Source organism: Xenopus laevis, chromosome 3L (assembly GCF_017654675.1).
Source record: "Xenopus laevis strain J_2021 chromosome 3L, Xenopus_laevis_v10.1, whole genome shotgun sequence".
NCBI classification, from domain to species: Eukaryota; Metazoa; Chordata; class Amphibia; order Anura; family Pipidae; genus Xenopus; species Xenopus laevis.
In genome coordinates this window covers 21,283,870-21,572,227 of record NC_054375.1, presented here as the reverse complement: position 1 = coordinate 21,572,227, position 288,358 = coordinate 21,283,870, and the positions used below count along the sequence as shown (strand labels likewise).

Below are 288,358 nucleotides of genomic sequence, written 5' to 3'. Positions count from 1 at the left end.
TCTTGTACTATATGACTAATATCATAACTGTATTGCACTGCATTTCTCTTTGTTGTAAAACAATAAAAATATTGAAATATAAAGAAGACAAACAACATTTAAAAAAAAGTTGAAAAACCATTTAACATATCTTTGTGATTCATTATTTGGTGCACAGCAACCTTACGATAATTTGTTGCTTTTTTAGCATAGCACTAAAATTAAGTAAAGAAAAATTGGTTCGTATATGGCCAGCTTAAAGGAGAAGGAAAGGCCTATTTAATTGGGGGTACCAAAAGTTAGGCACCCCCAAGTGATTGTTCTTCCAGTGAGCACCACAGAGCAATCGGCTTCCTTTTTCTATTTTCTTCAAATTTCCCGCAGCAAACGCATATGCAGTAAAACAAAATAGACATCTTCTTCTTTAAAGTTTGGCGCTACTGCACATGCGTATGTGCACAAAGAAAGAAGAAGCTGGAAGCCGATCGATCCGTGGTGCTCGCTGGAAGAACCCCCGGGCCAGTGCAGATAGGAGCACCGTGATCTTGTGAGGCAACTTCGTGCAACTCCGGTAATCCAAAGTATTCCCACCAGCAATTCGTATTATTGCCAGTGGGAACACAGTTCTGGATGATTAGTGTCTGCAGTAGAGGAGATTTGTCGCTGGGCGATTAATCTTCCCATCTGCAACCACCATAAATGGTTAAACTGGAGATGCATTGCATCCATAATATTTGGATTTGGGTAACCCTCAGAAAATCCTCTAAAAAAGATTTACATGAATACTAAACCAAAATCTGAACCATATACACATGCATATATTTATAATAGATGTTGATGCAGATACTTGATGTTGTAGATCAGTGCTGTCCAAGAGCATGTCAATACCAAATGTGCAAATATACCAGGGACATAATACAGTATTTGCCTGTAACCTTCCTCAGCCATTGAAGTGTGATTTCAGACCTGTCTGATGTCTATCCTATTGCTTATGATTAAGGGCGCATGCGCCCGAAACGCGTCAAGCTTGTGTGATGTGTTCTCGCTTTTAAATGGATTAATAAAGAATTTGGATTTTTACTGAAGCAGTGTGCGGAAAATACAACTTTATCTTCCTTTGAAATATACGGCCTGGGACGCCAAGGTCTTTCCAGCACCTGATGATATTTAGTATGGACTGCCTGCATTCCTACAAGAGAAAGACGCGGTGAGTCTGAGCGGTTTACTATTTTTTCATGATGTCTATCCTAGCCACTGTCCAGTTATTAAACCTTTCCCAGTCTGTCACATACCTTTTTTTGCCATTTATTGTTCATTCAGACTATTTATTAAACTTATTCATTAAATGTATGCATAATATTTCATTCATGTTTCTGAATTGCACTGAGCACCTAAACAGGTATATTGGCCTCTTACTAGCCAGTCTGACACATGTGCATAGTCATGACAATTGTTAATAATAGTTGGCTGGTGAAAGCAGGAACTTAATAAGCAGATATCTTCCCTAACATCCATTCTTTCCCTTTGTAGAATCATTAAGAAGAAAAAGAGGTCACGTTTGGATTCCAGACTAATTGGACTACATTGTATTACATTAATATTCAAGGTTTTGAAGTAGGTTCGAGGTTTTGTGCAATCATTCTATAAAAATATATTTTCTTTCCTAGTATTGAGACCAATATTTGGTCCTCAAAACTACTGAAGGAACTAGTCCTGTGATGGGCGAATTTATTCGGCAAGTGCAAATTCGCAACGAATTCCCGCAATTCGCCGCCTGCGAATAAATTGGCAAAACCGCCGCGAGAATTCACCAGCGAAAATTCACCAGCGTAAAAAAAAATGGACGCCGATATCAAAAACGAGACGCCGGCACAGTTTTGTGAATTTTCCTCTGTTTCGTGAATTTTTCGCCAAAGCGAAAAGCCCCATATTCGCCCATCACTAGTCATCGGTAATAATCAGAGTTTAGTAATGTCATTTCTGTTACATGACTCACTGAAACTTGTGTATTAAACTAAATAAATTATCCCCTGTTGCAATACAGTATAGGAGGATATTAGAAGTCACCTTGGAGTTCCATGAACTGTATAAAAACACTCTTTGGCCTCGTGTTTTTATATGGTCATGGAACTCCTCGGTAACTTATATTTTACAAGAGGGGGTACTTTATTCACTATATAATATAAAGATTGCAGCCTAAAATGGTTTTACAAAACTCATTACACACATCTCTTATTTCTGATTGCTAGTTTTTGCTTTATACATTTCCCCTTACTTACTGATTCTTAAGAAATCCCTGGTGCTTGTATTTATTCTTATGTTTGGCACTCGGACCAGAGAAGCTAAAAACAGGGCATAATAAGGGAAGAAGTATTTTCTATTCTGTCTCAGTAAGCAAGCATTTCTTCTTCTTTGTAGAATGTAAGGCAGTGAACTGTAACCTTCATTTTTTATGGCAGGATGCTGATTTACATTTGTGTGTGTATATATATATATTTTTTTTTAGTGGTCACAGCCTCATTGCACCCCCGCCTAATGGTTTAAAAATTAGTGGTGAGCACAACTTTCCTTTGTTTGTTATAGTTATACAGGAGCAGTGACCAGCTCCATGTTGTAGCTCCCACCATTCCCAGCTATAGTCAGGTGATCCCACTGGTGTCTAATAAAAGGGCAGCCAAGTTTGGGAGTTTTACTTTGAAAGCAGCTAGTAAGTTGCAGGTAAAACGTAGTCCCTTTGTGAAATGTATAATGAAGCAATAGAATTCTTAATGAATCAGATGAAAATTGAGCGTAGGACTGACCAGATATGGGATGACTTTGACGTAGTTGGCCAGCTCATATTATATATATATATATAGGCATTTTTCAGTAGCAGTATGCACAAAATGTCTATGCCTAAATATATTGATAATGGGTTGAGTGCAGAGGACTCTTTTATTTGTCTATATATATATATATATATATATATATATATATATATATATATATATATATATATATATATATATATATATACACAAATTATCTACCTGGAGCACTCCTTATGTAAATCTAGCAAATGAACCACAGACCAGGGCTTTTCAAAGTGAAAAAAATCAAATAGTGTTTATTTTCGACGTTTCGGCTACCAACTCAAGCCGTCCTCAGGAAGTGATTTCAACACAAACAACACACATATTTAAAGCTTAAGATGGCGCCAAACCAGCTCATGACGTCATCATCAGGAAGTGCATATCATTAGTGATACGTTTTATCAAGTGAAAAACACAGCAGTGTAAGAAGGTATGTATTTAGTGGCTAATTTATCTCATAATAAATCCAAAACGATATATTGCGTCAGTGATCTACATGAAACCCTTTTCGTGTCTTGATAGAGTGAAAAAGTGTCATCGTGAGAGTGTGTGTAACATAAAATCATTGCTTACCGCAATATTCATTGCCCCTCTGGACCTCACAAATTCGTTGTCATATATCGCCTTTTCAGCGGAACGCATGCCTGCGATCTGTGTAGGAATGACCCCATTGATTTCTGCTTCCATCTCCAAGCGCCTACCCTCAAATGGCAAGTATGGTATCGTAACGTCATATTAGCCCATGTGCATCCTATCATTGGTGCAAATGCCTTTGTCACTCAAATAAACCGGCATACCATGGCTCGCTTAGCCCCTTCTCGTATCGCTAAACCCCGTCATCCAGGCTCATTCCTGTAAGTAGAACAGATTGGTGCGCAGCGCTGGGTACCTACCGGCACCAGCGCTCCACACCACTCCGTCCATCTCTGGGGTACATTTAGGTCGGTACATATTGTGGTCCTTCAGTTTAGTTATGACAGGCACCAAGTCATCCCTTTCAACGTTCTTGAAGTACAATTTAGTGCTAGGATAGGCACACCATTCTCTGTCCTTCGAAGGTTTCTACTTCTACTCGGAGGCACTTATTTAAACTTCAGGCCGGCCTTCAATCGCTACCTATATTAGTCCATTCAGGAGAAAAATCTTGTACTTGAGAATCAGTACACAAAGCGTTAAATCACCCTTCCTCATGATGCAATGTTGTGTGTATCAATATACAGCCAACTTACATTATAATAATGTATCTCTATCACTCTATGTAACCAAAAGATAGCTCAGTAATGGAAATTAAACCCATTATCAACAAACACCTTATCACCCTGTCTGAAAATAGTGATGTCCAAAAAATTTATCTGTTTAGTGTAATACTCAAGACTCGATTTGATGGGTGAATTCAAGTTATTTAGTGTTTTATGGAACATTTTGAATCCAAAACGATATATTGCGTCAGTGATCTACATGAAACCCTTTTCATGTCTTCATAGAGTGAAAAAGTGTCATTGTGACAGTGTGTGTAACATAAAATCATTGCTTACCACAATATTCATTATTCATTGCCCCTCTGGACCTCACAAATTCGTTGTCATATATCGCCTTTTCAGCGGAACGCGTGCCTGCGATCTGTGTAGGAATGACCCCATTGATTTCCGCTTCCATCTCCAAGCGCCTACCCACAACTGGCAAGTACGGTATCGTAACGTCATATTAGCCCATGCGCATCCTATCATTGGTGCAAATGCCTTTGTCACTCAAATTAACCGGCGTACCATGGCTCGCTTAGCCCCTGCTCGTATCGCTAAACCCTGTCATCCAGGCTCATTCCTGTAAGTAGAACAGATTGGTGCGCAGCGCTGGGTACCTACCGGCACCAGCGCTCCACACCACTCCGTCCATCTCTGGGGTACATTTAGGTCGGTACATATTGTGGTCCTTCAGTTTAGTTATCCCTTTCAACGTTCTGGAAGTACAATGCCAGGATATAGTGCTAGGATAGGCACACCATTCTCTGTCCTTCTAAGGTTTCTACTTCTACTCGGAGGCACTTACTTAAACTTCAGGCTGGCCTTCAACCGCTACCTATATTAGTCCATCCAGGGGGAAAATTTTGTACCTGAGAATCAGTACACAAAGCGTTAAATTACCCTTCCGTATGATGCATACTATGTATCAATGTTGTGTGTATCAATATACAGCCAATTTACATTATAATAATGTATCTCTTTCACTCTATGTAACCAAAAGATAGCCCAGTAATGGAAATTAAACCCCTTATCAACATTGTATCAATTATATAACAATAAAGTATCCAAACTACATCTTCTAGTGTCATGTTATTTGTTTGTATTGGTGCTTATACACAGTTATTTTTTGCTCCTATAAAGTAGTCCATGGAATCCTGTCCTGTTTGATAGAAAAAACCATCACAGAATATTTATAGGATTCTAGTAAAAGGGAGATATAGGGAGAGTTTCATTCAATCCATGAGGCACTAACGTGTCCAATTTATAAATCCACATAGCCTCTCTCTGCAGCAGTAGTAAGTTTCTATTCCCACCCCTCCTTAGGGCAGGTATATGATCAATTATCATATGACAGAACTGCGGTAAAGTATGCTTATGAAGTAACCTGATGGCACTCCTGTGGTTATTTATTTGTTCCCGATATTATGTTGAGGCTTTCCCTACGTAGTGGAGTCCACATGGGCACCATGCCATATAAACAACATGGTCTGTTGTACATTTCACTCGATGAGTTATGTTGAACCAGTTTTAGGGTGAGTAAATTGAGAGCCCTGTAGCATCCCATTACACGTAAGGCAATTCGCACATTTAAAGCAGCCATTTTTTAAAGGTCTGTTCAACCATGTTACTCCAGCCTTATAGGTGATCTTTTTTCACAAGTAGGTCGCTCAAACTGCGGCCCCTCCGATATGCCACTAGAGGTGTCTTTTTCCCAAAGAACGGTAAACTAGCATCGGACTGGAGTATCTCCCATCTGTTCCTCAGGGATTCCTTCACTTGTGCACTTTTGTCTGTCCACTTCATAACAAAGATCAAATCCGGATTATTCCTGGGACCATGATTCTGTTTATGCAACAGTTCTTCCTGTGTGTGGAGATTCACTCTTTGTAACTGTTCATTAATCAGTTTTATTCAATAAACTCTGGAAGCAAATTGTGACATATGTGTAGAGAGTTGTAGTTCAGCCGTCATTCTATCAGAGTTGTTCCAAATGACTCTCAGAAATTGTGAGAACAGAACCCTTCGGGACATATGTGGCAGGTGGTGTGAGTGTGCATGTACTAAACTGTTATGGTCCGTGGGTTTCCTATACAGAGAAGTACCCACCTTATCACCCTGTCTGAAAATAGTGATGTCCAAAAAATGTATCTGTTTAGTGTTATACTCAAGACTCGATTTGATGGGTGAATTCAAGTTATTTAGTGTTTTATGGAACATTTTGAGTGCCTCTTCGGTGCCATGCCAAATTAGTAGCAAATCATCTATGTAGCATTTGTAGAAAAATATATTTCTTTTGCAAATAGATAACAGGAAAGTGGCTTCAAATTGTTCCATAAACAGATTTGCAAATGAGGGGGCAACATTTGAAACCCATAGCTGTCCCAGCTGTTAAAAAAAAATAGACCCCTTTAAAGGTAAAGTAATTGTGGGACAAAATTAGGTCTAGTAGAGAAGTCAAGAATTTTAGAAGGATCCTAGAAGGACAGAGAATGGTGTGCCTATCCGTGCGTTAAATCCTGGCATTGCACTTCCAGAACATTGAAAGAGATGACTTGGTGTCATAACTAAACTGAAGGACCACAATATGTACCAACCTAAATGTTCCCCAGAGATGGACGGAGTGGTGTGGAGCGCTGGTGCCGGTCGGTACCCAGCAATGCGCACAGATCTGTTCTACTTACAGGAATGAGCCTGGATGAAGGGATTTAGCAATACGAGCAGGGGCTAAGATAGCCATGGTATGCGGTTAATTTGAGTAACAGAGGCATTTGCACCAATAATAGGATGCGCATGGGCTAATATAACGTTACGATACCGTACTTGCCAGTTGCGGGTAGGCGCTTGGAGATGGAAGCTGAAATCAATGGGTCACTCCTACACAGATCGCAGGCACGGTTAATTTGAGTAACAGAGGCATTTGCACCAATGATAGGATGCGCATGGGCTAATATAACGTTACGATACCGTACTTGCCAGTTGCGGGTAGGCGCTTGGAGATGGAAGCTGAAATCAATGGGTCACTCCTACACAGATCGCAGGCACGGTTAATTTGAGTAACAGAGGCATTTGCACCAATGATAGGATGCGCATGGGCTAATATAACGTTACGATACCGTACTTGCCAGTTGCGGGTAGGCGCTTGGAGATGGAAGCGGAAATCAATGGGGTCACTCCTACACAGATCGCAGGCCATTCTCTGAAATGCGCTAGTGTTACTTCGCACCCTTACGCCTGGCGAATTTGTACAACGGACGTAACTACGCAAATTACAACTACGATTCTTAGTGAATGTCCCACCTCGTGTGCGGTTCATTTGATATATATGTATTGTTAGAGTATCCTGTGTTTGCTAATAAACTTTGTACTTTTTGTTTGCTCCAGGAACCTCCTGGCGTCCTTATTACTTTATATTTACACAGTAGCATATAAGTTGCAGTTCAACTACACTTGTCTTTCATAATTTCCACATAGTGAAGGTCTAGCCTGTTAGAATGAAGTGCAACCCGTGTTTAACTGCTATAGCCGGACTATTATATTTTAAAATAGCTAGAAATAGCGTTACACGAACATTACCCATTTGCTGGAACTAGAAAGAGGAACAGACATGGGAAGTAGAAGCAGGTACCTGTGGGAGTGAGGATAAATATATTCTGGCTTGTTATGGCACAATGGCCCCTTTTTAGATGGTCGTGTGATCAAGTGCTAGTGAGTAAGGTGGGGGGGTAGAGCAGGTCCAAGTAGTATTGCCTTGGGTCTAAATAATACTGGGTCCAGCGTTTATACTGGGATTAATTATTTGTCCAGTCTCATATTGAAATAGAGAGAGGATTTATATTTTTAAATTATTACAATATATGACTGAAGGAGGGGTGAATGTGGCAGACAGTTTGAAGCACCTAGCTAGGAAAATACTGTTATTGATAGATTCCTCAATGTAGGATTAGTTGAAAGAAACTGACTGTGTTGGTTCTTATTATATAAGGCTATTTTTTAAATAGATTTTTTGAATAGAATTGGATGCAAAGATGTAACCACTCATTTTATTAGGCATGAAATACAGCAAATGCACATTATACAAAAGGTGCAAACACCTGCAAATCCAACAGAATCAGCAGAAAAAAGATTAAAAAAATAAAATGGCTTCTATACCTAATTGACAAAAAAACCCAGCAATTTTAAATGAGCCCCATTTGTACCAACATAAATATCAAATTAAATGTGTTTACTTGAGATGCTATTCATACTCCCAGACCTCATTTTACTGCGAACCTGCTTTGGCCTTAACCATATGAAAATACAAGATGAGTTAGTAGTGGCTAGAAGTGGAGGAATTGTCCATGGTAGAGACATGAATAAGCCATTTTTCAGAAGTACTAGTTAGTCTGGTCACCTGATGCTTCTTTTCAATCATGTGCAGTTACAAAGTGATCTGAGTTACTACTCTATTGCTATTTGCATTTCCACTTTGGCACAAATAAGTGGTGGGTAGGGTTCGATTACCAGTGCCTGGATCTGTGAGCACAGTTTCTTCCAAGTAGGTGAATGGTGCCATGTATCGATTATTCCTTTATTTATATTTATGTTAACATTACACTAAATGAAAACCATTAAAAGATAAAAGTAATAAGCACTACCATAAGCCTAATGAGAAACCTGAGGCCAGAATGCCAGAGCAACATAAAGACGGATTTACAGGAATCCTTGTGGCTGCTTTGTATGAATCAGGTTAGATACTCCAGAGAGGGTTACAAGATCATCTGATGCTTTAACCTGCAAAAAGACAGGAGTAGTAAGTTAGAAGTCTTATTCAATTTGTAGCTAATGTTTCATTGAGTCTATTTAGGAATATAAAACCCAATTTTACTATAGTTCTCTTTTAGTTCTCCTAATTCCTAGTTCTAGAAAAGGAGTTCTGTCCTGCTCTACTACAAAAGTAAGGCTGCTGGGAGCTGTATATGTATTTACCGTACAGATTAACAACGTAGATGAGTTTGAAAACTACATGCTCAGCTTTGACCTTTGTTCTTCCCTAGATGAAACCTAGGCAGGTTAAAACAAAGGTCAAGGCTGACACAGTTTAGGCAATTGCATGGAACTGAGCCTCGGCTCAATTTGTTCCCACAGATGGTTTTGTTATTTCTGGCTCAGCAGGACAGGAAGTAGAAAGTGGCTTTACTTTAATTTTTAGATATTGCCCTGTTTACTGCTAGAAATAAAAACATTATTTCCTAGATAAAGGGAGACTAAATCCAACCACCCTTAAATCCACTGCACCCATAATTCTCTATAAACTTAATTACAATTGTCTAAGGAGACAACCTTTCCTCATACAGTACATTAAAAATCATCTCTGCTAGATCAGTTCTTTTCCACTGTCCCTTGTAACCAAAATAGATCCAGTTGTTAATGGAACCACTCTCAACTTTATGATTACATACAGTAGATACTTATGGATATGTTACTCACTCTGTGTTTAATATGCAACTTCACATCTAAGTGTATGAAGTTTATTTATGATATCTTCCCACTGGGTGCATGATACGATGCCTAGCATCTGAGTGTATGATCCATGTACGTACACAGCAGCATTCATTTGTTCACAGCAGTCACGGAACAGGGACCAGGGATAACCTTATTGCTAGTTAGTAATATGATCCCTGCAACTGTTTATGAATATAACGTGTTGCATGTAGACTGTGTATGATAATGTGATCACTGACAGATGGGTTCTATAGGATAATTCATCTTTCTAAGTAATTAGAATAATGAGATATGACATTCTTGCTATCATACAATTGCCCCCTCTCCAACTGCATAGCTCCCACTGTACATGATCTGTGTTATGTTTTGGGTAGCAGAGGATGAGTAGAGTATAACAGTGCTGTGCTTTGGAGATGGAAGCCACCACGTTTGGCCATGTCTCATTCACTGTCCACACAGCAGAGTAGAAGACAAAGAAGACCAGAAGTCTGGTCCTGGCTTCCAGTTAGGACCAGACACCAACAGGGAGTCAAAAAACAAATGTGGCTTCAGGAAAGTGGGGAGCATGGGAAGGAGACAGGAGTCCTTTTAAGGGAGGGGTGTTAGGTTTTCTTAATTATTATATTATATTTACCAAGTGGCCGATGGTCAGCATCACTGCTTGGTGTTGATTCCATAAGCAGGAGGTCTTCTGTCTGCACGAGACCTGTGAAGTTATTGTTAAATCATTGTTAATTGAGCATCATAAATACATACACATATACAGAGCTGCTGTACTGTTAGATATATGCCAAATAAACCCCTCTCTCTCTCTCTTGTTACTGCACCCGACCCTGAATTGACAGCTTTCCCCACCACCTTCTGCTTGCTGTGTTACTTATTCCTAGTTACTACATCATTGTAAATTTTTGGAGGTAAAAAAACACTTTAAATTGCTCTCCCCCCCCCCCCCCATTGTGCCAAGCACCGAGCACTTAGCAATGATTTTGATACTTCTGCCCTTACAGTGCCTACATATTTCCATTAATGGTTATTGTATAAACTCTTCAACTCTGGCCCAAAACCCAGTTGTCTGCTGGTTTGAGAATAATACCACTGGAGGAGCCTCTATGATTGAAAATATGGAAGACCATGACCAATGTTCCCTTTAATTTCTTCTTGGCTATATGTGTAAGAAATTGCCATCTTGGTTTTGATATCTTGTATACTGGTCATGGCAAGCATGTTTTACCAAGAGTATATGGCAATGTACACTTAATAGTAAAAACAATTGTCCAGGAAGCTTACATTCCCCTCACACCCAAAGTCAGTTTTCCAACAAATCTGACCTGTTTTGCTTTGCTGAAAATTAACAGAATAGCAAAAAGTTTGGTAAATGTACTGAAGTCAAAGGGTGTCAAACTATGTGACATTTTATACTACACACTAAATGGGCATTTTGTTGGTGGCAAAATATTCCTCTCATCCCTAGTCACTGCATCATAATAAAAGTTAACTCAAAGGTGAACAACCCTTTAAAGCATGATGAGAACCAGAGAATGATTTTTAAAACATCATACAGCAGATTATTGCCCCGCTCAATGCCAGATAACACTGAAATGATATAGCACTAATAAAATCATTGGAAAATCCAGTTATTAAGCTTGAGGTACCTAAATGTCAGTTTTATGAAAGGGTTTTTAAAAATAGCACTACCTTTCATTATAACATGGATAGAGAATTAGCATCAGGCATTTGATTCATTTTGCTCCCCTATTTACTTGATCAGGTGACATGTAGCCATCATTCCCTATGTTATCCAACCCCAACAGTACAAAGTTAAGAAGAAATTCTCTTACTACTGCAGTCCAGTGTTGACCGGGTTCTGGTGTCAGGGACCTCTGTTCCATTATGGTAAACACACCAGCAGAAGCCAGTGCTTGGCCAACATTGCAGTGGCTGAAAGTCACCATTTTGCTCACACTGAGGCTTGTAAGTGCCAGTCATGCTATGGATCCTAGATAACATCTGGCACTCAGTCATTAGGGGTGCACCTGGAAGATACACAGAAAAATATTTTTAGTAGAGTGCACTAAATTCAGGATTCAGTTTGGGCCCAGGTTAGGTCCAAAGATGCAGACTTACAGGTAGTAGAAAATACAAATGGTAGAAAGGATAGGCCCTCATGAAATCCACACTCAAGATAGGCTAGAGAACATTGGTTATGCATAGCAAATTGTTGCTAAATTTTAGCAGTTTCCCCTTAAATCCAGGAAATCCTGTTTCACAAGGATCCAGTAATGGACAATGGAATAGGGTATCAGATTCAGATTAAAGGTCACTTTACACATAAGTTTTGATGTGTACATACTTTGATTCCTCGCAAGCTGGCTTTTGTGATAGCTTCTCCAAACCTAGGTTAGCTATTGAACCCAAACAGAAAATTCAAGTACACTAAGGGGGTTATTTACTAAACCCGAATGCAAAAATCAAGAAAAATACGTGATTTTTTCCCACAAACAACAATTTCGGGAAAGTGTATTAATAAATAAGCCCAAAAAACCCGTGCGGTTGAGATAAATTTGAACTTCGATAAATAACCCCTTAGAGTACTTCTCTAAGCATTTTTGGAATTCACATTCATTTTCAATTTTTAGTGATATATTAAATAGTTTTAAACTGCTAATACCAGGCTGCTGTGTGGTAGACAGCATCACGACAGATGAAGGGTCTCCAACTTTTTAATATTGAGTGGCCAGTTGCCCAAAGTGATCAATTAGCAATTCATTTCATTACTCTGCTAGCTGGAAATTGAAATGAAAACATATATGATTGGTTGCTATGGACAACTACATTGGTGGCATTGAGCACCTATCTTTATAAATGAGCCCATAGAAGAATAAATCACTGTGGAGTTCTATGGCCTCTGTATAGCCAATCGCCTGCATCCTTTATATGGTAATGACATACCATATCTATTGTCCCTATAATTTGTCATAGTGGGTTTTCGAGCCCTTTGGGGCAGGGCAGCCCCAGAGAAAGTAATACAGTTTCCTGAAATTTATAGTTAAGGCTTTGTAATTTCCACCAAATGTAGGGCAATATTCCATAGAGTTTTACAATACCTGTGACTGCAATATTCTTGCTCTGTGGGAGTGGTTCAGCTGGCTTTTCAGTGTTTTGCACCAAAAAGAAGAGATACCACTGCTGCATCCAAGTATCAAAGCTCTGTAAGAATAATAAAAGATTGCATTCTGAAATATTTACAAATACAGGACTGGAGGAAGAGAGATCCCACAGATATGTCAGCTCTTGTCTGTGATGGGGAGATACCTTTAGTTTGCTATTATTACAATGAAACATCTAAAGTGCTGGTGGAGAGCAATTTGTTTGCTGCCAGGAAAAAATGTGTTCAATGATCATACCAAGAATACTGAACATAAAGCCAGATGTACACATAGCAGACAGATAGAGTCCTACTCGGAATCAATTTGTTAAACCCAAACGCGACCCGGAACCCGCATACTTACCCGCTACCCAACCCGCAAGTACCTTATCCGAAACCCAATATGCAACCCGCTGACCATCAAGAGACAGGAAGTGCTGTCATTGTAAACCAAAAGTGACATCATTAGAAGTTGGCGTGATCAAAAAAAGGAGTAAAACAGGAAGTGCTGTCATTGTAAACCGGAAGGGACATCATTGGAAGTAGGCGTGATCAGAAAAAAAGGAGTAAAACTCGCTATTGAGAAGACCCGTGACCTGAACCGCGACCAGCAAACCAGGAGAACCGACAAGCCGTGTCTATACCTGCTCTCGAAACTTCTATCTGCAACCCGCTGGGTTCCACAGGTTTTCGCAGGTAACCCGCGGGTACCCAACCCGCTGCAGGACTCTAATTAAAGAATTATCTTACAATATGGAGTTACTAAACATGGAAAGTTGGGAAAAGGTTGCTTTATTAATCCATTATTAATCCATTTGGGATGTTGCTGTACTAGCATGTTTTATTTTTTTGCAGTATGCTGGGAGTTGTAGTTTACCAGTATCTAAATCAGCATAGCTAGTAAAGAAAGTTGCATCCCTTTTAAAAGAGAATTTCACCTTGACATTGTTACTTCTAATATGACGAAGACTGTTATATTCTAAAGTATACACAGATTTCTCCCTGATATGCCCACCTTGAGGTGGGCGATATCGGGCTGATCCAATCGTGGGCCCTAGGGCCCAACAATTGGATCACAACGAGGAGAATACGGGCGGTCGAATCGAGGACCAATCAATGAACAAATGCGGTCCTCGATCCAACTGGATTTTAACCCAGTCTAATCAACATCTGGCTGGCTTTCTGCTAGATATCGATCATGGAAGCCTATCAGAGGGCCCCATGCACTGCCCAATAAACTGCCAACTTAATCTGTCTGTTTTATATCTGCCTGTGTATTTTGAATGTTATCAATATTGTTTTATGACTTATTTGCCATTTAAACTATGTAGTTGCTAGGGTAACAATTACACACCCATGTGTATACAGGAACAGCCGGCATGCGGCTATGCTGTCGTGGAGACAATCCCCTGTGTTGAGTGTTAAACACAACATTTTGGGGCAAACACCCTTCAACCTAACGAACAAAGGGACTTGTCCCGCTTTGCAGCATGTCCTTTTAACAACTGTTTATTGTTTCCTGATTATTCATTTTAAAGCCACAACTGAGGAAATTACTTGGGAAGCTGGTATTTGGTATATGGTGAAATGGGTCATCAATTTTATTCTCCCATTTGACTTGTGAACTGTGGCACTATTGTGCCAATTTACAAATAGTCAAATCTCTGCAGTGGATAATGACATATTGCCAAGAATGCCATGAAAATCAGCCACCCTGACATAATGGCAGGAGAGTTGGTGGGAAAGCAACAAGTGACAAGAAGAAACCCATGAAGTGATGTTATGTTGCAGCACCAATCAAGCTGGCCGGACGCCCTAGGCAACCCAGTCAACCACATCTCTCCTCCCCTCATGATCCGTGCACACATGCGCAAGTGAACAAACACACGTACATGCGCAAACGAATGTGCATGCTCTTGTCCTGCCGATGGGGAGTTGGAGAGCTGAAAAAACTTGCGGATGCTAAGGTGCAAAAGAGCCTGGACTAGGGGTAGGCTACAAATGAGGTACCGTACATGCCTGGGCCCCCCAACACCATTGTGCCCTAGGCACATGCCTTATGTTCAGAAAAAGCAGAAAGCCAAAGAAGGCTCACAAACTAGTTAGGATGGGATTCATTCTCAATTAATTGAAACTGATTTCCATGCTACCCACCATCCATTCCTTGTCAGTCAAGGCCTTCTTCAGCTCTCTCAGGTTTTCCAGGATGGAACCATTCAGTGATGGGTATTTTCTTAGAGGGTTTCCTCTCTGGAAAGAAGAATATTGTGTTTATTAAGATTTTGCAAATAAATATTTCTCCTAAGTATATCACTTGCCCTGCATATTCTTAAAAGCAGACAATGGGCCAGATTCAATTCAGTAAGAAAAAGGTTTATTACTTAATAAACCTTTTTCTCACTGAATTGTGATTCACATGGATGAGATTCAATTTGAGATGCAAATCAATTCAGAAAAACTTATCTCACAATGGGGCAAATTCACTAAGCGCCGAAGCGCCGAACGCTAGCGTTACTTCGCTAGCATTTGACATTTTCGTTACTGCGCAAATTTACTAACGAACGCTGGCGTAGTTTCGCTAGTGTTACTTCGCACCCTTACGCCTGGCGAAGTTTCACTAGCGACGTAACTATGCAAATTCACTAACGCGCGCAGTGTACTGTACCTTTTACGCTAGACTTCCTTCGCCACCTCAGACCAGGCGAAGCGCAATAGAGTAGATAGGGAATGCTTCAAAAAAAGTCAAAATTTTTTCTAAGTCCCAAAAAACGCTGGCGTGTTTTCTACATTATGGGTGATAGGCTGAAAAAGATCGAAATTTTTTTTGGGGCTCCCCTCCTTCCCCCCTATATTTCCTGACTCATGGCAACTTACCTAGACAGTGGGCACATGTGTAGGGCAAAATAAAAATTTTATTTGATGTTTTGAAGCTTTTCTAGCCATTTGTAGTGCTGATACGTATTCCTCCATTGAAATTTGAATTTGGCGCCATATGCAAATTAGCCTTCGCTAGCATAACTTCGCTTTACTTAGCGAATCAACGGTAGCGCAACTTTGCAACCTTACGCTACCCCTGAGCGCAACTTCGGATTTTAGTGAATTTGCGAAGCGCTGGCGAAACTACGCCTGGCGAAGTGCGGCGAAGTTACGCCTGTCGCAACTACGAATCTTAGTGAATTTGCCCCAATGTATCACATGAAAACTCTATTGAAGCATATGGGAAAAAACTGGAGCTGAATTAGGAGAAAAGTTTTACCTCCTCAAAATGAATCTCATCTGTGACTTTTCACGTGATTAACCAATGAGATAACTTTTTCTTTTGAGTTGAATCTAGCCCATTGTTGGACTGGAACCACTAGGCTCCACTCGCACAACAAAAGACTTTGCTTAATAGGTGACACATACACCTGTGGTTGAAATACCAAAGGGCTGATGGGCATTTGGCTAGGGCCCACTAGGGGATTGTCTGATTGGTCACTCCAATCTTGATGGCATGCAGAAAAACAAAAAATTAAAATACATGAGTATGATGGGTGGAATTTCTTTTGAGCTCACGTGCAAATATCTTTAGCACTACAAGAAAGTTCTTTACCAAATCTAATTGGCAGATGATAAGTGTTTGCAATGCATTTGACAGGCAGCAGGAGATGGCAATTTGTGACAATAAAAAAATTACAGATTAATCAGCAACATGGCTGCACTTATGCCAATGAGAAAGCTATAACAACTGCATGTGATTTTATATGTGCTACTGTTGCCTTGCAGTCCTACATATGCATTACAATATTGTTGTATTACTATATTGCAACATTATTTGTTACCTACAGTACTTCTGACAATGTACAATGATAGGTTAATGCTTTAGCCCTGGGGAATGGAATCTCCCCATTGCTACCTCTTGTAGTTGCAGCAGAAATTGTGCCGCTAAAAGTGTCAATGGGCCAGATATTTTGAGACCAGCGCACAAGCCATCTGAAAGAGTACTTTAAAGGCACTTTAGTTTAGGTTAGGTTTAGTACTTAAAGGAGAAGGAAAGGCACTGAAGTCTGTGTATTTTGAGCAGGCTGTTTATTGTGAGGGACTGGTTGCTGCTGGGAAGGAGGCAAGTTTTGCATCTGGGCACCTCAGGTTGGAGCTGCTGGGAACAAGTTTCCTCTGCTTCTTAGTTTGACTGCTGGCCAAGGACCAATCCTAGCTGGATTAGTTGATCCAGCACTACAGGTATGGGACCTGTTATCCAGACTTGGGGTTTTCCTGATAAGACATTTTTCTGTAATTTGAATATATCTTACGTCTACTAAAAAATTCTTTAAACATCAAATAGGATTGCTTTCAGTCCAATAAGAATTATATCCTAGTTGGATCCATTATCTGGAAACCCATTATCCAGAAAGCTCTGAATTACGGAAAGGCTATTTCCCATAGACTACATTATTAGCAAATATGCAAATGAAAATATGTTCGCAAATTATTTTCTTTTTCTCTGTAATAATAAAACAGTACCTTGTACTTGATCCCAACTAAGATATAATTAATCCTTATTGGAAGCAAAATCTGCCTATTGGGTTTATTTAATATTTAAACTATTTTCTAGTAGTATGAAGACCAAAATTCCGGAAAGATCTGTTATCCAGAATATCCCAGGTACCGAGAATTCTGGATAACAGGACCCATACCTGTACAAGGTACTGTTTAATTATTATAATAGAAAAAGTAAATCATTTTTAAAAATTAGAATTGTTTGATTAAAATGGAGTCTATGGGACATAACCTTCCCTTAATTCTGAACTTTTTGGATAACAGGTTTCCGAATAACGGATCCCTTACCTGTGCTAAGAACAGTATTACAGGGAGCTGGAACTAAAGGGCTAAGGATTGAGCTGTAGCAGAAGGGAGGTGGGCTGTAGAGGTGTGTTGCCAGGGGAACGGGGTAAAAAATTAAATTTTTTGTTTATGCTAAACTGTAATTTAACTTGTCTGTGGGAGCCAGAAGTAAACCAGCTGTGGTGCGGCCAGCTTACTGTATGTGCCCATAACTGTGATAATACTCACCAGCAACATGTATTTTGCAGCATCTTCTACTTTGTTATTGGTCTGTGCCGTTTGCTCCAGGTCCTGTAGATGTAAAGAATCAGTGAATTGTCTGTATGATAACTGGTAGGGATCCTTTCTTTTTTTTGTTTAGTTAAAGTAATAGATCCCACCAAAATGTCTTCCTTCTCGGACCAAAACTAAGCTTTAATTTACACATTCATTTACGCCTAATTGTCAAAAATGCTAGCTGTGAAAGCAGTAATTCCTTGGCTTAACTTTTTGCAGAACATAAACATAACAAGAAAACCTGAGTTTGGATTTGGGAATCTAAATCTTAAAATATAAATACAAAAAAAAAATAATAATGGGATTCAGTAATATTCCTAAATAAAGTTAAGATTTAGCGTTTTGCTCATTACAAATTGGTTACGTTTAATTTGTTGTATTACTTTGGTGAATGCTCATTTCCTCCAATCAGCATTCTGTCAGTAATAAATGTAATTAATTGAATTAATGGCATATACCAGGTAACACAATACATCATAAGCCAGGGGGGAGGTAGGAAGACAGGAAAGCAGAGATTAGGAGGATAACAGGCAGGAAAGGTTTGGATATTTCCAGATTAAGGAAAGGTCATAAGAACTGAAGAGGTTCAGGTTGACTTACATTCATATTCATTTCTGAGCCATCGTAAAGTGGTAAAGCCACAGGGATATTGAAGGTTCTCATCTTTGGCCGGCTTTGGGCAGGAGCTGAAGGGTGGAGAAAGAGGAAAATAATAAACAATTATTTATTTATAAATTCTGTGTTTACCAAGCAGGGGCTAGTAACTCAGAGCTCACATACTGATGACTACTAAAACAAATTAATGCTCAGCAGGAACAGCATAAACACCTACACATAATGTGTGACATTCCCAGACTGCACCTGCTTTATAAAGGTCCTTCTGTACAAAACCTGAAACTTGTGCTTTTGGTGCACAAGATATTTGCATGTAAAGCCCCATGTGCTGTAAACCTGGGCTGCAACAAGGGGGTGTGGGAACATCTCTGATTCTTATACTTGCACTTGGCTGTGGCCTATATTAAAGCAGTTATTTGTATGGCGCAGTCTGGAAAATAAAGGTGTAAATGCTTTGCCAATCTATGCACAACATATACGAGTAAAGTGTTGAACAGGAACAGCTCTCTACAACTTAAGGGTGACAGATCCCAATCCAAGCAATTTAAAGTGATACTGACACTAAAAATGATCTTTTCAAAATATTAATCTACATTAAAAGTTACCTATAGGTCATGATGACTGTTTTTTTGCTGACTGTTCAGCTTTTGTAAGTAAGTGGTGATTGTTCTGCTTTTGTTATTTGAAGTTCCTAAACGTGACTGTTTCCCCAACCTGACTGTGTCCCTTCTCAACCTTTTCTAATGCTAACGGACTACTGATGCACAAATATGGCAGCCCCCTCATAGAGGAACATGGAGGTAAGAAAGCTAATGTAAAAGCATCAGGGAAATACTTTTATCTCAACATTATAAATAGCATTCAAAGATAATGTTATGATAGATATAAAAAAAAGTTATTTACTGATGTCAGTATCTCTTTAATATAAGATTGGCCTTCTGAGTGCAAATTTTTAATTATAAAACTGCAAATATCATCAAAACAAAAAGAAAAAATATATTAAGATAAACTAGAAAAGTTTCTTGTTCGGTTGGGTTTATGTCCCCTTTAACAGTGCGATTCCTCTGAAAGTGAGTATTAGCGCATCATAGTAGTTGCCCAGTAAGGCAAAAAGGAAATGGCTACTGTGATACGAGTCACATACAATGATATGATCTTGCATGGTAGACAGGAGCTGGAAAAAAGTTGCCAGCGCACGGTTTGCCTTTAAAAATAATTATTACAAAAAATCAGGTGTCAGTACAAATATTGGCTTTTTACCGTTTATAGCAGCTGGTCAACTCCAGATTGTGGGAGCTTTGACACAAGGGTGCCTCTAGCATGCGGATCAACGCCACAGCATGGAAAAGCGCTGGTGATTTCATTCTGTGTTTCTTAGACAGTGCCTGGAGCCTAGGTGCTAAATGGGCCTTATTGGAGGGCAAAGAGCATCTTGTCCCCAGACCCTAACCTACACCTCAGCTAGAGAAGTGAAAATAGACTTTGTTCTGAGTTTTGCCATTAGGGAGCACCAAAGGCAACGTATGCTAAGATTTAGCTTGCAGGCAATGACCAGATTTCATTTTATTGCTGCAAAAATGCACATATTAGTGTTATGTGAAATAACTGTAAATAGAAAGGTCCTTTAGAAAGAAGTATAATGCAGAACAGTAGCTGAAAGCCATGAATATGCTAACATGTGTGCTATAAGTATACACTAGCTATGAGCAGAGTTTTTCCTACCAAATTATTTTTTATTGTAGCCAGAAGCTGCAGGCTACGCTTCATGTGGTTTATAGCACCCCCACAACTGCCCCTTTAAACAAATGGTGGTCCTATGCTTTTAAAAAATAGGTGTTGGCTAGGGCAGTCTCTCTCTCTCTCTTAAAAGCTGTGGGGAAGGACCTAGCCCTCAGACTGAAACCAATGCCAAGGTCAGGAGACACTAGGAAATGCTACTATGCAGGGAGGTAAATCTTTTTATTAGTTATGGGCGAATAAATTCGCCAGGCATGAATTTGCGGCGAATTCCTGTGTTTTGCCGCCAGCAAATAAATTTGTGGCCTTTTCAGATTTTCAAGATTTTTCGGTGAAAACGTTCGAAATGCTCGTTTTTTTCGTGAAAACTTTGAATTGCTTGATTTTGTGTTAAAACGTCTGAATTTCACAAATTTTTTGTGAAAATGTCAGAATTTCACACATTTTTTGTGAAAACAGATGAATTTCACAAATTTTTCGTGAACTTTCCGTTTTCACGATTTTTCGCTATTTTTCTCCGAACGGGAGAGATTCGCCCATCACTACTTTTTATACTATGACTGGATGTAAACAGTTAGGGGACCACTGTACATGGTTTACCTTGACGTGGTATGGTAATATCAATTTTATGATCATAACTTTGTAACTAAAACCCCTGTTTTTGTAAATACATGCACTTGGCTATAAACTGAATTTCTTATGCAACAGGGGACCAGGGAATGTGCATTGATTAACTGGCCAAGTAAGTATCATTTCCATTGTATTTAAACACATTTTGACTTAGGATTGGAGTGCACCCACAACTCTCCTCTTTTGTATTTTGTATGGTGCCAGATATATGGGCTGTAATTGACTGTTGATAGCTCTTATGTGGACTGGAAGCCTACAGGAGGCTCTGTTTAGCTGTACGCATGATTTTTATGCAATTCAAACTTGCCTTAAAGCCAGGAATTCAAAAAGAAGCACCTGTTTTGAAGCCACTGGGGGCAACATCCAAGGTGTTGGAGAGCAACAAGTTGCTCACGAGCCACTGGTTGGGGATCACTGCATTGTACTTACGTGATCCAGGAAGTTTCTTTATCATCTCTTGCATCTGCAGTTGTTTGGTGTGTTTATCAAGGTCCTGAATCTTGGAATTCTGCTGAGTGATGAAAAAGGCCATAACAGCTTGCCCGGCAACAAGAACAGCTACAAGGACTGTTAGAGCTTTCACCAGACTCCCTTTGTTACAGGACATCCTGCTGGTAAGAAAGACAAAAAGAAACAAACCTTAGCAAATATAAAGCCGTCTAAATTCCAAACATCTCCTGCATTATATAATATATCACAAATAAATAACAGGAATACTTCCAAGAAATATAATAAAGGGATTATACTCTCTATACTATATAGAGCACTGGTAAGGCCCATCTAGAATATGCCATACAGTTTTGGTCTCCAGAGCTCAAATAGGACATTATTGAATTAGAGAGGGTACAGAGAAGGTCAACTAAACTGGTGAATGGAAAATCTTAGCTATGAAGAAAGACTGGCCAAATTGGGGTTGTTCATGCTGGGGAAGAGGCGCTTAAGGGGTGATTATCCAAGATCCTCATTGGAGAATCCTCTGGGCCACTTGCAATTGAAGGGCTTATCATTTCGATACTGCTGAACTGCATTTCCCGCCATGCTTTAACCCTTGCTAATAATGCTGAAACTGAAACAAAACTGTATCCTGGCACCGCTATGCAGCTATTAGCATGCTGCCTTTATTTAAAAAAAAAAATAGGATGAAAAATAAAACCTCTTACTCAGAGTGAACTTTACATACTGTCTTCCTATCAACACGTGATGTAATCTATTGCTATGAATCCTATTGGCTCTTATAAAGAAAATGTTTTCCCTGGTCACTATAGCAGCCTTCACACATATTGGTTTTCACCCGCCCTCCACCTTCGATACGGCAGAACGCTAATTTCCATATTACACACCCTATATAGCCTCACCCCTGCCTGCTGCGTCTTTTTTTCTGTCCTTGCCAAGATTTGACAAAGTTTTTGGAGTTTTATGCTCTAATATTTTTATTTTGTGGCTCACCTGGACCCGTGTTGGGATCCCACACCTGGAGAGTTCAGCCTCTCTCTCTCCCTGCAGGGTATTTCCTTATAAAAGAGATCAGCAGGTCAGACCCTCCATTATTAGGCAGCCCGGGGGTCATTGCTGCAGGTTTTGCGCCTTCTACTGTGTTACTCAGTATGGTGTGGAATGTGGTGACTGTGTCCTTAGACCAGTCAGCAGGGCAGCACCTTTAGTTAGAGCTAGAAGATCTTTTTACTTTCGGGCAGACTGGCTTCTGGGTGCAGAGTGCAGGGGGGTGACGTGGTGCTGTGAGGCGTCATCCAGCGTGCCGCGTCAGAACGAGCGACGGATGCAAAGTTCCAGTCCCATCCCAGTAGTTAGATCCTCTCAAGAGCTATGGCATTATCGATGGTTGCTAGAAGAGCATTGTGGTTGAGAAGATGGAATGTGGATAAAGCATGAAAAATTAATTTATGCAATCTGCCATTAGCATAAAAGAGTGACATGAGGTAAGAGTGTCTTTTTACCTCAAGAGAGAAAGTTTGGAAGACCTTTTTATTCAACAAGGGACAAGCGATCCTTTTGTGGGAGACCTTCTTTTAAAGAACAAAAGTTTGGAATTACAGGTGAGAGTAGGCAAACTCAGTGGAGAGGAGGACAAACTTCATTGTTTAGAGCCCAAAAGCAAAAGAACGAAAATACTAAATTAGCAAAAAAAACATTCTGAAGTTTTGACAGCTCAAGCTTTGGAATTCAGAGAAAAGCCAAGGCAGAATCTTTTTGTGATTTCTCAGATTCTCCCAGCAGATGGAAAAGAGAACAGTGTTAATTACATACATCAAGTAACTGTTAATAGATGGAGCAATACAACCGGTACCTCAAGAATTTTGGAGAAAGGGAATATATTAAATTGTATTCATGCTGAGCAAGAAGTTGGGAGGTTTCAGAACGGTGTTAGATTTGAGACCAATAAATTCATTTTTGCAGATAAGAACTTTCAAGATGGAGTCCATTTTCACAATGAAAGGAAGTTCAACCACAGGACTGGCTTCTATTGTTGGAATTGAAAGATGCATATCTACATATTCCTATATTAGAGATGCATCAGAGATTTTTGAGATTTACAATAACAGAAGACCTTCATTATCAGTTTACATGCCTTCCATTTGGATTGGCGACATCGCCAAGAGTCAAGCAGAATTGAGAAGGCAAGGGAGCTTCATTTATCATTATCTGGATGACATTTTATTCAGAGCAAAGGACCCAAATATTCTTCAGAGCCACAGGGATCAAGTAATGTTCGGACAGCATCACGGTTGGGTGCTAGATTTTCAGAAGAGTCAATTCAAGACTTGATATACCTGAGGACGAGATTTCTGACAGCGAAAGCAGTAGTCATGCTACCAAAGCAGAAGAAAGAAAAAATAAGAGCTGTAATAAACAAGCTTTTGCAGAAGAACTGTTCGTTGGCAAGAAAAGTGAGCAGTATCATAGGTCTTTTAAATTCAGCAGCACCAATGATAATGTGGGCAAGATGGCATACTAGGCCACTACAATGGGCCTTTTTAGAACAAAGAAGAGGTCTAAAGCAAGAGTGGAATCAGAAAATCTTAATTAGGGATGCACCGAATCCACTTTTTTGGATTTGGCCGAAACCCCGAACCCTTTGTGAAAGATTCGGCCGAATACCGAACCGAATTTCATTTGCAAATTAGGGGTGGGTAGGGGAAAACATTTTTTATTTCCTTGTTTTGTGACAAAGTCATGTGATTTCCCTCCCCACCCCTAAATTTACATATGCAAATTAGGATTCGGATTCGTTCGGCCAGGCAGAAGGATTCGGCCGAATCCGAATCCTGCTGAAAAAGGCCAAATCCTGGCCGAATTCCGAACCGAATCCTGGATTCGGCGCATCCCTAATCTTAATTCATCGACAAGTAAAGATACAGATGAAATGGTGGTTAGTCAATTCCCATCTAACCAAAGGTGGCTATAGACGTAACAATTAAGATCTTTCTTGGAAAAGATCTTTCCAAGAACACACACATAATTCTACCTGTATCTGGCGACTCGGCACTAACAATGGCCGATCTTTGGGTGCCTTTAAAGGCACTCGATCAAAATTTTACAATATTATGTGTGTGTCTATGGCCACCTCAGAGAGAGATTCAATGGTAAATGACAGATTCCAATCCCAGGGAATGGGGAGGCCATTTCAGGCACATATTCATGCAAGAAAGATGGACACTGAAGGAACAGTTTCTACCAGCAAATGTTCAGAAACTAAGAGCGGTATGGAAAGCTTCAGTCATTGAATACATATCTGAAGGGGATAGCACTGATGGTGAAGATGGACAAGCGGCTGTGACTTACATAAAGAAGCAGGGAGGAACACGCAGTTGGAGATTAATGGAAGAACTGAAATAGATTATGCAGTGGGCAGAAGAGAATCTGCAGAATTTGTCAACCTTCCATCTTCCAGGAGCAGAGTAACCATGAACAAGCACAAGTGGGAACTCAATCAGGAAGTTTTTCTGCAAGCAGTAAAAAGATGGGGTTGGCCAGACATAGATTTAATGGCATCACAGACCAATTGCAAAGTTGAGATATTTTTCTCTCAAAGTCAATGTGCTCAAGCAATGGCAACAGATGCTCTGAATATAAGTTGGAAGGTAGGCCTACTATACATATTCCAACCAATCCTTCTAATACAGAGAGTTCTAAGAAAGATAAGAGCAGATGTTATAAGCAATCCTGACAGATTGGCCAAGACGATATTGGTATCCTTTCCTCATGTCGATGATATCAGACAGACCATTGGAGCTACCCTTCAGGAAAAATTTGTTGAGATAAGGACCGATACTACATCCAACTCCTCACAGGTTATCTCTAAAGGCATGGAGATTGAGAGGCAAAGACTAGTAAAAGAGGCTTTTACAGTAATAGATTCAATATTGGCGGCAAGAAAAACCTCTACAAACAAAATATGATAGAGTATGGAAAGTGTTTCTACCATGGATGGTGAGAAAAGAGTGCAAAATGGATAAGCTTTCAGTAGCACATATTCTAGATTTTCTGCAAAATGGATTGGAAAAGGGTTTAATCCTGAGAACACTAAAATTACAGATATCGGCTATAACAGGAGTAACAGGAGTTCAATGGGCAAAGAATGAAAAGGTGGTAAAATTCTTGGCAGGAGTGATGCATCTTCGACCACCGACCAGAATGCTTTAAGCTTCTTGGGATTTGCCACTGGTATTGGAGGTCTTAACCTAAGAAGCTTTTCAACCGCTTACTGAAATTTCAGAGTATTTGCCAAAGGTGGTGATGGTGTTTCACCTTAATCAGGAGACAGTATTGACATCTTTTGTCTCAAAAGTTTCATCAAAACAGGAAAGAAATGGCATATGTTATACATGGTAAGATGCCTATCAATATACATCAAGCGTACAGAAGCTTGGAGGAAAATGGATAGACTTTTTGTTATAACTATTGGCAATAAGAAAGGGCAAGTAGCCTCAGTTTCTACGATCAGCCGATGAATTGTAAATTGTATAAAGATTGCTTATGAAAAGAGTCATAAGCAATTTGCAGAGGGGGTAAAGGCTCACTCTACAAGAGCACTTCATGGGCATTCCAGGCAAATGTTGCAATGGACAACATATGTAAAGTGGTAGCATGGAGCTCGGTCAGAACATTTCTGAACCATTTTCATGTGGAAGTGAGTTCTCAACAAGAAATAAGGTCTTAGAAGTGGTTTGCTCTAAGAATTAATTTGATAATAAATTTTCTTTGATTCTGGCATAATTAGTGTTTGGGCATTCTTTTTGTGGACCCTCCCATTCTGACTGCTTGGATATTAGCCCTTATGTGTGAAGGCTGCCATAGTGACCAGGGAAAATTTAACTACAAATACTTACTGAAATTTTCCTTTCCCGGTTACTATGGACAGCCTTCACACCACAGCCCACCCAGATTCAGGCTCGGAGTGAAAGACACAGCAGCCAGGGAGAGGAGTGCTATATAGGGTGGGTAATTTGGAAATTAGTTTTCTGTCCTATCGAAGGTGGAGGGCGGGGAAAACCCATATGTGTGAACTGTGAAGATTTTCATTCATCCAGGTCATGGTATATCTAGTATAGGTAAGTATAAGTAATTCAGCAAGTCCAGTTGTTTTTAGATTTACCTATACTAGATATACCATATGTGTGAAGGCTGCCCATAGTAACCAGGAAAGGAAAATTTCGGTAAGTATTTGTAGTTAAATTTTCCCTTATTTCTGTATACCCGTGTTTTCAAGTTTTTAAAACAAGGGCATTCAGGGAATATTTACATATTCGTTTATTGTGTTGGTGTCCTATAGTCAGACAATGATTGTTGAAGCTCTCCGGTCATTCCACATACTTCTCTGTTATAAAGAAAACTGCACCTTAATACCATAACTTAAGATAATTTAAAGAATTTGATACATATCAGTAAATATTTCCTTATATGCTAATGCCAGACCGGGCTGAAAACCGACCAACTAGAATACACAGGCCGAGAACTGGCCCTTACTATGACATTAGCCTCCTGTCCTGCCTGCACACCAAACAAGTGTGTGGACCGCTGCATTGTTGGGGTACTTAAAGGGGTTATCTACCTTTAAATTAACTTTTTGATGTAGAGAGCAAACATTAGTGCACGTGCATACACAAATGCATGCATGCATGAGACCACGGCAAGACATGCAGTGATAGGACAAGGTTCAGGACTATGGGTAAGTTAGGCCTGTGAGACTACAGACAACATTTATACTCTGGTACTTTTACAACAATTCACACCTTCTGTCATGTAACCCGGAAAATAAAATGAACAATTGCCCCAAAGAGTTTCATTGTACCATTGTGACGAGATTACTATTTCACAACTCAGTCAGTTCCAGATTAAACCTGCCTATATAAATCCAATAGAACTAATATGATTTAATTATGGGGATCAATGTGAGCTAGTTGTGCATTGCAAAATCTGTTAAGATCTGCATGTTTTCCACCCACAACATAAATTTTTTTTCAAAATGTTAGTAGGGGTCTGCAACTGTGGCAAACTTAAGTACCTGTATAGTGATGCACAGTCTTGCTGGAGAAGGGGCTGTGAGACAGTGTGTATAGTAAGGCAAGATGATGTCAAGGAAAAGGTTTATAACTGCGGGATAGGGTGCAAAGTGAGGTAAGATGTTACAGGAAAAGCATCTGTAACTGTAGGGCAGTGTATATAGGAAGGCAATATTGTTATAGGGAAAGGTTCTGTAACTATGGGATAGTGTGTATAGTAAGGCAAGATTGTTATAAGGAAAGGGTCTGTAACTGGGGGATAGTGTGTATAGTAAGACAAGATTGGTATAGGGATAGGGTCTGTAACTGTGGGATAGTGTGTATAGTAAGGCAAGATTGTTATAAGGAAAGGGTCTGTAACTGTGGGATAGTGTGTATAGTAAGGCAAGATTGTTATAGGGAAAGGGTCTGCAACTGTGGGGAAGTGTGTACAGTAAAGCAAGATTGTTATAGGGAAAGTTCTGTAACTATGGATAGCATGTATAGTAAGGCAAGATTGTTATAAGGAAAGAGTCTGAAACTATGGATAGTGTGTATAGTATGGCAAGATTGTTATAGGGGAAGTTCTGTAACTATAAATAGTGTGTATAGTAAGACAAGATTGTTATAGTGAAAGTTCTGTAACGATAAATAGTGTGTATAGTAAGGCAAGATTGTTATAAGGAAAGGGTCTGTAAGTATGGACAGTGTGTATAGTATGGCAAGACTGTTATAAGGAAAGTTCTGTAGCTATGGATAGTGTGTATAGTAAGGCAAGATTGTTATACGGAAAGGGTCTGTAACTATGGATAGTGTATATAGTAAGGCAAGATTGTTATAAGGAAAGGGTCTGTAACTGTGGGGCAGTGTGTATAGTAAGGCAAGATGGTCTCAGGGGAATGGTCTGTAACTATGAATAGTGTGTATAGTAAGGCAAGATGTTGCAAGGGAGAGAGTGTGTAACTAGGGTAGTGTACAGAATAAGGCAAGATGGTGCAAGAGGAAAGAAATACAACTGGGTGAGTGAGTGTACAGTAAACCAATTTAGCGTCTGGAGAAGGGGTAAAAAACTATAAATGTACAGTACACAAAGGACAGAGCAATACAGAATTCACTCTCCATCTATGCTGAGGACAACTCCTGACAACCTCCAACAGCTGTCAGGGACTGCTGGGAGCTGTAGTTCAATAACAACTCAACAGCTTCTAGATGTATTGTAATATAAACAATGTGTCCAGTGTGGATCATTTTGGTCCCTAATAATAATACAGAGACAATAAAAATAGTATAAGTATAAAATTAAAATTACGAATGACACTTCAATTTCCTACACATTGATTTTCTGTTACTTGTGACCAATGCAAGTATTAAATGATGTGTAAGTGAATACCGTGGCTCCCTGTTTCCCACACCGAGCACACTTTCTTCAGGAACATGCTCCGGCACCAAGTTCTGGGACTCTTCGGCCATTTCTTGTTCTTTGGGTGCACCTGTGCAGAATGGTCTTCTCTAGGACTGGGTGCTGATCTGAAATAAGGCTACTGAAGCATTCACTAGAAAAGAAAACAAAACCAGTTTATGCTTCCCAACAGATCAATCAGATCCCACTGACATGTGAATGTTATCAGAATATCACCCTGCAATAACCTTATAGGAAAAACCCCACACAGTACACTGCTGTGCTTGAATGAAGAACAAATACCATTTTCCTATTGGACGCTCTGCTGCCTCACCTGTTTCTATGCAGACACAGAGCTGTGAGGCACCGTGTAGATATTTTGTGCGGAATGAAACATAATGCAGCTCTCCCACAAAGTCTGCTGAACTAAAACACCTACAATGGTAGCAATACCTCCCAACTGTCCCGCTCAACCTGCAGTCCCTCATTTGTACTGTAAAGTTCAGTTTTTCTCTGCACTGAACAGCCAGAAAAAGAAACAAAGTTTCTAACGTACATGTAATTATCCTTTGGCAGAAAACCCAGAACAGCTACAGCAGCAGTTAAGATACATTTGTAACAATTTCAAGCTAAGCAAATAAGTAATTGTAACAATATAAGATAACAGGTCTCTTGGGAGAAGTTAGACTCAGCTTAAAGGGCAATTCACCTTCATTAGCAAAACTGTAATAGCTGGAAAAAAACACAGAAATATGTTCAAACCTTCATAACCTGCCAAATTTTGAAAAAACGAACATGGTAATTAGGGGGTGTGGCCACACAAATGGGCGTAATATATAGGTGGGACGATAAAACAACATGTAAAATAGGGAGAAACTTAAAATCAGGGGATGTAAAATTGAGGTTCCACTATATATAGCATCAACATTCAAAGATCAGTCATCATTCACATCTGTCCCAGTTGCACTTAGGGATGCCACCTGTCCGGTTTTGACCCGGACAGCCCGATATTTTGAAGGGCTGCCCAGGTCAAAACTTCCTGCCCCGTTTTCCAAATAAGGAAAACCGGGCAAGATTCCCTTGATTGAGACAGCGATCGGCTAACCACTCCCATCTACATCACAGCCCCACCCCCTGATGTCATGCCCCGCCCCCTGTTTGGTCTCCTCCATATGGAAAGGTGGCAACCCTAGTTGCACTGGAACTTAAAGGGGCGGTTCCCATTTAAGTTAACGCTGAACAGGTTGTAGAATGGACAATTCTAAGAAACTTTTCAATTGGTCTTCACTATTTATTTTTTATTGTTTTTTAAAAAAAAACATTTGCCTTCTTTTTCTGACTCTTTCCAGCTTTCAAATGGGTGCCACTGATGCCATCTACATACCTCCCAACATTTTAGAAATAGAAAGAGGGAGAAAAACTTTGTCGCGAGTAGAATTTTTGACCACGCCCATTTTGGTCACACCCCCTAATTACCATGTTAACATTACAAAATTTGGCAGGTTATGAAAGTTTGAACATATTTCTGTGTTTTTTTTTCCAGTTATTACAGTTTTGCTAATGAACGTGAATTGCCCTTTAAGCTGTGAGTCTAACATCTCCCAAGGGACCTCCTTATCTAAATTGTTACAATTACTTATTTTCTTATCTCAAAATTGTTACAAAGTATCTTATCTGAACCTCGTGGCTGTTCTGGGCTCTCTGCCAAAAGCCAATTAAGTTAGAAACATTGTATCTTTTTTTAGCTGTTCAGTGCAGAGCAAATGGGCACGTTACAGTACAAACCCAAGACTACAGGTTGAGCTGTCAAAAGCAGGGCTGTCCTGCTGAAAACAAGGCAGTTGGGAGGTATGCATCTAAAAAACAAATACTCTGTAAGGCTACATATAGTATTTATTGTTATTACTGCTTTTTATTGGTCATCTTTCTATTCCGGCTCTCTCCTATTCATATTCCAGTCCCTTATTCAAATCAATGAATTGTTGCTTGGGTAATTTGGACTCTAGCAGACTGCTGAAAAGGAAAACTGGAGATCTACTGAATCAAAAGCTAGATAACTCAAAAATATCAAATAATAAAAAATTAAAACATATGGCATATTGTCTCAGAATATCACTATACTGACCTGGCCCGTTCTGCTGCTACGCTCTCTGTTCCTCTATATGTTACTGTTCCCTTGCCTGCCCAGAAAACCTTGGTCCTCTCACTTTAAGACCTGTCAGCAGTGTCGGCCTGGGACAGCAGGGGCCCACCCAAAAACCTTTGACCAGGGGCCCACTCTTAGTACTATTATTCTTCCTCTCCTCACTCAACCTTGGATATCTACTGAATCAAAAGCTAGATAACTCAAAAATCTCAAATAATAAAGAATGAAAACAAATGGCATATTGTATCAGAATATCACTATACTGACCTGGCCCGTTCTGCTGCTACGCTCTCTGTTCCTCTATATGTTACTGTTCCCTTGCCTGCCCAGAAAACCTTGGTCCTCTCACTTTAAGACCTGTCAGCAGTGTCGGCCTGGGACAGCAGGGGCCCACCCAAAAACCTTTGACCAGGGGCCCACTCTTAGTACTATTATTCTTCATCTCCTCACTCAACCTTTATTCTCCAAATCTCTTTTCTTTACATACTATACTATTTTTTCATCTATTTAGCCTCTTTGTTTTCAAAGAAATAGGGAATGGCCATGAAATAGGCCAAATGTTTAGCAGCATGAGGGCCCATGGACACCTGAGCCTACCGGCAGTTTTCCTGGTATCCCGGTGGGCCAGACCGACACTGCCTGTCAGCATCTGAGTAACTGAGAGCTCCTCTCGAAGCAAAAGGCGGTTGTTAGAGGAAGAAGTGTGAGCCGAGACTGGGACCTTGGGGTTTGTTCTGGGGTTTTAGATACCATACGTCAAAAACCTCTCTACATCAGGCATGTCCAAAGTGTGGCCCGGGGGCCCCCCAGCACAGTGCGATCAGGAATCCCATAGCAGTAATATTAATGTTAGTGGTTCAAAGAATGTCAGGCTGAATGGTCGGCCCCCACATATTTTCACCTCACCAAATCTGGCCCTTGTTGCAAAAGTATGATGCTCTACATCATACTAAAGCTAACTCAAAGGTCAACCCCAATACACAAGGTAAAGTAATAAATTGAAAGCAAACATCTGCTGGTGAAGCAAACTTTGTAGGACATATTGCAAAGCCTCAAACATGGTGCAAAGTGCAAAAATACTGTACAAAGAGCCCTGCATTTTAAACTTTGTCTCACAGATTGCACCCTATATCAGGTGTTAATAATTGGTTTACCTTTTACCCAAAATACTGCATTCTGCCTCTTGTGCCAGATATTTAACCAAGTGCTAGGTACTGACCATTGCATTTTTCAGGGGTGGAGGAGGCCAGGGGGCAGCTCCCAGGCTTTCAACTGTAGCGGGTCTGGGTCGATTTGCTGCTGTAACAGCCTCTACTCTTCTGCAAAGGCTCACACTTTTGGTGATATACTCTCACAGTTTACTTCAATGAAGGGTTCCTCTCCACAGAGTAATCGCACTGCCAGGGTAGGGTTGCCACCTTTTCTGGAAAAAAATACCGGCCTTCCTATATATTTATCTTTTTTCCCTATTAATAACATTGGGATCAACCAGCATTTTTTACCGGCTAGGCCAGTTAAATACCGGCAACCCTATGCCAGAGCAATCCAATTTCAGAAGTCAGCATTCTGGAGAACCGCAAAAAAGTCTGTGCCTTTTTATGATTTATTTTTCGGGACAACATGTTTCGTATAAATGATCCTTCATCAGGTGCATATTTTACAATGCACATAACCCAAAAAGTTTATAACCTACTTTACACCAACAAGTGTGTCAGCTCCAACATGTGGCCAGACGTATAGAAATACATTACCGATTATCTTATTGCCAGCTAGTGGCCTGCTTCGATAATGCACCAACATTTTTGCAGATACATAGTATATAAATAAAAATTGTATAAAATAAGGAAGTCAAGAAACATAGTATGTAATAATATGCAACATTTCAAAAAGTTACTCGAGAGTACTCGATCATTCAGAAGATTCATTTCTATAAAGGAAAAAAGTAATGTCAGATCATAAAAGGCGTTTAAAACTAAACACATCATTTTATCCCCATGGTTCTAGTGAATTTAATGTCGATCCACTTAGCTTCACACTGTAAAAGCATCCGTTTCTATCCCCCTCTCGTATAGCCATTTTCACCTCCTCTAATACCTGCCACCTCAGGCTTGCGCCGTTATGCCTCTGTTCAAAAACATTTTACCCATCGTGGCATGACCCGCATTTCCTTGGGGTCATAATTGGTGATAGAGTGTTTGTGCTCTCCAATCCTAATTCTCACCTTCCTTTTTGTTTGTCCAACATAAATTTTGCCACATGGGCATTTTGATCCATATACAACATATTCTGAATTACATGTGCTGTGCTGCTTCTTTGATAGCTTATTCCCCTTTAAAGGATGAGCTATATATGAATCTTTAATAATGGAGTTACAGCTACTACAGTTAAAGAACATTTAAAGTTTTCTTCTGGGGACATATAATATCAGACCTATCCGCAAGATTGGTTTCCCGTTTATATGAAAAAATAGGTGGTTTTTAACACAATCTGCTAAGGGCTGGATCTTTTTGTAATATGGGCCAATATTGAAAGACCAATTCTGTATTTCCTTACTATTAGTTCCAAATGTCGAGACTAAAGGTTCGTTCCCTTTTTGGGTTTTTATTCACCTTAATATTTGTTTGTAGTAGGGATGCCCTATCAATTTTTAATACATCATCTCGTATATCAGTAAGGGTACTTCTTTCATATCCCCTATCCACAAATTATCAATCAAATTATTAGTACCGCTTAAATATTTCTGATCATCTGAGGCAATTCTTCTGATTCTCAGAAACTGCCCTTTGGGTATCCCCTTAAAGAGGAAGTAAAGTCTGCATGTTGCTGGGAACAGGTTCATTTTTCACAGACTCTGGTTGTATGACAGCTCCAGCAAAGTTCCAGTAGCAATGAATGCGGGCCAGAGCTTCCAGTGTGACGTATTGGTGGGTCATACTTGGGGGGTTGTATTTTGGGAAATTTACAATGTGTCCATGGTGGATCATTGGCTTGGCCTTGGGTGCAAGGGCAATGTTCTTTCAATGTTCAACTGCTGGGGGTGAATGTGCAAGCTTAGTAGTTGAGCACATTACTGTGTTAGCTCCTGTAACTTGCTGCACCCCTGGGGCCTGCCATTAATAATTTCCTACACCACTTCCGCACAAGCAGTTACAATAGTATACTACTATGTTTGCAGCTGTAGTTTTAGGCGGTGGGAGGCTGGGGCCTTGAAAGCACCAACCTGCCTAGGCCCTCATTTATTCTTAAACCAGCTGTGGGTAGGGCTCTCCATCCAGGGGACCCAGGGGACCAGTGGGCTAGTTCTGAGGTCCCCCATAATCCATTGTTTTAAGCAACAAGTTCATTTTCCCTCTCATTTTACATAGACTGTTTTTGCTAGTATGGAACCTCCAGCAACATTGCAATAGCGTTTGTTGGGCTGTGTATGGGCAGGTTTTGCAGGCAGTTTTAGGGTCATGACCCTTAAATTGAACATCAATGGTGAAGTTATAGAGCCTTTTAACAGCAAACAAACCTTACAACCCCAACTTAAAAACTGTCTCTTCCATGGGCCTATTTCAGTTCCCACCATGCCCCAAACTCCGCAATACCTTAAAAAAGTGCAGAGTGTGTTATCAGCACCATGAACAGCCAGTCTGTGATTATGAATAAGCACCCAACTGCAAAATCCAATCCCTGTGATGGGTTCTTGGAATAACGAGGAACAACATAGTAAGTCTGGTTGAAAAAAAGACACTTGTCCATCAAGCTCAACCTTTTATGTCTATGTATAACCTGCTAACAGATCCAGAGGAAGGCAAAATACCAATTTTAAGCCTCTCCAATTTGCCTCAGAGTGGGAAAAAATTCCTTCCTGACTCAAAGATGGCAATCGGACCAGTCCCTGGATCAACTTGTACTATGAGCTATCTTCCATAAGCCTGTATTCCCTCACTTGCTAAAAGTTCATCCAGCCCTTTCTTAAAGCTAATGTATCATCCTGTGTGACTGATTCAGGAAGAAAATTCCACATCTTCACAGCTCTCACAGTAAAAAAAAAAACCCTCCGAATATTTAGGCGGAACCTCCTTTCTTCTAATCGGAATGGGTGCCCTTGTGCCAGCTGGAAGAACTTACTGGTAAATAAAGGATTAGAGAGATTTTTTTTTACTATTCCCTTATATATTTGTAAAACGTATATGGGTTAGGGGTGCCTCAACCACCTCTTATGTTACTGTTTACTGGCTCCAGAACCCTGGCAAGGGGTCCAACTCCCAGCAACTCCCATACTGGTACCATTAGTTAAAGGGGAAACACTCTAAACCCGCATCTTTTTACTATTAAAATACTTTAAAAACATTTTAGGGTTTGTCTTAGCCTCTTCCGCAATGTGCTCCTCATTTCTAATCTTTGCCTTCCATTAAATGCAGCTTCTGTCCGCACAATTTTTAAATAACCTTTGTCTTCTTTCCTATTAACGTCTTTACTTCTATATTAAGCCACGTAGGGTGATTCTTAGTGCTTCTACATTTACTTCTTAAAGAGATATTGACACCAGAAAATAATCTCTTTTTATAGCCATCATAACATTATCATTGAATACTATTTATAATGTTGCCATAAAAGTATTCACCTGATGCTTTTATATTACCTTTCTTACACCCATGTTGCTCTATGAGGGGGCTGCTATTTTTGTGCAGCAGTAGTCGGTTAACATTAGAAACTAGAAACTCTTAACTGACAGGCTGAGAAGGGACAGTTAGGTTGTCAAAACAGTCAGGTTTAGGAACCTCAAGTAACAAATACTTCCAAAGGCAGACATATCACACAAAAAATGATCAACGTGACCTATAGGTAACTTTTAATGTAGATTAATATTTTGAAAATAGTTTTTTTTTGTGTTGGTATCACTTTAAGTGAATAAATTGAGATCAGTGATGATTTAATATAATTTTAAATGCCAACCATTTCTGTTCTGTGTTTTTAGCAGAAAACATAATGCCCTAATCTAAAACACTAAAAAAATGAATGTTTAAAAGAAATGAACAATACAATGTACTGTTGTCCTGCACTGGTAAATCTGGTGTGTTTGCTTTAGAGACACAACTATAGTTTATATAAACAAGCTGATGTGTAGCCATGGGGTTAGTCATTCAAGCACAGGAAACACAGTAGATAGATGCATTCTGAAGAATTAAACTATTAAACTATAGTTGTGTTTCTAAAACAAACACACCAAATTTACCAGTACGGGGCTACAATACATTGTATTTTCAAACCTTTCAAACACTTTCATTTTTTGGTGCCACTGTTTTTAAGGAGCTAAACTTATCTTTTCTGAAATTCAGGGTTTTTGTTGCTGAGTTTTTTTGCACCAGACATTAAATAAGATCACATTATCATCACTATGGAGGAGACTGTTAGTCCTGGAAAATTAGGTAAATAATACTGTGCCTCTATTCTTGTGTGCACCAGCGACGTGGACGCAAAATTAGGATACATAGTTACATAGTTAAATCAGATTGAAAAAAGACAAAGTCCATCAAGTTCAACCCCTCGAAATGAAAACATCCATACAGGATCCAGCATCCATACACACACCCCTGCATACTTTTTACACATAAATTATATATACCCATATCTACTATAACTATAGAGTTTAGTATCACAATAGCCTTTGACATTATGTCTGTCCAAGAAATCATCCAAGCCATTCTTAAAAGCATTAACAGAATCAGCCATCACAACATCACCCGGAAGTGCATTCCACATCCTCACTGTCCTCACTGTGAAGAACCACCTACGTTGCTTCAAATGAAAGCTCTTTTCTTCTAGTCAAAAGGGGTGGCCTCTGGTACGGCGATCATCTTTATGGGTTAAAAAGGTCCCCTGCCATTTGTCTATAATGTCCTCTAATGTACTTGTAAAGTATAATCATGTCCCCTCGCAAATGCCTTTTTTCCAGAGAAAACAACCCTAACCTTGACAGTCTACCCTCATAATTTAAGTCTTCCATCCCTCTAACCAGTTTAGCCGTACGTCTCTGCACTCTCTAGCTCATTTATATCCTTTTTAAGTACTGGAGTCCAAAACTGCACTGCATACTCCAGATGAGGCCTCACCATGGACCTATAAAGAGGCATAATTATGTTTTCATCCCTTGAGTTAATGCCCTTTTTTATGCAAGACAGAACTTTATTTGCTTTAGTAGCCACAAATGACACTGCCCAGAATTAGACAACTTGTTATGTACAAAAAACCCTAGATCCATTTAAGGAAACTCCCAACACACTGCCATTTAGTGTATAACTTGCATTTATATTATATATTTATCAACATTGAACCTCATTTTCCAGTTTGCTGCCCAGTTTCCCAACATAGACAAATCACTCTGCAAAGTGGCAGCATCCTGCATGGAACCTATAGTTCTGCACAATTTCGTATCATCTGCAAATAGAAACAGTACTTTCAATGCCCACCTCCAGGTCATTAATAAACAAGTTGAAAAGCAAGGGACCTAGTACAGAGCCAGTTCTCTATTCAGGTACAAATACTATGTTCCAGGCCAACATTTCTTAATTTAACCAGTAACCTTCTGTGTGGCACTGTTTCAAATGCTTTAGCAAAGTCTAAGAAAATCACATCCACTGCCATCCCAGAATCGAGGTCTCTGCTTACCTTCTCATAAAAAGAAATTAAGTCAGTCTGGCAAGATCTATTACGCATAAAACCATGCTGGCACAAACTCATAGTATTATGATTTGCTATAAAGTCCAGTATCTTATCCTTTATTAACCTTCAAAAGGCTTTCCTACCACTGATGTCAAACTAACTGGCCTATTGTGTTGAGGCTGAGAACGGGATCCTTTTTTGAATAGCGGCACCACATTAGCAATTCGCCAATCTCTCGGCACTATGCCAGACAACAATGAATCCTGAAAAAAAGAAAAGTAAAGAGGTTTGGCAATCACAGAGCTAAGCTTGTTAAGTACCCTGGGATGAATACCATCTGGCCCCGGACCTTTCTTTATCTTAACATGTTCTAGTCTCTTTTGAATTTCCTCATGTGTGAACCATGCACCATTAGTTGTATTACTAGAATTGGGACTATCAAGAAGGAAACCTTCATTAACTGGTTCCTCATTTGTGTAGACAGATGAAAAATATCTGTGCTTTTTTTTTGTTTTCATCAACCAGCTTGTAAGTTTCTATATATATTATATCATTATTAATAATATACCTCAACCCACTTACTAGGGTTTCTGGTTCTTTTGAGCAAGCAGACAATGAATCCACACCAATGAGCATATAGTAAAGTGATGTATTGTAAAATAAATCAATTGATTGTTCTACATAAATGATTACACTTAGACTAAACAAAAATTACAATATTTACAGTTACACATTACACAAGTCTACATAGTTGTTACCAAAAAGGCAGGGGAATAGAGTTTGGCTTCATCTCTGCCTTCCCCTCTGGTCTTCATTCCTCACATGTCTTGTCCCAGGCTCCTCTGGCTTCTCCAGCTGCCTCCTCTCAGCTGCCCCGCTCCCAGCTGTTCAGCTCCCCCTTCACATTTGTCCCGAGTTCTTTTATCCTGGGTTCTCACCTGCCCCCACAGGAACCCTCCCAACTGCCAAGATGCTGTGATAAACCCCCAACTTGCCTACATCCTGTTGAGCAAGTTCTCTCACATACACAATCAGTTTTATGGTCCCCACAGCAGACATAGACCTTAGTAGTCACAGGAAAACCTTTGTTATGATAATCAGGGCTTCATGTAAGTTCCCTGAACAACAGCTTTCATATGAAATAACTAAATCAAGATGGCAATTTCTTACAAGCTGACCCGCCTATATTAATGGTCCCACCCCTTCCTGCTTCATTTTTTTACTATTAACATATTTTAAAATTCATTTTGGATTCTTTTTATTGCTTGCTGCAATATCCTTTTCTATATCAATTTTAGCTTGCCTTATAGCTTTTTTGCATGATTTATTGGCCTCCTTGTACCTTAAATGATTCGGCTGTCCCAGCTAACTTGAAAGCCTTAAGAGCACGCCTTTTCTTACCCACCTCAACACCAACACTTCTATTGAACCAAAAAGGTTTTGCTTTGCAACAAGTTCCTTGCTTACAAGTGGAATAAACTGATGTGTATATTTATTAAAGGGATACTGTAATTAATCAGTTAATAGTGCTGCTCCTGCAGAATTCTGCACTGAAATATATTTCTGAAAAGAGCAAACAGATTTTTTTATATTCAATTTTGAAATCTGACATGGGGTTAGACATATTGTCAATTTTCCAGCTGCCCCAAGTCGTGTGACTTGTGCTCTGATAAACTTCAATCACTCTTTACTGCTGTACTGCAAGTTGGAGTGATATCACCCCCCTTCCTTTTCCCCCCCAGCAGCCTAACAACAGAACAATGGGAAGGTAACCAGATAACAGCTTCCTAACACAAGATAACACTTTACAAGTACATTAGAGGACATTATAGACAAATGGCAGGGGACCTTTTTACCCATAAAGTGGATCACCGTACCAGAGGCCACCCCTTTAGACTAGAAGAAAAGAACTTTAATTTGAAGCAAAGTAGGGGGTTCTTCACAGTCAGGACAGTGAGGTTGTGGAATGCACTGCCGGGTGATGTTGTGCTGGGTTTTCATTTGGAGGGGTTGAACTTGATGGACTTTGTCTTTTTTCAACCCAATTTAACTATGTAACTATGTAACTATGTAACTATGTAACTATGTAACTATGTAACAGCTGCCTGGTAGATCTAAGAACAACACTCATTAGTAAAAACCCATGTCTCACTGAGACACATTCAGTTACATTGAGAAGGAAAAATAGTAGCCTGCCAGAAAGCATTTCTCTCCTAAAGTGCAGGCACAAGTCACATGGCCAGGGGTAGCTGGGAAATTGACACAATGTCTAGCCCCATGTCAGATTTCAAAATTGAATATAAAAAAATCTGTTTGCTCTTTTCAGAAATGGATTTCAGTGCAGAATTCTGCTGGAGTAGCACTATTTAACCGTTTTGAAAAAAAACATGTTTTCCGATGACAGGATCCCTTTAAGCAGCATTTTAAAGACTTCTCATTTTTGTTCTGTGTTTAACCCTGTGAAAAGCTTTTCCCACTTAATGTTCCAGAGATGCCCTTACACTGTCAAATTTGCACGTCTGAAATTTAGTGTTTTAGTTACTCCCTTATAGAATTGCTTCTGCAACAGAATTTCAAAGTAGACCATGTTATGATCACTATTTCCTAAATGCTCAACCGCACAAATGCTAGAGATGAGTTCAGTATTACTTAGTTATTACAAGTCCCAAAAGAGAGTTTTTCCTAGTAGGTTCTTGAACAAGCTGGAATAAAAAGTTGTCATCCCCATTACCCCAGTCAATGTCTGGATAACTGAAGTCACCCATAGCCCTATACCCCTATAAAATGACACCTTAATCAGAATCAGATAATCAGAAGGCGGTGCTGTTCTCTCGTATTATAAAAATGTGGCTACTGCCTGAAATTGGTAAAAGGTAAATGTAAAAAATCATTCATTAATTATTGAAATAATCATATTCAATAATCTTTTTAATAGTAAGGGTATGGCATATTCTTTCTGCAGTGACAGAAGGACCACAATGCTGTGCATATTTAAAATATAAGCTGTCTGGCTGCTTTTGGAAAACAAAACTTTTCTTTTCAAGGGTTCACCGGTAACATTTTTGGCATTGCCTTTCAAAATCCCATAGAAATAAAAAGAGTGTGGCGTAATATCACTCAAGCAGCCTGTGGCGATCTCTAACTTCACTCTTTCATAAATATACCCATGACTCCAAAAATGTTTGTAGATTCTTAGAAATCATTCTTTGAGAATGAAAGCAAAATAAAAATGTTTTTTAAATGGTTTTCATTTACTTCTCTTTTTTGCTTTCATTACTTTGTTAGCTTGAAAAATGACCACCTGGGTCCGAAACATCGCTATGCTATATTTAAAATAAAGGTGGTTTTACCACAGAATGGCAGTGCTGCAAGTTTTGTAATGTACGTTTGCATTGGTGTGTCTTCCCTTTACATCTAACATTCATTCAGGGCCGGAACTAGGGGTAGGCAGGGTGGGCACCTGCCTAGGGCGCAGTCATTGGAGGGGCGCACATCTTAGTGCTGTTTAAAACATTTGTTCCATTGCTCAACTGGTTTGTTTCAACATTTAGTCAGTGAGCTGAGACAATCTGCCTGCAACAAATCGCCTTCTGGTAATGTGAGCACAGCGCTCCTTATAGACTATACCCTCCTTGCACATGCACTGTCTGTTCTTCCTGTGATGGTTTAGAGTCAGGCAGGATACGCAGCTAGAAGAAGTGTCAGGATGTAGGCAGTGCTAGTGCGGCTTAAACTTCAGATGCTGACTTTCCGCAATGGTTCTAGCGGCTGTCTTCTGGCACAGGAAAGGAAAGGATTGAATGACTGCGAAAGGGTGAGCTGCGGTTCATTGGGGGCAACCGGAAATCTCTCCATCGCTTTTCTTTTCAACTGCTGTGTGTGTGACTGTTGGGATATAATGGTTAAGCTGCTGTGCTGTGACTGTTTTTGTGATGTGACTCTGGGGTGGATGTGCTGTGTGGAGGGAGATGGACTGATGCGACTTTTTGGACTGTTGTGCAGTGACAGGGGTGTTAGTTTAAGTGGGTTGACTGGTGGAGTAAGATTTTTTTGTTAGGATTGTTTCTGCTGTGTATTTCACTTAAAAATACATTAAACAAAATCTACAATCATTAATTTGTTGTAAGGTTCCATTATAAAAAAAAAAATGGGAAAAATTCAACTGAATTAATATGGTTTATATGGTAAAAAATGTTGCCCTTACATTGTGATGGAATAATGGTACAATGGGACAGGGGCTGGGGGCGCTCATTGAAAATCTTGCCTAGGGTGACAAAATACCTTGGCCCGGCCCTGCATTCATTTAAAACCTATACTTGCTTTATAGGAATTAAAAAACGTTCTATGTTTTATTCTATAAAGAAATTATAAAAAAACACGTTAGGGGTATGACAACTGCTCAGTGTTATCAGTGCCTCTTGTGGATTAGAGGAGGGCCTAAAAATAACCAACCCTCTGAAAATCTTTCCTTAGCTCTGAATCATTAGAATGTTATCTTATGTACAGAAAGGGTGTGGGTGTTGACTCTGGCATTTAGTTGATATTGTACCCTGACTCCTTTTGAGATGACCTTAATAGAATAAAAGATTTCTACCATTTTAGAGAGATCAAATTCACTTGAGAGTAAACTGAGAGTATTTACCTGAGAGTAAAATATCTGATTTAGGGTTGATCCCTGTTCTTGAGGGTACAGACCCACTGGGAAAAGTCAGATCAGTTAGTACAATAAACATGTTGCCATACAGCAAAATGTAAAAGCCAGCTTTTGATTGGTTGGGATATCAATCAGTCCAGGGAAAATTCATGTGAGCTGATAGCTTTGCACTGGAAACTCATTGAATAATTTCTTGGCCTGAGGGCTTAGAGATCAGGTCAAGTTCATTTGGGTGGCCACTTAGGTGGTCAAATCAGGCAAAGATCAACTTTGTGTGTGTCCTGGCCAAATGAATGGACATTTCTGTGTATGGCCACTTTAAGACTAATGGCACAGTAATATGTTTATGGTGTATCCTTTATACCTGTTTTGTGAATTCCCTTGACAGACACAGAAAACTTTGGCTCTCATCTCAGATCTGTCCTGTTATAGTATGCGTTTCAGCGGACCCATAGTTTGTTTACTGCAGCTCTTGCCAGCCTGCTGAGTCTGCAACAATTAGGCAATTTAGAAAAGTGATAATATTTTCTGCCTGTAAAATATAATTTCTAATAAAGGAATGGAACTATCCTAGCCATCATTAGCTATAATATCATATTAATGTTATTGTAAAGAATAACAAACAACTGTCAGCAAAGTGACCTCTTGTGACAGGAATGTTGAATTTCCAATGTATCAGGGATGCAGTATGAGGACTGAAAGAAGGCTAATCTTTAATATTCTCTTCCTATTGTTTTACTGACATACTGACATTGCATATCACCTAGGATCCAAGTTTGCACTCTATACTCCTGGCCTTGTGTTGCCCCCCCCAGCTACTATTTCAGAGCCTAACACTGGCTTGGAATAGTGCTGGGACTGGTATACCACCAGCAATGTAGTTGCATGTAATACAACATTCTGCCCCAAACCTGCCCAGTTATACCCTCAAACCAGGATTCAGTTGGGTATTCAGAAAGGATTTTGCATTTTTCAGCAGGATTCGGATTCAGCCGAATTCTTGTACGTGGATGAACCAAATCGGTTTCCTAATTTGCATATGTAAATTAGGGGCAGCACGGGAAATCACATGACTTTTTGTGACAAAACAAGGAAGTAAAAAAATGTTTTCCACTTTTTCCTTCCCCCCCTAATTTGCTTATGCATAATTAGGATTCAGATTTGTTTCAGTATTCAGTCAAATCTTTCACAAAGGATTCTGGCGGAGCACCGAGGAGTCCAGTAAAAGTATAAAAAATTTAATTTTATTTAGTATACCTATAAAGTTACAGCAGCAATGAGCCCTGGCTGCCAGCTTAACGCGTTTCGTGGCGTCATGCCACTTCATCAGAAGCTGTCCGCAGCCAACCTTCAACTTCCTTAAAAGCCCACATGTAGACACACCCACATTGATCATTAACCCCATATAATTTAAATATGTTAAAACACCTATTCACCCGATACTCTAAAGGAATAACTATACAGTGTAACATTATACAGATCACAAGCACACCCCCAAAGAGCAACAAAATAATCAATATAAATTATAACTTAGTGTGCAACAATGTTATTAGTATAATGTAAGTGGCAATGTGCCAAAATCCATACACAATGTTACCAATTGCCTAACCACTTGCATGCATATTATTCAAAATTACAGCCCACAACAAAAGTGTATTAACCCATTCCGTAAGGCCATACCTCAAAGGACATATATAAATCCCCAATAGCCAACTATATTACACACATAAAAAGATAATCAAGGAGTCTATAGCTCATTTAGAAACATCCCCTATATCTTCAGTAAAAACATGATAATTCCCATTCCTTTTACATGCCACCATACATTTCAGTGGTTTTCAACTGATGAATCCAGAACGCCTCCCTAACCAACAGCCTCCTATCTAAATCAACCCCCCCCCCTCACATCAAAATGAGGCTCATCTATGATCTGAAATTGAATATCAATAACTCCTCCATGTTTATCTAAAATGTGTTTAGCAACAGCGGATTTACAGTCATTCCTACCCACCGCTGAAATATGTTCAAGAATACGTGTTCCTGCCTTTCTCAATGTTTTTCCTACGTACTGGGACCCACATGTACATGTTATCAGGTAAACTACTCCCTTAGATATGCAGTTGAAATATTTATTTATCGTGAAAACTCTCCCTGTATTAGTAGCTAGAAATTCTTTCGAATCTTTAAGAAATTGGCACGATTTACATCTCGTTCTACCGCACCTGTAGTTCCCTTTATATCTAAGCTAGGTGTTAGATTTTCCCTGGTCCCTGGAGCTGTATAAACTACGGGAGATCCACAACGCCACACTCCTATTTTTCCTATACACAAACGATGGCCGTGTATCCACACCTTCACCAGAACTGGATCCTGAAGCAGCAATCCCAAATATCTCCTAACACTACGTTGTAATGACCATGTTTCTTTGCTATATGTAGTACAAAACCTAACCATGTTATTGTCCTGTGTCTCAGTCTTAAGCTTCTTACGCCATTTAGAGCCGCATTCGGACAACAACCTATTCCTGTCCATAGCCACTGCCTTCTCATAGGCCGATCTCACCACACTCATCTCATAACCCCTTGCAATAAACCAATCCCATAATGCCATAGCCTGGGAATGAAAATCATCCCATGAGGAGCAGATCCTCCTTAGACGTATAAACTGGCCAATCGAAATCCCTCTCAAGCAAGCTGCTGAGTGAGCACTCTCAGCATGTAGCAAAGTATTGCGGGTAATGGGTTTTCTATACAGATCCGTACATATCCTCCCCTCCATAACCATCAACATTATGACCAAAAAAGGAATACATGTGTCATGCGTTTCCATAGTGAATGCTAATCCCCCCTCCTTGCTATTACAGTATTCAACAAATGCATTCAACGAGGGTTCATCACCATCCCACACCCCTATGCAGTCATTGATATAGCAGAAGAAACGAACCATTCTAGTTCTATATGGATTAGTATCATCAAAAATGTGGAGCCGCTCGAACCATCCCATGTATAGATTGGCATATGTAGGGGCAAAGGAAGCCCCCATTTCGGCCCCACACTTCTGAATATAGTAATGTCCATCAAACATGAAAAAATTTGATCTAAGTAAGAATTCAACCGACTGCAGCAAAAATGCCGACTGTGCCTCTGTAAATCTACGTTCCAAATTCAACCAGATCCTAACAGCCTCAATGCCCTTACTATGGTCGATCGAAAAATAAAGGGCCACCACATCCATTGAGAACCATCTGTATGTAGATTTCCATTCCATATCCTGGAATTTATTTATACACATCGTAGTGTCTCTCAAATATGTCGGGAGCTGTTCTACCAAAGGTCTCAGTAACTTGTCAACATAGGACGACAATCCATCCCCCAAAGACCCTATCCCTGCCACAATAGGGCGACCCTTAAACTCAATCAATGATTTATGTACTTTAGGAAGCACATGAAATATTGGCATTACTGGGGATTCACACTTCAACCCTTCCCATTCACTTAATGACAAAATACCTTGAACATAGCCCTCCCACAATAGAGCTTCCAGTTTCCTTTTAAAGATCAAGGTGGGATCCTTATCAAGGGAGGTATGGGATGGCAGCAGGGTGTGCAGCACGATGAGCCCAGTGTCCGGTAAGTGCTCCCACTAAACTACAATTTTTCTGATCTACAAAGGATTCTGGGATTTGCCCGAATCCAAAATAGTGGATTTGGTGCATCTCTACACCAAACTGAGCCACTTCTTTCTCCCTTGCAGCCCACTTACCCTGACCACAGGCTCTTACCTCCCCATCCCTGATCTGCCCAAACTGTACTTTTGTTACTATCGTGTCCCTATTTCTTCTTCAGCCAGTAAAGATGGAAACACCATCATAGGCCTTTCAGTAGTCATGATGTCTACTTCTGTTATAGCATCTAATTCAAAGCCTGCAATTAGCCTAGGATTTTGCATTTTTAACCTTACATCTGGTCCTACCATTGGGGTATGTGGGGTAAGTTCGGGGGGGGGGGAGATTTCATCTGGGCTGTTGGTATATTCAGTACCAGGAAAACTGTGATACATAAAACACAACCAAGAAGAACAGCCAAAACAATCCATGCTACAAGTGCCCCCATTTCAACCATAGCCAAACTGAGATTCAAAATAGCCCATTGTATCACAGGTACACAAAAGATCAAATAGGCACACAGAGGGGTCCAATATAAAGCACTGGTCTATGGCAACTTACAGCAGCCCTTATGGCATTTGTCAGAGTATCCCGACTTCCAGTCCAAGCTTGGTTTCAACAAATTCCAACTTAAATTCCAACTGTGTGCCTACTGTCCCTGTTCCGAAACATGGAACTATGTTGCATTATGTGCATTGCTATTCCAAGGCAATAAAACAAAAGACTTTTGTGTTTATGCAGTCGTTGAAAAAAGTATCACTGCTGCTTTAAGAGCCAGAGCCTTGAGCAAAGATGATAAAAAGTTGAGTGTTTAAACAGATACAGTGTGTTGTGATAGAAATCAGTAACCACAACAAAATCTCTTCTGTCCCACTCGCTCACAAGGGAAGAAGCCCTTCCTAGCAGCAATATATATAAATGCCTTATTCCTCCTAATACAGGGCCATGGAATGCAAGTCATAACGGTGTAGATGAAATTCACCCATTTTACTTTTAGCCCAGTTTTATTTGCAGTTGAAATGACCCCCCTTTGACAAGGTTAGTGTACACACAGTGTATTGAAGGAATTTCTTCGCTGGTGAGAATTTACCCTGGTTTGATTAATCAAGCCAGATACAATCAAACATTATCCAAAAATATAAAAGTTAAAATTTACAATTTATTGTTGCTATTATTATATGTTTATATGTTAAAATGGCATATTTGGTCCTTGTTGTTGCCTTAAGGCTGGACATGACATGCCAATATATTATAGTTAGGAGTACAGGTATGGGACCTGTTATCTAGAATACTCGGGACTATGGTATATTCTGTAATTTGGATCTTCATATCTAAAATCTATAGAAAATCATGTAAGCATTAAATAAACCCAATAGGTTGGGTTTGCTTCCAATAAGGATTCATTATATTTTAGTTTTGGTCAAGTACAAGGTAGTGTTTTATTAGTACAGAGAAAAAGGAAATAATTTCAGAAATTTGGGATTATTTGGATAAAATTGAGTCTATGGGAGACAGTCCTTCCAAAAAAAATTCTGATTTACAGGTTTCTGGATGACAGATCCCATACCTGTATATTATTCTTTTAAGGGTTATTGGCACCTTAGTAACTATGCTTTCCATAGTTCTTTGAAAAATCTTCTAATTTACAGTATGTAATAATAAGTGATGTCAATTGCAACTGCTGGCAGCTGTAGCACATGAAAAGCAGACAGTTCCATGTGAATAAGTGTATATTTTTCAAGTAATCTGATGCTACTTTTCTTAAATCATTTTAAGTTGTCATTTCAAGTACAGGTATATATATTATTCATCATTATGTAGTGATATCACAACTACAAAATGATAACACTACTAGCATCGCTTTATAAATATAATATTATTCTCAATAAAAGTAGGGATGCACCGAATCCAGGATTCATTTGGTTCGGTATTCGGCCAAGATTCGGCCATTTTCAGCAGTATCTGGCCGAACCGAATCCTTAAAATCATGTGACATTTCGTCACAAAACATGGAAGTAAAAAATTGACACTGTTTTTCCCTCCACCTCGCTGATTTGCATATGCAAATTAGGGTTTGGATTTGGTTCGGTAGTCGGCCAAATCTTTCACGAAGGATTCAGGGGTTCGGCCGAATCCAAAAAAGTGGATTCAGTGCATCCCTAAATAAAAGTAACATGAAGGATATGAATTCAGGTATTACAAAATTAGATTGTTGAGGACTTGCCATACATGTGTTAAAGTTCTTGGGTGGTCCTAACATGTACAAAGTTAGTACAGATAAATGATCCCTTTACAACCAGGCATAAAATATGCACATGCTATTAAAGGTCATGATAAAGACAAATTACAGAATGTTTTTTTATATAAACATACATATATCAGCCTTAAACATACATATTGGCCACTGGTCAACATGGACCAAAATATAAGGTAGCTACGGACATGTGCCTTACATGTGATCCCACCTTCTAACAAATATTTAGACGTATAATGCTAATGTACTTTAGCTGTGTTATCCTGTCCATGAAATCTACAAATATATTCCCAGCTGAGCATTCCAGACAACTGAAGAAATAACTATCATCTGTCCTGGACCTATAAGTCACAGTCACACCGCTTAATTCACCCTATACCTTATCTACTTTCTACAGCACCTTTTTGCATCGGCAAAGTGGGAATGTTCTGATTAAATAAGGACAGTTGGTGGCATACAATAGAATAATAATAATTGTAGCAGTGAAAGAAGCTGCAATTAGTCAGAGTGCTCCTGAGAGTGCTCCTGAGCTTAGACCACAGCTTGATGTACAAATCCTGCCTTTGTTATGCTCTTAGAAATAGCAATAGATATCACTGGGTAATGTGGTAATGTCACCACTAGGATTGTCACCCAGCAATCTAACCCTGCATATCCAAATCACTGTGTCTAGGTATCAGATTCGCTGCCTGCTACATCACACCTCCTTTCCTCCAATGTCTTCCCTAGATTTGCCACCTTTTCTGGAAAAAAATACCAGCCTTCCTATATATTTATCTTTTTTCCCTATTAATAACATTGGGATCAACCATCATTTTTACCGCCAGGCCGGTAAAATACCTTAGTCTTCCCCTTACATCATTGCCCAGCCCTTCCTCCTAACAGGCTGGTTATTGTCACTAACCGTAGTTACCATTTGGCCAATGATGGTGCAATGTCAAAAAGTTATGTGGCAGCTCTCATGTGGTCTATACTGGCCTCTAAAACTGGGTACACATTGCTAGGTCTGCTCATATGATTGAACCAAATAAGCACTTGGTCAAAATCAGGCTGACCCCATCTTTTGGCCTTGGATCAACAATAGAATCATACAGTGAGCCTATGAAGACCCTGTAAAGAAGATCATATCAGCTTGCCAGTGTGGTATTTTCTAACTGAGAACACTGTTTATATTTTATAGCAGGTCATAAAGTTAGAGGCCCCAGTGTATAGCATTCTGCATACATATAGAGAGAGAGAGAGAGAGAGAGAGAGAGAGAGAGAGAGAGAGAGAGAGAGAGAGAGAGAGAGAGAGCAATGGATATATCGTGCCTGGGTACAATAGCCAGAAAATAGACAGAGGATCGCACTCACAGGACTTAATGCAAAAATTTTTGCCGCCCCTGGTACCTAGTGGGGCGCTGCCGTCTGAGGCGAGTTACTAAAACCGCCTCATTGGTGGACAGCCCCTGTGTGTGTGTGTGTGTGTGTGTATATATATATATATATATATATATATATATATATATATATATATATATATATATATATATATATATATATATATATATATATATATATATATATATATATATAATTTAGGCAGGTTATGAAAATTTGAATACATTTCTGGGACTTTTAGTGCAATGTTTTATGTGTTATAACAGTTTTGCTAAGGAAAGTGAATTGCCCTTTAAGGTGCTAGTCTTCTTTAATAGTTACAATTGTTTCTTTGCTTATCTTAAATTGTTACAAAGGTGTCCAAGTGAGCTCTCTGACAAAAAGTCTCTAATTTTTAAGTATGGTTTAAAAAATGTGTATCTTATTCTCGAGTCATTGCACAAAACGGGACAGTTGGGAGGTATGCGGTATATATATATATATATATATATATATATATATATACATATATATATATATATACATATATATATATATATATATATATATATATATATATATATATATATATATATATACACATACATATACATACATATATATATATATATATATATATATATATATATATATATAATGAAAATAGAAATGACCAGCAACACCGAGTTCATTGGTGAAAAAAATCAAAGTGTATTCATGTATATACATACAATATATATGGTCTTATTTTGACTAGTGCAAACTATGACTGCATCCCCCTTCCTACCCCTCCCTAAAAAAATGTGTGCGCTAGAAAAATTTATAAGCAGCTGTCTCCCGTGCCCCTGCAGCTTGCCTGCCACTGCTGGGTGCTGCTATTCTAGTATTTACGGCCACAATAGTTTTGTATTGCCTAAAGTTCAGAGCAGACTGCAGGTTTAGTTAGTGTGTAAAAGGGGTGTGTGTGTGGAAAGGCAGGCAGCCAGCCAGAGTCAAAGCAGAAGGAAGAGTGAGAGTGGGGTTAGAGATGTGACCTATACTGCACTGGAAGCTGCAAGCTCGCAGGCCGGGTGCATTCATGGGCTCCAAAACCAGTAAAATGTGCTGCCCCCAACTCAGGAAGAAGGTAAAGTTTATTTTTGCTTTAAGTTTCAATTTTTAACTTACTAGCACAATAGAAGGAAACTGAACTTGAGGTTCAAACTTCTGCTTAACCCATTCACTACAAGGCAGGCTTGAATAGTGAAAGAGTTAACTGTCTATAAGCTTAGCTGTAATGGGGTTCAAGATTCTGCTTAATTAAGACCCTCTCCATAAGTCTCTGGCTGCTAAATAAGATGATATTTTGGTAACAGCCCATAGATTTGGGGATTTATTATTATTAATGAATTGTGAAGCATATACGTATATTTCTTCTTTAACTGAAAATCTGCTATTTTATCCTGAAATTAATGTTTTGTTTCCCCTTTGTGTTCATTATTCGAATTTCCGTGGCCAGTTTTATCAAAGTCAGAAAGGATTCTAGGCCCTCTGCATCATTAAGGCCCCTGGAGTGAAGTCGATTAAAGAATAAATGTATTCTCTCTGTAAGGAACTCCCTCTAATTTAACTCCAGTCCCACTAATGTTTTTCAGCCTCCCTTCTGTTAAAAACATTTCAAATTAGCTCATTTAAACACAGGCCTGCACTAAATAAATTAATGCAAATGCAGTCCACCTGCAAAGTTGCTTTCATTACTAAGCTTTACTTTAGCATTAAGATAGAGGTTATGATGGGTGGGCAAGCTGTTCATGAGGGGACATGTGGAGGAACCCTATTGACAGTGGACATAGGTCAGACTTTCTTTGTGACCCTGGGTTAAAGCTGTGGATGGTCATGACACATCAGGTGTATTTGCCAAACCACTTACTCCACAGGGATATGTAAATTATATGCCTAACATCGAGTGAATGAAGCAAGTGGATTTTGACATAATCGTGGAAATACATTTACAAATTATATCTGTCTGTCTGTGGTGCATCCAAAGCCAATTATTTCTTGGCAGATATCATCTTATCATTAAACCTTCCTAATAGATATCTTTACGGTCCCAGCCATTGACAGATTGATACATTGGACCTTCTAGACTAAGGCCTCTCAATGACCTTCCAGATGCCACTTCCTCATCCCCCCAATACTTACCTTTTCAGTGCTCTGACAGGGTTGAGAGGGGGGGCTGCACTGTCAAATCAGAGAGCATAATTGTGGACATAAAAATGCATAAGAGTGGAGCAGAAAGGGCTGAATCAGTATTTTTTCTGCAAGCAGGGTCAGGGTCGGACTGGGCCGGTGGGACACCAGGAAATATCTGTGTGGGCTCCGGCTCTTATGGGCCCCTCCGGCACAGACCTGCCCCCTGCACTGCCATTCTCCTTACCTCCCTCCCTGATCCCAGTTTCTGCCTCAGCCTCCTTCTGTGGCCCTCGCTGCTGACACTCCCGAAAGGTATGCAGTGGGGGGGGGGGTTGTGGCTGGAATGGGGTGGCTGGAGTAGCCAGAGGGGGCTTTGTGGTTGGGGGCCCTGCTGATGGTGTAGGGGCAACTGAGGCTGTGGGCCCGGGGCCCCAGTACGATGATAGGTGGGGCATTCGCAATGTGTGCCATAGGCCTTAGGTGCTCAATACAGTCCATGCACTGTAGGTTTTACAAGTGCAAGCATAAATAAAACCATGGCTGCTAGATACCACTGTTCTATAGAAAAGCCTATAGAAAGATACTTATTCTGAGCACTCAGGTAATTTGTGGCGACAGGACAAGCAGAATTTAGGAATAGTAAGTGGTTAAGCCATGTTACATAAAGGTTTAACAGGTTTTATTTTGGGGGAGTGGTGCACTTTTCTGTGACCCCCTTGAGAGCTCTGCTGTGTTCATTATGAGTAGCCATGTGTATTTATTAATAAGCAACCCTGGTTAAGGCAGTGGTGTAACAATAGGGGGAGTAGACCCCACTGTTGTTGTAGAATGAGAGGGTCCAGCAAGAACTTTATTCTTCCCCCAGCTCACATGCATGTGCATGATTCCCTGCTCCTGGTCATAGGGCCTGCAGGTGTAGGTGGTGAGGGTCCAAGGGATAAAGATAATGTTAAAGCAGGAAGTTGGGAAGGAGAACATTGACATACAGTTAGGGGATCCGTTATCTGGAAACCCTTTATCCAAAAAGCTCCAAATTATCGAAAGGCCGTCTCCTATAGACTTCGTTTTATCCATATAATCCAATTTTTTTTAATTGATTTACTTTTTCTCTGTAATAATAAAACAGTACCGTGTACTTGATCCCAACTAAGCTATAATGAATCCTTATTGGAAGCAAAACCTGTCTTGTTTATTTAATGTTTACATGATACACATAAAATATAATATTTTTCAGAAGGCGGGGGAAGTCATATTGCATGAAAACATTCACTTCCTGTCCACAAGTCTGTATGTTTCAAGTATGGAAATAAGTGAAAGTAAGGTGCAAGGAATATTTCATACCATGCACACAGGGGCAAGTCCCCTGTGTCCCCCCCACTGCCCTTGTGCAAGTCCAACATGGCCCCCGCTGCCCTTGTGCAAGTCTAACAGCTGCATTTAATGAAACTCAGGAATTCTGCTCAGCAGGGACAAAGATAAGAAATGTACCAACTACATGTACTGTATCAACTAAATGTATCAATTTAGAACAGTTTAGGGTAAGGGCTAAAGGGGAGATTGTCGCCTGGCGACTAATCGCCTCTTCTTCTGGGCAACAATCTCCCTGACCTGCCTTCCCCTACCTTCCCGCCGGCTATAATAAAAAATCGCCAGTGGTATGGCACTCACGGCCCATTCGTTTTCCGAAGTCGCCCGAAGTTTCCTTGTGGGGCGACTTGGTGAGTGCCATACCGCTGGCGATTTTCATTACAGCCAGCGAGAAGTTAGGGGAAGGCAGATCGGGTAGATTGTCGCCCAGAAGAAGAGGCGATTAGTCGCCAGGTGACTAAATCTCCCGAATCTCCCCGTGTGCCCTTACCCTTAGAGGCTCGGTGACCCCCCTCCCAGAGCTGGTTTAGAAGTTAAAAAATGAAACTTTATACTTAAATATTAGAAAAATAGTCACACATAGAAAATAGAAAGTCATTGGAAAACACTTTATTTCTGCTGAATTATCTGAAACCAACTGAACTGAAAAAAGTGTTGGAAGGTGAACAACCCCTTTAACTAAATATAATCTAGTGTCAATAGACAAGAATGCAACTTTGTTTTGGCTAAACACAAGAAAACTACACCATTTAGGACTATGTTTTAAGTACTCGAATGTGCAGGATTATTGTAAATTACCTCTGTTATCCTTTGAAAACAGATACAGGAGAATATCAAAATGAACTTTTACTGTCTTTTTAAAGTTAAACTATTCTCTTTGGGCTTTGAATACGTTCATGTCTCTGATTTTCACAGTCAAACTAGAGTTATCTTTTGGCGTTTTGGAACTACACATTTTTTTTTAGTTCACACTCTCCAGTTTTGAATTTCAGTAGCAGTTGCTAGGGTCCAATTTTCCCTAGCAAACTAGGCAGTGATTTAAAAGGGAGAATGGAATATGAATAGGAGTGTGTCTGAATAGAAAGATAAATAATAAAAAGTAATAATAACAATAAAAATGTATCCGCACAGAGGGTCTTTGTCAGTGACCCTCATTTAAAACAGACATCTCAAATCCCCTGTATTTGTTGGAAGTCTCTCATATTTAAGCCCCTCTGTCCGTGTATCCTGCAGTAACAGGGAGTTGCCATACTTACTGCATAGAATGGTCACCTTAAATATTGTCCAAAGCAGTGGAGCAGGGAGAATGACAAGGGGGTGGGGTATAAGTATTTAACTTATTCTTTATAGCTAATTCGAAAAATCGGATCTTTGCATCTATGGCCAGCTTAAGAGTTGAGCTTAAGTTGTTTTGTGCTCTGTGTTCCACCCATCTGCATGTATTATCCAAGTTCATAAAACCTAGTCACCCAGTCATTGACAAGGCATCCAACAACATCATGTTTCCAATCAAATAGTCTTTCTTGTCCTCCAAAAGCACAAACAAAGAAAAGAACCCGTATCATGTGTAGAAGTTCAAATGTTAATATGGTCAGATTTACTCAAAGGTCAGAATAAAATAGAATTTTATCATTTTCTTGACTTTCTACTTTGACCAAGTTTTATAAATTACATGATTCTGACTTGGTAATGACTGGTTTATAAAAGCCAGAAACACCCTCGGCCCAGTTGGGTTCGTATATGTCCTGGGCCCTCCAACAGTTCAAAGTTCTGCTTCCTCAATAGTAACGCCCCTAAAATGTGAACCTAAAAGCTTTTGCTTGCTTAGTGCTGGGGTGGGGGATGAATGACTTTTCAGAGCTGTAAAGAATGAACCAGTTTAGCGGAAAGGCAGTTGGTTGCTTTTACTGGGATGGCATTCTTGGCATTCTAGGCCTCTGTATAAGGGTGCTGTCATGAATAGATATGCTAGATATGATAACTAGCATGCACTCGTTCTTTTTTTACTACCATATAGGTGAAATGCCTAGTTGTCTTGTTCTCTAAAAACCTTTTTTTAACCTTGAATTTAGCTAATTTGTTATACATTACTGGGCAGTAAGTGAGCATATCAGTACTATTGTATGTTATTTATTAGTATCTGTCGAGTCGAAATTGTGGGAGATTTAATGAACACTTCAAACTTTTGCTCTGCTTTTCAGCAAGCACTATTGCACCTTTTTTTTTCCACTTTTACCCCCACTTAAAGAAGGACACTGAAGGCTTTTGCTAAAGTGCGGTAAATTTGACTAAAGTTTACTAAACCATGATGCGCTCAGAAGTCATTGCGATCACTTGCAGTAACTACGTTAACGAACCATCTTACGTTAGTGGTAATTTTAGCGAGTTGCGAATTTTCGGGCAACAAATTGCGTTTTTGCGAATATTTATGCTATAAAATAGTCTTGTTTTATGGCGGTTATTATGCCAATTTTTTACTGTGACATTTATGGCCAGAAATGCATCTTCAAAACTCATAAACTTTATTGACTGATGATTATACCAACCATTACATTACCAGAGTAACACCAACCAAACATGTATGCATCATATAAACCCTTCTGCCAATAGAATTGTATGAACAAGAAATACCAATCAATCCCTTTGCTTCATATAAATGCACAGTTTAATGTCGCCAATCACAATGAAACCAAAAAAATCGTAGAAGCTGACGAATCCTTGACTGTGATGCCCGCTGCTAATAATACGCCTCTGAGCTGAAACTGCTGCTATTGCAGCAGATAGAAGCAGAGGCCAAAACATCCTGACAGCAATAGCTACAGATCTCTCTCCTGTCAGCAGAATGATGGGTTAAAAAAAAAATATTATGGGATATTTCCTGCCCCTTGACAATATTCTGGTGAAAAAAATACTTTTACGCCACTACATACATCGCTGTTTAGTAAACCAGGCAGCAATGTTATGTAGCGTTATTTTCAGCGAATGCGATAACTGGGGAAAACGTATTGTGCAAGGAAAACTTGTGCAAGGAAATTTGCAAATTTATATTTACCGCAGGTTAGTAAACTAGCGAAAACATATTCAGCAATAAATTTGTCTGTATTTTGTGCGCATATTTTTACCGCACTTTAGAAAACGGACCCCAAAGTCACAAAATATCCTTGTTGACCCAAAGCATCCCTTAAATGAACATTAACACCAAAAAATTACAGTGTTTTAAAGTAATGAAAATATCATGTACTGTTGCCTTGCACTGGTAAAACTGATCTGTTTGCTATACTATAGCTCATATAAACAATCTGCTGTGTAGCAATGGCACAAGTTAAATAGTGGATAACAGATAACACCATTATGTTCTATAGAGCTTTCTGTATCTTTTCTGTAACAATAGTAGTGTTTGTGAAGCAAACACAGCGAGGGTTAGACTGGGTGGGCCTCGCTGGCCCAGATCCGCACCCTGTGTTTCTTCCTGCCGCGCATGCGCACACATTCGTGAAGGGGGCCTAAGGCAGCAGCCCCGGTGGGCCTGGGGACCCTCAGTCCAACCCTGAACACACCAGTTTTACAAGTACAGGGCAACAATGCATTATATTTTTATTACTTTAAAACACTTTTATTTTTTGATGTTAAATTTGAGAATGAGAATTAACCCCCCCAGCTAAAAGTCCCCACTGCCCCACCTCCCCTCTGCAAATGTGACACCAGAATTGTGTCCCCTCTAGAAATACTGACCCTCACAACAGCGGAGCACAGGGTGCCATGTTTGCCAGCCTCGGCTTCTTCCGAACCCTCTTTTGACCTTTTGGTAATTTACAGAGCTTTCTGACTCCAACTTTACATGTGCCATATATGGACATGTTGGCTCTCGCTTAACAAAGAAGCTGAGGCTGACGAACATGGCCATTTAGACTCTTGATAGAATAGGTCACAACAGCTCTTGCATTTGTTTCTATTAAACAATACACCGGGAGTTCTGTATCTAAGGCCTGATCGTAATTTAATGCTTGGAACATTATATACCAATGATTTTGCCATTGATATCAGGTGCATAAGTCCGTTCCTTCATGAAGTTTATTTTGAATTGTGAGTCACTGATCCCTCTACACCCCTATACTGGGGACCCCTTGGTGGGGTTCACTAGTCTGACCCTTGTATTGTTTGTCTACCAAAGTTCCTCTGTTGCTTATCTACAGAATAAAGTGTGAACCTTATCAATCACTTTACTCTACTGTGCCTTTACTGAGTTGACTTTGATAAAGAGTTCATAGAGGTGGGAGCTTCTTCCAGCCAGTGTATAACAGAGTAGATATGCATACAAAGTTTTATTTACCACTAGTGGTCGAACTATATTGTTAGTTGGGACTTTGAGTGAAGCTCCTTACTGTGATTATTAACTTAATGAAGCAATTAAGCTTACAAAAGTCTCATCTGGAGGGTGCTGACCTCCACGTTCTCATTATCCTATAGGTAAGGGTCTCTGAATCCTTTACCTACAAAAGTTTATAATAGTGCACTATAAGGCAGGGAATGTTAATTTCTTGCATTAGAGCATCATTTGGGGGGACCCAATTCCTTCCTACTAAAGCATACCACTTTCAAATTATTGCACTGTTACTGTCCATTAAGTATAATGGGAAGCAACATATGGAATGTTTCTGCATTTTCATTTTCTCTCTGGAAAATGTGGACATAGATCCAGCCTCTTGTCTCACTGGGTTATTGGTCTTTAAAAGTTTGACTACAAATCAATGAATAAAATACACAAATACATGAATAAATAGATAAAATAAACTGCTTCATAGCATACTTTCCACTCAAACTCTGTATATGCCTGCTTCCTTGCCCTTCTCCCTATGCTGCTGATCATTGATTGTTAGCATAGTTATTTAGCATAGCAGCCATCACCATATTGTTTGTAGGGTAGGCACTCAAAGAGCAGTATTGAGGTACTCTATGAGCCTATGATTTAAGTGTTGTGAGAACACAAAATGCGTAAGGCTGTTATCTACACCTGTACCTCAATAAAGACCTGTTTTTACTACTACTGCCTGGAGGACTGCTCTTTGAGTGCCTACCCTACAAATACGGTGATGTCTGCTCCCTTATGCTGAAGGCTTGGGGCAGAGCACCTGAGCCTCCTCATTCACATGGTGAGTCTCTCTAAAATATGTTTTTATGATGATGCTTTTTATGATATTTACCCATTTTTGTGTAAAAGTTCTCATCAGGCCAGAATTAATGGACAGACCACCAAGAACTAGGCCTAGGTCGGCAGGATTTTAGGGGGAGGCATGCTGCCCAACCACACCCACATTGGTTCAGAAACACTATAGATGTGCAGGAGATATGATAGTTTTTAAACTTCCAGTGTGCCAATCCTCATTTCTCTGAAAATTTGCGCGAATAAAGGGGAGGGTACGTGGCGACAAATTACAGCAGGCCTGGGGGCACCCGCTATGTATATCGACCCCTGGTTCCCATACCAAGACAGAAATTAGGTTAAAATGACATAAACAGTATATAATTTCCTTTACTTTTTGAAGCATCTGTGGTGCTCTTACTAATATAACCTTCTCTGCTGTTTGAAGTAGCCACACACACATCTGAACTTTAATATGGTGGTTAGAGCAAATGTCTGAACTGTAATAAGGAGAAATATGAGTACTTTTAGGATACAACCTAATAATACAGGAAACCATTAACAAATCACTTTTACAGAAGGAAGTGCAAAAGTAGGGCAAAAGTTTCACTTCTTCATTAGCTTCAAGCTCAGGATTTGTGTCCCTGGAGATGAGAGGTGATGGGAATCACAAATAAGCTTCATGTCTGTCTGGCTTGCACTCCGTGTTAATTTAATAGAAATTTCAAAGGTCTGCAAGAGCTGCTATTAGGAGATAATAAGAGAGTGCACTCAGCAGGGCTAATTTGAGCAAGAAAAGTCACCTCTCAACATTATATTAGAAACAGAATTTATTTCCTATTTTCCTATTTCACTTGATGTGATGGTACAGTAGTCTAGAGAAGAGTCCACTTGTCTAAACTAAGCACGGAAGGTTTAATAAATAGTCCCTTATGGAGCAAGCCACATGACTATTCAGCTTGAGCAAGCATAATATCCAAGTCTATTGTGATCTTATGATCTACAGTCAGTTTAGTATAGGCATCGTTATGTTTATAATTTATATATGCACTGGAGTCTTTTGGGGGGGTTGAACTTGATGGACTTTGTTTTTTTTTTTTTTTAAATTAACTATGTAAGCTTTGTTTTTAGTCTCAACCAAAGACAAAAGTCTGACAAGGTCAAAAATTCAGCTTACATTTTAGTTGGTTATTAGATATAAGTAGCTGAAAAGCACTGAGGACTGGAAAGATTAGACCTTGATTTGTATCCTTGTGGAAGAGCCATTAGTACAAGCTGAGTAGGAGTAGAGGTACATACGTGAGCATTAAGGCACTACCTCTGATTTGCTAATTCTATATTGATGTATCACTGTGTTTATTCATGTAAAGTAAATGTTATGTTTTGCTTTGAGATTTAATACATTTGTTCATTCGTTAAAAAATGATGGCTTACAACTTGATTTGTTTTCACACATATTGCTCTGTTCAGTAGTTGATATGAAAGTGGGAAGTATAAGCTGGCTGTTTACCTAAAGGTCTGCTTGTATGGCGATAATATTAGAAGATCAAATCAATGGCCCAATGGGTCCTTTCTCAATATAAACCTGCCCAAATGATATCTGATGGATGCGTGCCCAGGAATCAAACATTATCATTTTTGACCCATACATGAACCATTAAGTTGCTGACTGACTAAGTTGCTGACTGACTGTTTGGTGCAGATAATGCCCCTTGTATGGCCAACAGTGTAGCTTGTAGGAGGCACAATTGGCAGACATCAGCAACAGTATAGCAGTTCCATTCATGGGAAATTCAGCGTCCCACATTTTTGGGACACTGAGCTAAGGTACATCTGGTCCCAAGATTGATGTGCTCATCCCGTGTTTTTCTATTTTCCAACAGAAGCGGCAAAAAGCACATAAAGAAGGGCCGTCATCTCAGGAGCTGAATGACTTAAATGGTAAGATGCAATGCCCCCCATTTTTAGATCATCTTTATACCCTCAGCCACACTTAACTGGATGACATCATTTTTCACTCAATGATCCCATCAACATGCCTACATTGGCATGCAAGCATTCTCCCTACATCCAAAGCTCCTCTTGCACAGGCCATGTTCCAGACTGCAAAGCAACTATAGCATCAAACATACTGGGACCCTGGAATCCAAAATAAAACATCCAAAGTTTATGTTTATTCAGGGGAATTCATTCTTCTTGAGCTGTTTCCTGCTGGGCTATACTACTGCCACCTGCAGGTCGAGTGCCAGTAAATGTGAATGATCATGAAAGGACATCTACTATTCTGTGGGAACCATAGCAGACATCTGACTGTGTGTGTTACTAGACCTGCTGCAAACTTTGGGGCTATTACAGTAGCCCATTAATGCTCACTAACTACTTGGATGCTGATGATCGGAAAGACTGCCAGTCTACTGCCACTGTTGTGGAGTACGTTTCAGCAGACATGCCTTCACTAGCTTTATAACTTTAGTTATAATCAAACTGATTTGTGTTAAAAATGTGATACGTCTAAGTTAATATACAGTTATATAATGTAAAAGCTGCTGTGTTTCTTGTTTGCAATATTCATACACCGTCATTTTGGGAGTTGTAGGTTACAGGTTTCCACTGATGGTTATGGGCTTATGATTGTAACATTTAAATAGTTAAACTACAGTCATTCGGGAAAATTAGTAGTTTGGATTTGTAGCTGACTAGAAGCAAGTCATGGGAAAATTGGGCTTTTATGTTCCACCAAATAAAATAAGGAATTCATTTCAAGTCAGCTATCCCTAACAGATACTAATGTCTTGGTGTGACATCAGCCATGTAAATATATATATATATATATATATATATATATATATATATATATATATATATATATATATATATATATATATATATATATATATATATTCCTTAATTTGAGAGTTACTTGAATGTTGTACTTTAGAGGATATTCTTCCTAAAGGAATAACTGCCCATTGGTTACTCCCAGAAATCACAAACTGAAATCATGTGGTTTTCATAGAGACCCTAAGCAACTTTCTTTGTATTAAATCAACTTGATTTGCCCTTTCTAAATGTGAGCTTAGGTTGATAAAACAGAAAGAAGTGCAAGTATTATGAATTATGGTCCTTAAAATTTGTTGGCAGTCAGCCACAGAACAATTGGAAGCAGCTGACTTAGAAAGCTATGAAGCAAACTGAACCTCTGGTTTCTTTAAAATCACAGCCAAGAGTCAAGGACCTAATGAGCTGCTACAGAAGATCAAGGAATATGAGCAGGAGATTAGAAACATCCTTCAGAAACACCAAGAGGAGAAGACTGCTCTGGCAGATGCCCACAAAGCTGATGTGGAAGCCCGAACACTGGTGTTACAAGCACAGGTCTTATGTGAATTCTTAGTTTCATAAGTTATAATCACCCAAAACCTGATTTATTATCCCTACAGTCAAAATGACAGTCTAGTAGGAAAAGTCTATGTTTTTCTTCAATAAACATTGGAATGTTGGCTGCTTTGAAGTATCTTCACACTGCTGTAAGACATTTTTCACAATGGAAGAATGAGCCCTGACTAATTACTGTCATATGGGAATGAGGTATCCCAGACAACTCAAGGCTGTCATAATATAAATAATACATGTTACTTTATTTATATACATATAAATATAAATAGCCATATATGGGTCTGTTAATGAATCAGATTATCTACCAAAAGGAGTAAATACTGGGTTTGATTGAAGAGAGCAAATTAGTGCCCGATGGTACCCAGATAAGTAATTGGGTATAATTCTATACGTGATTGTCTTGCTACAAGTTCCCTTGGCAGATTTATCACAAACTAAATGTCTAACTGAGCACTTCCCCCAGCAGACTTAACAAATATAGGGGTGGAAATAAAACACACACACATTGATCATCATTAGAGAAGAATAATATATTGTAAGAAAAGTAATACAATACCGCTTGAAGACAACGCAACGTCTAGCCGAGCTTCTAGCTTCCGCTTCAATAAATCACTGAAAACTTCATGCAGACCTGTGTGCCGTGAGGTTCTTTCTGCATTACTGCTTTGGGGGGTTGCCGAGCCTCCACCCACGTGCACCAGGCATATCTTTACTTATCTATAAGGTGGGTGTGCTAATCCACACTACATTGCCTGGAAAGACTTCTGAGAGGAACATCAGCTGGGGGACCCCGGGCCCAAATAAAATACAGCGACTCCCAGAGCACATCAATCGGCCAATGGTCCTTACAAGACCAATTCGGGACTTCATCTACAAGCAGACCACGTCTGCTTGTAGATGAAGTCCCGAAGCCCCCCCAGCTGAGCTCCTTTTTATATTGGTACAATAACAAAGTAATAGATCATTACACATAGACATATATAATAATAATAATGGCTACATGCCCAGGACATGGCCATGAGAATGACCATGAAAATGCAAATAACCATGCGAATGAAAATAATTGCTGTGTATTTTGATTATAACTATTTGAATAAGATATGAGCTTCCTCCTTAATAAACATATTTATATGTTTGAGTCTATTACCTTAACTCCTACTATTCCTTGTTCTCCTGCTAATGTCAGTACATCCATTTTATAACTAAGGAGCCATATTGAATGCACTTGATCACACTCACATTCATACATGGCCTGCCATGTCACATTTGTATCACAGTGATTCATGCTTATGAATAGCATATTGTATGTTTCCCTCTGAGTTCCAAAGCACTTCTTTTGGCATAGCAGCTGTTGTCTATGACTTAAAGAGTTAAAAGTTATGCTGTTTAACCACGTGATGTAGATGATAAGAATGAAGTTTGTTGTACAGTATAATAGCATTCATGAGGTTGAACCAAACAGTACATTTGTTAATTAGTCGTGGTCACACTGTATGCAAACAACAAATTAACTGCACATGAATGTTATCAGCTGTTAAAGATACACGTATGCATTTTATTGAGCGTGGGCTCCATGATGATCATTTTCAGGATTTTGTTGATTCTTGCATAATGAAGACGACACTGAAATAGTCACTGCTAGGAATATGGTCTGTTTGTGTATTGTATTGAGTACACTCAGTACAGTGACTAGATCAGCTGATGGCAGCATGGAAGGATGCAGACCCCTCACATAAAATAAAGGATAATGAAACATTTTAATGACTATCAATTATTCATGTCATTTTTTTGTTGTTTTTAACTTGGAGGCCCATGGCTGAATGTATCTTAAGAGACTGACCAGTATTACTGGGAAGTTTCAGCCAATTGGTGGTGTACAAAACTATTTTGCTGTGAAGCTATAAAAAATTACAACATTACAACACCACTGACCATAAACATAATATCCTCCTGCACATTACTGATACATCTATAACGGAATTGTAACAGAGAAAAACATAAAGAGAGCTGAATAGGAATATAAAGGAGAACTCAAATATTAAAAGTAGTTTGCTTTAAGAGACAACCGATAGGCACAGAATTCACCCTCTGGTATCCTGCAAAAGTATTTAATTAGCCTTCCATTTCAACACACTGTTCTTTTTTCATTCTGTATATGTTCCAGGTTTGCAAAGAGTATTAAACAGCCACAGTCAACCTAGAATAAGTACAAAAACAGGATTGAAAATACAGTATACATAACACCCAGGGATCCTGCTTTTTGTGTGACCCCTCCGGCTTGTTCTTATCTCTTGTTTATACATAATGTCCGTATAGTTACACATTTATTTCTTTCCTCTATAAAGCCAATTATTTGTCACCTCTCCTGTAAAAATATCCATTCACACTCTCCCAATGCCTTTTAGCTACATACATTAATTAACTCAAAGTTTTAGATGCCTACCATGCCTCTACCCTGGGGCTTCATTGCAGTTACCATACCTGCACATCTCTTGCCTTTGTTCCTCTTTGCTATATATATATATATATATATATATATATATATATATATATATATATATATATATATATATATATATATATATATATATATATATATATATATATATATATATATATATCTCCTCGCTATGGCAATAAGGTAATTTTAGTTAATTGGATGAAGAAAAGATTAATTTTACTCATCAACCTACTGAATCTACTATAAATAAACACTTCATTATCTTTAGCTATCTTTTCACCAGAAATTAAAGTAACATTTTATATATTCATTAGGGATGCACTGAATCCACTATTTTGGATTCGGCCGAACCCCCGAATCATTCATGAAAGATTCGGCCGAATACCGAACCGAATCCGAATCCTAATTTGCATATGCAAATTAGGGGTGAGAAAGGAAAAACAGATTAGACGTCCTTGTTTTGTTACAAAAAGTCACACAATTTCCCTTCCCACCCCTAATTTGCATATGCAAATTAGGATTCAGATTCGGGTCGGCCGTGAAGAGGGATTCGGCGGAATCCGAATCCTGCAGAAAAAGCCAGAATCCCGGATTTGGTGCATCCTTAATATTCATATATTTTCCCATTCAGCTCCTTTCTAGCTGTTCTAAATACAGAATGGCATGTAAGCTTTCATAACCAAGTTTTTCTGAGGGGCAGGAGTATTAACATTTAATCTTTAAAGCTTAATGATACGTACACTGTTAGATCTGCTCATTTTGTCACCCACACAGTGGACACTGATTACTTGGCCCCAGGATAATAACTGAATCATACTTAGCCTTTTGAGGAATGTCCAGCCCTTTTCTGAACAAGACATGTCAGTGTTTGTACATCACTTTATTAACTCAGTGGAGAAGTGCTGTACAACCTTGTTCAGTATGTAGCACTGTATATAATATAGCTTTGATCTCTTATTGTTCATTTTTGCTTTGCTTTTTTAATTTCAAGTTGAGTCTTGCTTTAGCTGGAATTGTCACAGAGTGGCTAACTAAAACCTTTTTTTCCTATGATATTGTGGTATAAATCCTTTATGAAAGCTAGTGGGTATCTCCTATTGATCCTTTGGGTGTTGTTTGATATATATGGAGATATGGGCAAATGTATGTGGCTAGTAATGACATTCCATAAGCATGGCCATATTGAGAACAGCTTGGAAAATGTAATACATTTCACCAGTTGTAATCCATATTAACCTGTATTTAAGCAATGAACAAGCTGTTTTTTAATACGGTAATTGCTAGATTGCTTGCTCTGAGCTGCTATAGGTTACTAGACGTTGAGCAAACTTTATGGGTTTTATCAAATTACTTTCCTCGTTTTCTCAGACCTGTACACAAAGAGAGAGGCCAATAAATTATGAAAGCATTGATATTCCCTTGTACTGAACACAACTGATTTGGCAACTGTAAATTACACTGGTCCTTTATCTATAGCTGGGCATACACAATAAGATTTCCTTGTTTGGTTTGCTTGATTTGGCCAAACTATTTAATGTAAAAAACATTTTATCATTTAAAAAAACAGGCTGATCCCTGGGATAATAATAATCTTATCACAATGGGGGGGGGGGGGCTATGAAGAGAATGACTGTTCTGAGATGCCCAATACATATAAGCTGAGCAAGCCATTGGGGGGGGGGCACTATATAAAACATTGGTGTCTAAGGACAGAAATGGCAGTTTTTATCACCCTTATGAAATCTCTATTCATACAGTATTTCTATTTTTTGTTGCATTTGACCAGCCCTGACTAGTAGGGTGTACCAACCTGGAATTTTGATGGTGCACTGGTTTGGATTGGATTTTTACCTGCCCATCTGGGGAATTAAACCAGCATGTGATACAGCTGAATCCTAGGTTCAGTACATCCAAAACTCTTCAGCAGCTGGAGCTGAAATTAAGTTTGACTCAAGGATTACTTTCTGTCCACTCTGCTTTGCATCTAAAGAAGTACCTATATACAGTATATAGTCTGAAAATTCAACCAATTCTTTATTTCAGGCCCAGAAAGATAGAGATGCTGAAACGGTAAAGCTCCTTTCAGAGCAGGCGGCCACCATGAAAGCAGAGATGGAGGAGATGTTTGCAGGTACAGTTAAGTCACACACAGATTTATAAAAACATCACTAATGATACAGTATAAATCATTATACACAGCTTCAATCGATCCTTTAAATACAAGGGACCACTATAAACAGGTCAATAAATGTGATAAATAATTCACATTGTCTCACTAAATTAAATTCTGTGGAAGGAGAATGCCTTCTGGTTATTTATGGGTTGTAAGCTTTCATTTTTAATTTTACCCTAATATTGCAAACAATCAGGTCTTATTATGTAGGTGTTACTCTTGCCACAATCTCACTGGCTGGCTGACCACAATCTTCCTTATCATCTGCTATAGCCACCCAATTGTGTTATAATGATATAGTAAGAAATCCATAAAGGGATGTGATCTGATGTTGAGTGAACCACCAGACAAACAGTGTTATTAAAGGAACTTATAATACCAGTTTTCAGTCTGTGCAGTGAGGGATCACGGAACAAAGCCAACACAGATATATTTATATACTAAGCACAATAATTCTGGAAATGTTGACATTATAATGCTCATTGAAAGCACTAACTGCTTACAATAAAGCTGGAGACTCTTTCTTTTTTTTCCAACAAGCCTTTCTTTCTGCATCTGGGGAGTGGAGCAGTAGGCAGGGTAAAATGACCTGGGACTAGGGCGGCAACATTTTAAAGGAATAGTTCAGTGTAAAAATAAAAATTGGTTAAATAGCTGTGCAAAATAAAAAATCAGCCAAAAATGTAATGTATAAAAACTGGAGTGACTGGATGTCTAACATAATAGCCAGAACATTAGCCAGTACATAAATATATTAGAAACATTTTTTGTGAGTTTTGTGTGTGAATGGTGTTGAAGTTGGTTTGGGGTCTATCCCTGACTGTACTGCAGAGTGTAAAGCTGGCCATCCACTGCCCAATAAAGGTGCCAAGCAGATGCTTGACCAATATTTAGCCTAAAATTGTCTATCTATCTATCGGGAAGTTAGAAAATAACATTAGAGGAGGACCAGTGGACCATGGATTAGATCAGACTGATTTGGCCCAGCACTTATGTAAAAATATGGCAAATATGTACTTTTCTTCTGACTTTCTAGACTTGATAAAAAGCCTTTGTTGTTCTGTTTCGCATAACGTTTGCTTGTTTGGTTTCCAGAGCTGCAAAAGTCTTATGAGCAGGAGAAGTCGTCTCTCACAGAAATTCACCAGCAATTAACAGATGCACTACAGGTATTTTGTTACTGTTCTATTTCATCAACTTGCACCTGCTTCATATGGTTGAAAACTGGAAGATATTTGTTAAAGGGGATATATACTCAAAATAAATATTTGCAGAATGAAAGAAATTGTAATAAGTAACTTTCATTATATGAGCACTCATGGGACTTAAATTTATGTGCAAAACTTTAATGGTGCCAGTCAACGTTTCAGTCCTGCACAGAGGACCTTTATCAAGACATCACAATAAAGGTCCTCTGTGCTGGACCGAAAAGCCAACTTATACCATTAAAGTTTTGCACATAAATTAAGTCCCATGAGTGCTCCGTGTTCCTTATGCTGATATTACTTTTTGCAGCAGCACCTGGGCTTTTCTGCCTTTTTCTATGGCTGAGCTCTTCAGGATCCAGTTACAAGGAAAAAGTAGATAATCTGTGGTACATTTAAATCATTATTTTAGTCTGTTGCAATATTCTGTCACGCTGTCTTCTGTGTAATCTGTTGGCTTTATACATAATATTGTGCCATTCACTGTTCCATGATCAACACTGCTTTAGCTAAAAGGACTTATTTTCTCTAGTAGCAAACAAAATATTATTGTAACTTCTCATTCCAGATCTGTCCTATTTAAATGTTTAATTTTTTTCATTTTCAGTTATAAGGGTTAATGCACCCTTTAAGGTTAAATGTGAGGATATTGGCACTGTGGTGTTCCTTGGACATATGCAGGCTCTGTATATTTAATGTACAGTGATGGACTGTTCAGCACTTTCAGCCTACCTTAAAGGTTAAGTAAGCCTTAAAAATAAGCAAATGGACGTTGTCAGGAGGAAGGTAGAGGGCTTCTCTGATGTTCTTCTGCTTAGGAAAAAAATTAGAAACCTTTCCTAAACAGAAGAACAAAAGAACAGCCTCTTTCTTTCTCCTGACAATTTACTTGACTAATTGGTGGTCAAACTGGTTGAAAAATGACCAGCAGGTGGTGCCGTTGTAACAAAATTCATTCATGTTAATGGGATAGGTATCCTTTAATATCTTGGAATTTAAAAAAAAATAAATGTGTACATTGCACCCTCATTAATTTTTCATTCACTTATTTTTAAGGTTTACTTATCCTTTAATCTTTCTGGTTGTTCCTTTGGGTTAATCTCCAGGACCTGTCCCTCAGAAGCCATATTTCTATATTTTGAACTGGTGAGATCTATTTATATTGAAACAGCCAAGTTGGATTGCCAAGTAGACCTATTTGGTGACAAGTGTCATCACAGCCACTAAATGCAGGGCCACCATGTGATTGAAATTGCAGAATGCTGTCTTCATATCCAATATCATCTAGCCAGGCTACACTGCAAAACTCAGTGAGAGATCATATACCTAATCAGGGAAATTTATGCTTTAAAATCAATTTAAAAAATAAATAAATAAATAAACTCCGGAGAGAACTTTTACTTTTTTTTTTTCAAGAATTAAACCTAGTAATAAATAAATAAAGATAGAAATGCCATATTTTATAAAAGGTATAAAAGTTATGATCCCGGTCTTCAAATTTGTGCATAGGAGCTCTCCGTATTGGATCTTGTTACACCATCTTCTGAGGGTCCATGTGTTTAGTGTGATCCTGGATGTACATCTGTCATGGATGTTGCTCGCACAGAAGCCCAAAAGATATAGTTTAATAAATGTCCTTTAAAGCAATTGTTCAGTGTAAAAATAAAAACTGGGTAAAAAGAAGGCTGTGCAAAATAAAAAATTTTCAATAGTTAGTTAGTCAAAAATCTATAAAGGCTCGAGTGACTGGATGTGTAACATAATAGTCAGAACACTACTTCCTGCTTTTCAGCTCTCTTGGTTTCCACTGATTGGTTACATATTGGACATATGGGTCATAACTGTTGCTTTTGAATCTGAGCTGCATGCTGACATCAATTGCAAACTCACTGAACAGTTATGTCCCATGTGGTGCCCCTTCAAGTCGCTAACTCAGAGTTAGAGAGCTGAAAAGCAGCATGTTGTGTTCTGTTATGTTAGACATCCAGTCACGCCAGTCTTTATGCATTACATTTTTTATTTATCCAAAACAAGATTAACTGTCCTTTGTGATAAATATAAAGAGAAGGTAGTGAAAATGTGTGGTCCGAGTTGCTGTAGTACCTATCAGCGCCACACCACCATCTTGTTTAATTGTTGTGCCTCTCTGGGCAGGTACATGTGCAGAATTTTTGCATGTACTTGCACAGTATTACCCTATGCAGTACAAACCTGTGGTCTCAGTTTAGTAATTTGGAGTGCCTAACACCCCCAGAAAATTGTCCTTTAAAGTTGAAGTCCTGAAGCCATGAGTTCAAGTCTACTGAACACCAATTTGTGTTTTTTTTTTTAATCCCCTGGTCACCAATGTATTATTCTAATATTCAATTTTTTCTTAACTTGTAAGGGGGGCCCTGGCTCCAATGTTTTTTTAAAAAAATATTCTTTGGGGCCCTATTTTTTTTTTTTAACTTAAAGGGGGGCTTGGTCACAAATTGTTTTTTTAACTTGTAGGGGGGCCCTGACCACCAATTTTTTTAAAAACTTTTAAGGGGGGCCCTGGCACCAGAGTTTTTTTAACTTATAAGGGGGCCCTGACTATCAATAGCTGGGATGGGGTTTGGTTGTACGGGGCCCTGTGATTTCTAATAGCAGGCCCTACGCACAAGTGCAGCTGTCAATGACAACCAGCAATGACAAATAGCAATTCAGCGTTTAACAGTCAAAAAATCATCAATTTGTTTTTAAAGGGGCTGTTCACTTTTAAATCAATTTTTAGCATGATGTAGAGATCAATGGAAAGAGTCAGAAATAGAAGGCGAATTAATAATATTTAGTAATATTTAGTAACTTCTCTGCAATCAGGCCCGGATTTGTAGTAGGGCCACAAAGGCCTGGGCCTAGGGTGGCAAGTTGGTAGGGACAGCATGCCGCCCATCCGCTTGCCGAGGAACTCTGGGGACGTGCAACTCCCCAGTGCTCTCACTAGAGTGGTGTGGGCTGCCTCGCTAGGACCTCGTGACCCGGCACTAGGACCATGCGCTCTAGGGTTGCCGGGCGCTGAAATCCAGCCCTGTCTGTAATGAGACTTGGTACAGATGTCTATGCACCTTAAAGGAGAACTAAGGCTTAACAAAGAATTTGGCTAATTGTTGCACATTATAGGGGTAATTTATAAACAAAAGTGACTGCACTTTAGTTCACAAGCACCTTTTCCCTGTTTTGCATTTTGTTCAGAACGTGAGCGTCAACAAGAGGAGTTGCATCTGGCACAGTTGGGGCTGACATGTTAATTTTAGCGCAACTGTGTTTGAACTTCATCGCAAATCGGACACAGTTGCGATAAAAATGTTCTACCTTTGGTTGGCGTCACTTCCAGCATTCAGTATGCGAGTGCCATGTGTGCCCTATTCAGCATTGCAGGAATTGACACAAGGTACTGCGGGAACCCTGTAGCTACCACTTACCCCGGGGGGGGAATGTGGGTATATATACTAAGATATGCGTCAAATGTTCCATTTTATGTGTAACCATTCTACTAGCTAAGGGTGGAGTAGCTGTATATTGACACACAAAGGATCTTCAACTTATAGTGTTAAAGTCCTGGTTGTGTGGTATCTCAATATAGTCTGTCCATAAGAACATAGTTATATTTTCTAATTTAACAAACCCATTTTGTGCTTCTCTCTGTAGGAAAGCGTGGATGAGTTAAATTCCCAGCTGGCTTCTTTTCGAGAGAAAATGAAGAGGGTGGAAGAATCTATCTTGAGCCAAGACTACCAGAGGCACATTCAGGTACTGATCTATCTATTGCTTACAAACAATGATGCCGGCACAACCAGATACAGTAACACAAAGCCTTCTTTTTATGAAGAGTTAAAAAAGCATTCACTTGTATTTTGACACATTTTGGAAATAATGTAATGATGATAATCTGATGTCTACAGTCAAACTAGACCAGGAGCAATATATGCACATGCCAATTGATTGAATTCTGGTGAAACCATTAAAAAAAAAACATTAAATAATTAGATAAGAATTGCAAAATAATGATCAATAACTCATTGTTCTCTGAAGTGGAGGGCAAATGTATTAGTCAAGAAAAGGTGAAATAGAAACATTTAACTAAAAAGCTATGTCATGCTATATTTAGAAATAGGTTCCATTGTCTCTAATCCCTGTAATTCATAATATTACATTAGTGTTATTATATATATAAATAAGTGGCCAAAGACCAACTGGTTAATTTAAAGGACCAGTAACACTGAAAACTGAAAGGGTTATGTATACTTTTGAGTGTACTGTCATCCTGCACTGGAATTGTGTGTTTTCTAAAGAAACGATTTTACTGTTTATATAAATAAACTGCTGGGTAGCCATGGGGGCAGCCATGGAGTTGAAATAGGGTACATGTTTACATAACAGATAAGCTGTATAGAATACAATGTGCATAGTTCTTACACAAGTAGATAAAGTGGTTGAATAACATTGATAACTCTAAGCAAGAATGACAATATATTTATATTTATAAATCTTGCCAAAACATAGATTGATAGTTACATAGTAACAAAGTAAGTTAGGTTGAAAAATACACATGTTCAACCTTTTGTGTGTGTGTATATATATATATGTGTGTGTGTGTATGTATGTATGTATGTATGTATGTATGTATGTATGTGTATATATATATATATATATATATATATATATATATATATATATATATATATATATATATATATATATATATATATATATATCTTAGTATAGAACAGCACTCCATTACTTATGTTAACCCAGGTGCACGGTAAAGAAATCAATAAACAAAAGAAGACTAGCAACACTGGGATTTTTCATGAATAGGTTATTATTATTTGTGTAACCGACGTGACGTTTCGGTCCCAAATGGGACCTTTCTCAAGGCAAAATTTTTTCTTTTATACAAACACAGGCCTGGTGCACACAGATCACCATGTAACTGCCTAGGTGCTGGTACTAAAAAATATTAGTATTATAGCAACAAAAAAACAACCGCACTCTTAGGACTTGTTTAAGTGAAAAAGAAAAATGTGGTTTTATTCAACATTTCGGCTCACGAGTAAGACCCGAAACATTGAATAAAACCACATTTTTCTTTTTCACTTATACACTTTCACTTATCCCAAGTCCTAAGATATATATATTTTGTCATATGAAAAACTTTGAGAACCCTATATAGGAGGCTATAGGAGGCGTCTAGAGGCTGTTGCATTTGCAAAATGAGGCTCAACTAAGTATTGATGTAATATTTCTGTTGGGGTGCCCAAATTTATGCACCTGTCTAATTTTGTTATTATGCATATTGCATATTTTCTGTCAGTGCCGGGCCAACGCGGGCAGGCGCCCTAGGTAGCCTGGCCCGGCAAAGAGCCCAATATGCGAGTTCGCATGCGCGAAAAGACACAAGTGCGCATGCTCGAAAAATACGTTGTTTTTCGCGCATGCACACTAGTATTTTTCGCGCATGCGCACTCGCACAAATGCGAGAGCAGGGACCGGACTAGGGGATAGCAGAGGCGCGTACATGGCGCCCCTCCAGCTTTGCACCCTAGGCACATGCCTACTCTGCCTACCCCTAGTTCCGGCCCTGTTTTCTGTTAATCCAATAAACTTTATGTCACTGCTGAAATACTACTGTTTCCATAAGGCGTGTTATATATTAAAAGGAGGTTGCAACTTTGAAAGCTCGGCCAATGATAAACAAAACTCCATAGAATTAAGAGGGGTTCCCAAACTTTATCATATGACTGTATGTACAAGTACAACAGCATAAATTATGCACTAGTTCTTTATTATATATCCCCCTCCAATCAGTTAATTTATCATGTATGTTATCATGTATATGTTATCAACTGTCATTAACCCTCTCAGAACTGCCCTATATCCTTTTGCTTTGCACGCAGGATTATGGAAGCCCGGGCCAGTTCTGGGAAAAAGAGCTCCAAAGCTTGCACTTCGTTATTGAAATGAAAAGCGAGTTAATACGGGAGCAGGACAAGCGTCTTCAAAGGCACAAATCTACAGTGAGTTACTGGGCATCAGAGCAAGAAAGAATATTTATCCTTTAAAAAATATGAATAATGGTCGTATATATTTAAGTAGAGCTAAAATTCAAGGCAGCAGCTATAGCCAAGGACTTCAGTGAAGCAAAAATTGGTTTATGGAAGCATTCGTTCACCAAAATTGCAGGACTTTACTCCATCAATAAATTCTTAGAAATATTCAGCTACAATAACTCTTCTATAACTAAAATTTAGTTTCCCTTTAAAAATGCAGCCCTGTGTTGGCACAAGATGTTCCAAAAGTTTAGTGGTACCGAATTTCTGAATTTGTATCCAGATTGTAGATAATCTCCCTTACACGTGGCCCTTATTTTTTTGCAGATGGAGAGAAGTCTGGAGCTTGAGGAGAGAAGCCGGACACTGCAGCAGGAAAATGAAGCCTTGAAAGTTCAAACACAGAAGCAAGGGGCCATCACTGTGTAGGTTTCTAGAAACATATTCTTTTTCAATTGAGACTTAATAAAAAATATATATTTCAGAATTATAATTGAATGAATGGTAAATTAAAAACATCTTTATACAGTATGTTGTTTTATGTAGGAGAGTGTGTAACTGTATTGTAAAATAGAAAAATTCACCAAGAAGTTATGACTGTACATGTACATTAAAAAGGATGTGGAGTTTCTCCTTGACCTCTAATCCTCGAATTTTAAAGTGAGTGGTATTTTATTTTGCACAATACACAATGTTTAATTGAGTTATGTGACACTAGAATCTTCACTGAGCAGCAGTTCTAAGAATATATTTTACAGGTTATTTGTGGTTCTTGTGTACTACAGGTATGGGATCTACAGTATTATCTGGAAACCAGTCATCCAAAAAGCTATAAATTACCGGAAGGCCATCTCCCATATAATCTGTTTTGATCAAACTTAAAATAAAATAGTACCTTGTCAATGGGTTCTACTTATGTTGTTCCAGAGATAATGTCAAATATTATGTACTACTGACTGCATTGACTGTACATACATCTTGTGAATGCAACCAGGGGTCACACCCTTCTGATATAATTTTTTATTATTCTTATTATTTTATGTTTTCTTCTTTCTGTATATTGTCTTTGTTTTACCTCTTTGAAAAAGAAAAACCAAATAAAGAATATGTAAAAAAAAAAAAAAAATAGTACCTTGTCCCAAGATATAATTAATCCGTATTGCAGGCAAAACAATCCTATTGGGTTTAATTACTGCTTAAATTACTTTTAAGTAGTCTTAAGTTATGGAGATCCCTTATTCATAAAACCCCAGGTCTCGAATTTACTCCCATGGTCTCAAGCATTCTGTATAACAGGTCCCATAACTGTATATGACCTAAATATGCCTGAGCTGGGCCAAGTCGTAGTTGCTCCTTCCTCTCACTATCACTTCCTCTGTTCTTCATCATGGATTTTCAGTGCTCCATGCTGCCGCTCACATACTTACACCCCCATTCCATCAGAATTGCCATGGAGTATTAAGTAGATCATTGTGTATTCTGTATTGCTGTCACCTTATTCCTCCACTTTATTTCCTTCTCGTGCAGGCGTTTATCTGAGGAGCTGCTAAGCATCCAAACCACCCTAGAGAAGCAGACCCATCGCTGTGAACAACTGGAAAGGGAGAAGGAACAGAATCTATACCGAGCCGTAATTGGCGACATCACTCAGCAGTTCTCTCTGCACAGGAGCTGCCCGTGATGGTGCTATAAGGGGTGGCTGAGCTGTAGAATATCATTGTGAATACAACGCAAACTGAACATTGGTGTAACTGACAATTGAGAGACATAGAGATTCTCACACACACATTTACAGTATATATAACTATGAAGATTTTATTCATTCTGTATTTATTGTTTCAGTGATGCCAGTATTCCCATGTTGCATCCTAGGCCTCTATTCCTGACTTTAATCTCCAGCAGTGCGAGCGCTTCCACTTTATATGATGTTTTATTTCAGTATAGTTAGAAACAATGTCACCTGACTGATTATAATCTATAAATGTTTTTATTCATTTTACATTAAGAGGGAGCATGGGACCAGTTTTCAGGGGTTCTTTAATTATCATGCATGCCAATCAACAAGTGACTGTAATGAGCAGAGTCTCTGAACAAACTGAGTATTGATGTTATAGATGTTATATTGTCCTGTGGTAGTTTTAAAAAAAGGGCTACGACCCATTAGAGCCTGGACTCACCAGGGTGGCAACTCTATCAGTTAAGTCCAACTTGGAACAGACTGCTAGAGGCATTTTTAGAGAGAGGGTGATAAACCGAGAGTCCATTCAGTGTATATTTTTGGGCTCAAAGCTACTCATGATTAGTAATTTTGGTTTGTGTAAAAAATATATGCCAGGGGTTTAAATTAATGGTTTATGAGGTTATTTTATGGTGGTGTGACACAGAGAAAGGCTAAGAGTTTTATTCCGTGTATTGGAGAGGCCTACCCACCCACAACACAACTTTTATAAATATACTGCATAACACAGGCTTTGATGGTCTTCCTAGCTTGAGAACATTTTGGGTTCTTATTTAGACAGCCTCCAATTTTGGGTCATTACTAGCTGGAAAAATTGGGTTTTGTTCGGTGCACTACAGCACTTTTCCACAAGCCATATGTGTACCATATGTAAACAAATAACAATGTCAAGAAAACTCCCAGTTCTTGTTTATTTAAATACTTGTAACATTGTTTTAAAGCACTTATTTAACAGAAGTTTTATCCTTATTTTTTTTGCTGGAAATGTGTTTTATCTATTAAATGGTTTCATCATGTCTTTGTGTTTTGAAAATAATTAGCAGCACACTTATACTGGGTACACATTTAGCTTTTAGTATGATATAGATGTGGTCGGTCTTCTTCATTTTTTAAACTTTATGGTTTTTCGGTTAACTTTTTCTTCAGCAGCTTTCCAAGTTCGTATTTCAGCAGCTATCTGGTTGCTAGAATGCAATTTACCCTAGCAACCAGCCAGTAGTTTGAACAAGAGATGAGAGGATGAAGAGAATGGGGTCTGCATAGAAAGAAAAATAATAAAAAGTAACAATATAATTGTAGCCTCACAAAGCAGTAGTTTTTAGCTGATGGGGTCAGTGACCCCCATTTGAAAGAGAATGACCGCATTTTAAATTTAAACCAATAAAATGTAATGGATGGAATGTGTTTGTGGCTCTGCCCACTTTAAATAACCTTGAACTGCAGTCCCCCAGTGACCAACTCTGCAAAGTGTGGGAATCCTATCATTAATTGTGAGAAAGATAGCAGTTTAAATATAACTTAATGAAATGTAATGGCTGAAATCTGATTGGGTCTTGGTGGCCCTACACACTTTTCCAAACTTTTCGTCGTTGTCCCCCCCAGTGATCAACTGTGAAAAGTTTGGGGACACTGGCGTTAAACATGTAAGAATCACAGCAGTTAATTTAATTTGCCTATTAAAATCAAGATAAAACTTTCTCAATTGAAATTAAATAGGTAAAATCTGATCTAACCTTGAACCCGGTGACAAACTCTGCAAAGTTTGGGGACCCTGTCAATAGTGTGAGAATTAGAGAGTTTTAAATGTAAAAAAATGAAATTCAGTGAGTGAAATCTGATTGGCTGTTGGTGGCTCTGTCTACTTTTTCCACTTTTATCCATAGTCCCCCAGTGACCAACTGTGAAGAGTTTGGGGACCCTGGTCACCCAATGATTATGTGATTCAAGCAGGTCCGGACTGAGAATCAAAATAGGCCCTGGCATTTCAAGTACACAGAGGCCCAATCAGCCCACATCATAGAGGCCCCAACAGCCCTCTAGATACTGACTTTCTATGGGACCCTATAGCAGCCCTCTGGCATTTGCCAGAACCCACAGATTACCAGTCCAGGCCTGGATTCAAGTTCAGTGAGTACGGCTTCAAAGCTGTAAGAGTGGCAGCAGTTGAAAAATCTTCCCTGTCAAAGTCAATGGAAAAAAATGGGTTGTTTAGAGAAATGCCCCAAAAAGACAGAGGGGGGGTTAGCTTAGCAAAGCACAAGCAACCTGCTCTGCTATAGGGTGAAGAAGTGTGGAGAGTTTGGGTGTTGAGAGTACAGGGGGATAAGCAAGTACTTTGGTATAAGAGGGCAGGACTGCCATCAGAAATCACAGGGCCCCATACAAAATAATTTCCTGGGCCCCCTCGGTTGCGCCCACCGCAAGCCCCACCTACAGGTCCGTCCACCCCACCACACAGGTCCGCCCCCACCACACAGTAAAAAAACAAACAAAAAAATTGGTGGCTAGGGTTCCCACATGTTAATAAAAAATAAAAAGATATTGGTGGTCAGGGCCCTCCATTAAAAAACATTTGGGCCGGGGCCCCCCCATTAAAAAATATTGGTGGCTAGGCCCCACATGAGAAAAAAAATTGGTGGCCAGGGCCCCCCCCCATTATAAGAAAATTGGTGGCCAGGGCCCCTTGAACATCCATGCCTTCCCAATGTCAGCAGCTCTCAGTAAGATGGGGGGCCCGGCTAATCAAGTAAGTGTGGCGTGGTCGCGCCCCCCTTACCCTCGGGGCCCCCCACAACACTCCCCCCTGTCCCCTCCAATGACTGCCCTGTAAAAGGGGTTAATATTGCAGTAATACCAATGGGGTTTAAATAGAAATAGTAAAGGTGGGAGGAGTCTAAAGTGGGGCTTGTGGGCTGATGAGGAGGCGTAGTGGCTATAGAGGGGAATGTACAATAAGCAACAAGTTTAAGGTGTCTGTGGCTGTAACAGTTGGACAAAGCATTGAAAAGTGACCTTGTTAACAATTTGCTGTGTGCCACATAACTTGGCAGCAGTGATGTTCGGGCCGGCCTGAAACTCGCAGGACCTGTGGGATGGGGAAGACATTTACACAGAATTTCCAGGTCCCAGTGGGTTTGAGCTGAGATCTCTCTTCTGCCTCCTTACTCTAATCCTTAGGCCAAGACACCCCCCCCCCCAAAAGGGAAGTATTTACCTACTGCTGCTCAACGAGTTTTCTGCTGACACTCCCTCTCCCTTTTGAATGCTTCCCCTACGGACCCTAATGAATTACCTCCCTGGACCCAGGCCTACTTGGTCTTGCCACAACTCCAGGCCTGATCACTTACATCAGCCATTTGCTTTGCTACTGCAACATGTGGCCTTATCCCTGCTCTCTTATCTGTTTTGAGACTGCCCAGTGGAACATGCCATCAGCTGACCCTGACCTCTTCTCATTGGCCAGCTGTATTGTTTGTCAGCGTAAACAGACTTTTATTGGATAGTTTCGATTACCAGAAAGCATAAAAGCTAGTGACAATATGAAATCCATGCTTCATGTTTCCTGCTTTGGCTTTATTTGTATTGTACAAATCAGTACCAAGGTTGCCATCTAGTGTTCTCCATGTATATATAGTCTTTGCAGGCATTCTGTTATGCTGAGTACACTGTGTGCAGACTAAAATGTTCCCATATTTCCTGCAATAAAGCACACGTGGTAGAAATACCATAAAAGTATGGCAGCATAGGTATTCCCATGTATTAAGCATAATACAGTAAGAACAACCCCTATGTTTGCTCACAGCCTGTACAGAGAGATATCATGAAACTATGGCAGCATAGATATTCCCCTGTACTAAGCACAATTCAGCAGGAAGTTGGAACAGCCCCTAAGTTTGCTCATAGCCTGTACAGAGAGATACCATAAAACAAAGGCCGAATAGGTATTCCCCTGTGCTAAGCACAATTAAGCAGGAACAGTGCCTAAATTTGCTCATAGCTTGTACAGAGAGATAACATAAAACTATGGCAGCATAGGTATTCCCCTGTACTAAGCACAATTCAGCAGGAACAGCTCCCCTACGTTTGCTCACAGCATGTAAAGCATGTAAAGAGAGATACCATGAAACAAAGGCCGAATAGGTATTCCCCTGTACTAGATTCAGCAGCAATATCCCCTAAGTTTGCTCATAGCCTGTACAGAGAGATACCATATAACTATGGCAGCATAGGTATTCCCCTGTACTAAGCACAATTCAGGAGAAACAGCCCCCCTACGTTTGCTCATAGCCTGTACAGAGAGATACCATAAAACTATGGCAGCATAGGTATTCCCCTGTACTAAGCACAATTCAGCAGGAACAGTCCCTTTAAGTTTTCTCACAGCCTGCACAGAAATATACTATATAACTATGGCAGCTTAGGTATTCCCCTATACTAAGCACATTTCAGCAGGAAAAGCCCCCTAAATCTGCTCATAGCATGTACAGAGAGAGAGATACCAAAAAACGATGGCAGCATAGGTATTCCCCTTTAGGCACAGCCCCCTAAGTTTGCTCACAGCCTGTACAGAGAGATACCATAAAACGATGGCAGCATAGGTATTCCCCTGAACTAAGCACAATTCAGCAAGTACAGCCCCTAAGTTTGTTCATAGCCTGTACAGAGAGATAGCATAAAACAAGAGGGGTAATTTACAAAGGAAAATGCAAAGTGCAATTTTGGACACAAATCTGCATGTTTTCATCCATAATCCCAAAATATTTGTGGCTGTGCATGGAGTTGCGTCTGCCACAATTTGTGCCTAATGCATCATAAAGAATGCAACGTTTCCAGACAGTATTGTGTAACTTATGGCAGTTGGCGTTAAAAAGCCATTTGTCTTATTTGGCCCTTTGCCCAGTGACTTTAAATTCCTGCCCAGGCCAGTGGTGCAAGGTGCTCTGGAACCCTGTAGTTAATAACTAATAGGTGAAAAGTAGAAGTCATATTCTTTCTGTTGAAGATTATTAAAAGTATAAGGCACTGTCAGACTAGTTGGCTAGGTATCCTTATTAGTAAACATTGGATACCAGTACCTAGGGTAGGAAATAAACCCTCACCCCAAATCTGACCGTATCTGGGCCCCCTTAGCTCATAACAAGGTTACAGATACAGTATATAGAAACATTGGGGTAACATAGCTGCAAAGTTAAGTTGGGTTGAGAAAGTCCATCAAGGTCAACCCCTCCAAATGAACCCCAATGCATATTTACACATTCATACCACATTTATACACACTAATAGCAGAGTTTGGTATCACAATAGCCTATGTATTTAAGCTTGTCCGAGAAATCGTATATCAATATTGGGGTAACAATCACCCTGCTATAGTTCCTGGGGTACCCAGGGAACAAAAGAACACTCACCCCAAAATCTCCCCTTAACTGGTCTTCAGGTTGTGCCCCCTCAGCTCATAACTAGGTTATAGATATATAGAAACATTGATCTCACACATAGCCTGTGTATTACTGGATTAATCACGTAAAAGAGGCATTTCAGGCCAAAACAATATTGCAATTTACAAAAATATATAATTATAGAACCTGCCTTGTTACCATGTTCTACTTAATTCTCCAAAGACTTCAGAGAGAGGGCAATAAACTACTTGCAGTAATAACTGGCAGGGAATCAAAAGGGGAGATTTCACAAGAGATTGGGGAGATGTTATCGCTGGATGGTGAGAGATATCAGCTGTCTCTATCTCTTTGTCATTAGGAAATCTCCCATTTCTGCAACACTCTCCCATCTCTGCAACAGTTTGCTTTCCCAAGACGAGATGCAAATCTTATCAAGCCATCTATATGGCACCTGAGACTGACCTTGGTTTCAGTGGCATTACACTGCCCTATCTCTCAAATCATTTGCTTAAGATTTCCTGATATGCTTTGATTGCACAAGATTATCACTCTGCACTACAATGTATTAAGTAAATTTTTTAAGAACATTTCCACCCACGTTTAAATAGGGAATATAGTCCATAGGCTGAAGTTCCTAGGGGCCAAATGCAGACCATATGCTTTTTTTATGACATTATCATATTTAAGGGGATATAAACCTTCTATAATATCATCAATTAATAGTGGGTTACAGAGGCCTACTACGACATGTTTTCAATTGTAAGAGAATTCTGGCATCTATAATAACTAAAGGTGGATTCTACTATATAAGTGGCTGGCTTTCATGCATATGACCTCATTCTGTTGCAGGGGTGATTTAATAGCAAAACACTGTTATATTGGATTTTTAAAGCCCTCAGATATTAGCCCATAATATGATAAGTGGCAACTCAAATGCTCAGTATTATGCGGTTCAATTTTATTACTGTTGACAGTGTCACATTGAATTACCCTATGTCAAATGCAATGTGTCTGCCCAGAATGAATACATCTGTTGTGCATCTCCTACAGAATACCAGTCATGTCATATCAGATTCTGCTTTGCATATTAATCTAACCAGCAGACACATTGCACACAGTCACATTGCTGAGTGTCACATGGTACAACTAGCTGCCATGCTGAGGATATCTAATAAGCTTGGATGCCACCCCCCTACCAAACTTTGTCATGGAGACATCAAAAGCTTAACAATAGGATAACAGGGGCAGCATTACTAAGGCATTCAATGAACACATAAAGACACAAGGTTGAAGGCTACACATGAATCTCTGAGCACCATATAATCATATATTATAAGGGATAATGTACCCCCTACTGTAAATTATAATTTCAGAAGTCACTGAGGGGTTCTGTGACCATATAAAGGTGCAAAGGTTGAGTAATACAGGGAACTCTGAGTATTACAAGTAGGGCTGCCACCTTGGCGGTATTTTTACCGGCCTTGCTGGTAAAAATGATGGCTGATCCCAATGTTATTAATAAGGAAAATACAGTAGATAAATATATAGGAAGGCCAGTATTTTTTTCCAGAAAAGGTGGCAACCCTAATTACAAGGGATAATGCACCCCCTATTGTAAATTATAAGGATATTAGAAGTCACTAAGGGGTTCTGAGGCCATAAAAAGGCACTGTAGGCTGAGCTTTACAGGGAACTGTGAGTATTATACATGTATTATAACCGATAATGAACCCCTACTATAAATTATAAAGATATTAGAAGTCACTGAGGGGTTCTTTGTCCACATAAAGGCACAAGGCTGCAGGGTATACAACACTTGTGTATTATACAGTATAATTTAACCCCTACGGTAAATTATAATCATCATTTTGCTGCCTGCTCTACTCCAAGTCTTGCCTTTACTCTATTTTATGAAACCAAAACTTGCCTCCAAGCCTTGAATTCAAAAATAAGCACCTGCTTTGAGACCACTGGGAGCAACATTCAAGGGGTTAGAGAGCAACATGTTGCTCACGAAATACTGGTTGCAGGTCACTGCTCTATAGAATAATCTCTTGATCTTGCATTTTATCCCCAGCACCTAATATTTAAAATTTTATGTGCGCTTTACTTTTTCCACCCTATCATTCCTTTCTCTCCTTTAGAGCTATTATCTTTCTGTGGTTTCTCTAATCTCTGTTTCCTGCAGAGTGTTATCATCGGAATCGTGTAAACAGATTCATGCTGTTACAGGGCCATCATACCGGGGAACAACTTGAGATTCTTTTGAATTGTCTACTCTAAGCAAATCAACCAAAGGCTTTTCGGTAGTGGTGGGAAAAACAATACAGGGCTGAGGGTCACAAAAGGCACAGGACGGCCAGATGCAACAGCCACCAGTAAGCCCTGGTTAAAAAATAGAATTTGTACCTATGGCATAAATTATATATAATTACATTTACCTACATAACTGATCACATAGTCATTTATTTAAGCACACTGGGGAGCACATTTACCTAGGGTCGAATATCGAGGGTTAATTAACCGTCTAAGTAAAATCCTTCGAATATCGAAGTCGAAGGATTACGCTATTCCTACGATCGAGCGATCGAAGGAATAATCGTTCGATTGAACGATTAAATCCTTCGAATCGAACGATTCGAAGGATTTTAATCCATCGATCGAAGGATACTCCTTCGATCAGGAAATTGTAAGAAAGCCTATGGGGACCTGATCATTGCAAATTCACTGAACAATTATGTCCCATGTAGCCCCCCTTAAAGTCGCTGACTAAGAGTTAGAGAGCTGAAAAGCAGGAAGTAGTGTTCTGTTCTGTTAGACATCCAGTCACTCCAGAATTTACACGAATCTATCAGTTTTTCAGTTATGCATGCAAACTAAATGCTGGATGCGTAATAGTGTGTGTTGGGCTTTACCAATGCCACTCACTATGAAAGGGGGAACCATGGTGGATTGTATCAAACTTTCTACCTATTGCAGCTCTCTGCAGCCAAAGTTGGCTATTGTAGTGGGTAAAACCAGGGTCTGACTGGGCCAACAGGACTGGAACTTTAGGCGCTCCACCTCCAATTGCGTCCACAAGGGGGAAGTAAAAGTTAAGTAGCGTGCAGCATGTTTAAGTAGTTTGCTCTGGGGTAGGGGTGGCCCCTGATGTGGCAACCCCAATGGGCCCCGATCACCCCAGTCCAGCACCGGGTAAAACTATACTCCTAAACCCAGTCATTCTTACCAATGGATAACAACATTTATTACAGCAAGTGAACATGAAACTTGCAGAGCCATTGCCCACAAGGGCAAGTTTATTGGTGACACACCTTGCTTGTTCTCTGATTTTACTGCAGATCTAAAGGTATCTAAGCTGTCATTGACTTCTCTGGCAAGCTCTCAGGAAAAGTCATTGACATGTAGGGAGAGTCTCTGTCAATGACACTAGAGGAAGGTATCTGGTTGGATAGTTAATGGACTCTGAAAACAAAAGTAGAACAATGGTGCTCTTATAGATTAGCAATACCTGCAAAGGTTATTTCCTTGGTAAATCAATGCAAACATTGTGTTATTTATCTCCCTAACCTATGTTAATCAGTATATACATACACATATATACAGTATATTCAAACTGAGCATCAGTCGAGACTTTGAGACCCTCAGACCCACTGTACTCCTGAGCCTCTTTAGCACCCCTTACACCCCTGGCCCTAGAGGGACATACCACCAGAGAATAAAGTATGGTACATTTACATAGATAAGAATCTCTTTATTAACAAGAGGCAGCCATCGTTAGGCACTTGCAGGACTAAACAGGCCCTTCTAGGGTACATTAGAGAAGGAGAGCATTAGAAGCAGATACTATCCTTGATATAGTGTTATATAAGCCTATGGTGAAAAAAGACTTATGGGAATTGTCTTGGCTGAAGCTTGCATGGGTTTGAGACTACTGTCTTTTAGTACCCTTCCATGCCAAACAATGGCCTGCCAGAAAAAAAATTGGCTTTTATATATTGAAAAACCCTATAACTACCTATCTCATTCATTCAAGTCCTCTAAGCACTACCATCTTGTCACTATACACACAAAACCAAAAGTGTCATAGGCACTAAAGACAACTTTAGTTGCTGTTGAGGTAATGTTTCAAGGAACCTTTTAAGCAGGGAGGTACCAACAGGGAAGCAGACCCAGCTGCTTTTGGAGGTCCAGGGTTGTGGAGTGCCAAATGGAGTCCTAACCGACATGTTCTATCATTTTACAGTATAGTTCTTCCTACTGAAAGTTTAGTGTGTCCTGGTGGGGCTAACTTACTGCAATCCAAGTCATTACTTCCTTGGTTTGAATGGTTGAATTTTTTTGACTTTTTACTGATATGCAGGGTTTTGTTAGTAACCTAGTAATACCCCAGTGGAAGGACTGATTTCAAAACCCATAATAACAGATTGTCCAAAATGAAAAAGAACCAGGAAGCCTTTGCTGCCCTCCTTCCCTCTTACTTGTAGTGGATTCTGGGGGGGTCAACTTGTCCATACCCTATGGAAACGCCTATATTATATTGCTTCAACCAATGCAAGGAGACCGACATAGATGGAAACAGACAGCAATCTCAAGAGAGAAGCCTTAAGTTTGCTATCAATCTTTGCCTTTTTATATTTATGAGGGTTTGAACAGATTATTAGCAGCATGGGGGCCCATTTTAGGTTCCTGGCCCATAAGCTAAGGGTGAGTTTTCATGATTTCCTTAAATCCAATAAAAGGCAGTAATTTGAATTTGAAAGTAAAAAGTAATGAGACTTGGGGGAATACTATATACAATTAAGGTCAACAAACTGGCCTTTCACATTGGGTCATTCACACCTTAGCTGGTAAATTATTAGCTCCTGCTCTGTAATAGGTCAGATGAGATGTGAAGAGATTGCAGGGGGAGGAGACATCTATCAGAACACGCAATATAAGCCAATGTGAGCTTCACCTCAACATCTCAGCTGCTCTCAAGCTCCTAGCCACACTCAGACTCTCAGCCACACTCCTGGTCCCAGGGAAAGAACATGGCCTTCACTGGAAAGTATGAGGTTGAAAGCCAAGACAACTATGATGCTTTCATGAAGGCTATTGGTAAGTTATTTGGGGATGTGTTACATTTGGGAACTTTGGGAAAGAGTTGTATTGCCGGCTATTTTGACAAACAGCATAATTTTTTATGTATCTGTGACCTTGAATGATATTCTATATTAATCTAATTAATACTAATTAGCAACCGTGACATTTTTATCAGACTAAGCATAGGTTGTGGCAGAACCCGATAATTCTCCCAATAAGGATGGAGTTTCTTGTATCTGAGCTGTCTTGGTGCAGTGTTGTGCACTTTTCAGCGTTGGGGCACTGTACTTCTAAACCATAGAATGTGTAGTCCAGGAGCAACCAGGCGCTAGGCATGTTTCTTCTTGATCAGATTGGTGTTTTACAACAATTGATGTGGTGGTTTCAATACACAATACTACATAGGGTCAAGTCTTTTTTCCTACTCATTTGGATTCTGCAGTAGTGTGAAAAACATAACAATATATTATTCTGATACAGAAGATTTCATTCCAGCTTCAATAATAAATACAAGACTTATCAGTATGTGTAATAGTTTTGTATTGTTACTGATTGTTCCATCATATGTTAGGCATCCCTGCTGAGACCATTGAAAAGGGAAGGGACTTCAAGTTCACCACGGAAGTCGTGCAAAATGGCAATACCTTCACTTGGTCCCAGATCTACCCAGGACACACGATGACCAACACTTTCACCATTGGACAGGAATCTGATATGGAGACCATGAGCGGGAAAAAGTTTAAAGTAAGTCTTTTTATATGTACCCAGAATACTAAAGGAACTTTCACACTGGAGGTCCCTGGGCTTTTTTGGTTACAAACATACCCAATCTCCAGTTATTTTCACAATTGTAGTAAATAATCATTTTGCTTCCTCTTTAACTTGCTCAGAACCTTGTTTTCAAAGAGCATTATATTATCTTGTAGGTGAACTTACTCCACAATATTATCTTATAGGATAATCAATATTGGCTTAAACATAGCTCTGTGTTCGATAAACCCCAGTGTATAAGTATCTTTTCACTACAGCTCTGTCTAGAGTATCTGTTTTTCTTTCTGCTGTCTCATATAGGAGAATCTAGCAACTCTAACAAAATAAAGCCTTGTATTAGCAACTACTAAGCCCCAATCTGTATCACTCTCTAGTAGGACCATATATTCAATCCAACTTGGACAGCATTATTGTGGAAGCATCTCTTTGGAGTATATGTGCTAACTGCATGTGCAGAAAAATATATTCATTTTGCACTGAATGAATATGTACTAACAAAATCGCACAGAGTATGTGTTCCAAAAGTTATCATGTTTTATAAGATCAAGCTGAGCTTTGTGGGCCAACATTAGATCTTTATCCCTCCACACACACATTTAGCTTGTAGCAAGCCTACAGATAGCCTTCTATGAAGCATTTTGTGGATATAGGTATATGCATTTCCAAACCTCAGTGGTCTTCAGACTGGTCTATCCTTCCAATTTACTTGGCCTCCTTAGGTGGACTATCCCGCAGTTTAGAGAAAGAGGAAATGCCTTAACCCCACTGTTGTATATACATTTCTATTTAATGTTTTTACTGTTTTAAGGTCTAGCACTGTCCTAAAAAGTATGTTCTGTCCCTAGCTCTTCCCGGTCCATTAACCTAAATTAAGTCCTAACTCAAAATCTCAAAATGATTTCTTTAGTACTGCCCTGTTGGCACGTGCACAAACTCCAGCACTACCCCACCTAAGTATATTTTCACCCATTTACTTATTTTAGATCAAAGTAACATTGTAAGTTAGTACAGAATCTTCCATGTCTTCCTAAAAAACTAACCTAAACCTCATAGGGCTTTAGGAGGAAAACCTTAAAGTGAACTGTCCAAACTCACAATGACAAACAGCTTATCCCCATGTACTTAATATACTCCAGCCAGGGAAGCTGGCAAAGGGGCATGTGTCCTCTGGACCATGCTGCTGCACCATTAATATGTGAGGAGCAAGTTTATGAGTTTATATTGAAAATTAAACTGCTGTTATATTGTGGTTTCGAAATATGTTGACAGGGGATGAGGAGCTGGGTGATAATTACTACTCAAGGACCACTTTGTTCTCCACACCCACAGGCATTCCCAAGTAATGTTCTATAAGGGTAGAAAATTACAAACAAGAAGAGTTTGGGTGTAGAAGTCAGCATTTTATTGGTAGGAAAGGGTTGATGGTAGATGGTTAGTGTGGCATTACTGGTAGACATTTCTGTGAATTTCTGACCCTTTTTTAAAATGTTCAATTTCAGGCAGTGGTTCAGATGGAAGGTGGGAAAATCGTTGTGGACTTTGGGAAGTACAAACATACCTCTGAAATCGCTGGGGGTAAACTAGTGGAGGTAAGAGAACTTTTGGGACACATTATTTTAAAGGGTCTTGTCCCCTGGCAAAGAATAGAATGTCTGTAATGAATGTTTACAAATTTAACAAAGAATAATAGAATGATGAATAATGGCTTGGAAATGATCCTAGCATTATATTCTGGCAGGTTGTCCACAGTACTCAACTACTGCTGTTTGCCGTTTTGTTCCCAGCATGCAGTATTTTGGGCAGAGTGACAAAGCATTGCAGTCAGTTGCTCTCTTGACAATTCAATGGCATTAGAATTAGCTTCCAACACTACACCTTCAACAAGTTTTGCATCAAGGAAAAGCAACAGGAACACTTGCAAAAGCACTCTGCCGAAATGCATTGTAAGTCTATGGGAATGCATTCTGGTTAACATTAGCTGTAACTTTTGGGAAAGTTGTCAGGGCTGCAAATTCAATATGGCATTAGAATTAGCTTCCAACACTACACCTTCAACAAGTTTTGCATCAAGTACAGCCACAGGAACACTTGCAAAAGCACTCTGCCAAAATGCATTGGGCAACACGCAAGGAATTGTAGCCCAGGCTGATGATGTTGGCTAGTTCACTGGTTTTCTACCAGACTAGCATATCCCCAAAAGGACAATTCTTCATGCTTAGCCCTCTCCCTGTTGATATTAATTGACATGGTAGAGTTGACAAGTATGCAACTGCTATAAAAATAAGCACAAAATTCTAGAAGTGTTTTATATTAGGCATTATTTTCCCTTCTGAATGTCCTGCTGTCCTCCAGAATGTTAAACATGAATGTCTATCAATGTTTATAAAACTTGCAACATTCCTGGAAAAATTCTTAGCAACCGTGACATTTGCTATGCAAGGAAATTAAGACTATGGGGAAAACCGGAACTCAGCTTGTACTAATTTTCTGCTAATTAATAATAAATGTTGGCCTGTAGCTTGTTTGGCCCCTGAGAGACAGCGAGTTATATGGTGAGTTGTGATTGATGTCTGTCTCTAGTGCCCCACATTTATCCTTGGGTAGAACATTCCTGCATTATAACAATTCTGGGCCTCACTCGCATAATATACATACATTATACATTATATTATAACCGGGATTCTTAGCTGGATAAAGAACAAAAATAAGCATCTTATGTTAAGGGGAAGTCAATATCCAGTATAATCAGTATTGAATTCTGCAGCTTTTGGGTCTGGGTTGGATTCTGAACCTTAAAACTTATCAACGGGGTTGTATATTTTCTTGCAGAGCGCAAAGTCCAAAAATAGGTGCAGTCAGCAATGTTTATCAGCCCCAATCCAAGATTTTGTCTTATGCCCCAGACAAAATACAAAAGCCAACAGACACATGGGTACCAGGTTCAAGTTTACTAGTTTTTAGTTGTTCAGACCAAAACCAATGCATTTTTGGCCTGACAAATTGATCCTGAAGTCAGTGGTGTGTGGGTCTCTATCTCCCCCAGCCCAGCCTCTACTGCCTTCCTCCCCCAGTCCCAATCAGGTGTTTGCTAGGTGTAACAATCCTCATTACAATCTCATAACAATCTCTCATTAATATAGATAGCATTATACATACATATACTGCATATATATATATATATATATATATATATATATATATATATATATATATATATATATATATATATATGTTCATTCCCCCCCCCACACACACTTACGCACACATCTATATAATTCTGCATTTGCTTTATGTTTCAGACATCGGTGACTGCTGGAATTACTTTCAAAAGAATCAGTAAGAGGGTGGCATAAGTCTCCAGATGAGCTGTTTTATTTCCCAGCAATTTTCTAACAAATAAACCTTTTCAAACAAATAAGCACTTTCTGTTTCATGATGTCTCTATGAATGGAAGTCCTCTCTGGTAGCCCTATGTCTACCTCCAATAGTCATAGTCAAAGCTAGAAAGTAATTTGTGTTGTTTGAGGCATCATACAAAACTAAGTGCAGGATTCTAATTGCAGGATCCCTAGAGGACTCTGTCCCAGCCCTGCCCATAAACTCAGAATGGAGTTCCACTTGAGGCATATTAAGAGCTACAGGAGAAACCCTAAAATGTTTTTGTGGCTTCTTACTTTAGGGGCAATGATAATAATCTACTGAAAGGTTTTCAGTACTGTTGCAACCTGATATAATTGTTCCCACTGTTATTTTGCTCACATTATGTATAACAATTGTCATTTTAAAGATTAATAACATAGAGAAAGCTTTGCTGGTTTTCCTAAAGTTGAAGGAAGATGTTTCGATCCTTCACCACAGAGTCAAAAATAATACCTTGGTATTGAGGGGTCAGGCAATGAAAGAGAGAAATTAGTAAGCTGGTTTTAATAATTAGAACTACAGTACATTAACAATGCACTTGACTGGGAATATATGTGTATATACAGCTGCTATTCCAAGCAGATTTTGCACAGAATCCTGTAACATAGTAAGTTAGGTTGAAAAAGACACATGTCCATCAGGTTCAACCTTAGGTCTGTAAATAAACTGCTAGTTGATCCAGAGGAAGGCAAAACCCCATTGGAATTGATTGCTACTACAAGTATGAATAGTGGTGACCAATATTATCTAGTATTTAAATTTTACCTCCTGTGTGACAAAGAAGCACTAATTATTGGAGAGTTCTCTTGTCCAAACCCAGGCCAAGTAGTATTGACAATCAAGCAAACACTACTTTCCCCAGCGCCTTGCCATCACTCCCACCAACTCACTCACCCCTCTCCCACTGATTGGTCTGCTAGACACCTTGATCTACACACCAAGCCTCCACACTTCGTCCTGACAGCTGCTGCTTGATCCCCACTGCCAGTCTCCATTCTCCAATTGTACCCTCTTAGGCTGCACCCAAGGTAGATGACCCTTCTGCCTATCTCTAGTTTTAGCCCTGTCTCTTTCATTTAATCAGTCCAAGTAATCAGTAGCACTGATAACAAAGTCACTGTGTGGGTGCAGTTCAATGAAGAAGTTGTAGCCTGGTACAGTTATTGATCAGGAAGAGTTAATGTCACATTCTGAACCTCAACATTCAAGTTCATTCCTCCCAACAATGGTGCAACTCATGCCCAGCCCCACACATAAATTGATAATTTTTTTCCAACAGAAAAAGATGTATCTCAAATATTTAAGAAATGAAAACACATATAACATGTAGTGCCAGATTCAATCCAGTGAGAAAAAGGTTTATTACGTGAAAACTCATGGACAAGATTCTATTTGAGATGCAATTCAATTCAGAAAGACTTATCTCATGGTTTATCATGAAACTCTATTAAAGTCTATGGGAAAAAACTGACCTGAATTTGGAGAAAAGGTTTTTCGTCTACAATTAAATCTCATCCATGAATTTTCAAGTTATAAACCGTGAAATAACTTTTTCTCACTAAATTGTATCTGGCCCATTATCTGACAAATAAGATTTTTATAGTTTGGAGGTCCGTTTTATCTCTAATGCCGTCTCATATATTTAAGATATAGTTATATTGTGGTAACAAATGTACAGTATATATTTATAAGTGTCGAGGTTTCACTCTTTGTAAATGCAATAGCTACCATCAGTCAGAGCTGATTTGAATTAAATTGCAACAGCAGCCATAATCAATAGCATTTGTTTATACAGGTATGGGACCTGTTATCCAGAATGCTCGGGACTTCAGTATAAGGGATCTTTCTGTAATTTGGATCTCCATACCTTAAATTTACTAAAAAAATATTTACACATTATGCTTTGCATCCCATTGGGATTTATTATATCTTAGTTTGGATCATGAACAAGGAAATCACTTTTAAAATTTTTAATTATTTGATTATAATGGAGTCTATGTGAGACAGCCTTTCTGTAATTCTGAGCTTTCTCGATAATAGGTTTCCAGATAATAGATCCTATACCTGTATAGGGTGAAGGAGGAACAATGGAGGATTCAGTGTGCAACAATTGTGTTGACAAAGTCAACATAGTTAACATAGCAAAGGTTAATGTGCTTGCTGTCCTATTATCCACTACTTGGAAATAGACAGTTTTCTTTCTAATAGATACAGTAGTTAGAGTATGTAATAGGTAACTGGAGATATATGCAGATAGACTTGATAACTAAATGAAAACTGAATTCCTACAAAGCATTATGGTAAAACATATGCTTGTTTTGTATTGTGTTATCTAATATATGATATACTGCTGGCCTGTAACAGAGAAGATCAGTGCTACTGAATTTACACCATAGCTTACCATCTGTCATTTATTGGTGAGCCCTCTAGCTCAATTCACTGCCCTTGCTCAAGATCTTTGGCCCAGGAATGGCTTTTTTTTTGCAGAGTGTCTTATCAAAATGAGTTGAAATTGAGTTTGCATATCTATCAAAAAGATTTTAAAATGTTTAAACTGAATACTGTATTTAAATAACAGAATTCTGGCAATGTTTGATCTTTCATATCCACCAGATGTTCTCCATCCTCTTTCACCTAGGCCTCATAATTTTTAAGCAAATTCTTAAATCAGGGGCTATTTGTGGAGAATAAAGAGATCACAAGGAGTGCAATTGCGCGTGACAAATACAGTAGGCCTCCCAGTTTTATCAGTGTCTTTGATGTAGACAGTGATATGAACAGACATTTATATGTTAGTTTTTAGCTTTTGGTTTAAGGTGGGGGAGAAGCAAAACAGAAAGCAGAAAAACCAACAATTAGTTGCAAGTTATCTTTCTGCTTACATCATATTAACGTTAGTTTTAAAAGAAATCTAAAACTAAAAAAATAGTATACTGGTTTTGGACCTGTTATCCATAATTCTTGGGACCTGGTATTTTCAGGATAATGGATCTTTCCATAATTTGGATCTTCATACCTTAAGTCTACTAGAAAGTCATGTAAACATTAAGGGGCAGATTCACTAAGGGTCGAATTTCGAAGTAAAAAATACTTCGAAATTCGACCCTCGAATTGAAATCCTTCGACTTCGAATATCGAAGTCGAAGGATTTAGCGCTAAACGTTCGTTCGATCGATCGAAGGATTTTTCGTTCGATCGAACGGTTAAATCCTTCGAATCGAACGATTCGAAGGATTTTAATCCAACGATCGAAGGAATTTCCTTCGATCAAAAAAAGTTTAGCAAGCCTATGGGGACCTTCCCCATAGGCTAACATTGACTTCGGTAGGTTTTATCTGCCGAAGTAGGGGATCGAAGTTTTTTTTAAAGGGAAAGTACTTCGACTATCGAATGGTCGAATAGTCGAACGATTTTTACTTCGAATCGTTCGAATCGTTCGACTTCGATCGAATTTAACCAATTCGATGGTCGAAGTACCCAAAAAATACTTCGAAATTCGAAGTTTTTTTCATTCTAACCCTTCACTCGAATTTAGTGAATCGGCCCCTAAATTAACCCAACAGGCTGGGTTTGCTTCCAATAAGGATCAATTATATCTTAGTTTGGATCAAGTACAAGCTACTGTTTTATTGTTACAGAGAAAAAGGAAATAGTTTTTAAAAAATTGGATTATTTGGATAAAATGGAGTCTATTGGAGATGGCCTTTCCATAATTCGGAGCTTTCTGGATAATGGGTTTCTGAATAACGGATCCAATACCTGTAATTGGGAATTAGAATCCGTGACCTCTTGTCTCTTAGTTCACTGTAGTGATCCATTTCCCAACTCATAACTGGCCTTTATCTCTCTTCTCTTATGCTCTTGTGTGGCAGCTATATTTATCCCTTCAGCTTGCAGGGAGAATAATAAATAAGGCAGGGAAACCTGTTTATAGGGAATCTGTTTATCCAGGGAAGTTTAAGAGTAAAACCAAACCATGAATAGTGAATGGTATTTTGCAATGATTTATAGTGGCCGTGATTTTACATTTCTAGTTTACTTCTCCTTTAATGTGCATTTCTCCTTTATAAAATCTATAGCAGATATCTGTTTCTATTATAAATTGTTTTGCAGTTGCCAATGAATGCTCCACAATAGAGAGAAAAGACAAGCACTTTGCAAGTGCAGAGGAAATTTCCATTTGTGCTTGAATGAATTGTTTTACAACCACCTGAACCCACGGTTTGCACACAGGTCAATAACACCAATCTTTGCGTGAGTCATCACATTGTCTGCTTGGTTATGAGATCATTTAGGGTGGAGGAGACTATATAAAGCAGCACATTCAGCCTGCCACCATCACTATCCAGCCCTTCCACTGGAGAACCTGCCTAGTGTTGGAACCTTCAACAGAACCATGTCCTTCTCTGGAAGATATGAAGTAGAAAGCCAAGAAAACTATGATGCCTTCATGAAGCTTATTGGTAACAAAAACTTGTTTCCCTTTCACAGATCTCTATTCCCTTATTTGGGATATTTTGAGGCATAATTATGAAAAGGCTAAAAAGTGGAGAGAACGCTTTTGTCTCCCTTTGCTAAACATGTCCCTTTATCTTTTTCTGAACTACAACCTATAGCATTTTTTTTATGTGTCCAGGTATGTCTATTCACCATTAATTATATTATAAAGTTCACATGGCTGGACCCACCAAGGGAACATAGCTAGATCAACCTGTAGCCAGACAGAGAAATAAAACATCTACTAGCATGGCCAATCAGATTTTAACATGACATGGCCAACCTGAAACCTCTCAGTGAGTTATACCATTCACTGATTTGTATTAGCATCTCAGAAAAAGCCAGGCTTTCAGCACTGGTTTCTGAGATGTTTCATGGCAGCCATGCCTGTACCTAGAATCCTTAAGGGAGCCATGTACAAAATATTGTTGATAAATGATTGACACCACCAGGAATAAACAGTTGGAACATCACCCATACATGAGCTTTCTGCCTGTTTATCTCCCCAGGTATACCTGATGATACCATTGAAAAAGGAAGAAATTTCAAGTACACCACAGAAGTCATTCAGGACGGCAATAACTTTACGTGGTCCCAGATCTACCCTGGGCACACATTGACGAACAAGTTCACCACTGGGCAGGAATCTGAATTGGAAACCATGTCAGGCAAGAAATTCAAGGTATGCATTTTGGCATTGTCACTTAAAACATAAAGGACCAAATATTTTGTATTTGTAACATTTGCAGGTAGGATAATGTTACAAGGGGAATCTCACGCTAAGAAGTTAGTGAGGCCCGTGGGCAGAGGGTCGTGCACCAGAAGCATCAATAATGCTGTCTTAATCTATGTTATACATTATAAATGTTAATGCTGATGATTGAGGTGTGAGCACAGTAATGTTTTAAATAATGTGTACTTCCCCATTACTTATTGTACCACTTCTAAGGCAACCTCCACTAATGACAACCTACTATCTTATTCAGTCGTGAAATTATTTTGTATGTATGTGTAAATTGCTGCCTGGATATGTAAATAACCTTTGGAATCTCCAAAGGTCTACTATGTAGAAATATACAAGTAATGTTCTTTGCAGAAAATAATTCATACACAATGCACTGTTTATGAGAAACAACATGGCTGTTCCCACTACAGTTAAAGATTATTGACTCATTTTAATATTGCAGGCTACTGTTAATTTAGAAGGTGGAAAAATTGTTGTTGACTTCCCAAAGTATCATCACACCTCTGAAATTGTGGGTGGCAACTTGGTGGAGGTAAGAAATGACATGTAGAAAAGATGGTCGTTGATTTAATCCATGAAGGCCTCACTTACCACAAGCTGTGTTATAAATTGTGCCAGAGTGTGGATTGGGGTTGGCATGCAGTGTACATAATGTCTGTCTTTAGTTCGGCTTTATACCCTTGTGCCTTGCGTCCCCTAGTGCTCCCTGGGTTATTGTGCAGATGGGTGTATTAACGTGAGCACAACAAACATGTTTTAACATGGAACCTTACAGATTCCAACAGTATAAAAACACCGCAGATTTAATTACAGGGTACTTTTCAGTGGCGTAACTAGAGTGCCCTGGGCCCCCCTGCAAAAAATCTTCAGAGGGGCCCAGTGTGCTCTGATCCCCATCCCCCAGAAATTACTAAATTATTTTTTCTTTCTGTATTTACATGATTGCTCATTGCACACAAAGGGGCACACTTGTTAAAATTTTCTAAAATCTTAGAAAATTTTAAAAAATTTCAGAAAGAATGTTGATAATGAAAATGTGAAAAAACAGCTTGAATGGAGTGAAATCACCCCTCATTTACAAATTCAAACTTGAACTGAAACCATAGGGCAGATTCAGTAAAGGGTGACTAGCGACTTTTCGCCAAGCGTTGCTACCCAAGTGCGGAGTGCTAAAAAGAAGCTAGATCTTCCTCAATCTTCTGCCACTTACATCATATCCTGTGTGCCGAAAATGCATTAAAGTTAAAAAAAAACACTGGCGACTTTTCCTTTTTTTAAGCGAGATTGGCTGCAAAAGTCCTGACTTTTTTTGGGTAACCGGTTTTCTCCACACATTTTATAACATGGAATATTTATTTTACAGTGGGCTCACGTGCAGGGCATTATATTAACTCTCTTGTCTTTATTAAGGTTCCCTGGACATGTGTAATAAAAAGTGGTAATTTTAGGCATTTGCACCAACATTTATAATAAAGGCCTCCATACAACTTCAAATTACCAACCGTATGTAAATTGACCTAAGCGCAAGATCATTAGTGAATTTTCACAAACGAAAAGTCGCCAGCGTTCAGCTCCCAGGGCGTAACTTCGCATATTAGTAAATTAGCGTAGTGGTAGAGAATTTGCGTCTGGCGAAGTGGTGCGATGTGTGCGAAAGCAGTTGCTGGCGACAATTCGCCCTTTAGTGAATGCCCCCATGAGTTTTGAAAATATAGCTCCCATTGAATTTTAAGTGAACTCTGCAGTTTTTCTGTGCAAATGTTTTCATATTGCAGGTTTTACGTTTTTTTGCACTTAAAAGAGCTTGCATGTTTAAATTTTTTGCAATTTGAATTGGTGATTTTTACAGGGAAAAACTTGAATCCGGTAAAATCTCTAATTTTAATGTTGGTTGAGTCTGCCCCATGATGCAAATGCTAGTTGTATGAAGACTGATGTGATTAGTTAGCAAGGTTATGTGATGGTTTTACACTCTTTGATTGACAACTATTTTGTTAAAGATAAAACAATTAGCAACTAAACTAATTCAATTCAAACATATTTTACATTTTCTTCTAAAATATGCAAAAAAGGTAAAGCTGTTTTGAAGGAGTTGTTCACCTTTAAATTAACTTTTAGTATAATGTAGCGACTGATATTCAGAGACAACTTGCAATTGGTTTTCATTATTTTATTAATTGTAGAGACTGGAATATAAATAGGAGAGGGCCTGTGTAGAACGATGAGTAATAAAAAGTAGCAATAAAAATTGGTTTGTAGCCTTACAGAGCATTTGTTTTTTAGATGGTGTCAGTGACCCCGATTTAAAGCTGGAAAGAGTCAGAAGAAGAGGGCAAATAATTTAAAAACCAAGAGATAATGAAGGCTAATTAAAAAGTTGTTTAGAATTAGCCATTCTTATAACATACTGAAAGTAAAATTACATGTGGACCACCCCTTTAATACAATTATGAAATAAGGAGAAATCATATGTAGCGGAGCTTACCGACTTCTTTGGCTTGGTGGCATTTTCTCCTCTCCAGCAGCAGCACTCTCGAACAAGCCCACAGCTTTTGATAATCACCTCATAAACATATAACTCCAGACATTGCAGTCACCAGAGAAAATCTACAGAGACCATCATCCACCTTCTATCATAACTTTATTTTGGCACACATAGTGATATTGTGGCAAATGTTAGTGCAACAAGCTTACGCGTTTCGTGCCTCTACTATTCAGGAACTTGCTCAGAGCTTAAGTGAACATCACCTCTTTAATAGCATATGTATGATTTCAGACAATATTTATACATTTAATGAATATATAAACTTAAAGTGTAATTTTTTTTCTCCTTTAACAGACGTCTGTGGCTGGTGGAATCACCTTTAAACGAATTAGTAAAAAGGTGGCATAGAACAACCCCCGAGATTAAAATATTTGCAATTTTGCATATTTGAAGTAAATAAAATTTGATAATAAATGTGTTATGTGGTTTTTATACATATGTATTGAATCCTTTAAAATGTCAAAATTTGTGTAATTTCACATGAGCACCAAAAATTCTAAACTAATGAACAAAATATTGTCACATTTATAGAGCTTTAAAGTCACATATATTTAGTATGAAAGCCATATCTTTTATAAAAAAAAATGATTTAGGGATATTTAAGAGTATATGAAAACAATAAATCTATAATGTGCCAATTTGCATTTCCCTGCCTATACGTAGATACTGTATGTAGAACATACCGCAGCATGAATCACATTAGAGTGTGTAAATCATCTATAGGGTCAAGGATACAGAAGGTTGAAGAAAGATTTTCTTTATCATCTTGCAGGTGGAGAAGGGAGTTTAGCCCCTTTAGTACAGAACAGATAAGCTAAAAATATAGGGGTAACGTTCCCCAAGAGCATTTATCAAGAATTTTCTGGAATATTATTAAATCTTTTATTCTATTGACCCCCTCACACAATTTTGGGGCAGAGCAGTTGTTGCCCTGGGGTTTAGCTACTTTAATGGGAAGTGAATTCTAAATATGGAAATATTCAATATTCTGACAGTGTTCTTTCAAATAGTGGCAGGAAATATTCCTGCCCATGTCACTTCACTGCCTTAATTTGTCCCCTCATTTATATGTTGTGAAATTGTGCTACAATAAAAATTGTACATTTGCAATTTAAATAACCTTTAAAAATTGCTCAAAAACATTGTTAACCCTTAGTAAATTGATTCAGATAAGGATGTAGGAATTCTCAGAGAAATCGAACCCTAAGAATACACGTTTCTCAGCATGACTTAAAAATAAGGACACTTTCAGCTAAATTTTCATGTAAGAATAAGCTTATGAAAATGATGCTGAATCTATAATTATAAAGAAAAATTCACCTTTCCCATCTTTCCCTTTACCTCCTAGTTTTAACAATTTCTTATATAGGGAATTATGTACCAAGGTGTTTAAAGACTATATAATACCACAATGTGGCTGCAAGTCACATGTTTTTATACAGGTAATGGAAGACTGATGCAACATCTATAATATATCCTTATAGATTACAGGGGTTGTTCACCTTCAAACAACTAGTTGTTATCAGATAGATCACCAGAAATAACGACTTTTTCAAATGACTTTCTATTTTCTATGTGTCACGGTTTTTCTAATATTGAAGTGTAAAGTGTCATTTCTCTCCTTCTGAAGCAGCTCTGGGAGGGGGGGTCGCCGATCCTGTAAACTGTTCTAAATGGATACATTTAGTTGATACATTTCTTATCTTTGTCCCTGCTGAGCAGAATCTCTGGGTTTCATTACAGGCAGCTGTTAGAATTGATACAATAGTTACTGATACTCCAGAGATGCTACTGAGAAATGTATCAACTAAATGTTGCAAAATTGTAACAGTTTAGAGTCTGCACCTGAATTACTGAGCTGCCAGACTCCAACACCAGAGACACAAACATTCAACTTTAAACTTAGATTTTGGAAAAAAAGTAAAAAATTAATTATGGAAAGTAATTGGAAAAAAGTCATTATTTCTAGGGAACAATCTAAAAACAACTAAATTGAAAAAAGTGTTTGGAAGGTGAACAACCCCTTTAAGGGGGTCATTTAGTAACCATTTGATTTTTTTTCACAAATCTCTTAAAATTCGTGGTTTTATCATTATTTTAAAAAAGCTTAAAAGATTTGAGATTTATTATGTGTAAAAACCATGAAAATCTCTAATACAGGAAGGAATTTTCCCCCTCTGAGGAAAATTGGTGAGACTTCAAATGGGTTTTTTTTGTCTTCCTCTGGATCAACTAGCAGTTAGGCAGGTTAAAATAGAGTCAAAGGTTGAACTTGATGGATTTGTGTTTTTTTTTCACCCTAACCCAACCTAACTACTGTATGTTACAAAACGTCATCAGGTAAAAGTTGTAGAGGCCCTATAGAAGTCAATGAGAACTGTGCTGATGTTTTTCGGACTTTTAGAGGCATTTGCATTTTTTTTCTCCGCTAGAGGTTGGTTTTTATAATACACAAATTACAAGGCATGAAACAGTTACAGGAGACATAACTAAGGATAATGTACAGTACCTCCTATTGTAAAATATAATTAGGAGTCACTATGGAGCTCCATGAAGCCCAAGGCCAAGTGTTTTCATACTAGTCTTGAAAGTTCAAGGTGATACTTTGCTTTTATAACAGACAAGTTTCAGGGAGTCACATGGTGCACCAATTTTAACCGATGACATCAGTAACCTATACAGATATATTGTTATCATTTTGGGCTGTATTTAACATAAGCATCACCTTTTAAAAATTACCCTGACCCCAATATAGTAGAGAAAAACTATTTTACCAAAGCTCAATCCTATTTTTTAAGATATTAAGGGGGAGATGCACAATTTTGTCATATTTATGGCAAGGGTCAAATCAATAGGTCAGTCCTCATGGACCTATTTAAAATATTTTTGTCTGTCATTATAAGCTTAGTTAATGCCATTAATGCTGGAAACATTAAATACATTTTTCTAGACCCTAAACTATACCAATGCGTCCAACTTGGTGTTTGCACAAGAATCTCTATGTAAATCCCTATCACTATAGATAAATTATTTAAATTTTTGGAGGCATTCCTCAGGCCATGACAATGGCAACCAACCAACCATTCCCAATGGGCCAAATGCCCATTATGGAACTAGATTATGTTTAGTGAGGGGTTTAGTAGAAACATAGCTCTAGGAAACAGCAATTAAATGCTTAGTAAACATGGTCTTAAGAGAAGTTTGTCATTTAAAGCTGGTAACTAGCACTAGATGTCTACCAATCCAACTTGTTTTGGAGGATGCCAATAGAGAGCAGCAATATCCCATTTGCCATGGACTTGTCCACTGGTTTTCCAGGTTTTAGGAGGGATATGATAACTATGTATAATTATATAATAACTTCTCTAATGCTTTTTTACCAGTAGGTCCTTTCAGTTGACAAGAGGGCTCCCATTCCGATTAGAAGAAATGAGGTTCCGTCTTAATATTCAGAAGGGTTTTTTTTAAAGTGAGAGCTGTGAAGATGTGGAATTCTCTCACTGAATCAGTTCTGCTGGCTGATACATTAGATAGCTTTAAGAAGGGGTTGGATGGCTTTTTAGCAAGTGAGGGAATACAGGGTTATGGAAGATAGCTCATAGTACAAGTTGATCAAGGGACTGGTCCGATTGCCATGTTCCAACAGGTGTTAGGGGGTCTCTCGGCTCCCACTGAGATGTCTGGACCAAGGAGGAAGCGTAGGGTAAAAGTCCAAGTTCGCGGTAATCATTAAGAGATCAGGATAATCATAGTCAATTCCAGGCAAAAGACCTATAGGCAGGCAGATGAGTAGCAATATCAAAGTTCAGGGTCAAAAGGTTCAGGAATCAGTCAATAGAAATTTTAGAAGCACCCAGGAAAGACAAAGGAAATCCTATATCCGGGCATTGAACTGTGACCTCGGCATCTTTTTATAAAGAGTTTTCACGTTGGACGTGTGACATCAACACGCCTGCAATGAGACGCCGGCACCGCTACCCATGCGGCGGCCATGGGCGCCGCCATCTTGGATCTGGCACCGACGGAGATGGGGACACCACTGGGCGCTTCTGACATTAGGAAGGAATTTTTCCCCATCTGAAGCAAATTGGAGAGGCTTCTTCTGGATCAACTAGCAGTTAGGCAGGTTATACTGTATAGAGACTTAAAAGGTTGAAACTGATGTACATGTGTTTTTTTTTTTTCAACCAAACTTACTATGTTACTATGTAAACTTGTTTATGGAGGATGTTGGAGAGAGCAGCAATATCCCATTTACCATGGACTTGTCCAAGGGGTTTCCCATACTAGGATTAATGACAAGATACCCCCAGTCTTTCATAGCACACTCAACAGAAACAAAGAGAAGCCTTGTTGATTAAGAACTTCAAGTTAGAACCCTTGTTGACAAAGATCCTATGGCTCCTCTTTGTTGCTCGCTATGCGTTCCTTATAAGCTTCCACTCATTCTTCAATAAAAATTTAGTTAACCAAGTAATTAAACCATGGCTGTCATTGGGTTCAACTGCCTCACCCAAATAGCTGCCTACTGGCTCCAACAGTGTTTGATGGGGCATCACAGAATTTAATGGCACCACAAATTTATTTGTTTGATCTGCCCATTTGGAGCAAATAAAGAATTTATAAAGAATAAAGAATAAGAGAATCACCTTCCCTCTCCCAACAATATTAACCAAGAAATCTAATAACAAAAGTCTTTCTTTGTCATCTCACTGACAATAATATTCTTTATGGATACAATATTTTTTTTACAGTTCAGTAATAAGGCTTCAAATTCAATAGCCTATAAAATATTATACAAAGTAGTACTCTTTACAGTGAAGCAAACCCAGTTTGTTCAGAAATGTCTGAATGTTGCTGTTTCCGTCATGAAATCACATACAATAATTAGATATAAAGATGCAATTTGTGCATATAAATCTCAGTTTAGTTCATTTTCTTGGCAGTTAATATATGAGTTTTTTTCTTTTCCTCTTTTTTTTTGCAATATTTAAGTACACCATTGTATTCCCACAAGTCCAAATACTGTGTATTGAGTTTGTATACAATTTCACTGCCACAAATTCAATGCATAATGCTTGTAAGAGAGCGTGATATGATTTACATAAAGAATCTTTTTTTCCCCCCAATAAAATCCAAAGGCTGAACAAAAAAAAGAAAAGAAAAAAAAAACACTGTAATAAAGATTACAAGAAAAAAAATCATCAAAAAATATAAGATTCCTCTACTTGCCAGTATTTTGTCTTTCTTTTGTTTAAAGTGATATAATTGGCCAACGCAGCAGAGCCTGCGCCTGCACTGGTTTCATCCACACAGGAGGGGATGAGATTGCTGTTTGAATGGTGGAGTTGTTTTGAGGAGTGTACAAAGGCACACCAAGGAAGTGAGGATGGGTCCCTATTAAAAGATTGTGGTTTCGTACTTGGTGCTAATCCCTCTCTTCGTTTCCTGGCCTGGTTCTACAATCCAAGGCATATTGGACAGAGTCTTTTGGTCAGGTTGATCTATCTGAAAAATGAAAAATTACTGGATCAAGAAGGGGTTTACACTTATTTCCAATATATATAACATCCTGAACCCGAATACAAGGGACCCATTTCCCAAACATAAGTACATGGTGCAGTGGGAGAGGGAGCTCTCTGAGACACTAAATTTCGAGCAGTGGGAGGACATATGGGAAAATGCTCGACCAAGTGTTACGTGTGTAAGACAGAAAGAGAGCGTTTATAAGACGATGTTCTTCTGGTACTATACTCCTGAAAAACTTGATGTGCTGGAGGACATGCAGACAGGGTGGGCTCCCTCTCACACTTTGTTGTTTTGATTAACCTATTCAACCGTCAAATGCCCTTATAGGCCTGCCTCATCTAGATATCTCCACACCTGAGCAAAAACCTCTAAACTATATATACACAGCAGCCAGGCTTTCACTTACCTCTAAGTGGAAATCCCTAGAAGCCCCCACAATTTGATGAGGTAATTGCTTGAATTGGAGAGATGAAAATAATGGAGGAAATGACAGCTAGGCTTAGAGAGAAAACCCCTCAATTTGAGAGAGTATAGTCAAAATGGGATTATTATGTTTCTTGCATTAAGTGATATAAAGTCCAGGAGTCTTGACAGAATATATTCCATAAATAAATCCAAGTGAAGAATTATGTACCACTCTATTCACTTGAAGACTGTTACTGCATCTGTTTCATACTGCAATAATTGTTTTTCTTGTTATGTTTTCTTTTCTTGGTTTTTCTAATTTCTGTCTGATACATGATGATTGCATATGCAAATTCTTGATAGCAAAATGATGTGAAACTGTCATATCTATATTATTAGAAAAATATGCAATGTCTGGAAATCTATATATGACAAAATAAAATAAAATCGAAGTTACAAAAAAAAAGAAGGGGTTTACAGCAGCTTTGTAAATATTGCAAACACTGGCTCCTGCTGGTAAGAGTGGAATATTGAACTTTCAGCTCCTATTTTTATTACCCCTTATATACAGATCGTATTTCAGCTGGGGACTGTTCAGCTGTCCTATACAACATAATACAAATTGCATGCAGTTCCTTACATCCTGATTTATTGAATTGAGTAGTGATTAATATGTGGGGTAGAGGGATCCCTATCTCCAATGCAGCGCTGCTTATTTTAAATGGTTTTAATTATATATGGCATGGTGGTGAATAAATATTGCCTTTTATTTTAATTACACTGTATGGCTATTCGTTATTTAATATTGTTAAGCCAGCAATTGGAGGTTAAGTCCCATATTTTGTTTGTGCATACAGTCACCAAAGTGACTAATGGTGAGAGCTTTTATACGGGTCATGAAACTCCAATGACTTCTAATATCCTCATATTTTACATGTGATGCATTCTTTTTTTTTTTTACAATACAAAAAGGTTTCAGTGAGTCATGGTACACAATGACATCCCTAAGCACCAATTATAACTGATGACATCATTAGGCACTGTTTATAAAGATATCTTTTTACATGATAGTTATGGCACTTGTGTGTTATAAGGATCCCTATCACAGTTGCAAACCTCAGTTTTATAACAATCTTATAATGAGCATACAATGTCCTTGTACTGTATATGCTACACTGGTTAGAACTGAATCCAGGATTATAAAATTTGTAATATTAGTTACTAAACAGCTAAGACACTTGATTTAAATGTGTAACTAAATGACCACAAAAAGCCAATATTTCCTACATATGTTCCTACATTCAGATACATGTATTCAAAGCCATTAGCCCTATTCAAAGCCATTAGCCCTAAATACTACCTAATAAATCAACGTGTTATTTTTGCTTGAGAAAGACCTGAGGTTTGTGCCTTTCTAGACTACAACTCCCAGCGTCCTAACAGAATATTCAAGGGTTAAGCATGATGGGAACTGTAGTTCAGTGGATGTTAAAGCAATATGTTCTAGAGATTCTATTCTCATACTAGTGAACCCCAAAGGAATATAACGCATTCTGTTTTTCAGGTCATATATTTCCTTTCAAAGGAAGGTATAATAAGCTCAATAGGGACGGGCGAATTTGACCCGTTTCGTTTCGCCAAAAATTCACTGTCGCCGATGCCCATTAAAGTCTATGGGCGTCAAAAAAATTTGTAATAGGGTCCTTAGATTGTAAACTCCACAGGGGCAGTGATTGATGGGAATCATGTATAATATCTGTAACACGCTGCAAAATATGTTGGTGCAATGTAAATTAAAGCTAAAAATATTAATGGTAACTGTTCTCTATAGGTTCCCAGAGTCATGGCAATTAATAGAAAACTTACCGTTGCCTTTCGGATGCTAACACGGGGCTTTGGGATGGGCTTGGTGGGCTTGCTGTCAAAGCTTTCAGGAAGTGTTGATGAGTGGCCTCCTTTCCGTGCTTGCAGAGCTAATTGGTACGCAACCTCAAATGCTTGTCCTAAAGTTAGAATGATCTCATATGCTAAGTTCTGGGGAAAAATAGAATAAATACAAATTTTAAAAAATCATCTTATTTCAGGCAAAACAATGTTATTGGACTTAATTGATGTTTAAATTATATTTTAGTAGACATAAAGTATGGAGATCCAGAAACATCCTTTATCCGGAAGACATCAGTTCCTGAGCATTCTGGATAACAGTTCCCTTACCTACTAGTAGGGATACCTACTTTGGATATCTAGGGCTTGAAAAGAGTTGGATTCTTTACAAGCTTTCAAAGAACATAATCCTTCTTAAAAACGCCCAGCTCTTAGGTGCCTCAAGTTTAGAAGGTCATAAACCCAGATGAGGATGGTATAAAACCTTAATTGCAATTATACAAATGTGTTAAGGGGTTGATACTGACCACGTCGAATGCTGTGAAGACATGGCAATAGTGCAGATTTGATTTCAAGTCTTTTGTGATGTAAGCGAAGGTGGAGAGGTCTTCGGGATCCTGCGCGGCACAGGAGATATTCCGGATTTCATGTTCAGCAATCATAGCCTGAAAACAAAGGAAAAGTATTAGAAATCACATTTTTATATGTGATGCTATATGAGATGCTGAATACTGAATTAATGAGCCATTTTTATTTTCAAGACTTATAAGTCAGTGTCAGTGTATTATCAGGGGACACAGAGATTTATCGGAACGAGGAGGAGTTGGAGAGGGGCAGGAAGAGAAGAAAAGGGGAAGAGCAGGGGAAGACCCAAAGGTGGGGGGCAGACAAGAGAAAGGGTTTGAAAGGGCAGAGGAATGCAGGAAGGAGGTGCGGGAATATGGTGAAGAGGGTATGGAGGTTGGGTTTAAGAGTATTCCACCCAGGTCATGTCACACCAAACATCTGTATTCTGGTATGAATTCTTAAAACAATATATGACCTAGATTGAACAGATTCTATGGACTTGGGTCGAGTTTTAAGCAAGTATGCTTTAATCTCGGCCCAAGTCCATAGAATCTGTCCTAGTATCAGCAGTACAGAATATCCTTCTAAGGACTACTGCTTGAGTTTAAGGCCACCACTTTCTGTTAAGTGTACTTTTTAATTTTCTGATTAGAGGACATACATTTGACGAATTTTAACCCATCCAACAGACCTCTTACCTACCTATTTACTGTTACATGATATAGATGCAAAGGTATAGAAAAGTGAAGTGACACTTTAAGATCTACAAATCCCCCTGGGCTTTCTTTTAGGGGGTGAAGAGAGCAGTTTCATATTCTACACTTGTCTGCCTTTGTGGCATAGATATTGTAGATGAAAAAAAGTCAAAAATCGATCATATTTAACCCTGCACATTGCAACAGAACAGATCAAACTGTACCTTCTAGCAGTTGTTGAGCTCCAGGCTGCATTGTTCTCAGCCAGTAAGAAATCAATACAGACTATATTTTTGGAAATAGCTAGAGAATCCAGGAAAAAGTACACATTTTTTAAAAAAATTTCCATTGTCTGTCCTCAGTGCTAATACTGTTTATACTTCTATAGAAGGGCTGTCCAATTTTTATAAAGGGATTACTTGTCAGATTCTGTCATTCAGAGAGATGCCTTTAATAAACTAAAGGTACTTTACATAATTTAACAGCCCCCCAGGTTTGCTCATGTACAGGGAGAGATACTTTAGTGCTATGTATAGCACTGTTATTCCCTGTTCCAAGCACAATGAAAGAAAATACATGTGTAGGTTAATCTATTTAAGCCCAAATTTGCACCAAATCATTAGGGAGATAATCTATATCTGCCAAAAATCTTTGCGCAAATATTGTGAAGTGAAGGTGGCAGAGTATAAAGCAGCTTAGGCTACTAAGCCCAAATCAGGAAGAAATGCATAATCAGCACAAGTGCCCCAAACAAAGGAACTCTCTTTTGTCTTGTTTAACTGTTCTGTGGTTTTATGTCCAATTTCTTACACTATTAGCTTGGGAACATTACTCATTCCAGATAACATAATCAGAGCAAACTGACACGTCATTAGGCTCTATCTGGACAGAATCAATAAGAATGCTTTAGTGGGACTAAATATAAATAAATAAATAAATATATATTCAGTATGTATATGTGTATAGAAAGTGCAAATGTAAGCACCTTTGCAACACACACACACATACATGCTGTATATACATTAAATTACAAGTATTCCTTGAAAGCCCTCTCCCTCTTCCTGCATACCCGTTAATACATCCAGGCTCCCATATGTTTTCTCCTATACTGCAGGCTGCCGGGGGCTCTTTGTTTGCTCATGTACTGCTGCAGGCTGCAGGGGGACGCCTTGTTTTTTTCTCTTCTTAGAAATTCAGGGGTTAAACACTGTCCTAGAGGCATGAGCAGTGAAATGATTTCCTCTCCTTCTTAATGTATGAGGATCCCCAATGGCCTACCTGCTAATTGTATATCTGCTCCATGGTCTTTGGCCCACAATCCTATACCTGACAACTAAAGAATCCCTATGGGGTATATTTATCAAAGAGTGAAGTTAGAGATGGTCACAGTCCACTAGAGTGAATTTCTGCCACTCTCCTCTCCTTCTTGAATTCTAAATTATTTTTTTTGCCACCATTTGATGTCTCTGTGGTTGAGCCACTTCACCATGCATATATATGGGTGAAGATGGAAATAAATGAACAGAAAGTTGTTACTAGGCCGATTCAGGCCCACTGCAATCGACTGCTTGTAAATAAATCCCAGTAGGTAGCGTGTAGACATTAAAGTCTATAGCCAGCAAAATTCAGAGAATGTTAAATGTTGCTGGGAGATCCAGTGATCTCAAGAGCTAGGCTGTTGACCATTAACATGGAATATAATTTCTAGAAGACCCATGTACTGCTACACTGAGGATGCTGGGATTTTATTATTGCATGTGATACAACGGTATTAAAGATGTTTTGTTTGCCTGTCATATTCTTTTCCCTGTTCATTAATTTAGTTTGCTCTAAATCAAGGCTGTTCACCTAGAAAGCTGTGGGTCAGCCAACTGTCATAATGTCTTACTGAGCTACAGTGCTAAAGCATGCTCGGAACTACAGTCTAGGAATATTGTGAATGGATTATTAAAGCCCAAAAGGCATTTGGGCCACTTAATGTATGAGGATCCCCAATGGCCTACCTGCTAATTGTATATCTGCTCCATGGTCTTTGGCCCACAATCCTATGCCTGACAACTAAAGAATCCCTATGGGGTATATTTATCAAAGAGTGAAGTTAGAGATGGTCACAGTCCACTAGAATGAAATTCTGCCACTCTCCTCTCCTTCTTGAATTCTAAATTATTTTTTTTGCCACCATTTGATGTCTCTGTGGTTGAGCCACTTCACCATGCATATATATGGGTGAAGATGGAAATAAATGAACAGAAAGTTGTTACTAGGCCGAGTCAGGCCCACTGCAATCGACTGCTTGTAAATAAATCCCAGTAGGTAGCGTGTAGACATTAAAGTCTATAGCCAGCAAAATTCAGAGAATGTTAAATGTTGCTGGGAGATCCAGTGATCTCAAGAGCTAGGCTGTTGACCATTAACATGGAATATAATTTCTAGAAGACCCATGTACTGCTACACTGAGGATGCTGGGATTTTATTATTGCATGTGATACAACGGCATTAAAGATGTTTTGTTTGCCTGTCATATTCTTTTCCCTGTTCATTAATTTAGTTTGCTCTAAATCAAGGCTGTTCACCTAGAAAGCTGTGGGTCAGCCAACTGTCATAATGTCTTACTGGGCTACAATGCTAAAGCATGCTCGGAACTACAGTCTAGGAATATTGTGAATGGATTATTAAAGCCCAAAAGGCATTTGGGCCACTTAATGTATGAGGATCCCCCATGGCCTACCTGCTAATTGTATATCTGCTCCATGGTCTTTGGCCCACAATCATATGCCTGACAACTAAAGAATCACTATGGGGTATATTTATCAAAGAGTGAAGTTGGAGATGGTCACAGTCCGCTAGAGTGAAATTCTGCCAATCTCCATTCATTTATATGGGATTTTGAAAGGCTTTTTATCAAAGGGTGAATTTTCACTTTCACCCATCGATAAATACTCTTTAAAAATCCCATTGAAATGAATGGAGAGTGGCAGAATTTCACTCTAGAGGACTGTGGCCATCTCTAACTTCACTCTTTGATAAATATACCGATATATCTGTCCTTCTAATATCTGATTCCACTGTAATAGATAAAACTGCACAGTACCTTAGATAACAGCAAAGTAACTGATGATGTATTGATAGCCCTATAGAATACTCTTGCATCTAAATTTGGCACCAGCTTGGGCCACTTGCTTTGGAGAGCTAGTAAGTGTAACATGAGACTTTTGTGGAAAAAAATAATACAGTACATTCCCTTTAAATTGTAATCAGACAAATAATGCAAACAGTATGTGCCCATGTCTGGACAGCTATTAATAGGTTTTCCCTGGTACTTCTTTGATCCCGCAGGTATTTAATTTAGCTACCATAACCTAAATTCAGCATCCAACATGCAAGGACAAATCCAAAATAGAAACTAATTTATGAGTGTTCTACTATGGGAAAGACATTTACATATCAATTCATTTCTAAATCGACCGTCTGGGCTTTTATTTGACGGGAGTTTATCATTGAACACAAGGTGATGAAGAATTTGTAATCTTATTCTAATTTGATGCAATGATTCTGCCTCCTTAGAGGAAATGTCCTCCCCAGTGGTGCATTAGAGAATACAGCGCTGAATATTCACTGTCTTTTGCTTTGTATGAGGAGATTACCGACTGTTGTGTTAAGTGACCTTGATTGAGTCGGGCAAGCCATTATTACAGGAATGAGATTGCTATGCAACCTAACCGTCAGGTATTCTGCAACATTTTGATGTTTAATGAAACAGGTTGGGGAACACGTGAAGGTCACATAGAAGCTTTTTATCTTTTGTGAATTAATGCATAAAACAAATAAATTCAGGAGGAGTACCAGAGCAAGTACAAGTGTTTTTAATGTATTAATTGACTTTGGATTCAGTTGGGTGAAGGTGACTTTTTTCACATATGAGTGATATCCCTGTGAGCACCAACCATTTGGTTTTTTGATGTGCTACTACATTTAATGTGGACATGGTCTTGTGGTAACATGGATGTGGTTTAAAAACAGGAAGTGGCTTCCATTATCGGCCCTCCACCATGTAGACCAGAAAAATTCCAGCCCTTGGGACCACAGAAGTTGGACAGCATTGCTTTAGAGAATTACTTTACTGCCAATGTCATGAGTGAATCTTCCCCACTGTAAGGTTGAAAAGAACATAAAACTTTATTGCAACTCTACCACTGCACTCCAAGTACAGCTCTCCAAAACTTGGGTGGTGATTTTGCAATAAGAATCATCCTACCAGTGATAGCCCCATTTTGCTGGTATCTTGCATAGGGAGGATACTGTGTAAATTTGGCTTGTGTTTTTTACACTGTAGGACAAGAAGAGCCCAAATGCCCTTATAAAGCATTTTTTCACCTATTTCATCATCTCTAAATGCCAGCCACATACAGCAATGGGGGAAACACTAGGGAGGTAGATGATACAGGAGCAATTTATCTTCAATGAGCTTGTGTGGTGGTATCAGGCTGACTGCTGGTGAAGGGTGAGTGGCCTGTGGGTCATCTTACCACTAGGGGATTGGATTTTGGGTGAGGAACAGCAAGCAGGGCATAGAGCAAAGCCACGTAATACAACCTTGGGTACCTGTACTACTAGACCCAACTGTGGTGACAGCGTTCCCACAGCCACCAGGTGGTGTTTCATCTGTTACATCAAAAAACTTAGATGAAGTATTTGCATGCCAAGAGAATCTCACCTTATTTACTGCATCCACAAATTTGACACCTTTGTACGATACCGTCAAAATAATCGTGGGCACCTTTTTCATTTGTTCTGTTGATTTCTACATGAAGAAATTAGGATTAGAAAGTGGGGAAGTTGCTGATCTAAAATTATAAAGGGCATTTTAAAAAGACCCAAAAAAGTAAAACTATATAAACAGTGATAAAAATAGATTGCCTGTACTGATTTATTTCCTTTGTTGCATGATGGCTGGGTTTGTGTCTTACTGGACAAGGCAGCTGTGATTTTCTTTGTTTTGGTTTAAGGACCAGGAAGAGATGGTCCTTCTACCTGGTTCAGAAAGGATCCATTCAGTTAATGTCAAAAACCAAAAGTATTCAGGAACATGTTAAACCATCAGCGCTCTGGGCTAAATCGGGACAAACTTATCAATCAGCCACAGGTCAACGATCCTCTCGGGAGAAGACCACATCAGATTGTTGATGTAGTTCTCACACAACAGAATTTGCTAATCTGCCTGATAGGTATCTGGGTGATACATTTTAATTTGACAAAAACAATGTGAGAATTAAAAAAGGTATAGGGGCCCTTCCAGCAATGGTGTTTTGCTCAGTTCCTTCCTTGATGGTTTTAAGCTCAATAATCGGCTAGTCAATTAATGCAGGTAGCAGCAGAAGAAGCAAGATGGTCTGCAAGGACTAATCAATGTCACCATAAAGCACCAGAGGGATCCTATTATGAGAAACAATGAAGTGCTACCCATGAACAACCGGGATAACAGTTTTACTGACACCATCCTTGCTCTGTTCAATGAGTCGGTTTAATAAACCCACAGGATGGGATTCCTCAAAGGCAAGAAAAAATGAAAGCAATAGACTACAGCAATGTAATAGAAATCAATGTGTTTATAGTCCTCTCAAAAGGCTTGGGAAAGAAGAGACCATCCTTTTCAAACCCACTGGGGGATTGTCATGAGATACATTGATTTTCCTAGATGGTGGGCTATTTTCTTCATCGATCAACGTCAGAGGAGCCCTCAATGTGACCTGCACTTCACAGCATCAGTAATAGCTAAAGTGTCTCTATATACAGTGTGTGCTGTACAGGCCTATGTGCTGGTTCCTGCTTTGTGATTCATTCATTTTAACAAGGACCATATCAGCAGTTACAGTATTTTTTTCCAATTTTTTCATATCTCTAGATAAAAAGTAAAGCACTAAAGATGCTATCGCACAATATATCTGTTCAGGAGCCAAAAAAGTGTATGTTAAACTATGTGTAGATAGTGTCCATACAGTAGGGGTCATTTACGAAGTGCTTATTGCCATGTTACTCATAATGCAGCTTCATCCAGGCTCACTGCACTTGCATTTATGTTTTAAAGGAAATTTGCTGCAAGTTGCACCAAATATTTTCAAAGTAAGGGTTAAGTCAATTCCATAACACGTTTCCAAAACACAGTTTGCATAATAGTGCAACCATATTTGCGCCCAGTGAATCAGATGCAATCTATTGATTCAAACAGCGTTTTGGACTTCTGCAGCACTTGCGGCTCTGGTCATAAAGGACTCATATTTTATTGCCACTGCTAGCACCACAGATATATGGAACAGAACTGACACCAATCAAAGATTGAGTTCCTTGAGCTAGGCTCCTGTAGCAGTTCATGCACCATCAAAATATGCAGGTATTGTCTGTTGGATGAAGATTGGTATATGCAGACGTGGGTGATTTTCAGTGGGTCTGTGAATTTGGTCATGGGTCACAAAGTGGGTTTATCTGTCTCCCTTCGCCTTGACTTAATTTCTATTGAGGTTAGTGGGTTGGGAGTTGGATAAAGCTGATGGTCAGATAGGACTGAGAAGGCTGTGTTGGTCAACTATTATTGCTACAGAAAGAGACTTTAATGATTATGAGTTAAGAGTAATTTTGTGTCTCTAACTAGTGATACCAGTTGCTGATGACCATTCCATCAGCTGCTTCAGTTTTTGGGAAATGTACTACTTTTAAGTTCTACCTACATCCATTTGAAAGCTAGGGACACTTTCAAGAAATTCCATTTGAATTCAATCATGGACCATGCGTCAAACGGTAGCTGCCTTTCCAAGGGGAGATCCAAAATTTGGGCTTTGTCTAAACTGCAAGTATGTGCAAACATAAAATTCCTCTCCACCCACACATGAGGGTATGAATGATGCACATTGTTAAAATGTTGAGATTCTCTTATAGGGAGGCCCAGACTTAGCCACGTGAAAATTAAGGGAGGTGAATGCCTCTTCATCTTCCTGGAAGCCAACTTGAAGTTTCATTAAGGTGAGATATGAGGCAAGCACTTATTTACACAATAGATATTCATAAAATGAATGGCTGAATGGTTGGAGAAAATATATATATAAAATTTTTTTTATATATATTGTTAGCCTGGTTATACGCCAACATGGCCTTGACTAAATGTTGGACCTCAAAGGGGAGTATTGAGTCAAAAAAAGGCTTAATACCACTACTGTACTATCTCAAAGTAAGCTGGAGGTGTCACTCTAAAATAAATGTACACTTAAATAAATGTACAATATTATGTGGTATGGGTAAATAGAACAAGATCTTCTATTTCTTAGGTTTCCATTTATACCTATAAAAAAAATCCTGGAAGCAGCCTAATTTAGCATGAAATGAAATGCCACCTAAATTACTTTATTCCATCAAATAAAAAAATGACATGTTGGAAATGAAGCCTAGATCACAAGGGACAGTGAGTAATTGCAGTACTGATCCTCTTATAAATTATTTAGTCTATGTAGAACATATTTCTGCACCAAGTACTACATTCTATATGATAGGGAATTTACTTTAATTTTTGTGCATGAACATGCAGCACCATCACGTTACTGATAACGGGGTCCCATATGCAAAATAAATCCCCTCTGATAGGCCTGCCTGTCACATGCTGTAGCACCAATTTTGTGGAGGTTTAAGGACGATTTGCTGCCTGTCATCTGCTCTGCAATATTTAATTTTTAATTTAGAACAGAGGCTTCTGTGGCTTCTACTTTATTGCTTGCTACAGCAATACAGCTCTAGTCATTGACCACAAAGGCAAACTGAGTTATAGACTGAATTCCGGCACGTTTTTCTTCCAACCGTGTAAATATGAATCAATAGTGATTATCTCTAATCTGAATTGGCCGACTAAAACTAAATGTAAAAGTTTGGGTTCAACTATAAATTAAAGCAAAGTGAAAGCATAAATTTTTAATATCAGCTCCCTTGCCCTGGATCATAGATGGGAAAAGAAACAGCAATGATATCTAATACAAGTAATTAAAAAATAAATAACTGGACTTGCTGAGTAATTATTGAAGATGTTTCACTGCTCATCCGAGCAGCTTCTTCAGTTCAACTGACTGGTGTGGGAAGTTCTCGCTGTCTCATATAGACTCAGAACACTTCACACATTCATTCATGCAACTCTCACAAGTAACACCTGTTTCTAGGAGTTGCATGACACATTGGTAATCCTATCACAGTAACTACACAGAATCAACACCTCTGTGAATTTCAGATGTCACCTCTCTGAAGAGTTGCAGTGTGCCGTTGTGATTGGATTGGTGCCGTGAACTTCCCACACCACTCAGTTGAACTAAAGAAGCTGCTCGGATGAGCAGTGAAAGTCACGCATCTAGAAGCCGAATGTACCAGCATATGCGCATGAACTAAGTCGCACATGCGCACTATTGCATTGGTACCAGTGTGGCAATTGAATCGAAGTAGCGCATGCGCTTTTACGCAGCGCATTTACGGAATAACGCCTGTGTGGGAGTATAATCATGGCACCCACCGGAAATGCGTCACTAACTCATGGCGCAACCGGAAGTGACATCTTTCAGCTGCGCTGCCACAAAGAATGCCGGTTAAGGGTATTTAATGGCTGCAACAGCACGCGACCAGCACCTATGCCCCTGAGGAAGCCGTTTTCACGGCGAAACGCGTAGGGCAGCATAGGTGGACGGTGGGAGATCTAGCTCCCATCCGCTCCCCACGTAGACAGGAGTTGGAGAGGGAGGGTGACATGGCAATACACTTACTAGGTACTACCCATTAATCGTGACTTTCTCCATTTGAAATAGCACTTTCTTTTCTAGTGGCTATTTCCCATTTTCACCGTCCACTATGCTAATGGCTTTTATTTTTAAGTGTTTTTTTAAGGCTAAAGTCCTGCACTGATCACACTTTATGTGATGCAGTGAGTCTGGTCCTGTGAGTGTGTTGTTTGCAGTGTGGGCTTGGCCCAGTGATTTCTAGTGTTTTTTAATACTTTATATAAAGTATTAAAAAACACTAGAAATCACTGGGCCAAGCCCACACTGCCACTTGCAAACCAGTTCAGGCTATAGTGTCAAGTTTTGTATAATAAAACACAATAAAGAACACCATTAAAACTTCACCTTTAATATTAAAGGTGAAGTTTTAATGGTGTTCTTTATTGTGTTTTATTATACAAAACTTGACACTATAGCCTGAACTGGTTTGCAAGTGGGTTCTATTATGGGGGAGGTGCCGTTGGACTAAAGTACCTGCCCCTTATACCCCTATCTTTTGTAGTTGTATAGCTAATTGTTGATCAAGGGACTGACAATTGCCATTTTGGAGTCAGGAAGGATTTCCCCCATGTTGTAAATTATGAGGGTGTTAGAAGTCAGCTCAGCATTCTATGATCTGTATAAAAGCACTCAGTATTAAGCCTTCCCGTGCATGTTAATTGTCCCTTCAATTATAGTAGGGGGTACATTATCCCTTCCAATACATAGAGTGATACTCAGAGTTCCCTGTATAACTCAGCCTGCAGCCTTGTACCTTTATTTGGTCACAGATCCCCTCAGTGACATCTAATGTCCTTACATTTTTCAACAGGGGATACTTAATTCCCTATAGTTTTTACAGATTATTCATATATACACATTCCACAGTAAAACACACATACCCTCATTTTTGAACACGCATCCTGTGTCGACTCTGTACCTCTCAGTTCCTTAATCAGCATTGAACCTAAATACTAAAATAAAAGTATATTAATATTTTAGTAACAATAACCCACCGACTAATAGGTAACAAAAAAAGTCAGAGTGATAGAAAAATAAAGTTTCATAATCAAAATAACAATTAGGTTGGCCAGAAAAAAAATTATTCTTCCTTGTTAGCTAGCTTCATAACATATATCTATAGAGTACCGTGTGGCTTCAGTTATCCCCTTATCTCTTTGGAAAATAGGTTCGCTCATGTATGGGCTTGTACTAAGCAGCTAAAATGGAACAGAACATGGCACACAGACCAGATTTTCATGGCAGAGTATTAAAATAGAAAATGACTAATAATATTGATATCAAGCATCAATTTTACTGGCCAGGCTGGAACCCTGTTTACGTGGGTAGCACTTTTGGTGCCTATATGGTAAATGTGCGGAGAAAAAAATCTTCCACCAGATACCTGCCACCTAAATCATGTGGTAGAAATGGGAGTGGGGTATCTGAAAGTTCATGCTGCTTAAAATGAGACAAGAATACCAGAATACAAAAGAGTAACTTTTAAAAGCTGAAATTCTGGTTATTAAACTGTAAATTCAGTTCTTCTAGTGCAGAGAGTACAACTAAGATTTGGCCTCCTCATCTCAGTCTGATGCTGATTTTGTGGGTAAGGATGGTGGCATTGGAAAGGCCCCCATAGGGTAGCCAGGTTCTCAAAATCACTCTGGTGTTTATACAATATTATATGTGGTGGTCCCCATATCTTGATGGCATTTGACTTTGCTCATTGAACCAGAAAAATTGTTACATAGACAAGACCTTATTAAAGGGGTGGTTCACCTTAAAGTAAACTTTTAGTATGTTACAGAATTGCTAATTCTAAGCAACTTTTCAGTTGGCCTTCATTTTTTCTTTTATATAGTTAATAATATATAGATAACTCTGTCTCCCTGTCTTGGGTCATGAAGCTGGCTCTCCTGCAATAAAGAGTGAAGAATATCTCACAACTACTTTTCTTCACACATGCCTGCCAACGGGGATGTCAGGGACCGAATTGTGTCTAGACATCGTGCTAGGCTGGTTTTACTGAATAGACAGCCTAGTCATTGAAATCATGTTTTATTTTTTTTACAAACAAACTTGTTTACAATCTGTTAACAAGTAGAGACAAATGTATTACAATTCAACGCTGTGATGAAAAAAAAAAACAGCAGCTAAAATCTAGGGACCTAGTTACTGATATTCGAATTTCTATTTTTTCACAAATCTGATTTTTCTTTCTACAAAATTGTGTTTTTTCATTTCTCTAAGGAGAACTAATTTAGGATGTACTCTACATATCTAGTGTTTTATTTAATTTTTTAACCTTCAATAATTCTCCAATACCATGTGACACATTTAAACGGAATATATGGGTGGCGTCTATTCACTCAAAACCGTACCAACAGCTGAATGGAATGCATGATTGCAAAGTGTGGCTCACGCCATTTGCACACATCTAAGGAAAGCGAGTTATCTAAGGAAAGTGAGTTAATACTCAGAAGAATATGACAAGGTTTATGGAAGAGTACACATTTGTTATTAGAGCAAATACGGATGGTTGTATGTTCAAATTATATTGGTTCAACTGGTAACAAAAAGTAAAAATATAATACAGAAAAATGTAAAAAACAAAACAAAAAGAATGACACTGGTGCCACATAAAAGCTTCCATACATTGAGAAAATGACCTATACTCCATAATTACAGTTTGTATTAAGAGTCTATGGTTCTTCCAGAAAAACACCCAAAACTGTTAATGGAACCAAAGGACTCATTTCAAAGTGGAATATGCTCTGAGGTGGGCATATTCCAGATTACTGGGCCACCAAAATGATTTGATAGTCCAGATGGCTCCCAAGCAATAAACATTGCTTGTATTTGGCTACCAGTAGACCAAATGGCAGATCAGCATCTAACTCCTAGATTTATTGATTTGGGCAAGTTGGATAAGACTGCTGTATTTTCCTACTCCCTCCAATATGCTTCAATATATCTTAATATGACCACTATAATCAGGGCAGCCATCAGGGGGGGGGCAGAGGGGAGAGTTGTAGGTGGCCCTGAGGGTAAGGGGGGCCCGGCCACGCCACACTTACTTGATTAGCCGGGCCCCACAGCTGCTGACTTTGGGAAGGCATGGACGTTTAAGGGGCCCTGGCCACCAATTTTCTTATAATGTGGGGGGGGGGGGGCTAGCCACCAATTTTTTTTCTCATGTGGGGCCTAGACACCAATATTTTTTAATGGGGGGGTTCTGGCCACAAATGTTTTTTATGGGGGGCCCTGACCACCAATATCTTTTTATTTTTTATTAAAATGTGGGAACCCTAGCCACCAATATTTTTTTGGTTTTTTTTTACTGTGTGGTGGGGGGCGGACCTGTGGGGGGGTGAGGGCGGACCTGTAGGTGGGGCTTGCGGTGGGCACTGCTCAGGGGGCCCAGTAAATTTTGTCGTATGGGGCCCTGTGATTTCTGATGGTGGTCCTGACTATAATGATTCAATAACTATTGCCCATAATAATGTATATAGTTCAAATATTGAAAAAAATATAAAAAATTTTCCTGAAATGCAATAAAGTGAAGAAAAAAAACAACAACAAAAAATAAGTGCACTGTATACCTTTGTCATCACAGACCAGGAACACTGGGGGTGAGGAACGGGATTTACTATGGGTCGATATTTTCCCCCAAATGGCATGCTCTAGACAAAGAAAAACATACTAGACATTTTCTGAAACTAGACAAACAAAGGAATCCTTCTGGCGGATCAAACAAAATCCGTCCCCAGATATCATATCATCCATAAAAAAAAATAATAATAAAAAAAAATACTTTAAAGCACCAGCCTCTTTTCCATGGTTTTAAATACAGACTCATTCATATTAAATGTATTTGTATTGCTCATACAGTTTTGCATTTAACACTGATTATTTCACATTTACAATAGATGATTTTATTTCTGCATGTTAGCAATAACAAGTTCATTTTTTAAATTTTGAAATCTTGCTAATCAGATGTACATTGTTGCATGTAAATATAGCTCTGGTATAGAAGAGGCAGTACTTTAAAGATTAGCTCCTTAAATTCAATGCAAAAAAAATTGTCAACGAAAATAGCATTTATTGCTCGGGAATCAAAGGCTGTAATCGAATGTAGAATAATCAACCACAATTAGTACATTCCATTTGTCAGATTTACAAGTTTCTCAATGTTTCCAGAGAAATAAATGCACTGGTTAAGTTGGCCTTTTACCACCGAGTAGTTCATGCTATAATTGCAGGATAAAAGAGAACTTCTCCCTGAATTAGGGTTTTATGCCACATCCAAAATGGTACATTTTCCCATTTCAACTGTCTCTAAAATAAAAGTTGCTTGTATATGAAATTTTTTTTCCCCAATGTTCAGGAATAGAGTTGCAAATATTCCACTTTATCATCTAGCGGCCCATAAGACAGGGTTTTTTAGTCTGCCATATAAAACCCAAAAATGGGACCCCATGCAGTTTAGACTGGGTCTCTGTGTGACATTTCTTCATACAAAAGAACTTATCATTATAATGACTTTATTGAAAACTAAGAGGCAGATTTATCCACATATGAATTCAACATCTATTTCACGATTTGTTTGCATCAAAAAAGTTGCATCAAGGGCAAGAAAAATCGGAAAATAGTATAAAAAAAATTTGGCTAGAAAGCTGGCAAGTTTGTGTAGTAGTTATATTAGCAAAATTCAAGCTAGTTTTGAATAACAATTTTCGAGATTCATTCAAAATTTACACCGATATGTAGAATGTTATTTCACTGTGTTTGAGTTGGTTTATTTTTCACATTTTTAGACAATTTAGTTTTTGAGATTTTTGTTTTTCAATAAATAAGCACATATCTGAGATTTTCAAGTTTTATTTGCATTAATAAAAAAATATAAGATAATATGTGGTGGTCCCCATATCTTGATGGCATTTGACTTTGCTCATTCAACCAGAAAAAATGTTACATAGACAAGACCTTATTAAAGGGATGGTTCACCTTAAAGTAAACTTTTATTATGTTATAGAATGGCTAATTCTAAGCAACTTTTCAGTTGGCCTTCTTTTTTTCTTTTTTATAGTTTTTCAAAAAGAAATAACTCTGTCTCCCTGTCTTGGTTCATGAAGCTGGATCCCCTGCAACAAAGAGTGAAGAATATCTCACAACAAATTTTTTCTGTACAAAATTTTGTTTTTTCATTTCTCCAAGGGGCAGATTTATAAAATTAAAACTCACCATAGAAAAACTCCTCCACTCCCTATTCATTCCTATGGGATTTTTAGAGGTGTGGTGATGATAAATATGCCTCTAAAAATACCATATGAATGAATAAGGAGTGGAGGATTTTTCCTGAGGTGAGCTGTAATTTAATTCTTCAATAAATCTGCCCCTAAAACTCAAGATTTATGAATTGTAAAAAACACAATTTTTCCACAATTGAGTCTTGCAAATATGTGAAAATGAATAAATCTGCCTCCCTGGGTTAATAAATGATCTCCATAAAAAAATATTCAGTTTAATTAAGGAGTGAATTTCCTTAAATACAGAGGTATTAATACTGCAAATCAGTATACCTATAAGCAATTTGTATTTCAGTGACAGTGTCCAGTTCCCCAAACAGTGCAGTATGACAGGACAATCAAAAGTGATTTTGGAGCATTTTTTTTCATGTGATTTAAGTTAAAATTAGTTTTCGTGATGGCCTCTCATCCCTTTCTGTCTGTGCTAGAAACAGAATTGAAAGTAAGATCTGTATTGACTACTTAGGTCTCGTGAGACCAAGGTGCAAATTTAAATGTAATTTTCCTGTTTCCTTTCATTTGGATTACATTTTGATTCAAGTGACCAGGAAAAACAGGATTCATTTTTTAATTGATTTTTTTTCCACCCACCCTCCCGATTTTCTTTTATTTTTTTTGTTTTACTGGAAATGAATTCTCCTTTATTTTCACAAATCAGCTGTTCTGTTTTACTAACAATGCACAAAGAGATTTAAAGGCCAGTGATTTTGATACTACACATTGTATACTTGTACAGCAACACACATAATCATTCCACGGGTACCGACAAAAGAGTTTGGAGATCAAGCAGGGATGCATTAATAGAAAGTCAACTTCTTTTAGGTATAACAAACATGATTAAGGGAAGGGAAACGGAGATGCAGAGAAAGGAAATGAAAGGGGGTGGAAAGGGTCAAGGAGGACAAAGTTAAGGGCACACCAGTATCCTGGAGAGATGCCTAAAGATCAGTGCCATCATCTAATAAATTACATATATAGATATATATAGAATCAAGAACACTTATGGGCCATTGAGAAAAAAAATCACAACTAAAACACAGACAGGCATATTTATAAAGGTGCGCAAAAATGGCTTTAATATACACAACACTTTGCCTGTCAAGCACCGACTGCTTTACACCACCATTTACTCTTTTATTTTCATTCTTACACCTTTATAAATATGAACCCTTAATATCTTTAGGATAAATTCTTTCCATACAGAGAGGGATGTCCAATCTCTTAAGTTTCCAGCTGTTGTCAACTTAAAATTAGTAATGATAGCTCGTCAACAGCGAAGAGTGGGCATCCCCGCTTCAGAATGTAGTACACAATGAACCAGAACTCTAGAAAGTTCACCAAAGTTTATACCAAGTTAAAACATACACAATCCTTAAAGGGATAATGGCTCCTAAAATCATTTAGGCTTAAGTGTATTAAAACAGATCTGCCATATTTGTGGGTCCATTATTTTGGAGTTCTAAGTGGGCCTTTCTTATTAGAGAACTACCCTTAAATATATGAAAAAGGAAACTGTGCTCAGTACATTTTAATTAAAACGTGTGTAGCATTTGTGGTCTGTGCATAGGAAGATCACTGATAAAATAGTAAAATAGTATTTTACATGTATTAAGCCTAAATATTTTGGGACATTCTTTCCCTTTAAAGCACAAAGGCGTAGATGTATCCAGTGGTGAGAGCTATTATAAAACATACAATCCTACTTTACATCTATACAACAATGTAATTAATTTGCAAACTTTCTTTGCTCTTCAAAAAACACCTTATTACAAATGCAGGAGGTTTCAACAATAGGAATCCAGGCAACTGGCACTACGTCAGCCATCTTGCTAATATGGAACATACGGAGCTCACTGTGTAGTTTTGGATTTATGCTATTACACTGGAACTGAATGACAGCATGGTGCTGTTTAGGAGTTGGATGCTTCCAAAATAAAACAGGAATGTACAAAAGAAAAAATAGGTTTTACTATGCAGGATCCTCTTGAATTCCTTGGTTCTGAAGATCCGACCAAAAGTTCTAATCCAACAACATTACTTTGTCTTTGGTACTTTCTAGAGTCTAACCATTATCGCCAGCACACAAAACATACTATACCGTTAAAGACAAACAGATCCTAATCAATAAATATTCTGTGTCTATGAAACCAGCAAGAAAAAAAATTTAAACATTCTCAGTAGGGAAGATCCCCCCTCCCAAAAAAAGCCAACTGCCAGCTCTTTACATGATCAAATCTCTTTAGCAGTATTCCAGGTACAATCGATATTAAGAAGATGAATGTCACTCTTTAAATACAAATAAGCCTGCTTGTCCATAAAGCACCAGACCGCTGTGGCCACAAGCTTAGACATGATTAAAGGATAAATAAATGGCATCGGGACAGAAAGCTGACTAGTCACTGCTAAAAGGCTGTGATCTCCTTGGGCTAGTGCAGAAACTCATAACTTCACGTGTGCCATTTCTAGCCGACTTCTTTTTTCAATTTTAGTTCTCCTTTAAATACAGTATATAAACAACTGGGGGGGAATATTATGTTGAAAGTAATAATAAATGATATACAATTATTATTCTTATTGATAATAATAGTAATAAAGCTTCTATTATTTATTAATATTACTAATGTTTTCATAAATAATATACATTTAATAATACAGGTATGGGATCCGTTATCCGGAGAGCCATTATCCAGAAAGCCCCGAATTACGTAAATGCCTTCTATCACAGGCTCCATTTTATTCAGATAATTCAAAAAAAAAAAAAAAAGAAGAATGCAGTACTAATCCTTATTGGAAGCAAAACCAGCCTATTTGGTTTATTTAACGTTTAAATTACTTTCTAGTAGACTTAAGGCATGAAGATCCAAATTATGAATAGAATCATTATCCAGAAAACTCCAGGTCCAAAGCACAGTCAGCGCAGCAGAGTTCACGCGGGCCATCTTCAGCGCTTTGTTAATCTTCGGGAATTAACCACTATATCTGCGTATGCGCAGTTGGGCTATTAACTGCGCATGTGCTGAAAGTGACGAAAATTACCGAAGCGTCAGAAGAAGACCCGAAGATTACGGAAGTGCTGGAAGATGGCGCCTATGGGTTCTGCTGCGTTGACTCTGCAACGAGGGGTAATTACAGGCTATGGGGCATTTACAGGTGTTAACTCCCGTGTGTGGGGGGGGACTATGGAGGGTAGGGATTTTTATTAGCAAGGGGGATTACTTCTCCTTTAATGTTTATAATAATACTAAAAACAAAAAGGATCATATTTCTAGCCTACATCTTTTTTAAGTTTTAGTTCTTCTTTAAATATATTAATAACTGAAGAGATACTGAAAATAACCTTTTTTATTATCTATCATAACATTGTCTTTTATCATTTTGCCATAAAAGTATTTACAGTTGTTAACACCTGTGCGGGTGGGAGCAGGGACTATGGAGGGTAGGGGTTTTTATTAGCAAGGGGGTTTAGGTCTCCTTTAAGGGGCTTATTTACTACAATCTGAATTTATCTCATAATATTAATAAAAAAAAGCTCACCCAAACTCTCATGGCTGATTTTAGCTTATATATTAATAAAAAAACTTGATTTAATCGGATCGAGAAAAAACTTAATAAAATCAAGCAAAAACCATATACGCTCAAATGTTATGGCCTTTTTCCCCAAATCTCTTGATTTTTTCGAGTATTTGCCCAAAAACCCCGGGTTTTCAGGCTAAACCCAGCGAAGACCACGATAACTACAAATTGGGATAGGTGCCTCTCCCACTGGCTTATACACGACCTCGACAGCTCTAAGATGGAGGATTTTCGGATTCTGACTTTTTGCAGCATCGGGGTATAATAAATTTTAAAAATTCAAGTTTTGCCCCAAAAAGCCCAACCAGAAAAATTCAAGGTTTTATTAAATAGCCCCCTAAATATTACATTCATCTAAATATCCACTATAATAGTAGAAGATATTTAATAAATGTTAATAAAACCAATAATAAAATGTGAATTTTAGTTTTGTTAAAAAGAATACTAATAGATTCCATATTTTATGATTATATATGTATAATAATAATATTTATTAAAATTTTGTTGTCATTTATTTTTAGAGGTTAGATGCTTTTATCTGCAGCAACGGCTCCTTGCAACCTACTAATGAGGTTCCCAAAGGGTCCAGAAAAAGCAGTTATAGTGTATACACCGTCTATAACAGACCTATTACTGCATGTGCCGTATTCTCCCCTAAGAATTTTACAGTCGCTAAAGCGACACTTAAATATGGTTTTAATATTTCAATGTGAATGGCATCAGTGAGTCTTTGATTCCCTACGCTCAGCACTACCCCCCCCCCCCCCCGTCGCTGAATTGTTCATTGTTAAAGGCACTTAGTGCCTTCAGAACATCAGGCCCTGGGGATGATGTGGACATAGGTTTATGCAAAGTAGCAGCTAATTTATTTAATTACTAGTAAGGAATCAGCATTATTTTCCTGTTCTGTGCTATAAAAAAATATAGTTTACATTTTTGATTGCCTTTTTAGTGTAATTATACTGTAGGCAGGAAGGCTTCACCCTTTTGACCCCTACCTGCTCCCTAACATGCATGTTGTTTAGACAAACAAGTTAAAGGGATACTGTGATGGGAAAAAACTTTATATTTAAAAAATGAATCAGTTAATAGTGCTGCTCCAGCAGAATTCTGCACTGAAATCCATTTCTCAAAAGAGCAAACAGATTTTTTTATATTCAATTTTGAAATCTGACATGGGGCTAGACATTTTGTCAATTTCCCAGCTGCCCAAAGTCATGTGTGCTCTGATAAACTTCAATCACTCTTTACTGCTGTACTGCAAGTTGGAGTGATATCACCCCCCCCAGCAGCCAAACAAAAGAACAATGGGAAGGTAACCAGATAACAGCTCCCTAACACAAGATAACAGCTGCCTGGTAGATCTAAGAACAGCACTCAATAGTAAAAACCCATGTCTCGCTGAGACACATTCAGTTACATTGAGAAGGAAAAACCGCAGCCTGCCAGAAAGCATTTCTCTCCTAAAGTGCAGGCACAAGTCACATGACCAGGGGCAGCTGGGAAATTGACAAAATGTCTATCCCCATGTCAGATTTCAAAATTGAATACAAAAAAATCTGTTTGCTCTTTTGAGAAACGGATTTCAGTGCAGAATTCTGCTGGAGTAGCACTATTACCTGATGTGTTTTGAAAAAAACATGTTTTCCCATGACAGTATCCCTTTAAGGAGCACTAGCAAGTGTTTGCGACTAGGGAGCAACCTATCCACCCACCGTACGGCCAAGAACTAGGGGTAGGCAGAAAAGGCATGTGGCTAGGGTGCAATGGTGGGGGGGGGGCATTAGATGCATTCCTCGTTTGTTCCCTATTCCTAGCACGAGTCCCCCACTACTCAATCCTCATTGAAGCGGGCAGGGTGACTAGCTGGACTTTTTAAATAAGCAGTTTGGTGCTTGGGGTGTTAATTAATGACCCCAATTATTTCTAAATCAAGGGGGAACCTGGAGAAAGCAGAAAAAATATATCTATAAAAATGAACAAAAAATTGTTGAAAAAGGGGCCATGGAAGTTTATACCACTTGTTGGGCCAGGGGATGTAAGTTTAACTGGGCCCCACCCAACATATTGAAAAATCAGAACTGTGGGTAAAACTTTTACCCTCCCACCAGTTCTGATATCTATGGTTTCAGATAGCAATGGAATAAAGTGAAAGAAATAAACAATGACAATAGTTGAGTCTAAAAAGTTTTCAATAGATCTTTAAGAGGACTTGCCATTGGAGGAGGGAAGACAAGCAGGAGTCCTGTCAGTGTCCAAGCTAGTGGCTTGCTGCAAAAGGTGCAGGCACAGGGATGATCAGGGCAGGGTTGGGTGGATCGGGGCAGGGTTGGGTAATTCAGGGCAGGGTTGTGTAGACTTCTTTAATTATCCATTGTTAACTGTTAACTGTGCTTCCTCTGCTTTACCCCTTCAATATAAATCAAGGTTCAGTCTGGGTTCCAAAAAGTAATCCCGCAGCTTCTGAAAATGACCAAAGCAGGGGGAGCAAGATTCTCAGCCAAAGGTTCAAAGCCATCTCTTCCATACTGAATCTCACCACGGGAAGGCACCAGCCTTTGTATCAAGCACAAGCTTTTCTCCCCCATAGAGTTTTCACAGCTCTAGATTTTGTTACGGATATATTCCAGACCAAAGGCATGAGCCAAGGGAAAACATTTAAAGACTCGACGACAGACTCTGAAGGAAAACGTACCTCTTTAGAGCTGTTTAGTTTTAATTAAGTACTAATGTAGAGAAAGACAAGGCGACAAAGTTATTACCTCCCAGTGAAATCTCGTTAAACTTTTATCTGTCACGCGGTTTTCACGACTGTCCACCTCAGTATTAAAAAAAAAATCTGCTCTGGATTTTTTAACAGTGTTCTGGAAACTTAACAGCATAATTATTAAGAGGGGCAAGCAATATGAAAAGTAGAGCAATATTCCCCCACGCTCAATGATAAAGTCCAAGAGATTGACTTGAGTATGACAATACTTACATATGCTTTGTAGTCACAAGCTTGGAAGATGAGTTTCTCCGGGTGGTGCTGCCAATACTGGAATGGGATGGATCCGGTGCTCTCGTTGGGGGCTCGAAGACTGATAGAAGGTTCTCCCCAATCTCCTGTCTGAAAATCATATTTACTCTAGAAGTAACAAGTAGCATGTGAATTTAGTTAATTCTGCTATGAAATCATTGTATGAACACTATGAACAACCAACCAGGACAGGAGACACCAAAGACGCCACTGAACTGTGAAACAAACCAACAGTAAGACAACCAACAAAGAACAGTTTAGAACTTCCTTATTCATTATTTTAATACACAGGCTAAATGTAATTCTACATTTCCCCATTTCCACGGATTGGTTACCAGGCAGTAATCAATCAGGGACTTGGGAGGGCACATGGTTCATAACTGTTGCTTTTGAATCTGAGCTGAATGCTGAGGCTCAATTGCAAACTCACTGAACATATATGTCCTATGTGGCCACCCCTTCAAATCGCTGACTAAATGATAGTTAGAGAGCTGAAAAGCAGGAAGTAGTGTTATGGCTATTATGTTAGAGTCAGTTAGACATTCATTCACTCCAGCCTTTACAGATTAAATTTTGTTAACTATATTAGAAACATTTTTTATTTTGCACAGCCTATCTATTTAGCCAGTTTTTATTTTTACACTGAACTGTTTCTTTAAAAGATTGCCTTGAATTGATGTCTGTGGCTTTCAAGAGCATAAACCGTATAGGGTCTGGTTAGAACTTTTCCGCTATGGCTCCTTTGAGCCAGTTTGAAAGAAGTTTGGTAAATTCTCAGTTAAACAAGGAGATGGGTCTATATGAATTACATCTATCAGGAGGTTTTCCTTTGGGGATAAATGTTATATAGATACACAGTGCAGGATGTAGAAAGCCCTGTATCTTTTGATGTTGTGTGAAACCTCTATAGGTTCTGTTTGCAGTCAGTATTCACTACACTCCTGTTTTCTGATGCCCAGTTTTAGTTTTATGAGGAATATATGTGATGAACAGTTTGCCAAGTGAAATCAGATGCCAAGTCTAAGGGGAAAATGCAAATGAGAAGAGCAGGAATTCTGTAGAGCAGGTGTCCATGCCTTGGCTTTTCCAGGCCAAGTGAATAGAGTTCTTAATGTCTCTTTCTCTCTCTCAGAGCAGCTCTTGGTTTAATTGGGCTAATGCTAATTTACAGCTATCAGCCTGCCCTACATTAACTTCTCATTCTTTTGTCATTTGCACAAGACTATTTTACTCGGGGGAAAAAAGCCTTTTTTACATTGGAGATGCAAGGATACTGGTAATGAAATACCTCAACACCATTAAGAGCCACTAATGACAAACACTCTTTCTGTAGGACGTAGCACGTTTCCGCCATCAGAGTATGAACGCATTTCTGGTGTTTTATTCTGAAGACGTCACAATCTAAGATGTACGGTGTATGTGTGTTATATTTTCAATGGAATCACGTCAGCCCGTAATGAATTCCTCCCACTGTGCATTTAGAAGCAGCAGCACTTCTTTAAAATTATAGATCTTTATTTCATATGAACCCTTTAGATTCCACTCTTGCATTAACATGCTTTTTTATTGCCAATGGAAATGTTTTAATAGCAGTTTATATAATCATTGGCTTATGGGCAACGTCACAGCAAATCAAATGGTTTGTTTCTCCATCAGCTGAAATAACCCACTACAACTTCAGCCCGAGAAGCAGGTCCCTTTTTTTCCATCTCCTTGAAGATTTGTAAATGGTTATATCGTCTTGGTAGTTACTAGGCCTTCTCTCAGTATATGTGTTATGCACCTAAAGGGACACCAAACAGTAATATCAAGACTGAAACAAGTCCATCACTTTTGGCCAATCCCCAAAACATTCAACAGATTGACCCCAGGCAGCTCAAGATAGAAACTGAATTACTCCCAGTGTCTACTATTGCCACTTGTTTAACAAATTATGATCACAAACAGGTATTGGACCTGTTATCCAGAACTCTTGGAACCTGGGTTTTTTTTGCCTCCATTAAAGATTAATTATAATTTAGTTAGGATCATGAACTAGGTACTGTTTTAATATTACAGAGAAAAGGCAATTATTTTTATTAAAGATTTGAGTTATTTTATTAAAATTTGATAGAGGAAAAAACTACTTTCCCGGTAATTTATGAAGACCCAGACCATGGGTGTCCGCAGAAACATTTCCAGGGTGGGCAAATAAGTTATTATCACATAGGGTAACATCCCACTGAAGATGAGTCTGTTTATGACAATGTAGAAGACTTCTGACTAGGGTCTGGCTGTGCACCTTTCGTCGGATAAAAAGTCCAGCACGAGCTTCATGCCACATCATTGATGGGGACAGGCCAGCCTTGTCTTGTACAGTGCCCCCTTGTGGCCTGAGTCCAGTCAGTGCTGCTTTCATGAGTTTCCAAAATTGAGTGCAGAGACTTATGAACAAAAAAAGGAGAATTGCGCCCATTTTTTTCACCCTACCTTCCATATTGTTAATGACTCCCTTTTCCTTCTAAGTTTATAGCTGCAGGGAGTCATTTAATCCCAGTGAAGCAGTGCTGTAAAACACATATGCTCCCCTGATTGGTGAACCTTGTATGCATATTTAATCAAACCAGTGCCGGTGCCATGTGACACCCTACAGAAACGTTGGCACCAGAAGAATTAGCCATTCCAAACTTCTGTTCCCCTTTTTTTAAATCCTGACCTTGTGCATCACTCCCTGGATACCCTTGGGTCTGTTTCATGTCTTGCTAAATTCCACTAATAAATTAAACCTACCACTTCTGCAGATTGCAGCCCCTCTTTCTCTTTTTCATTATATGATAGTTATGTCTCAGCATTTTATGTTCCATGAAGGACTTGATAACCACTATGTAATGAATCGCAGATATAAATTCTCGCTCTACTGTGCACTAAAAGGAGTCATTTTGTACAAAGGAATGCAGCTAATTTGCATGAGGATAACCTAACTCCATTTGCCAACGTCTGGATTTGACCTTGGCTTCACTTCTTCTTACTGCCGTCCTCACAGCTGTCAATTCACACTTGCTTATATCATTGCTTCACAGTATACAGAATAAATGATTGGGCGCTGATGTATAGATTGCATTAAATGGAATTGATAGATAAGCATTCTTCAAACACAAAAGCTAAAAAATGTAGGACTACCGATCTGGAGGGTGGTCTCTACAGAGTACCTTCTTAAAGAAACCAATAAACCTTTTCAGCTTGGGTGCTCTTATGGATGGTTACCACCATCTTACCTTGTCTTCCAGCCATCAATGTGGCACCCTCAATGACCAAGCAAAGGCTTCCTAGGTATGCTAGGGACTACATTTATGTTTATTCACAGTGTTTTGTCAATAATAGCGTTGGCTCCTCATTACTCATTCTTATCAACACCAGGATCATAGTTACCTGTGCCATTTGTCTTTCCAGCTTGGATCGGGGTATATCGTCGAAATAATTGTCATTTCTTCTCCTCCGTCCATCTCCCTGCATCATAATGTGGGGGAAATCCAGGGATCCTCCCGTTGGATACAGCTTTGCGGTTTTGTGGCTGAGAAAGAAAGTTGGATGCAATATATCAGATTGTGTTATCTATCCTCCTAAAATTTGCAAGGACCATTTCTGAAAGACAGAACATTTTTGCATTACTGCTTACTGTATCATGGCTCTCCTCCCCTTTTCTTAATCGTTGTATAAGATTAAAAGCTATACTCACTGTCCATCCATAGTATGGTGTGCCCAAATCCAATTACAGCATGGGTGCCCTTAACTAATCAGCAAGATGTCTCCTGTCTAACCTTAGAATTTTGTGCTCCTGTTCAAACATAATGTGGAGTTCTCATATGTAATTCACTATTAAAGCCCCTGTGGTGTCTATATGGTTCCTCGGGTATTTTATATTTTGTCGTCCAGCCCATGCAATATGGCACCTCCCTCCTACATGTATAAATACAAATATACAGAAAAGGAATGTTGTGGGTAAACAATAACCTATACCCTCATTCTGTACTGTCTAAGGGAATCAATATGGCACCTCCCTCCTATATGTATAAATACAAATATACAGAGAAGGAATGTTCTGGGCACATAATAACCTATACTGTACTGTCTAAGGGAACAATATGGCAGTTCGTATATACAAATAAGCAGGAAATTAGTATCCTGTGCACATAATAAGCTATACTTTCATACTGTACTCTCTGAGGGAAGCAATATGGCAGCCCCTAAACATATGTATACAATATTTGTGGGATTGAATTAATGTTCTGGGCCCATAATAAGACACATTTCCCCTTTATTAATCTACAGTTTCCTGCGACCTTGACACACACACCCATGCTGCTATTTTGGGGTACTAACATAAGACAGTTTGTCAGATGTGACGGGTCACACCTGTGTGTAATTTCAGTGCCATCTCCCAGCTGCTCCATAGAGATTCAATCAAAGAATCAATTCATCTGAGCCGCTGAACTTTGCCTACAAATGCAGCCAGCACTGATTGCTGTGGGCACCGACACTAGTGGCAGTCGCTCAGAGATGAATGGGATTTGATTCATCAACTTTGTTGCTCCTACTGGGTCAGAGCGATTAAGGCATGAGTGTAAAACACCCGTTGGGGAGAACTAGTATAACCAATGAGCTATTCCTTATTATTTCAATTAGCTGACTGCCAAAGATAAATATTTTTTAATATGAAATCAGTATATCTCCCCGTGTAATGGCAATTCAGCATCTTGAATCATAATAAAAGAGGAGAGATATAACCCCTTATCAGAAAGCAAAAGCAACACAAAGGGGCTTCAACTTTGTAATTTTGTACTATACAAACTTTTAGCACTAAAAATCTTGCACAAGAAGAAAGGGAATTAAGGGGGTAATTTATCAAAGGTCAAGTATTAAAGGTTTGTAAGTTTTTTTGACCTTGAATAATGTTTTCTAATTTATGAATAAACTTGAATCTAAAAAACTTTAATCAGTGTAGCCAGGGTGAAAAACTCAACTGGAATACGCAAATTGATCAAGTTTTTAGTGAAAAAGAGCTACCAGGGAGCTGTTATCTGCTTACCTTTCCATTGTTCTGTTGTTAGGCTGCTGGGAGGAAGGGAGGTGGGTAATACCACTAAAATTTGCAATACAGCATTAAAGAGTGACTGAAGTTTATCAGCGCACAAGTCACATGACTGTGGGCTCCTGGGAAACAGACATTATGTCTATTCCCATGTCAGATTTCAAAATGAAATGTAAAAAAAACAGTTTGTTCGTTTGAAAAGTGGATTTCAGTGCAGAATTCTGCTGGAGCAGCACTATTAACTGATGCATTTTGGAAAAAACATTTTCCCATGACAGTATCACTTTAAAGGCGAACCACTTCTTTAAGGAAGGCGTTTAAAGAAATAAATCTATAATTACCAAGGGTTTCAAAATAGTAGGCACCCCTCAGTGAATATAATTGATACTTGATACCCCCAGGCCCATGATCCTGTTAGCAGAAAACTGCAGAGGTCTGGGGTATTTCTGTAGAAGTTAATTCACTACAATCACCCTCCATTTCTGAAGGCGCATGCTTTATTTACATCTATGTTCTGTTCTCACTCTACTGCTCCTGCCCAAACTGGACAGAAGAGAAGACAGGATAAACTAAATAAGATGAGGAGGAGTTTCTTCAGAAATACCTTGGCCGGTGCAGTTTTTAGCGAACAGGATCACTGACCTGTGGTATTAGGTATGCAATTATAATCAGTGGAGGATGCTTAGCATTTTGGCACCACCAGATTATACATTTAGTTCTCCTTTAACACAACAATGTATCAATTCATAAATAAATATAAAAAAGGCATTTCAAAAGTGTTTAAAAAGCATCTGGAGGGATGAAAAAGGAGGCTGAATGTTATATTTTAAGAAGAGAAAAAATATCAAAAAGATGTATATCAGAGATATCAAGGCTTCAAGAGTAGCTGAGTGCCACACAGCTATCATTGCCACCGTTTTAATGCTAAATGCAAAGGGCTGATGACTGTGTAAAGAGGGGGCAAAACAATAAAAGAAGGGGCGTGGCTATTATGAGGAAGGGGCATGTCCAGTGATGCAAAGGGGAGGACAGGGACGTGAAAGGGACAGAATCGTATACATGTATGGGATACGTTATCTGGAAACCCATTATCCAGAAAGCTCCGAATTATAGAAAGGGGTCTCTCATAGACTCCATTTTATCTAAATAATCCAAATTTTTAAAAACTGATTTCCTTTTTCTCTGTAATAATAAAACAGTACCTTCTAACTGATTCCAACTAAGAAAAAATGTAAACTTTATTGCAAGCAAAACCAGCCTATTGGGTTTAGGTTTATTTGATGTTTAAATGATTTTCTAATAGGGATGCACCGAAACCAGGATTCAGTTTGGGATTCAGCCAGGATTCTGCCTTTTTTAGCAGGATTCGGCGAGTCCTTCTGCCCGAATCCAACCAAATCCTAATTTGCATATGCAAATTAGGCACGGGGAGGGAAATTGTGCGACTTTTTTGTCAAAAAACAAGGAAGTAAAAAATGTTTTCCCCTTCCCACCCCTCTCGAGGAAACTTTGGGCGACTTCGGAAATCGAAGCACTGCGAGTGCATTGGCGCAGGGGATTTTTCATTTTAGCAGGCGGAAGGCAGGGGGAAGGCAGTTTGGGGAGATTGTCGCCCTGCAGAAGAGGAGATGAATCGGCAGGCGACTAAATCTCAAAATACCAAACCGAATCCTAATTTGCATATGCAAATTAGAGGCGGGAAAGGAAAAAGTTGTAAAAGAATTTCTTACTTCCTTGTTTTGAGATGAAAAGTCACGTGATTTCCCTTCCCACACCTAATTTACATATGCAAATTATGATTCGGATTCGGTTCGGCCACACACAAGGATTCGGACGAATCTGAATCCTGCTGAAAAAAGGCAATTCCTGGCCGAATCCTGTATTTGGTGCATCCCTAATTGCTAGGGTTCAAATTACCATAGAAATTAATCTAAACATTAAATAAACCTAATAGGCTGGTTTTGCTTCCAATGAGGATTAATTATATATTAGTTGGGATCAAGTACAAGCTACTGTTTTATTATTACAGAGAAAAAAATTAAAAAGTTTGGATTATTTGGATAAAATGGAGTCTATGGGAGACAGTCATTCTGTAATTCGAAGCTTTCTGGATATCAGGTTTTCCAGATAAGGAATCCTATACCTGTACTTAAAATTAACTTAAAGGTGAACTGCCTCTTTAAAGAAGTACAATGAAATAGTCCCTGAGATGATGAACAAAATAGGTTTTTGGAAAGACAAGATATCAGAAAGATGTGCAATCTCAAGGCTGCAAGAGCAACACAAAGGAGCAGGCTGCCTGCCACACAGCTGGAGAATTGTGTTTAACCCCCAGAGCAATACATTCATTCATAAATAAATAAAAAAGACATTTAAAAAGTGCTGAAATACCCCCTGGGATGATTTGTGATATTTGCCTTTGTAAGTGCCTAATGAGTAGTGAGAATAAAACTGTTACTATAGAGGTGATGACAGCTGGGGAAAAAAGAGGTAAATATCAGGTTGTCATCAGCTCGTAGGTGATATTTAGGTTGAATGAACGGATGAAGATGCCTGGAGTAGTAAAACAACTCAAGAGGAAATGCTGATAATTGGTCTTTACATACCCTTTAAAGTATATAAAATATTTATTGTATTGCATAGGGCTGTTGTACTATACCACAGCTACAGCAGCCCTTTGTGACTGCTCTGAATCATCCAGGTGCTGCTGGTTCATATTATAGGGGTTATACCCTACATTCTGCTGTAATGTAAGGCTGATACCACATTGGGAACTTATGTAATTAGCATTCATAAAGGGGAACAATTTTCAATATTGTGGATACAATATTCATAAGGAGTATTTCCAATTATTCTTTTATTGTGCAATATGAGAAATTCATTCTGGACATCTTATTGTATTATCAGCATCAACAATAATAGGTGCAGAGGCAGTATGGACACTATGGACTATAGCAGGGGTTCCCAACTTTTGTACCCGTGAGCCACATTCAAACGTCAAAAAAAGTTGGAGAGCAACATAAGCATGCCAAAAGTTCCCAGGGGTGCCAAATATGGGCTGTAATGGGCTATGTGGACTGGCAGCCTACAGGAGGCTCTGGTTGGCAGAACACACAGTCTTTATTCAAGAAAACTTGCCTTCAAGCCTGGAATTCAAAAATTAGCACCTGTTTTGAGGCCACTAGGAGCAACATCCAAGGGGTCGGAGAGCAAAATGCTGCTCACAAGCCTCTGGTTGGGGATCACTGGGTAAGTGACAAAACCCCACTCCCCTGTTGCTTTAGCTGACTGCACCTCTGCTGGATTTTCATTAAGGGCATTTGCACAATACAAGGGGGTCCGTGCCGGGGATTAAGAAAATGCTGGTCAGATGGAGAACAATGGAGTCTTATGAAAACATGAAACTACAAGGCAACTCAGTAGCCCCTTCCTAGAGAGCGTCTCTTCAAGGCAGTGTGCAGGTCAGTTCTGTGCTGCAGAACTGTTATGGTTGGCTACGATGGCAATGAATTAAATGGACAGTGTGATTATGTTAATCACACAATGAAGGAATGATCCCGTCTGGCTCGATTAAATAAATGACATTTCTCTCTAAATCAGAAGGGTAAGTTCGCCTCGCACAGATCAAAATAACATATCCCACTCACTATCTATATTATTAATCATTATACCCCTCCCTCAAATTGTTTAACCCATTCTTCTATAGAGCAGCAACTAAGTAAATGAGCTCAGGGTCGAACTGGGCCGGCAGGGCACCGGGAAAAAACCCGGTGGGCCCCTGGCACTTGTGGGCCCCGTCGGCCCATATCCGCTTCCTGCTGAATCTTCCTACAGTATCTCCTTGCCGCGACCTCCCTTTATCAGGCAGGTTGTGGCAAATACAAACTTCGTGCATGTGGTGCGGCGAAGGGCACGGCTCAGCAGGGGACCTGGAGTCCAACCCTGAATGAGCTCTTTTCCTGTATCCTTTTCATACTGGCCACACTGTATAGTTCAGCATGGATAAAAAAAAAATGAGCAGAAACAGCACCTTATGTTTGCTCATAGCCTATACACAGGCCCGGATTTGTACAAAGGCCACAAAGGCCCGGACTTACGGTAGCAAAATTTTAGGGGGTGGCATGCCACCCAACCCCACCCGTATTCGTTTGGAAGCACTGGGGATTTGCAGACAGATACAGAGAGATATCATCAAACTATGGCAGCATAGGTATTGCCTTGTACTAAGCACAATTCAGCAGGAACAGCACCCTAAATTCACTTGTAATCTGTACAGAAAGATACCATACAACTATGGCAGCATAGGTATTCCCCTGCACTAAGCACAATTCAGAAGGAACAGCCCCCTAAGTTTGCTCATAGTCTGTACAGAGAAATACCATAAAACTATGGCAGCATAGGTATTCCTGTTTACTAAGCACAATTCAGCAGGAACAGCCCCCTAAATTTGCACAAAGTCTGTACAGAGAGATTATAAAACTACGGGACTAGTATGGAGGCCTTGTGTTCAAGAGGCCCTCAGAGGCTTTGGGCCCAAGGTATAATCTCACTCTGCTTCTGAATGCAGTTAATGATTCTCTCGTCAAGCAGAGAATTACAGCACGAACAACTGCCCATGCAATACATGTATTGATGTGTCTGTGCTTTAGTCTAGTATAGATTAGTCTAGTCTAATGTGGCCTTAAATTACCCAGCCTGCACCTTGATATTCTGTGCTAGTCGAGTCTGTGTGCCAGCTCTCTGCCAGTATGTGGCACCAGCTAATAGATGCCCTACCGGCCTACGTGATGTTTGGCCTCCCTCCCAGGTGCTATAAAGCTGCCATACATCTGTTACTGTGCTGAGAAAGGGTTGCCACCTGGCCGGTATTTTACCGGCCTGGCCAGTAAAAATGATGGCTGATCCCAATGTTATTAATAGGGAATAAAGATAAATATATAGGAAGGCCGGTATTTTTTTGCAAAAAAGGTGGCAACCCTAGAAAGAGGATGAGCTATGTGACCTTTAGCAAAGGCCTCACAGTTGTGTTTCCTGTAAATGTTACATTATAGTTCGGAACTATTAGGCTTGGAAAGTGGCAAGTGACACGCAAGGTGCTGGGAGTTTCAGCCAAACACATTGGTGCTGCAGGTGTCCATTCCCCCATTACTATGATTATCTAGGCTAAGCTATTTCAACTTGGATTTAATTTCTCTAATACAGTATAACATCAGGGTGCAGTGTAATGACAGTCAAGAACTATTTCTATGGGTAGGAGCTGCCATGTTGATTCACTTAGACAGTACAGTATAGCTTAGATTGTTTCTATAATATTACATTTTTACATATGGGTGGGAGTTACCAATTTATTTTCAAAGTTAGCTCATACCTTGCACAGAAAGATAACATAAAATTATGACAGCAAAGGTATTCCCCTGTAGTAAGCACAGTTCAGCAGGAACAGCCCCCTAAGTTTGCTCATAGCCTGTACAGAGAGATACCATAAACTATGGCAGCATAGGTATTCCCCTGTACTAAGCACAATTCAGCAGAAACAGCCCCCTAAGTTTGCTCATAGCAGGTACAGAGAGATACCATAAAACTAAGGCAGCCCCCTAAGCTTGCACTGAGTGATCCTCAGAGGGATACATCTGTACCAAGCACAATTCTGTTACATATTTCATCATTTAAAGTCCCCTTTAAAAGTGTTTTGCTTTCAAAAAACAACTTTGTTGGTATTTGCCGAATACTCAGGGAATTATTGCCCTAGAGTCAGATTGTCCATTAGTTCCTACCGTCCCTTTATGTTGTTCTCAGTAAGATGAAAACATCAATCAGGAGAATGTGTCATGTTGAAAGAATGATATTTTGTGTAACATCCTATATGAACATCCCACTTCCAGGTCTGAAATCTGCCACTCGGCGACTGAGTCACAGCTTGCAGGCAGATATTGCTTTCCATCCCCATCTCCCACACATTCTCCTCTCTCCCAGCTCACACTGTCCACCTCTTCTTTTTCTTTTCTCCGCACTTTATGTCATTGTCAGCTGTTTCCTTGCAAGCCCACTACCTGCTCTTCACCTGCACGGCTAGCCTAGCACCCCAAAATAAAGGACCTTCAGGCACAACAATGGAGGGAGAAATACCTCTAAACAGTTATTACTAATGTGGGCATGGGGTAGAAAGTCATCCCTATAAAGTGAGTACTGCTAGTACAATGTGCCCCTAGTACAGCGTGCTCCTACTACAGTGAGCCCCTAGTACAGTAAGTCCCTAGTCAGTGTGCCCCTAGTACAGTGTGCCTCTAGTACAGACAGTGTGCCCCCAGTACAGTGTGCCCCTAGTACAATGAGCCCCTAGTACAGTAAGTCCTTAGTACAGTGTGCCCCTAGTACAGTGTGCCCCTAGTACAGTGAGGCCCTAGTACAGACAGTGTGCCCCCAGTACAGTGTGCCCCTAGTACAATGAGCCCCTAGTACAGTAAGTCCTTAGTACAGTGTGCCCCTAGTACAGTGTGCCCCTAATACAGTGTGCCCCTAGTACAGTGAGCCCCTAGTATAGACAGTGTGCCCCCAGTACAGTGAGCCCCTAGTACAGTGAGCCCCTATTACAGTGTTACCCTACTATAGTGTGTCCAGCGGCAGAACTACCGGGGGAGCAGGGGGTGCGAGCAGGCCAGGACCCGCACCCCCTCAGGGCCCCCTGGCAGCCCGTCACGCACCAGGGCATGCCCCCCTCTACATAGTTAGTTAGTTACATAGTTAAATTGGGTTGAAAAAAGACAAAGTCCATCAAGTTCAACCCCTCCAAATGAAAACCCAGCATCCCTACACACACCCCTCCCTACTTTTAATTAAAATTCTATATACCCATACCTATATTAACTATAGAGTTTAGTATCACAATAGCCTTTAATATTATGTCTGTCCAAAAAATCATCCAAGCCATTCTTAAAGGCATTAACTGAATCAGCCATCACAACATCACCCGGCAGTGCATTCCACAACCTCACTGTCCTGACTGTGAAGAACCCTCTACGTTGCTTCAAATGAAAGTTCTTTTCTTCTAGTCTAAAGGGGTGGCCTCTGGTACGGTGATCCACTTTATGGGTAAAAAGGTCCCCTGCCATTTGTCTATAATGTCCTCTAATGTACTTGTAAAGTGTAATCATGTCCCCTCGCAAGCGCCTTTTTTCCAGAGAAAACAACCCCAACCTTGACAGTCTACCCTCATAATTTAAGTCTTCCGTCCCTCTAACCAATTTAGTTGCACGTCTCTGCACTCTCTCCAGCTCATTTATATCCCTCTTAAGGACTGGAGTCCAAAACTGAACTGCATACTCCAGATGAGGCCTTACCAGGGACCTATAAAGAGGCATAATTATGTTTTCATCCCTTGAGTTAATGCCCTTTTTTATGCAAGACAGAACTTTATTTGCTTTAGTAGCCACAGAATGACACTGCCCAGAATTAGACAACGTGTTATCTACAAAGACCCCTAGATCCTTTTCATTTAAGGAAACTCCCAACACATTGCCATTTAGTGTATAACTTGCATTTATATTATTTTTGCCAAAGTGCATAACCTTGCATTTATCAACATTGAACCTCATTTTCCAGTTTGCTGCCCAGTTTTCCAGTTTAGACAGATCACTTTGCAAAGTGGCAGCATCCTGCATGGAACCTATAGTTCTGCACAATTTAGTATCATCTGCAAAAATAGAAACAGTACTTTCAATGCCCACCTCCAGGTCATTAATAAACAAGTTGAAAAGCAAGGGACCTAGTACAGAGCCCTGTGGTACTCCACTAACAACACTGGTCCAATTAGAAAATGTTCCATTTACCACCACTCTTTGTAGTCTATCTTTTAGCCAGTTCGCTATCCAGGTACAAATACTATGTTCCAGGCCAACATTCCTTAATTTAACCAGTAACCTTTTGTGTGGCACTGTATCAAATGCTTTAGCAAAGTCTAAGTAAATCACATCCACTGCCATCCCAGAATCGAGGTCTCTACTTACATTCTCGTAAAAAGAAATTAAGTTAGTCTGGCAAGATCTATTACGCATAAAACCATGCTGGCACAAACTCATAGTATTATGATTTGCTATGAAGTCCAGTATCTTATCCTTTATTAACCCTTCGAAAAGCTTTCCTAATACTGACGTCAGACTAACTGGCCTATAGTTTTGAGGCTGAGAACGGGATCCTTTTTTGAATAGAGGCACCACATTAGCAATTCGCCAGTCTCTTGGCACAATACCAGATCTCAATGAATCCTGAAAAATTAAGTAAAGAGGTTTGGCAATCACAGAGCTAAGCTCGCTAATTACCCTGGGATGAATACCATCTGGCCCTGGACCTTTGTTAATCTTAACCTGTTCAAGTCTCTTTTGAATTTCTTCTTGTGTGAACCATGCATCATTAGTTGTATTACTAGAATTGGGAGTGTTAAGAAGGAAACCTTCACTTACTGGTTCTTCATTTGTGTAAACAGATGAAAAATACGAGTTCAGAATCTGCGCTTTTATTTTGTTTTCATCAACCAGCTGATCCCCCTCTGATAGTAAGGGTCCCACCCCTTCCTGCTTCATTTTTTTACTATTGACATATTTAAAAAATAATTTGGGATTTTTTTTACTGCTTGCTGCAATATCCTTTTCTATAGCAATTTTAGCTTGCCTTATAGCTTCTTTGCATGATTTATTGGCCTCCTTGTACCTTATAAATGTTTCGGCTGTACCAGCTAACTTGAAAGCCTTAAAAGCACGTCTTTTCTTACCCACCTCAACACCAACGCTTCTATTGAACCAAAAAGGTTTTGCTTTGCAACGACGTTCCTTGCTTACAAGTGGAATATACTGACAAGTATATTTATTAAGCAGCATTTTAAAGACTTCCCATTTTTGTTCTGTGTTTAACCCTGTGAAAAGCATTTCCCACTTAATATGTTGCAGAGATGCCCTTATACTGTCAAAGTTTGCACGTCTGAAATTTTGTATTGTATTGTTAGTTATTACAAGGTCCAAAAGAGAGTTATTCCTAGTAGGTTCTTGAACGAGCTGGAATAAAAAGTTGTCATTCAGCATATTTACAAACCTACTAGCTTTTTCTGTCTTAGCAACCCCATTACCCCAGTCAATGTCTGGATAATTGAAGTCACCCATAGCAACAACTTGACCCAGCTGTGAAGCCGCTTGTATCTGCAAGAGTAGCTGGGCTTCATACTCGACACTTATACGAGGTGGTTTATAGCATACACCAATGATAATTCTTTTTGATACCTTTTGCCCAGTCGAAATCTCTACCCAGAGTGATTCTACACCCTCACCAGTGCCAGCTATTTTTATTTCTTTAGCGCATGGCTTTAATTCAGGCTTTACATACAAACCCACTCCTCCACCCTTTTTAATCCCTCTGTCCCTCCTAAAAAGGGTGTAACCATTTAAATTCACAATCCAGTCACATGTTTCATCCCACCAGGTCTCAGTGATACCAATTATATCATAATTTTTAGAGCATGCAATTAATTCTAGGTCTCCCATTTTACCTGACAAACTCCGTGCATTTGCCAGCATACAGCGGAGGTTACTACTTTTACTTTTGAAATGTGCATTACTTAGTGAAGAATTATACGTTAAGTTAGTATTATTCTGTTTTCCTTGTAACAGAGGGACCTCCTTAGCTGGTAAACTGTATGCCCCCCTCACTCCTCCCCCATGACCCCTTACTAACCCCACTACCCCGTCTACACTAGCTTCCCCATAATCCTTTATCTCACCCACCCCCCCTCTTGCCTAGTTTAAACACTCCTCCAACCTCTTAGCCATTCTTTCCCCTAGCACCGCGGACCCCCTTCCATTGAGGTGCAAACCGTCACGGCTATATAGGTTGTACCCCAACGAAAAGTCAGCCCAGTGCTCTAGGAACCCAAACCCTTCCTTCCTGCACCAAGACTTGAGCCACGCATTAAGCTCCCTAATCTCCCGCTGTTTTCCTAAACTTGCACGTGGCACAGGCAAAATTTCAGAAAAGATTACATTGGAAGACCTTTCCTTGATCTTAGAGCCTAGATCCCTGAAATCATTCTTTAAGGTCTTCCATCTACCATTTATTTTGTCATTAGTACCGATATGCACTAAGACAGCTGGGTCGTGCCCAGCCCCACCCAATAATTTGTCTATCCGATCAACCACATGCCGAACCCTGGCACCAGGTAGACAGCAAACTGTTCGGTTGTAGCGATCCGGACGACAAATTACCCTATCCACTTTCCTAATAATTGAGTCCCCTACAACCACAATCTGCTTAGGCCTGACTCTACTCTCCCCCCCACCACTACTAGAGAAACTGGTCTCCCGGCTGTTAGAGAGATCAGCCCCATCTAGAATTGCCAATCCAGAGTTCATACTCCCATCATCTTCACACAATCTGGCAAATTTGTTGCGATGTATAATCTCCGGATCAGCCTCCATTTTCCTTTTGCCCACCTTAGATTTTCTAACTGTCACCCAGCTAGCTGCCTCAACATCCTGCTGCTGTTCTGTTCCCCCCAAACTATCTGACCCCGCTAGGTCCTGCTCAGTGAGCAAAAGACTCCTTTCAAGATTGTCAATCGACCGCAGTGTTGCAATTTGTTGCTCTAGTGCTCTAACTTGAGCCTCCAAAGTGGCAATTTGCTCACATCCACCACAGAGGTAAGCATTTTGGATCTCTTGTTCCAAATCTGCATACATATGACAGACTGTGCACTGAGTCAGACCTTCAATCTTGCTAGCACTCATTATCCCAGTTACAGATCAAAACAGGAAAAAATATAAATAAATATATAGAAAAAAATGAGGGTTTAGAACAAACTTTTGACCTACAGTAGTTTGAACCTCCTTTAGTTTTCAACTCCGGTGTTTGTAACTCCACTTACAGATCCCCCACTTAACGAGCAAACACTTAAGAGAAGCTAACACTAGAGCAAGCTCCACTGGAGAGCAAGCTCCACTGGTTACTCTAATTACGGTACTGAGTGTGTCCCTATTACAATAAGCCCTTAGTACAGTGTGTCCCTAGTACAGCGTTCTCCTATTACAGTGCGTCCCCAGAACAGTGAGTCCCTAGTACAGTGAGCCCCTAGTACAGTGTGCCCCTAGTAACGTGAGCCTCCAGTACTGAGCCTCCAGTACAGTGAGCCCGTAGTACAGTGTATCAAAAGTACAATGTGCCCCTAGTACAGTGTGCCCCTAGTACAGTGAGCCCTTAGTACAGTAAATCCTTAGTACAGTGTGCCCCTAGTACAGACAGTGTGCCCCCAGTAGTGTGCCCCTAGTACAATGAGCCCCTAGTACAGTAAGTCCTTAGTACAGTGTGCCCCTAGTACAGTGTGCCCCTAACACAGTGTGCCCCTAGTACAGTGAGCCCCTAGTACAGACAGTGTGCCCCCAGTACAGTGTGCCCCTAGTACAATGAGCCCCTAGTACAGTAAGTCCTTAGTACAGTGTGCCCCTAGTACAGTGTGCCCCTAATACAGTGTGCCCCTAGTACAGTGAGCCCCTAGTACAGACAGTGTACCCCCAGTACAGTGAGCCCCTAGTACAGTGAGCCCCTAGTACAGTGTTCCCCTGCTATAGTGTGTCCAGTGGCACAACTACCGGGGGAGCAGGGGGTGCGAGCAGGCCAGGACCCGCACCCCCTCAGGGCCCCCCGGCAGCCCGCGCGCCACTGAAATTCAGGCCGTACGGAGGGGGGCGGGGGCCCGGCTGCCCGTCACGCACCAGGGCCCGCCCCCCTCTAGTTACGGTACTGAGTGTGTCCGTATTACAATGAGCCCTTAGTACAGTGTGTCCCTGGTACAGCGTTCTCCTATTACAGTGTGTCCCCAGTACAGTGAGTCCCTAGTACAGTGAGCCCCTAGTACATCGTGCCCCTACTACAGTGAGTCCCTAGTACAATGAGCACCTAGTACAGTGAGCCCCTAGTACAGTGCTCCCCTACTACAGTGTGTCCCTAGTACAATGAGCCCCTATTACAGTGTGTCCCTAGTACAGCGAGCCCCTAGTCCAGTGAGCCCCTAGTACAGTGAGCCCCTAGTACAGTGTGCCCCTAGTAACGTGAGCCTCCAGTACTGAGCCTCCAATACAATGAGCCCCTAGTACAGTGTATCAAAAGTACAATGTGCCCCTAGTACAGTGTGCCCCTAGTAACGTGAGCCCCTAGTACAGTAAATCCTTAGTACCGTGTGCCCCTAGTACAGTGAGCCCCTAGTACAGACAGTGTGCCCCCAGTACAGTGTGCCCCTAGTACAATGAGCCCCTAGTACAGTGAGCCCCTAGTACAGTGCTCCCCTACTACAGTGTGTCCCTAGTACAATGAGCCCCTATTACATGGTAGTCTGGCACCCTAGGCAAGAGCTTCAATCAGTGCCCCCTTGTCCTGCATTACCATTTCCCTCCTTACCATGATGGTTTTTAAATAAAGATTGTAATTCTTAAATAGATGCTTGAAAAAATGGAAAAAAAAAACCCCATTAAAAGTGTGTCCCTCAATGAAGGCTTCCTAGACAGCAGCCTACTCTGCCTACCCCTTGTTCCGGCCCTGATCCCTGCAGTGAGCACTAACCATCTGTTTTGGTGTGCCATTAATGTGGGCATGGTCTTGTGGGTGTGGTTTAAAGTAGGTGTGGTCTAAAAACAGGTAGTGGCTAACACTGGCTTCCAGTATCGGCCCTCCAACATGTAGATTAGAAAAATTCCGGCCCTCTGTACCATATAAATTGGACAACACTGGTATAGTGTATTCCCAGTATAGTGTGCTGCTAGTAGGTAACAAGGGTTTTAGGGCTGAGACTCATGCTCCGATTCGGGAAGATTAGTGCGCCAGGGAAAAATAATAGATTTTAGGTGGGCTGGTTGCAAGTAGAAAATTCAGCCGACCCACAACCTGTAGGTTTTTGTGACAATCCTTAGAACACTACCATTTGAACACCGGACTGTCTTTGTTTTTGAATTATTTTTCTTCTTCTGACTCTTTCCAGCTTTCAAATGGTGTCATCTAAAAACAAATGCTCTGTAACAACCAGATTGCTTAAACTGCAACCTGGAGAGCTGCTAAATAAGTCAAAAACCACAAATAATAAAAAAAAATTAAAACTAATTGCAAATTGTCTCAGAATATCACTCTTTACATCATACTAAAAGTTCAATCAAAGGGAAAGCCTCCAGAACAGTCATGTACAGGTTGAAAAAATATCAACCCGCACCCGACCCTAACCCGCTGCTCCTCCACCCGCACCCAATCCGGCACGCCCCTCTTTATTTACCCGTGCCTGCGATGTATAGAAATCGGGCCAAACCTGCCTAACTCGCAGGTCCTGGAGGTTTCTGGCCGGACAACACATCAGAACTCCAGAACCCTGTCTAGAGGCTAATACAGAGTAAAAGCACATGGTAAATAGTACAAGTACATAACCTGCTTCTGAGCTGCTGCTGCCAGTGTTAAATTAAATACAAATGACCCTTCGTGACGTTGAGTGGTGTCGTGGCCTTTAAACACAGAGTCCATTTGTACATCCCAAGCGGTTCCACTTTACAGTGACTAAAACAGATATAGTATCCAAGTTTAAGTGGCCGGGTGCAAAGATAACAGCGGCCGCTAAGCCAAGTAAATGTCCTTTGTCTGTCACAGGGAAGGCTGCCGCAATAGAGCTGTCACCCGGACAATGTTATAGATTTTCATTTCTCACAGTAGCTGAGGTGTCCCATCAATCACACACCACCACTTTTACAAGGTCACAGGGAGCTGGCAACAGATCCGCACACAAAGCTCCCGAGCAGACATCTACTGGTGTCTGGCTGACAAAAAAAAAATCATGTTTGCTTCATTTGCCCTCATTTCCACATCTGTAAATTACTAGAGAAATAAATGCAGAGAAAAAAGACGGTTATTGCTCAGTTAAATCTCCCTGGCTGGTTAAATCAGACGAATAATAACAAATAATAGAATATCTGTATGTTTCTATTAAAAACCCACTCAGTTTTGCCTCTGTCTCTGTGCTTTGCACTTGCACCCTCTGAGCTGAAAATTACTAAGATGCCCTGAATTGCCCTATGTGCGTTTGACATCACTGCTCCTTTAAGGAAATCTTAAAGGGACAGTTCACTTTTAAGTTATCTTTTTGATGTTATAGAATTGCTAATTTTAAGCAACTTTTCAATTGGCCTTCAATTTTTCTTTTTTATGTTTTTTAAATGATTTGCCTTCTTCTGATTCTTTCCAGTATTCAAATGGATGTCAATGACCCCCAAATAAAAATTAAATGCTCTGTAAGGCTATTCAGGCCCTCTCCTATTCATTTTGCAGTCTTTATTCAAATCAATGCACGGTTCCTAGGGTAATTTGGACCCTAGCGACCAGATTGCTGAAATTACAAACTGGAGAGCTGCTGAATAAAAAGATAAATAGCTCAAAAAACACAAATAATAAAAAAAAGAAAACCAATTGCAAATTGTCTCAGAATATCACTCTCTATATCATACTAAAGGTGAAGTAGGAAACACCTTTTTTATAGTTTTCTATATATTTGCCTGGTTTTAGCCAGGCGGCAGGTTAAATATATGAGTGTTGGCTTGGCCAACAAAAGCAACTCCCAACACCAGCATATGGGTAATGCTCAGTCATGCGCTGTCAATATTGCCATTGCGTCTTCAATCCCCTTGACAAGGCACAGACGAGCACCTTTCTCTATATTTGTTATGTGCTTATTCCATTTAATCCTATAAAAACACAGGTTTATCACTGTCACAACTCATGCGGAATGGAAAGGGAAAATCAATATTTGGAGACAGAGCTACTTGTTGGGTTTGGCTCAAATGAGCAAATGTGAAGTTATTGTTTTCTCTGTTTGCAGAGATCAATACTTTCCATTTTCCCAAACATTAAATGAAATCTATAGGGCTCAGCAGGAATGCCTATCCTAGAATGCATGGGATTGGAATATATCAGTAATAAGCATCTAAATCCAAACACCAATACATGCACATAGGAAAATGTTTGTGTATATTATACCAGACAGGCATGAGTTCTAGTAATATGCCTACTAATGCTGTAAATCAGACAGGCATCAACTAAAGCTGGCCATACTGAATGACCAGTATTTTGCGGACTAGCCAGTAAAATATCAGCCAAGGATGGGGAAGCATTAAAGCATTGCTTTTTCAGCAAGCTTATTGCTAGGGTACAAATCACCATAGCAACTATGCATTGATATAAGTAAGAAACTGGAATATGAATAGTAGAGGGCCTGAATAGAAATATGAGTAATAAAAAGCAACAATAACAATAAATTTAGAGCCTTACAGAAATTTAATTCAGTCAGTGACCCCCATTTGAAAGTTGGAAAGAGTCAAAAGAAAAAGGCAAATAATCCAAAAACTATAAAAAATAGAAAAAATAAATGGCCAATTAAGGAGTTGCTTAGAATTAGCCATAATATAACGTACTAAAAGTATGGGGTTGGGGTTGTTTTCTCTGGAGAAAACCACGGGACATGATTACTCTTTATAAATAAATTCAAAGTGAGGACAATGAGGTTGTGGAATGCACTGCTGGGTGATGTTGTGAAGGCTGATTCTGTTAACACCTTTAAAGGGCACCTGTTGGATAAAAATGTTATCCCCAACCAATAGAGCCCGCATTCTCCCTGTGGTTGGGGATAACAGTAGTATTTTTTAAAAATGCCACCGCCAGCTCTAAGCTACCCACACTGGGAGGGAGCTCCCAGTGCGAGCAGCCATGTCCGGTCATTCGCATGCGCATAACTAAAATGTGCCACAAATTGCTTGTTACATGTGCGTCATGCGCATGACACAACATGGCTGTTTGCACTGGGAACTCTCTCCCGGTGGGGGTAGCGTCGCGCCTAATATTGATCTACTCATGGGTGGTCAAATGGAGCAAAGAGCTAGTGCACAGCAGGCTTTAGATGACAGTTCCCAATATGTGCTGTACAATACTGTCTGAACTTACACTGCTCTGGATGGTTTATGTCTGCAGATTTACACTGATTGTTCATTCATTTTGAACCTTTGCCAAATATTCTCTAAAAAGAGTAACATTCAAAAGAATCCTTACAGATGTTGTTCTATTGCAACTCCCACAAATGTCCAAAGGCTCTGGGAGTTGTAGTTTTATAACATGTTAAGTAAGCCCATACCTGTCCTAAATAAGCCCTTTCATTTCAGGCTGTGCAGCTGAGCCTGGAATCTATTTATATACCTTGATTTCTCCTTATAGTCTGTCTGTAGGGTATTTAGGGAGCACAGAAGCCTCAGCGATTTTCGCAGCTCAGATTTGCATATTTGAAATCTTCATGTCAAATATTTGCATTGCAAAACACCTAAAAACTCCCACCCGCAGGGGACACGCGGCACAGAGCCCATTGCATTGAAACTTACATTCCTTCAGGGAAAAAAAATCCTGCTTATAGCAATACTTTGCTCAAACCCTGGCACACTGCAAAAGGCTGAGAAATGGCGCCCTCCCCTGTACAAGCTCAAAGTACCTACTGTTAATAGAGGCTGTCTGAATAAACTCGAGAACATATGGGGTTGTTTAACCTCAGAGATGGCAACCTGGATCCAAAGTGATCCAGAGACATCTTGGCTGTGCCTGTTATGCCCATGGCCCTGCCCCTCTCAATTCTACCTTGGCCCCTCTTAATTCCACCCCTGGCCCCTCCCAATTCTAACTCTGACCCCTCCCAATCCCACCCCTGGCCCAGCCTTCATTCCACATGCCCCACTCCCCAGCCATACTTCCTGCATCACTGCTTTAGACAATATCGGAGGACATTTTGTGACATTTCAATTGACCACCTTTTTTCCTTTCTTTTTTTTTATTTTATAGTTTTTTAATTACAGGTATGAAATCCATTATCCAGGAACACATTATCCAGAAAGCTCCGAATTACTGAAAGGGCATCTCCCATAGACTCCATTATAATAAAATAATCCAGAATTTGAAAAATGATTTACTTTTTCCTCTGTAATAATAAAACAGCTCTTTGTACATGATCCAAACTAAGATATAATGAATCCTTGTTGGGAGTAAAACCAGCCCATTGGGTTTATTTAATGTTTACATGATTTTCTAGTAGACTTAAGGTATGAAGATCCAAATTACAGAAACATCCGTCATCCGGAAAACCCCAGGTCCCGAGCATTCTGGATAACAGGTCCCATACATGTATTTTTAATAATTTTTCTTTGGAACCTTTCCAGCTTTCAAATGGAGGTCACTGTCTCCATCGAAAAAAAAACAAATGCTCCCTAAGGCTACAAATGTATTGTTGTTGTTGCTTTACATTACTCATTTTTCTATTCAGGTCTCTCCTATTCATATTTAAGTCTCTTTTTAAAATCAGTGCATGGTTACTAGGGTCATTTGGACCCTAGCAACCAAATTGCTGAAATTGCAAATTGGAAAGCTGCTGGGTTTATTTAAATGTTTGAATAATTTTTAGTAGATTTGAAGTATGGGGACCCAAATTAAGGCAAGATCCCTTATCCAGAAAACCCCAGGTCACAAGCATTCTGGTCCCATACCTGTAATATGAACAGCTAAAGCTGGCTGGCCATGCACCTAAGACAATAAGTTGGAAGATTTTTCTAAGATTCTATCATTCAAGGCTACAGTACAGGTATGGGATCTGTTATCTGGAAACCTGTTATCCGGAAAACTCCAAATAATGAAAATTAATAATAATGAAGCGGTACATGTACTTGATCCAAACTTTATTGGAAGCAAAACCAATAAATTGGGTTCATTTAATGTGTAAATGAATTTCTAGTAGACTTAAGGTATGAAGAGCAAAATTATAGAAATATCCATTATACGGAAAACCTCAGGTCCCAAGCATTTTGTATAGCAGGTCCCATACCTGTATGACTGTAACCCTACCAACTATGGAATAAATCACAGGACTTAAGCTGAGCCAAGTAAATCTAATGCTAACTACATATAGTATTTTAGTAGCACAGTCTTAAATTGTATCACTGTCTGCCCTGAGCTGCCTGTTGGTAAACATGAAATAATATTATTCTGTATTAGGGCAATGGGTATTTCTGTGCCTGGATTAATTTAATATTGTCACATTTTTATATTCACAGAGCATATCTGTAGAGTGTGCAGGAGCCAATGCGTAATCATACAGAGGGATCATTCATCACAACATCCCGGCACCTGACAATGAATGGCCATAATATGTCTCATCTCGTTCCAGGAGTCTGCACTGCAGAGATTCCATGAAATGTTATTAAAGGGATATACATCTCCCATGCATCTGCCTTACCCAGAGAATTACATGAGAGGGTGTAGCTTTATGTGTGAGCCAAAACATTCAGTATATATATATATATATGTGTGTGTGTGTGTAGGGACACGGCTTCTGACCCCCCTTCCATAAGCTCATTAAAATATATTTGAGCACTAGTTCAGTTTCAAAACCAGAGACATCTACAAGATTCCTGCACATGGGGCACTGCCAGTCTATATACATGATGTGGCGAAAAGTATCAGAACCCCTACCTGTCCAACATCTCATTCCTAAACTGAGGGGATTAAAGGGGAGGTTCACCTTAAGTTAACTTTTAGTAAGTTATAGAATTTTCTAAACAACTTTTCAATATGCACCCTAGCAATCAGACTGCTGCAATTGCAAACTGGAGAGCTGCTGAATAAAAAACTAAATAACACAAAAAACACAAATAATAAAACATTAAAACAAACTGCAAATTGTCTCAGAAGATCACTCTCTGCGTCATACTAAAAGTTAATTTGAAGGCAAACTACCCCTTTAATATATTGGTCCTCTCAAGCTATAACAGCCTCTGCTCTAAAGGTCCCCATTAGAGGCTGGAACATTGTTGCTGGGAGTTGCTTCCATTCAGTCACAAGAGCATTAGTGAGGCTGGGCACTGATATTGGGGATCAGGCCTGGCTTGCAGTCCGAGTTCCAATTGATCCCACTTGGGTTCTGTTGGGTTGAGGTCAGGGCTCTGTGCAGGCCAGTTATGTTCTTCCATTCCCATCTCAACAAACCCATTCTGTACAGACCTCGCTTTGGTCATGGGGGCATTATTGTGCTTAAACAAGAGAACCCCAAAATGTTGCAACAAAGTAGGATGCATGTAATTGTCACAAATGTCATTATACAATATGGTCTCAAGGTTTGGTTTCAACGGAACCAGGTGTTGAATAAACAGGAAAAAAAGAGCAATAACAAAAGTACCCGGTTCCTATTAATTATAAAGACTTTCCTTTTATATACTTTATATATACATATCGGAAAGTTTAACATACACATCTGTGCCTTTTACCACGTTCTCTTTCCTTTAAGAACCTCTTGTTTTACTATAATTATCTCTTCCATTCTGCTAAATAAATTCCTGCAGGCTTTCTATTCGCATGCAGGGGTCCATTACAGTGAGGGGCAATGGGTCTCTATAGGGAAAAAAACAGAGAAAAGAGAAGCCGACTGCTGTTCGTTTGAGTGGGAGGAAGCAGATAACAGTCGAATTATTACCAAAAATAAACTCTTTGATAATTATAGTTATAACGGAGCATTTTTTAATCATTGTTTTAAGAGATATTTGAAGGGGGAAAAAATCAAATTTCGGATTTCAGAACATGAAAGTGTCCCGTGGCACAAAGTTCGAGTTCTAACTTAAAGGTTACATTTGGTCAACTCTCCTTATTTCATAGGTATAGGTAAGTATCAGTTAATTAAGTTAGTTTCAACTAGGATTCAAAATAGGCCCTGGCATTTCAAGCAAGCCCCAATTTGTGTAAAGGCAGGATTTAAGGGGTCAGCATGCTGCCCAACTACACCCACATTGGTTCAAAAACACTGGGGATGTGCAGGAGAAACAATAATTTTTTTAATTTCCCATGCGCCAATCCCCTTGTCTTAGGTCCCGATGATGAAAATTTGCACAAATAAAGGGGAGGGGACAGGGGCACGAACGGCAGTGGGCCAAGGGGCGCCCGCCATGTAAATCCGGCCCTGATTTCAAGTACACAAACAGCCCCTCACCTGCCCAACGAACAGTGACTGTCTATGGCATCTTTTAGCAGCCCCTTTGGCATTTGCAAGAACCCACAGGTTGCCAGCCCGCTGGACTGGATTTGTGGAAAGGCCACAAAGGCCTGGGGCTAGGGTGGCTGGATTTTAGTGGCGGAATGCCCAGCCACATTGGTTCCAGAGCACTGGGGACGTGCTGGAGATTTTTTAAATTTGCAGCAAGACAATCCCCAGTGTTTTGGATCCAGTTGTGAAAATTTGCACATTTAAACAAATGAAGTGGAGGGAACGATGAGCGACAATGGGCCTATGGGCACCAACTAAATAAATCCGGCCCTGCCTGCCAGACCTGCCTCCTGCCACTAATTCACTGGCACCCAGGAGAGCCAGTCACACAGTTTGAGAGCTATTATTGCCCATAGACCTATGGGCAAGGGGCACATTTGAGAATTTTGCCACCTGAGTAATTTCCAGCATGGCATTTGTTATATAAACCCCTTGCACCTGATGTGCCTTTAATGTTTCCAGACTGATAGGAAAGTCCATTGAAGGGACCTCTTGGGGCGATAATTGGAATTGTCTTAAGCTGTCTTGACTATTCTCATAGCCATAGTACCCTGACTGCCACGCTGATGTATTGGCCTAACTATTTTAATGAGATAAGTGGGGAATGACCAATATTGGACCATGAGAGTCAGAAGAAGAAGGCAAATAATTAAAAAAAACTATTGAAAACTTGCTAAGAATTTGTCATTAGATAAAATCAACTTTAAGTTGAACTAACCCTATAACTGGGGTGGAAAATGGGCACAATCCCCTTGTATGCCCTTCTCTTGTGTGATGCACAAAGGCAGGAATGCCGGGGGTGGGGAGGTGCCATAGCGCTAGACTAACTGCTTGGGGTACAGGGCTCCCTGCTGTTTAGTCAGACCCCTGTACCACATGCACCATAAAAGGCACAACTAGAAAAAGGGTGCAAAGTGCAACTGAACTGCACCAGCATCACATGTAAAATGTATTGCATGCTGATGGCTGCAGTTTTGTGCCCAATAGTGGCCATTATGGATTCACTACACGTTTGTGTAGAAATGCTATTGTTAAACTGAGGTCCTAGCCTTGATGTATGCCTTGGGGGCCCCCGCTTCTCTAAAATCCCCAGTGTTGGATAAAACACTGTCCCCAGCTGCAGAGTTGTGGCTACAAAGTGATATCTTGGTCATTAGTCCCGTGATTCTCAGGACTGCTCACCGCTGCATCAACAACAAATTCTTTTGCAGCAGAAAGGAGGTAACAGTTCAATCATACGGCAAGCAAACGGCACTATTGTTCTGCACAGAGATGCACAAGGACAAGCAGACGGCAGGACAATAGAGTCAGGGAATTGGGATGGGCCAGGGATGGGTGCTGAAGGTCCATTGACATAAATGTGAAAGGTCATTTAGAGGTGGATGTGCCGTAACACTATTATAGCCAGAGAGATATATGGGGAATTGTACAAATTGTAACAGGGACTATAATTAAAGGAGGATTATAAACTGGAGTATCATTATATGGGGTGCACAATAATGTATTTGGGCATCTCACCTGCAGTGGGTTTTCAGAACTGCACTATTTCTTTTTAAATAATTGACTTAAATTACTATTCTAGTAAGCTAGAAACATGGTGGTAAAGACCAACCCACTGCTTTGGTTAAAAGTTCCCTGCCCCACCCCCTATAGGCTGCCATACGTATGTTCAAGTCTAGTCCATTGCTTGAGTTAAACCCATTCCCACAACTATAGGCTGCCATCAGTGGTCCAGTTCACTGCTTGAGTTAAAGATTATCTGGTATATTCCAGTCCTGTTGCTTAAGTTAATGACTAGCTGTCTCTCCCCATAACCTATTTAGGCCAACCTTCTGCTTAAGTCTTTCAAGTCTGGATTATTTAAAGGGGCATATTCTCAGGCAGGTTCTGTTCTGGTCAGGGTCGGACTGGACTGGTGGTACACCAGCAAAAAAACCTGGAGGGCCCCGCTGGCCATGGCCATGATTCTGTGAACTACTCTCTGACCTCCCAACCCTGATCATGGCCGCATAAAGAGATCAGAAGTTACTAACTGGCAGGGGAAAAGGGGGGCGGAGGGAGGTTGTGGCTGGGGCAGGGGGTGGTGTGCAGGCCCCTGATGCAGCTGCCCCAGTGTGGGCCCAGAGCCCCTCAAATTCAACACTGGTTTGGGTTAGAAAATCCCATTGGGAAAGGACCACATCAGGTTCCACATTATGAACCAAATGTTGGGGCTTTGGAACCTTTAAATCAAGTAATGAGATGGACCAGATCAGCTGTTACCAAATTATAGGGCTGGTGTGGCCTGCGGGTGTCACTGTGCACAGGACTTGTACTGTGCATACACAGGACTTTCTGTACAGTCAGCTTGAGAGTGTTAGAGTTTAAGCTTACTGTTGTGTAATGCCTGCATGACTCTGCTAATAAAGCACTGTTATACTCTCCTCATCCTCGGCTACCCAAACATAACAAATGGCGACAAAGATGGCTCTTCTACCTCTGCAGCAGCCTGCACCTTTTCTTCTAAACCCTGGTGAGCCTACCATACCTTTTACTGCTTGGATCCGTATGTTTGAAAATCACATTATTGCAGCTGACCAAGGGGAGATTTCTGCTGCTAGAAAGCGTGCTTTACTTATTCACTGCCTGGGAGCAGAGGGACATCATATATTCTATACATTACCATTACCTGATTATACTTATGAAACTGCTCTTACTGCTATAAAGAACTTTTTTGTGCCAAGAGTAAATGTGGTTGCTGAAAGATATAATTTCCGCCAACGTGGACAACGTAATTGCGAATCCACAGAACAATTTGTAGCAGCTTTGAGAGAGCTGGTTGTTACCTGTGAGTTTTGGAATCTAACAGATGAAATGCTAGGAGACCAAATAGTGGAAAAAACAAACTCACCTCGCATTAGAGAGAGACTGCTCCTAGAGCAGGATTTAACCCTTGCAAAGGCTATTACAGTTGCTAGCCAAATTGAAATAGCAGTGGCAGAGGCTAAAACTCTCAGTCAGGGAAATGCTGGGAATGTACAGATTGTGAATTTAACACTGTGGCCTAATAATGCACAGTCACAGGCAAAATACAGTGCTAAGGAAAGGGATTCACCTACACTGCAAAACTGTGCAGCAAATACAAATAAAAAATACTGCTTTCGCTGTGGTTCAACACAACATAATATCAGACAATGGACCACAGTTTGTCTCATCCGAGTTTGAATTCTTTCTGAGAGAGAGGAATATTGTGCATAGGAAATCTTCAGTGTATTACCCACAAGCAAATGGAGAAATCGAGCGATTCAACAGAAGTATGAAAGAATCACTACAGACAGCAAATCTTACTGAAATCTTAGAAAGTATTTACAACAGAATTCCTACATAACTACAGAGCAACGTGCCATGCAACAACCCAATCATCTCCTGCTGAATTATTACATGGCAGACAGATGCGCACTAAGTTACATGTTGCAGACATCAAGCTTCCACAAACTACTGTGCCTACAAAATCGTCTACTGCTGACATTGTCAAACGTCAACAAGCCATATGCAAGGCTTATACTGACAGAAAACGTGGTGCAAAAGAAATACACCTTCAGCCTGGATCTTTAGTCAGAATTAAGAAACCAGGAATACTGAAACAAGGACAATCTAAATTTACTACACCTCTTGAAGTGAGACGCCAGTGAGGACCATACACATATGAACTGTCTGAAGGACGCATATGGAATGCAAGGCATCTTGCTCCTGTTAGATATGACTTTGGAGAAGCTCCATTTGATGAAGGACATTTTCCTACTCCTGATGCCAACTGCAATAGGCCTGAAGAAAGTGAACCTATAAGGTGTACTGAGAGAACAAGAAAACTACCTGCATGGACCAAGGACTATGTGATGTGAAGGATGCATAATATTGCTTTAATATGTATACTGTTTTATTATTGATGTTTATTTAATTTTTCCAAATGCTTTCCTACTATAGGGGAATATGTGGTGTTTATACAAATGGCCTGCAGGTGTCACTGTGCACAGGACTTGTACTGTGCATACACAGGACTTTCTGTACAGCTTGAGAGTGTTAGAGTTTAAGCTTACTGTTGTGTAATGCCTGCATGACTCTGCTAATAAAGCACTGTCCTCAGTGCTCCTCATCCTCGGCTACCCAAAAATAACAGCTGGTCTGCCTTGTGGACTCTAGAGTAGGTGGTGTGGTGGGTGGGAATGGATTCTTGCTATTGCTATAAAACTAATCTGGAAAAATCAAGCAACTTCTGGACTATACCAATCACAAAGGTGAGGCAGGAGAACTTTACCAGTAACATCAGGAAAATAACATTATTATCATTATTAACACATATATACACGCTGTATAATAGAAGGGTGTACACAGCAAACATATAGATTAAGCACAAAAATACAGCCAATAACAATCGGTAAAGAGAACCGCTCAACAGAGCTCACAATCTAAAAGATGCCCTAATAGCATTTCAGAGGCAGTAATTTGCACCATTTCTAGAAAGCAGGATATTCTTATGGGAGACCCAACTGGAGTTTTTGTACTTGGGCTTTTGGTGGCAGTTCATGAATAGTATTTATAATAGATCTCATTTTTGGGGTTAATGGTCCTTTAACTCAAACATTGGGTTCAATTAGGCCATACTTATGGCAGCTTATAGGGGGTGGATACAGAATCTTTAACTCATGGGTAAGTGGGCTGTACTAGATCACAGTAAAGGCATTTTTAAAATGTAACTTTTGATTGAAGGGGAAGTAAAAACTGCTGCACTGCTCAGCCAAACTGTACTTTAAATCCCAGAGTAATATTGTAGCATATAATGAAGGTTGAGGCATGATGGGAGTTGTAGTCCAGCAACACCAGGGTTGTATCCTTAAAGCAATATTGCGCAACAACACTATTCCCCAAATCTCCACAGCCAGTGGTTGCATTAAAATGGAATAAATCCTCCGATGAGAATCCCATCTGATCTGTATAAATCTGCCTCCCTGTTCTTTGTTCCTGGAAGGTTTAAGCCCAGTTTCCCAGAAATAAACAAGTCTTTCCTTTATCCCCATGTTTGATTTCAGTGTAATATAATGAAGACAAAAATTACATAATTATCTCTAAATGTAATATAACAGCAAGATGTCTGACACAGTGCTGGGAATGAAGTTTTAATTTCTTGCATCTATAATGACATTTTTCTGCAACGTCTGAAGAAAACTAGGGGTCACTGTGGGACGGCATTACGGTTGGGTTTACAACCCCTTTAAAGAGAAGACAAAAGGCTGTGACTGGTATAGAGACCACATGACTACACACTAGTAGGGATGCACTGAATCCACTATTTGGGATTCGGCCGAATCCTTGTTCAGCAGAATACAAAACCAAATCTGAATCCTAATTTGCATATGCAAATTAGGGACAGGAAAGGAAAAAGTGGAAAAAAATCTTCTTTTGTGACAAAAAGTCACGTGATTTCCCTACCTGTTCCTAATTTACATATGCAAATTAGGATTCCGTTTGGCCAGGCAGAAGGATTCGGCCGAATGCGAATCCTGCTGAAAAAGACAGAATCCTGGCCAAATCCCGAACCGAATCCTGGATTCAGTGCGTCCCTACACACTAGGTCCAAAAAAGATGCTCATTTATTATAGAGATTATATATATTTATATAGATATTAAAGGATATTGGAGCCACTGCTGAATTTCTGGCCTTGTAATTTATAGCAGAGGGTGCCATTCCTCTCAAGGGCAGGTCTCAGGATTATCACTATTATATTTATAAAGCACCAGTGCCATAACACTGCACAGTAGAAGGGTATGCATCAATCTTACAAATCACATACACACGCTGACCGATACAGGGAGTAAAGAGGTCCCTGCTCAGTAGAACTTACAATCAAAACATCACTGAACAATGAAGGCTCTCAGGGTGAGGGGGTAAGTAGAGGAGGCAGAGCCACTACTAGGAGGGCCCAAGAGGAGCCTAACATGGTTTACATTAATGAAGTTAATATGCACCAATAAGTGAATTATTATAGGTCACAAACATGTATATCTTGTATATGAGGATTATGGGTAATACTGTATAAATTTGGGGAAAGCTATCACCCCCTCCACCCCCAACACAGGTTTGTGTGAGTTACAACTGTTCCATGATAAGTAAAGGTCATTGGCACATCCAGTGAATACGGTAAGACGCCACCGTAAGGAGGGTTTCTACAACAGAACCCATATACAGTATCACACGCGCTGCCACCGAGCTGCCTTGTGTTCCCACTGAACTCACGTCTCCCCCTTGGGAAACCTGTAGCAGGCAAAGGCTCTGGAAAGGTGATTAAAGGGGAACTGAACCCAAAAGCAGGTTTTTGCTCAATGAAAGACAATAGAATTCTAAGCACCTTTCCAATATATTTTTATTACAAATATTAGAGATGGTTGTAAAGTTCTTTCTGAGTGTAATTGCTACTGGAAGCAGTGTTCGTCTGTCCATTTGTATTCGCTGCGTTTCAGCTGATACAAAGTAGCAGAAGCAGCTGTTTTACAGGCTTGGAGGAGAAATTACTTCTGCAACATTGTTTCAGTAATAGAGAACAGAAAGGGATAAATAAACACTGCAAATACATTTACAAATAGCGTTTATCTCTTTCAGTAGGCAACAAACAGTTTTGGGGTGTAGCTTCACAATGAAATCTTGCAGAAAATAAAATAGGATGGGCTCATACAAAGCATCTTGAACATTTTGGTACATTATGAATCCTTTGTAGGAATCCAGTGCCATCATATCCAGTGACTCTCCCTCGGTCGATAGAGACCTAAATGAGGAGCACACCTGTCCCTATGGAATGTACTATGTGTCAGAGGAAGAGATTCTAAAGTAGTACATAAAATGTATAATCTTGTATATTAAAACATAATATGTCACAGGAAAGGGAAGTAACTGTAGCACTGTGTAGAGTAAAGCAAGATGGTGTCGTACGATACAACTGTAAGATATTGTGTGTAGTAAGGTACAACAAAATTGAGTCAGTTATACTTTATAATAGAGTTATGCTACATGATGTTTCTTGCTCCCAGGGGCTATAATCCCCACTGTTACTATGGGCACCGTCTCTCCCTACTATACCTGCTATCCCATAGCCACAGTCCCTTCCCAGAGACTAATATCCCACTGCAACTATAGGCACAATTTCTCCCTACTATACCTGCTATCCCACAGCCACAGTCCCTTCTCAGAGACTTTTATCCCACTGTTCCTATAGACACCATCTATACCTGCTATCCCATAGCCACAGTCCCTTCTCAGAGACTATTATCCCGCTGCTACTATAGGCACCATCTATACCTGCTATCCCACAGCCACAGTCCATTCCCAGAGACTATTATCCCACTGCTACTATAGGCACCATCTCTACATACTATACCTGCTATCCCACATCCACAGTCCCTTCCTAGAGACTATTATCCCACTGCTACTACAGGCACCTTCTCTCCCTGCTATACCTTCTATCCCACAGCCATAGTCCCTATCCCACTGTGACTACAGACACAATCTTTCTCACTGTATTTGCTATCCCACAGTCACAGTCCCTTCCCAGAGACTATAATCCCACTGCTATAGGCACAGTGTTTCCCTACTATACCTGCTATCCCCTATTCACAGTCCGTTCCAGGAGGTTTGGATTCCTATTCATACAATAAATTATGCTGTGCTTCTTACCAACAACTGATATTTGATAGATTCACAATATTTCTAATTCCCAGGCAGTTGCTTGTGCGTTCACCACAATCAAGGCAATTATACACACAAATAAGTACATCATGGGACTCTGAGGTGACTTCTAGGGGGTTATTTTTATTTTAGGATTTATTATACCCTGAGGATGGAAAAAATCCAAATCTAAAAATCTGGCATCTCAGAACTGCCAAGGTTGCATATAAGTCAATGTGAGAAGTCCCAAAGATATCTGCGATGGGTTTTGTGCAATAATTCGAACATTTTGTGGTTTTTGGGCAAAATTTTTTGGTGGAAATCTGAAAAAATTCTACGATTTGTTTATTTCACTATTTTTTCAGGTTTTTTCCTGCACAGGAAATTTTCGGGAAAATTTATTGATAAGTAAGGGGAAAAAACATGTGCGGATTTGGCAGTTGTATATTTGGACTTTGATAAATGGGCCTCCCAATGTCATATTTTATTTATACATTACTAGTTTCAGTGACATGTGACACTAGAACTGATCACAGCCAATTACATCACTATGCACCATTTATAATTATATATTTTACAGGTTATTTATGAGTCTGGTGCAGAGAAACATGTAACCCTTGAATATTAGAAGTCGCTGAGGAATTAGGAAATGCCCATATTGTAGCAGATAGAAAACAAAAGACCTGCACTATTTAAATACTTATCGTCCTGTTGAAAATACAGGGAATGTACGCATAGATGTATCACCGTGATCTAAAGAGGCCTTCACATTCTACTTCAAAGTGCTAATTCCTAGTGGGATTCACTCCACCCCCTCTCAGTCATTCACATACACAAGCATGGAATCTTATATTGGAAAGCATCTGACAACATACACAACCACTGATGGATAGAGCGATAGAGCGCAAGGGATATATATATATACTATATATATATATATATATATATATATATATATATATATATATATATATATAGGCATATAGATTAAAATATATGGATAGATAGATATATATAGATAGATATCTGTAGAGGTATATATAGAGATAATGGTGATGCAGGTGGGAGTACTGCACTGGCAGAAGGCTGTATACACAATGTAGGATACAGTGCAATCCTGTAGCATCTGTTGGTGATGGAGAATAAGCTACAGAGAGATGACATGTCAACCTTACACATGGTGTCCAATATTTTGGCTAGGGTGCCATTCTAGCTGCTTATACTATCCCAACACCCCTGTGCCAGGGCAATACCCCCAGCCAGGAGGCAGAGAGTCCAAAACCTTGAAGTTGCCCAAGTGTGGAGCCCTGCCCGGAAGAAGGGCAGATATGACAAGCCATTAGGTACTCACCCACCCAGAGAGAGAAGAAAAAATCTTCCAGATCAGTGGGTCTCACGGGACACCTGGGGCGATCCGAAGACGTGCAGGCGGGGGGCGAACCTATATTATATATCCAGCAGCATGGATGTGTCCGGGGAAGGAAAAAGGGGTGCCCTGGGGGCTGGCACACGGAGTTAGTGCTGGAAGGTTATAGAGACAGATCGCATCCTCTCTCTCCTCCAGCGCCGGGCTTGTGTCTGTAGCGCCTCTGCCAGCTCTGTTTCTATGGATATAGGCTGTCAGTCAGGTAGTGCGCCTCTACTCCATACAAGCCGGTAATAGGATATGGGGCTGGCAGACCTGCAGTGCGCGTGTATTCCACGCAATTGTGTAAGCGGGGCTGAGCTCGTATCAGATTGATGAGACCGGGAGATACAATCAGGCTGGGTTGGGGGGAGAGGGGGGCTCCATAAAGGCATTCGTTTGTATGGGATGAGGGTGGGTATTGGTTTAAAAGGCAATCACGTGCGACTTCGTTACTAACCTGCTGTTTGTTGTATAGGAACAGAGACACAGGAATGACGCCCCAACAGCAAAGGGAACCGGGGCACCCACTTGGCAATAAAGACTCAGTGACGGGAAGCGATCTGCTGCGATACTCGGGAAAGAGAAAGCGCCACTTCCTCGGCACATCAAAGTGCAGGTACCAGTGTCAGAAATTTTTTTTTTTTATTTTTTTTTAAAATTTGGATTATTTCAATAAAATGGAGTTAATTTGGAGCTTTCTGGATGACAGGTCACCAGAAAATGGATCCCATACCATGTAATACATATATACATACACATAGAGAGAGAATTGCAGGGGGGGGCAATGGGTTAGTTATATATCTTTATGTGCCCACTAGTGATGTGTGGGCTAGCCCAAAACCCACGGGTCCCATTGGGTCTGACATAACACATGGTTACAGGCTGGTTTGGGTTCAGCTATTCCTTCTGTTCTCCCCACCCTCGACCTTATTGTGCCAGCTTCCACCTCCAATCAGTGCTTTTTATTAGGGATGCACCGAATCCACTATTTTGGATTCGGCCGAACCCCCGAATCCTTCCGGAAAGATTCGGCCGAATACCGAACCGAATCCTGTTTTGCATATGCAAATTAGTTGGGAGGGGAAACATTTTTTTCTTCCTTGTTTTGTGACAAAAAGTCACGTGATTTTCCTCCCTGCCCCTGATTTGCGTATTCAAATTCGGATTCGGCTAGGCCGGGCAGAAGGATTCGACCGAATCCAAATCCTGCTGAAAAAGGCAGAATCCCGAACTGAATCTTGGATACGGTGCATCCCTACTTTTTATAGACATGTGCCTGCATGTCCCGCGCCTTCTATAATGTCAGAGTGGGGCATGTCAGTCTCGGGTCTGTAAATACAGAGGTGCACTTGGGTTAGGGGTTGGTGGTGGAGGGGTCGATTAGGGTTGGGTGCGGGTAAACTTTTTGTCGACCCACGCATCACTAGTGCCCACTCAAGGGTATAACTATAGAAGCAGCTGGGGGCACAGAATGATATGCAGGAAGTTTAGTGAGATGCTAAAATGATTGTGCTGTTGCGCCCAGTGATGCCACTGTGCCCTCCTTGTCAAATGTCCGTGCACCTGAACCCACTAATACTTTTGTTCAGTCACTTGGCCCTCTATAGCAGCCCATACACATTTAAGAATCTTTGCCCTGTTTGGACATGGATGGGTGATCCAAATATTTGGTCCCCTAGACTAGACTGTGGGAGGTACAGTCTGTGCCCAATGGCAAGTCATATTGGCAGTTTAATATCCAGCATTAAATTATGTGGGTTATTATCAGTTAACCTATGTTAACCTATGGACCTCAGGGCAATATTTTTCCCTCCCACCTTCAGCACTTTTTCCAGATGGCAAACCCCTCAGATGAGATAGAGTTGTGGCACAGGCTCCGCATTCGCAGCACAGGAGCAAGCTATGATCCAGACTGACCCAAAAAGATTAACCCGCCAAGAACAAGTCATTTGTTTATTTGGGTCTACGTGTGTTGGGATTTTATTTGGGTGTTCCATGTGGTGACTGTGTTTATCCCTTAACCTGTTTAATAAAGCTTTAACCTTCCTCTTTTTCCACAAAGTTGTGTAAGTTGGTTATTGTATGGTTGTGTCATTTAATAGAATATGGGAGGGGAGGGGCTGCTGGTGGGGGGGTGTTTGGGCCTCTCTATATTTGAAATACTAGAACCTATTTTGAATCTCAGCCCAGACCTGGCTGTATATAGCGAGGGCTGTAGAATGTACAAATACAAAAATTTTTTCTCCAAGGCATGCTAATTAGTAAAAAAATATATTTTATTCACATCAATTATTAAAAAACATCAAGAGTATACCCTCTAAAGCCTAACGCGTTTCATGCTTACCCAGCACTTAGTCATAGGCAGAATCCACTGAATTCTGCCTATGACTAAGTGCTGGGTAAGCATGAAACGCGTTAGGCGTTAGAGGGTATACTCTTGATGTTTTTTAATAATTGATGTGAATAAAATATATTTTTTTACTAATTAGCAAGCCTTGGAGAAAAATTTTTTGTATTTGTAGTTTTTACCTCTGTTTGGTCACTAGAGGTCTCCGGTATGCGTTTTCATAGTATTTACTGAGTCTGCTCCCAATTTGATCTTTATAGGGCTGTAGAATGGGCTTGGTGGGAATCATGTGCCACTGAATGGAACTGTACTGTGCCACTGATTCTCTTTGCCTGTAGTATAATGGATCATGACGATCCATTCGTAACCGCATGGAAGCCCTTTTGGGCCCCTGATCCAAAGGTTAAAAGCGGTTGCTCCCCTTTCAATTAACTTTTAGCATGAAGAGAATGATATTGTAAGACAATTTGCAATTGGTCTTCATTCTTTATTATTTGTGTGAGCGAGAGTTAGGGTTACATAGTTAGTTAGTGTGAGCGAGAGTTAGGGTTACATAGTTAGTTAGTTAGTTAAATTGGGTTGAAAAAAGACAAAGTCCATCAAGTTCAACCCCTCCAAATTAAAACCCAGCATCCATACACACACCCCTCCCTAATTTTAATTAAATTCTATATACCCATACCTATACTAACTATAGAGCTTAGTATCACAATAGCCTTTGATATTATGTCTGTCCAAAAAATCATCCAAGCCATTCTTAAAGGCATTAACTGAATCAGCCATCACAACATCACCCGGCAGTGCACTCCACAACCTCACTGTCCTGACTGTGAAGAACCCCCTACGTTGCTTCAAATGAAAGTTTCTTTTTTTCTAGTCTAAAGAGGTGGCCTCTGGTACAGTGATCCACTTTATGGGTAAAAAGGTCCCCTGCTATTTGTCTATAATGTCCTCTAATGTACTTGTAAAGTGTAATCATGTCCCCTTGCAAGCGCCTTTTTTCCAGAGAAAACAACCCCAACATTGAAAGTCTACCCTCATAATTTAAGTCTTCCGTCCCTCTAACCAATTTAGTTGCACGTCTCTGCACTCTCTCCAGCTCATTTATATCCCTCTTAAGGACTGGAGTCCAAAACTGCACTGCATACTCCAGATGAGGCCTTACCAGGGACCTATAAAGAGGCATAATTATGTTTTCATCCCTTGAGTTAATGCCCTTTTTTATGCAAGACAGAACTTTAGTAGCCACAGAATGACACTGCCCAGAATTAGACAACGTGTTATCTACAAAGACCCCTAGATCCTTCTCATTTAGGGTCGAGTTTTTCTCGACCCGCACATCGCTATTCTGGAGGGTTGCCCTTAAAGACTGGTGGTTCACCTTTGAATTAACTTTTAGCAAGATGTAGAACATGATATTCTAAGATAATTTGCAATTGGTTTTCATTTTTTATTATTTGTCGTTTTTGAGTTTATTCTTCAGCTATCCTGTTTGCAATTTCAGCAATCCGGTTGCTAGAGTCTAAATAATGCTAGCAACAATGTACTGATATAAATAGAAGAGGGCCTGACTAGAAAGATGAGTAATATAAAGTACCAATAACAATACTTTAGTAGCCTTACATTTTGTTTTTAGACTGGGGTCAGTGACCCCCATTTTGATGATGGAAAGAGCCAAAAGAAGAAGGAAAAAATTCACAAACTATTAAAAAAAAAATGAAGGTCAGTTGAAAAGTTGCTTAGAATCAGCCATTCTATAACATACTAAAAGTTAACTTAAAGGTGAACCACCCCTTTAAAGGTTGATCAACTGCATGGGCACCTTGCAAGATTTCAGGGGTGACTTAATACTATTATTACCTTGCAATAAAAGAAAGCTATGCTACTAGCCCATAATGTTTCCTAGATTGCCTTGTTTGCTGTATGGTCTCCTATTATGGGTAAGGATGCCTGTTCGACACATAGGGTTCGGGCTGTCGCACTTTCCCTTGCAGATTTGTGATTATGCTCTATTTCATTGATTCAGAGCAGCAGGGAGAGTGCCAGTGCAAGCTCAGGGGAGACAGATGTTGCAGCAATGTTTGCAGTGCTCACTCGTGCAGTTAATGTGTCCCAGGCACAGACGAGATATCAGGAGAGTCGCTCGCTTGAGCAGATAGAGAGCCATATGTTGGCACAGGGAAAGACTGCTAGCCCTCCCATAAAGCACATGGAACAAAGGATTTTTCAGCCTATTGCGGTGGTGTCATTCCAGTTCACGTGGCCATCCCCCTCAGGATGGAATCAGGATTATTGATCTCTGGGGACCCTCTAAATATGGAAAAATTACATGCCAGACATGTTCTGGTGGTTTGATGAACTACCACTTCCCACATTCCCTGACAGGTAGGGTGCTGGGAGTTTCAGCTGAAACATAAATTTTCTCGTGAGGCAACTTCGGGCAACTTCAGAAAAACAAATTGATTCAAGTGCCATGCTGTCTGCGTTTTACATTCTAGCCGGTGGGAAGGCATTTATGGGAGATTAGTCGCCCAAAGAAGAGGTGATTTGTTGCTGGGGCGACTAATCTGCCAGAGTAGTCATGTCTACTAAAAATGAATAAACACAATAGGATTGTTTTGTCTCCAATAAGGATAAATTATACCTTGGTTAGGATCAGCTATAAAGTACTGTCTTATTACAGAGAAAAGGGGGATTTTTACAACTTTGAATTATATGCTTCTAATAGAGTCTATGGGAAATTGTCTTCACGTAATTTGGAGCTGTCTGGATAACAGGTTTCCGGGTAACCTGTATTTGTGTGTTAATTTACTTTTACATCCAAATGGAATGCTCTGATGCTGTGGGGTCCAGAGTAAATGCCATCTCTCCCTCCCCTACCCAAAGACTGGCCCAGAAACTTACTGTATGCAGTGCAAAATTTAGGTCCAGCACCATCCTAGGCACTGATCATAAGGCACCCCCTGCTAGCAAACTGTACATGCACATATGTGACATCACTTCCGCTCACACCATACACTGAAGTCTGGGAACCCCTCACCCTCCCAGGTGGCTGGGCAGATTTTTAAAAAGTATTTCTTATAAAGATAACATTTTTTATATACACACTAGTGATGTGCGGGCCGACCCGATACCCGCGGGTCGGGCGGGTGCGGGTTGACCTCGCACTACTCCTCGCGGGTGGCCCGCCACTTTCAAATGTCGGCATCCGGGTTCCGGTTTTATAGTCTTGCGTCTGCTCGCCCGCCCCTTTTGTGATGTTATTGTGACGTCATCGGCGGGTCTATAAGGACCCCGGAGGTGCGGGCTGCAGCAGGGCGGGTTAGGGTCGGGTGCGGGTCAGGAAAACCCGCACTAATAGGCACCCAAGGGTCGCCCCCTAGCCATGGGTCCTCAGGTGCTTGACTGCCCTGATTGTTTGCGGTGGCACATTTTAAAGGCTTTCTCGGCGGCTGCCCAAGGACCTAAGCTCCAGCTGAGGTACAGAGATGTGAGGACTGGATAGCCTTAGGGACATGTACCCTAATATAAACTGGCCAATGCTACATTTTATCATAGTGCACTGAATTCTGGGAAACCGTTTTTCCCGATAAGGGGGGCCAGTGTCTGTATATAATTGTATCAGCAGCCATTTTTAACCCTATGTAAAACATCCACAATCAGGAGTCATGTAAGTAAGTGCCAAATATTCTCCAGTTCTAGTAACTAGGGGTGCACCGAATCCAGGATTTGGTTCGGGATTCGGTCAGGATTCCTTTTTCAGCAGGATTCGGATTCAGCCGAATCCTTGTGCCTGGCCCGAACTGAATTATCTGGAATGCTGAGGACATGCGATTTCTGGACATGAAGTCTTTCTGTAACTTGGATCTTCAGACTTTCTGGCAACTAATCTCCCCTAATTGCCTTCTCGCAAGCTAGAATGTAAATCGCTGGCTGGATGGCACTCGGATCGCTTCCGGAAGTCGCCCGGAATTTCCTCGTGAGGCAAATTCGGGGGATTTAAGAAAAACTGATCGAAATGCCATGCTGTCGGCGATTTACTTTCTAGCAAGCGGGAAGGCATGTAGGGAAATAATGTGACTTTTCGTCAAAAAAGAAGAAATTTTTACACTTTTTCCTTTCCTGCCTCTAATTTGCATATGCAAATTTGGTTCGGTATTCGGCCAAATCTTTCACCGGGGATTTGGCTGAATCCCAAATAGTGGATTTGGTGCATCCCTACTAGTAACCAATCAGTGGGTAGCAGTTCAGCCTGGTCAGCTGTCGGAAAGCAAATTTCTGATTTGTGACCTAATTAGTAGGGATGCACCGAATCCAGGATTCGGCCAGGATTCAGCCTTTTCAGCAGGATTCAGATTAGACTGAATCTGAAACCTAATTTGCATATGCAAATTAGGGACAAGGAGGGAAATTGCGTGACTTTTTGTCTCAAAACAAGGAAGTAAAAAATGGTTTCCCCTTCCACTCCTAACTTGCATATGCAAATTAGGATTTGGTTCGGTATTCGGTCAAATCTTTCGTGAAGGATTCAAAATAGTGGATTTGTGCATCCCTACTAATTAGTGGGTCATGCAATATCTAGATACTGTATGCCTAAAGATCCTCAAAGGGAACTATTAGCAGGGTCACCCCATGTAACTGGGGAAGAATTAACCTATGACCTATGGTGGAAAAGAGATTTGATCTGACAGACTGGAGATTTAATTAGATGGCTTTGAAGCTACTCAAAGTGATTGATCCAGGCAGATCAAGATCAGGAAGGGATGGATGCCCCTGTGGGCAAATCCTTTAGGGTCAGGGTGCACAGGCAGATTCCTCTTCTTCGGGGCGACTAATCTCCCCCGGGAGGAGGGTTTTTTTCTCCTTTAAAAGTGGCTTTGTGACCCCCCCCCTTCAGCAGACCCTTTTGTATTTTGAGAGCAGTGGTGTCTGGACTTTTGAGAGTTAAGGTCCCGTTTGACACCCAACCTTTGGCTAGGCCCCCCACCTTAGCGTATAACATGTAGACATTACCCATTCAGCCATGGGCCATTTACTTATACAAGTACCATGTGCTATTTTGGATGCAATTTTTTTTACCCAGAATGCAGTTTTTTTTCTTCTTATGTTGCACCTATGCTTAAAAGTCAGCCTGGTCCTCAAAATGACATCTGTGGAAGTCCACTGCACGTATAGACATAGGTCCTGTGGGAAGCCTAGAATTGCCAGTAGCTTCATGGTTCCATTGAGTCAATAGGCACTTGAATTGGAAGTGGGCAGGACAGATGCACCAGTTCCAAGTGCAACTATATGGGAGGGCAAAGAGTTACCTAACATTGTAAGATAGTAACATACAGTCATATGAAAAATTTGGTAACCCCTCTTAATTCTTCGGAGTTGTGTTTATCATTGGCTGAGCTTTCAAAGTAGCAACTTCATTTAATATATAACATGACTCATGCAAACAGTAGTATTTTAGCAGTGACATCAAGTTTATTGGATTAACAGAAAATATGCATGCATGCAGCATAACAATTAGACAGGTGCATATATTTGGCCACCCCAACAGAGATATTACATAAATACTTAGTTGAGCCTCCTTTTGCAAATGTAACAGCCTCTAGACACCTCATATAGCCTTTGATGAGTGTCTGGATTTTGGATGGTGGTATTTTTGACCATTCGTCCATACAAAATCTCTCCAGTTCAGTTAAATTTGATGGCTGCCGAGCATGGACAGCTTCAAATCATCCCATAGATTTTCGATGATATTCAAGTCGGTGGACTGCGACGGCCTTTCCAAAATATTGTACTTCTCCCTTTGCATAAATGCCTTTGTAGATTTCGAAGTGTGTCTTGTTGGAATATCCAACCCCTATGTAACTTCAACTTTGTGACTGATGCTTAAACATTATCCTGAAGAATTTGTTGGTATTGGGTTGAATTCATCCGACCCATAACTTTAACAAGGGCCCCAGTCCCTGAACTAGCCCCACAGCCCCAGAATAACCAAATGGACAGTAGGTAGCAGGTGTTTTTCTTGGAATGCGGTGTTCTTCCGCCATGCAAAGCTCTTTTTGTTATGACCAAATAACTAAATTTTTGTCTCCTCAGTATAAAGCACTGTGTTCCAAAATGACTTTTGCATACAACAGGCAACTGACTCTATTTGTGTTTGTATGAGTGCAGAAAGGTCTTCTTTCTCATTAACCTGCAATACAGATGTTCTTTTTACAAATTGCGCTTAATTGTAGAACGATGTACAGATACACCATCTGCAGCAAGATGTTCTTGCAGGTCTTCAGAGGTGATCTTTGGGTTTCTTGGCCTGCCAGACCTGGGTTTTTACAGCAACTGTGCATGTGGCCTTCCACTTCCTGATTACATTCCTTACAGTTGAAACTGACAGTTTAAACCTCTGAGATTGCTTTTTGTAGCCTTCCCCTAAACCATGATACTGAACAATCTTTGTTTTCAGATCTTTTGAGAGTTGCTTTGAGGATCCCATGCTGTCACTCTTCAGAGGAGAGTCAAACTGAAGCAATTGCAATTGGCCACCTTAAATACATTCTCATGATTGGACACACCTGCCTATGAAGTTCAAGGTTTAATGAGCTAATACAACCAATTTGGTATTACCAGTTATCAGTATTGAGCAGTTACAGTACATGCATTCAAATTAGCAAAATTACCATTTTTGCACAGCCAGTTTTTCACATTTGATTTAATTTCATACAACTAAATACTATTCACTAAAAATTTTTGTTCAGAAAACACCCCAGTACTCCAATGTTCCTGGGAAATGAAAGACATACCACTATTATCTTTTTTTGTTGAAAGTGGAGTAAATTATTTTGCCGGCTGAGAGGGGTTCCCAAACTTTTTCATATGACTGTAGTTAGGTCACGCTTTGCCCTTCCGTATTGTTGCACTTGAAACTGGTGCATGTGTTCCGCCCACTGTTCCAAGTGCCTGTTGACTTAGACAAGAGCCTGGTATCTGGAAATTCCATAGAATGGTTTCCTTTCTTAACGTCCTGTATTTATAGCTCATTGAATTTGCTGACAATATGTTGCTGTACTGTCACCACTAATGAGAGAATAGAAAGCCAGTCAGTGTTGCATAAAGCAAATGCCAGCACAGGAGAGAGCACCCTACAGGCTGCGCTATTGTCACAAGCCACATGGTGCCTTGGGTCAGCCTGTAAATACTCACCTATTACAGAGCAGCCGGTCACAAGCAAAGCATGTGGAGCTGCTGCTGATGAGGAACTCTTTGTTTCAGTGAATTTACATGGAAACCTGAATGAGAAATCTCCTACCTGACAAATATTTGTAATGACTGCCCAAGAGGGACCTCTGTGTTTGGGTATTGTGTAAGGATTTATCATGTGCAGAAGCTTCGGCCCTCTAAATAGTTATGAAGCCAGATGATTCAGCTACTAATAATAGTACCGACGGCACAAAGATACTTTTATGGTGCTTAGTAATATCACTTTTGCTGAACATTTTCAGCTTCTTACAAAATGAAAACAGAGCCCTGCACGTACCTGTTATGCTTTATATCACTAGAATGAAGAGCAACCATTGCAACTGAATCTCTGTCTAACTTGTGTTTTGTAGGTTTTCTTTGCAGTTCTGGGCATCTAAGCTAACATAATAAAACGTTTCGGGAGATATTGGGGGCATCTTTGTAGGCACAGATCTTCACTGCTTAAGAGCTGTGCTCACCTTGGGCTGGTACAGAACCAGAAGTGTAGCTTTTCTAGCTTAATTCTTTGAGTAGCTCTAGATCTAACTGCTATTATGGAGACCTGCTCTTGTTCTGCTTCCCAACCAGCAAATACCCTTGCCCATGCCACTGTGGATATCTACAGAGGATTTACTGGTTCGGAGGTCCATATCCATATCTAAGAGCAAGACTAAAGTTATGGCACATTTATGGGTCATTTTGGTGAGCACCATGGCTAATGCATGCGGCCCTTCATAAGAAGCTTGATCCATACCATAACATTAGAGACATGAAGATGTTCTTCCAGATGAGGAATGATGATCAAGTTTTCCTCCAATGCATAGGAAAGGGTTCATTATTTTAAGGGAGGTCAGGTTGTGGCATCCTCTACTGAGGATGGAAGCAGGAAAGGACTGAAGGGAGCTATGGCACAACCGTGGATCTTACTCTTTGGGATCAGTCTGAAGCAGATTGCATTCATGTCAATAGGAAGATCAATTGCAGGTAGCGGTTGCTTTGTCAACCCCCACCGGAGCCACTGACCTTAAAGGGGATGGATTTAAGGTGCTGAGGATTTGCCAAGATATATAGACTTGAACCTCAAATAACTAAACCTATGCTAAACACGAGTATAATGCCCATTTAAGGGAATAAATGACTAAGCAATGTTGCCGAGATTTGAAAGCCTTCAATTTATTTTCTTTGTAAGAGTAAATGGAGACATCTCTCTGTCTTCCATTGCTAAATATTGCTTTACATTCAGACATATTGCCACTGACATGAGCATTATTACAAGCATCTAGTTGTTGCTAGGTGTATAAGAGATGGGGTTACTATCAGCCCTGCGATTATGTTCACTCGAAAAAGATTCAGCACAGAACCCCAGAAGTGAGGTAGCAGCATTGCTATATAATTATGAGCATTAATATGTAGATTTATTTATAATGACATGCTTTCAGTTTGATCACGCAAGCTACTCCAGGCCTAGATCACAGCATTTAGGTTTGAAATTCTTTATTTTGCAGTGTTGGCTTGTAACAACAGTGGGGAGGGAGGAAAGGTGGGGGATACACAAGGAATTAGAAATGTGGGATGTGAAAATGTGTGGATGGATTCTTAAAGCAAAATAGTTGCTGATGTAATGCTGGCAGAAAGGAGTCTGTGTATGTCTGTCATTGTTGGGGCCACCTAGGTTGGAGTGTCAGGTGTGTGTGTGTGTATTGAGAAGAGCTTTATGTAGGCTCTAGATCCCCTTTAATGTGTTGCATTGCATTACTGTATAAAAAGAGTGAGGAGCAATTTGTGATAACTAGCTGCCCCTTTGCATTGTCACATTTGTTACAGATTAGGGATATTCAGAAGCAAACAATGGTGATATTTGCAATACAGCTACCAACAATTCCACAGTGCAGGCTTCATCACAGACTTGTTGCGTCATTGTGTAAATGCATACTAATAAGGAAATTACAGTGACAATGGTGAGCAAATATTCATTTGTGGAATATTATGGTTGACTGGAGTAGCATTAAGGTAGATCAAGAAGTAATTTTCTCAAATGTTGAGAGAAGTAGCTCTAATGCACCAGTATTTGCCTTGATGTAGTGCTGTCCAACAGCAGCCAGCGGCTGCTGTGACTGCTTACTTTGTGTAAGCTTTAAAAGGTATCAGCACTGTGATTACTGGCCACTGCATTGTTTATACCTTAAATCCAGACAGTAAGATCTTGCATTGTTCACACCTGTAACACCCACCAGAATTGTATCACTGTATGTACTTTTCATCTTAGAGTGGTCCTGATAGGTTTCCCTGCTGTATTCTGCCTTCTCTTTGTTCCCTGTGTGTACCATACGCTGCCTCCCCTTTGTTCCTTGTGTGTGCCATACTCTGCCTGCCCTATACTCTGCCTGTGGGACATGAGCGTGGTAGGGGTTTGTTAGCATTTGGAAATAGTGGTGTAGGTGTTTTAATCAAGTGCTGGGGGTGCTTTGTTATCCACATGGGAGGAGGCATATGGATTTGGGTATGTCTTAAAGGAATTGTTCAGTGTAAAAATACAAACTGGGTAAATAGATAGCTGTGCAAATTAAAAACTGTATCTAATATAGTTAGCCAAAAATGTAATGTGACTGGATAACCAATCAGAGACTTGAGGGGGGGCATATGGGTCATATCTGTTGCTTTTGAATCTGAGCTGAATTCTGAGGATCAATTGCAAACTCACTGAACAGATATGTACCATGTGGCCCCCCCTTCAAGTCGCTGACTAGCACAGAGATATAGAGCTGAAAAGCAGGAAGTAGTGTTCTGGCTATTATGTTAGAAATCCAGTCACTCCAGCCTTTATACATTGCATTTGTGGTTAACTAACTATATTAGAAACATTTTTTATTTTGCACAGCCTATTTACCCAGTTTTTATTTTCACACTGAACTGTTCCTTTAATATGACAACTTTTTTCACATACGAGTGATATCCCTGCAGTGATGTGCTTGTGTTAACATGGGTGTGGTTTAAAGTGAGTGTGGTTTAAAAACAGGGAGTGGTCAACACTGGCTTCCACTATTGGCCCTCCACCATGTAGGCCAGAAAAGTTCCAGCCCTCTGTACCAGAGAAGTTGTACAGCACTGCTTTGATGGAACCATTAACCATGTGCAGGTTTGAGTGCTATTTATCACAGTTTACCGTCCTATAGCATTGAGGTAGCACACTCCTAGGAGTTGTAAGATAGGTCAGCTTAACAAAAGCAATAGTTGGCTCCACCAAGAAGTAAGTAAAGTAGTGTTGAGTACTCCAAGGTGAAGCTCACCCACTGCACTAAATCAGGTATGGGCTTAGCCCTTTTCAACTATCTGTCACTATATGATTTCACAAGAATCTAGTTGACCAATTTCCTTAGTGAAGTAGTGGCGGAGGCACATACCTATTTGTATAAGGGTTTCTGTTAGTTCAAAGCTAAAATACTTATGTTGTACTCCGCAAGTAGCTTCACTTTTGTGCAGCAAATAATCTTTTTGGTGAACTATCAGTGGTGCACAGGGATATCTAGAAGTACTTCTATGTTGAGAGTGACAACTCTGCTTCCTACAACTTTTCTACTTCCTTGCGAGGGCACAGTTCAGTCCAACATCAAATCCTTTACATAGAATTCATATTGTAATATTTTATTGAGTGCAAATAAAATTTCTTAAAATAATTCTCAAACAAATATTAAAACCATTCCCTCCCCCATGATATTTCACAATATTCCATGGAACACTTTCCTTAAATAATTAAGTGATTCCCTAAAACCCCCAAAGGAACACTTTTTTTTATAAATCATTTTTAGGTCTAGTAATTACATTTAGTGGTACTGCATGATTGCTATAGAAAGTGAGAGCTGGAAAACTTTTTTTTAAAATATATTAATTTCTTCCGTTTTATCTCCTTGTGGTGGTGTTCAGTTGATCTCCATGTGGTTTAGTGTTGACGCCAATACGCCGGATATCTCAGTGGAGACCACATTAGGCCTCTGCAACCCTTTTTGTATAGTTCAGTGCAACATCCCATAGGAATACAATGTTATTTCTCGATGTGTACCCTCTTTAACTGGTGCAGCAGTCTGTCCCGCTCCATGTGAGACTCTGCAAGAGCCATTTTTGTTTTGGCCAGTTCTTGTTTAAGACACTCATTTTCTTCTACGAGCTGCAAAAACAAAATGGGGGGGGGGGTTAAACGTAACCCAGGAAATGGAGTGGTTGCAATAGATTGTACAACAAAATGAATAACAGTGATAATGTCTTTTAATTGGTTCTTGGAATTTAGGCTTTCAGCCACTTAAGACCTATGGGACATAGATTTTTGACCCAAGATGGCAGATGGGGTTACCACCAGAACAGTAGAGCTTCCCTAGACACCAGCCTTCTTTTGTACATACACACTCTCCCATAGTCACAGCCCCTGTTCTTGCTGCCATCTTGCCTTAAAGGGGTTGTTCACCTTTGAGATAACTTTTAGTATGATGTAGAAAGAGTGATATTCTGAGACAACTTGCAATTGGTTTTTATTTGTGGTTTTTGCATTATTTCGATTTTAATTCAGCAGCTCTCCAGTTTTCAAGTTCAGCAATAGGGTCCAAATTACACTAGCAACCATTTACTGATTTGAATAAGAGACTGGAACACGAATAGGAGAGGCCTGAATAGAAAGCGGAGAAATAGCAGCAATAACTAACTTGTAGCCTTACAGAGCATTTGTCTTTTATATGGGGTCAGTGACCCCTACTTGAAAGCTGGAAAGAAAGGAAGGAAGGCAATTATTTTAAAAACTATAAAAAATGAAAAAGTTGCTTAGAATTGACCATTCTATAACATACTAAAAGTTAACTTAAAGGTGAACTGCCCCTTTAATGGAAAACTATACCCCCAAAATGAACACTTAAGCAACAGATAGTTTGCATCATATTAAGTGACATATTAAAGAATCTTACCAAACTGCTATATATATATATATATATATATATATATATATATATATATATATATATATATATATATATATTATAGTACAAACACCTGCACTCTGTCCTCTTTTTTCTCCAAGCCGGGTGCTCGGTCAAAGTGTTTATATATGCATAGAATGGACCAGCACACCGTTTTCTTCAATCAAACGTGTTTATTCAATACACACTGTGCATCCAACGTTTCGGCCCGCATCCGGGCCTTTATCAAGGATAAAGTGACAGTGATAGTGATCAACCTTTTATACCCATAATCCCCCTCGTTAGTCATGTCATGATGACCATCATGACATGACTAACGAGGGGGATTATGGGTATAAAAGGTTGATCACTATCACTGTCACTTTATCCTTGATAAAGGCCCGGATGCGGGCCGAAACGTTGGATGCACAGTGTGTATTGAATAAACACGTTTGATTGAAGAAAACGGTGTGCTGGTCCATTCTATGCATATATATATATATATATATATATATATATATATATACATATAGACACAACTCTGTCTGTTAATTAGCTCATGTGACCTAATGGATGTGACCTAATGGATATGGTTTGTTGGTATGTTAGTGTGCACAGTGAATCGTACGATCCCAGGGGGCGGCCCTTATTTTTTAAAATGGCAGTTTTCTATTTAGGATTACCCAATGGCACTTACTACTTGAAAAGTATATTATTCTGAAAATGGTTTATTTACATCCACTATTTTGGCCGAACCCCCGAATACTTTGTGAAAGATTTGGCAAAATACCGAATCCTAATTTGTATATGCAAATAAGGGGTGGGAAGGGGAAACATTTTTTACTTCTTTGTTTTGTGACACAATTTCCATCCCCGCAACTAATTTGCATATGCAAATTAGGATTCGGATTCAGTTCGGCTGGGCAGATGGAGAGGACCACATCCGCATACCCAAATGGATATTTCAACGTGCCTGATATCTGGCCGGTTTTGGTGCAGATATCTGTTCGGCTGGCGGGAGGGCAACAAGTGCAGCCCATTAACCTGCCAGCTTAGTCTAAAGGGAGTGAGTTGGCAGCTTTTTTTGGCCAGGGATGACCAGCTTTAATATACACACTATATATCCCACTATATATCCCACAGTTAAAGACTAATTTGCTGCAATGCAAATTACTTAGGCATCCCCCAGTAAATCTAATCGATACACTTGGATCCTGTTCTTGTATGCCTCTTATATAAAAAAACACAGGTACCCACAACTAATGTACTTTTCAGCACCAGCATTGTTGACTGGACAGACAATGATGGAGGCTCAGTGATGTTTTTACACCTCCCCGGCTCCTGTTTGCACCCTATCTGAAGGCAGCTCTGTTGACTAACTATAGTGTGATGATGGGTAAAAAGACCCAGCTGTTAGATGCCTAGTCAGCTGTAGATTTCATATATTTAATTCATTATCTGCAGGATAGGTTGTGCTTAGAGATCTTACTACAAGACAAGGAAATGCCCTTAAAAGGGTAGTTCACCTTTAATGTGATGTCATAGAATAGCCAATTCTAAGCAACTTTCAGTTGGTCTTAATTTTTTTTTTTTTTAAATATTTGCCTCCTTCTTCTGACTCTAGCTTTCAAATAGGGTCACTGACCCATCAGCCAAAAATAGATTGCTCTGTGAGGTTGTTATATTTTATTATTCATCTCTTTATTCAGGCCCTCCACTGTTCATATATCAGTGTTTCATTCAAATCACTTCCTGGTTACTAAGGTAATTTGAACCTTTGCAATCAGATGGCTGCTGTAATTGCAAACTGGAAAGCTGCTGAAGAAAAAGTGAAAAAAAAAAAAAAAGGAAGACCGACGTGTCTCAGAATAGCACTCACTACATCAAACAAAGTTAAAGGTGAAAAACCCCTTTAATCAATCTGTAACACTGTAATTTAAATTGGGCAAATTGGCATATCAAATGATGGGCCTGGAAAGCTATCAAAGAACCTCTTTTGGGATAAGTGGGAGTTGGTTTGAGATCAATGGGCTGCAGTCAGGACTATTAAGTAGTGCATTCAGATGACTGATAAGGACATATTGGCCCATCCGTGCTGCATACTCTGCTATTGTCTGCCAACGCTCAGACTTCATTAATGTTTGATCTGATTTCATGCTCGAGTGAGCCCTGTCTGCCTCTGGAAGCTGCTCCAACTCTCCCATTGCAGTTGCATTAGAATTCCAAAAACTGTAATTAGGAACCCTTATACAGTAACATTTCCTGCATGCTAATACTTGTGCTCCAACAGCATCAGGGACAGCCCCTACTTGTAAAAAGAGGGTCTAAAGGTTAAAACATTAGTGAGGGGGAGGGAATGGCAAATTTCTAACATTGCGATCTAGACTTGTGCTCACTTTCCATATAAATTGCACTTTCTGGAAGATGAACACTGGTCTAGACCACACATTTTGAAATTTACCTCACTGGGGGTTGCCCAACAACAAACGGATCAAGCATGGCAGCATGGTGCTCTAGTAGAATTTAGCCCCTCCCAGGTATCCCCTGAGCAACCATGGGAATGTGACCAAGTCACACCTAGACCAAAACATCATAAATCTTGGCAAATGGATCCAGCATGCACCTGAACATAATGGCTCAGGGGATTCTTGGCAAATAGCAGCCTAAGGGTAAGGGCACACCTGCCGATTCGGGGAGATTGTCGCCTGGTGACTAATCGCCTCTTCTTTGGGGCGACTAATCTCCCCCCGAACGGCTTCCCCCTGTCTTGCGCCGGCTATAATGAAAAGTCGCATGGCACACACGGCGCTTCATGTTCCGAAATTACCCCTAAGTTTCCTCGTGAGGCAACTTCTGGGATATTTGGGAAATGGAACCAACGAGGCCAGTGTTCTAGAAGCAAGCACCAAGCCAGTGATTTACTTTACCAGGGATGTGCCCAACATATTGGCACCTCATAGTAACAAGTTACTGTGGGTTGCCATTTGTGGAAGGCAAATGACTTATGGTTCCATAAAAATGGGCACTTTTTTTACTTTTAGTTCTTCTTTAACAGCCATGGGGGTGGAATGGAAATAACCGTTCTAGGCACAGCAGCAACAACCTAAATATGCATTTCCATCCCTGTTATATATCCCACCAGGATGGCAGTGCTTGAGAGTTACATCACATTACAAGTGCTAATGTTTCTAACGAGGAAAAAAAAATCTATAGAAATGCAAAATATGGTAATTAAATAGAAAATGTAGCCTTAATTTATACAACTGCCAACTGGCCATCATTCCACATCACTTCTCGCTCTGCTAAAATCCCCAGGAGTCAATAAAATAGAATAAGAACACCCATGAATATTTCAGCACTGGCTCCTGATTAATATAGAACTTGCCGAGCGATGTGCAGATCCCCTCTGAGATCCGAGAGGTGACGGCAAGAGCGAGCTCCCAATCAGAACCTGCTGATTAGCTGGCACACTTCAAAGAGATAAGTGATTTAAGTTCTAATTAATAGAGACAAAACAGGACTTGCTGAGATGTGTATGTGTGTGTGGGGTGTTTATATGATGCTGGGAGAGCCTCTTGTTCTTAATGATAAAATGATTTTGGGAGCTATGGTAAGAGGCGGTTACGCTTATGCCAGGCTGGGGGGGCACCCACATGCCAAAATGTCTTTATGAGAGGAACACTGAGTGCCCAGGTTTCACCAATAAATACAGAACTGACTGCTAACAACAGCACTATATTTATAAGGGATGGTCTGGAAAAGTGGCAGTAAGCGTCCTCACAGTCAAGGAGCAACAGTGGCAATTGGTACCTGCAGTGGCACCCTGCACTGTACAGGCTAATAGCAAACTTATGGGGCTGCTCCCTCTGAATTGTTCATAGCCTGTACAGAGGGATACCATAAAACTTTGGCAACATAGGTATTCCTCTGTACTAAGCACAAACTTAGGGGACTGTTCCTGCTGAATTGAATACACATCATAATGAAAATAAACGTAAAAAATAAAAAAAATGATTGGTGAATATACAATGAATAACAGCTCAATAGAGATCACCGTATGTGGAAACAAATTGATACATAAGAACGGAAAGTCCAAAGATATATCTTGCAACATTGTATCGTGATTTGTGCAACAATGTAACCAAGCTGTTACAAAAGTAAGTATATCTCAATCTAGTGGGCGCACATGTCAGTCTCAAGTAGAAGTGTTTAGACAGAAGAAGCAAAATATAAAGGTATATTACCAGTGTAAGCGAGTCACAAACTTATCGGGATTGTCAAGGCATGGTTCGCTCGGTAAAGTCGGTCACGGGAATTTAGATATTACTGAGAACATTAGGTGGATCCTACTAGGGCAGACCGTGTTAGCAGTATAGTGGGTATATTTACATCTGATTTCTGGGATTGGGTGCGTAGCCTCAATGCCGACAGCAGGAAACTTGAATACTTGTGTGCTGTCTCGTAAGTTCGATACAGCTTAATCTTAAAGTCCGCATAGAGTTGCAATGCAAACTGAGTGTTTGCGTGTGGACGTTGTTAAGAAACTGTGTCATAGCAACTGGTACTAGGAGGTTTTATCAAGCGACCACTATAATAACATATTTGTATTGAGGTGAATTTAAACCAGAGTATCTTCAAAGTTAGTTGCGGGCACAAATGGTCATATGTACAGGGAACCCAATGGAAATCAAGATTAGAGGTGGTAATAATAGAGCGAGAAAAACAAATGGAACAAAGATGTATGGAGAAGCAGTAGGCTTAAGGGGGGAGAACCACGGTACTGGTTATAGGTATAGACACCCCTTGGGGTACATATCATTGGGGTGTACTTATTATTATCAAACCCATTCAGTAAGTCAACTTGGGAAGAAGGGCATGGAGCGCCGCAATGGATTCTAGGCTTGATAAATATCATCGTAGGCTTAGTATACCACCTCGTATGGAATGAGGGGCTTGTAGACATACAGCCCGTCCAAACAATATGTGCGACATTCTCATTTTAGATAGCACGTTATGTGAATTTCTATTCAATTGGTATATGGGGATAAAGCTAATGGGGCAGTATCTGTACCGGTTCTTTAGATCTGGTCTTTCAGTAGAGCGAATGGAGCCTCAGTAGTCCCGGTCTCTGACTGTAGGAAAGAAAGAATGCAGAGGGATATATAGTAAGGGGAGAAGGAAGAGAGGAAGAAAAACGTATTAAGTCCCAGTTTGACCAATATGTATCTGTAAGGAGTGAGAATACATAATGCAGTATACTGGCTTAGCTGCAGGTAGAGAAATACAATGTAATATTCAAAAAAAGGGGGCATATGAAAAGTTAATTTAGTTCACGTGGGCTAAGGGTGTCCACATGATGGATCCATTTCAGTTCAGTCTGAAGAAGTAATCGTTTGTGATCACCAACCCGAGGCAGCATTGTCACATAATCAATGATCGTGTGTGTGTAAACCAATTTTCTCTTCAGTAACCGTACTGTCCGTCAGTCTGTCCAGGCTCCCTTTCTGTCATCACTAAGGTTGTTTCTACTATATGTGCCACCTAGTGGCAAAATGCTTACCGTAAAAGTGTAATAAATACAAAATGTGTGTAAGTTAATCAATATATTATACTAAATATAAATGTATAAATGCAATCTAGATAGCAAGGAATATAATTTGCAAAACAAGTGTCCGTTTCCTTTTAAGAGCAGATAAATGAAAGACAGACTTTTTTAAGAATATGATACAGTTCCCCTTTAATTACTTAAGAAATAAAATACCTGTTCTTTGCTGATGCCGGCTGCTTTCCAGGCCTGGTTGTTGATAACATCTGGGATCTCGGGAAGGCTGGTGTGCTCTGAGATTGTCTGAGTGAATTTGGAAGTTTTGCTTTTGCTGTTTGTGCTGTGGGATTTGCTGCAATCGAGCTGAAGAATGCTACTGGTTTCCTTGTGATTCCAAGGGCTGTTCAGGCTTGTGTCTGGAGAACCTGAGAGGGGAAAAAAACCAGATGGAAAATGTTAGGCTAGTCATTCACTAGTAGATCATCTTTCCTGATTTGGCCACTTATTTGGCCTCCAATGGCCAGATCATAATACGGGCTTATTTAGGAAATCACATAAGGCCTGCATGCTGTCCACTTTCAAAAATTATTCAAAATTATTTTTTAACATGCCCGAGAGATGCAATTTTCAGACAGATGTTGGTTGAGCAGACCTCTTGGAGGCCCCAATACAGAGCGAGCTAATTGTAAATAGCAGTCACTGCATTTAGGCACTAAAAGCTCTTAAATACCTCTGATCCAAAATGACCCGTCATCACGTCTCTCTACAAAAAGGTTTTCAATATTCAGAACCACAGGTTCAGGGTCCGGATCAGTGTTGTTATTACGGGGGCTATCGTCCTGTAGAAGAGAATATAAGAGAAACTGTATTATAACCTTATCAATAATTAATATAATGACATTAGCTGAATAATAGCCAAGTGGTCAGGATTCAGATGGAGAAGCCCTGATCTCCCAACATCGTTAAATGTCAATGGGTGCCCTGAAGAGGGAGATGGTGGGATTGCGCAGATGACGATATCAAAATTTTTATTTTTTAAAAATCATTTTCTCAGTCTTTAACTGGCCTGTTTCTAGTTTCCTTGGCTGATCTCACGTTAGTGAAACCACTTCCTGGTGAAGGGGGGCAGCTCCATAACATAGGCTGTTGGGGTGGGTAGCACTTGGGTAGTGCCAGGGTCAGTTGCAAGTCAAGTGCAGGGCTTAACAGAAAGAGTGGGGGTAAATGCACAGTGTAGATAGATGTGGCTTATTCTGTAACTAGGACAGACTGGGTCAGAAGTACCCCAATTTTATCATAATTGAAAAGCAAGTTATTTGCTGTCCTCGATGCCCTGGAATGACAACAGGCAGCGTTAGACTGGGGGGTAGGCTTTTCCCCCCCACCCGCGTTTACCTTCCGATTTCTTCATGGGCCCGATTGGGGCGCGGGGGGGGGGGTCAGAGAGTAGCTCAGGTGGCTGTGGGTATTGGGTCTGGGACTGGGTTTACCAGGTTTTCTCGTGTTTTGCCAGCTTAGTCCAACCCTGACATCAAAATGCATATAACAATATTGTTTGATGTGATCTATATGGGCCTGAACTAATGCTGAAACAGAGAGGGTGAATTGACAACCAGTAGCCAAAACCTCTGGGTTAGAACAAACTTTCAATAGGTGACCTCCTACCTTTACCTACTGTAGCATTACTGGGCTAACTTAAAGGAACAGTAACACCAAAAAATTAAAGTGTTTTAAAGTAATAAAATATCATGTACTGTTGCCCTGCACTGGCAAAACTGTAGTGTTTGCTTCAGAAACACTACTATGGTTTATATAAATATGCATTGCTGGTGTGTAGCAATGTGGGCAAAAAGGGCTGAGGTAACACAGCAGATAGCAGTGTAGAACATAATGGTGTTATCTGTTATTCACTATTTAACCTGTGCCATGTAGCCTTTTTTCAATTTCGCCATTGCTACACAGCAGCTTCTTTATATAAACTATAGTAGTGTTTCTGAAGCAAACATAGCAGTTTTGACAGTGCAGGGCAACAACACATTATATTTTTATTACTTTAAAACCCTTTCATTTTTTGGTGTTACTGTTCCTTTAGAAGAGATGGGAAGGTAAGCAGAGACACCATGCCCAGATCCAAGATCAGCTCAATACATTTAGAACAAAAAGACACAAAGGCCTGTTTAGTGTTTAGTTTTAGTGTCTAAAATGAAGTAATTCCAGTAATTCCAATATAAAACCTTCTACATGAGGCATGTGTTTCTTTTAGACTACAATGACTCCTGCCAAACAGGACACTTCTACATGAATGGATTGTGTGAAATACAGGTAGGGGACCTGTTAACCAGAATGCTTGGGACCTGAGGTTTTCTGGATAGGGATCTTTTCTTAATTTAGATCTCCATACTGCGAGTCGACAAAAAAATAATTAAAAAATTAAATAAACCCAACAGTATTACCGTATTTTGCCTCCAATAAGGATTAATTAGTAGTTGGGATGAATTACAAGGTACTGTTTTATTATTACAGAGAAAAAGGAAATTATTTTAAAAAATTTGAACTGTGATTAAAATGGAGTCTATGGGCCATCCTGTACTACGGAGCTTTCTGAAGAACAGGTTTCCGGATAACGGATCCCATAGCTGTAAATGTGCATGACATGACGTCAGAATAAATACACAGTGCCATGCTCACATACCTGTAGGTGTATTCTGGCATTCTGAACCTGGATTTTCATTGGCATAATTTCTGGGACGGAATCTTCTTCTACAAAGTGGTGGATATTGGCCAGAGTGGACGTGAGGAACTCGGAGCTAAAGTTGGATACATTACACTGCAGGAAGCCATTTTCGGCAGCAAGCGGGGAGTGCCTTCTAGCACTTGGGCCGATCTCCAGCCTCAGGCTGATCTCTGGGGAGGACTTTCTTTCATCAGTGGTGGATTTCTGATCTGAACCTATTGGGATGAAGAATAAACATAACAATGACACCAATAAGGGAAGTTATAACAATTTCCTATGACTTTGGTCCTTTAACTATGACTGCAAGGAGCCATTTTAAAGAGGTTGTTCACCTTTGAGTTAACTTTTAGTATGATATAAAGCATGATATTCTAAGACAATTTACAAGTGGTATTCATTCATTATTTGTGGTTTTTGAGTTATTTAGCTTTTTTATTCAGCAGCTCTCTAGTTTTGCAATTTCAGCAGTCTGGTTGCTAGGGTCCAAATTACCCTAGAAATCATGCACTGATCTAATTATGAGACTGGAATATGAATATGGGAGAGCCTGAATAGAAAGCATTTAAAAGAGTCAGAAGGCAAATAAACTATAGAAAATAAATAATGAAGATCAAAAAGGTTGGACAGTTTGGTTAAAATTGGACAAGCTGGCAAAACAAATTTAGGCACGTTTGGCTAGCTTGACAGATTTACCGGACACCAGACTTTCAGATGTAGGCACTGTGAACCTCTAAAAAATGACCCTCTCCATGAGCTCATGCATCTTAGGAGCATTTAAGAAGTAGAAAAGGTGCCTGGAAATGACAGCGGAATTTGGCACAGTGTTGGGCTTTGCACTCTTGCCAGCTCTGATTGGCAGCTCTGCTGTTTCCAGCTCTTTCTGCTGAATGGAATGAAATTATTTTGTTCCCAAGCAATGGATTGTTACAGAGCAGCAGCACAGCAAAGTACGAAGGGATTTATCTCACTTAAACAAGTGTATTTTTAGCTTTAGGAAAGTGGTTGCTTTCAAAGGAATGTAATAGTTGATTTGCATGTTTGGTGATTATCAATAGCAATAACAGCCATTATTTTGGGTGAAAGGGAGAGAATGCCTTGGTTTTTTTGCAATGGGTCAGACTATTACCTCACTGTTTTTATTTTTCACTGTCCCTGTGTAAGTTAAAAGTGTGTGTGTATACACACACACATATATCTGTGGAGCATAAGTATAATTTTTATTATTGTAAGGGATAAAAGCATAGATCATCACTGCTGGAGTTAACAATTGTGTTCTTAAAGGGATACTGTCATGGAAAAACATGTTTTTTACAAAATGTATCAGTTAATAGTGCTAATACAGCAGAATCCTGCATTGAAATCCGTTTTTCAAAACAAGAAATGGATTTTTTTATATCTAATTTTAAAATTTGCTATGGGGCTAGACATTTTGACATTTCCCAGCTGCCCTCAGGTCATGTGACTTGTGCTCTGATAAACTTCAGTCACACTTTACTGCTGCACTGCAAGTTGGAGTGATGTCATTACCCCTCCCTCCTACAAGCTGCTGTAATGTAAATAGAGCCTTGTCTGCTGAGCCTGTCAATTGAACAATAGGCAGGTATCAAGATAAGATCCCACTGACACCACTTCAGAAGGACTGAAATAAGATAGTCCTGTGATCACTGCCCCCACTTACGTTTCAAAAATAAATATATATATATATATATATTATATATATATATATATATATATATATATATAAGTTCAGAAAGTACCTGCACTTTAACCCGCTCAGTTCGTAGTGGGTGCCCGGTCAAACGGTATTATGCAACTTTTCAAGATGGACCAGCACTCCAGTTTGTTCAATCAAACGTGAATATTTATTTGAATAGTCACTCTCGTGTCCAACGTTTCGGCCCACATCTGGGCCTTTACCTTGATAAAGGCCCAGATGTGGGCCGAAACGTTGGACACGAGAGTGACTATTCAAATAAATATTCACGTTTGATTGAACAAACTGGAGTGCTGGTCCATCTTGAAAAGTTATATATATATATATATATATATATATACATACATACATACATACATACATACATACACACACACACACACACACACAATTAATTTTGGGCACTGGAAAAAATATTTTATATAGATAGTTTATTATATTTGTTTACACAAAAATGAATGGCAGAAACACAGGAGTACACTCCCAGGACTGATGACAGGGAATAGAAAAAAAGGATAAAATAAGGAGGACATACTTGAAAACCAGGAAAACTTAGGAGGAAGTCTAGGAAGGGTTAAAATAGCTCAGGAGAAAGGAGGCAGTAAGTAGTTAATGAAAAAAGAAGTATTGCAGGCAGGAAAGGAGCAAGGTCTGTGTGAGGCAGGAGCTTTGCAGTGTCTGTGGGAGGAGGGGCTGCTAGTGCACGCTGTAGAGCAGGACGTAGGAAAGTGAAAGTAATTGCTTCCCTGCAAACCATGTGACCTCTCTCCTCTAGACATCACACGCATGGGCAGAGAGGGGAGGGGGAGTGTACAGCTAGATTCTCATTTCGTAGTGCGACCTGGCTTTTCATTAGAGTGGCTGCCTCCAAGCACATAGGTAATGCTGTGCCTGCTGTTAGAGCAGCACAGGATGAATGTGTAATGAGCAGAAATGGAAGCCCCCGTGACAAAATACAAACTAAAATAACTTATGCATGGATTTGTGGATTAACATTTTATTTGCCAGACAGTGTTTATGGATGTGTGTTTTTTATAAAAATGCAAAAAAAAAAAAAAAAGTTTAAAATGACAGATTCCCTTTAATAGCTCATCAGTTATTTGCTTGTGGGCACCCTTAGTGGGTTACAGATATATAGAAACATTGGGGTAACAGTCACCCTGCTATAGTTCCAGGGGTACCCAGGGCACAAATAAGCACTCACCCCAAATCTCACCCTATCTGCCCTTGAGACTGGGCCCCCTTAGCTCATAACAAGGTTATAGATATACAGAAACATTTGGGCAACAGTCACCCTGCTATAGTGGTATAGTACTATAGTGGTACCCAGGGCACAATTATGCACTTACCCCAAATCTCATCCTAACTGGCCTTCAGGTTAGCTCAAGATTACAGATATATACAGAATATATGCTTAAATGTCTAGCTAACTTTCTATTTAGTTTGCTCATGTTGAGAAGAAAAAAAAAGATGTACAGTGTATATAGGAGTATACTTCCACTTTAAAGCAATTTGCATTTTGCTGAATACATTTCATAAGCAGACATGTGATTTGTGAATTTAGTCACATACATAGGGGATTATGTCATTGTACGAGTCCTGAATGCCTGCACAGTTGGCACTACCAATGGTGCTTGTGGGCAGAGGCAGATCTCCTCCCTTAGACAGATGGCTGCAAATATGTTTATTCCTATTATAATCTGCTACATGATTGTTTTAAAAAACATTTCCTCTTTGCGGATTAGAATGCATCAAACCGGTGCATTTTCTTTCCTGGGATGTACGTTGATAGAATAATAAACCTCACATATGGGAATTATTGGAGATTATTTTCCACATTTTCTCTATGCTGTGCTACCTGGTTAAAAATATCACACAACTCCCATCAGGTCCCGATAGCCACCCACTGGGAATTTCTGTGCAGGCAGATGCCACTATCCATTGTTCTATATGTAAATACAAATATATTCATTGGCAAATGCGATATTTTGAATTTTAAATACAGGAGTTCAAACCTTAGGGCACTAATAAGATGGTACAGGGGGAAAATGTCATCTCCCCATTAAAGCACAGTGAGATTTGTGCCACTGTATTTTGTCATGAGGGAACTAGCTCCCTTTACGTAAGGGGGTAAGTAAATATCTTTTGCATAACCTACAGTACATAAATAAGGCATGTACACACAGTCATATTTATCAAGGGTTGAATTTCAAAATTATGTTTTCAAAACTCCCATGAACTCAAAATTCAACTAATCTAAATATATCATAAAAATCGAAACTTGGATGAATAGGATCGACCTGTAAACTCGAATCGAATTTTCAAAAATGAAAACAAATTGCAAATTGTTGCACTCATACTAAAAGTTAATTTAAAGGTGAACAAGCCCTTTAAAGTAACAAAGCTAGATCATATACAGGGCTCTCCCTCAGGTGGGGTAGGTGCTTGCAGCTGGAGAAAAGGAGATTTTCTTATCGAAAAATCTTTTTCTCGTAGGCCCGTACTGTCAGTGCAGGACGACTGGGGTTAACTTGCTCCTCTCCGGAGGCAGGACAAACTATTGGATCTTGAAGCTCCTCCTTCCTGGCATCTCCACCTCCTCTCCAGTTTATTATCAAGCTGTCGATGGAGATGGTTAACCTAACTGCCTAACTGTCTACTGGCGAGCAGCAAAAAACCGGCACCCTGCCGTTGGGCGGGATGCTGCACTGACAGTACGGGCCTACGAGAAAAAGATTTTTCGGTAAGAAAATCTCCTTTTCTACGTCGGCCCTACCTGTCAGTGCAGGACGACTGGGGATGTCCCAGAGCCGTCCTAAAAAAAGGGTGGGATAAAAAAAACTGTAACTGCAGATAACTGAAAACAGAGTGAACTCGAATCTGTGTGACTATGCAGGAACTAAGTAGATGCTACTGCTGCTTGTAGCACCTTCCTGCCAAAAACCCCTTCTGAAGAGGCTAACACATCCAATTTATAGAATTTTGTGAACGTGTGTAAAGAACTCCATGTTGCTGCCTTACATAACATGTCTGGGGAAGCCAAGTTCTGAAGTGCCCAGGAAGCACTGATCTTCCTGGTGGAATGGGCTTTTACATTAGGCGGAATGCTCTTCCCTACTCTGGTATAGGACTCTGAAATAGTGGAAACTATCCATCTAGCTATAGTAGCCTTCGAAGCAGGGAGACCCTTCTTATTGGGTCCAAAAAGAACAAGAATAGCATCCGCTTTCCTGAACTGTGATGATCTCTTGAGGTAAAATTTTAAGGCCCTAACCGGATCTAATTTATGAAGCTGTTGCTCCGCATGGTTAGATGGTTTTGGGCAGAAAGATGGAAGGACAATTTCTTGGTTTATGTGAAAAGCAGATGTTACCTTTGGTAGATAAGATGGTACCGTGCGCAGGACCGCTTTATCTTGATGGAACACTAGCCAGGGCTGTTTGTACGATAGAGCTGTGATATCAGATACCCTGCGCCCTGAGCATATAGCGAGCAAGAAAGCCACCTTCCAAGAAACATATTTGATGTGAACCGTGTCCATAGGTTCAAATGGAGTGTGCTGGAGCGCTCTCAGAACAAGGTTTAAACTCCAAGGTGGAACTGGATTTCTGATTGGAGGATGAAGATGCAATAGAGCCTGAAAATACTGTTTGAACTCTGGAAGTAGAGCGAATTGAGTCTGAAAAAGTGATGATATGGCCGACAACTGAACCTTCAGTGCTGAGATACTGAGTCCTTTATCCAGGCCCTGCTGTAAAAAATCCAAAATCTGCGGTGATCGACATTCCTTCCAGTTCAAACTATTTGACACAGTCCATCCCATGAAACGCTGCCAAGTGCGATAGTAAGATGCGGCTGTAGATGCCTTGCGCGCTGCCAACAGAGTGGACGTTACTGCTGCAGAGAACCCTCTGTCACGCCACAATTGGGATTCAACAGCCACGCAGTCAATCTTAGCTGAGGTAAGTTGTCTGCTAACGCTGGTCCTTGCCGCAGTAGGTCTGGAACCTGTGGAAGGATCCATGGCTGGTCTTGAGACAATTGAATGAGGTCTGCAAACCACGTGCGTCTGGGCCACCATGGAGGTATCAGGATTGTGGTCACGTTTTCCATTCTGATTTTTTGAATGACTCGGGGAATCAGTGGGATGGGTGGGAAGATGTAGGCTAGTGGACAAGTCCAGGGACTCACCAGAGCGTCCACACCCTCCGCTCTGGGGTCGCGAACTCTGGTGTAAAATCGGGGAAGCTGCGCGTTGTATCTGGAGGCCATCATGTCTACTGATGGTGTCCCCCACTTTTTTGTTATTGCCAGAAAGATCTCTGGATTCAATTGCCATTCCCCGGGGTCTAGTGTGGTTCTGCTTAGGTAATCGGCTTGCCAATTGTTGACCCCCGGAATGAAGATCGCAGTGATGTGGATGTTGTGAAACTCCGCCCATGTCATGATCTGTGTCACTTCTTTGAGAGCTGCTGCACTTCTGGTGCCCCCCTGGCGGTTGAGATATGCCACTGTGGTGCCATTGTCCGATTGAATGCGGACGTGTTTGTTGTTCAGAAAACGTTGCCAATGTGTGAGAGCATTGCGAACTGCCCTGAGTTCCAGAGCGTTGATATGTAATTTGGACTCCAGCCGTGACCAGGTTCCCTGGCATACTCTTGGGGGCCATGATGCCCCCCACCCCGACAGACTGGCGTCCGTGGTTATCACTTCTTGAACCGGTCTGTCCCAAACTAGCCCCTGCCGAAGGCGGGGTATCGATGTCCACCATAGCAGACTGGCCTTGGTTTTCAATGATAGTGAGAGCATCTGTGATAAGTCCTGATGGTCTTTGTTCCAGTGACGCAGGAAGAAACACTGTAGTGGACGGAGGTGAAACTTTGCGAACGGTAGAGCTTCTATGCTCGCTGCCATGAGTCCCAGTAATCGCAGAATGCCATGGGCTGATGTGGTATTGTCCCGTATCACCTGAAGTGTTGTGTCTCTGAGGTTTACGGCCTTTAGATGTGGTAGTGAGACCCTGCGCTGTGTTGTGTCGATGGACATGCCCAGAAATTCTATGTTCTGTGAAGGGACGATCCGACTCTTTTGATGATTTATCACCCAGCCATGTTGCTGAAGGGTGTGTAGACAAATCTGGGTGTGATCCGTGGCTGCCTCTTTGGAAATTGCGGATATGAGGAGATCGTCTAAGTAAGCCGTGACATGAATGCCCTGAGTTCTTAACAGTGCTAGCAGCGCGTTGAGTATTTTCGTGAAGATACGTGGTGCCGATGAAAGGCCGAATGGTAGTGATTGGAATTGAAAATGTGCTTGAGCAATGGCGAACCTGAGGAAGCACTGGTGATCTCTGTGTATAGGTATGTGGAGGTACGCGTCTTTTATGTCGATCTTTGACATCCATGCGTTTGGCTTTAAGCTTTTTATAATGGAGGGCAATGATTCCATCTTGAATCTGTCGTACTGCACAAAATGGTTGAGAGGGCGAAGGTTTAGTACCGGCCGGTACCCTCCGTCTTTTTTGGGAACCAGGAACAGGTTGGAGTAAAACCCGGTGAAACGCTGGTGGTCTGGTACAGGTGTTATTACTCTGTTCTGGTGTAGCTCTGTGATAAGGCTGTGTAGGGCTTGAGCCTTTTCGAAGCGGTTTGGAATGGAGGAAGGAACAAATCTGGTTGTTGGTCGTCTGGTGACGAAGGGAATCTTGTAACCGTCTGTAATGATACGCATTACCCAAGGGTCTGATATAGACCGTTGCCAAACGGTTGCAAAGTTTTGTAATCTTCCTCCCACCTGTCGAGTAGTCGTTATTAGTGCGGAATAGTCAGGAATCCTGACCTTTTGCTGAGATGGGTTTCTTGGTAAATTTTTGTTGGCTCTGCCAAGAGGACTGCCAGGATGATCTGGGACGTCTATGTGGTTGTCCCTGGTGTTGCTGTCTCGGAAACCGAGATTGTTTATTGTTGCTGGGAGACCAGGATTTGTGATGGTAATTCCTGCTATGGAATTCCCGTCGAGGGCACTTGGTCTGGGGAAGAAAGGCTCCTTTTCCCCCTGTGACCTCCGATATAATCTGCTTCAATTCCGGTCCGAATTCTGCAGGTAGCATAGTGTGACGGGACAATCGGACTATAGGTGGGTCAACCTTGGGAACTTTATCCCATATCTTGAACTCTTCCTGAACAGGATAAGTGTTAAAAAATCTTGGTGGAATGTTCACCTTTTTATCAGGCTGCGCCCACTCTGCCTCAATGAGTTTAGAAGTAGATTTGCATACAGGAAAAGATCTGGTGCGTTTAGATGAATTGCCAAGAACCTTATCTGCCTTAGAAAGAGAAATCTGTTCCTCTTTAATCTCAAGCGTTGAGAAAATATATTTGAGAAGATCCTTGACCTCTTCCGGCTGTCTGGGATTATCCTCTGAAGATGTTGACTGTGAGTCAGATAGTGCTCCTTCTTCTGAAGAAGAGTAGGAATCTGATTCCCCAGGGGAAGGAGAAGAAGCGGCTGCTACTTCATCCTCATATTGAGGGGAGGGTGAACGCTTTCGTTTCCTCTTACCTCCAATGGTTGGGGTAGGGTCTGGTTGTCTAACTACCGTTTTGTCTATTGTGGCCTGAATGGTAGATTGGAACCAAGACAAAAATTGGGAAAAGTCAGGGGATGCCTGAGTTGGAGCCGTGGCTTGCGTAGAGCCTGGGGGCTGTGTAGGAGAGACCGCAAGTGGTAGCTGACTCAGAGTATGAGAATCCTGAGGGGCATGCACCTGGGCTGCAGTGATATTGCTACTGCCACCTGAAGACTGCAGGATGGATTGTACTGGAGAAGTAGATCGAGAGCGATCTTTACGCCTAGTTGGGGCCTTGGGGCCTTTTTTTAGCTTAGCCTTCATTTTGCGGTGCTTGTCCGGTAAATCAATTTCCTCGATTAAGGAAACGAGTTCCTCGTCAGTGTAGCTAACAATGCGTTATTGAGGCTTACCGTTGCAGGTATTCAGAGCCGAATTCGGAACGTGCGGTCTGCAGAGGTGCGCGAACCAAAATGGCCGCCGGAGCCAAGCGCGCCAAACGTCTACTAAACAAGGCGCGAATGGTGTGGAACGCACACGCGTATTTGGAACGCATAAGCCAGAGAGGCCTGCGACGACGGCACCTGTTACCATATGGGTGCCTGATATACCTCACTCCCTGCGGGAGGAATGGTAGGCTCAACACTACATAGGAGCACTGTGAAGGTGGTCAAAGGGAGCACTCTATGGGCTCAACCGTGTATGCGCTATACAGAGCCCTGTAAAAAGGCTCTTCCTCCAAACCTGTAAGGGAGCAGTGGCATCCTGTCCTTACGGAAGCGCTATAATGTTGGGCTCAATCTGGAATCAAAAACTGAGTCAGAGAGCACACACACACCAATAATAAAGTAAAGTTGTAGGAGAAGGAGAATCTGCTGCCTCCGAGGCAGGACAAACTAAAAACTGGAGAGGAGGTGGAGATGCCAGGAAGGAGGAGCTTCAAGATCCAATAGTTTGTCCTGCCTCCGGAGAGGAGCAAGTTAACCCCAGTCGTCCTGCACTGACAGGTAGGGCCGACGTAGAAAACAAATGGAGCAGGCAAGAAGCTTTATTGTGCATGTCAAGATGTTGGCTGGGAACCTTCTGATATAGTTATGGGTAACATGTAATGTTAAAGATGTGAGAACTGAGCCATTGTTGTTGGATTGAATATTTGCGACACAGGCTACAGACTTATTGTGATAAACCGGGTAGAGAGAGAGGAAAGCTCACTTCTATTGGAATCAAATCTCATACATCCATTTATTTATTTTTTACCAATTCAGGGATGTCCAATGTGTCACCCTTCAGCTGTTGTTAAAGGAAAATTATACCCACAGACTATGTAGGTCTCTATAAAACTACTTCACGTAGATAAACCATTTTCAAAATAATATACTTTTTTAGTATTATGTGCCATTGGGTTATCATAAATAGAAAATTGTCATTTTAAAAAACAAGGGCCGTCCCCTGGGATCCTACAGTTCTCGGTGCACACAAACCATACATGTTAGGTCACATGAGCCAATTAAAGGAAAACTATACTCTCAAAATTAATACTTAAACAGTTTATAGTAAGTAAATATTGTCCTTTTGTATCCCTTGCCTTGAACCAACATTTTGTGTACTGCCTCAGAGATCACCTGACCAGAAATACTGCAGCTGTAACAAGAAGAAGTGTGGAAGCAAAAGAGAGAACTCGGTCTGTGAATTGGATCATGTGACCTAACATGTACAGTATACTTTGTTTGTGTGCACCGTGAATTGTAAAGTCCCAGGGGACGGCCCTTATTTTTTAAAATGGCAATTTTCTATTTAGCATTACCCAATGGCACATACTACTAAAAAAGTATGATATTATGAAAATGGTTTATTTACATGAAGCAGAGTTTTAAACATGAGCTGTTTTATGCAATATAATTTTATAGAGACCTACATTGTTCGGGGGTATAGTTTTCTTTTAACAGACAGAGTCTTTTGCTTCCACACTTCTTCCTGTTACAGTTGCTGTACAGAGCTGCAGTATTTCAGGTCAGGTATCTCTGAGGCAGCACAGAGACCATCACAAAAATTGGGCTTAAGGTAAATGATATAAAAGGGCAATATTTACTCAAATATATATTCCAATTTGGTAAGATTCTTTAATATACTACTTAGTTTATATCAAATTATCTGTTGCTTAAAGGGGAAACTCCGGCTTCCAAACCATTTGATAATGGGACCCATATAACACAGAAACCCCTAATATACCTATCACAGTTACCCGTTTCTTCAAAAAAGTATGAATAAATGCCATTTCCTTTGCTGAAATCCAGCTGTTTAACAGTCCTTCTCTTTCTGCATCATTTGAAATACTGTCAGGGAAGGAGGAACTAAACACTGATGTTACAAATGTAACAACTTCTCCACAGCTTACAGAAACTACATAACCCACAATGCATTGCACTGTGATGTTCCTTTCCTTATTGAAATTACATGTGCAGGGAATTGTGGTGTTTGGAGGAAGCAGCCTAAGGACAGCTGGCTACTGATACAAAGTAACAGTAGTCAGCCAGCTCAGCAAAGTAGTCAGACAGATCAGCAGCAAAACAGGGGGCTAGGGAACTGTTCCAAACCAATAAAAATCATGAAAAGTCTGCGTATTTTTTAATTGATGTATACTGCAAAGTTGCTTGAAATTTTGTTAACTATTCAAAAAGCTTAAGTTATGTTTGTGTGGAGTTCCCCTTTAAGTATTAATTTTGGAGGTATAGTTTCCCTTTCAACTAAAACTCCTAACATCCCACCAACAGTGCAGGATATGGATTTATAGCCTAACATCTAGTCCTGTGGTCTGAGCTCCATAGGTGAATGCCTGAGATCTGGTCACAGACTACTTACCTGTGTTGCGGCTGTTGAGGTACTGCCAAACGCTGACATTGCCCAGCTGGTTCGGTACCACCCGGTTAATCTGCAGGCAGATGGTGGCATCTTCCCCTTTGATATCAATTCCACAGTTGATACCAACTACTTTCAAAACCAATACGGACATCTAAGAAAATAAAGAGCATAGAAAGAGAATTTAAAACATACTCGACATCTATAGTGCCCTGATTGTGCAGAGGTCTGCGGTTGAGTTCCAACCAGGCTAAAGATGGTGCCACCTTTGTCTGAGAAACATGAAAATTTTGACAGGTTGCAGATTCACAATATTGCAGGCACAGAGGAGGTGCATGGATAGGTTCCTGGTCTCTAGGGAACATGCTCGTAGTTGGGAAAGCCAGGAAGCCTGTGACTATAGATATAACCTGGTCACCAAACCCACTGCACTACTCAGATCATACGAGGTGCCTATCGAGATAGGGCAGGACCACATCAAAGCAGTCCTCACCCAGTGGGGTTTTCCCACCAGCCAGACATTTGTCAGTAAGGTTCCAAGGGTTCATACTGCTGAAAAAAACCCAGCCACGTTATTGGAGAACCATCATCGCACAATTGTTTCCATTGATTAATTGTAAAAAAAAAAAAAGTTACCAGGTCTTGTCTGGAGTCTTGTGATGTCTCTGCGCTGATGGCGTCTGGGGAAGACACACAATATTCCTCATTTCTCAGTTCCACGCTGGAAGTCTCTGCTGTACATGGATAATTCAGGGAAGAAAAGTCCTCCATTCCTAGAATGAACAGAAAAAATTAAGGAGGTGCCCACACATGAACAGATATTAGTACCAATTTGCTCACTGGCTTTGTAAGAGAAATTTTTTTTTTACAGTTGCTTATTCGGATAAAGACAGGGCTTAGTGTAAAATTTACTTAGAGATTAGTATATGGTGGGAAGCCAACCATTAATGGAGACATGGGATGTGAGCATAAAGGTAGATCGCATGTTGGGAAATGAGAGTGTTAGATCAGACCCCCAATGAGAAAGAAGCATGTTGGGAGATCAGACCCCCGGTGCGCAGAGCACAGTGGAAGATCAGACCCCCGGTGGGCAAGGAGAACGTTGGAAGATCATACCCCCAGTGGGCAAGGAGAAAGTTGGAAGATCAGACCCCCGGGGGGCAAGGAGCACATTGGAAGATCACCGGTGGGCAAGGAACGCTTTGGGAGATCAGACTCCCGGAGGGCAAGGAACGCGTTGGGAGATCAAACCCCCCTGTGGGCAAGGAGCATTTTGGGAGATCAGACCCCAGGTGGGCAAGAAGCATGTTGGGAGATCAGACCCCCAGTGGACAAGGAGCATGTTGGGCGATCAGACCCCCGGTGGGCAAGGAGCATGTTGGGAGATCAGACCCCCGGTGGGCAAGGAGCATGTTGGGAGATCAAACCCCAGGTGAGCAAAGAGCATGTTGGGAGATCAGACCCTGGGTGGAAAAGGAGCATGTTGGGAGATCAGACACCGGGTGGGAAAGGAGCATGTTGGGAGATCAGACCCCAGGTGAGCAAAGAGCATGTTCGGAGATCAGACCCCGGGGGGGGAAAGGAGCATGTTGGGAGATCAGAACACCAGTGGGAAAGAAGCATGTTGGGAGATCACACCCCCGGTGGGCAAAGACCATGCTGGGAAAGGAGACTCTTGGTGGGCAAGGTGCAGACAAATTGGCCAAAAATGCCACATATTACAACATCCAAACAGACTCACTGGGATCGGTTGGTCACCAAAATAAACCTTCTAGTAGCCACATTGTGCCACCAAGTGACTCCATTAGAGTTCCTGACTCACCCACTTCCAGATGGTCGCTCCCATCGCTCTCTATCATTTGTTCATCCAGCAGGTTGCTGTCAATGGAAATATTGTCCAGGGAGAACTGGGAAGGACTTCTCTTCATGTTCTTGTAAGAAACCGAGAGATTGGGCAGGCAGCGCTCCTTGGGGATTCCGCTGAGAGAAAATACACAGGAAACAGACATGCAAGTTAATATAATAATAATACAGTCATATGAGGCAGCATACACATGGCAATACTGAAGAGAACTAAAGGGAAACTATCCCCTCCTAGGGTTGCCACCTTTTTCGGCCTTCCTATATATTTATATTTTTTCCCTATTAATAACTTTGGGATCAACCATCATTTTTACCGGCCAGGCCGGTAAAATACCGGCCAGGTGGCAACCCTATCCCCTCCTAAAACTGTTATTAGATTGTACTGTTAAAAATAAATTTAGGTATATCCACACGGGGGAGCTGTAGCTCTTCTTTCTGCAGTCTCACAGTCTAGGGTCTTTTATATCAGTGTTCAGGCACTGAAGAGCCTCCAGATACTGGTGAACTATAACTCCCATGGTCCCAGGTGATGCATTTCTTATTTACACTTAAAACAGCAGGATTTTTGCTCCTAACATCTCCCTATAGAGATTAAAGCTCACCCACTGGGTTATAATGACCAACCAGGGGTCATCTTTTTGGATTCTAAATTCTTCATTGATCATTCTAATGAACTTCATTATTTATTTTTTTTTTAAGAGGTTTTTTTTTTTTTTTTTTTAAGTTATTTGCTTTTTTCTTCTACTCTTTCCAGCTTTAAAAATGGGGGTCATTGACATCTAAAAACAAATGCTCAGGCTACACGTTCCTGCTGAATTGTGCTTAGTACAATGGAATACCTACGCTGCCATAGTTTTATGTTATTTATCTGTACAGGCTATGGGAAAACTTAGAGGACTGTTCATGCTAAATTGTGCTTAGTACAGGGGAATACCTATTCTGCCATAGTTCTCTCTGTACAGGCTATGAGCAAACAGTAAGTGAGTTAGACAAATCTACAAGGAAAGTGTAAAAGATAAAAGTATAATGGACTTTGAAACATTTAAACTGCTGTAATACCTTGTGTCCACCAGTTGTTTCTTTTCTACCTCTGGCAGAAGAGGACTAGCAAACTGATCTTCTGCAAGTGCATGATCAGGACCATTGCTGTTAATGTGATTGTTAAGAGGGTGGATAAGAAAGGAAGAGCTAATGTCTATATTTGCACCAGGATCCTCTTTAAGGTTATTTCTATCAATCTGCTGGCCGAAGGCAAGTTCAGCTTCCAGCAAGTCTTTATCTGCTGTAGAGTCCAAGTAGGGAGGAGACCTTTTCAAAAGCTCTGTGTCGCTGGAAGATTTAGACAGCAAGGGGTCAGTCGCTACAATCTTTTGAGGATCCCCTTTCAGATCGCTTTCGAAGATGGCCTTGTTAATCAAATCAACGTTGTTGTTGATTATGAGGTCCCCTGTGACGCCCTCTGAAGGTGACGGGAGTTTATGGTCAGTGACAGGGCTACCTTCGCATGGAAGTGGTGACTTGGAATTATCTTCTGGCAATGGAAGCAGCAATAAAGAAACATCAGCACTCTTGAGCAGCAAGCCTACAGAGATCTTGTTCTCATCGTCTGGCTTGCCGGTCACTTCTTCTACATCCTTCTTGACGTTCTCCAAGATCTGCTTGATGGATTCTTGGAGCAAGAGCAAGAAAATATACTGGTAGTGGTTGATCTGTAAGCTAACGTGTTTCTGCACATGAGCAAGTACGTGGATGTCCGCGTCGGTCTGTTTGCAGGTGGGGGGGTTGGCCAAACTGCTGTCGAGGGACTGGGACTTCTGTAAAGGGGTATTCGAGCCTCCCAGTTCAGTGCTGTAATATTGTTTCAACAGTTTTTTCCTTTGCAGGCGGCCTACGAAGTCTGTTGATTCGCTTTTGGAAATGCTTTGCAAGGGATCACCATCGCAAAGAGTCCGTTTCTGAGACTGCAGGAAACGTCGAGGTTGGCAGATCCAAATGGAAAAAGGAAACGAGTCAATGAAGACCACCGGTCGCCCCTTCCCACTTTTAATCCCTTCATAGTCAACCCAGAACTGTGTGAAATGTATGGCCCAGATGTCTCTAGCAGCAGAGGTACTTAGTGCATTGGTGTCCAGCGTTGGCGCCACCAGTCCCTTATAAATGTCGTGCATTTTAGTGTCTTGCTCAAAGGCGTGTCTCTGAAAAATGGGGTGCAGGATGTCGAAGTGGTCGTGGGAACGAGGGAAAGAGGTGAAGTTCTTAGAGTAGAAATCATAGTCTTTGAAGTCCTGAAAGATGGCTTCCAGATCGGACCGGCGGCAGTTTGCAGTCTGTCTTGTGTTGCTGCCGATCATTTCGGACGTCTGAATACTGATACCCGCTGGCTGATCAGGGTGGCAGTCTTGCTTCTTTTGGGAGGGTATAATAAACTGCAAAACAAAAATGGGCGTGAATAGATATAAATTAGTGGTACTCTGGGTACAGCAAACTGTGAGTAATGAGTGGGCTTATTTATCAGGATAATCGGGCTGTGGACCAAGAGGTGTGGCACTGTCATTTCTTTCAGTCTATAAACCCTATGAATAGTTATTAGACCTGTAGTATCAGCTTCTATGACAGACAAACCTAATTTTCCCGATTGATTTCCCCTGACCCCTAAGCTTAGCTTTCCAACAGCAGCCCAGAGCACACTGAGCTTGTGCAGTGCCACGGACACTCAAAACATGTCTTACAAGATCCTCTAAAGAGTGACAACAGGGGATCTTAAAGCAACTCTCAAAAGATCTGGAAACAAAGATTGTTCAGTATCATGGTTTAGGGAAAGGCTACAAAAAGCTATCTCAGAGGTTCAAACTGGTAGTTTCTACTGTAAGGAATGTAATCAGGAAATGGAAGGCTAAAGGCACAGTTGCTGTAAAACTCAGGTCTGGCAGGCCAAGAAAAATACAGGAGAAGCATATGCTGAGGATTTTGAGAATGGTTACAGACAACCCAAAGATCACCTCCAAAGACCTGCAAGAACATCTTTCAGCATATGGTGTATCTGTACACTGTTCTACAATTCAGCGCAATTTGTACAAAGAACATCTGTATGGCAGAGTGATGAAAAAGAAGCCCTTTCTGTACTCACGAAACAGAGTCACTTGCAAAAGCTCATTTAGACATTTTGGAACAAAAGTGCTTTGGACTGATAAGACAAAAATTCAGTTGTTTGGCTCTGCATGGCGGAAGAAGAACTCTGCATTTCAAGAAAAACACCTGCTACCTACTGTCAAATTTGGTTCCATCATGCTGTGGGGCTAGCGCAGGTACTGGTGCCCTTGTTAAAGTCGTGGGTCGGATGAATTCAACTCAATATCAACAATTCTTCAGGATAATGTTCAAGCATCAGTCACAAAATTGGATTTTAAGCTGGGGTTGGATATTCCAACAAGACAATGACCCTAAACACACCTCGAAATCTACAAAGGCATTTATGCAGAGGGAGAAGTACAATATTCTGGAATGGCCGTCACAGTTCCTCGACGTGAATACCATTGAAAATTGATGGGATGATTTGAAACAGGATATCCATGCTCGGCAGCCATCAAATTTAACTGAACTGGAGAGATTTTGTATGGACAAATGGTCAAAAATTCCGCCATCCAGAATAAAAAAGGAGGCTCAACTAAGTATTGATGTAATATCTCTGGGTGCCCAAATGTATGCACCTGTCTCAATAAGGCATGTTATATATTAAAAGGAAGTTGCTACTATGAAAGCTCAGCCAATGATTAACAAAACTCCAAAGAATTAAGAGGGGTTCCCAAACTTTTTCATATGACTGTACCTGCTATCCCACAGCCACACTCCCTTCCCAAAGACTATCATCCCACTGCTACTATAGACACCATCTCTTCCTACTATACCCAATATTCTTTTTTTAGCCTTTAGTTCTCCTGTAAGGTACAGATAATTTAACATACATAGTAAATAAAATGCAATTATTCACTTGGGAGAAACCTGCATTTGTCACTGAGAATCAGTGTAAATGTGATGAAAATAACCAGCAAGGTCAGATCTGGTCTGCTGAGAAACGGCTGCCTGGAAGGTGGAGAGGCCCCGAGCCCCAGCTTTTAGAGCTCATTTGGCACAGCCATTCTTATTTCAGCTGGAAAGAAAATGCCACCGTGATCATGAATGATTTTGGATGCAAATATGTTAGTGCACTACAACAGATGGATCATATATATTTTATGTAGGAAGGAGGTGAAACAGCAGCTGAATTATTTACTAGCTGAAGCTGCTCCTGCAGTTAACAAGGAAAATTCTTGAATTACCTTCAGCATCAGCCCATCGACTCTGATGTCAACATGCTCGTCCGACTTGGAGTTGTCGCTTAGCTTGTACATGGCCACAAATTGATCAAGGCTTTGCCTCAGGTCCAATACAAACTGATTGAGCCACAGGACACTCTTCTCATCCAGGGTAAACTGCAGTGCGTTCAGCTGTACATAGAGGTTGGGGCTTGGAACTGGGGAGGAAAACAACGAAAAAAAATATTTGTACATAAGTCCTTCAAATTCACTTAATTAGGATTTTAAAGGACCAGGCACAGGAATAAAGTAGCATTAGTATTGGATGAGACTTACTTGGGAAGTTCTTCCCATCAGGGAAATAATATTCAGTGAATTCAATATGAATTGCAGACATTTCCTGTGGGAGATACAGGCTCTTCTTATTGCAAGAAATCATTGTTTTAGGGGAAGAGCGACACTGATCCGCTGTTGAGACCTGAAATGATACAGGGTAATATATATGGAGTCTCAAAGTAAAGAAAAATGCAAATGCCTCTGCTTAAAGGCTACACTATATTTTAAGCAACTTTTCAATTGGCCTTAATTTTTTATTATTTTTTCAATTATTTGCCTTCATCTTCTGAAGTTTTCCAGCTTTCAAATAGGGGGTCACTGACCCAATCTAAAAACAAATGCTCTGTAAGGCTAAACATTTATTGTTATAGCTACTTTTTATTACTCAGCTTTATATTCAGCCCCTCTCCTATTCATATTCCAGTTTCTTGTTCAAATCAATGCATGGTTGCTAGGGTAAATTGGGCCCTAGCAAACAGAGTGCTGGAATAACAAACTGGAGAGCTGCTAAATAAAAAGCTAAACAACTAAAAAAACAGAAACATTAAAAAGTTAATTTAAAGGTGAACGCCTTTAAAATATGGCATAAAAACACCTATTTTCCTTCAAGAACATTTTCTACAAATTTTAGATGGGAAATAGCAGAAAGAGGGAATTTAGATAAGATGGGAAACATTTACCTGAAAAATATTAAAATCAGCAAGTCTGACAACAAAAGAACTGGACAACGGGTTGGATTTGGGCGGCTCCCCAAATGCTGTCGGTGAGGATCGTTTTACATTCTGATCAAAACCTGAAAATGACATCATCAGGGAAGGGTTGAAACAAACAAGTTTATCCCTACAGAAACTTAAGTGCCCAGACAGGATAAAACTAGAGGAATTAGGGACAAGAAGATGGGGGCAGATACTGATTAGGCAGGCTGTCAGGAAGTGCTGGTTGGTCAGAAGGGCCTGAACAAGCCAGGCCAATGTATGGTCACCTTTAGCTTTTTGGCTGTGTACAACCTTCCTTATCTTCTACCTCTGCCTCATGTACTGTTCAGCATTCCATTATAGAAGCCAGAAGTACACTCATATTAATAATGCAGTTCAGAATTGGATACAAGACACAAAGTTATCTAAGTAAGAGCGTGTGTGACGAATTTCAGTAATCTAACTCTCAGTGCTTTGTACTTTTATATGGATCCGCATTTTGTTTGCCACCTCTCAGTATCATTCTCACAAATGCCCATCTGTTTGAGGTCACCATTAGTGACCTCACCTTATTTGTATTGAAAACCTAACCATATCAAACTTTAACATGTCCCTAGAAGAAGAGGATATGCCATAAAAAAACTAGACTCCAGAACTACAGTATAACCTTGTGCCACCCAATACGTATTTAAAATAAAAAAACCCTATCACTAGATCTGCTATCCTACAGCCACAATCCCTTCCCAGAGTCTATTATCCCTCTGCTACTATTGGCACAATATGTCCCTACTGGACCTGCTATTCTACAGTCACAGTCCATTCCCTGAGACTATTATCCTACTGCTACTATAGGCACCATCTCTTCCTACTATACCTGCTATCCTACAGCCACAATACTTTCCCAGAGACTTTTATCCCACTGTCACTATAGGCACAATCTCTCCTAACTATATCTGCTTTCCTACAGCCACAGTCCCTTCCCAGAGACTATTATCCCACTGCTACTATAGGAACCCTCTCTCCCTACTATACCACAGCCACATTCCCTTCCCAGAGACTATTATCCCACTGCTACTATATGCATCATCTCTCCCTACAATACCTGAGATCACACAGTCCCTTCCAGAGACTATTATCCCACTGCTACTATAGGCACCATCTCTTCCTACTATACCTGCTATCCTACAGCCACAATCCTTTCCCAGATACTTTTATCCCACGGTTACTATAGGCACCATCTCTTCTAACTATACCTGCTATCCTACAGCCACAGTCCCTTCCCAGAGACTATTATCCTACTGCTACTATAGGCACCATCTCTCTCTATCCCACAGCCACAGTTTCTTCCAATAGACTATTATCCCACTGCCAACTATAGGCACCATCTTTTCCTACTATATCTGCTATCCTACAGCCACATTCCCTTCCCAGAAACTTTAATCCCTCGGCTACTATCGGCACCAGCTGTCCCTACTGTACCTGCTATTCTACAGTCACAGTTCATTCCCTGAGACTATTATCCCACTGCTACTATAGGCACCACCTCTTCCTACTATACCTGCTATCCTACAGCCACAATCCCTTCCCAGAGACTATTATCCCACTGCTACTATAGGCATCATCTCTCCCTACGATACCTGCTATTACAGTCCCTTCCCAGAGACTATTATCCCTCTGCTACTATAGGCACCATCTCTCCCTACTATACCTGCTATCCGACAGTCACAGTCCCTTCCCTGAGACTATTATCCTGCGGCACCATCTCTCCCTACTATCAACAGGGTAGGATAACATCCCAAGATAATGCATCAATAAAATGTAAGTTTGTTTCCATTCAACATACCAGTTTGCCCATACTGCTGGGATGCATTTGGCACAGTTCTGATTGGAGAGCTGGGGTTATGATCCTTGACGGCTTGCCTAAGCATCTCAATATTGCTGTTGAATTCATGCAACAATTCCTGTGCCCAAGAGCATCTTGTTTTTGTTGCATCACCATAGTGCATCCAGTGACTGCAGCCATCTCCTGCAAGATGACAATTTCGTATCACTACATGGCACACACGTCAATGACATAATTAGGGGTAAGAACAGTAAAACAAATAAGATTACAGACAACAGATAAAGCAGCAGTAGAAACACTGCACCAAGTCTGCATACTGTTGGCACAGACAAATCCCTTACAACAGTGACGACTGCCGTTTCCCATGTTTCAGCAATAAAACCTTGGTTGTTGGCTTTTTAGTGCTAAGTGCTTGATTCAATTAGGACTCATCGACTTTGACAACATTTTAGCTGTTAAATTAGCAGAGGCTACAAATTGCAAGAATTAGATTTCTTCATTCCCAGTGGGTCTGTCCAAATGATTGACTGCGGCTGCTGCAGTTTCAGCCCGTTGTGTTTCTTGCAATACAGAAAAGACCTTTTCCCCACCAGTGTTTTTCAATAGAAACTGCTTGTGTGTCAACCCTAATCATGTGATTTCCTGTCTGATTAAAATGCAGCAATCTAGTGATGCTTTCCAGCAGGGCCAGTTGCCTCTTGTGGCTGATGAAGGTCTGTAGGGAATAAATGGATGCTATAGGACTTTAGAAAAGGATAGGTGCCTAGTTATACATGGGAGCTTATGCAATGGACCTTTACTTGTGATGGCAAAATGCTTCCCCCCCCCCCCACAATATATTTTAAGAAACAGTCACACCAAAAAATTAAAGTGTTTTAAAGGAATGACAATATAATGTACTGTTGCCCTGCACGGGTACAACTGGTGCGTTTGCTTCAGAAACACTACTTTAGTTTATACAACAAGCTGCTGTGTAGCCATGGGGCAGCCATTCAAGCACAGGATACACCGTAGATAAGTTCTGAAGGATCCCATTGTACACTACAGAGCTTATCTGTTATCTGTGGTGTATCTTTCAGCATTCTTGATTGATTGACAGCATTCTTTTTCAGCATTGAATGGCTACCCCCATGCCTACACAGCAGCCTGTTTATATAAACTATAGTAGAGTTTCTGAAGCAAACACACCAGTCTTACCAGTTCAGCACAACACTACATTATATTTCATTACTTTAAAACACTTTCATTTTTTGGTGTTACAGTTCCTTTAAGAACTGGAAATTCTTTAACTTCTATCATTCTTAAACAGGAAATTCTGCTTTTTTTTATTGTAGGTGAATGCAACTGCACAACCCACACTATCCTATACATACATAGGGGAAGGGTGTCTTGTCACCTCAGGCATCAGAATGCCAAAATGCTTTTCTCTGTGATGACAGAAAGAGATACCAACAAAAACATCATTAGCTTTACCTTCTCTGTGGTAGGGATAGTAGTCGACAGTCAGCTGGCTGAAAGACAACTGCATGGCCCCTCCAGTTACCCGCCTCACAAAGGCTGTGAAATAAGGAAACAAGGTTACAATATTACAGCACAAAGCTGGGGTTTATGGTGCACCTGTATCGTACCACTGTATAAACAGTACAGTAACAGGGAAGTTCATGTTCACTTTTAACTATGGGTTTGTACAATGGATTTGTGTATGATAATTATATTTACTTCATTTTTCAAAAGTTAATTAAAGTGGACCTGTCACCCAGACACAAAAAGCTGTATAATAAAAGTCCTTTTCAAATGAAACATGAAATCCAATTTCTATTTTTTATAAAAGCATTCATAGCTGTTGTAAGCTCATTTGAACATCTCAGCTCTCAATCAAATATTGTCTGCCCCTCCTCTATGCCCTGGGCATAGAGGCGGGCCAGACAATTACTTTCACTTTCCATTCAACACTTGCTAGAAATCAATGCTTTCCCCACATTGCCCTGTTCTCTTAACCATTTAATTGTGTAACCAGTGCATGGGGATAGACACCGGGTCCCCCATTCTGATGCACAAACAAGATTCTGAGATGATGCAAGGCTTGTCTTAATAACAGTGTCCACAAAATGGCTCCTGCCTGCTTGCTGTAATTATGAATTCCCAGACTGGAGGAAACAAGATTCAAATAATTTATATAGTGTAATTAAAGTTCATTTTGCTTGACTGATGTAATGAAATAGTATTTTGAATATTTTTTTGGGGTGACGGGTCCCCTTTAGGGTACATTCAGTTTGCCTATGGAGACGATATTCTTCTGCCTGGCCAGCCATGGGCTTCTCGTCACACCACACAGACGTAGACTAGCAGTCTAAGGGGGCTATGTAATAAAAGGCACTAAGTTTGCCCAGGAGCAGTAACCCATAGCAACCAATCAGCGGGTATTTATTGGTCACCTGTTTAAAAGCAAACATCTTATTGATTGCTATGGGTTATTGCTCCTGGGAAAACTTAGTGCCTTTTATAACATAGGGGGGTTAGGCTACTATCACACACGGCTGATTGTCAACCTGTGAATAAATAAAGGGCAGGTATCGGCCCATTTTCTTAGGTTCTCTCCAGCCTGTACAGAGTGGAACCATAAAACTACAGCAGCATAGATATTCCCCTGTACTAAGCACAATTTAGCAAGGACCTGGTTTGCTCATAGCCTGTACAGAGAGATCCCATAAAACGATGGAAGCATAAGCCTTCTGCTGTACTAAGCACAATCCAGCAGGAACAGCCCAATATATATGCTCATAGCCTGTACAAAGAGATCCCATAAAACTATGGCAGCATAGGTATTCCCCTGTACTAAGCACAATTCAGAAGAAATAGCCCCTAAGTTTGCTCATAGTCTGTACAGAGAGATCCCATAAAACTATGGCAGCATAAGCATTCCCTTGTACTAAGCACAATCCAGCATGAACAGCCCAGTATATATATGCTCATAGCCTGTACAGAGAGATACCATACAACTTTAATATTTTGTAAGCAGTGGCCCACGCAACTCAATAGCCCTTTACATTCCAAAACAGACTCCTAACCAGGGGGATCAAAATGGAACCACTCGTTTCTGGTTACTAGCAGACCTAGCAACTACAGAGCTTTTTAACATTTGAGGCCTATGGCATACGAGGGGTGTTTCAGCAAGTAAAAAAGCATTTTATCATAGTCATTCCATTTGTCATTTGATGGACAATGGAATCTGCTTTTTGTGCAATTAGCCTTGAGAAGCAAAATACAAGATAATAAACAACCATAATAGACCAAGTGCAAAGCTGCTTACACTACAGTTCTCTACAAACACAATAAGAATTCATTTGGAGGTTAACATCCCTTTTAGCTATCAATTCCTAAGCAGAATTATTTCTTACCTTTTTCCTTAGAGTGAATATCATCACAGATGTGTAGATCCAAGTGAGAGATGACCAAATGGTATGAGGTCTCTTTAACGTCAAAGTCCCTGAAAAGCTTTAGGATGGCGTTGTTCTGCTCTGGGGTGGTGGACGTTTGTGGGTTTTTTACTTGTTGGGAACTGACAGGCGGCGTGGGGCTCTTTGGAGACAAAGGTGTATTATTATTTTAGGGACATAAAACACACTTTTACGCTTTTTCAGTGCCCAGTGAATTCAATTTCTATACCCGTTTTTTTTGGTCCCCTGTGACACACTAAACCAATTGGGTTATACTTGGTGACTTATAGTGGAAGATATCTGTTGAATGACAATATGCTGTATACCTAACCTGCTTTACTTTTCTTTTTGGAAAATAATAAAGAATATTTGGAAATAAACCAATTGGGTTACCCAACCATACCCTGTGATAGCACTTAGCTATTTTAAAGCAGTTCTTACTGTACGTTCCAGTAGTTTCTGGGTATGACGGGAGGGGGGATAGAGATAAGTGCTAACACACAAATGTGTCGAGAGCCAGTGTACCTGCGTGGTCTCGGAGGCCATACTCTTCCTCTGCTCTGTGGACTTCTCAATGGCTTCACTTAGCGACTTGGCATATTGAACCATGGCCTTGAGCTGTGAGTCGGTCAGAACCCACAATAGGTCGTCCAGCATAAAAATCAGCTTGGAAGCCACAACGTTGCAGTCTTTTAACTGTCACAATAAAAAGAGGCAGGGGAATTAAATGATATACAACTAATTAAAAAAAACTATAAAGGATAAATATTGAAGACCAATTGAAAAATAAATTAGAATTGGCTTTTCTGTAACATACTAAAAGTTATTGGTTAACCTTTATATGGGTGCATAACTGATTTAAAGGTATAGTTTGCTTTTAGTTTGTACTAGAATGGCCATTTCTCAGTTGGTCTTCATTTTTATAGTTTGTTTTGCTTTTCTAAATCTTTCCAACTTTCAGGGGGACACTGACCCCGGCAGCCAAATAGCTATTGCTCTTTGAGGCTACAATTTTATAGTTACAGTTTTTATTGCTTCTCTTTCTATTCAGCCCTCTTCTATTTATATTTCAGTCTGGTTGGACCTTGTAACCAAATAGCTGCTGAATTTCCAAACGGGACAGCTGAACAATAAGCTAAATAATCCAAAACCCACAAATGATAGAAAATGAAGACCAACCACAAATTACTATATAAATCATAGTAAAAGTTAATTTAAAAGTGAACAACCCTTTAAGGACCCTTAGGGCAGAGACACACAGGAAGATTCAGGGAGATTTAGTCGCCTGGCGACTAATTGCCTATTCTTCGGGCGACTAATCTGCTCAAAAAGCCTTCCCGCGGGCTAGAATCTAAATCACCGGCGTGATGGCACTCTGAGCGCTTCGTTTTCCGAAGTCGTCCGAAGTTTCAGTAAGCACTCCGAGTGCCATCCTGCTGGCCAATTTGGAATCTAGCCAGCGGGAAGGCTTTTCGAGGAGATTAGTTGCCCAAAGAAGAGGCAATTAGTCGCCGGGCGATTAAATCTCCCCAAATCTTCCAGTGTGTCTCTGCCCTTTTATTGTATTTGCAAGTAAATTAGGCTTCTGGGCCATCCAGCAACCACTGGGCCTGCTCTGTCTGTTATTATGCAGTCCCTGAGACAACCCAGATAAAGTACTGGCAGTATTGCTATTGTCTAACCATGACTATTTTTATCTGAGCAAATTTAGTATACTGGGAGGACTATCATTGAGTTGTTGAGGAACTATAATTGTTAGCTACTACCTTTCTAGTACGCCCAGTAAAGAGATGCTGGGAGTTTTAGTTCAGCTACGGCTGGAGAACATAACCTTTTCCCTAAACACGTGTGCCGTTCTATAGATCTAAAATAGGGGTCACATACTTAATTTTAGTTAAAGCAATAATTTTAACCTTCACCTTTAAATTAACTTCTAGTTATGATGTAGAGAGTGATATTCGGGACAATATGCAATTGGTTTTCATTTTTTATTAGTTGTGGTTTTTGAGTTATTTAGCTTTTTATTCAGCAGCTCTCCATCTTGTAATTTTAGCAGTGGTTGCCAGGGTCCAAATTACCCTAGCAACCATGCACGGATTTGAAAAGAGGCTGGAATATGAATAGGGGAGGATCTGAACAGAAAGTACCAAAGACAGTAATAAAAAGTAGCAATAACAATATATTAGTAGCCTTACAGAGCATTTGTTTTTTAGATGGGGGTCAATGACCCCAATTTGAAAGCTGGAGAGAGTCAGAAGAAGAAGGCAAATAATGAAAAAAAACTACAGAAAAGAAAAAATTAAGGCCAACTGAAAAGTTGTTTAGACATTCTATAACATACTAAATGTTAACCATCCCTTTAACATTCTTGATTGATTCTAAAGCTGCATCATCATCATCATCATCAATCATCATATTAAGAGGAAAGATGCAAAAGATTGGGCATCTTAACGGGTCTCAGAAGTAAGTTTTCCCTCACATTACAGAAGAACCATTCCAGATTTCAAAGAAACCTATAAACCAGTGATCCCCCACAACATGTTGCTGTCTGACCCCTTGGATGTTGCTCCCAGTGGCCACAACAGGTGATTATTTTTGAGTTCCAGGCAAGTTGTGATTGTATAAACCAGGTGTACTGCCAAACAGAGCCTCCTGTAGGCTGCCAGTCCACATAGGGCTACTAAATGGCCAATCACAGCTCTTATTTTTCCCCAACTCTTTTTACATCTGAAAAACCTCCCACGGGGGTTTAGCATGAAGGGTGGTCATGGCATAATGAGGTGTGGCTGGTGCATAACTAGGTATAACATTGGTAACGGTTAATTTCCAGAGATGTACAAGATCTCTGCAAAAATGAATCTATGCTTGGCCCATGCTCATATATGTTCTTAATTAACCTTTCATCCTATAACGAAGGATTACATGAATAATTTACTTTGAAAGAAATTATCCCAACAAATCCAGTGAAGAGGCAGCCAACACAGCAAAGTGTTTTGGCAGTTGCAGCGACCGTTTCACTTACCCTTCTTTTCAGCGTGATTCTAATTTTGGACTGATTCGTGATTAATCGGACAGGGGCGCTCATGATCTCATGGTCACAGCTCTGAATGGCATCCGCTTCGATCCTGATCATCTGCCAATTTATCTCTTTAAATGTCAAGACCTAATAAAATAAAACCGTGATGAATATACGGGATCTTTCCTCATTCATTGATTTCTATTAAGAAGTTAATAATTACAAGGAAATGGAGATAAACAGCAAGACTTTTGTACCTCTCCTCGCTGGGGATCCTGTATCCGAGTGAATCTCAGGTCTCCATGCTGCCAGCTGGGATTCACGCTGTATATTCTTAACTGGGAGAGTTCGAAGGAAGCGTTGAACGCCTTCGCACGGATACGGATTATAATGGAATTTACAGAAAGGGAGATTCCTTCCACTACTTTCTCAGCAAAGCCATACTCACTGCAAAGGCACAGATAGAAAATAGTTGAAAACAGTGCAGTTCCTCTAATATTATTCATTTATGGCACATGTGGGTATAACTCCTAGCAGACTCCCTGCCAGGGAAAGGGATTGGCAACTACATCTCACCAGGCCCGGACTGGCAATCTGTGGGTTCTGGCAAATGCCAGAGGGGCTGCTTTAGGATGCCATAGAAGTGACTATTAAGTGGGCTGGTGGGGGTTGTTTGGGCCTCTGTCTACTAGGAATGCCAGGGCCTATTTTGAATCCCAGTCCAGCCCTGCATCTCACCCTGCTGAAATTCAACCTCACTGATGCTAATGGATGTAGCTTGTAATGGTATACTGGTTCTAGTGTCTAGGGTTGCAGCTTTAGGGGGTGCCTAAAAAGAAAAACAAATGCTTTAAAAACTCTTCTAATTTTCCATTGAATTTTATCTAGCACATATTTTATATAAATATAATTTTTAAGAATCTTGCTACAAAGAGCAGCTTGCAGTTTGAGCCTTGCCTCAGCTGCAATTGTCTCTCTAACTGCCTGATCACACATTTCCTTATTACCACCTATATGCCTCCTATTGTTTTGTTTTCTCCATGCAGGCAGACAGAATAAGAAGTGGTCTAGTCTGGGAGGTTACACTCTTGCACTGGGATGTGGTCAGTATGTACTGCTGTGGATAGTTCCTTGTACAGATACCACAATCTATGTGACCATAGGTAATAATGCAAGAAAGGACTAAGCATTTTTCAGCAAAAAGTACACTCTTATAGCCTATAAAAAGATATCCCCCTGCCCTAAGAACAATTCAGCAGGAACAGTCCCCTAAAATTGCTTATAGCCTATACAGAGAGATCCCATAAAACTTTGCCAGCATACTACTAAGCACAATTCAGCAGGAACAGCCCCTAAATTTGCTCATATTCTGTACAAAGAGATACCATAAAACCATGGCAGCATAGGTATTCCCCTGTACTAAGCACAATTCAGCAGGAACAGTCCCTAAATTTGCTCATGGCCTGTACAGAAAGAGATACCATAAAACTATGGCAGCATAGGTATTATTATCATATAATAATCTCTCAAATGCTTTATTTACCAGTAGGTCTTTCCAGCTGATGCAAGGTCACCCATTCCGATTAGAAGAAAGGAGGTTCCGCCTAAATATTCAGAAGGGATTTTTTTACAGTGAGAGCTGAGAGTGAAGATGTGGAATTCCCTCCCTGAATCAGTCGTACTGGCTGATAGATTAGATAGCTTTAAAAAGGGGTTGGATGGCTTTTTGGCGAGAGAATACAGGGTTATGGAAGATAGCTGATAGTACAAGTTGATCCAGGGACTAGTCCGATTGCCATCTTGGAGTCAGGAATTTTTTCCCCTCTGAGGCAAATTGGAGAGGCTTCAAATGGGTTTTTTCCTTCCTCTGGACCAACTAGCAGTTAGGCAGGTTATATACAGACTTAAGGTTGAACTTGATGGATGTTTTTTTTTTTTGTTTTTCAACTTAAAGGAAAACTATACCCCCAAAATGAATACTTAAGCAACAGATAGTTTATATCAAATTGAATGACATATCAAAGAATCTTACCAAACTGGAATATATATTTACATAAATATTGCCCTTTTACATCTCTTGCCTTGAACCACCATTTCGTGACTCTATCTGTTCTGCCTCAGAGATCACCTGACCAGAAATACTACAACACTAACTGTAACAGGAAGAAGTGTTGAAGCAAAAGGCAGAACTCTGTCTGTTAATTGGCTCATGTGACCTTACATGTGGTTTGTATGTGTACACAGTGGATCTTACAATCTCAGGGGGCGGCCCTTATTATTTAAAATGGAAATTTTCTATTTATGATTACCCAATGGCACATACTACTAAAAAAGTATATTATCATGATAATGGTTCATTTACATGAAGAAGGGTTTTACACATGAGCTGTTTTACTCAGTATCTTTTAATAGAGACCTACATTGTTTGGGGGGTATAGTTTTCCTTTAGCTTACTATGCCTTGATACCACAGCCACTAAACTACCAGAAATAAGGGATAGTTTCCCTTTAAGACTGTTGACAGAGTTAGAAATAAAACATTATGGAGTGCAAGCAGGCATATCAGTCGTCCTGTCGTCACGCTCTTAAGCTGGCTGTGTAAAGTGTGTATTGGGCTCTCAGATGAGCGTATCTCAGTCAGTAAATATGCTCAGTCACGTTTGGTTACAGAGTTAAATAAATCCCTGCAAACGCCTGCAGTAATATTCTCACTCTCTGCTAGGCCTGGGCCCTAACCAATCACATTCAGCCTTTAAAATCATGTACTTCGCCCCACAGCTCACTCCAAGTAAATATATAACTTGTAGCTTAATCAGTTTTCCTGCGCCCGAGAGTCGACAAATGAACCATCCCTGGTTATATTTAGAGAAGCAGCCTTCCAGAGCTATAAAGGTGCATATAGGGGTTGATCACCTTTCAGTTAAAGTTTACTATCATGTAGAGAATGATATTGTAAGAATCTGCACCTGGTTTTCATTTTTTATTATTTGTGGTTTTTGAGTTATTTAGCTTTTTATTCAGCAGCTCTCCTGTTTGCAATTTCAGTAATCTGGTTGCTAGGGTCCAAATTACGCTAGCAACCATGTATTGATTTACATAGTAACATAGTAAGTAAGGTTGAAAAAAGACACATGTCCATCGAGTTCAACCTTTTTTTTTTTTTTTTTATTAACTACCTATCTGCCAGTTGATCCAGAGGAAGGCAAAAAACCCATCTGAAGCCTCTCCAATTTGCCTTAAGGTGGCCATACACGGATAGATCCGCTCGTTTGGCGATGTCGCCAAACGAGCGGATCTCCCTCCGATATGCCCACCTTGAGGTGGGCAATATCGGGCTGATCCGATCGTGGGCCCTAGGGCCCAACGATCGGATCCTAGCGTTCGCCAAACGGGCGGTCGGATCGCGGGACCGCATCAACGAACAGATGCGGCCGCGATCCGACGGGATTTTTAACCCCATCCGATCGAGATCTGGCCGACTTTCGGCCAGATCTCGATCGGGGAAGCCCGTCGGGGGCCCCCATACACGGGCCAATAAGCTGCCGACTTGGTCTGTCGGCAGCTTTTATCGGCCCGTGTATGGCCACCTTTAGAGGGGGAAAAATTCCTTCCTGACTCCAAAATGGCAATCGGACTAGTCCCTGGATCAACTTGGACTATGAGCCATATATTTCCCATAACCCTGTATTCCCTTACTTGCTAAAAAGCTATCCAACCCCTTCTTAAAGCTATCTAATGTATTAGCCTGTACAACTGATTCAGGGAGAGAATTACACATCTTCACAGCTCTCACTGTAAAAAACCCCTTCCGAATATTTAGGCGGAACCTCTTTTCTTCTAATCGGAATGGGTGACCTCGTGTCAGCTGGAAAGACCTACTGGTAAATAAAGCATTAGAGAGATTATTATATGATCCCCTTATATATTTATACATAGTCATCATATCACCCCTTAAGCGCCTCTTCTCCAACGTGAACATCCCCAATTTGGCCAGTCTTTCCTCATAGCTAAGATTTTCAATATCTTTTACCAGCTTAGTTGCCCTTCTCTGTACCCTCTCTAATACAATAATGTCCTGTTTGAGTGATGGAGACCAAAACTGTACGGCATATTCTAGATGGGGCCTTACAAGTGCTCTATACAGTGGAAGAATGACCCCCTCCTCCCTTGACTCTATGCCCCTTTTAATACAGCTCAAGACCTTATTTGCCCTTGATGCTGCCGACTGGTATTGCTTGTTACAGCCAAGTTTATCATCTACAAGGACTCCAAGGTCCTTTTCCATAATGGATTTGCCTAGTGCAGTCCCATTAAGGGTATAAGTGGCTTGGATATTTTTACATCCCAGGTGCATGACTTTACATTTATCAACATTGAATCTCATTTGCCACTTAGCTGCCCAGATTGCCAGTTTGTCAAGATCCTGTTGCAAGGATGCCAGACTTTGAGCAACTATGTCAGATGTTATTTCGTGGCGAATAAACATATTCAACAAAATGCGCAATTACGTCATGCAAAGAGAATGCTGGAGAAAATTTTAAAATACATTTTCTCTATCGTTACTTTATTCCTGGCAAAAGTTAATTAACTTACGTCAATTTAAATTCAGTGGGCATAAAAGGTCATATGTATGTATTTATTAGTGATGTTGGTGAAATTGCTGAAAGTGGCCATTTATTATTACAAAAATGTCAAAGGAAGCAAAATGAAGACAGAGATCCTCTGTTGTCCTAGACATGAGCCCACCCTAAAACAATTGTGTCATGAGCTTCAAATGTTAAAAAAAAAAAAGTGTAAAGAAGATATTTTTGATTTTTGCTTTTTTGGAATACAGGATATGTGGTCACCGACATAATGTTGTGGATGTAGCTTAATCGTAATCGTGATCGTGATAATCGTATCAATTCACTAGTCAGAACCTGGCGAAATAGATTTTGATGAAAAGGGTAACGAATTTTCACACTTTGATAAATTAGCGGATTTACAATCGCTTGCCAGATCAAAAATTTGCCTGGTGAAACGCGGAGAAAGTAATTTGTTAGTGACGTGTGATGCTCGGAAATTAGCAATGTTGTTGCGAATTGTCTTATTAGCGAAAATTTCGCAGAAAAGCACAATTCAATTATTTACGCTTTAGATAATATAAATCAAGTGGGCATAAAAGGTATATATGTATGTATTTATTAGTAATTTTGGTGAAATTGCTGGAAGTAGCCATTTATTATTAAAATAATGTCAAAGGAAGCAAAATGAAGACAGAGATCCTCTATTGTCCTAGACATGAGCCCATCCTAAAGCTGGCCATAGATGTTGAGATTTTTAAAAGATCAGATCCTGATCGTGAGACCACGATCTTCTCAGAACGATCGTACGAATTTACCATCAACTAAAAAGACCAATTTGCCAGGAAAACAAAGGGGAGCTGCTTGCTTGGCCCTGCAATCATAGATAGATTGCACTGGGACCGACAAAAGATTTTTTGACCTGGCCGATCAATTTCCTGACAGATTTCGGGCGAAAAATCGTAAGATGTATGATCGTTCGAATCCCACTAACCGCACGATAATTTCGAAGGATTGGTCGGGCTTCCCTAAAATCGGTCGTTCGGCAAGAAGAATCGTCGCGTCTATGGGGACCTTTAAACAATTGTGGCATGAGCTTCAAATTAGGGATGCACAGAATACACTATTTTGGACTCGGCTGAGAATACCAAGTATATGCAAATTAGGGGTGGGAAGGGAAAACATTTTTTTACTTCCTTGTTTTGTGACAAAAAGTCAGGCGATTGCCCTCCCTTCCCCTAATTTGCATATGCAAATTAGGATTCGGATTCAGTTTAGCCGGGCAAAAGGATTCGGCCGAATCATGCTCAAAAAGGCCGAATCCCGAACCAAATCCTGGATTTCTGCATCCCTACTTCAAAGTGAAAAAAAAGTGTAAACATAATCTCATTTAAATATGAAAAACCTCCAGCGTTCTGATTTTTGCTTCTGACTTTTTTGAAATACAGGATATGAGGTCACGGATTTACAATGGCTCACCAGACCGAGAATTTGCCTGGCGAAACGCAGCAAAAGTAATTTGTTAATGATGTGCGTTACTCGTAATTTAGTAATGTTGTTGCGAATTGTCTAATTAGCGAAAATTTATCAGAAAAACACAATTCGGTCTTTAGTAAATGTGCCTCAAAGTTGGGAAGGCGAAGAGAACTTGGATTCAAAACAATTCAGTATTACATACAGTAGATAGCAAATGTTTTTCCAGCAGTCATAGAGACAATTATTATCATGTCAGCACATGCCAGTAATACAATTATACTAATATTTAATATCCACTACATAAAGGATCTCACAGTACTTAGCTGGCAGCCAGGCTGCAGGCACATTCATTGTCTCAGAATCTCAGGACGTATTTATTTATAGAGGTCTGTTTGTAAATAGCATACCTTTGTCCCGACGCTGTTACAAGAGGGGAGGGACCATTGCAGCTCCGTGGCTCCTCGCAGGTGCTCATCTCCATTATGACTTTGTCCAGGGACTGCAGGAACAAAGATAAAAACAATCATCTGTTTTTTTTTCCTAATTCCTGGAGCTGGAAATTAAACATTCAGATAATGCAGTGTAACTGCCATGAATGCCCCACGTTTCACGCCTATTTAGTAAATGTGGTATTTGATCTAAATACCTACGGTGTCACTTCTGTATTTTCTTAATGATGTAACCAAAAAGCAATACTAACCAGGCTTATAGGATGCGTTTTCAGCTTTGTCCATGGGATCTGCAATACAGATGAATGTCAGGCACCTTTATTAACTGGAAATCACAAGTCAAAAACCCAATTCACTCCTTTGCCCCCCAGTGACCACCATTTTAATACTCCCACATCCTCTAACTACCCATAATCGTTAAAATTAGGGTTGCACTGAATCCAGGATTGAATAAAAATTCAACTTAAAAACCACAAAAAATAACAAAACCCAACCCAATTTCAAATTGCCTCAGAATATCACTCTCTGCATCATACCAAAAGAAATTTAAAGGTGAACAACCCCTTTAAATAAAAACTTGCTGAATGACAAAACAGCACCAACCCTAATGGCAGCCTTGTTGCAGAAGACTTTGTTGATTGCTAGCCAGGTTGGCAGGTCCAGCATGTTCTGAAGCACCTCCTCATCCAGTTCCAAGTTGGTCAGCTGGCCTTCCCCTTTCAGAGTGCTCAGATTGATCTTGTCAGGGGACAGGTTCTTGGTGAATCTGAAATAGAAAAAGGGAACAATGTTCTGACTTGGTTATTCGAGAAACAGAAAAGTGAATCTGACTGGGTATGAAAATAACATCAGAAACCTCAAACCACTGCACTTTTTATCTTGTACTTCCCTATACAGACGCCCTGTTGGAGGGTTCTGGAAGTTTCACTTAAATGACAACCAAAGAGCCACAGGCTGGGCAAAACTGATGTTACTGTCCCCAACTTGCCTTATAGTCGCCATCAAGCCCATCTTGACTTCTTATAACCGTTACCTACAACTCCTATTCTTGGACATGGGCAGTGTGGCCTCTATTTACCCCCCACCACCTCTTCTATCTATTGGACACGCACACACGGCCATCCCATACTTTCTTGATAATGGGTTTCCGGATAACGGATCCCACACACATTCTGATAGGGGAACTAATACAGGTATGGGAAACCCATTATCCAGAAAGTACGACTGTACAGATATGGGAACGGTTATCCAGAATGCTGGGTTTTCCAGATAAGGGATCTTTCCACAATTCAGATCTCCATACTTGAAGTCTGCTAAAAAGTAACAAACATTAATTACACCTAATAGGATTGTTTTGCTTCCAATAAGGATTAATTATATATTAGTTGAGATTACTTGAGATTACAGGGAAAAAGGAAATATTTTTTTTAAAATGTGAATGTGAAAATGTGATGCCTATGTATTTTGCAGAATAGAAGGAGGGCCACAATGATGGAATTTAGAAAGTTAATTATACAAAGTAAATTATATATGAAGTGGCATCATGTATTTGGTGCTTTATTACCATTTAAAATGCCGTATCACTTATAGAATCTATTACATCAGTGATAATGGTCATGGAAAAATGGAAGAAAGATCAGGATTGGCTGCAGCAAGTAGGGCATTCTGTTTGGGGGTGATCTTTGCCCATTCTTCCAGGCAGATTTGCCCCAGGTCGTTGAGATTGGGAAGGTGATGCTGTGCACCTCAATGTATTCCCACATATTGTTAATTGGACAGAGATCAAGGCTGGGACTGGGCCATGGCAGGACATTCACCTTTTGTTTTTCAGTCTCTGCAATGGTACTTTGGCCTTTAGCTGGGGTTTCTCTGTTTGTCAAATAGCAGAATGTGTGTTTGTGCTGGGTACTGTTGTCCCGCATTGTACAGAGACAGGGCATGGTGTCCCTAACATTAACACCTATGTATACAGGACATGGAAGCAGAGATTAGAACACTGATTTATGTGTTTGTCTTTCTCCTAAGGCAGTATTTACAGTATTCAGTTCAGATGATACAGCATGCCAAGGACGGGAGCTGGCACTCCGTCTGACTGCGGTACCAGCACATTAGTGGGGGAGAAAAGGGATTTTGCAAGACAAAAACTGCACTTTTTTTTCCTCTTCTTTCTCCCTGCAGCCTGCAATCTGCAAATGCCATCTGTTTGGGAAAGCAGATAAGTCAAGATCATTGGATTGAGTGTTTTTATTATTATTTGAGATTGCTTTTCTAAAGGCCCCTCAAGAGGGATCCTAGCAACCAGATCTGTTATCCGGAAAGCTCTGAATTACGGAAAGGTTCCCATAGACTCCATTTTAACCAAATACAAATCCAAAATTAAAATTAACTATTATTCCTTTTTACTCTGTAATAATAAAATAGTACCTTTTACCTGATACAATCTAGGATTTAATCTTTATTGGAAGCAAAACCAGCCTATTGAGTTTAATTAATTAAATCATTTTTTAGTAGATTATGATCCAAATTACAGGATGATCCCTTATCCGGACAAACCCAGGTCCCCAGCATTCTAGATAAAAGGTCCCATACATACTGTATAATAGTTTAAAGCAGTGGTTCATAAGGGTGGTGACACATGTAAGATTCCAGGGCCCTTCTTCAGGCGACTAATCTCCCCGAAGAGCCTTCCCGTCGGCTAGAATGTAAATCGCTGGTGGGATGGCACTTGTGCTTCATTTTCTGAAGTTGCCTCACGAGGAAACTTCGGAAAACGAAGCGATCCGAGTGCCATCCCACCAGCGATTTACATTCTAGCTGACTGGAAGGCTTTTCGGGAAGATTAGTCACCCAAAGAAGAGATTTGTCTCCATGGAATCTTAGCGTGTGTCACCACCCTTAGGGTCTTCTACAGTCTGGCATGGTAACCCAAAAAAAAAGGGGTTCAGAAGCAGTGCTGCACCTCATTTATATTATTATTTTCTATTGTATTGGATCACAGTGACCCATTCCAAGTAGTACCAGTAGAATGCCACATGCTATTGCAACTACAATTGGGTTATAGTTACAGACAAATCCCTAAGTCATTTTGTGCCACCCCCACAGTACTTTTAATACCATCTGCATCTTCAGAGAGGAAAAAAAAAACACAAACAGGAAAATATAGGCCAACCACAATGTTTCTTAGAATACCACACAGTCTGCTACATACTAAAACAAACATTTCAAGGTAAAGTTCCCCTTTAAGGAGAAAAAGGTATTTTCTCATACCTGAAGATCCATGTAAACATTAAAGGGGTGGTTCACCTTTAAGTTAACTTTTAGTATGTTACAGAATGGCCAATTCTAAGCAACTTTACAATTGGTCTTCATTATTTATTTGTTATAGGTTTTTATTTTTAAAATATTTTAAAATAACTTCTGTTGACTCTATCCAGCTTTTAAATGGGAGTAACTGACTCCATCTAAAAACAAATGCTCTGTAAGGCTACAAATGTAGTTATTGTTACTTTTTATTACTCATTTTTCTATTCAGGCCTCTCCTATTCATATTCCAGTGTCTTATTCAAATGAATGCTAGGTTGCTAGTTTTATTCAGACCCTAGCAGCCAGATTACTAAAATTGCTGTTTGCAAGCTGCTGAATAAGAATCTTTTATTTTTTTTTAATTTTTTCATATACATCTTTTTCAAAAACACAAATATTTCACATATGCTTAATTTCCCTTGAGTTTATCACTGCATCTTCCCATCTGCCTCTTTATTGCAACTGTAATTACTGGGAGTGATTAAAAAGCCACCCCGTCACAATATCCAATCGGGAAGGAGGAGAGGGGGCAGATCTAATTTCACCAGTTCTTCATTTTTATTTTCAAGGAATAAAGAAGGGGTAGGCACTTGCAATATTTCCATGGACCCTTTCACTGCCAGAGAATTACATGCCAGGCAGCACAGATTTGAAGGTTCTTCCAGCAGACTGCCATGGCTCTATGGAACTAGAAGCTCAGAATTCAGGGCAGGGTTTAAGAGAATATCTACACTGGGCACAGGGATACAGAAATGTAACTAGCAGGGAGCAGACATTGCGGGGGTGTAATAAAGGGGTTGTTCATCTGTAAAATAACCTTTAAGATAATATAGAGCATGATATTCTTAGACAATTTGCAGTTGGTTTTCATTTTTAATTATTTACAGTTTTTGAGTTATTTAGCTTTTTATTCAGTAGATCTCTAGTTTGCAATTTTAACAGTCTGGTTGCTAGGGTCAAAATTACCCTAGCAACTATGCATTTATTTGAATAAGAGACTGGAATGTGAAAAGGAGAGGGCCTGAATAGAAAGATAAGGAACAGAAAGAAGCAATAACTACAAATACATGTTAATGTAATTAAAAAACTATAAAAACTAAAAAAAAACTAAAAAAATGAAGACCAATTAAAAAGTTACATAGAAATTAAGATTCTATAACATACTAAAAGTTAAGTGAAAGGTGATCCCTGCAACCTTCTGGGCCACAGTCTGAGCCCCTATCAGCCAGTGATACCTGTTCCCGCTGGCCTGGACCCCTTTCACATCTATCATGGAGGGAGGGGGTAAAAACTTGGGGCCCGACATTACGCCACTGCACGATTACATTATGATGAAAAAGCAAAGAATATATGAGATTCGTTATATGGAAACCTGTTATTCAGAAATCTCTCTCAGACTAATTTTACACAAATAATCCAACTTCATAATCATAACAGTAGCTTGTACTTGATCCCAACTAAGATATAATTAATCCTTATGGGAAGCAAAACCAGCCAGTTGGGTTTATTTAATGGTTACATGATTTTCTAGTAGACTTAAGGTATAAAGATCTCCATTTCGGAAAGTTCTGTTATCCGAAAAACCCCAGGTAACTGGTTCCATCCCTGTAGTTGATGTACTAGCATATACAAATTTGCACCAATAGCAGTTGCACACAAAATGGCGAAACTATTGTGCGCCGGGCCCCCTGCAAAAAAAAAATGTTTGGAGGGGCCCATCATGTCTTTACCTGGCCCACCATCCACTTGCCAGACCACCCACCCACCTGGAAGCCTACCTGGCTGTATCTCCCTGCTGTGCTTACAAGTTAGTTTAGAGAGTGACCGCGGCTGGGGGTTTTCTTAAAGCTATTGAAGTGCAGACCCCACTGTCTGGGACCCCCAGCAACAATGGGGTCGGCATTCTGGATAACAGGTCCATAGTTACCTTTATTATACTGTGTAACAGCAAATGTAATTAAAGGGGACATAAACCATCAGTACTGAAGGATCGTGCCACCTCCAGCACGGGCGGAATGACCGAACAATCTCTCTGCCCCCAGGCACCTCAGCTGTGTCAGAGCATCTTAATAATATTGTCAAGCTCCTCTGGATGTCTTTTCTAGGAAAGTGTCGGTATCGCTTTCATAACGACAAAGGCAATAAGAATTTGAAACACAGGTCAAGGGCACCAAATGCTATTCCACAATTGCAATAGGGGTTTCATAAAATAAACCGGCAAGCCGTCCAGCAGCACCACAGGAATAAGTGAATTATTCTTCTGAGAAAGCGAAATACGTTGCCATCTCTGGTTCAACTGACAGAACTCTACGACGTGACAAGAATGAATAGCTTTTGGAATCAAATGTATTGGAAAAAAGCTCTTGTGTCAGTTCTATTAACCAGAGAGAGCGGTTGAAAAGACATGGCCTTTAATACTGGGCCTGAGATAAATATAAACATTAGGTTATTAATGGGGTCCCAGCCTACCACCAGCTGGGAATTATACTTAGGTAAGAAACAGCACAAAATGCTGATTTAATGGGACCCTGAAAGCTACAGATCTCTACATGCTAAAACTTTGAGCATTAAATATTTTTCCAACGGATATATTAAGAATTGGGATGGCAGGGACCTTTGCCAATAGGCTTAGGCTCCTGTACCTGCAATAATGATAATCCTATTGCATGGCTGTCCCTGGCTCCCATAAATGTATTTTGCAGATTTAATTTAGCTGTAGAGAGCCATTGTTTCCTTCTTTATCCCATAATCCTCTTCATCGTCCTCCTGTCACTCTCTAGCTAATGTGACATTAAGGGATAAGTGAATCATTTATATAACTCTTTTCTACCATGGGACTCAACAAGCTTTACAGCAAGCAAGGCAGTGGTTATCGGCAAGCTACGTAGCTGGGACACCAGAAGATTAGAGGTTAGAGGCAGGTCCGGACTGAGAATTAAAATAGGCCCTGGCATTTCAGGTACACAGAGGCCCAATCAGCCCACACAGAGGGCCAAACAGCCCCAACCAGCCCACTAAATACTGACTTTCTATGGCACCTTATAGCAGCAGCTCTCGCATTTGCCAGAACCCACAGATTGCCAGTCCGGGCCTTGTTAGAGGTCCTCTGTGTAGCTGCTACATGGTTTAGGTCTGTCCTATGCATAATGAAAGGTATGTATAGTGAGCTACAGGTAGTAGCAACCATGTTCTGGTGCACCATTAAGCTGGTAAGACTAGCGAACTGTCCTGAATGATCAGATCATGTACAATTCGCCCATACCTGGTCAGATTAAATATTGTAGGATATATTTGTAAAGGGATCTGTGTGCCTCTTGGCCATGTCTGCACTAGTCACACCCCACTCCTGTTCCACCCTGGCCTCGCCCCCTGTCGTGCTCCCTACTCCAAAGGTTTCAGATGGATATGGGAGAACTTTAGGTGATGATTCTACTATGCATTTCACTGCAGTTGGGAAGTTCATTTAATTTCATTTGTTAAGGTGTAAAATGAAGGTGAAAATCAAAATGAACTGCTGATTGTAACCATTGGTGCAGTGGCTTAAATAACCCCATCGTTGCTGGGGTCCCAGACAGTGGGTTCTGCTTCCTCAATAGCTTTAAGAAATCCCCCGGTCACTTTCTAACCTAAGTTACAAGCACAGCAGGGAGATATGGCCAGGTAGGCTGGCAGGCGGACAGAGGGCAGGGTAGGGGTGCCGGGCCCCGGCGCACCATTGTTATGCCACTGCACGTGCAACTGCTATTGGTGCAATTTTGTATATGCTAGTAAATCAATTACAAGTATGGGACCTGTTATCCAGAATGCTCGGGAGCTTGTGTTTTGCAGATCTTTCCATAATTTGGATCTTCATACCATAAATCTACTAGAAAATCACGTAAACATTAAATAACACAATGGTTTTGCTTCCAATAAGGATTAATTATATCTTAGGCACTGTTTTATTATCCTACACATTTGGATTATTAGGATAAAATGGGGCCTTTCTGCAATTCGGAGCTTTATGGACAATGGGTTTCTGGATAATAGATCCCATACCTGTACCAGAATCCACTCATTAAAGTGTCCTCAGGTCACTTGTGACCCAAAAGTTGTTGGGCCACAACTTCCACCATATTTATCAAGGGCAGGGGCCTGGGCCCTCCACCGCCTGGGGTCCAGGAGGCTAATTTTTATATTATAAACAGGTATGGGACCTGTTATCCAGAAGGCTTGGGACCCGGGCTTTTCTTAAAAATCATTTTAATTAAACTCATGGAACTCCGAGGTAACTTCTAATATCATCATATTTTGCAACAGGGGGGTTCTTTATTGATTATAATACACACATTTCAGTGAGTCATGTGACAGAAATGACATCAGAACTCACCGTTTATAACTGATGACATCAGAACTCACTGTTTATAAGGATATAATTTACAAGATATTCATGGCTTTTGTGTATTTTATATATATATATATATATATATATATATATATAATACACACACACATATGGTATATATTGCGTAGAGTATATCCCATGATAAGAGAGTTTGTTGCGTTACCACCTTTAATATCATACAAAAGAGGAATACAAAAGGATAAATTTTTGGGAATAAAAAACAATTCAAACCCTGTTTGAATTGCAAACAATGTATATATGTGATGAAAGGTGAAACCTTCAAACATCCTGGTACAGGAGAAACTTTTCAAATACCAGGGTATCATACCTGTTTAACAGAAATTGTAATATAAGTAATTGTATGCCCTTACAACATAGATCAACGATCAAATTGGGGAATATGGGATTGCCACTCTCCAAACATTTTAAAGAAAAGGGACACACAGCTGAACATTTACGATTCATGGTATTAGAAATGGTATCCCCATTAGAGAGAGGAGGGGATTGTGAATTGAGATTAAAGCAAAGGGAGGTATGGTGGATCAATTGAACTCCCTACATCCCCATGGTTTAAACAAAGATTATAACTCATATCTATAAAGTTGTGTATTTTTTTTAGATATATACTGTGCCATTTAAATTTCATTCATTATATGCAATAGACATGGCTTGAACCCTGTAGAATGTGTAAATGAATGATTAACATGTCACTTCCTATGATGGACTATAAAAAAATCGGATTCATTTGTATTTGACTTCAACCACTGTTTTGAGAAAGAGCCTATCTGGGCTCGAAACGTTGCGGTTACAATGTGCACATTATGGTAACATTATGACCTCAAGGGACGTGCACCGTGAAACAAAAGCCAAAGCGTGAGTGCTGTTATTACTACCATATATTTATACACCGGTATATCTATCTATCTATCTATCTATCTATCTATATTACAGTCCTCATTGTATCTTCTACTAAAGAATAAAAGAAAACAGCGGGCAGGCTGTGTGTGGGTTATGCCAGTAGCAGACAGGAGAAGACAGGCAGGTCTGTTATACAGAATGTGATTTACAGCACTGCAGATAATGTAACAGTGACGCTTTATTGGGTCGCAGTATGGATCTCACATTACACTGTAGGAGAGAGAGCTTCCAGCTTGTTATTGCTCTCGCTGTGCCCCTGCTGCTGGCAAGGGATTCTGGGAATTTATTCTCAACTGCAGCCCCAGATATTCCCCTTGCCTTGCTATTTACTGTTATCTGAACACAAACAAATCTCATCAGACCCAGGAGTTAAGCGCAGCCCTGCCACTACTGCTTCATTCAGTGCCCCAAAATGTTCCACGAAGGCCTGTGGAACACAGGACTGTGCAGCCTCCACTCCACCAGATGGAATACGGCAACGTTCAAATGCCCCACCCACCTGTCAATGCTGCTAATGTAACTGAATGACAAGGCACTTCATTACGGATATTTGGGTATAACTATATAGGAAGCAGATTCTGCAGCTGCTGGGGGGGGTCCTAAGAGGTACAGGGAGCCCCTTAGGGTAACAGCACAACCCCCCCCCCCCCAACTTTAGGTGGCAGTAACTATACCACTGATCAAATATTTTCTAATTCAAAACTTCCTGCAAGCCCAGAATATGTATTTGTCATCGGTCTTCGAACTATGGTTGAATGACTAATACCCTGATACTGTATGTACATCTTGAACCTGGTTATGATTTAACAGGGCTGTTTACCTTTAAGTTAACTTTCTGTATGATGTACAGAGTGATATTCTGAAAGACTTTGCAATTGGTTTTAATTTTTTTATTATTTGTGGTTTTTAAGTTTAGTTTTTTACTCAGCAGATCTCCAGTTTGGAATCTTTTTCTCTTTCCAGCTATCTAACAGGGGTCACTGACCCCATCAGCCAACATCAGCTCTGTGAGGCTAGAATTATAGTGCTGCTTTTCATTATTTATCATTCTATTCAGGCCCCCTCCACTATTCATTTTCTAGTCCCATCATTTAAAAACACCAATGAAAAATATAAAACGAAGACTACAACTTGTCTAAGGATATTACTGTCTACATTGTACTAAAACTGAATTTAAATGTGCATTTTTTAAACGGCAACTCCTTTTGCTTCTCTTTTCCTGATCTTACTTTCTCCTCACATTCTCTACCCAGTATTCACTCCTAAGTAGATTGTACAGATATTTCTGTATTCTAGCAGGTAAGCCATCGGATGGTGCATCTATATTAGTGATGTGTGGGCTGGCCAGATACCCGCGGGTTCAAGCCGACCTCGCATCCCCTTTTGCAGGTGGCGTGCGGGTCCAGGATGAGCTCTTCTTCCTGCTCTCCCCGCCCGCTTATCTTGCACTGCCGGCTTCCAAGTTCTTTTTTTTATAGATGTGTTCCTGATTGCCACACCCCTTTTGTGACGTCATCGGTTGGGAGATAAATGGAAGCCGGAAGTTGGGCTGGGGCAGAGGGTGGCCGGTTTATGGTCTTTAAGGTTTTACCAGACCCGCACATCACTAATCCATATGGCTCAGCAAATAAACCTTATACTGGTATGGTATCTGTTATCCACAATGCTCAGGGCCTAAGGTTTTTTCCAGAAAGGAGTCTTTCCTTAATTTGGATCTCTATACTTAAGAATTTAAACATTAGGACTGCCTCACCTCCAATAAGGATTAATTATACCTTAGTCAGCAGGGTCGGACTGGGCCACCGGGTAAAAACCCGGTGGGCCCCCCTAAACCAGACCTGCACCTGTTTTCAGCCCGGGCTGCCCCATGATCTCCCCACCCCCTTGCTCCGATCACACTGCAACTACAGGACAGATATGCGCGGGGGGGGCCTGGAGGGTGAGTTGTGATTAAGGCAGGAAGTCTGTAGGGAAGTTGCGGCAAAGGCATGGGGGTCCGGAAGGGGGTTGGGGCCCAGTCCAACGCGGTTAGTCGGGATTGTGTACAAGGTACTGGTTTATTATTTCAGAGAAAAAAAGAAATATGTTTTAAAATGTATTTATTTATTGTAATGGAGTATATGGGAGAGGACCTTCCCATAAATCTGAGCTTTCTGGATTACGGGATTACGGATAACGGATTCCATACCTGTTTCTTCTAAGAGAAGGGAAACAAACTGCACAACAACCCTGTATGGATTCTAACCTGGGCACTTTCTGCAGAATTCTCCAGCTTCTTCACACAATCCCGTAAATTACAGGCAGGTTAATTGGACATTAGATTGTAAACTCCTTTGGGGCAGGGACTGATGGGAAGGATGTTCAGATGCAGAAAATGTCAACACTATATAAATAAAGGATCATAATTACAGGTATGGGACCGGTTATCCAGAATGCTTGGGACCTGGGGTTTTTTCGGATTACAGATCTTTCCATAATTTGGATCTTTATACCTCAAGTCTACTAGAAAATCACGTAAACATTAAATAAACCCAATAGGCTGGTTTTGCTTCTAATAAGCATTATTATATCTTAGTTTGGATCAGATACAAGCTACAATTTTATTAGTATAGAGAAAAAGAAAATAGTTTTTTTAAAACCGATTATTTAAATAAAATGGAGTCTATGGAAGACGGCCTTTCCTTAATTCATTGCTTTCAAGAAAACGGGTTTGTATAATAAAGGCAGCGGTAAGGAACCCATATGGGTTAAAGATTATTTTATCCATTATTTTGATATAGGGTCAACACATTCTGCTACTGACAGCAGCGAGTACAGGTATTGGATCAATTATCCACAGAGCTCTGAATTACAGGAAGTCCATCTCCCATATACAATTTTTTTCAAATAATCCAAATTTTTAAAAACAATTTCCTTTTTCACTGTTAATAAAACAGTACCTTGTACTTGATCCCAACTAAGATCTTATTAATCCTTATTGGTGGCAAAACCAGCCTATTGTGTTTATTTAAAGTTTAAAGAATTAAGACTTAAGGTAAGAAGATCCAAATTATGGAAAGAACCATTATCTGGAAACCTCAGGTCCCAAGCATTCTGGATAACAGGTTCCATACCTGTAGAAGGAAACTTCTCCCACCTTCAGCAAAGTAAAAAAGTGGATATTTGATTGGGGCATGCTCAACCACTACAGCAAGCTCTTGAACAGAAGCGGTTTAAAGGGCATAATGAAGGAAAACATCAAATATACATTCATGTAAATTAACTGCTATGAACGATCCCTTTCTGCACTGCTAACACTGGATCTTAAACAATATAGGTATGGGACCCGTTATTCAGAATTCTCTGGACCTGGGTTTTTCCGGATAACTGATCTTCATACCGTAAGTCTACTAGAAAATGTAAACATTAAATAAACACAATAGACTGATTTTGCTTCCAATAAGGATTAATTATTTCTTAGTTGGGATCAAGTAAAAGCTACTGTTTTATTATTACAGAGAAAAAGGAAATCATTTTTAAGAATTTGGATTATTTGGATAAAATGGAGTCTATTGGAGATGGGTATTCCATCTGGAGCATTCTGGATAACGGTTTCAGGATAACGAATCCCATACCTGTATAGCAGAACAAGGTCTACTCCAGCCAAAACTCCATATACCAAACTGCTCTGTGTCTACTACATTCTTTCCAAGTTCAGAACCAGCAGTGCACAGATACTGCTTTCACCAGCAATTACATTTACAGTATACTCAAAAAGGAAGAGGAACACCAAAAAATTAAAGTGTTTTAAAGTAATGAAAATATTATGTACTGTTGCCCTGCATTGGTAAAACTAATCTGTTGGCTTCAGAAACACTACTATAGTTCATATAAACAGGCTGCTGTGTAGCAATGGTGGAAATTGAAAAAACACTATATGGCACAGGTTAAATAGTGGCTAACAGAAAACACCATTATGTTCTATCGTTCTACCGAGCTTATCTGCTGTGTAACCCAAGCCTTTTCTCCTTTGAATGGCTGCCCCTATTGCAACACAGCAGCTTATTTATAAAAACATTAGTAGCATTTCTGAAGCAACCACAGCAGTTTTACTAGTAAAGGGCAACACTGCATTTTATTTTTATTACTTTAAAACAATTGTTACGGTTCCTTTAAAGTATATTAGCAAGATGCTTATAATTACATTTTCTTTAATCATAAACAAAAGAGGTTTACATGATCTTTAAACACTTCCATTGGCTGGCGTTCCTTAGACTATAGTCAATTAACTGCTCTGCTGCCAAACATACTTAACCAACACAGAAGCAGCTTGTGCCAAGTTAAACATTCATAACTCTGCGAGTATATTGGACCAGAAGCCCACAATCAATGCACTCCATCAATAATCTACATCCTCCCATAATTCCCTGCTGTGGCACAAAAAGGAAAAATCTCATATCCTCTCTCCCACCATGTTCCCGCATCTGTTCGGCCACGAGCGCAGCTTGACTTAATATATCCCATTAATAGATTCATCACTCGTGCTTCTATTAATTCCAACGATCAAATAAATGACTGTGTAAATGCCGGAAATGGAAGTAACATCTGAACTAGATAAAAGTGTGAAGAGCAGTATCATTCTATCATTTTAATCATCATTAGGACAAGTAATATTTTACCCCTCAAATAAAACATCAACATAAAGGATATTAAAAAACTATTAGTAAAATGTTGCCTAATGATAGAAAATATAATTCTATGTAACTTTGCAACATACATTATATATTTTAAGTAGTTTTCAAGTCATTTGCAAATGCAGCGTCTTTCTATGCATTTTTCTGTTCCTGGCTCTGACTTTTTTAACAATGTTGCAAGTCAGCTCTCCTTCAGCAAAGCCATGACTGATAATCTGCTGCTTCTGTTACATTTTTTTCAATGTCAGAACCACTGGGAAAAGAATAGAAATGGCCAGACAGGTACTGCTTTCAATAGCAATTATATTCACACACAACTTTATACCCAATAAAAATGTGTCATGATTGAATATTGGAAAGTTGTTTAGAATTATACTTTCTTTCAAAAAAAGCAACATTTTATTTATAGGTCCCAATACCCTTTAATAGGGTGGTTCACCTTTAGGTAAACTTTTAGTACGCAATAGATGGTTAGTTTGAATAAACTTATCAAGTGGTCTTCATTTCTCCTTTTATATAGTTTTTCAATTATTTGCCCTCTTCTTCTGATGCTTTCCAGCTTTCAAATGGGGTCACTGACCCCATCTAAAAAAACAAATGCTCTGGATAGGCATATTCCAGTGTCTAATTCAAATCAATGTATGGTCACTAGGGTAATTTAGACCCTAGCAACCAGATTGCTCAAATTAGCATATTATTTTTATTAATCAGCCTCAGAGATTTGTGGAAGGATATAAGGAATGACATTACAGAAGAAAATTTGGCACACCTTTACAGACATTAGGAAGGCTCTCTAACAAGAATAACGTATTTGTGCGTGTGTGTTGTTTCTGAGTCTAAGCCTAGAGGAGCAAACACAATTAGGAGGTCACCCTGTGTCTCTAGTTTAGCTATTAAAACACTAGATTATTATTATTATTATTATATTCTCATCATGTTTCCCTCAATGGAACAAGTTAAATATGAAACACTGGGGCTAAATTACACCAGTATGGTAACCCCTAGCAACCAGAAATGTACTTCATTATTAACTAATAATAATAATAACAACAACAACGAGTGGTTTCAATTACACAGTTATGATTAATTTAAAAAAACTGCCAGAACAAGTTTGCTAGCCAAGAGGACATAGTAGCCCAGCTGGCTCCACAAAAGGCAAGCTGGTTAGACTACAATGATAGCTATTTGCAATTTAGCTTTAATTTAAAATTGGACTATTATCTACATATGGGAGGGGTGATTCTTTGGAGGATAAATTAAACAAGCCACACCGGTAAGTGTAAAGCTTCATTCACTCTGCCTGTCAGCAGTTTCACAGCATCTCAATAAACATTCAGCATGAACTTTGATTATGCATGCAATAAATTACAGATATATATAATATTGTAAAAAGGACATACATTCTACATCTCAAAGTGCAAAACAATGGATCCTATTAAACAGAACTATTGTTATCTGGATCGAAATCATATAATGAAGGCAGCACAGAGCTTTAGGTAGGAAGAGTATGGTAATGATTCAACAATGCACCATAATAACACAAAGGTATTAGAAATATTAGCTCCTGATATGAGATTGTGGCTGTGGGATTGCAAGTCCAGTAGGAAGAGATGGTGCCTATAGTAACAGTGGGATAATAGTCTCTGGGATGTTACTGTGGCTGTGGGATAGCAGGTATAGTAGGGAGAGGTGGTGCCTATAGTAACAGTGGGATAATAGACTCTGGGAAGGTACTGTGACTGTGGGATAGCCGGTGTAGTAGGGAGAGATGGTGCCTATAGTAGCAGTGGGATAATAGTCTCTGGGCAGGTACTGTGGGATAGCAGGTATAGTAGGGAGAGATGCATAGCAGGCATAGTAGGGAGAGATGGTGCCTATAGTAGCAGTGGGATAATAGTCTCTGGGAAGGGACTGAGACTGAGCATAGCAGGTATAGTAGGGAGAGATGGTGCCTATAGTAGCAGTGGGATAATAGTCTCTGGGATGGTACTGTTGCTGTGGGTAAGCAGTTATAGTAAGGAGAGTTGGTGCAGATCAGCTGAACTGTTCTTTTCTACTTTTTTTGATCGAAATAGTTAGTGGCAGGTCGGGAGATAGGGAAGTCCGATCGTTCGAGGATTCGAATCTTTGCATCTATGGCCAGCTTTATGCTGTTTCTTCACTACTCTCAAACTGCCCCCACAAATAAGACCAAAAGCACCAGAGAGCTTTACTGCACAGACACATGTGACTATCAAGATGTAAAACGGTGCATTTGCAATTGAAAAAGGAAAGTCAATGGTCACAGTGATCATTACAAGTAAACTGATATTATTATGCGAATCTGCCTGAAATCCAATCTCGCTCATGCAGAAAAACCTATTATTAAGTACAGAATTTGGATGAATTGATCTAAGCTGCAGAGAGACAACAAGGTGGGATTCTCCTAGAGAGACTACATGAGCCAATAAGTTTGTCACTTAACAAACTACTTAGACTACATTGAATTTAGCGCTTGTTCTTTGGGTCAAAACCAGAACTCATCAGAACCCCCTCCCCAGCCACAAAAACACAATATAATGCTTTTATACATGGATGACAATGCAGTGATAGGCCAAACAGGGCTATTCTAATGTCATAGAATGGCTAAGCAACTTTTCAGTCTTCATTATTTCATTTTTATTTTTTTTGTTTATATTTTTCTTTTTCTGGCTTCTTTCAAATGGGGGTTACTGACCCCATCTAATAAACAAATGTTTTGTTACTGCTACTTTTTTTCTTTTGTAACTCATCTTTCTATTCAGGCCTCTCCTATTCTTATTGCAGTCTCTTATTCAAATCAATGCACGGTTGCTAGGGTAATTTGGAACCCTAACAACCAGATTGATGAAATTGCAAACAGGATAGCTGCTGAATGAAGAGCTAAATAATTCAAAGACCATAAATAATGAAAACCAATTGCAAATTGTCTCAGAACATCACTCTCTACATGTTATTAAAAGTTAACTCAAAGGTGAACAACCCCTTTAAAGTTGTGTATAAAGGAATGTTCTGTGCTTTGCTGCTGTAATACACTGGAGAGGTGCTATACAATAGCAGTGCTAAATATGTACTGTTTTAAACTGCAATACCGTCTTATGAATTACAGCTAAGCAATTGTTATTTTAAAGACATAATTCACTAATTACACAGGGGGAATACCAGCCAGCAGTGAAAAGGGGTTGGCCAGAAATGAAATGGGAGCAGGCAGCAGTCAGAGCTTTGACATAAAAGGGATGGAGTTGTGACACTGAGGGATGGACCAGGCAGAGAATGGGGCAAACCAAGGAATTAGTGGGTATTACAATCTTATCAGAATGTACATTGCTGGTAAATCTGTAATAAAGGCCTTTGCTGGTATTTTCCCAGCTAGGCTGGTGAAATAACAGGCAGATGGCACACTTATACCCATGTGGCCTTTAAGGGGTGGTTCACCTTTACGTGAACTTTTAATATGTTATAGAATGGCTAATTCTAAGCATCTTTTTAACTGGCCTTCATTTTTTCTTTATCATAGTTTTTTAACTATTTGCCTTGTTCTTCGGACTCTTTCAAGCTCTCCAATGCGGGTCACTGACCCATCTAAAAACAAATGCTTTGTAAAGGCTACAAATTTATTGTCATTGCTACTTTTTATTTCGCATCTTTCTGTTCCAGTCTTTTATTCAAATAGATGCATGGTTGATAGGGAAATTTGGACCCTAGCAACCGGATTGCTGAAACTTCAAACTGGAGAGCTGCTGAATAAAAAACTAAAATAACTAAAAAAAACCACCAATAATAAAAAATGAAAAACAATTGCGAATTGTCTCAGAATATCACACTCCACATTTTACTAAAACTTAATTTAAAGGTGAACTACTCCTTTAACATTACAGATGATGATTCTAATGGCAGTAAACCTCACAGCATTGTCACAAACATGGAACTTAACTACATATAATATTTCAAGGTGCTGCACGTTACTACACACCCTTCTTACAAAGTTCATGTGTTGTAACCCCAAACTCATAAATTGCTATAGAGATTCCCCAGATAATAAATTCGTTCCAATCAAACACAGGAAACAATGAATTCATGAATATACACCTTTAGGAGCACAATTGACACTGACTAATATGGTTCTCGGCAATCAGGAAACAGAGATTTTATTTTGCCGGAGGGGCAATGGCAAACTCCCTCTATGACCTAATCTAAAAGCAGAAACCATTACCAGGAGCAATGAAACTTGCTGCAGGTAAACGAGTTAAATTATTTCTAACAGCAATCTATCTGCACATAGGTGTCATTTCCTTTAAAAAAAAAACAACCATACCATACCAAAATAACCATACTGTGTAAAATACTGTCAAAGTATTATTGGCCCATGTATGTTGCCTGGCAATCCAGACTGATATACAAGCACTATGTCTGTAGAAATAAGTCAAATCAACTGAACTTGCTGTGTTTTTTCCTTAGAAAGCCAGTGATCCAACTGGCTTTCTCATTTCAGAATAACTATTCTGAATTGAGAAAGCCAGTTGGATGACTAGTGAAACGTCTTCAAGGAAAAAATTACAGCAAGTCCTAATTGATTTGACTTATCTCTACAGATATACCATGACCTGGATGAATGAGAATCTTCACAAACATACATGTACTATGGATATTGGCCGGTTCAAGAATCTTGCAGGCTGAAAATGTCATATATCAGCTAAACCCCCTGCAATAAGATGGGGGGCCATACTGTGCAGTGTTCTACCCAGGAAAAAATGTAGTCGTCAGTGTAAAATAAATACATTTTTACATTCCTCTTCCACTTCTCCAGCCCCAAATATAACAGTTCTTACAGAAGCCAATAGGACTGTGTGCTCTGCAAATAAAGTCCTAGAGAAGTAACTAACGTGGGATATCAGCATGGAGAGATGTAGTGGATAATGAGATACAAAAGTTATTGCACTTATTGTTACTATTGTTGATATATGGGACACCTGCAGGTTGAGCGGTTTGGGTAACAAAGTGGGGTTGATGGTGCAGGTGTGGGCAAGTGGTGGGTCATTTTTTTGCACTTTCCCCACTGTGTGGGCAGGGTCAGATTGGGCTGGTGGGCCTTTGTGTGCCCCACGGACCCAGACCTGCTCTGGCTTCCCACCTGAGCTGCTCCACCTCCGACTGTGGCCACAAGAAGGAAATAGAAGTTATGCGGCACAAGTGGAGGGTGGAGGAGGCAAGAATAGTTTGCGACTGGGGTGGGGGGCCCTAGGTAGCAGTCCCAGTGGGACCGGACACCTCAGTCCAACACTGCGAGTGGGGCATTGTATTCCAACTCTGAACCAATACCATTTTAAGCATAAAGCAAATATTGTAGAGACTATACAATAAAGCTTTAAATTTTTAATCTACTATTTTTCTGGTCTGATCAATACACGAGTTTGCCAGTGTGCCCAGTACCAACATTTACACTATTGTATTCCAAATGCCTGAGTAAAGGCCCCCATACACGGGCATATATAAGATGCCAACTGATTAAGTTGGCAACTTATTGCCCAGTGTACAGGGCCCTCCGACAGGCTTCCCTGATCGATATCCTGCCAAAAATCAGACAGATGTTTATTGGATAGGGTTAAAAATCCCATCAGATTGAGGACTGCATCGGTTTGTTAATGCGGCCCCTGATCAGACAGCCAGTATGCTTAATGTATCCTCAAGGTGGGCATATATCAGGGAGAGGTCCACTCATTTGGCCAGTTTGCCAAATGAGCGGATCTCTACATGTATGGCCACCTTTACGCAAAATTTGATTCAAGTGAGGTGTGTGTGTGTGTGGGGGGATATTGTGAATCATTCAGAGGAGGAGGCATAGCCCGATCAGGGCCCTGTTGTTTTATTTTTTGGCAGGGGGTAGGGACCAGACAAGGTGGGCTTTGGCACGGCTCTCTTCACCAATCACTCTGCGCTCAGTGCAAAGCACAGCAAGTGGGGGGGGGGTCGAAGTGCTTCAAAAATTAGCACCAAAGGGTATCCTCTTGCACTTGCCCCCCCCACAGGGTCATAAATGACACCTATTACCTCTGCACCTTTAAACTATAAACTCTTTTAAGCAGGGGCCACTTACAGTAATGGTTGTGTTTTTATATGTGATCTGTATGTTCACACCAGTTTATTGTACAGCTCCGCAGAATATGTTGGCCCTAATAATAATAACAACAATAACCTGGGCCTTAATTTTAAAAAAAAAGAGTTTCTTTTTTCACAAACGCAGCACTGGGGCAGCACTGAGGAGCAATGGTGCAATTCTCAAAGAACATTCACACAATATTGTCTGCTAGCACAGAAATGGGAGACCCTATTGAATTTCACAAAACACCCTGAAGGGTCCCAAATGGCAGATTATTTTAATGAGAGAGCACGCAAGATAAAATCAAGGTTCAAAGAGCTCTCCACCCAAAACGGTTTCTTTTTAGCAGAATGAGAGGAAATTGTCATTTTAAGCAACTGTCTGTTATACACTCATTACATATTTTCAGTAACCTTTAAATGTAATTGCTATGGACAGCTGTACTTCTCTGGCTGGTTTTACTCTCTGCACTGTAGGTTCTGACTCTATCTAGATGTCGTACCTTATAATCAATTAAAGGGGAAGTAAACCCAAATATAACAGTTTCCTTAACGAAAAGGAATTGTCCTTCTGAGCAACTTTCCAATATATATTCATTGCACATTTTCACTGATTATTAGTAAATGTAACTGCTATTGAAAGCAGTGTCTGTCCATTTCTGTTCTCATGCTGCTGGCTTGTGCTGAATGTAACAGAAGCCAGAGCAGATTGACAGGCCTGTGAGGAAGTATATACTCTGACTTCTGCTACAGAAAGGGACAGACAGACAAACACCTCTTTCAATAGCATTTACTTTTACCAATACCTTCAAAGCCACTGGAAATGTGCAAAGAATGTATGCGGGGGCAGGTATTTTCTTTCATTAGTGGGTTTGCATCACCTTTACATGTAAACTCACAGCTCACAGAGCTGACTCTCAGATCTACTATGCCTCTGATTAATATCTAGGATAAAGAACACACATATCTTTGGCCTGTGCCTTCTCAGGCTAAACCGTAACATTCCAGCCATAAAGTGAGACAGCACTGCTGTTTGTGATAAGAAGGAACATGACATATAAATACGCTGAAGGTTACTTTATAATAGTACGATTTTCTTTCCAGCCTTTTATTCATTTGCCCTTCAGGTTGTCCCTTGCTGTACAGCCGCTCAGCGAGGCTGCATTAAGCAGACAGGTAGAACAGGTCTATAAAGTCTACTTCATACAATAAGTGACCTCTGCTGTAGGCTGCACAACATACACACATTGGGAATTCCCTAGGAGCCCATATCCCTTCTGTGTGTTTCAATAATGAAACCTGGGAACCAAATATCAAAAACACCCTTATGATATATTTTACAAGTGCAGTGTTTTTGTTTCTGCTGCCTCAGCTAAGCTTCCCTATCTCTGTCACTTTTGTTAATAATCCAGCCATATGAATCTCTGGGCAGCAGTGTTGTCAGATATTAGACAAAAGACAGTGCTCTCCGTAGGGTGGGGGTAAGGGCTCTGATCCTGGATGTATACATAGTATCCCTACCATAAAGCGAAGCTGAACATCTATTAGTTGCCAGAAAGGAAGCAGAAGTCTTCGCACGACTACCAGTCTAGTATAAAGTGACAATAACAATAACTGTGAAATGAGTTAAAGGCATTGTTTCTATAGAGTTGCAATTGGTCTGTCTTTCCTGCCTGCCTCACTCTGAAGAGTAAACACGTTGGCTGCTAGAAAAATCCATGTGTGGCTCACAGGTCTCTGTCCTATACAACAGTTAAGGGCAAAGTAAACTTCCCCAGGCTTAATCTGCGAGTTTAAGAGTTAATCCCAGGCTGTTGCCTAATCCTCCTCCTTCGAGAATGCTTGGCATTATATAGTACAGTCAGTGGGAAGGAAATGATCAAATTCTGGGCAATACTAAGTATCAACCCCCCTCCAGCAGCCGAACAGTCACTGGCTGTCACCGATGTCACCATTGGACCTGGTCTCCCTGTATGACATCATGTTTACAAATGCCTTGTCACGTCACCCACCCACTGGTAGCCTCCAACTTCAATAGGACTTTAAACTTTGCACCCCCACCCAATGTGCCCCTAATTCTGTAAATCCCTCCCTTGCTACAATGTAATAGCCTCCCTAAACTTTAGGAAATGAAACATTTGTCATAAACATGGACTGAAACAGCCAACACCCCTAAGGGGTCGCCCAGCAATGGCAGGGTGTGCTTGCCCTTTAGTCCCACCCAAGCAAGAGGGTGGAATGATTTGGGATCCAGAAAAACACTTATTAAAAGCCTGTGTTTTCATCCCTGCAGACAGGGTGCTGTAGCCAGTGAGCCCTGCCAAGCACAGACAGACAGACAGACAGGCAGTGGCACAAAGAGATTTCAGTCGGCAGATCCCATATACAGACCTGGATAGATGTTTCAGAATCTGCTTCTTGATGAGCCCAGCCATGGTGCTGCCCCGGTTCCCCCTGCAACGTCTTCACTAAACCGGCAGCAACGTGGGGTGCAATATTCTCATCTAAAACTCATCCCCCAGGGGCCCCTCCATAGCCCCAGCCGAGGACCACTCGCCAGCTGTGCCTTCCAGCGTCGGGGACACTACATCACCAAATATCTTCCATTTTAGCTGCACCATCACCTAGAGACAGGCAGCAGGGGGAAGGGCTTCCGCGGGGTGACTCATACTGGGGAGGTGCCTGGGCTGCTCCCTGGGACTGGGGGGAGGGACGAACCCTTTCGTGCCTGGACAAAGTTTCAGCTCGAGGACTCCCGTGTAACGCAGTGTATAAGGAGGAGGATAAGCTTTAACGCCCGTGCAGAACTGGATCAGCACCGATAAACGGGAGCGGCTTATTGTGCGCCCTGAAAATGAGACGAATTCAAAAGTAGCTCGCCATCTAGTGGTAGAACTCACCAATGCAAAGTCTATAGGCGCCCATTGAACTACGAATCAGCCCATCATACAGAATTGGTGCTGAATTTGATTCATGACTTGACTCACCAAGTGGGGTTCAAGTAGGCAAATAAAAACCGACGAGTTCTGTTGGAGTTACTTCACTGTGCTTGTATACCTGTGTTCCACTGAAGGAGAATAAAGGGTCCCAATCAGGGCTGGCAGTGGAAACATCAGGGTGGGTTTTGGCCATTAGATGTGCAGTGCAGGTTATGTATAGTGATTAATATTCAGCATCAGTGATGCAGTGAATTAATCTTCCTTTATTCAGCTCACTACAGAATACTTAGATCAAGGATCCAGATCTGAATACCAAATGCTGGAAATGCACTGAGTCCCAGACACATGCCTCTGCTGCCTGCCCTTAGTACCGGCTTCTAGGCAGGCAGCAAATTGCTAGGAATGGCCCCTTCATTGGCCTGGACCATTTATGACCTACAATCAGGTCTGGACTGAGAATTAAAATAGGCCCTTTCAGGTTCACAGAGGCCCAATCAGCCCACACAGAGGCCCAAACAGCCCTCGGCAGCCCACTAGATACTGACATTCTATGGCACCTTATAGCAGCCCCTCTGGCATTTGCCAGAACCCACAGCTTGCCAGTCTGGGCCTGCCTACAATTGCACCAGCAGAGTCCAGGCCAGCATGGTACAAGCAGAGTCAGACTGGGCCATAGGGACACTGTAAAAAAACATCGGGCCCTGGCATTTATTGGCCTCACTAACCCAGACCCAATCCCTGCCCCGCTATTGCTCCCCACTGCCTTCGCTCCCCCAATTGTGGCAAAAGAAAGTTTAAGCTGTGGAGGGGGAATGGACTGGTGGTGGGTGGATGTTAGGGTGAAGGGGACCCCAGAGGGGTGTGGGGGCCCTTGGGGTACCAGCCCTGTTGGGTTTCACACATCCCAGTCTGACCCTGGGTACAAGTCAAACGCAGGGCAATTTGCATCGTCTTACAGCCCACCTGCCCAGCTGGTAAGCAAAATGTAATTTGCCCTCTCAACCATATATACCCCAGTTCAGGCAACAAGCCTGATTTCCTACCATCACCCCTTCCTTAGGTCCGGTCCTGCTGGCAGTAATTCTTTTTCTTGCATAAGGGAAACTCTCTAATGAAGCCTCCTGCAGGCTCATTCTTTCTGTTGTATGACTTTACCTGCCCCCCAGTGGCAATAATAAAGGATACCTTTGAAAAGACTAATGTTACCTTTATGTATGTTTCTGGTGGAAGGTAATTGCAGGTAAAGTTGCTGTACCATGTTAGCCCGTAAAAATGTTACAGAGCAACCCTTTTGAAATATGAAATAACAAAAGTGGTATAAAGATTATACCTAATATAATCATAGCAAGCTTTCAGAACATTTTAGTTCCTTTTTCAAGCTGATTAAAAAATGAACTAAAATGTTCTGAAAGCTTGCTATGATTATATTAGTTAGCCAATAAAGGTATCACCTTTATACCACTTTATTATTTTGTATTTCCAAATAGTTGCCCTGTAACATGGTGGAAGTTAAGAGAGAGAGTGAGAGAGTGAGAGAGAGAGAGAGAGAGAGAGAGAGAGAGAGAGAGAGAGAGAGAGAGAGTGCCTACAGGGTGCGTGGGCCTTAACCTATGGATTTAAAGTACGATAATTCTGGCTCTGAAAGAGACGGGCCAACACTTTTCCTATATTCAAGGAATCTAATGGTACCAGTCCTAGATTCTTTGTTTATTTATATAGTACATAAGAAAAAAAAACAATTTACCACTTCTTATTTCTGTAGGGGGGATTCAACAATATCCCTTGTCACTGTCCATATATATTAGGTACCTATTTAGTGCTAACAATCCCTATTTCTATAGAGGAAATGACAGCAGAGCAGACAGTAACCCTTCCAACACTTTCTCTTGTCTCTGTCCATATATATTAGGTACCTATCTAGTGCTACAAATCCCTATTTATGTAGAGGGAATGAGAGCAGAGCAGGCAGTAACCCTTCCAACACTTTCTCTTGTCTCTGTCCATATTTATTAGGTACCTATCTAGTGCTACCAATCCCTATTTATGTAGAGTGAATGAGAGCAGAGCAGGCAGTAACCCTTCCAACACTTTCTTTGTCTCTGTCCATTTATATTAGGTACCTGTCTAGTGCTACCAATCCATATTTATGTAGAGGAAATGAGGGCAAAGCAGGCAGTAACCCTTCTAACACGTTCCCTTGTCTATGTCCAGCGCCGGATTTAATTGACGGACGCCCCTAGGCCGCACAGTCCGACCAGGCGGACGCGCGTTCCTAGCACCCACCTCACCTCCCCTTCCCAGCGCGCCGGCGAAAAAACGTTGGCGCAGCTGCTGTATTTGAATGGGGACGCACACGTCCCCATAATGCGGCTGGGCGGCATGCCGCCCCTATTTTTTTGCCGCCCTAGGCCCGGGCCTATGCGGCCTTGCTGCAAATCCGGGCCTGTCTATGTCCATATATATTCGATACCTATCTAGTGCTACCAATTCCTATTTATTTAGAGGAAATGAGAGCAGAGCAGGCAGTAACCCTTCCAACACGTTCCCTTGTCTTTGTCCATATATATTCGATACCTATCTAGTGCTACCAATCCCTATTTATGTAGAGGAAATGAGAGCAGAGCAGGCAGTAACCCTTCCAACACTTTCCCTTGTCTTTGTCCATATATACAGGTATGCAACCTGCTATCCAGAATGCTCGGGACCTGGGACTTTCCGGATAACGGATCTTTCCATGATATGGATCTTCAAACAAGTCTAATAGAAAAACCTGTAAACATTAAATAAACCCAATAGGCTGGTTTTGCTTCCAATAAGTATTAATTATATTTTACTTGCGATCAAGTGCAAGGTACTGTTTTGTTATTAGAGAGAAAAAGGAAATAATTTTTCAAAAATTTGGATTATTTGGATAAAATGGAATGTATGGGAGACGGTCTTTCTGTAATTCAGAGCTTTCTGGATAACGGGTTTCCGGATAACAGGTCCCATACCTGTATTAGGCACTTATCTAGTGCTGCTAATCCCTATTTCTGTAGGGGAAATGAAGGCTAAGCAGGCATTAACCCTTCCAACACTGTTCCTTTGCCTCCATTAATCATATTTAGTAATCTTTACAATAACAATATAAAAACTGTATTTATTAGGCACCTTTCTAGTGTTACCAATCCTTATTTCGATAGGGAAAAAAATGGCAGCAACACTTCCAATATGGTCCAACCCTTGCAACACATACCTCTGTTGCTTTATCTAAATGACCCGGTGTCAGGGCCCGAAGGCCTCCGCTAGGATTTGCGGACCTAGGAGGAAGCAACAAGTCCAACACAGTTGGAGGTATCCAAAGGGGTTGAAGAAGAAGAATGGTCAAGTCCAGGTAAAAGGTCAATTCATGCAGCAAAGTTCTTAGTGGATATAACAGGCCAAGGTCAAACATAGGAATCAAGATCAATATCAGAAGTCACACCCAGGAACACAATAAGTAGAACTTGGGCAAAGTCTGTAATGTTCTGGCATCTTATATAGGCGCAAAACTAGCGGGATGAAATCATGCGTCACATGCTGACGTTGCACACTGACGATTTGCGTCTTGACGCACTGGCGTCATGACGCTGCGCACATTTTGACTCGCTGGCATCATGATGTGCACACATTTTGACGCACTGGCGTCAGAACAAGCCACGTGGGTATTCCTTACAGTACCCCCTTCCTTATAGGGAAATTGTTCGTGGAACTTCCGGATGAGAGTAGGAGCATCAATGTCAGACTTCTTAACCAAGGAACATTCCTCAGGACCAAACCCTCTCCATTCAACCAGATACTGCACGGACCCTCTGGAGACACGGTAATCCAAAATCCTTCTTACTCCAAACTTCTGATGACCATCCACAAGTATAGGTGGAGGAGAAGAAGATGAAGAAGCCTTGAAATCATTGCTGGCTTGAGGAGGGAAACATGAAAAACCTTTTGAATCCGCATTTCAGGAAGTAGTTGAAGATGAACCGCTACCGGATTGATGATCTCAATTAGGGAATAAAGGGCGATAAATTTGGGACACAGCTTAGGTGTCAGGCTTACCGTCTGATTCAACGAGGAAGGAGCAGGAACTTGTAGAACACGAACCCACAAGCGCCTCGCACAACACTAACCCACCTGGAGTGGAACAGGGAGTAGTGATGTGGCGAGTAGCCAATGAGACTAACCAAGGCGAAGTACAGAGGGTTCAGGCAGAAGCGAAGTCAGGCAGGCCGAAGTCGGGGGCAGGCAGCGAAGAATCGTAAACGTAGTCAGGCAAGAAGATCAGGGCAGGCGGCAAAGAGGCAATCCGGAAACAAGCTGAGGTCAAACACAGAAGATCAAGTAGAATTCAAATGCTAGGGGTTCAGTTAAATAACCTAATAACCAGGCAATGAGTCACAGTAAAAGATGGGTTTAAATAGAGCTATTTGGCGCCAAACTGGCGTCCTCACGCTGGCGTTGCACAGCTGACGTCAGTGCGTCCATCACTGGCATCCATCGCTGACGCCCTTGCGTCGGCGACCGTCGCCAGCGCCTTCGCGCCGGCGTCCAGCACCGCGCGCCGGCGCGCATCGGTTCCCCGATGAGCGCGCCCGCGCCTGCGCCGGAAGGAACGCGGAAGCGGATCCTCACATTGCCCCCCATCAAGGAGCGGCCTCAGGACGCGACTGCCAGAAGGTTTATCAGGGTAGCTCTTGTGAAAATTCTTCAACAGCTCAGCAGCATGGATGTTAGAAACAGGTTCCCAGGAATTCGCTTCCGGACCAAAGCCTTTCCAACTGACCAAATATTGGAGATGCTTGCCCCTAACACGGGAATCCAGGATCTTCTCAACCTCGAACTCCTCTTGACCATCCACTACAACAGGAAGTGGAGGAGAAGCTGTACGGCCAGGAAAGTGAAATGTGGAAGCTGGTTTAAGTAGAGCAGCATGAAATACTGGATGAATACGCCAGGTTGCCGGGAGCTTGAGTTGGAAAGCCACAGGATTAATCTGACGAGTAATAGGAAAAGGACCCAGGAAACGTTGACCCAACTTCTTACTGGGGCAGGACAACTTGAGGTTAACAGTAGATAACCAAACACGGTCTCCCACCTTAAACTCTGGATCACTTCTTCGTTTCTTGTCCGCATAAATCTTGAAGTTCTGTTGCGCTCTCCTCATGTTCTTTTGAAGCTTCAGAAAATTATTACCCAAAAAGGTTAACAGGTCCTTGACTACAGGAACAAGAATATCAGAAACAATGGAAGAAGGGAAGGTTACGGGATGTAGACCATAATTTGCAAAGAAGGGGGACTGATTGAATGTTGGGCATTATTATAGGCAAATTCCGCCAGAGGAAGGAGATTAACCCAATCATCCTGGAGATAAGATGAGTAATATCTCAAATACTGCTCAAGAGTCTGATTAGTTCGCTCCGTCTGGCCATTGGATTGAGGATGAAAAGCCGATGAAAGCGACACAGAAATCTTAAGAGCACCACATAAAGCTTTCCAGAACTGAGACGTAAACTGTGGGCCACGATCAGATACTACCTCATCTGGAAGACCATGGAGTCTTACTACTTCCTTGATGAAGCAATCAGCCGTCTCAGAGGCAGAAGGAAGTCCAGGCAAAGATTTAAAATGAGCCATCTTGGTCAGGCGGTCAATAAAAACAACAATAGTGGAGCAATCACAGGAGGGTGGCAAATCAGAAATAAAGTCCATTGACACTGACCCCCAAGGACGAGAAGGAACTGGAAGGGGTTGGAGGAGGCCAATAGGTCGAACATGAGAGTCCTTGGATCTGGTACAGACTTCACAAGAGGAAACAAACTCCAAACAGTCTTTAGTCATCCCAGGCCACCAAAACAGTCTTTTAGCAGAAATAATAGTTTTCTTTATACCTGGATGACCCGCCAGTTTAGAGTCATGAATATTTTTAAGAACCTCCAAACGCATTTGTTCTGGAACAAAAATTTTCCCCTCATGAAGAAGAAACCCTTCTTTGGGCACTAAAGAAGGTTCACAGACAGTTTTAGACGCATCCTTAATTTGGTTTACAAGAACAGATTGTAACAAAAGAAAGTTATTTGAGTTTAGAATTGTCTCAGGAGAAGAGAGAATCTCATCCTCAGAGGAGAACATGCGAGATAGGGCATCCGCCTTGACATTCTTTGATCCAGGCCGGTAAGTAAGGTGAAAATTAAATCGCATGAAGAAAAGAGCCCACCTTGCTTGTCTAGGTCTTAATCTTTTGGCGGAACGCAGGTACTCCAAATTCCTATGATCAGTGAAAATGAGAATTGGGTGTTTGGACCCTTCAAGGAGATACCTCCACTCTTCTAATGCCAATTTAATAGCGAGTAATTCACGATACGCCACGTCATAGTTACATTCGCACTTGGCCAATTTACGTGAAAAAAAGGCAACTGGATGGAGTTCTTCTTGAACCCCAGACCTCTGTGATAAGACAGCACCCACAGCAATTTCCGAAGCGTCGACCTCTAACATAAATGGAAGAGCCAAGTCAGGATGACGAAGAATTGGAGCCGACGTAAAGAGTTTTTTCAATTTCTCAAAAGCCATCTGAGCCTGTGGTGACCAAAAGAATTTTTGATTACAGCGTGTGAGTTCAGTTATTGGTAGAATAATTTGAGAAAAATTCTTTATGTATTTTCTATAAAAATTAGCGAATCCAATGAAGCGTTGAACAGCTTTCTTAGAAGAAGGGATAGGCCAATCAATGATTGCAGAGATCTTCTTGGAATCCATTTGGATTCCTAAAGGAGAAATAAAGAACCCCAAAAAGTCCACAGATGTCTGTTCAAATAAGCACTTCTCGACTTTGGCATAGAGCTGGTGAGTACGGAGGCGGGCAAGAACTTTCTTCACAAGCATTCTGTGCTCCTCCAAAGAACTAGAAAAAATTAGAATATCATCCAGATAAATGATGACAAAAATATCAAGAAAGTCTCGAAAAACATCGTTGACGAAATGCTGAAATGTAGCGGGGGCATTACAAAGTCCAAACGGCATGACAAGATATTCAAAATGACCATAACGGGTGCGGAACGCTGTCTTCCATTCATCCCCTTCCCGAATTCTAACTAAGTTGTATGCTCCTCGAAGATCGAGTTTAGAGAAAATCTTGGCCTCCTTAAACCGTTGGAATAGCTCCGGAATGAGGGGAAGAGGGTAACGATTCTTGACCGTGATCTTATTTAAGTCTCTATAATCGATACAAGGTCTCAACGAATGATCTTTTTTTTCGACGAAGAAAATCCCAGCTCCGGCGGGAGAAGAAGACTGTCGGATAAATCCCTTGGCTAGATTTTCATCCAAATATGTGCGTAATTCCAGGCGTTCAGGCTCAGTTAAAGGATAAATACGTCCAAAAGAGATTTGAGCTCCCGGGAGAAGATTAATGGGACAATCATAAATACGATGGGGAGGTAGTCTATCGGCCCCTCTCTTGTTGAAAACATCAGCGAATTCCCAATAAGCCTGGGGAAGTAGATCATGGATTTCAGAAGAAGGAGAAAGGGAACATACTTTAATTGAAGAAGACGAATTCTCTAATTTACATTTAGAAAGGCAAAAATTTGAAGAAAATGTTACACCACCAGTGGCCCAATTGATAGATGGGTTATGTCTCTGTAACCAGGGTAACCCCAAGATGATAGGGAATAATGGAGACGTAATCACATCAAAGTTTATTACTTCTGCGTGAATTTTATTAATCACAACAAAAAGTGCAGCAGTCTCTTGAACCACAGGACCTGAAGTAATCAGAGAACCATCCGCCACACGAAGTGCTATAGGGTTCTTCTTGGATTGGAGAGGGATTTGGAACTGAAGAGCAACTTTACTGTCCAAGAAGCACCCACTTGCCCCGGAATCAAGTATTGCTTGAAGTTCCACCACCTTGTCTCCCCACTGCAAGGATAGAGAAATTGTCAGTAAGGACACAGAAAAGTTACAACCATTAAAGTGTCTTTCACAAGCCTCCTTACCCGAGGGACGGGTCGGACAATTCCGAAGAAGATGGCCCGCTTGACCACAGTATAGGCAAAGATTAAGCCTGCGACGTCTGAGGCGCTCTTCAGGGGTTAATGCGGACTTAATGGCTCCAATTTGCATCGGCTCTGGGGCTGTACTGATAGTGGCTGTAGGAACCGTAGATGTCATCATAGGAGGCATACAGATAGGAGGTGGAGCAGAAGGTAAGAGCCAAGTAGGAGATAAAAGGCCAGCTTTTTCAGCCTTTTCTTCCTCCCTACGTTCTCTAAGTCTTTGATCCAACTGAATGGAGATATGGATAAGCTCCTCCAAGGTGTCAGGAATGCCTGTACGGGCCAACTCATTTTTCAGCTCAGCTGAAAGACCCAGACGGTAACGGTTCTTCAGTGCTGCAGGGTTCCATTCAGTATCCTCTGCCCACTGACAGAACTCCAGAGTATAGTCCTCAACAGGACGGGTACCTTGCCTCAAGGCATGCAGGGCGGCCTCAGCAGTGGAGGTTCTGTGTGGGTCATCGTAGACCACTGCCATGGCATCAAAGAAAGAGTCCACTGTAGCCAAAACAGGACTTTGACGGTCCATAAGACGGAAGGCCCAAGTCTGGGGCTCGCCAGTCAGGAAGGAGATGACAACCCCAACCCGTGTCTGTTCATTTGGATAGGTGTGGGGCTTAAGGGTAAATAGCAGCTTGCAGCTACTTCTAAAGTTGCAGAATAGCTTCCGGTCACCAGCAAATTTTTCTGGGAAGGCGACTTTCGGCTCTGAAATCTCGGAAGTAATTACTTGCACTTCAGCTGGAACGGAGGAAGGAGATACTGTAGCAGAGGAGGGAATTGCAGCCGGGGGATGTGCTCTGATATGCTCCTGTAGCTGAGAGTAACCGCTCTGCAGCTCCCGAACGGCTTGGGTCAAAGACGACAGCTGTTGCGTCAGGACAGCAAACGGAGAAGCCCCTTCGGTTGGATCCATGGCCTGGTTATACTGTCAGGCTTACCGTCTGATCCAACGAGGAAGGAGCAGGAACTTGCAGAACACGAACCCACAAGCGCCTCGCACAACACTAACCCATCTGGAGTGGAACAGGGAGTAGTGATGTGGCGAGTAGCCAATGAGACTAACCAAGGCGAAGTACAGAGGGTTCAGGCAGAAGCGAAGTCAGGCAGGCCGAAGTCGGGGGCAGGCAGCGAAGAATCGTAAACGTAGTCAGGCAAGAAGATCAGGGCAGGCGGCAAAGAGGCAATCCGGAAACAAGCTGAGGTCAAACACAGAAGATCAAGTAGAATTCAAATGCTAGGGGTTCAGTTAAATAACCTAATAACCAGGCAATGAGTCACAGTAAAAGATGGGTTTAAATAGAGCTATTTGGCGCCAAACTGGCGTCCTCACGCTGGCGTCGCACAGCTGACGTCAGTGCGTCCGTCATTGGCATCCATCGCTGGTGCCCTTGCGTCGGCGACCGTCGCCAGCGCCTTCGCGCCGGCGTCCGTCGCCGGCGTCCAGCACCGCACGCCGGCGCGCATCGGTTCCCCGATGAGCGCGCCCGCGCATGCGCCGGAAGGAACGCGGAAGCGGATCCTCACATTAGGTGTTGGAACTTTGAGGTGAATAATCTTGGTGAAAAGCCAAACCCTTTCTTCGAGAGAATACTGAGGAGTAGGGGCTTGTTTTTTTGTCAGCAACATTTTTGTGAGAAATAGAACTTTTCACTAAGTTGGCTTTTATAGGGTGCCAGATAGCCGACATATGAGTGACTTGGTCATTGGCTGCAGGTACATTAGTGAGAAGCAGATCTTAAGGAAAAGCCAGTGGATGTTGACCAGAAACACAGAAGAAGAGAGATCTTTCAGAAGAGGCATGCAAAGCATTGTTGTGAGCAAATTCGGCCCATGATAGAAGGTCTGCCCAATCGTCTTGACATAAAGAAACATGACATCTCAAAAATTGTTCAAGTGCTTGATTAACTCGCTCAGTTGTGCCGTTAGACTGAATATGGTAAGCAGAAGAAAATTGAAGAGAAATGTTAAGGACTTTGCATAAAGATCTCCAAAACAAATTGGGACCCTCTATCGGACACGATTTGCTGGAAATCCGTGAAGACGAAAAATATGCTGTACAATATGTACAATTTAGAAAGTTCCACAGCCAAGGGTATCTTGCGTAGAGGAATAAAATGGGCCATCTTACTAAATCTATCCAACACCACCCAGATGACTGTGTGACCCAGTAAAACAGATAGGTCTATAATAAAATCCATAGCTAGATGGGTCCAGGGTCAAGAAAGTATGGGTAATGGCTGGAGAAGACCTTTAGGAGGAGAATTTTGAGATTTAGATGCAGCACACAGTATAGTCACAGTATATAACCAATAGTCAATCACAACCTTTATATGGCACCACCTAGGAACATTTTTCATGCTTGTGTTGCTCCCCAACTCTTTTTACATCTGAATGTTGCTCACGGGTGAAAAAAGGTTGGGGACCCCTGCTGTACAGGAAGACAAAAAGTCCTTGACATCCTTTCGGTGGGCCACCAGACAAGACGAGATAGAAGATCCATCTTTTTTCTAATTCCATGATGACCAGCTTGTTTGGAATTATGAGACTGACAGAGGACGGAGTGACGAAGGTCTGGTGGTACATAGGCCACTCTTGGGGGAATATTAGAGGGTGCTGAAGACTGGGCTGACAGGATCTGTGAAGCCATGGAGGGGAACAAAACGGCTACGATTCTAGCTGGGGGAACAATGCGACCAGTATTCTTAATGCAGGGATCTTCTGGAAAGAAGCTCCTAGAAAGTGCGTCGGCCTTCTTATTGCGGGAACCAGGACGAAAAGTGATAATGAAATTAAAACAGGAAAAGAAGAGTGCCCATCCAGCCTGTCTGGGATTCAATCATTTGAGGGTCTGAATATAGTCAGTGAAAATTGTCACTGGAACAATAGAGCCCTCTAATATATGTTTCCATTCCTCCAGGACATAGTTCTGTTCAGGAGGGGAGAACATTTTTCGAAAAGAAGGCACAGGGGTGTAGTTTTCCGTCACATAATGGCCTCTGGGATAGGACGGCCCAGGCTCCGACATACAAAGCATCTACTTCAATAAAAAAATGGAAGAAGGGGATCAGGATGTCTGAGGATTTGAGAGGAGGAAAACGATTCTTTCAAGGCTTTGAAGGCTTCTATGGCTTGTGGGGACCAGCAGTTGGGTTTTCCTCCTTTACTAAAAATGGGAGTGATCTTGGATGAAAAGCCCTTGATAAACTGTCTATAGTAATTGGTGAAGCCAATAAAGCTCTGTATGGATCTTGTTCTGGTTGGAAGAGGCCACTCCTGGATCGTGGAGACTTTAGCAGGATCCATTTCAAATCCTTTCTGGGAGATGATGTACCCTAAAAAAGGAATCTTGGTGGTTTCAAAGGCACACTTCTCCAACTTGGCATAGAGAGCATTCTTTCTTTTATAACTTTCTTTTTATTAAGGTTTTTCAAGAAAATATTTTTTCCATACAAAGCATTGCAAAAATAAAGATAATACAAAAACAAAAGTTGTCCAGTGGTCAAGAGGTAGACAGTTACATCAGAGTAGTATAGTGAACACCCAGCAAACCCAAGGATGCATCCAAGTGACATTTCAATGAAACATATGCAAAAGTAAACAGTGGGGCACAAAGTGTTCATTACTAAAGGTAAACCTAGGGATAACTCCATTGCTTTATGATAGAGGTAAATCACATATACTCCAGTCAGTGGCTATTTCTCCTCATATCCCCCTCGGGCACAGTGAGTTCTTAGGCACCCTGTCCCCAATACGTTCCAGCCCCACCAATTCTCCCACCATAGGAGATCAGTCCAATGATCTGGATGCAAGGTACGTATATTAGCCGCCCGGCACTCTGGACTAAGTCACCTGCAATGGTCCCCCCAATTGGGCGGTGTCCGAGAGCATTCTTTCTTAAATGAGAGAGGACGTCACAGATTTGAAGACGATGCTCTTCCAGGGACTTAGAAAAGATTAGAATGTCATCCAAGTATATGACAACACTTTGGCCTAGTAGGTCTCGAAAAATATTGTTGACAAACTCTTGGAAGACTGCAGGGGCGTTGCAGAGCCCAAAAGGCATTACAAGGTACTCGTAGTGCCCGTCTCAAGTGTTAAAAGCAGTCTTCCACTCGTGACCTTCCTGGATGAAAATCAGATTATAGGCACCCCGTAGATCCAATTTAGTGAAGAGATAGGCACCTTTCAGTTGGTCAAACAACTCTGAGATGAGTGGAATGGGATAATGATTTTTAGAGGTGGTTTTATTCAAGCCACGATAGTCTATGCAAGGTCGTAAACTGCCATCTTTCTTCTCCGCAAAGAAGAATCCTGCTCCAGCCTGTGAAGATGAATAAATCCCCTCTGAAGATTTTCTTGAATGTAGTACTTTATAGCTTTGGTTTCAGAAGGAGAGAGAGGGTAAGTGCATCCACGAGCAGGGATGGTGCCAAGTAATTCGATGGGGCAGTCATACAACCAGTGGGGAGGTAGAGTCTCAGCAGACCTCTTGCTGAATACATCCGAGAAGGCGTGATAAATGGAAGGGAGGAAGTGAAGATCTACAGCCGCAGTGGTCACTTTCTGAAGAGTGTTGGAAGGAAGATAATTCAGTTGGTAGAAGGAGCTCCAATGAGATATCTGAGCTTCCGACCAATCGATAACTGGATTGTGGAATCATAACCAAGGTAACCCCAATACCACTGGTGTTGAAGGGCAGTCAATGATGAGAAAAGACAGTCTTTCAGTGTGAAGAGTGCCGACTTTAAAGGGTAGCTCCATAGAAGATTGTGAAATGAGAGCCATAGACAAGGGTCTATCATCAATAGCCAGGACTTGTAATGGTATAGACAAGGCTTGCAGGGGTATTGCATGGCGCACAGCGAAAGATTTGTCCATAAAATTCCCCACAGCACCGGAATCTAGTAAGGCTTGCACATGGATGATTCTTAAAGCTGTACAGGAAGGAGAAGTCTGTGAGTAGCTAGATGGGGAAAAGGATCAATTCCGCCCTGGTGAGTCTCCCCGAACTTACCTAGGCGTTGAAGTTTCCCTGTTTTGTAGTGCAGTTGTAGGCAAAGTGAGCTTTGCCCCCACAATACAAGCATAACCCGGCCGCACGTCTTCGCTGTTTCTCTTGTTCAGAGAGTCGAGCTCCCCCAATTCATTAGAAGAATCCAGAGATGAAGCAGCAGGCGTGCTGGGCAGGGGTGCTTCGCCAATGAGGCCAGTTGAGGCTGTCGCTTCAGGCAGCAGCGCCCCACTAGGTACTAGGGGCAGCAAAAATGCTGCTCCTGGTACATTAAGAGCGAATTTCCAGGGGAGGGGGGGCAGCAGCAACTGCTGCTGCCTCAGGCGGTGGAGGGGCCAGGATCGCCCCTGGTGCTGGGTAGTAAGGGTTTCTGGAAAAGTGGGTGTCCACATTGATGGCCAGTTCGATGAGGTCATCCAATTGAGTGGGCAGTTCACAAGAGACCAGATCATCTTTCAGGCAAGTAGAGAGCCCATGATAGAATGTTGCATGGTAGCTTCTTTATTCCAGCCTGTCTCAGCAGCTTAAGTGCGGAAATGGCATTTTTCTAGCACTTTGATTCCCTTGGCGATTCTGTAACAGCCACAAAGAAGCAGAAGCAACCAGGCCAGGAGTGTCAAAAACTGTCCGAAAAGCCTGGAGGAAGGCATTGGCATCCTGAATTAAGGGAGATTCTTTTTTCCCTTCCAGACGGGTAATCACGTATCCCCCAATATCCCCTGCTAAGATTTGCGGACCTAGGAGGAAGCAACAAGTCCAACACAGTTGGAGGTATCCAATGGGGTTGAGGAAGAAGAATGGTCAAGTCCAGGCAAAAGGTTAATTCAGGCAGCAAAGTTCTTAGTTGATATAACAGGCCAAGGTCAAACACAGGAATCAAGATCAATATCAGAAGTCACACCCAGGATCACAATAAGTAGATACTATAATTGGGCAAGGACTGTAATGTTCTGGCGTCTTAAATAGGCTGATTTTCGCGCTAAAAGAGCATGATGACATCATGCGGCACGTGCTGACGATGACGTTGATGCAACGTGTTTTGACAAGCCGGCATTATGATGATGCGTACGTTTTGATGCATTGGCGTCAGAACAAGCCACGTGGGAGGACTGGGCGCCGCCATCTTGTCCACGGCGTCGGCTGGAATCAGCAGACAGGTAAGTATTCCTTACACCCGGCTATGAAATACAGAGTAGCAGTAGATATGTTGCCTTAGGCCAGTGGCACCTAGTGCTCTTTGACCGTCACTGCCCTCTGCTGGAAAACACTGGTGACAATTTACCCATGACAAGTGAGTGTTTTGTTATCTGCTGTTTCACATTGGGTGGCAGTCGCTATTACTGGGGGAAAAAATGGAGGGAGTGTGTCCTATCTCTGCTGTAACAGCACATAGAGAGTTATTCTGTATTATTCCATCATAGCTGGCGTTACAGCACTGGGGCTTTTCAGCTAAATTATTCCCTGAGAGGTTTTCCTACAGTACTGACACTGTCAGGTGTTTCTTAATTTACATGAGTGAGCCAGCAGGGGGCAATCTCTGCTCTATGCGTCATACACTTTATGAACTCACCTGCACTTTTATTGAAATATGTTACTAAAGGATATTTGCAGGAAAAAAAAGAATTGTCACTGAAGGGCCTATTCATGCCCTAATTACATTTCACTGGCTGAATGGATCAACATTTCAGCATAACACAAATAATAAAAAATGAAAACCAATTGCAATTTGTCTCAGAACATCTTTCTCTACATCATACCAAAAGTTAACTCAAATATAGACAACCCCTTTAAGAACTGAAATAGTCTAACATAGGTGCTAAATGGCAGCCATTTCGATTTTTTTTTTTCATTTTCTGACTTGTATTAGGCTGATCATAATGAAACCTCTTGTTATTGGCCAAGGGGTGTAATGACCACTTCCTACCACACTTCCATATAGTATTTGGAAGGGGTGGATCTTCCTCTTTGGCTGCTGGTGTCCTAACCATCTGCATGTGCCCATTGAGCCTGGATGCACCAAGGCCCAGTAAAGCCATTGCCCTAAAAGGACCAGCACCTTTAGTGTCTGAGTCGGGGACCAGGGAACCCTGTGAAAAAGGTTAGCTAGAGACAGGGTTATATCTGTTATAGACTCTCTAGGAGAGGGAGATAGAGAGTTCAGATAGCAAGAGCAGCTTTGTGCTCCATCGAGGATCTGAGCAGGGAGTAGCTTTTCAAAGCTCCAAGATTGTCCAGTGAAGGGACCACAGTGGGTAGGGTGTCCGGCTTAGACTTCTTCTCCCTGACCACTCTGCTGGGTGGGATCCGGACCTCTTTAAGGTACATCTTCCTGGAATTCCTTCCACTGTATAGAGCACTGGTAATAGCCCAACTAGAATATGCTGTACAGTTTTGGTCTCCAGTGCTCAAACGGGACATTATTGTATTAGAGAGGGTACAGAGAAGGGCAACTAAGCTGGTAAAAGGTATGGAAAATCTTAGTTATGAGGAAAGACTGGCCAAATTGGGGTTGTTCACACTGGAGAAGAGGTGCTTAAAGGAGAACTAAGCCCTAAAAATAAATATGACCAAAAAAGCCATATTTTATATACTGCACTTATTGCACCAATAAGATTCAGCTTCTCAATAGCAGCAATGATCCAGGACTTCAAACTTGTCACAGGAGGTCACCATCTTGGAAAGTGTCTGCGACACTTGCATGCTCAGTGGGCTTTGAACAGCTGTTGAGAAGTTAAGCTTAGGGGTCATCAAAAATTATCAAGCAGAAAATGAGGTTGGCCTGTAATATAAGATGATGCTACAGGGCTGATTATTCAATTCTGATGCTAGTTGTACTGTTTTCTGTGCTACCATGAACTAATTATCTGTATTACTTTATAATCAGCCTTATACTGGGACATTTATATTCTATGGGTACTGTATATTTTGCCGGTCCCTAAGTGACAACAGCAAAGAGCCAGTGCAGTGAATCAGCAGAAAAGAAGATGTGGAGCTACTGGGATATTTGGAGACACATCTTCCCTGCGAAAGGGCTGTGGTTGCCTTAGGCTGGTACAGAAGCCCAAAACATAATGTACAACATTTCTAGCCTAATTCTTTAGTTAAGCTTTACTTCTCCTTTAAGGGTTGATATGATAAATATGTATAAATATATAAGGGGATCATATAATAATCTCTCTACGGGATCTTACACACGGCCGTGTGACACGGCCTAATATACTTTTCTAGTAGTATCTGAGATTGGGTAATCATAAATAGAAAATTGCCATTTTAAAAAATAAGCCCCCTGGGATTGTACGATTCACTGTGTACACAAACATGCCAAACAAACCATACTTGTTAGGTCACATGAGCCAATTAACAGACAGAGTTCTGTCTTTTGCTTCAACACTTCTTCCTGTTACAGTTAGAGTTGCAGTATTTCTGGTCAGGTAATCTCGGAGGCAGCACACAGACCATCAGCCATAGCGACCTGCCAAACCACACTCACTACTCACATAGAGGAGGTTAAAATTGACCTATCTCTGATCAAAGTGGATTTGCAGGCTGTAAGGGAACGAACGACAGCTGTGGAAGCCAGGGTTAGTGCTCTGGAAGATATGTGTGCACCAGTTCCAGCACAGCTCACTGAATTACAGCAGCAAATAAAGCAGCAAGCTTCTCTCTTGGATGATTATGAAAACCGTCAACGTCGTAACAATGTGCGGGTGGTGGGGCTCCCGGAGGGCGCAGAGGGCAATTCGCCTACTGATTTTGCTGAAAGATGGCTCAAGCAACTTTTGCCTAATGCACCCTTCACTACACACTATACAGTGGAACGGGCTCATCGCGTCCCGGGTCGTCCTAGACCTCCGGGTGCTCCCCCGCGCCCCTTTCTTATACGATTACTTCACTTTCGAGATAGAGATGCGGCTCTCTCTGAAGCAAGATCGAAAGGCCAGCTGGTGCATGAAGGGGCCAATATATCTCTGTACCCTGACTACTCTACTTATCTGCAGAAACAGCGCAGCACCTTTACCGGCGTAAAGCGGCAGTTACGTGACCTGAAGTTGGTTTATGCCATGCTATACCCGGCTAAACTCAAGGTCATTGACGCCAACAAATCTCATTTTTTTAATACTCCTGAAGAGGCATTGAGCTGGATTGAAGCACGGTCTGGCAGAGGTCCCAGGCCGTAATTGTTCTTCACTGAGCCTCTTCTTCGATGGTTACCTGACCTGTTATACATGGTTTCTATATCCTTCCACTGTTAAGAGAAGAGGAGAAGCTAATGCATGTGCCTTTTCGATGTTATCCCTATTGCAAGATGTAGCTGTCAGTGCAAGTGTTTATCTCGTGTTGCTAGGCTGTTGATGCCTCTGTATGTCTCGGCAGTACCAGGTGATCGAGCAATCTACAGTATTGAGACTCTTTCAGTGGCAGACACAGTGCCTTCTGCGAGTAATCTGGACTCATGTAGGTGCTGCCGTTAACCTTACCTGGACGCTACCACCTGTTTTGGAACTTTTTGTGCACAAGGCATCTCATACTACGCATATGCAACTTGATATAATTTCCTTGGGATTGCATGATATCCTTTAGTTCTGCAGTTTACTTTTCATTATCCTGTGAACTGTTGACCAATCACCACGGAAGCTCTTTGGCCACAACAAGATTTGGAACGACCTTGTTGAGGGCAACCAAACTCCCCAGTTGATATTATGTTTGGGATACTAAGCCCACCAGACTGTGAGGGTTGGGCAGGGTGGGGGGCAGTTGGGTGGGGGTTTTATTTTTGTGTATGTTGTTTTAACTATGTCTTTTCTGTCTCACTTCAATCTTTCTTTCCTTCTTTTCTTTCCCTCCCTGGCTGGATAACACTGTATGTACTTGGCGGGCTATTGAGTCGCAGGGTGTCCGGAAGCCTGAAACTTATTCATCATAGAGTGAGTACTCATCCCCTTTTACACACCACCAAATGGCTACTGTTAAGTTAGTATCTTGGAATGTTCGGGGCCTTAATGATAAGGTAAAGCGGGCATTAGTCTTCAACTTTATTAAATCTTATACCCCACATATTCTCCTACTTCAGGAGACCCACTTAGTTGGGAGTCGGGTCTTGGCTCTCCGAAAACCGTGGGTTGCGTATATTCATCATACTACTTATTCAACTTATGCTAGGGGCACCTCGGTCCTGGTTAGGAAGGGTTTCCCCTTTGATCTCATGGAGGTGCGTTCGGACAGGGCAGGCAGATATCAAATTTTGGCGTGTGCTATAGCTGGATTCCCTATCCTCATAGCTAATGTGTATGTCCCTCCCCCCTTCGCAGAAACGGTACTTCATGATCTGTATCAGACACTGCTGCAATTGCCCCCCGCCCCGGTGTGTATCATGGGTGACTTTAACAATTGTTGTAACCCTCTATTGGATAGGCTGTCCGCCCCTCCAGTAACTACCTCTAAACTTGCAGATTGGGCCCAGGCGTACAATTTGGTAGATGTATGGCGCTGGAAGTATCCGGACCGCAGACAATTCTCCTGTTATTCTACTACCTATCAGTCATTGTCTCGAATTGATTTGGTAATGGTTACCCCGGATCTCCTCCCCAAAGTTAGAGAGGTTGGATATTTGCCACGGGGAATCTCGGATCATGCGCCTTTGCTTCTTTCGTTAGACCTCCTCTCCGACCCCGCAAATAGAACTTGGAGGCTGAGCCCATACTGGTTGAAGGTTCCTAGTGTGGTCGGGGAATCCGCTGATTCAGTTGCACAATATTGGAGTGTAAATCATGGCTCTGCGGATCCCTCGATTGCTTGGGAGGCTTTTAAGGCAGTCTCCCGAGGTACCCTAATGGCTGCAGTGGCCAGAGCTAGGAACGTCTCCAAGGACACTCTACAACACCTAGAATCGGCAGTTACCCGATCTGAAGCGGCTTATATTGACAATCCCACGACACAGACGCATGGGGAGTTTGCTACTGCTCTTAGGCATCTCAATTTGCATAGGATAGAATTGACTAAAAAGCAACTTCTACACGCCACCAGCACTACGTTTGCGTATGGTGATAAAAATGGCAAGCCTTTAGCTTTCCTAGCCAGTCCTCCCAATGGTACTTCTGCTGTCCCCAGGATTCTTTCCTCAACAGGGGAAATGTTGACCTCCCCTCCTGAGATAGCTTTGGAATTCAGTAAATACTACTCCTCTCTCTACACCTCTACTGTGCATTACTCTAATGCTGACCTTCATGAGTATCTTAATGGGATTCCCATACCGAATATTTCGCCTCAGCAGGCGAAATACATGGATTCCCCGATTTCTCCTCTTGAGATTGCTGAAGCCATACTATCCTTTCCCTCCGGCAAATCCCCAGGCCCGGATGGATTTGTTATAGAATGGTATCGTATTCATATACGCGAGATAGTCCCCAAATTACATGAGACCCTGATGTATGCCTTTGAAAATTTTTCTCTCCCTAAAACGTTCTCAGACGCGACAATTGTGGTCATCCCCAAACCAGGGAAGGATCCCACGCTGTGTTCCTCTTATAGACCAATCTCGCTGCTCAACATGGAAATCAAAATTCTTGCAAAAATTTTAGCTAAGCGTCTTGTTAAAGTTGTATCTACGGTGGTGGAGCCTGATCAGACCGGCTTTATGCCTTCTAAATCAACCAGCTTTAACCTGAGAAGATTGTTCCTTAATTTGCAACTAAAACATGAAAACATGGGCTCCCGGCTGGTGGTCTCATTAGACACGGCGAAGGCATTTGACTCGGTAGAATGGCCATACTTGTGGGAGGTTGTTACTAGAATGGGTTTTGGCCCTTCCTTTACAAAGTGGCTTAAATTGATGTACAGTGAACCGAGGGCATCCATCAGGGTTAACAGCATTACTTCCGCTCCGTTTCACCTTACCAGAGGTACTCGTCAAGGGTGCCCTCTCTCCCCGCTCATATTTGCGTTGGCAATTGAACCCATGGCCATAGCAATTAGGCAATCTCAGGGAGTAAGGGGATTCATCTACAAAACAATAGAGGAGAAGGTCTCATTGTATGCAGATGATACGCTCCTATACTTAGCTGACCCACATGAATCGCTTGCCTCTGTACTTGGGATTGTCAAACAATTTGGTACGTTCTCAGGCCTTCAAATTAATTGGGACAAGTCCATATTATTTCCCCTTGACGGACAACTTCCAATAGAGACGGCTGCGGACTGTACCCTAAAAGTGGCAGACCATTTTAAGTACCTAGGGATAATGGTGCATAAAGATTCGACTTTATTTTTGCAGCATAACTTGTACTCTTTACACCGTAGATTTAAGGACACGCTTGCACACTGGACCAAACTCCCTCTCACGCTAATAGGCAGAATTAATATATGCAAAATGATTTATCTTCCTAAATTTCTTTATATACTGAGTAATACCCCCTGCCACATACCCAAGAAAGCCTTACAAGATATAGACCGTACGCAATCTGAATTTATTTGGGGTAACAAAACGCCCACACTGTCCAGAGCCACTCTCAATGCTCCACAGGATCAGCTGGGACTGTCCTCTCCCAATTATGAGCTGTATTATTTTGCCTCCCAGGCCTCGCATGCCGCTGGTTGGAAGGTGTTTGACGCTGATAACCCGGCATCCATAATAGAGGCTCTATATCTTACTTCTGTTGAAAGCCTGCACAATGCTTTTATATAGAACTCGAAAGGATCTTGGCCCTTTACTACCTGTAATGGATGCCACTAAGAGAGCTTGGGATGCAATTGTGCAAATCACTAAAGCTGATACCACTCTATCTCCGGATTCACCTTTATGGGGTAATAGTAACTTTCCACACTTAGCCACATTCTCAGAGGTGGGAACATGGAGTAAATTTGGTCTTAAGCGACTGTCTCAAATATATGCTGATGGTACTTTTCCCGCACTGCCTAGACTTCGCCAGATCCTCTCTCTGCCTGACCTGTCCGAATTCCGCTATAACCAGATCAGTCATCTTTGCTCAGCACAATTCCCAACCCCTCCTCTACACCTACAGTACACAGGGATAGAAATATTGATATCTCAACCCGCCAAGGTCAAGCTCCTATCCAATGCATATAAGCACTTAATTTCTAATAGATATGATCCCCGACCCAGAGTGAAGTATAAGTGGGAGAGTAGTGGGGTTTGTATAGACCCTGATGATTGGGAAGAAATTATAGACAACTTATATGTCCCACTGGTGAGTGTAAGAGACAGGCTCATACAGTTTAAGATCATGCATCAAACATACCTCACCCCCTCAGAAACTATTTACGATGGGGAAAATGGCTTCACCCAGCTGTCCAAGATGTGGTGCTTCTGTTGCTAATTTCATGCATTTAATGTGGGATTGCCCAGTGATACTTAGATATTGGAGGGCAATTGTGAACTTTATGGCTACCGAACTGGATCTTCCCCAGATACTTAACCCTGCTACCTGTCTTCTGGGTCTCCTTGACTCCGTGATACCTAGAGTAAATACTAGATGCCTGATGAGGTTACTTTTCTTTTACGCAAAGAAAGTTGTTGCCCTGCACTGGATGGGCCCATCGCCACCAACTCTGACTAGATGGCTTGGACTAATTAATTCGCAACTGGAACTGTATAAACTCACGTACTTAGCACGCGGATGCCCGAAGAAATTTGAGAATATTTGGAACCCTTGGCTCGAGTCGCCAGCCACCTCGACCAACCAATGATAGTCCCTTTTTCAGCCATACCTCTTTTCTCTACTTTCCCCCCTCTCTCTTTCCTTCTAACTAGCTTTCCTTCTTTCTAATTTTTTCTGTTGTTAAAATTCAATAAAAATTAACCTTTTAAAAAAAAATATATAGACCAGTTTGGTTCATTTTGGGGGTATAGTTTTCCTTTAAAATAGAGTTAAAAGGTTGAACTTGATGGATGTCTTTTTTCAAGCCAACTTAGCTGCTCTGCAGAAAGCTTGAGAAAACAAAGATGTTCTTCACAACATCACATACCCTTTAAAATAAACCTGCATTTCTTATCTGTTGTGATCTGAGTGATTTGTTAGTGTTGCAAAATACTCTTCTTTAGGAGAAAAGTTTTTTGTATTTCCATTGAAGCTTAAGGGTGATACTGGTTCTGAAACCTTGTTAAGCTGCCTGGAAGGGTCACTCTGTGAGGTGTAAATGCCTTTAAATGTCTCCAACTGAGCCCTTTAATCACTCCCTGTATAGGTTTTACCTGCTTTATTACTTATCCATGACTGCACTCCTATTCTTTCCTTTTCTCTTATGCAGCACCACCTGCAACTAATTATACATCCCCCTGCTTAAAATTTAAATAGTATGTGATCCATGACCTGTATAAGGGCTTTTACAGACGAGTGTTTTTACCTGCACTCCCCTGCGTTCCATTTTTCTGCGTTCAGCCGCAGGGGAGCGCAGGAATAGACGCATTACATTTTTTCCAATGGGGCTGTACTCACACAGGCGCGTGTAGGCGCCGAACGCAGGTTGAGACGCAACATGCTGCATTTTTCCTGCGTTCGGCGCCTACACGAGCCTGTGTGAGTACAGCCCCATTGGAAAAAATGTAATGCGTCTATTCCTGCGCTCCCCTGCGGCTGAACGCAGAAAAACGGAACGCAGGGGAGCGCAGGTAAAAACGCTCGTCTGTAAGAGCCCATACTCAGCCTTCAGCCTTGTGCCTTTATATGGTCATAGAACTCCTCAGAGACTTCTAATATCCTTATAATTTACAGTAGGGTATACGTTATCCCTTATATTACATGAATGATACTCATGGTTCCCAGTATAAATATCTTATAACTTGTAGTAGGGGGAATTCATTTTCAATTGTTATTTGGACTATATTGTTCTGTATTGTTCTAACACAAACTGGCAATTTGTGGATTTTGGCAAATGCCAGATAGGCTGCTGTAAGATGCTATAGAGTTAGACAGTCACTATTTAGTGGGCTGGGGGTAGTTTGGGTTTCTGTGTACTTGAATTGTCAGGGCCTATTTTGAACACGTGCCCCTCAACACCCAACTGCAATATATTAATATGTAAACATTACTCAGCCACAGGGATTTTTTTTAAACACCATCACCCCCCTCCTATGGGGTAGCTGCAGGCAAGTGTCCAGTCTAATTTCTTAAATGTACTATACTGCTGAGTCATTACATTCCTTAATAGATTCTTTGTAGTGCTGCCTTGGTGTCCAAATGGTTAAATCACTACGTGTATGTTAACCTCTTCCTTACTTGCCACTGTTCCCACTGTTTGTTCCACCCCCAGCAGGAAATCAGTTCATTCAAACCCAAACATATATTTCTTACAGGGACATGCAGTGAAATCTCACATTGCTCTATTGTCTGCCTTTAATTTATTTCTGGGAGAATTCTCCCAAGTTTGCAAAGGTTTAGAATGACTTTTTTTCTCACTTTCTCCTGAAAGCTGCTGGGTGTTGCACCAGGTTTCTGACAAAGTTAAACAAAAAGTGCAATTTCCTTCTCTCACCCCCTCCAGTGGTTTGCACAGCTCCGGCCCACACCCCCACAATACACAGCTAGCCTTAAGTCAAGCATCCTGTGTAAGCCCCTGGGGGGGGGGGGGTGAGTGTGTGCGTGGCAGTCTCTCCAGCACCATAGAGCAGGAGGAGTCAGGCTGGGTGTGTTTTCACAAGGGAACAGCCTTCACTTTTTTGGTGCAGCCTCCCCATTTAGATGTTTGGTGCCTCCCCACAGCCCTTTTTTGGCTGATGTGTATAGTAGTGTACAGTAGTCCCAGCAGAAGTTCCAAAAGGAGATCCACTGCACTGCTCATCGATCCCCAGCGAAACTTTGCGCACTCAGTACTGATTGGCAATCATGTCTGGGGGTGCCAGGCAGAGGAATAAAGGGGCTAATACTGAGTCCAACTCCCATGCAGCCACTCATGAAGGCGAAAAGAAGTCCAAGTCCAACAAGGGGGGCTCTTCTTCTTCGTCCTCCTCCCAAAAGACAAGTTCTGGGGCAGTTTGGAAACTTTTCACCCTTCTCTTCTATGTAGGTCTCATTGCGGTGTGTGCCTGCAGCGGCTGGGTAGTGTACAACCTACAGGATGAACTGGCACAAATTGGCAGCAACCTCCGGCACATCTCCCAACAGAAAGCTGACCTGGCCGAGACTGTGTCCGTTCTGCAGAAACAGGTAAGGAGATACTTATTGAGGAGTAAAAAACGAGTTCAGTCCCCAGCTTTCAATTGCAGGAGTGTAATTAGAAAGGAAGTAGACCCTGTAGTTGCAGGGGGCCCAGTAAGGCTTTTAATTCATGAGTAATCTGAACATATCTTGGTAGAACAGGTCAATTTACCAATAAATTGATTTTGCTGTGGGGCCCAGTTATATCATCAATGGATTAGAATAGAGTTGTGGAAGGTTATTGATTGTGTCAAAGGGTGAGATACATTGTATCTGTTCTACCTGCTGAACCACTTGTTGATCTCAGGTGTGATCATGAACAGGCAGCCTGGGACACCGGACTCATTATAGATTAAAGGGGAAGTATCTGATTGCTGGTACAGGTTATTCTAGTTCCAGCAGTCTCTGTAACTTCACATAATGAAACTTAGAAGTGCTAGAGGCATAGACTGGGGGAAGGAGTTATCCCTGCTCGTATTACTTCCTTTAGACTCTCTAAGTAGGTTAAAGTAAATACTTGCTGCTATAATTACATAGCTCTTAACTCCCAGCAACCGCCAAGAGTTAAAGGCTAACCGTGGATGCTGGGAGTTGTCCACAATAATTAGCATTTGCAGCCTTAATTTAAGGTGTACGCTTGTCTTACTACACGCTGTTCCTAATTTACAGCCCCTTCTTACAAGCCATCTTGCCCTATTTATACCTCGTCCCATAGTTATCACTTCTTCCCCTGGGAACTTTTGCTTTTTCTCTACACTCAGTCCCACAGTTACACCCATATACCTGACACCATTGGACCTTACTATACATGTTAGCTAGCAAATATAACCCCCCAAAATCATTTTGTTTCATTATATTTACAGCTACAGCCTTTCCCTGATATCAGCTTTCCTTATATCTCAAGTTATATTTTTACTACAGCCTTTCCTATATAACATCTATCCTTACTATACACACTAACCCATAATTATACCCCTCGTTTAAATCAATTTCACCCCTAACACCATTGTTGTCTCCCCATACACCATATATATATATATATATATATAACGGTACCTTTTGGGTGGTGGAGTTTAGGAATTGACACACACACTGGGTACTTACCCTTCGCCAGTAGCTGTACAGTATCTTTAGTTAGATCTGACTCTTGGGGAACCACTTATTTATTGGTCTGCGTGTTCCCCAGTGGGTAATGCACTCAGATTCCCAGGCCCTGTGTTAGAGCAGGACAATGGGGCCCATTAATGTCACACAAGGGCCATTAAGCTTTGTGTTACCTTGAACTCCCCTTTCTATCACCTTTGCTGTCAAACTGGGATCAGGATGTCCCTGCAGACTTTGAATCAAATGCTGTAAGCAGATTTTTCTCCCCCCAATTATTTCTGGAATCTTTCACCTCGGCAGGGAAGAGAAGGGCAGGAGGAGCTTCTATGCTGTTTGGATTGCACTGAGCTGTATTTAATTCAGTAGCACTCGCCCATGCATGTAGCGTAACCCAGGTCTTCATGCTGAGTTGTGTGTGAGTCAGAAAATTCTTCCACTCCCTGCTGGTTCTGACTCCTGTACAGTACCAGCTGTTTGTCGCAGGTACAGCTGTTTGATGCCAAATATCTGGGTACTATGGGTTACTAGACATGTGCAAAATGGTATGACTTTTATTAGATCAGAAGGCATGGGATGGCATAAAAACCCTCTAGGGTGAAGTTTAAAATCACTGCCTGCATGTGAAAGTGGGTTACCCATGTCACCCACTCAGAGCCCTCCACTAACAACCCCACCCACCGATCCACTCTCCTGTCCATAGCTCTGTCATTGGGTGATGCTTCAAGTGGGAGGTGAGGGGGTCAGCAAGCTGCAAATGGGATGTTGCATGCCACCCCTAGAATTCTATCGCCAATGTGGCCTTCCCATAAATCCCAGGTCTGTCCCAGATGTACACGAGGCCTAACTGGGCAGCATCAATTCATTGTAAACATATGGACAGTCGCAGAAATGTCACCCAGAATGAGAACAATATCCCATGTAGGTTAAAAAAAAAGTGTCCAATCAGTCACCAAACTGCCTGTAAAATCCCAACTTATTACGTATGCAAATTAGGGGTGGGAAGGGGTAACATTTTTTACTTCCTTGTTTTGTGACAAAAAGTCACGCGATTTTCTTCCCCACCCATAATTTGCATATGCAAATTAGGATTGGGATTCGGTTCGGCAGGGCAGAAGGATTCGGCCGAATCCTGCTGAAAAGGCTGAATCCTGGATTCAGTGCATCCCTATTGTAAAGTTATTTATTAATTTATTTGCTGCTAAAAGATGTACCTGTCTGTCCTTTGCTATTCTCTTCGCTGCTGGTTCCAACTACTTACACCTTGAAACATTGTAGCAGTAATCAGCTGTCCTTCAGTTAATTCCTTCTTTGCTTTCCTGAAAAATACAATGTTTTTACTACCCCTTTAATACTGTGTGCATCAGGGTACAGGGAGCTGCACAATAGTAAATGTCACACTTCTTTTTACAAAACTAACCATTTCAAATGTTCCTATGTTTTTAAAAGTGTAACTCCTCCTATTTTTTTTTTTTTTTATCTGTACTATTAAAATAACGTGATGCTCAACAACTTTCCAATATACATTTACTTCCATTGTTTTTGTTCATCTATTTGACTATAGAAACAACGTAGCAGATGTAGTCCGTTCTCCTCCAAGTCTGCTAAATAGCTGGCCTCTGCTACATTGTTTCAGAAGTCAGAACCAGCAGTGCAGACAGACACACTGCTTTCAGTAGGAATTATGTTTACCAAGAACTTTAAATAGAGTCAAAATGTTTAATGAATACGAAAGTTGCTTAGAATTAGACAAAAAGACGTTTTTAGGTAGTGATCTGGTTTTGCAACAAAAGATGAGTCTTGGCTGAATTGCTCGGCCCAACAGAACTGACCGTGATTGGCGGAAAGCTAGGTGTTCCTATTCGTGTGCAGCAAATTTATTTCAGTGATCTAGAGTGGGATGTCAGTAGCTAATAGAATGTAGTAACAATTGCAGGCTGTGAGGGAATTGCACTTGCTTCTTTATTTAGAGCACATTTGTAGCCTCACGGCTAAAAATACTTCCTACTCGGTGGCGTTCTGTTTCAGACTTAGTCTGCTAATGGGTAATAAATTCTCTTAAACATATGCTTAGAGGTGTAGAAAATAGCTAGAAGAAAACTAAGTCTATGTACATAATACTGAATGGTGTTTAGTACAAGGAAATGCCTATGCTGCCATAGTTTTGTCCTATATTTTTTACAGGCTATGAGCAAACTTGGGAGGCTGTTCCTGCTGAACTATTCTTAGTACAGGGGAATACTTATGCTGCCATAGTTTTATGGTATCTCTCTGTACAGACTATGAGCAAACTTAAGGGACTGTTCCTTCTGAATTGTGCATACTGCAGATGAGTACCTAAACCATCATATTTTATGGTGCCCCTCACTCCAAATATAGAGGTTTGTCTCAGGCATGGAGAACTCAATTTACAATTTATGTGTGGCTGTCCATTCTCAGTGACATCAGAGTACTCCCTCTTCTGATAGACAAAGCTTTGGGATAAATTCTTTTAGGGGAGTAACATTACAGGAAGGTTATAGCATAAGGGAGGTTGTGGAGCCAGTGACATAGCTAATGCGGACTGGTCCCCCTTGGAGAAACAAAATCTCTGCCCACCCACATACGTCTTCCTCCCCGCTCATAGGCATAGTGTGGCTGGGATTCTTTAGACCCATCTATGCCCATTAATGCCCAACAGATAAGTGAGCATCTTTGGAAAGACCTGGGGAATATTTGGCAGGTACACTGGAAACAACATATGTTAACTAAATGCATAGTCATTTAAATGTGCTGTGGTTTTTGGTGAAAAAGCCAGATACTGATATTTTCACAATATCATCAAAGTGACTCACCCCTGCTATCCGCACTGTATCAGAAATAAGTTCTCCTCCAGTCAAGACTCCAGTTCCTTCAATCCCTTGCATACTTCTGCTATTCTCCTTCTCTGCAGGTCTGTTAATAAAAGAACACACAAGGCATTGTGGGAATTGGAGTCTTCTGATACAGTTGAAATGGTATAAGTAGTCAGGGAAAGAAGAGGAATTTAAGATATAGTGCTTTTAATTAAAATAACACTGAACCATGACTGATGATTTATAGGCTATTTTTAAAGAATGTACATTGAAAAGTTGCTTAGAATTAATGTTTTTTTTTTTCATTATGGAAAAAGTTGTTTTTGGCTGGAGTTCCCCTTTAAGTAAATTGCAAGTGAATTTTTATGAACCTATTTTGAAATGTTTTCATTTTATCTTTCAGGCTAAAGGACTGGAGAACACAGTCAGCCGCCTGGAATTCATCTCCAAAGACATTCAGGAAAAGCAGCAATCCCAAGAATCCTCCATTAGAAAAAGCGAAAAGGATTTGGATCAAATTGGCACCATCCTGAAAAAGTTTCAAAAAGAATTCTCCAGCGACATTCAGGTTGTAAAGGAACAGAGAGAGACAGATTCCATCCGCTTTGAAAACACAGTTAAAGAGAAATTCACAGAGCTCAATAATTCCCTCAACGATGGCATCAAGGAAGTAATCGAGGTGCATAAAACAAGCCAGGAGGAAATTAACATATTAAAGGATAAATTGGTGTCATTGTCTGAATTTCATTCAATTCAGAGTGAACTTGACAATTTAAAACGCGCCACTTCGGAGCTGCAGACGTCTGTTCTATCCAACGGAGAGTCAGTCCAGTGGTTGATGACCAATGCCCAAAATTTGGATTCCATTACAGCCAACACCAATGAAATTCAACTTCTCAGAGACGAACACGGTGATTTGAAGAGAAATGTGGATGCCCAGCTGGCAGTGGTCGAAGAATTAAAGGCAAAGCTGTCAGACTCTAGTGAAGTTCAGACACTGAGTGGAAAGCTAGAGCAACTGGCTTCCACTTTTTCTGAAGTTAAAAATCAGTTTGAAGCCACCAAGCATGATTTGCTAAAAGAGTTTGATAGCAATTCCGACAGCCTGGAATCAAAGTTAAAGCCAATTGAGCACACTGTGAATGTATTAAATTCTCAAGCAGCCGTACAATTTGAAGGTTTAGATACTCTAAAAGCCAGTATGAATGAATATAGCCAGAGGTTGGGACGTGCTGAGGAAGCTCTGGCGGCTGTGCAGCAGAAGTCTTCAGGAGATACCGAAGCTACAACTGACAACTTGGAGGAAGGCCTGATAAGATTAAGTGAAGAGGTTGCTACTTTAAAGTCAACAGTAGCTGACCTCCCAAATGAGTTTACGGGTGTTGAGAAACTCCAAAGTCAGGTCACTAGTGTCCTTGAAGCACACAAGGATGAACTTGGAGGTTTGAAACAAGAGTATCACCAGTGGAGAAGTAGCATCGAACAAAACATAAACAACATTGGATCCTCTATTCAACAGCTCAACGCTGATGAGTTGAACGCTTCTGTGGCCAAACTGGAGACAGACTTGAACATGTTGAGGACTGCAGTGGACAGTTTGGTAGCATATTCAGTCAAAATAGAAACCAACCAAAATGAGTTGGAAACTTTGAAGGATTCACTGGAGGTTCTAAAGGAAAGCACTGAGACGATGATGGTGAAATTAGAACAAATTCAGGAGGCTGTATAAATATTTTGGGAGTACGTTACATTGAAGGGTTTTTTTGATTTGCATTTGTGTTCAATAAAACATGTATGTTGATTTTTTTTTTGGACATTTGTGTGTCTGTAGTTCTCAATGATATGAGCAGAGACATACATGAAAGATCCAGATTTAAATTACCTTATTGATATACTTTTAAGAACCCCGACTAATTTGAAATATTTTATTTTAGACATTTGGGTGCACTGACATGTACTGTATAAGGCTGGGGTCAAAGTCTACTAGAAGGGATAGAGTTGGCTCAGAAAAACCTACACTCAGCCTTTTCCCTGTAAAAAGAGTGCACAATGGGCTCTGGCTATAGCAATGGTGTAACTGCTGGGAGTGGCATGGGATTGTGGCTGCACCACCAAGGTTTGCTAAAACCATGGTACTATGTCAGGACACTTGCTAATAATTTGGGGGTGGCACAAAGCAAATTTGCCACTATAGGTTTATGGTTATACCACTGGTTATTAGTGACAGCCAATCATCCGATTAACAACATAAAGCTTGCATAATAATTCCCAGATACAGAAGTGCTCTCATTGCTTCATGACTGAAATGCCTCAGTGTGTATTGTGGACTGAGGACCAGAAGTATAAGGAGCCATGAAAGTATGCCTAGTCCATTGAGCTGGACCTAAGGAGGAAAAGTGCACAACAAATTCAGACATGTTTAGTGAAACAGAATGCTGCCACAGAAAGGCTGGACACAACCCCAGAGTATGGTTTTCCTTACAATGGCATCTGTTACGGATAGTGGAGAGGCCAAACTGTGAATTACAGGAGGAGGGGAGGCAGTGTAGTCCTCATTTTCTTATTGGCTGGCTGTCTGCAGTATTGAGGCTTATTTATGAACATAGGCGCTGAACTGTACAAGTTGCACCAAACTGTACAAATGCAGTTACCATTTATAACAAATCAACTAACACTTTTTTTTGTTTAATCTGTTTTTATTGCAAGAGAAAGGCAATATAAATCAAGCATGAAAAAGTACTGAGACAAGGTCAACAATAAAGTTACACAAAAGCTCACATTTGGTACAGGTTATTATTCACAATATTCATGTTAGCAAATACAAAGTCATGAGAACAACTAACACTTTTGAACAGTCTACTACAAGTTGGCAAAGCATAGACCTGATTGGTTGTCAATGGCAACTGCACTTGTGCAATGTATCCTCTATTCTGTAAGTCAGTGTTCGCTAACCAGTGGCTCCTGAGCAACATGTTGCTCTTCAGCACCTTGAATGTTGCTCCCAGTGGCATCAAAGCAAGTGCTTATTTCTGAATTCCAGGCTTGGAGGCAAGAGCCTCCTGTATGCTGCCAGTCCACATAGGGGCTACCAAATCACAGCCCTTATTTGGCACCTCAGGAACTTTTTTGCATGCATATGTTGCTCCCCAACTCTTTTTACACTTGAATGTGGCTCTTGGGTTGGGTGAAAAAGGTTGGGGACCCCTGCTCTAAGTCAACCAGCCCTGCTGCAGATTTTCTGTAGATCTGCAAAAAATGTTTTTACCAAATTCTTTCATATAAAATATAAATACAGATTTGAAGAAAGGAATTTCCTCTGCACCCAGTGAGCTCATCTCTTTTACACATAATTATATGATGTTACCAGTTAAAGGGGTTGTTCACCTTTTAATTAACTTTTAGTATGAGGTAAAAAGTGATATCCTGAGACAATTTGCAATTGATCATTCAGCAGCTCTCCAGTTTGGCATTTCAGCAATCTGGTTGCTAGCAGTGTCAGACTGGGATGCCAGGGGCCCACCCTTAGTACTATTATTCTTCCTCTCCTCACTCAACCTCTATAGTCTCTTTTCTTTACATCCTATAATACTATAATCTATTATTCCATCTACCGTATTTAGCCTCTTTGTTCTCAATGAAATAGGGAATAGGCATCAAATAGGCCTAATGTTTAGCAGCATGAGGGCCCACTGATACCTGGGCCCACAGGGAGTTTTCCTGGTATCCTGGAGGGCCAGTCCTACACTGGTTGCTAGGGTCCAAATTACCCTAGCAACCATGCATTGATTTGAATAAGAGACTGAAATATGAATAGAAAGATTGTCTAAATAGAAAGATGAGTAATAAAAAGTAGCAATAACTATACATTTGCAGCCTTACAGAGCATTGTTGTTTGTCAGAGACCCTTTTTTGAAAGCTGGAAAGCATCAGGAAAAGAAGGCAAATAATTCAAAAACTATAAAAAATAAAGACAAGACGAAGACAAGTTGAAAAGTGGCTTAGAATTAGTCATACTAAAAGTTAATTTAAAGGCGAACCACTCCTTCAATCATAGCTACAGGTACATATAGGGTTGATATAGTTTGTCTCAGTAGGTCTGTTGCATAGGGCCACTGACCCATTACTCAGCCCAGCTGGTCTGTAGTCATGCTCACTTCATCTATTTTCAGTCTTTGATAAAGGGTACTATATAATTGAATCAAGAGCAATGAAAGTGCAAACTAATCTCTATTTTCACTCTTTTATAAAGAGGCCCCAAAGTGGGACATGTTGGGTGACCAATCATCCCAATAAGGTTATTTTCTTTAATTACAGGAAAAATTGTTGTACTGAAGGAATCATGGAGCGGAGTGGAACAGTTTAAAGGATAAGTAAACCTTAAAAACAAGTTAATATAAAATTGATGAGGGAGCTATTGTAATGTACATTCATTGTTTTTCTTTTTAATTCCAAGATATTAAAGGGATATTAAAGGGATACTGTCATGAGAAAAAATTTTTTTTTCAAAATTAAGAGCAAACAGATTTTTTTATATTCGATTTTGAAATTTGACATGGGGCTAGACATTTTGTCAATTTCCCAGCTGCCCCAAGTCATGTGCTCTGATAAACTTCAATCACTCTTTACTGCTCTACTGCAAGGTGGAGTGATATCACCCCCTCCCTTTCCCCCCCCCCCCGCATTAGCCAAACAAAAGAACAATGTGAAGGTAACCAGGTAACAGCTCCCTAACACAAGATAACAGTTGCCTAAGATCTAAGTACAGCACGTAATAGTAAAAACCCATGTCCCACTGAGACACATTCAGTTACATTGAGAAGGAAAATCAGCAGCCTGCCAGAAAGCATTTCTCTCCTAAAGTGCAGGCACAAGTCACATCATGACCAGGGGCAGCTGGGAAATTGACAAAATGTCTAGCCCCATGTCAGATTTCAAAATTGAATATAAAAAAATCTGTATACTCTTTTGAGAAATGGATTTCAGTGCAGAATTCTGCTGGAGCAGCACTATTAACTGATTCATTTTGAAAACATTTTTTTTCCCATGACAGTATCCCTTTAAAGGATATATGAACTATTTTGTTACAACAGCGCCACCTGATGGCGTTTTCTGATCAGTCTGACCACCAAGTAGTCAAGGAAGTTGTCAGGAGAAAGAAAGAGGCTGCTTTGATGTTTTTCTGGTTAAGAAAGATTTAAGAAAGGTTTTGATTTTTTTCCCTAACCTGAAGAGCAGCCTCTTTCTTTCTCCTGATAACTTGCTTGACTACTTGTTGGTCAGACTGATCAGAAAATGACCAGCAGGTTGTAACAAAATGTATTAATGTTATCATTATGTGAATCCTTTAATATCTTGGAATTAACAATAAATAAATAACAAATGTACATTGCAAAAGTGCTAACAATTTTATATTCATGTATTTTTAAGGTTTACTTATGCAGGGGGAAGGTAATTTGCTGGGAACACTGCAGGATAAAAGAGGGAATAAAATGCTTTCTTTTTCTAAAACCCACAGGAATACATACATATGTTTGTTTAAACCTCACTCTTTAAATGGTTTGTACACATTCTATACAAGTGATCCCCTTAGTGGCTTGTGAGCAACACAGTGCTCACCAGTCACCAATCCCTTGAATGTTGCGATCAGTGGCCTAAAACCATGTGCTTCTTTGGAATTCCTGGCTTGGAGACAAGTTTTGGTTAAATAATAAAGGGTGTACTGCCAAACAAAGCCTCCTATAGGCTGCATGTCCACATAGGGACTATATTTGGGCAATCACAGTCCTTATTTGGCAACCCCTGGAACTTTTTTCATGTTTATGTTGCTCCTCAACTCTTTTTACAATTGTGGCTCACAGGTAAAAAGCTTGGTGACTCCTTATCTATACAATTCTCCTATGGCACTCTCTAAAGTAGCAGACAGAACATATTTACAGATGCAATGAGATTCCACAGTCAGTCACTTTGCTGTAATCTAACATTCACTAAGAATTTTTAACCTTGAAAGCAGGAAGTAAGTTGCAGGAAAAATTAAGTCCCCTTGTAAAATGTATACTGAAGTAATAGAATTCTTAAAGAATCGGATGCAAGTTGAGTGTATGACTGGCCATCCCAGGGATGAATTTGACATAGTTGGCCAGCTGAAATATATTGCAATACATGGACAAACAATCCCTGTTTTTTTAGTATCTTAAGGCACAAAATGTCTCAATGTCCTAAATATATTGATAATGGGTTGAGTGCGGAGACCTCTTGTATTTGTATGTATTTGAACTGCAGACTTTCAGCTTTAATTCAGTGGATTGAACAAGAAGATTGCATAAAAATGTGAGGAACTAAAGCCTTTTTTGAAAACAATCACTTCATTTCAGGGGCTCAAAAGCAATTGGACAATTGACTCAAATGCTATTTCATAGGCAGGTGTGGGCAATTCCTTTGTTATGACATTATTAATAAAGCAGATAAAAGCTCTTGAGTTATTTGAGGGGGATGCTTGAATGTGGAAGATTTTGCTGTGAACAGTCAAAGAAGCTCTCCATGCAGGTGAAACAAGACATACTTAAGCTGCAAAAACAGAAAAACCCATCCGAGAAATTGCTACAATATTAGGAGTAGCAAAATCTACAGTACAGTACTGGTACATCCTGAGAAAGAAAGCACTGGTGAACTCAACAACGCAAAAAGACCTGGACGTCTACGGAAGAAAATATTGGTGGATGATCTCAGAATCATTTCCATGGTGAAGAGAAACCCCTTCACAACAGCCAAACAAGTGAACATCACTCTCCAGGAGGTCGGTGTATCGATATCCAAGTCTACCATAAAGAGAAGACTGCATGAAAGTAAATACAGAGGGTGCACTGCAAGGTGCAAGCCACTCATAAGCATCAAGAATAGAAAGGCTAGATTGGACTTTGCTAAAAAAAAATATCTAAAAAAGCCAGCACAGTTCTGGAAAAACATTCTTTGGACAGATGAAATAAATATCAACCTCTACCAGAATGATGGCAAGAAAAAATTATGGAGAAGGCGTGAAACAGCTCATGATCCAGGGGGCAGTGAGATGGCTTGGGCGTGCATGGCTACCAACTGAGGTGTTCCGAGGTGTTCAGAGACATACTGTGTGCTCAAATCCAGCTAAATGCAGTCAAATTGATTGGGAGGGATTTCATAATACAGATGGACAATGACTCAAAACATACAGCCAAAGCAACACAGGATTATATTAAAGCAAAGAAGTGGAATATTCTTGAATGGCCAAGTCAGTCACCTGATCTGAACCCAATTAAGCATGCATTTCACTTGTTAAAGACTAAATTTCAGACAGAAAGGCCCACAAACAAACAGCAACTGAAAGCCGCTGCAGTAAAGGCCTGGCAGAGCATTAAAAAGTAGTAAACCCAGAATCTGGTGATGTCCATGAGTTGAAGACTTCAGGCTGTCATTGCCAGCAAAGGGTTTTCAAACAAGTACTAGAAATTAACATTTTATTTTCAGTTTTTTAATTTATTTAAATGCTTTTGAGCCCCTGAAACGAAGTTCCTCACATTTTTATGCAATTCAAAAAAAATTCATTGTGGTAATTGACAGAACCAAAATTAGAAAAAAGTTGTCTGTCCAAAGATGTATGGACCTAACTGTGTGTGTGTGTATATATATATATATATATATATATATATATATATATATATATATATATATATACACCTGCATCCTTGAAAAATGTCGGGCATAGATACAATGCAACAATAAAATAATTGATTCTTATAACAGGGAGTGCTGGTCTGAGAATAATTGGTGTATACATAATTACCGTGCACCCCTCCCTTTGTTGAAGTTATTTGCCTTGGAGTGTGGATACTCAATTGGAAGTGTATATATATATATATATATATATATATATATATATATATATATATATATATATATATATATATATATATATATATATATATATATATATATATATATATATATATATAAAATCAATGGAAATGCTAGAGATCGCTCGCGCAGGTCTTAAGTGTAATAAGAAGATTTTTGTTGTGGACAATCGCTAACGTTTCGGCTGATACAACAGCCTTTCTCAAAGTGAAAAATGTGTCAAACAAACGGAAATAAATACCCAGTGTGGCGGGAACAAAAATAATAAAGTAACACCGAAGGCAGAGGAAGTGACGTGTGGGTGACAGCATAAGTGAAAACAACATAAGTAAAAAACACAAGGGAAGTAACAAATGAATGGGAACAAAAATCAAGTGGAACGAACAGAAATAAATAAATAAAGAATTTTTTTGGCTGCAACAAATTTATTTATTTATTTATTTAATTTTAATTTTTTTTTTTTTCATTCTTTCATTTTTTCATTTTTTATTTTTTCATTTTATTTTTGTTTCTCTATTTTTCTATTTTTCGTTTCCATCTTCCTGTTTTCTTTTCTGTTTTGCTTTTCTTGTTCTTCCTTCTTTACAACATTATTCGTTTCCCCTCCTTTTTTTGCTTTCGTTGTTCTTCCTTTCTTTACAACATTATTAGTTTCTCCTCCGCTCTTCCTGTTCACAGTCTAATCACTCCGTTACTCCTGTTTCTTTTTATAGCACTATTAAATGGATGAACCTTCGCATATATGGATACCCCGCTACATTGTGTCTCACATTTCCAACCCCCTTTACATCTAGCTGTTTTTCCCGCTTGATACATAGTTTCTATTTTATATTGACATACGAGTAGGTAACATTTTGTTAAAACATAGACATTGTGTCTGTTTTCGATTGACACTTCGGAATATAACATTAGCTGCATGTAAAGTAACTAACATGAGCGCATACAGTTGGTAGAGCGGCTCAGAATTTTGCCTATTATAACTATCATTCAATTTTATTGTTGCAGCCACTTTTTCAAAAAATTCTTTATGTATTTATTTCTGTTCGTTCCACTTGATTTTTGTTCCCATTCATTTGTTATTTCCCTTGTGTTTTTTACGTATGTTGATTTTCACTTATGCTGTCACCCACACGTCACTTCCTTTGCCTTCGGTGTTACTTTATTATTTTTGTTCCCGCCACACTGGGTATTTATTTCCGTTTGTTTTGACACATTTTTCACTTTGAGAAAGGCTGTTGTATCAGCCGAAACGTCAGCGATTGTCCACAATAAAAATATTCTTATTACACTTAAGACCTGCGAGTGCAATCTCTAACATTTCCATTGATTCTACTTATCGAGGACTGCACCCAGGCATTGATGACCTCAGTATCGTGAGTGCCGGTTCTTTGAACTACTATATATATATATATATATATATATATATATATATATATATATATATATATATACTGGGGATCATTTGAAAAAGTTTAAATTTGATTGACTGTTGTCTTTTTAAACCCAAATTAATTACAATGCTGTTCTGATGCTGCTCCTGGATTACATCTACCAGCATGTTTTAACCCTAGATTATATGTTGGAGTATGGTAGGAGATATAGTACAGGAATACTTAAATAGGCCATATGTGACAGAAAACAAAGGAAGGTTTACATCCACTTTAGTAGAAAGTGTCTTTTAAACTGCACTTTCCCACAGGCGTAAATGTAAATCATAAAGATGTAAAGGCTTGAGTCTCTCAGAGGAAGGGGAAAGAGAACCAGTTATAAATCAGAAATGTCCATTGTTAAACCAATGAGTCCTGAGCGCTGACTGCAGCATAGAAATGAGAAGCAGAAATCCCCTTTGGGAGAATAAATGAATGTTGTAAAGTGCTTTATACACACAGCTCACAGAAGGGTTGACCAATATATTGGCACCCCCCCCCCTAGTGTTGTAACCTTTATTTCTCCTTAAAATCTGAAAAACTGGCTTTAAGTCCTTACATTTTATTCCCATTTTATTTCCCACTGTAAAACACATTATTGGGAATGAGAATTGCAGATTATGTGTCTCTGTTAAGCCTTTTTTTTTTTTTTTTGCAGATGCAAAGTCAATGTAGTTAACGGGATTGTCCCTCAATCTTTGTTTATAACAAACAATGTTACTTTGCCTTTCATATTCACAGAACCTAGTTTTGCTGCACTTCTAAAAGCATGTGTATTTAATATAAGCAAACCACAACTTCCAGCAGTTCTGTTTACCTTCCACATTTAGCTTTCTATCAGGGTGGAATTTGTGTATTTTGGATAGCCGATATAAATATGACTAGACTAGACTTGAAACCGGTGTCTCCCAGCAGTCAGTATTTTGGTTGGTGCCACACTGGTTGGAACTAGCCCAATTGTGTTGGACTGGAGATACGTATATATTCTTATGGATGATGTTATCCTTTCGTTATTCAGTAGTCACCCTCAGAGTACGGCACCGCCAGGCCTTCAAACTTTCACAAATCTTAGATATGACTCTGGAGTACCAATTCTTGTTCAGTGATTCATTTATTAAGAAATGCACGACATGTTTCGGACCGAGTGGCCCTTTCTCAGTTGCTTATACATGGTGCTACATACATGTCTAAGCAACTGATGAAGGGCCACTCGGCCGAAACATGTTGTGAATTTCTGAATAAATGAATCACTGAGTCATATCTAACATTTGTGTTGGACTGGAGGCCCACTGGGCTTCCACCACAGGGCCCCCGCCACCCCAGCCACCACCCTAGAGACCCACGCCCAAGCCACAAACCCCCTCCGGGCCCCCACGCATACCTGTTCTGTAGTTGTGGCAGTGATCGAGCCTGGGGGAGACCTGATAAGGGAGTAGCGCAGGTTGTAGGTGGGTGCAGGTCTGGGCCCAATGGATTTTCAGCCGTGTCCCGCTGACCTAGTATGACCCTGGCCAGACATATTGTGAACCAGAGAAGGAATGTCAAAGAATTAATTATGACATGTCTCAGGGTCACACAACAGAAAGAAAGGACACATGTGAAAGGACTGGGAGAAATCTAGCATCAGTACTCACAAGGGATGTGTTGGCATCAAGTAGAAATGGGATTTCTTAGAGATTACAGCCTGCATTATAGGAAAATGGCAACTAACATGTAATATCTACAAACCTTGTAGGGCATAAAAAGCAAAATAAAATTTGCAGACAGGAAAAGTGTGTGAGTGCCGAAACATGTTGTGAATTTCTGAATAAATGAATCACTGAGTCATATCTAACATTTGTGTTGGACTGGAGGCCCACTGGGCTTCCACCAGAGGGCCCCCGCCACCCCAGCCACCACCCTAGAGACCCACGCCCAAGCCACAAACCCCCTCCGGGCCCCCACGCATACCTGTTCTGTAGTTGTGGCAGTGATCGAGCCTGGGGGAGACGTGATAAGCAGGCCTGGACTGGGAGTCAAAATAGGCCTTGCCATTCCAAGTACACAGAGGCCCAAACAGCCGCCTACCGGCCCAAACAGCCCCCTACCAGCCCACTATATAGTAACCTTCTATGGAACCACACAGCAGCCCCTCTGGCATTTGCCAGAACCCACAGATTGCAAGTCCGGGCCTGGTGATAAGGGAGTAGCGCAGGTTGTAGGTGGGTGCAGGTCTGGGCCCAATGGATTTTCAGCCGTGTCCCGCAGACCTAGTATGACCCTGGCCAGACATATTGTGAACCAGAGAAGGAATGTCAAAGAGTTAATTATGACATGTCTCAGGGTCACACAACAGAAAGAAAGGACACGTGAAAGGACTGGGAGAAAACTAGCATCAGTACTCACAAGGGATGTGTTGGCATCAAGTAGAAATGGGATTCCTTAGAGATTACAGCCTGCATTATAGGAAAATGGCAACTAACACGTAATATCTACAAACCTTGTAGGGCATAAAAAGCAAAATAAAATTTGCAGACAGGAAAAGTGTGTGAGTGCATTATTCAGAGTGTGTTTGGCATGTGAAACAATTGATATATTAGGTTTATCCCTAGTGCATCAAGCACAGAGTCACTGGAACCAGAACCTTTTAGTGATAGAGGGTGCAGATGATTATTGCAATTTGTAATCAACTGTAGAAGAATCAGTATTCCAAACAAAACACGATGGCCTGCTATTTCTATGGAAACGCCAGAGTTAAAATATGGAATTAAGCCCAATCACACGGAGGGTACAAGTGATTGTCATAGCTGGGTATTGGGATGATCAATATAGGAATAGCTGGAGCTCCATCTGTAGCTGAGTGAAGATAACTTTCAGTACAAACTGACATCAATCCTACAGTAGGAAATAAATAGCTGTTTCAAATGCAGCAATATAAAAATATAGGTTTCACTATGGCCATTGACCTTTGTCCATAGTGTGTATTTCAAAACGTATATCTATCTATATCTAAGATGTCAGATTCCATCTGCGTTAGACTTTATAATTTGTCATTTACCATAGCAAAGTCTATTTTGCAACACAATACATCGGACGCCAGGTGGCGAATTCTCTAAGACATTTAATTAATCATGTTATCTAAATTCAGAATTATTTTTTCAGTGTAAACACTTTGGGCATTAAAGGGGTGGTTCAGCTTTAATGTTATAGAATAGCTTTTTCTACACAACTTTCCAATTGGCCTTCATTTTTACTTTTTTAGAGTTTTTGAATGATTTGCCTGCTTAAGACTCTTTTCAGCTTTCAAATGGGGGTCACTGACCCATCTAAAAACAAATTATCTGTAAGGCTACAAATGTATTGTTATTGCTACTTTTATTTCTATTCAGGCATCTCCTATTAATATTGCAGTCTCTTATTCAAATCAATGCATGGTTGCTATGGTAATTTGGACCCTATCAATGAGATTGCTGAAACTGCACACTGGAAAGCTGCTGAATAAAAATCTAAATAACAAAAAAATAACAAATAACAAAAAATAACAAATAACAAAAAGTGTAAACCAACTCCAAACGGTCTCAGTATATCACTCTACATCAGACCCACCCCCTACATCTCCCATCCCCTCACTGAAACAATCACCCACCCTCTTACACCCTCACTGACACACATGCCCCCCCACGACACATGCCTCCACCCTCCCACCGACACATGCCCCCACCTTCCCACCTTCCCACCGACACATGCCCTCACCCTCCCACCGACACATTCCCCCAACTCTCTCACTGACACATGCACCCACTCTCCCTCCCATTGATACACGCACCCACATGTTTCAGTGACCAAAAGTAGCAATGCCCAACCCTGGCACCATCTGCAGGAAAACCTTTGTGGTTAGCATTGAAACTTTGAGAAAACTTTTAAAATGCTTCAATAAAGAGACTTATTCCCTAAAGAAGTTGTGTGTGTGCCCACGTCCTCACACAGCCCAGCATAGTTACACTGCTGGCAAGCACCAGTGGGTACTTGCAAATTGAAGGAACAGACTACCAGCTCCCTAATCCATTCCTGGATCATGGAAGCTCCACCTGGAATATGACTCATGGGATACCTTCAACTATGCTGATGCCAAGTGGAGTCCACAGATCAATACAGATCCCAGGGAGTCCAGCTTGTTCTAGCAGACGTGTGAATGTCTTGGACTCTTTGCAGATGAGGGGTGGTTCAGCTTTAATGTTATAGAATAGCTTTTTCTACACAACTTTCCAATTGGCCTTCATTTTTACTTTTTTAGAGTTTTTGAATGATTTGCCTGCTTAAGACTCTTTTCAGCTTTCAAATGGGGGTCACTGACCCATCTAAAAACAAATTATCTGTAAGGCTACAAATGTATTGTTATTGCTACTTTTATTTCTATTCAGGCATCTCCTATTAATATTGCAGTCTCTTATTCAAATCAATGCATGGTTGCTATGGTAATTTGGACCCTATCAATGAGATTGCTGAAACTGCACACTGGAAAGCTGCTGAATAAAAATCTAAATAACAAAAAAATAACAAATAACAAAAAATAGCAAATAACAAAAAGTGTAAACCAACTCCAAACGGTCTCAGTATATCACTCTACATCAGACCCACCCCCTACATCTCCCATCCCCTCACTGAAACAATCACCCACCCTCTTACACCCTCACTGACACACATGCCCCCCCACGACACATGCCTCCACCCTCCCACCGACACATGCCCCCACCTTCCCACCTTCCCACCGACACATGCCCTCACCCTCCCACCGACACATTCCCCCAACTCTCTCACTGACACATGCACCCACTCTCCCTCCCATTGATACACGCACCCACATGTTTCAGTGACCAAAAGTAGCAATGCCCAACCCTGGCACCATCTGCAGGAAAACCTTTGTGGTTAGCATTGAAACTTTGAGAAAACTTTTAAAATGCTTCAATAAAGAGACTTATTCCCTAAAGAAGTTGTGTGTGTGCCCACGTCCTCACACAGCCCAGCATAGTTACACTGCTGGCAAGCACCAGTGGGTACTTGCAAATTGAAGGAACAGACTACCAGCTCCCTAATCCATTCCTGGATCATGGAAGCTCCACCTGGAATATGACTCATGGGATACCTTCAACTATGCTGATGCCAAGTGGAGTCCACAGATCAATACAGATCCCAGGGAGTCCAGCTTGTTCTAGCAGACGTGTGAATGTCTTGGACTCTTTGCAGATGAGGCCCTGACCATGGGGTAGAACAGCTGCTAAAAATGGAGGCAGACCTGGCGGCTGATTACTATGCCCTGCAGAGCACAATGCACCAACCAGGTGGGACATATACATACAGCTCCTACACATTGATTCTGCTTCTTCACAACTGTAAGAAATATTAAGATTTCTGGAGATTTCTGGGACCAGCTGGACTTCTGGAACTACAACAGCTTTGTGGGTGACCCAGAGGACGAATTCTGGACCCCTCTGTAGATGTTGATTTAATTATATTGGCATGAATGAGACAAAGAAAAAGAAGAAAATGGCTAGCTGAACTAGTTTACTTGAAGCCGGATATAATAGTGGGGATCCCATAAATTGAATATTTCTTACACAGTGCTCCTGCTTCCCCATAGCTGGGAGGAATGGCAAGATCTCTGGGAAGGGCCGGACTCATTAACTACAACACCTTTGTGGGTGACCCAGAGAAGGACTTTTGGACTCTCTATAGATGCTGGTTTAAATATATAGCCATGAACCATACAGATGAAAGGAGGAAATGGCTAGCTGAACTGCTTTGCCGGGATTTGGATATTGTAAAAACTTTGTGGGGATCCAATGAATTGTGGATTTCCCACACACTGCTCCTGCTTTCCCACAGCTGTAAAGAATGATAAGCTCTCTGGGACCGGACTTCTGCAACTACAGCACCTTTGTGTGTGTGACGCCAATGTATTTACATTGGCAAGAATGGAGGATATGGCTAGCTAAACTGCTTTACTGTAGCTGATAAAAAAAACTATGTGGGGATGAAACGTTTGGGGGTAGGAACTGCCAAAAAATGGATTCATTTATCAGCAGGCAAAGCCAGTTCTGGGTACACTTGGCCGCAAAGACACACTTCTCTTACTGCTCGGGTGAAGAAGGAACAAAACAGGCCATGTGAGGACGTTGACATAGGGTAGGACTCACAAACACCGTTCTCTGTAATAATAAAAAAGTACCTTGTATTTGATCCCTACTACGATACAATTAATCCTTATTGAAGGCAAAACAATCCTATTAAGAAAAGATCCCTAATATGGAAAACCGCAGGTCCCAAGCATTCTAGATAACAGGTCCCATACATGTAAACCCCATCTAAAGCCTTTCCAATTTGCCTCAGAGGGGGGAAAATCCTTCCTGACTCCAAAATCAGACTAGTCCCTGGATCAACTTGTACTATGAGCTATCCTACATAACCCTGTATTACCTCACTTGCTAGAAAGCCATCCAACCCCTTCTTAAAGCTATCTAATGTATCAGCTGGTACTACTGATTTAGGGAGAAAATTCCACATCTTCACAGCTCTCACTGTAAGAAAACCCCTTCCGAATATTTAGGCGGAACCTCTTTTCTTCTAATCAGAATGGGTTACCTACTGGTAAATAAAGCATTAGAGAGATTATTATATGATCCCCTTATATATTTATACATAGTTATCATATCACCCCTTAAACGCTCTTCTCCAGTGTGAACATCCCCGATTTGGCCAGTCTTTCCTCATAGCTAAGATTTCCCATACCTTTTACCAACTTAGTTGCCCTTCTCTGTACCCTCTCTAATACAATAAAATACAATAATGTCCTGTTTGAGTGATGGAGACCAAAACCATTTGACATATTCTAAATGGGTCCTTACCAGTGCTCTATACAGTGGAAGAATGACCCCCTCCTCCTGTGAATCTATGCCCCTTTTAATACAGCTCAAGACCTTATTTCTCCTTGATGCTGCTGACTGGCATTGCTTGCTACAGCCAAGTTTATCATCTACAAGGACTCCAAGGTCCTTTTCCATAATGGATTTGCCTAGTGCAGTCCCATTAAGGGTAAAAGTGGCTTGGATATTTTTACATCCCAGGTGCATGACTTTACATTTATCAATATTGAATCTCATTTGCCACTTAGCTGCAAAATCAAGATCCTGTTGCGAGGATGTCACATCCTAGATGGAATTAATTGGGCTGGATAGTTTTGTGTCATCTGCAAACACTGATACATTACTTACAATACCCTCCATTAAGTCATTAATGAACAAGTTAAATAAAAGTGGACCCAATACTGACAGGCCGGATTTGTGGAAAGGCCACAAAGGCCAGGGCCTAGGGCGGCAGAACATTGGTTTGCAAGCACTGGGGATTTGCAGGAGATACAATAATTTTAAAATGTCCTGTGCACCAATGCCCAGTACTCCGGATCTGATCCGTAGCTGAATACCGAGCCCTGAGGGACCACACTAAGAACCTTTCCCCCAGCAGAGAATGTACCATTGTGGGGCACGGTATCAAATGATTTGGCAAAATCCAAATAGATCACATCAACTGCCCTCCACTGTCCAACATCTTACTTTCCTTCATAAAGCCATGCTGATTGCTGCTCATAATGCCATTCACTAGGACAAAATTTTGAATGTGATTTCTTAACAAGCCTTCGAATAATTTGCCCACCAAAGATGTCAAATTTACTGGCCTATAATTGCCAGTCTGAGATCGTAATCCCTTTTTAAATCTTGGAATGACATCAGATTTTCTCCAATCCATAGGTACCATACCAGATGAAAGCAAATCTGAGAAAATCAGAAATAGGGGATGGTCTAAAACAGAACTGAGCTCTCTTAGAACCCAGGGGTGTATGCCATCAGGCCCTGGAGTCTTGTTTACAGAATTTTTTATTAAAGCTTTATGAATCATATCCTGAGTCAGCCACTGACTAGATTGAGCTGAGCCATCAGTGCAGCTATGAAGTGAGTGTAGGAACTCAGACTTCCCTATTGTATACACTGAAGAACTGATTTAGCACATTTGCCTTTTCTGTATCAGTCACAACTATACATGTACCATTGTTTAATAGAGCAACATTCTCAACCTGCATCTTTTTACTATTAATATATTTAAAAAAACAAATTGGGGTTAGTCTTAGCCTCCGCCGCAATGCACTCTTCATTTCCTTTTTTTGCCTCCCGGATTGCTGTTTTACAACATCTATTATAGTGTTTATATTCATTAAATACAGCTTATGTCCCAACAGATGGCCGAAATTCGGTCAAGCTCCACAAATTCCAGATCTTCCTAAAAGAGACTCACAGATTGAAGTTTCTGCCCCCTAAGAGCAAAAAGAAACAAGTCTAAGATTTCACCCACTAAACCCAAAACTATGGAATTATAATTAAAGTTCTTGGGGACAGTAGGGTTCATAAATCTTTCTAGAACAGGAGTAACAATTGGTTCAAATGGAATATTTAAATTATACTTTGATTTCTGAGATTTATTTGAGACACAGGAAAACACACTCCTCAGTAACCTTACACACCCAGGGGTCTGTGACAGGAACCCCTTGTCAGTCATTCGTCAGTCCTAGACTTGGCTATTATTCAATTTTGTCATATTTGAGTTTGCTTCCAAAATGGTTTATCAACTTGCTTGATTAAGGTTGTTTTTCTCATTCTGATCGATATTATGTTACGGTTACTACAGGCACATGGTGGAATAAATACATTGTACAACTTATATATGACAACCCCAGGGCACCAGCAAAAGAAATACATTGGTAGACTCATAACATATACCCCCAGTCAGGAACGTGGCAGAATAAATACAAGAATCTAAAAGGGACAATATATTTCTATTAAAGCTTTACTGTTCTATAATAAATGCACCTTGGGATGTGTCTGTCTTTAAATCAATTTTAATTTTTACGCAAATTACTATATTAACTTGGAGACTTTAGGGAAGGTTGTAAAGTGATTGTGATAAATCCAACAGGGCTGGGCCAAGGTATTTTGGCACCCTAGGCAAGGGCCTCAGTCACGCCCCCCCCAATCCCATTTAGCCTTACCATTTCCCGCCTTACCATTACGGTTTAATTTTTTAATAAAGAAATCTTACAACACATTAATGAATTAAAGTTTACATTTATATAAATATGTAATGTTAACAAATAAAAATAAGGTACACAAAAATGTCAGAAAAATAACATCTTTTTCAGTAGGATAATTTTATCCTGTTAAACAATTTTCAAACTGAGTGCAAATAAATGGTTCACTTAAAGGACAAGTAAACCTTTAAAATAAGTGAATGTAAAAATTGAGAGTGCTATTCTAAGCACTTTTGTCATTTACTTTCATTATTTATTTTCATTTTTTTTTTTTTAATCCAAGATATTAAAGGGGAAGGAAACCTAGTTGGCACAAAAACCCTCCCCCCCTCCCGTGTGTTGCCCACCCTCCCTCCTCCCCCTGGCCTACCCGTCCCTACATCTTCTTCCATGCGATCTTCTTCCTGCTTTGACCGGCGCATGCGCAGTAGAAGAATCTCGCTGGTACGATCTACTGGGCATGCGCCAAAAGTACTTTGTGACTTTTGGCGCATACGCAGTAGATCCGTACCGGCGAAGTGCTCCTACTGCGCATGTGCCAATACACCGTTCAAAGCAGGAAGAAGATCGTGTGGAAGAAGATGTCGTCTGTGAACTCCCTGGACTGGACCTCCGCAGAAGGGTAAGTAACAAGTTAGGGGCATTTGCCCAGCGGGACAGGTAGGCCAGGGGGGAGGAGGGAGGGTGGGCAACACACGGGAGGGGGGGAGGGTTTTTGCGCCAACTAGGTTTCCTTCCCCTTTAAGTGATACATGTGCTGTTGTTCCAACAGCGCCACCTTCTGGTCAGTTTCTGACCAGTCTGGGCACCAAGTAGTTTAGGAAGTTGTCAGGAGAAAGAAAGAATCTGCTCTAATGTTCTTCTGCTTAGGAAAAAAATAGAAAACTTTCTTAAATCTTTCCTAAGCAGAAGAACATTAAAGCAGCCTCTTTCTTTCTTTCTCCTGACAACTTGCATGAGTACTTGGTGCTGAGACTGGTCAGAAACTGACCAGCAGGTGGTGCTGTTGGAACAAAATTCATTCATATTAACAGCACATGTTTCTCTCAATATACATATATAGCACTCTCATCAATTTTACATTCACTTATTTTAATGGTTAACTTATCCTTGAACACCAATACTGGAAGGTCCACAACATTTTACTTTTAACACAACTGCTATGAGAAAAGTGCAATAAATGTCTATGCTGAAACCTCTTCAGCCATGGCTTCAATCAAACCTTTAGGTTCATGGCACATTAGTTTTTTCTGTTGGTGTATATGGAAACAGGCAATTTTCTCATTCACCTGCTCAGTGTCGGACTGGCCCAGCGGGATACCGGGAAAATACCCGGTGGGCCCCGACCCTAGTGGGCCCCCTCCGGGCCAGACCTCCTCTCCCAAACAGTTTTTAAAAAATAAATAAAAAAAAATTAGGCGCATCGCAGCGCCGTTTGCGCATTTGCGCCGAGCGCCGTTTACGCATGCGCGCCTAGCGCCGTTTGCACATGCGCGCCGTTTGCACATGCGCGCCGTTTGCGAATGCACGATGTGCCACCTGGGCAATTATGCCGAACGGCGATTCGATTCAAGTAGGTAGCGGGGGCCAGAGGGGGGCCCTGGACAGCAGTCCTGGTGGGCCCCGGGCGACCCAGTCCGACCCTGCACCTGCTCCAATGCACTCGTGATGCTTCGTTTTCCGTAGTGAAATTGAAGCGATGCGAGTGCATTGGCGCAGGCGTTTTTTCATTGAATCGGGCGGAAGACACGGGGAAGCAGTTCGGGGAGTTTAGTCACCCCAAACTCCCCGAATCACCAGGTGTGCCCTTACCCTAAAGGAGTCAGAAGGCAACGGAACTCTGTGAGGCTAAAATGTTATTGTTAATTTTTCCTCTCACTCAAAACCTGGTTGCT

At 40.5% G+C, this 288,358-nt stretch overlaps 7 protein-coding genes and 1 long non-coding RNA gene across 15 annotated transcripts; 5 read left to right on the top strand and 3 right to left on the bottom strand.

Annotated features, from left to right (window-relative positions):
- Positions 1–8,098: 8,098 nt before the first annotated feature.
- cd74.L (CD74 molecule L homeolog) lies at positions 8,099–28,927 on the bottom strand. 2 transcript variants are annotated; one of them, XM_018250842.2, is made up of 9 exons: positions 28,671–28,927; positions 21,210–21,388; positions 18,399–18,484; positions 17,751–17,813; positions 14,853–14,948; positions 12,658–12,760; positions 11,392–11,586; positions 10,188–10,259; positions 8,099–8,842 (listed from the first exon to the last, which is right to left on the bottom strand). In XM_018250842.2, the coding sequence occupies exons 1-9, from the start codon at positions 28,748–28,750 to the stop codon at positions 8,838–8,840; spliced, it is 879 nt and encodes a 292-aa protein (XP_018106331.1). In that variant the 5' UTR covers positions 28,751–28,927; the 3' UTR covers positions 8,099–8,837.
- Positions 28,928–50,326: 21,399 nt separating this feature from the next.
- On the top strand, positions 50,327–76,150 carry ccdc69.L (coiled-coil domain containing 69 L homeolog). Of its 2 annotated transcripts, none has more exons than XM_041584807.1 (9): positions 50,327–50,533; positions 59,971–60,028; positions 61,308–61,462; positions 65,988–66,075; positions 67,213–67,286; positions 70,995–71,096; positions 73,244–73,363; positions 73,724–73,821; positions 74,182–74,465. In XM_041584807.1, the coding sequence occupies exons 1-9, from the start codon at positions 50,486–50,488 to the stop codon at positions 74,276–74,278; spliced, it is 840 nt and encodes a 279-aa protein (XP_041440741.1). In that variant the 5' UTR covers positions 50,327–50,485; the 3' UTR covers positions 74,279–74,465. The 2 variants fall into 2 exon arrangements, with proteins under 2 accessions (XP_041440741.1, NP_001121321.1); NM_001127849.1 differs by lacking the exon at positions 74,182–74,465 and adding an exon at positions 74,924–76,150 and having other exon boundaries at positions 50,396–50,533.
- Positions 76,151–85,522: 9,372 nt separating this feature from the next.
- On the top strand, positions 85,523–89,804 carry LOC108710563 (gastrotropin). The gene is made up of 4 exons (XM_018251690.2): positions 85,523–85,630; positions 86,187–86,359; positions 87,886–87,975; positions 89,686–89,804. The coding sequence occupies exons 1-4, from the start codon at positions 85,564–85,566 to the stop codon at positions 89,737–89,739; spliced, it is 384 nt and encodes a 127-aa protein (XP_018107179.1). The 5' UTR covers positions 85,523–85,563; the 3' UTR covers positions 89,740–89,804.
- A 4,031-nt stretch (positions 89,805–93,835) lies between these two features.
- Positions 93,836–98,007, top strand: LOC108710795 (gastrotropin). The gene is made up of 4 exons (XM_018251949.2): positions 93,836–94,269; positions 94,813–94,985; positions 95,491–95,580; positions 97,888–98,007. The coding sequence occupies exons 1-4, from the start codon at positions 94,203–94,205 to the stop codon at positions 97,939–97,941; spliced, it is 384 nt and encodes a 127-aa protein (XP_018107438.1). The 5' UTR covers positions 93,836–94,202; the 3' UTR covers positions 97,942–98,007.
- Positions 98,008–102,292: 4,285 nt separating this feature from the next.
- Positions 102,293–161,846, bottom strand: anks1b.L (ankyrin repeat and sterile alpha motif domain containing 1B L homeolog). 5 transcript variants are annotated; one of them, XM_018251951.2, is made up of 9 exons: positions 161,583–161,846; positions 130,763–130,904; positions 127,316–127,444; positions 119,056–119,136; positions 116,353–116,424; positions 111,388–111,474; positions 105,939–106,076; positions 105,394–105,561; positions 102,293–103,101 (listed from the first exon to the last, which is right to left on the bottom strand). In XM_018251951.2, exons 2-9 carry the CDS (start codon positions 130,847–130,849, stop codon positions 102,994–102,996), a joined length of 870 nt encoding a protein of 289 aa, XP_018107440.1. In that variant the 5' UTR covers positions 130,850–130,904; positions 161,583–161,846; the 3' UTR covers positions 102,293–102,993. The 5 variants fall into 5 exon arrangements, with proteins under 5 accessions (XP_018107440.1, XP_018107439.1, XP_041441966.1 ...); XM_018251950.2 differs by having other exon boundaries at positions 127,316–127,462; positions 161,583–161,845; XM_041586032.1 differs by having other exon boundaries at positions 127,316–127,462; positions 161,587–161,845.
- A 117-nt stretch (positions 161,847–161,963) lies between these two features.
- Positions 161,964–163,700, top strand: LOC108710797. The gene is made up of 2 exons (XR_001934797.2): positions 161,964–162,255; positions 163,463–163,700. It is a non-coding gene; the product is annotated as an uncharacterized LOC108710797 (long non-coding RNA).
- An 11,142-nt stretch (positions 163,701–174,842) lies between these two features.
- On the bottom strand, positions 174,843–239,594 carry uhrf1bp1l.L (UHRF1 binding protein 1-like L homeolog). 2 transcript variants are annotated; one of them, NM_001091479.1, is made up of 21 exons: positions 239,322–239,518; positions 218,142–218,304; positions 217,790–217,828; positions 217,497–217,588; positions 211,310–211,499; positions 211,059–211,199; positions 208,562–208,732; positions 207,998–208,178; positions 206,073–206,156; positions 204,600–204,782; positions 202,742–202,854; positions 202,062–202,203; positions 201,750–201,943; positions 198,493–199,859; positions 197,393–197,550; positions 196,207–196,343; positions 195,574–195,724; positions 184,391–184,647; positions 182,429–182,537; positions 181,915–182,123; positions 174,843–175,378 (listed from the first exon to the last, which is right to left on the bottom strand). In NM_001091479.1, the coding sequence occupies exons 1-21, from the start codon at positions 239,363–239,365 to the stop codon at positions 175,256–175,258; spliced, it is 4,248 nt and encodes a 1,415-aa protein (NP_001084948.1). In that variant the 5' UTR covers positions 239,366–239,518; the 3' UTR covers positions 174,843–175,255. The 2 variants fall into 2 exon arrangements, with proteins under 2 accessions (NP_001084948.1, XP_018106373.1); XM_018250884.2 differs by lacking the exon at positions 174,843–175,378 and adding an exon at positions 181,145–181,285 and having other exon boundaries at positions 239,322–239,594.
- A 24,078-nt stretch (positions 239,595–263,672) lies between these two features.
- ckap4.L (cytoskeleton-associated protein 4 L homeolog) lies at positions 263,673–269,846 on the top strand. The gene is given in 2 exon segments (NM_001095897.1): positions 263,673–264,114; positions 268,444–269,846. Coding segments are annotated over 2 exon segments (1,647 nt in total). The 5' UTR covers positions 263,673–263,793; the 3' UTR covers positions 269,770–269,846.
- Positions 269,847–288,358: the final 18,512 nt, after the last annotated feature.

Coding starts and splice junctions, on each gene's coding strand:
- cd74.L (XM_018250842.2), bottom strand. CDS start 28,750: ATGGCCGAAGAGTCCCAGAACTTGGTGCCGGAGCATGTTCCTGAAGAA. Junction 18,485..21,209: donor AAAGAAACTTCCTGGATCAC/GTAAGTACAATG, acceptor TCCACCCTTCAG/CTCCTGCCCAAAGCCGGCCA. Junction 17,814..18,398: donor GCTCAGAAATGAATATGAAT/GTAAGTCAACCT, acceptor TTACATCTACAG/GACCTGGAGCAAACGGCACA.
- ccdc69.L (NM_001127849.1), top strand. CDS start 50,486: ATGGGCTCCAAAACCAGTAAAATGTGCTGCCCCCAACTCAGGAAGAAG. Junction 60,029..61,307: donor GGAGCTGAATGACTTAAATG/GTAAGATGCAAT, acceptor TTAAAATCACAG/CCAAGAGTCAAGGACCTAAT. Junction 61,463..65,987: donor CACTGGTGTTACAAGCACAG/GTCTTATGTGAA, acceptor TCTTTATTTCAG/GCCCAGAAAGATAGAGATGC.
- LOC108710563 (XM_018251690.2), top strand. CDS start 85,564: ATGGCCTTCACTGGAAAGTATGAGGTTGAAAGCCAAGACAACTATGAT. Junction 86,360..87,885: donor TGAGCGGGAAAAAGTTTAAA/GTAAGTCTTTTT, acceptor GTTCAATTTCAG/GCAGTGGTTCAGATGGAAGG. Junction 87,976..89,685: donor CTGGGGGTAAACTAGTGGAG/GTAAGAGAACTT, acceptor TTTATGTTTCAG/ACATCGGTGACTGCTGGAAT.
- LOC108710795 (XM_018251949.2), top strand. CDS start 94,203: ATGTCCTTCTCTGGAAGATATGAAGTAGAAAGCCAAGAAAACTATGAT. Junction 94,270..94,812: donor TGCCTTCATGAAGCTTATTG/GTAACAAAAACT, acceptor TTATCTCCCCAG/GTATACCTGATGATACCATT. Junction 94,986..95,490: donor TGTCAGGCAAGAAATTCAAG/GTATGCATTTTG, acceptor TTAATATTGCAG/GCTACTGTTAATTTAGAAGG.
- anks1b.L (XM_018251950.2), bottom strand. CDS start 130,849: ATGATGCAGGGAGATGGACGGAGGAGAAGAAATGACAATTATTTCGAC. Junction 106,077..111,387: donor TTGTGGATGCAGTAAATAAG/GTGAGATTCTCT, acceptor CTTTGTTTTCAG/GCTATGATTGCTGAACATGA. Junction 103,102..105,393: donor TTAGCATCCGAAAGGCAACG/GTAAGTTTTCTA, acceptor TTCATTTTTCAG/ATAGATCAACCTGACCAAAA.
- uhrf1bp1l.L (NM_001091479.1), bottom strand. CDS start 239,365: ATGGCTGGGCTCATCAAGAAGCAGATTCTGAAACATCTATCCAG. Junction 211,500..217,496: donor GTAACAGCGTCGGGACAAAG/GTATGCTATTTA, acceptor GTGCCTTTGCAG/TGAGTATGGCTTTGCTGAGA. Junction 206,157..207,997: donor TATTCACTCTAAGGAAAAAG/GTAAGAAATAAT, acceptor CTTATTTCACAG/CCTTTGTGAGGCGGGTAACT.